At 40.8% G+C, this 231075-nt stretch overlaps 6 protein-coding genes and 2 long non-coding RNA genes across 14 annotated transcripts; 6 read left to right on the top strand and 2 right to left on the bottom strand.

The window, feature by feature from the left end:
- The first annotated feature begins 343 nt into the window (after positions 1-343).
- On the top strand, positions 344-21353 carry LOC124280326 (DNA ligase 3-like). Of its 4 annotated transcripts, none has more exons than XM_046716224.1 (13): positions 344-509; positions 3211-3713; positions 5459-5587; positions 6877-6983; positions 8558-8602; positions 13064-13150; positions 14162-14241; positions 14421-14498; positions 15724-15841; positions 17011-17166; positions 18394-18506; positions 20106-20175; positions 21023-21353. In XM_046716224.1, exons 2-13 carry the CDS (start codon positions 3419-3421, stop codon positions 21122-21124), a joined length of 1380 nt encoding a protein of 459 aa, XP_046572180.1. In that variant the 5' UTR covers positions 344-509; positions 3211-3418; the 3' UTR covers positions 21125-21353. The 4 variants fall into 4 exon arrangements, with proteins under 4 accessions (XP_046572180.1, XP_046572179.1, XP_046572178.1 ...); XM_046716223.1 differs by having other exon boundaries at positions 17008-17166; XM_046716222.1 differs by having other exon boundaries at positions 17005-17166.
- A 7364-nt stretch (positions 21354-28717) lies between these two features.
- On the top strand, positions 28718-50334 carry LOC124280327 (DNA ligase 3-like). Of its 3 annotated transcripts, none has more exons than XM_046716227.1 (13): positions 28718-28891; positions 30768-31272; positions 32269-32400; positions 32845-32951; positions 33489-33533; positions 34078-34164; positions 36640-36710; positions 36914-36991; positions 45857-45980; positions 47580-47705; positions 48775-48884; positions 49449-49518; positions 49817-50334. In XM_046716227.1, exons 2-13 carry the CDS (start codon positions 30978-30980, stop codon positions 49916-49918), a joined length of 1347 nt encoding a protein of 448 aa, XP_046572183.1. In that variant the 5' UTR covers positions 28718-28891; positions 30768-30977; the 3' UTR covers positions 49919-50334. The 3 variants fall into 3 exon arrangements, with proteins under 3 accessions (XP_046572183.1, XP_046572184.1, XP_046572185.1); XM_046716228.1 differs by having other exon boundaries at positions 28718-29015; XM_046716229.1 differs by lacking the exon at positions 34078-34164.
- Positions 34963-36308, top strand: LOC124280331. Its single transcript, XR_006899654.1, has 4 exons — positions 34963-35061; positions 35127-35385; positions 35484-35631; positions 35717-36308. It is a non-coding gene; the product is annotated as an uncharacterized LOC124280331 (long non-coding RNA).
- An 8711-nt stretch (positions 50335-59045) lies between the features above and the next one.
- LOC124280330 (DNA ligase 3-like) lies at positions 59046-77583 on the top strand. Of its 2 annotated transcripts, none has more exons than XM_046716231.1 (12): positions 59046-59217; positions 62633-63150; positions 64845-64976; positions 66569-66675; positions 68450-68494; positions 68702-68713; positions 68787-68861; positions 69537-69607; positions 70076-70153; positions 72212-72329; positions 73956-74063; positions 76001-77583. In XM_046716231.1, exons 2-12 carry the CDS (start codon positions 62856-62858, stop codon positions 76016-76018), a joined length of 1059 nt encoding a protein of 352 aa, XP_046572187.1. In that variant the 5' UTR covers positions 59046-59217; positions 62633-62855; the 3' UTR covers positions 76019-77583. The 2 variants fall into 2 exon arrangements, with proteins under 2 accessions (XP_046572187.1, XP_046572188.1); XM_046716232.1 differs by lacking the exon at positions 59046-59217 and adding an exon at positions 59513-59608.
- Positions 77584-85314: 7731 nt separating this feature from the next.
- LOC124280312 (DNA ligase 3-like) lies at positions 85315-105080 on the bottom strand. Its single transcript, XM_046716212.1, has 20 exons — positions 104926-105080; positions 103168-103688; positions 101406-101528; positions 100583-100762; positions 99879-99985; positions 99260-99304; positions 98661-98747; positions 98078-98157; positions 96984-97061; positions 96426-96588; positions 95611-95766; positions 94386-94517; positions 93564-93643; positions 93184-93271; positions 92289-92366; positions 91533-91656; positions 89879-90132; positions 88256-88485; positions 86753-86822; positions 85315-85671 (listed from the first exon to the last, which is right to left on the bottom strand). The coding sequence occupies exons 2-20, from the start codon at positions 103667-103669 to the stop codon at positions 85570-85572; spliced, it is 2679 nt and encodes an 892-aa protein (XP_046572168.1). The 5' UTR covers positions 103670-103688; positions 104926-105080; the 3' UTR covers positions 85315-85569.
- A 36-nt stretch (positions 105081-105116) lies between these two features.
- LOC124280325 (solute carrier family 22 member 18-like) lies at positions 105117-109540 on the top strand. Its single transcript, XM_046716221.1, has 2 exons — positions 105117-106903; positions 106948-109540. The coding sequence occupies exons 1-2, from the start codon at positions 105461-105463 to the stop codon at positions 106987-106989; spliced, it is 1485 nt and encodes a 494-aa protein (XP_046572177.1). The 5' UTR covers positions 105117-105460; the 3' UTR covers positions 106990-109540.
- A 17818-nt stretch (positions 109541-127358) lies between these two features.
- LOC124280322 lies at positions 127359-227694 on the top strand. The gene is given in 11 exon segments (XM_046716218.1): positions 127359-127428; positions 169653-169991; positions 193818-195414; positions 195417-196048; positions 210019-210227; positions 222486-222639; positions 222926-223052; positions 223608-223717; positions 224212-224352; positions 225617-226447; positions 227195-227694. Coding segments are annotated over 10 exon segments (4026 nt in total). The 5' UTR covers positions 127359-127428; positions 169653-169826; the 3' UTR covers positions 227255-227694.
- LOC124280323 lies at positions 136733-148957 on the bottom strand. Its single transcript, XR_006899651.1, has 3 exons — positions 148947-148957; positions 142555-142562; positions 136733-136798 (listed from the first exon to the last, which is right to left on the bottom strand). It is a non-coding gene; the product is annotated as an uncharacterized LOC124280323 (long non-coding RNA).
- Positions 227695-231075: the final 3381 nt, after the last annotated feature.

Here is a 231075-nt window from a genome sequence, read left to right as displayed (position 1 = left end):
GTTCAACGCTGCACTGAGCAATATTCCAGCTAATTGACGGCCGTCTCTAAATAGTCGAGTTTGGACCAGACAATACAATGGTTGAAATCATTATGAGCCTGACCACCCGATACCGTTATTCGCGGGAGGTAATTAGAACAGCGTCACCATGTCAGCAGATTTATACGACGTTACTAAAAAGGACGCACCACAGTCGTCGACTTTGATCTTGCAGCGAAGTATCTTAATTATAATCCAAATTAAAATATGGGGTTTCAAATTCAAAACAGATTAAGGAAGGTGTGGTCGTGTTCAAACGCGGAAGTAAATCAAGTGTTTTGATTGGTCCATATGATCAGTAGCAGCCGAACGATTGACAGGATCTATGCTCAGTAGAAGACTGACTTAATGCACCATTCTCAGCGATAGCCTGCATACGTGGAATTGTGATGCCTGCATTGTGATACAGTACGTGACAGTCATTGCGTCATGGAACCTGTCACCTGTAACAGCCTCTCGTGCACTGCCAGGTATGCAATGACCAACTACATCTACCTGTGAGAAATATTCGGAGCGTCCCAAGCAGCCACGTTTATCAAGTGCTTCTGTGTGTTTATTGATGCTGCAGTCCAATTAAGGACTCCGGCATGTAAATCACCTGATAAATCCCAAACTTGCACCACGGAGGGCACACATGTATCAAACGCTCATGTGCCCAAAGGGCTTTACCTGAACAGGTTATTGGCGCATGCGCAGAGTATGTAAACAAGTTCAGGCCGCGAATAACAACATTGTGGAAATGTTGAGTACAATGTAATTTGCAACATAACACTTAGAACAAGCACATGACAGGTGCATAAATGGACACGTAAATCATTTCTGGATTGACAGGTATCGAAAAATCATGTATTATACCTGTTAGGTTCTTTTAAACTATCCCAGATACAAAGTAACCTAAATTCCTGCAAACATCCTCGTGGTGTACATGTCACAGGCCCTCGTGTCTTTGCGAGGATTAAAGATTTTGAAAACATATAAACAATTTGAGATGACCCCCGACTCGAAATACCCTACAGTACAATATGGTGTCATTAATGTATTGTGCTGTAAGGCATTTCGAGTCGGGGGTCATCTCAAATTGTTTATATGTTTTCAAAATCTTTAATCCTCGCAAAGACACGAGGGCCTGTGGTCCATGTATCATATTTTAGGCCAAAGAACGCTCGAGAATGTCCGGGAACATCCGGGGTTTCATCAAGCGTTCAGTAGTGCAGTCACTAAATAGCATGACTTACTTAACTGGTACGATAATGAGAATATGCACTGATAATAGCATACAAATAAATAAGGCATCGAAATAATATATAAAACTTGTAAAGTTCCGGTAGTAAGACAGGTACTATTTTAAGGCGTCAGGGATATTATTTCCAACAATGTGGACCTAATGGTAATTACAGCCATGCATGTTAAAGTCCTGTATATTTCTTATATTAATTCTGTATTAGGAATATTCCAGCTATATGACGATGGTCTGTAAATAAATGAAGTTGGGCCAGGTAATCCAGTGATCAACAGTGGTTTACCAACTCTCTCAGCTGATAAAACATTAGTATTCTGCCACAGTTGTCTACCCAACAACCGGGCCGTGAGAACGTTTTGGAGTCCCAAGAGACGTCAGGTACTCTACACTCAAATAGACAATATCAATCCATATGACTCACGCAGTCGCAATAAAATATGATAATATCATTATTAAAGTTCATTCCATTTTACTGTGTCTCAGAATCATTTTCTTCAGTTACAAGCATTTCCCGTATTTAAGCCCAAGGCTTAATTATATGGTTTATATTTGTTAACGTGAGGGGTAATTTAATATTACGCCCAGGCCTTAATACGGGAAATCCCGGTAAGAGGCGACAAACGAGATCGGGCGCTCAGGCTCGCTGACTTGGTTGACATGTCATCTGTTCCCAGTTGCGCAGATCGATGATCCTGCTGTTGATCACTGGATTGTCTGGTCCAGCCATATAGCTGGAATATTGTTGGGTGCGATGTAAAACTAAACTCGCTCACTCATTGTTAAAATTTAGGGGGGGATGCGGGTGGAGGTCTTAAGGCGGGAAACAACCTGAAAATTGTCTGAACAAGTCGATAGTTCAAGGGGAAGTATTCATGTATGACAAAACGTCTAAGTCCGTCAAGAATATTTCACCACACAGCTCACAACCAACAGGTAACAAGCGCACATGGGCAGATTTGTTTGGACCCGGAAACAAGGAAACTCCCACTCCAAGGGAGGCTACTCCCATGCCAACGTCTCAAAACAAAATCACTTGAAGAGATGACCACAGCCTCACATTTGACATTCTTTCATGGAACATAGAAGGATTACATATACATGATACCCCAAATCCTCAGGTTAATTCGTTTTTTTGTGCTGATTATGACTTGAATGCCTTTTATGAAACTTTTGCTCGTAGTATAGATGTTCGGTTTTCGATCATGTAACAATGTAAGGATAAAAACTAAGAAATTTGGTCGGTACAGGGTCAGTGTAGGCGTAACAATTTTCAGTAGAGAATCATGTCTGAATGGAGGATGTTTAACTAGAATGTATGAACATTTTGAAAATAATGTGGTTTTCCTGTTCCAAACCTCAAGATTAGGTAGTGCAAACGATACAGTACTGATTCTGACATATCTCTCACCTGAAAACTCCCCCCATGTATCAGGATACAGATAAAGATAGCATGTCTTCTTTGGAGGATTATTTGACCCAGATAGTTTATGACCGCCCAGATAAAGAACTTGTCCTAACAGGTGATTTGAATGCCAGGACTAAAACTTTCCATGACTACATACCTGAAGATAACATTGACTTCATACAGCAAAGTCCAGCATGTAACTAGACGACTTTGCACTATACCAAGGTGTGTATTTTGGTGTGTATAAGCCTTATACTGAATAAAATTTGTCTGTCTGTCTGCCTAATGAAAGCCCAGAGTAGTGAAGTTCTTACATATTCAACACTTGAACGTAGGTCTGGTGCTGACAGACCTGGAAATGATTGGAGTGAACAGGGATTTGAACCCATGATCATAGGTTTCTGGCCTCATCAGGATAGCTGCAACATAGACTTCAGTGCCAAATATCCTCCCAAACGTTTACATAAGGCTTAGTTCCATAAAAATTTTCAGTAAATATCAGTTTCTCTTTTTTCCTATTTTTCAGATGAAGACTGAGTGAATGATAAGAAGCTCATCAATGATACGTTTCATCATCTGAGTCACAGCAACCTTCGCAGCGGTATCCTGCCATGTTGCTTGGACCGTGCATCAGTTATCAAATTCAAGTTCCACAGCAATAAACTCTCACTAAACCTGTTCATATCATTTCTCCTAGAATAGCTGCAGGTTTAATATTTTGTATTGACTTCACAATGGCTGAACTTGGTTTCACTGTCGACAATGCAAAATCTGCCCGATCACTTTGTAGACATTGTGACGAGTATATTGACAAGAAAGCACTAAGAATTGGTAAATTTGTTAAGAACTTTTATGATGAAGATGATGAAGGGTGGGGGGATCTGACCTATTGGCACCATGCTGTGTGCATGTTTAAGGCGTTCGACCAGGACAAACCAAAGGACAAGAAGATCAAGTCTCCCGATGATATGTATTGTTTTAATCAGCTAAACCAGGAAGATAAGAAGACCATACTGAAACTAATCAATGGTGAGTCCTGTTGTATACTACACTGTACATGGTTCAAGACATAACTGTGAGATAACCCATCTGGGTTTATTTTTTAAAGATTTTCGATTGATACTCCAAAATATCTGTGATGTTAAGAAATCTTATTGGTTATCAATGTAAAACTTGTGTGATTGACAATATGTTACATACCATATTGGGATAAAATATAGTTTTAATTTACAAATGTATGCAAAGTTACACTAATATTCATGGGCCACCTCTATACCATGTTCAGTATGCTATCTCACCACTTACTATATGTTGGTATCATTCAGACTCTTTTACAATTTTGGTCCAAGTTACCTCTCCTAAATTTATTGATAATAGATCAATACTTATTTAATGGTTATCGATCGCTGTGATCTATGTGGATTGCCAACCCTAGTTTCCTATGTAGAATTTCTGCAAACACCATTTGCCCTGTGCTATTTAATGTGAAAATGTTGTGGACTATTTCTCAGGATGGTTGGGGCCAAAAAGTATAGAATTTGTGGATGGAGAAGTGCTAATAAAAATATGAAAAGCATTTATAAGGATCCACTTCACAATCTGCAAAGACAACTGTTTAACTTTTGATTTGTATACGCTTACACCCACTCACTCACTATAGTTCCTCACTATAGTTCTTACACAAACTCTTATCCACTCACTCACCCACCCACTCACTCACTCACCTTACTCACTCACTACAGTTCCTTATACAAGCTCTGATCCACTCACTCACCCCATTCCATTCATTCACTCACTCACTACAGTTCCTAATACAAGCTCTGATCCACTCACTGACCCATCCACTCACTCACTACAGTTCCTTATACAAGCTCTGATCCACTCACTCACCCACCCACTCATTCACTCACTCACTACAGTTCCTTATACAAGCTCTGATCCACTCACTCACCCACCCACTCATTCACTCACTCACTACAGTTCCTTATACAAGCTCTGATCCACTCACTGACCCATCCACTCATTCACTCACTCACTACAGTTCCTTATACAAGCTCTGATCCACTCACTCAACCACCCACTCATTCACTACAGTTCCTTATACAAGCTCTGATCCACTCACTCAACCACCCACTCATTCACTCACTCACTACAGTTCCTTATACAAGCTCTGATCCACTCACTCAACCACCCACTCATTCACTCACTCACTACAGTTCCTTATACAAACTCTGATCCACTCACTGACCCATCCACTCATTCACTCACTCACTACACTTCCTTATACAAGCTCTGATCCACTCACTCACCCACCCACTCACTCACTACAGTTCCTTATACAAGCTCTGATCCATTCACTCACTCACCCACTCACTCATTCACTCACTACAGTTCCTTACACAACCTCTGATCCACTCACTCACCCATCCACTCATTCACTCACTCAACACAGATGGATCCAGAGGGGAGGTGCTGAGGTGGACACCTCCCCTTTTATCCTGAAAGTTTATTAAATGGCCATTGAAACTCTCATGAAAACGGGTGAAAATGAACTGTATATGCCTCACTCAGTCATTACAGTTCCTTACACAAGATGTTATCTACTCACTCATTCACTCACTCACCTTGCACAAGATCTGACAAAACCCTACTACCCACTGACTGACTCACTTGCTACAGTTCCTTATACAAGCTCGATATCCATCCACTCACTCACTTGCTACAGTTCCTCATATGAACTTTGATACTAATTGACATGCCTCACCAAATTTCAGATGCTAATGTGAAGTGGGACAACTTATTCCGACAGTTCCGTTGTCTCTGTGCAAAGTTATCTGACGAAGACACTGGTGCTGGCAAGACGGCCATCGTGTCGGACTTCCTCAAGAAGGGAAATGCCGGCAGTAAGTTGATACAGATTATCCAAACTTTCACATATGGTTTAGACACTCATGTTTTGTCCCTTGTAATTATGTCATTAACCGATGGGTAATCATGTATAGTTTTTGACCTTTTATCAGGTAAGTGGTTCATGTTTTGTGGATCAGTTTTGATTATTTTCTAATTCATCATTCAGGTAAATATATTTGTAATTTTTAATTTGCCAAAAGTGCATTTCTTTAAGCTCCATTGCATGACAAAACATGACAAACTAATTGAAATTTTCTGAAATATGTTAAGAAAAAACAATTTTCCAAACTGTCAAAAGCTGTAGACATGCTCGTCACCCACAAGACCCATGTTTGATTCCCCATATGGGTACAATATGTGATGCCCATTTCTGGTGTCCCCTGCCGTGATATTGCTGGAATATTGCTTAAAGCAGCGTAAAGCTATACTCACTCACTAACTGTCGTTGTTGGAGATTTCAGGTCAGATTGAATTATTAGATACTTCTTAATTTAATTTAGAACAGTCTAAGTAAACTTAGGCTCAGTATTATTCGTTACACTGCTATACTGAGTCTAACAAAACCCTGTGGAAGGTCGCGTCAGCTGATCTTTTCAATGGACCAATCAGAACACAGCTTACCAAATCGCGAAAGTTGACATTCGCACATACTTTTTGAACTTTCACCTCGAAAAGGTTTTGCACCCGAATGATTCCGAATGCTGTTTTCGTATGATCGCTTCTGAGTGATGCACATGGAGCAGGCCACAAGAGTGAGTAAACAGTAGCTGAGAATAACGTTTTGTCAGTATTCAAGGATGTCAGCTTGCGGAAATATTAGCATATGATAGCCATGTCAACAGAAACCCCTAAGCGTATATTATGCAGGTCATATATCTGTGTTTTATGTGGGTTTTCATTTGTTATGAGATCAGTGTTGGCGACCGGGGAAGAGAAAATCCATTTTGTAAGTCCCGCCAAACCCTAAATAGTAGCCGTTGTCTGATTGGTTAAATCTGTTCGGCCGTCCCGCGTTTGATTGGACGGTCATAGGTCGCTCAAGGGTTACCTGACACGACCTTCCACAAGGTTTTGTTAGACTCAGTATAGCAGTGTAACGAATAATACTGAGCCTAAGTTTACTTAGACTGAATTTGGAACCAAGTATTTTTGCCCTGGTTTCAAGTATGTAAATGAGAGATATCTCATGGTGACAAATTACTCACAATACACATTGCCATTGCTATACATGGCTTTGTTGTCAGTTTCAACTCACTCACTCTACAACTCCTGACACTTCCAGCTGGCTTCAAGGGCGATGTCTATCTGTTGATGAAGTTCTTGTTGCCTGGTGTTGTGAAGACCGTGTATAACCTCAACGACAAAGACCTTATCAAGTTATTCAGTCAGGTTGGTAAATGTTTTTAAGATTTGACAAGCTTATGTACACTGGACCCTTTAATATGAAGAGAGAGTGGTTCTTCTTTAGGATCAGTCATCTTTATATATGTGTTGTAAATGTTGTGGTTAGATTAAACATGTATGATTTGTAAAACTATTGTGATACTGACTCCAAGTGAATTAGAAAATTTAATGATGGATCAATGTAAATAATGGCCGATAGTGTCGTGTTTACAAAATTATTTTGTCTGCAGATATTCGGTACAAATCTTAAAGCAATGGAAGAGGATCTAGAGCAGGTATGTGTTTTAGTGTTTGATTTAGTTCAGCGTGGTCCGTTGAAGACAGCCAGGAGGGGCTAGGAGCAGGGTTCTTTTATCTACTGTTATTTAAAACTGTAGGTAGTCTAAACTGTAAACTGTGACTGGTGTAGTTAACGGTGACACTGTTAATTACAAGTTGGACCCATGAAGATCCATAATTGGTCTTCAGCAACCCATGCTTGTCGAAAGAGGTGACTAATGGGATCGGGTGGTCAGGCTCACTGACTTGATTGGCACGTGTCATCAAATCCCAATTACGTAGATTGATGATCATGCTGTTGATCACTGGATTGTCTGGTCCAGACTGGATTAAGTACAGACCTCCGCCATGTAGCTGGAATACTGCTATCGCTTCTGAGTGATGCACATGGAGCAGGCCACAAGAGTGAGTAAACAGGTAGCTGAGAATAACGCTTTGTCAGTATTCAAGGATGTCAGCTTGCGGAAATATTAGCATATGATAGCCATGTCAACAGAAACCCCTAAGCTTATATTCTGCAGGTCATATATCTGTGTTTTATGTGGGTTTTCATTTGTTATGAGATCAGTACAGTTAAGGACGGGGAAGAGAAAATCCATTTTGTAAGTCCCGCCTAAACCCTAAATAGTAGCCGCGTCTGATTGGTTAAATCTGTTCGGCCGTCCCGCTGCTTTGATTGACGCCAGGTCATAGGTCGCTCAAGGGTTACCTGACACGACCTTCCACAAGGTTTTGTTAGACTCAGTATAGCAGTGTAACGAATAATACTGGAGCCTAAGTTTACTTTAGACTGAATTTGGAACCAAGTATTTTTGCCCTGGTTTCAAGTATGTAAATGAGAGATATGTCATGGTGACAAATTACTCACAATACACATTGCCATTGCTATACATGGCTTTGTTGTCAGTTTCAACTCACTCACTCTACAACTCCTGACACTTCCAGCTGGCTTCAAGGGCGATGTCTATCTGTTGATGAAGTTCTTGTTGCCTGGTGTTGTGAAGACCGTGTATAACCTCAACGACAAAGACCTTATCAAGCTATTCAGTCAGGTTGGTAAATGTTTTTAAGATTTGACAAGCTTATGTACACTGGACCCTTTAATATGAAGAGAGATCAGTCATCTTTTAAATGTGTTGTAAATGTTGTGGTTAGATTAAACATGTATGATTTGTAAAAATATTGTGATACTGACTCCAAGTGAATTAGAAAATTAAATGATGGATCAATGTAAAAAAGTGGCTCATAGTGTCATGTTTACAAAATTATTTTGTCTGCAGATATTTGGTACAAATCTTAAAGCAATGGAAGAGGATCTAGAGCAGGTATGTGTTTTAGTGTTTGATTTAGTTTCAGTGTGTTCAGTGATGGACAGCCAGGAGGAGCTAGGAGCAGGGTTCTTTTATCTACTGTTATTTAAAACTGTAGGTAGTCTAAACTGTAAACTGTGACTGGTGTAGTTAACGGTGACACTGTTAATTACAAGTTGGACCCATGAAGATCCATAATTGGTCTTCAGCAACCCATGCTTGTCGTAAGAGGTGACTAATGGGATCGGGTGGTCAGGCTCACTGACTTGATTGACACATGTCATCAAATCCCAATTACGTAGATTGATGATCATGCTGTTGATCACTGGATTGTCTGGTCCAGACTGGATTAAGTACAGACCTCCGCCATATAGCTGGAATATTGCTGAGTACGGTGTTAAACATCAAACAACAAACAAAACTAATTACAAATTGCATGAAATACTGATATGTAGTTGCGTTTAGCATAAACTTGATGATAGTTGGTGGGACTGAACCTACTACCATACCCATGGAGATCCGGGTTAGAATTGGTCTTCAGCAATCCATGCTTGTCGTTAATAGGCGACTGTTTGAATTTGGTGGTCAGGCTTGTTGACTTGGTTCACACATGTCATAGTACCCCTGTTGTGTCAATCATTGATGCATGATGTCAGTCAATGGATTGTCTGGTCCACACTCGACTATTTACATACCACAGTAATATGGCTGGAATTACCTTGTGTGTGATGTAGTTTTTAGTAATGTTCACTTCTCAGAATCTTCTCCTAACTCTGAAGCTATTTCAGGAACATAGTAGATTTGAATGTATAGATGCAGGTGCACATATCCACTGTCAGTATCAGTGTGTATTAGGGCTGGGACAAGTCAAAATTTTTCTACCAGGGTAGTTTGAAAAGTGGTCAAAGTGTCAGGCTAACCTTGAATATAAGGTCAAGGTCACACAAATCAAGTGGTGTCTTTGTAATCCCCCCAATGTAGGTTGTCATCAGATTTGACAATTTTTTATACAACTCTGCATGAGATATCATGTTAGAAAGAGTTTGAAAAGTTGTCAACCTGTCATGGTAACCTTGAAAATAAGGTCGAGGTCAGCCAAATCGACTGGTGTCTGTATAATCCCCCAATGTAGGCTTTCACCAAATTTGAAACAATGGCTGAATACTGATGTTTGATCAGCTGAGAAAGTAAACCACTGTTGATCACTGGATTGTCTGGTTAAACTTCAGTTATTTACAGACCATCATCATATAGCTGTAATATTGCTGAGTGAGGCATTAAACAACTGTTAGTTAACCATGGTTTTAGTGTAACTGAGGTTAATGAATGTTTTTCTTAACATTTATTCTGAAATATATTTTATGATGTTTGCTAAGCTGTTTTAATCAAGTGCTGGTGCAGTGTACGATTCACAAAACATCCACAAAACATGAACCACTTACCTGATAAAAGGTCAAAAACTATACATGATTCCCCACATGGGTACAATGCGTGGAGCCCATTTCTGGTGTCCCCAATGTGATATTTTGGGAATATTGCTAAAAGCAGCATAAAACAATACTCAGTCTTGATTGATCTAGGGACGGTGGGGTAGCCAAGTGGATAAAGTATTTACTTGTCATGCCTAAGGTCCGGGGTTCGATTCCCCACATGATAACAATGGGTGAAGCCCATTTCTAGTGTCCCTCGAGGTGATATTACTAAAAGCAGCATAAAACCAAACACACTTGATTCATTAATGTTTTCATTTCCATGTTTTTGTTTGAAAATACATTTAATTTGGAGTTCTTGAATGAAGTTACATACCTGAGTTTACACTTATTTTGGCCAGTTAGTGTGATCAGAATCAAGCTTTGTTCAATGTCAAGATGTAATATGTGTGCATTGACATGTGTGGACACCTTGCTATTTTTCTACATTTTTTACTCCATGCACGTTTTGTATTTACAGTACAACCAGAAATTACTGAGAATTTAAAGATTGTAATTTCAAAAAAAAAAATTCACTCATTACTCACGTATTAAATGTGAATATTAGCAGCACATAACTCCAGATTCAAAGACAGGTGAACAGTTAGTATTTGGTCAAGTCACCATGGGCAGCAATGCAGGCTTCAATGCGGCGGGGGCATACTACTGATCAAAGAAGTTAGAAAGTCGTGGTCCATGCTGTCCCAATATCGGACTGTAAACATGATTTAGTTCCGAGTAGTAAATGTTCCGGTTCGGAATAAATGCCGTGAAATTGAGAATGGATGACACGAATAAAAATTCCGCACATACGGCAGATATTCCATCGAACAGGAACAAATACCGTAGGCCTAACCTATTCCAGTCATTATTGAATGCAAAATGGACTCATCCAACTTGTCAACATCCGGGATATCTACTAACTTCAACTTGGTTACATGTTGACTGTAACCTGGCTACTGACTAACTGTAACTTGGTTACATGTTGACTGTAACCTGCCTACTGACTGTAACTTGGTTTCATGTCGATGGTAACCTGGCTACTGACTGTAACTTGGTTACATGTTCACTAATCTGGCTACTGACTGATTGTTAATTGGTTACATGTTGACTGTAACCTGGCTACTGACTGACTGTTAATTGGTTACATGTTGACTGTAACCTGGCTACTGACAGACTGTAACTTGGTTACATGTTGACTGTAACCTGGCTACTGACTGTAACTTGGTTACATGTTGACTGTAACCTGGCTACTGACTGACTGTAACTTGGTTACATGTTGACTGTAACCTGGCTACTGACTAACTTGGTTACATGTTGACTGTAACCTGGCTACTGACTAACTTGGTAACATGTCGACTGTAACCTGGCTACTGACTAACTCTTACTTGGTTACACATTGAATGTAACCTGGCTACTGACTAACTGTAACTTGGTCACATAATGACTGTAACCTGGCTACTGACTGACTGTAACTTGGTTACATGTTGACTGTAACCTGGCTACTGACTGTAACTTGGTTACATTTTGACTGTAACCTGGCTACTGACTGTAACCTGATTAATGAAGGTAACTTGGTAACATAATAACTGAACTCTTTTTAACACAAGATTCATTTAAAATCATCAGTTCGAATTCTGGGGAATCTACAATGTATTTTCATAAAAAAAATTAAGGAACTTTCTCACATGATAATTGCTTCTTGAGAGCCACATGATTTAATACCGTAGGAAAATCTTTTTTTCCTTTCCGTTCCCCCCATGACCCAATTTTTAAGACCACCCCAACAAACAAAACCTTCTTTAAGACACTTTATGATGTGTGTGGAAGCTCCTCTTTACCCGGAATAAATTCTGTGTTTGTGGAACGAAATACACAGATGTTGGAATGAAACTATGGGGGAACCAATCATTTTTACAGGACCACCTCTTTTTCATTTCAGCAATATTTGTCAGATTTTCTTATTGATACTTTCCTTCATAATCCCCGAACATTTTCTATTGGATTTAGGTCAGGGCTATATCTTGGCCAACCTAATAATGTCATATTTTGGGTCCGAAACCAGGCCTGTGAATGCTTTGAACGATGTTTTGGGTCATTGTCCTGCTGGAAAATCCAAACATTTCCATAGAACATGTGAGCAGATGGAAGTAAATGTCCCTCGAGAATATCTGTGTACTGCTCACTGTTCATATTCCCTTCAAATACACTGAGGGGCGTTGCCCCTAACACAGATATGCCACCCCACACGTTAAATTTCAGACTGTACTTTGGGCGATGATACAAGGTTTTTAAGTTTTTTGGTCCAAAATTGCAGTGTATTAGGAAACAGACACACAGAACTTTCATCTGAGAAAATCACATTGTCCCAGTTAAAATTTTCTATGCTGTAACTAGTGTAAGCTCCAGTTCAACCTTCGCTCCTTTTGTTCAGGTTTCATGATCGGTGATGGAATTCCTCGACTTTTCTGCCAACCCATTGCATGCAGCTCATTCTAATTGTCTCCTTACAGACAGCCACAGTTCCTCTATCAATCATATCCAGCCTTAAGTTTTCTAAACTCCTTCGTTTGTTTTTAGAAACAAGAATACCAAGTCGCCTCCTGTCACCGACAGTCAATTTTCTGGGCCTACCTGCGCCTCCCTGGTGCTCAATGCCATATCCATTTGCAATATTTTTCAAAACACGATAAACAGTGGACAAAGGGATGCCTGTTCTACTTGAAATCACTTTAGCTGATCTGATGTCCTTGTTATAATACTCTATAATCAACTTCCTCTTCTCTAAATCATCCATACTGAGGATCACTGAAAATGTGGTCTGCTAGCAAGTAAACAAAGGGTGATAACTCTTCACATACTAATGAAAAAGGATTAACGGAGTTGTCTCTCTTGAATGAGACCAAGCACTTGATAGCTGGTCAAGGTTGTTTATACTAGATTAAACTTATTCCTAAAATTCTCAATAATTTCTGGTCATACTATATGTCAGTGTGTTTCTGTACAGGGCGACGTGTCTGAAACAGTCAGGGTGTGTTTTGATAAAAGCAAAACAGTGACACCATTGAAGAAGAGTGTCCTTACCTTACAAGAGGTGAGTGAAATATTCTGTATCATTTCTATCAGCCAAGCATGAAAGGAAGTGTGTGCTGGAGCGTTGTTGGTTCCATGCAGAGCATAGGGGTCGCAAATTGGGAGATTTGGACGGGTGACCGCACTGGGCAGTTTGTCTCATAAGACTTTAGTCCTTCCCAACAATGAAGCACATGTACCACATGATGTGTTGCCTTAGACAAGTGACTTGTTCATAATGTATATTTGTTCAAACCGCTGTATATGGGTACCCGGTGGGATGAGATGGTAATCATTTGTTAACCTTGCCTCACAGGCAGCTTGGTTGTGTTTTCTTTCAAGGGAGATGAAATGTCCAGCCTATCCTGTTGATAGGACCAGTGTAACGGCATAACTATTTAGTCTCTAATGTTTAGTAATTCTAGATTACTACTGTTTCTGAATATGAAAAAAGGTTTTGCTATATTTTATCAAGACAATTTAAGAACTGTCCTTTTCATGTTCATTTCAGAGACTTAATGTTAGTCTTCTGATCATGACGATGGAGTATGTTTGTGTTATGTAAAAGCAAAGCCTAGAGAATGCTCAAACTACTAGTTTCTCAGCACATTCATTTGATTTTGATCAGTGAACAATCAAATTTCTTTCTCAGCTCCCTGGGAGGTATGCAACTCAAGCTGCCTTTGAGCTAGAAGGTTAACAGTCACTTGCAGTCTCATCATACTAGGTGATCAAGTACTTATATTTCACCGGACCTTTCCGATTTGCTGACACCCATTATTTTATTTACAATGTACCCTGCTAACGTGTAAGGTGCATTTCTCTTATTCGCTGCTTGGTTTACCAAGCTGATTGCATTACATTTGCAAAACAAAAAACACCATTTAATATCTCTAATTATTGATGTCAGATGCCTACTGGGTGTTCAACCAATAAAAATCTCCATAATGTACAGAAGAAGGCCCCAATTATTATGGAAGTTTTAATGTGTTGTTATACTCAGCTTGGCATGACTGTAGTCATTGTGTTTCAGGCAGACGACCTCCTGACTTCTTTGTCTCAAGTCACAAAGGAGAGTGAACAATACAAGATACTCACAAAAATTGTTGCAAGGTGATTTGAGATATATTGTTTGGGAGATGTACCCATGGGCATCAAACCACTGCTGGCCATCCATGCTTTCTGAAGTCTCTGATCCAACAATTACTCAACAGACACAGATCCATCAATTACCCCAAACACAGTGTCTTCATTCATTCCAGTGAGGTTGAATATGCGCTTGTTTGTTTCAGATGTACCAGCAATGATCTGATGATGGTGGTTCGCCTCATCACACATGACCTTGGCATCAACGCAAAGGCAAAATATATGTAAGTTATATCCTGCTTTTGTTGACCATTATATTACAGTATATCATGATATATACCCTAGACCCATTCACAAGCAAAACTTTATATCAGAAGTAACATCCCTGTTATTATCCATTTTTCACAGACATTCTGTCATTGAATCAACTGATCGAAGAGCCTCTTCTGAATGAGGGTAGTGGTTAAAGCATTGAAACATAGGGAGAAATGGTTAAGGCCTCCGCTTGCCATGCCAAAGACCTGGGTTTAATTCGCCACAAGGGTCCAGTGTGTAAAGCCAGTTTCTTGTGTCTCCTGTCGTGATGTTCCTGACAGTGGCATAAAGCAATACTCTCACACTTCTGGGTGAGTGAGTTACGCCGAGTTTAGCAGTATTTCGGCAATATCACGGCGGGGACACTAGAAAAGGGCTTGACACATTGTACCTACGTAGGGAATCGCATCCGAGTCTTCAAGTGAACACAAAAATAGGCTACCCCACTGTCCCCACACACTTCTGAATGAGATCCTTATTTATAATCATGGCATCAAAATAGCAAGCCCTCTTAAACTGAACTTTAGCAGGAAAGATTATTTCAAGAGCATTGGTGAGTATAGAGACGGGGGTAAGTCGTGGCACATTCCCAGTTGTACAGACACATCCCCCACCAAGGGGAGACAAGTACTGCTGCTTGTTTCAATAATGAACAAGTCAAGTTAAGTGTGTTGTTAGCTTAAATTTTGATGTTTCATAAGGAGTCAGGGTCATTTTTATAGTCGACGCCTCGTCCGTCTGTCCGTCCATAATCATTTTGTTTCCGGAGCACTCAAAAAAGGTTCAATATTTTTCAACAAAACTTGGTAGATATATCAAACAGAACCTAAGGTGGTGCCTTTTGCAGTTTACAGATTTTTGTCATTTTCATTTTTCTTGGTTTCCATGGAAACGTTTTGGACATAGTCTCAAAAGAGAGTGGTGAGCTTCGTTTCTGGAGAAAAACCCGGAAGCCGTTCAATATCTTTCTGCAAGACTTGGTAGATATATCAAAAAGAACCTAAAGTGGTGCCTTTTGCTATTTGCAGATTTTTGGCATTTTTATTTTTCATATTTCCATGGAAACAATTTGGACCTAGTCCAAAAAAATCAAGTTGGCCTTTAAGTAATTGTCAGTTGATTTGTTTTTTCAAATTTATGGGGGCCGGGGCAATTTGTCATTTTCTGATGACTCTTGTTTTCTTTGCATTACAGTTTAAGAGGTCTTCACCCTGATGCTTACAAAGCATTCCAGGTCTCTCAAAACCTGAAGGACGTCGTGGAGAGGGTTCAGTCTAACACATTACACAGCATGGCAGGCATGAAGAAGAAGGTGAGACGGTCACTCATTACAATATTTCAAACATTGTTGTTTTCTCACACTTATTATGTTGTCAGTCTCCCATGTTCCCATGTTGTCAGTCTCCCGTACTTCCCATGTTGTCAGTCTCCCACACTTCCCATGTTGTCAGTCTCCCATACTTCCCATGTTGTCAGTCTCCCATACTTCCTATGTTGTCAGTCTCCCATACTTCCCATGTTGTCAGTCTCCCATACTTCCCATGTTGTCAGTCTCCCATATTTCCCATGTTGTCAGTCTCCCATACTTCCCATGTTGTCAGTCTCCCATACTTCCTATGTTGTCAGTCTCCTGTACTTCCCATGTTGTCAGTCTCCCATACTTCCCATGTTGTCAGTCTCCCATACTTCCCATATGTTGTCAGTCTCCCATACTTCCCATGTTGTCAGTCTCCCATACTTCCCATGTTGTCTGTCTCCCATACTTCCCATGTTGTCAGTCTCCCATACTTCCCATGTTGTCAGTCTCCCATACTTCCCATGTTGTCAAGTCTCCCATACTTCCTATGTTGTCAGTCTCCCACACTTCCCATGTTGTCAGTCTCCCACACTTCCCATGTTGTCAGTCTCCCACACTTCCCATGTTGTCAGTCTCCCACACTTCCCATGTTGTCAGTCTCCCATACTTCCCACGTTGTCAGTCTCCCATACTTCCAATGTTGTCAGTCTCCTGTACTTCCCATGTTCTCAGTCTCCCGTACTTCCCATGTTGTGAGTCTCCCATACTTCCCATGTTGTCAGTCTCCTGTACTTCCCATGTTGTCAGTCTCCTGTACTTCCCATGTTGTCAGTCTCCTGTACTTCCCATGTTGTCAGTCTCCCATACTTCCCATGTTGTCAGTCTCCCATACTTCCCATGTTGTCAGTCTCCTGTACTTCCCATGTTGTCAGTCTCCCATACTGTACTTCCCATGTTGTCAGACTCATATACTTCCCATGTTGTCAGTCTAACACATTACACAGCATGCCAGGTATGGAGAAGAAGATGAGATGGTCAGACTGACATATTTCAAATATTGTTGTTTTCTCACACTTACGAGCTCATATTGTATTGTTAGTCTCCCATACATATCATGTTGTCAGTCTCCCATCTCTTGTATGTGGCTCATACCTACTTTACTACTCATTCACCCAAAGGAGAAGACTGACAAAAAGACTGGACACGATCACAGTAAAAGTGAAGGCGCAAAGCAAGGCATCAGTGGCAGTAGTGACAGCGTGGATGTTGGTGTCTCCAAGAAGAAAACACCGGTCAAGAGACCGACAGAGGATGAAGGGCAGACAACTCCTTCCAAAAAGGTGACCAAACTACTGACCATTTAATCCAGTAATAGTTCTGACCCAGAAACTGGGTATCAGTGGTGGCAGGTAGTGGCACGTGGTGGCACGTGGTCCTGTGCATAGCGCTCAGGTCACAAATCAGTTGAACTTAAGCAACGTTGGGCTCGGACAGCCCTTGGATGGGTGACCAAGTTGAGTTTCTAGGACTTCAGTCTTGCCCCACAACGAAGCACATGTGATACATGTGGTCTCACCTTAGGCAAATGAGTTTGTTCACAATTGCCTCTGTTCACCCAGCAGGAAATGGGTACCCGGTGAAATAAGTCGTGAGACTATTAACCTTCTAGCGCCTAACAGGCAGCTTAGGTTATCCGGGGTAATAATGATCAGATTGTGCGCTTTGAGCAGGATATCTAGCCTGGAAAAGGCACGTTATAAATATTCTCATTATTATTATTATTATCAGACAGATATGATAGAGATGGCTAAATGGTCTCTTACATATGTCTGTACCTGTGGACATGTAATCACATACTAAAGTTTCATTTATTAGATAATGACTCATTTGGGATGAATGGTCTGTATGTTTGCACTGCCACCCTTGGCATACTGCCACCATCCCCTCAACCAGGTCGAATAGACCATACTTTCTCATGGCAGAGCTGATTAGTCTCTGTTGTCTGATCTGCTCTTGTCTCAACCAGAGATCCTGAATCAGTGAAGACTCATGGCTGAATATAAAAGGGGCACTGGGATAGCCAATAGTTAGAGCATTGACTCATCATGTAAAACGATTTCCATTAAATTTGCAGTAAAGATTAAAAACCTTTACAATAAATAATGTTTGTGCTCATACGTCAACAGAAAGAAAATGTATTGGTGAGGGTGTGTATGTGTGTGTCTGTGTACATACCTGTATGTGGATGTCTGTAAACTACAGATGCAAAGTCAATAATATTGAAAACATTGATTCTTTTCCTGCATGATTGTAGGCAATGTAACAGCAGTTACAATTCTGCACAAAAAGCATTCGATTTGCAAAACCATGTATAGCAATGAGTGTATTCAGATAAACTGAGCAAGAACTGCTGTCCATTCTGGTGTCCCCCAGCATAATATTACTGGAATATTGCTAAAAGTGTCGTAAAACTAAACTCACTCACTGTTCAGCGGAGAGATGTTTTGCCTCTAGACTGATCCCTTATGTCTGATGAGAAGTCAATCCTCATGTCCACTGTATTTCAGTGCAAGACAGCACCATCAGCCAGCCCCTCCATGTCCAACATCTTCACAGACTGCAAGATATTCCTGCCTGAAACCACAGACAAGTTCAAGGAGCTCAAGCAGTATATAATAGAGTATCCTTTACTTCAGAGTTCAAGCAGTATATAAAAGAGTATCCTTTACTTAAGAGCTCAAGCAGTATATAATAGAGTATCCTTTACTTCAGAGCTCAAGCAGTATATAATAGAGTATCCTTTACTTCAGAGTTCAAGCAGTATATAAAAGAGTATCCTTTACTTCAGAGCTCAAGCAGTATATAATAGAGTATCCTTTACTTCAGAGTTCAAGCAATATATAATAGAGTATCCTTTACTTCAGGGCGCAAGCAATATATAATAGAGTATGCTTTACTTCAGAGTTCAAGCAGTATATAATAGAGTATCCTTTACTTCAGAGTTCAAGCAATATATAATAGAGTATCCTTTACTTCAGAGTTCAAGCAGTATATAATAGAGTATCCTTTACTTCAGAGTTCAAGCAATATATAATAGAGTATCCTTTACTTCAGAGTTCAAGCAGTATATAAAAGAGTATCCTTTACTTCAGAGCTCAAGCAGTATATAATAGAGTATCCTTTACTTCAGAGTTCAAGCAATATATAATAGAGTATCCTTTACTTCAGGGCGCAAGCAATATATAATAGAGTATGCTTTACTTCAGAGCTCAAGCAATATATAATAGAGTATCCTTTACTTCAGGGCGCAAGCAATATATAATAGAGTATCCTTTACTTCAGAGTTCAAGCAGTATATAAAAGAGTATCCTTTACTTCAGAGCTCAAGCAGTATATAATAGAGTATCCTTTACTTCAGAGTTCAAGCAATATATAATAGAGTATCCTTTACTTCAGGGCTCAAGCAATATATAATAGAGTATCCTTTACTTCAGAGCTCAAGCAGTATATAATAGAGTATCCTTTACTTCAGAGCTCAAGCAGTATATAATAGAGTATCCTTTACTTCAGAGTTCAAGCAGTATATAATAGAGTATCCTTTACTTCAGAGCTCAAGCAGTATATAATAGAGTATCCTTTACTTCAGAGCTCAAGCAGTATATAATAGAGTATCCTTTACTTAAGAGTCAGGTCTTTACTGTAATATTCATATTTCAAAATTTCAAAATTAAAAAAATTGTGTTAAGAAATATAAAGTTCTTGTAATTAAAGAAATCATTAAACTGACTGCTACATCATTTCATCACTTACCGGACCCTTGCATTTCACGTAAGGACCAGGGGTGGAAATAACCCATTGCCCGAGGTCTGAGTCCAGTGTTTTTTTCTGTCGGGCAAGCAAATTTGTACATCATGCTGTACTGGTGTCCAGTTGATTTCCAATGTTAATTATGTTGCTTATTTAAAAAATCAACAAGAAAACGGCTGATATAGTGGAAAAATGATCAGGGCAAGTGATTTTACATGTGCCACTGTACTGGAGTACACTAGCAATTTTAAAGTTATTTCCACCCCTGAAGGACCCTAGAAATGAGTAAGTTGGGCTCCTATCGACCAAGGTAATACCCTGCCTTTGTATAACCTTATTATTGCAGGAGTTAGATAGACACGAGGCTAAGCACATGTAATATTTCATATTCAACATGCATGTCCTGATTCAGATTATATTTTCCAGGAATATGTTGTTCTGTTGATTTTGAGGATACCTTAACTATCATTAGTTTTGACGGGGAAGTTTTGGACGAGACCAGCAAGGGATCAGCTACACATATTGTCTCTTCTAAAGGAAAGGCAAGTCAATGTGACGATATGATTATAACTGAAAAAATATAGTCACAAGACTCTGTAAAACCGCCTGAAGAATCCGAGGCAATCTCAAGCCATTAGTTGAGCCTATAGTTGGCTGTGAGGTAGCTTATTGGTTAAAGCGTTCACTCATCACATGGGCACAATGTGTGAAGCCCTTTTCTGGTGTCCCACACCGTGATATTGTTGAAGTATTGCTAACACAAGTTATAGAGCCTGTGTCATCATTCCTACAAACTTAGGGACTGTTCATAATTTGTGGCTAGGGGGGTGATGATGATTTTTATGGAGAAGCATGTACAATGTGAATGCCCCCACCCCCTAAACTTTATGTACAAAGTATTGACCCCCCACTTCCCATATCACAATATTTTAAAATCAATGACCCCTCCCCTCACCTCCCATAATTTTTAAACTTAATATTTTACAAAATAATTGATGTACAAAAAAAATGGGTGACCCCCCTAGTAGATGTGTACAAAATTGCTGACCCCCTCACCTCCCCAGAACATAATGGGTGACCCCCCCTTAAAATCATCATCATCCCCTTGCCATAAATTATGAACAGTCCCTTAGAGGTATATAATGAAATATAATGACAAAAACTACTGCACATGTAGGATGGCATTAGCTTGCGAACTATATCATTGTACGGCTGAAATATTTGCATCTGCTATTTCTGTTAACCACTGAGTTTTTTTCTATCTGGGCCTCAACACTGTTTACACACACATTCTCTAGTATGATAGTTACACATCTTTTTGGTCTATTGAGATCCACAACAGATTTCCGAGATTGTTCCCCACCTCTCACTTGTAGATTTCCATTCCAGATTAGCACCAGTGGTAGCAAGGCCAAGGTCGTGACCCCTGACTGGCTGTGGCAGTCAATCAAGAAGAAACAGCTTGCATCTACTGAGGAGTTCAAGCCCTGAACAGGGACATTCAGACTTTTATTATGGTTTACATACAAAAAACCTTGGCAATACGTGTGTTTGTTGGTGTTTACTCACATGCAAAGGATTCACATGAAGGTCTGATGTAAATGTAATAAAATTTGGTACAGTGCAGTTGGTAGCAAGAACAACATACATGTTCATTTTTGTGCAAGTTTTACTTTGTTTATTCCCACCAATGATTACACTAGACTTGTTCTAAAGATCAAAGGAAGAATAGAGTTGCCTCCCTTGGGCACACCAGCAACCTATGCTAGGGCCCCAGCCGTAAGCTAGGGTGTCAAATTCCTGTTGACCATGATTACATTGGTGATACATGACCTGTTTCTCTTCGGGTTTTCTTTCTGATGAAGCTGACATGCTGTGATATAACTAAAATAATGGAATATTAAACCAATCTCACTCACCCACTCTGGATGCCTGAATCTGAAAGAGCTATTTATATAGCCTTTTTAGTCAGGTTTGTTCTAGAAAATGTTTCATGAAATTTGGTATTTGTCGAGTTGTGGAGTTTAATATATTCTGTTATTTAATATTTCGTTCTTGATTGCACTTTTATTCTGTAATTGAAAGACTGAGGCAGATGAATTTGGCGTGTATGCTTCTTTTCAAGATGACATCACATTTGGTACATATCAGTAGCTTCTGGTGTTTGTTGTTATGTAGAACATATTTAATATCCATGCACAAAAGAACTTTTGTTCAGTGGCTTCCATTGTTTTTTAAACTATTCATATCAGGTTGAGCTACAGTCCCAGTAACTATTTCCCCCAAAGTTGTACCGAAAACTTCAGGAGTGCACATTATATTCAAGTGTACATATACTCAAGAAAATATGGTGCGAGTGATTGCTTTGTCAATTGTCTTTAAGTGAATGGCATAGGGCCAAATGAAAGAATGTTGTGGTTCCGATTACACCTCTTTAAAATTTAGGGTAGGTAGGTGGGAATATATTTTTTTTACATTTTTCTTTAGAAGTAAAGTGCAAACTAATAACGATTTTATCAATGTGTAATTGTTAATTCAATCAGCTTGCGGCCATCATGTCAACATTCTCTATCAGAATGGCCATTGTCCATCGGTGCTGGGAAAAAAAGTGGTATCTGAAAGCTTATTTGATTCATACCTCTTAAAAAAGAAAGGGTCGGCACCAGAATTCAAGGGTCGGTCGGGTAATCGGAACCACAACAAAAACATTTTTAGGCCTAGAAATACTTTTTTCAGTGTGTGTGTAAGACCAACAATGTGTTGTTTATACAGAGTCTATTTCTGAAAGACATGAAGGATACATGTTTTCACGTGGCACTGAACAACTGACGAACAACATCATCACCTATATATAGTTCAACTGTGTTCTCTCATAGTTCAGTCAGTATTGCTGCAGTTTGGAACACAAAGATTGTTCTCACAACAATATTGGCGCATCATGTTGTCTCACATGTGAGTTTTCACCTTTGATAACATTTAGATGTTCCCAACTTTAGTCATGTGTCTCTTATGATTTAATCGATAGAGTATCTGCCTTGAGATTGGAAGGTTAATGGTTTTGATTAGCACAAGTCTAATGCTACTCCAACTGACTTTAAACAGGGTTTTACAAAGACTTTTAAAAATGGGAGACATGTGACTCACAATATTTATTTTTAGGAGTCATTTTCAATATTTGGGAGTCATGAAAATTGAATATTTCTTTGTGTTTATCATTCTCAGTATGTAACTGTGTATGTCACACCACCCAATGAAACTACTGCATTGTTCAATTCAAACAGCCAGGATTTCTGTCTTCTCTGAGTTCAAGGATCAATCTGACAGCTCTGTAAAAGTCAAGCTATCCTCGAACAATATCATTTTTTGCTCATCAAATCGATTTTATTGAACTGAATTGTGAGGGCCACCTATAAAACTTGCGTCAAGCTTGACTCATATGATATTATGTTGAGAGTCGTTAACAAAATTGTTGTGCCAAATACGCAGAAATCACGCCTCATGTAAAACCCTGCTTTAAATATGTAATTCTTGTTCCCCTGCCTAGTGCATGGCATTAATTGAAAGGAACAAGGACTGGTTGGTTCGGAGTCAGTATGTGTTTGAGTGGGGTGTCCATGTTTAATTGTGGCATGGTATCTCAGTCAGCTAGCACTATAAAAACCAACAGAAGTATAAACTTGTACAAACCCATGAAGATTCAGATCAAATTTGATCTTTGAAAACCCATTATTGTTGTAGGAGGCAACTGATGGGATCAGGAGGTCAGGCTTGCTGACTTGGTTGACACATGTCATTGTATCCCAACTGCTCATGATATCAATCACTGGATTGTCTGGTCCAGACTTGATTATTTACAGACCACAGTCATATGGCTGGAATATTGCTGAGTGTGGCGGTAAACAAAAATACAAACAAACAAACCCAGACTAGTACAAACAGTAACAACCGCCTCCATGGTGTAGTGGTTAGAGCGTCCGCCTGGAGAGCGGAAGGTCGCGGGTTCGATCCCGACCGCTTCATACCAAAAGACGTTAAAATATGGTACTTGTTGGTCCCTGCCTGGCGCTCGGCATTAATGGGTACAACAAGGACTGATCGGCTTGGAGTCAGTATAATGTGTCTGAGTGGGGTATTCATGCTTCACTGCGGCATGGTATCTCAGTGAGCTAGCACTATAAAACCAGCTTCAGTCTGGGCTAGTACAGTACACATAGCACACGCACATACACAAACATTCTCACGCATGCATTAATTTCATATGGCCCAAATATTCACAGTAACTCACATCACAAACAGTAACCCACATGATACGTTAAAACCCCTATTCTACCTGACCTGCATACATATTGTCCAGAAGGAACAGTAGCTGAAACAGTGTGGTCATGCTCCTTGGATTTTCACCACTGTGTTAGTATTATGTGTGTCATACTCAAATGAAACAAGGCAATACTCTGAAAGAAAGGATTCTGATGCATAATAGCCGTCAACTATGGCAACTACTCAGCTTTTTTATTCCCATTGTGATGAATTTTGGTATGTTGAGACGGAACTCAACTCATATGTTCCTTTTATGTTGTGATGTGATCTGTGAATGTTGGATCCTGCTAAATGTGAGAATATAATACATATTCCATTATATAATATTAATGGAGAATATTACTAATGGTTTCTTAAGCGAATCTCTTTACTTAATGCTTTTGTACTTGTTTTGATTATTTTATTATTTAGATGAATTTTAATTCTTGCATATGGCACCTAACATTTATCTTCATCTATTTCCTTGCTTCTGTCTTAACTGATTAAGAATCTGGAGTTTCTGTAGTATAGGTGGCCAGGTTTTAGATGCACCTTGTGATCATTTGACTTCTTCATGAAATTCCATTTAACCGGTTATTGGATTGTTTTAACTAGTACGATTGGATCTGTTGTTATGTTTATATTTCATGCTTATGTTTTGAATTTACACTTGCTTATATTTTGTCAATAAATATGTTACACTTCTGTGTTTGTTTTAAAAAAATCATATAATTTTAATTTTAGTGACTATCTAGTGACAATCAAGTGTCTAACAGTGAGCCTAGATCAACTCATTTGGGATAGGAGGTCATGTGTCAGCCAAGTCAGCCAGTTTCTGGTGCCCCCTGTGGTCAGATCTGGAATTTTGGTAAAAGCAACATAAAACCTTCCTTTCTCTCTCTCCTTCTGTACATCATGACAAACAAACATGGTGACAGAATGTGGTGCTGTGGTAGCAGCTTCCATGGTGGTGTCATTTTGACCTGGGTGCAGTGCTGGTTTAGCTAAAACCCAATCTCAGGCTGATGTGAACACCTTATTAAGAGAACATTTCCTATCTGACACAGTGTACACGGATATATATAAATACACACACACACACACACACACACATATATATATATATATACATAGTGTGCATTTCATTATGTACACCCACTTCACTACTCAAAAGACCCGTGAAGATCCGTAGAATAGGTCTTCAGCAACCCATGTGCTTGCCATAAAGGCGACTAACTCGTCGGGTGGCAGACCTGACTTGGTTGAATCATGTCATGGGTTCAATTGCGCAGATCGATGCCTTGCTTTGATCACTGGATTGTCTGGTCCAGACTCGATGATGTTGCTATAGGGAATATTGCTGAGTGCGGCATAAAACTAAACTCAGTCAGTCTCAAAAGAAGTTGAAGAACACCCAGTTCTTTCACATTTCTTGACATTTTTTGAGTAGTGTATATCTCAGATGTTCCTCAGTCACATAAGCTAGACTTTAAAAAGTGTCATTTTCATCAGATTAGTTCATTGCTATTTGTCCCACGACCGTTGTTTCACTGAAAGGTATCTGTTTTTATTGTTGTATTTCTCTGGGAGAGAAACGCCATTGTCCACACAGGTCAGCTAGCACAGATCGGGCATCTTCAGAATTAACCAAGATTTCGACTTTATGGACAACGTCTTGTTTGTGGCACAGAGGTACTTTTTGGTGTAGATACTTATACCGTTATCAACAGATGTTTCCGTGTATATTCGGACAAAAACCTTTTAGCTTGATAATGGTGTCTACACCGAAACGTCGCTCTATGCAATGTATCAGACGTTTTTACCCCTAAAGTCGAAATTTGTCTTATTGACTCGCTGATTTCTAGAACGAAGCAATCTTCAAAACTATTTCCAACTTGCATTTCAATATTGTACGTTGTAATGCAAAGGGGATGAAATGGCAAACTAAGATCTGAAAAGCAGTCTAGATCTTCTACCTAACGGACGAACGAACGAACGAGAGAGAGAGAGATTTACTGTTATAGTAATTATGTAAATACAAGGAGAGGGCAATCTTAATTGGAAGAACATGTCCTACTAGCCTTGTTCACTTCTTGTGAATAAATATGTTTAAAGGACGAAGGTCAAATGATACTAATTATTTGGAAGATTGTTTGTGTCTAGATCTCTCCTTATCGTACATAAGGGCGGTGGGGTAGCCTAGTGGTTAAAGCGTTGGCTCGTCACGCCGAAGACCTGGGTTCGAATCCCCACATGGGTACAATGTGTGAAGCCCATTTCTGGTGTTCCCCCGCCGTTATGTTGCTGGAATATTGCTAAAATCGGCGTAAAAACCAAACTCAGTCAGTCAGTCCTTATCGCACAAGGAAAGAACACAGCTGCACTGTGTCGTTATACAAAATCTACTGCAACTTCTGCTGATGGATGGGTCTGCAAACAAGCGCCCTCAGCATCCTCCTGAGTATACTTATTCATATTGCTTTGAAACATTTGGTCAAACCAGAAACATACTCCAGTACATCAGACAGATAGCAGGTTCTTGAATAGAAATGTTTTAAGGGAAATAATACCTAACTGAAGTTAATATTCTCTGACAAAAATCAGTTCCCCTAAATGATCAGCAATATTTCCGATTTCAAGAATCACCAGCATTCGAAATTAACGTCGGACCTTAGGCCCGAAGCCCACTGAAAACCACTCGGACCCACAGCCTTTGTTTTCTTCAGGTCTTAAGGCCGACAGCTTTTCATCCCCAATAACTATAAGTATTGTTTCTATATTAAAATATAGGACCTACACATTCTGATCAGGACCTATAACCTTCGATGGTTCTGGGTCCTTAGGGCCTGCAGCTTTTCTGGGTTAAGGGCAAACACTGAGAATCACCAACATTTTCATTTACCACCAACAACACCCTTTAATCCAAGTCGTTCAATATAAGAAACGTGGTGCAGTTACATATCCTTCTTTTGCAGTGTTATAGTTACACGTCCATCTTTAGAGGTTCAGGACAATTTGTCAGAATGAAAGCAACTGGAACGTAAAGTTTAATGAAAAAAGAAAGTAACATGCTGGATTTCCTCACAGATACAATCTTTGTAAAATTACGGGGTCGGCCATTTAGGCATCTCCATAAGTATCAATGATGATCTCTTCTCACTGCTTACAGAATTTCTGCTCAGATTAGTAAAATGAAAACGAGGTACTTTGGCCAAGTAGGTTACATTAAGTTTCAGATCAATAATCTGAAATGGTACAGCAAACGTAATTAATTTTCTTAGATACCAATTAAATACTAACCTTGTGTTTTATTAGAGATGGGTTTTAAATGAAACCAGTTACCTGTAACACGATATGCTTTGAATTAAAAATCCTCGAACCCCTGCCTTGAGATCAAAGTTTTGCATTAAACATAATCCAACGCTAAATGAGTGAGTGAGTTTTAGTTTTATGCGCTTTTAGCAATATTCCAGCAATATCACGGCTGGGGACACCAGAAATGGGCTTCACATATTGTACTCACGTGGGGAATCGAACCCGGGTCTTCGGCGTGACGAGCCAACGTTTTAAGGCTCTTTCACATGTGCTTATTTCGAATTGACAGGAATCAAGGAGATCAGTCAGAATTTTCTTTTCCCAAAATTCGAACGGCATTCGGGAGAGAATGTCAAAATAAACAATTTGTTCAAGCTTTGTAAGAATTCAACTCCCAAATTCTATCTGACATTTCAGTGACAAGTGGCCACGTTTTATGCGATTCGGCGGTGTTCTGATGACGTCAGGGCTCATTTGAAGAGCTTTCGGGACGTTCTGACTGTATTCGAGGTGCACTCGAGCTGTATTCCAACTGCAGTTGAAATATTCCGATACATGTGAAGAATATTCCAACTGAATTCCAGCAGCAATCGAGATACATTCGAGGCGCATCCGGGACATTATGACTGGATTTGAAGTGGCTTGCCTTTTCCATTCTCCCTCGAATGCATTCAGAATACATAGAATGCAGTAAGAATACTTAGAATGCAGTTAGAATACACTTCAAATGCCGTTCGATATTTTTCCACTTCGAATGTGCCTCGAAAGTTTTGAACATGTTCAGTACATTAGGGCATGTCACAAGAATTGACCCGAATAGTTGGAATGCATTTGGAATTCACTAAGAAGTTTTAGAATGCAGTTCGAATTTCCAGGAATCTCCAGGAATTTTCATTCCGACAGCATTCCGCCTCAAGTGTGAAGGGGGTATTACCACTAAGCTACACCGCTGCCCTCATGGCTGAGAAAGACCGCGTACGTTTTGACTGCAGTGTGTTGCTAAAAATGTTTGTTTATTGGTTCAACACCGCACTGAGCAACATTCCAGCTAATTGACGACCGTCTCTAAATAGTTGAGTTTGGACCAGACAATTCAGTGATTGATATCATGAGCATCAATCGATACAACTTGTCCGTGAGCCTGACCACCCGATAGCGTTATTCGCAGGTGGTACTTGGAACAGCGTAAACATACCCGCAGTTTATGACGTAACTAAAAAAAGGCAGCACAGTAGGCGACTTTGATCTTTCAACGAAGTATGCTAATTATAATACAAATTAAAATATGGGGTTTCTAATAAAATTTAAAAAACATGTTAAATATCTCTAGATATTAAATGTCTATCGATTTCATTGTTCTTGTGCAGGGTCGTATTAAATAGCCAATGAAGGGTGCGGTTGTAGGTATATGAAGGAAGGTGTGGTCATGTTGAAACGCGGAAGTAAATAGAGCGTTTTGGTTGGTCCATGTGATCATATCCGTAGCAGGCGAACGATTGACTGGATCTTGATCAGTAGAAGATTGGCTTAATGCAATATTCTCAGCGATAGCCTGCATACGTGGAATGGCGATGCCTGCATTGTGATACAGTGACAGTCTTTGCATCATTGAACCTGTCACCTGTAATAGATCTCGTGCACTGTCAGGTATGCAATGACGACCTACATCTACCTGTGAAATACAGTCGGAGCGTCCAGAGCAGCCACGTTTATCAAGTGCTTCTCTGTGTATAATTTATTGATGCTGCAGTCCAAATAAGGACACTGACAAGTTAATCACCGGATAAATCCCAAACTTGCACCACGGAGGACACACTTGAATCAAAAGCTCATGTACCCAAAGGCTTTAGGAGCCTTTACCTGAACAGGTTCATGGCGCATGCGCAGAGTATGTAAACAAGTTCAGGCCGCGAATAACAACATTATGGAAATGTTGAGTACAATGTAATTTGCAACATAACACTTAGAACAAGCACATGACAGGTGCATAAATGGACACGTAAATCATTTCTGGATTGATAGGTATCGAAATATATAATATTTCTGTTGCGTTTTCTTAAAGTATCCTCGAATCGCTCGATACAAAGCAACCTAAATTCCTGCAAAAATCCTCATGGGGTCCATGTATCAAAAGTTTGAATGAATTGATGCAACATTGCCTTAAATTGACTCTCGCTCCCGAACATTATTTCAAGCAAACCCCATAAAGTATGTCCCTTGGAGTCTTAACTTGTGACTGAAACCAGTTCGGCAAACACCGACAACACTGCGTTCGACAGTTTTCGATATATGGAGCAATTGTTTACATTCCATATATGGCAAGTGTTCTCTGTTTGGAAGCTGTACGCCTTGAAGTTTAAACTATCAATACCAGGCAAGTCGTAAGGGATATTAAGTCTTCTGTTACATCAAAAGTATATTAAAGTGAGTGCTCTTCCCCAATATATATAATATAAGCCGAAATATTGTCAAAAATGGGTGACATTGTGCCTTTAGTTTAAGGCTATCAACATGATCAAGGATATCAGCATGGGCGGATCCAGGGTGGGTGGGTGTGTTGCGCACATGCATGCACGCACACACACACCCACCCACCCACACCCCCTTCTCAAGAGTGCACCCCCTTTCTCAAAAAGCTGAATCCACCCCTGATCAGTATTCAGCCATAGTTCAGCCTAAAGATTAAAGCCTTCTCTTGTCACGCTAAAGACTAGGGTAAAATGTGTGAAGCCCATTTCCGATGTCCCCGCAGTGATATCGATGGAATATTGCTAAAAGCGGCGTAGCACCATACTCACTCACTCTTCTGTAATGTATTTACACTCATTTAGAAACTGCTGCTTACTTAGGTCATGTATGTGAGTGAGTTTAGGTTTACGCCTCACTCAGTAGTATTCCAGCTTATATGGTGGTGGTCTGTAAATAATCAAGTCTGGACCACATAACCCAGTGATCAACATCATGAGCATCAGTCGAGCCATGTATGTGATTCATTTGCATGAAGTCAACTGTGTGCTGGGTTTAGCAATAAAGGTAACTGTAGCCTTTCTGTGAACTGTTTCCCGGGTTGTAGTGAGTGAGTTTAGTTTTACGCCGCTTTTAGCAATATTCCAGCAATATCAGAAATGGGCTTCACACATTATACCCATGTGGGGAATCGAACCCAGGTCTTCAGCGTGATGTTTTAACCTCCAGGCTACCCCACCGCCCCTCCCAGGTTGTAAACTGTTACAAAGACAACAACATCTTGTGGAGTCAATCTCAAAGGACACATGCAGCTCAAATTGAAATTAGTTTCTCGTAAATAATGAAAGCCCAGAGTAGTGAACATGGTATGGTGCTGACAGACCTGGAAACGAGTGGAATGAACAGGGATTTGAACCCATGATCATAGGTTTCTGGCCTCAACAGTTGACACTGTGTATAGCTGCACCTTATACCACTGTGCCACCCATCCTCCCAAATGTTTACATAGGACAAAATATCCAGCAAATATCAGTTTCTCTTTTTTCATATTTTTCAGATGAAGACTGAGTGAATGATCAGAAGACAATCCATGATCAGTTTCCTCAACCTTCACAGTAGAATCCTCCCATGTTACTTGGTCTCTGTACAGGCATCTTTTGGCAATTTTACATTCCGCAGCAATAAAACCATTGCTTAGCAGCACCCACACACACTCCTATCTCATTGTACCTCAGTACAGTTTCAGTATTTATGTACTGACTTCATAATGACTGAAATCATCTTCTATCTTAGCCGTGCAACATCGGGTAGGTCAATCTGTAGAAACTGCAACAAGTTTATTCAAAAGGACATGTTGAGAATTGGTAAAAGGGTCCCCAACCCACGTGATGTGGACGATGAGGGGTGGGGTGATATAACTCTATATCACCATGTTGCCTGCATGTTTAAGATGTTTGAGAAGGAAACAGGCAATGCAAAAAAGATCAAGTCTCCTGATGACATGTTTGGGTTTGATGAGCTAAAAAAGGACGAGAAGAAGAACCTTCTGAAACTCATCAGTGGTGAGTACTGTAGTATATCACACAGTTCATGGCATGTCTTACAATAATGTCTTGAACCATCTGCATTTTCAATTTAGAGGTTTGATATGTAGCATTGATACATCTTAATTTCATTTGAAAGTGAAAGTTATAGTGAGAGTGAGTTGCAAATTGGAAACAGTCAGTTAACCTGACTGGGAAACATCTAAATGGAAATACAGCTGGTTTATGTCTCCTTTAGGGACACCTCATAATTTATGGCTAGGGGGTGATGATGATTTTAAAAAGGGGTGGTGGGGGTGGTGTGTCACCCATTGTGTTCTGGGGAGGTAGGGGGATCAGCAATCTTGTACACAAAATTGTAAAAAAGTTATGGTTATGAATTTAAATTGGGGGGTGGGGGGTGTATGGTGCTGATAAAACCTTGAAACATAATCAGCGAGAAGCGGGATTCAAACCCACAATCATGGGTTCCTTGCAAGTGTATTATATGTAACTTTAACCAGCAAACTGTGACAATCATGGGTTCTACAGAGGCTATTTTTGCTTCTGTACAATCTGGGTAAGTTTGGTAATTCAGATATCCAGAACTATGTTTATCAAGACAAAATGTGGGAGAACACAAGTGTTTGGATACGCAAGCTTCAACTGTTTGTACAAAGCATTTGAAGAGGAGATGATTGAAAGCCAGGGTGTGCAAGTGTAGGGGGCCCAAAAGTACAGAATTACTGTATATGAGTGAAATGCTTCTTATTTGTTGTCTAACACCTCACTCATCTGCAAGTAGAAAAGATAGGGAAAATACAAATGAAAAGGGAACCATTCTGATGATGTCACGCTAATCTGTTGTGCTAGATGCTGATGCATGAATTCGCTGGTCATTCTGAAAATATATGGTACTAATTAAATCTGATGCAACTGTAGGTTATTATAACAAATTACAGAGAAATAATGAATCCATAGCATGGTTAAAGTCTGAAACACCCAGATGTTAACATGCTCCACTTAAATTTGCAGATGCTAATATAAAGAGGGAGGACAACTCTCTCCATCAGTTCCGCTGTCTTTGTACCAAGATATCTGAGGAAGACAGCGACACTGGCAAGACTGCTCTTGTGTCCGATTACCTCAAGAAGGGGACCAGTGGCTGTAAGTTGCTTAAAGCGGTGTATAACTCACTCATTTACTCACTCACTCACCCACTGGCAAGACTGCTCATGTGTCCAACTACCTCAAGAAGGGGACCAGTGGTAGAAAGTTGCCTAAAGCAGTGTATAACTCACTCACTCACCCACTGGCAAGACTGCTCTTATGTCCGCCTACCTCAAGAAGGGGACCAGTGGTAGTAAGTTGCCTAAAGCAGTGTATAATTCACTCACTCCTCCAATCCCACCCACTCACTCACATCACCTGTAGGCATATGTCATGCTTTAAACTATGCCTTACAATATTGGTGTCATCACTCTTAAGGTATGTGATGTAACATGCAACATTGGCTGATTTCATTTTCAACTTGAAGAGAAAATCTAAACACAAATGTGTCTGTGTCCTGATACATATTTCATACTCCTCACTCACTCCTGTCACTTGCAGCTGGCTTCAAGGGTGATGTCTACATGTTGATGAAGTTCTTGCTGACTGGCATTGGGAATACATGGAATAGCCTAAATGACAAAGTCCTTGTCAACCTATTCAGCCAGGTTAGTAGATCGTTTAAGAGGAAGAACATTACATGCAAAATGGTTCATGGGTAGCACAGTCGTAAGTGTCACAGTTTGCTGGTTAGAGTTACATACCTTGCACTTGCCAGGAACCCATGATTGTGGGTTTGAATCCGCTTCTCCCTGAGTTTGCTTCAAGGTTTATCAGTGCCATACCCATGCTTTTGGATAATACCTAAGTGTGACCAAACCATGTGGGCTTTCCTCGATCATTAATATGTAGAAATGCTGTGATATCTCTTACACTGTTAAAAGCATCATTACACCCAACTCAGTCACTCACTCACTCATTGCAGTAGAGTTTATCTGACTCATTTCAGGTTAAACCCAGATTTTCACAGGTTGGCTACCCCATCACACGTTTTTAACCACAGATGTGATAATTTTTATATTTACATATTTAAAGAATAATACATTTATGATGTTGAGATGAGTTAAATGAAGAATAAAAGAAAATAAATTGTAATGTTAGTGAAGCTGAAAAAGTGTCATGTTTACAAATATATTTGTCTTCAGATATTTGGTACAAGTCAAAAAGCAATGGAGGAGGATTTAGCGCAGGTATGTGTATAAATGTTCTGTACAGGTGGACAGAAAGGGCTAGCTAGGGTAAGATAACAATTATATCAAATGAATATCCTGCTGGATAAATACAGATGTTTACAAGAGTTGAAAATAATTCACTATTCTTTGTAATACCTCATGTTTGAATGACACCATGTGTAATATACAGGTAACTCACTATGGTGTGTTGTGTGTGTGTGTTGTGTGTGTGTGTGTTCATATGTTTGAATGACACAATGTGTAATATACAGGTAACTCACTATGGTGTGTGTGTGTGTTCATATGTTTGAATGACACCATGTGTAATATACAGGTAATTCACTATGGTGTGTGTGTGTGTTCATATGTTTGAATGACACCATGTGTAATATACAGGTAACTCACTATAGTGTGTGTGTGTGATCATATGTTTGAACGACACCATGTGTAATATACAGGTAACTCACTATGGTGTGTTGTGTGTGTGTGTGTGTTCATATGTTTGAATGACACCATCTGTAATATACAGGTAACTCACTATGGTCATTGTGTGTTTGTACAGACTGAGGTGTGGGAAATAATCAGGGTGTGTTTTGAGAAAAGCAAAACTGTGATGCCCCCGGAGGAGAGTACTCTGTCCTTACGAGAGGTGAGTGAAAATATCTATGCATTTCATACATCTGCTGGTTATGACTCATCAATATGGATATTCATCCTATGTTGGGCGGTGGGGTAGCCTAGTGGTTAAAGCGTTGGCTCGTCACGCCGAAGACCCGGGTTCGAATCCCCACATGGGAACATTGTGTGAAGCCCATTTCTGGTGTCCCCCGCCGTGATGTTGCTGGAATATTGCTAAAAGCGGTATAAAACCAAACTCAGTCAATCAGTCAGTCAACCTATGTTAGCAGGTTGAATGTGGATACTCAGTCCATGTTGTAATAGCAGGTTGAATGTGGATACTCAGTCCATGTTGTAATAGCAGGTTGAATGTGGATACTCAGTCCATGTTGTAATAGCAGGTTGAATGTGGATACTCAGTCCATGTTGTAATAGCAGGTTGAATGTGGATACTCAGTCCATGTTGTAATAGCAGGTTGAATGTGGATACTCAGTCCATGTTGTAATAGCAGGTTGAATGTGGATACTTAGTCCATGTTGTAATAGCAGGTTGAATATGGATACTCAGTCCATGTTGTAATAGCAGGTTGAATATGGATACTCAGTCCATGTTGTAATAGCAGGTTGAGCAATAGAGGTTGAATGTGGATACTTGAATGTGGATACTCAGTCCATGTTGTAATAGCAGGTTGAATGTGGATACTCAGTTCATGTTGTAATAGCAGGTTGAATGTGGATACTCAGTCCATGTTGTAATAGCTCAGTCCATGTTGTAATAGCAGGTTGAATGTGATACTCAGTCCATGTTGTAATAGCAGGTGAATATGGATACTCAGTCCATGTTGTAATAGCAGGTTGAATGTGGATACTCAGTCCATGTTGTAATAGCAGGTTGAATGTGGATACTCAGTCCATGTTGTAATAGCAGGTTGAATGTGGATACTCAGGTTGTAATATTGAATGTGGATACTCATTCCCATGTTGTAATAGCAGGTTGAATGTGGATACTCAGTCCATGTTGTAATAGCAGGTTGAATGTGGATACTCAGTCCATGTTGTAATAGCAGGTTGAATGTGGATACTCAGTCCATGTTGTAATAGCAGGTTGAATGTGGATACTCAGTCCATGTTGTAATAGCAGGTTGAATGTGGATACTCAGTCCATGTTGTAATAGCAGGTTGAATGTGGATACTCAGTCCATGTTGTAATAGCAGGTTGAATGTGGATACTCAGTCCATGTTGTAATAGCAGGTTGAATGTGGATACTTGGATAGGTTGAATGTGGATACTCAGTCCATGTTGTAATAGCAGGTTGAATGTGGATACTGTAGTCCATGTTGTAATAGCAGGTTGAATGTGGATACTCAGTCCATGTTGTAATAGCAGGTTGAATGTGGATACTCAGTCCATGTTGTAATAGCAGGTTGAATGTGGATACTCAGTCCATGTTGTAATAGCAGGTTGAATGTGGATACTCAGTCCATGTTGTAATAGCAGGTTGAATGTGGATACTCAGTCCATGTTGTAAGATGAATATGGATACTCGTTGAATGTGGATACTCAGCCCATGTTGTAATAGCAGGTTGAATGTGGATACTCAGTCCATGTTGTAAGATGAATATGGATATTCAACCTCAAATGTTATTTTCTTACCACATCAGATTTGTCAGCGGGCACTCAGATATGTTTCACAACTCCCTATGGATCATACAACCCAATCATATTACCATTTTATCCCCTCTAACGTTCCTTCAGCCACTCACCATCCTTGGTTACCCAGTATACCACATCTCCATGTCTTGACGAAGGTTAAAAAAATAATAATTCAGGCAATGAGAGTTGTCAGTAGCTAGAAGACTGGCTACAATGTCTACAACGGCTACAACACGGACACCCAAAACATTTGGTATGCTTAATATTCAGCTTGATATGATTCTTTATTACCCATGTGGTCAATGTATGGGTAGTTGCATACTAATCTCATATGTCACACGAGTGTCGTATCATGTTGACCTGTGTCGTAACGACATGATAACCGAAACATGTGATAACCGATGACCTCTCAATAAGGTCACATTCTGACGTAACTTTTCTTTCATTGATAACAAACACGTGAACTCATTCATTCTACAACTTAAATGCATTGCGGGAATGTAAATATTGCGAATGTTGCCGTGTCGAGTCGAACTGAGACATTAAATCCGTCGAAAAACATAAACGCAATGTTTCCACCAGTGATGTTAGCCCGAATGAAGCAACTGCAAACCAAGAAACAGGGTGCTACCGAATAGTTTACTGTAGGAGGCTGTACGAGCCGATGACAACTGACATGCATCGTGACGTCGGTTACCAAGGCGAATACGAATTATACGAAACTCATGACCTTCCTATGGTATCTGACCTGGCTTTCGCTCGGTCAGATACCATAGGAAGGACACAAGTTTCGTATAATTCGTATGTAATGAGACCTCGTGAAGTATTCTTTATATACGTCTTTTGTTTCAGATGCGCGGCTTCCTGAATGTCTTGACTCCTGCTTCTGAACTACTCACAATACTGAAGAAACTTGTTAACAGGTGTTTTTAGCTGTAGCATAAATCCATATACATCCAAGGCAGAATAGGTTAACTCTGCTTGTCATCCAGATTTGTGTTTAAAAACAGTCTATGATACCGTGTTTATGACGTAACTCTAAGATTCTGATGCAATATTTACATCAGACACGCAACAACATTCGTTAACTCTATAGTTAGTCATATGGTGGGCTTGTTTGTTTCAGATGCACCAGCAATGATCTGATGATGGTGGTCCGCCTCATCAAAAACAACATAGGCATAAACGCAGAGGCAAAAACTATGTAGGTAAAATCTTCCTTTATTGGCCATATATAACTGGGATATTTAGAATTGAAAACTTAAAATACATTTTATAAATATTTAAGGAAAATGTGAAGTCAAGTTAAGAAAGGTCAACGCACTGCGAAAGTGCATTGACTAGAGTAACCAAATTCTTATTGATTAACTTTTCGTGGAGAATAACAAATTCTCTGAATTGACATAAGTGAGGAGGAAAGGTTATATCTTATGATTTTACAGAATTAATTGGATGGACATTCTGAATAAAGATGGTCAGTTTGTCAATAAAGGGCCACACAGAAGATCTAAAATGTCTTGATTAAGTATCTTCTGGTGCCTACCAGTCTGAAGTATTAAAGTACTGTCGGAAATAGAAAAAGACCATTTATATCTACTATTTATGAAGTTAATATGTGAACGTGTGAAATATCTGTTAAACTAAGTTCGGCCTAACTACAGTCTCTGTGGTAGGGACATAGGAAACGTAAACAAAGGACTTTACTGAGGAGAGATTAGTGCAGAAATGAGCTGTGCGTCCAAAGCGACTTATTTAGAACAGACCATGGCTTTATGCAAATTAGTGTGTGATGATATTGTATTTCAAAGGACTCTTTATAAATGCCCATTTTGAAACTAAGCTTCATTATAAACGATAGCTGACGTAAAAAATACTAACTTTAATGCTGAAAATAGTAAGGATGTAGCTACGTATACCATGGAGCCTCACTATCACTATAAAAAGAAACAGGTAGGAGGGGTTGTCTCGAAAGCAAAACCAGGATGAGTGTCGCAGAGGGTGGTTGGGGTCGTACCGGGGGATAGACGTCATAGGTGGATCCAAGGTGGGTGTGTGTGGTGTGTGTTTGCAGGCTTTCCCATAAATGACCATTGAAACGCTCGTGAAAATGGAGTGTGCACCACCACCGCACACCCACACCCCTTTCTCAATACTGTGCACATCCCTTTCTCAAAAAGCTGTATCCGCCCCTGGAGATATCAGCTAAGATAAGACGATCCTTGAGAGGAGTTAACCTGGGGGCAGTAAACGGCATGTGTTAACAATTAACAAATAATATCCAGTCCTGTCGATCTTGGGGTGGTCCAGTGGCCTCCAATATATTTTGAGACATTTAATACGATAGTCGATTTAAGCTTTCAATGGGTATCATATTGTTTTACACATCTCAACATGAACTTTATGAAAGACACGAATGATGATAATCAATAGATGAGACATATTCAATAGACATGAAAAAAAGCATAAAATATCTTTGAGATGACCCCTTGTGCCTGTAGGAAGCACATGCATTTCATGCCAGGTGAGTCGACGGTCCGTCTTCATACCTGGCTGAGCGATCTAATTGCCATCTATTGTTTTCAGCAGCTATTCATATTTTTTCTAAGTTTTGTCCGATTTTACGAGTAAACATGCATTTCTGGATATCCTATTACACATCCCACTGAACGTCCGTTAGGCCAATGTGGCCAATGTGGGTTATTTCAACATATGCTACTTGCAGTTGTGTACATTTTAGGGATACAGAGTAACAGCCAAAAATAGTTTTTTCCTATTTCCGACAGTACTTTAGTCAGATATTTGTTAGATATCTCAATGTTTGGTTGATGGATGGCTTAAAGCTACTTCAATGAAGTCATTTGTATTGGAAGAATTTGATGGTACCAAGTAAAGTCTTGGAAAGGGACTAATGAAAGTAACTAATTATTCAGATGGGACATGAGTCATTTTTGTATGACGTAGGACATTATTCCGGGGGGGAGGAGCCAAAATTGCCATGAGAAGTATTTTGTCACTTGGAAAGTGAGAAGTGCACGATTCTGGGCCCCACCATTGACTTGAGAGGTTTTCTCTGTATATTGAGAGAATGGCTCAGATGAACTTATAGTATTAGGAGTTGTACAAGGAATCAACAAGTTCTTCCATGAAATTTGTGAATCTGTGTTGTGTGTAGACCAGGAAAACTAGGCAATATCTGAGGACCTGTGTGAGAATTCTTGCCAACAATAGCAAGAAGACAAAGTCATCAATATACCTTCAACGGCAAAATACTCATTTTTCCTTATCCTGACTCATGCTCTTTTGCTTGTCTTCTTCTTCTTGCGAACATAGTGGAACACTTGTATCTCCTTAATTGAAGCTCCCTTCAATGTAAAATCACTAATTGGTACTCACCACGAGTTGCCTCCCTTGCCCTTTTGGCGGGAACAGGTGTCGCCACCCTCTGGCCTCATGCTTCACTCTCTCCTTCTTCGCCCAGTGAGCAGGATGTGAGAGCGCCTGTGTCTCCTTACACACTATATCCTTTGGTTTTTTCTTAGTTTATTACCTCTTATAGGTTACTATAGAGGTATAGCTAGTATCCTTCATTAATTTGCATTGATATTTAATCGTATTTTCTACTGTTTATTCACGTGAGTTCGAGGATTGTTCAGCTAGTATTTACGTTGATGAAAATCTGTACTATTTGCAATTTACGTTTTCAATTGCTGACCCGCATGTATTATGCCCTAGTTGTGCTACGCCTTGTGCGTTTGATACACGTTGCAGTTACTGCATTAATCTATCCAATTCTGCTTTTCATAAATATCTTTGCGTCGTGAGGCGCACCGCAGAATAGGTCACGCCAAACAAGGGTTAGACATGGCCGATACATCGGATTCCCCTTCCAGTCAGCTGCTGTCGATAGAGACCCTCCCGCCTGGTGTTTTCGCCAAGAGACTCCGCGGAAGATGGGCGTGGGATGCAGTCCGCCAACACTAAGAAGCTGCCCTGCTCTCCCAGACGTCCCTGGCCATCGCAGATAAAGTCCAAGAGGGCCACGACGCCTTCCTAACGCAGACTTCGACTTTCAGGGCAGCGCCGACATCTAAGGGGAAGTCCACGGGTCGCTCAAGAACTTTCTCAGCCGAGATTGTTCCAGCGCCGAACTGGGCCTCTACGATGATCAGCCGATCATCATCCCTGACGTCACGCCACAAGAAGCGACCGTAACAGCTACAGTGACATCAGCAGAGATCGCCATGCAGCCTGATGCCTCTACACTGATGTCAGACGACTTCCTGAGGGGTCAGCAGCTGTCATCGCGAGAGAGGGCACCGACTACTTCGTCGCAGACCATCCCAGACGAAGCTGCTGCGGCAGATCATGACCATGATGGAGGCCACTACAGTCGGGGAAGCAGCCAGCCCAGGGCCCGAAAGCAACGAGACGAGCATACCCCAGAGGCACCCCCAGTCAGCGTGAAGCAGCCACGACGGCAGCCTTCGAAAGGAAGTCACAGACCACCTCAACGAAGGACGAGATGTACAGTCGCCGCTAAGGCCTTCGAAGACGGAGAGATCGCCATCATCCTCGGCCTCTCGTCCCTCAGATGCAGACTCAGACCACCAGATGTCACGGAAACCGCCACGGAAGTCAAGGCGCCGCTCTCAGGTCGGACGCAGAGGAAGCTGCACGAAGGCGTCCACACAGATCGCCATCGCCCAGAAGGACGCCGAGGGACTATTCAAGAGCTTCACGGCCGCCAACATTCTCCTCGCAGATCTAGGTCTTCCCATAGACGAGATCACCTAGACGATCTCCACGCCGCTTCACCACGCCCGATCTCCACGCATCACCTCGCAGGTCATCACACAAGTCGGCACACAGGTCTACACTCAGGTCTCCCGAGTGTCACCCGACATAGAGATAGCAGCCCAGAGGTCACCATCAGAAGAGCATCAACCTCTCATCTCCGATGCTGGTACAGAAGATGATGGAGGCATCATCTTCTCAGACGCTGAGATAAGATATTGGATGGTAAACAACCCAGATTTATCTTCACCGTTCAAGAGTGGCAACTCAGCGCGGAGCATTCCTGATGAAGGAAGACGATGCAGACGCCATCACCTTACCTCCGGACGACCGATTGCTGCGGTGCCACATAATCTAGATACAGCCTTCATTAAAGCTACGAAAGTGCAGACTCCACATCTGCCGAACTTTCACGCTAAGAAGTTCTCCACGCTACAACATGGACCCTTCCTGAAGGCACAAGACATCGATGAAAACTACAAGCTGATCAGCGATGTTAAGAACAAGAACTACAAGATTGACGATGCATGAAGCTGGTGCAGATAGAAAACATGACGCAGACGCGCATGTTCTTTGGCCTAAATAGATCTAGAATCCATCAATGAGACACTTATCACCAGATTTAAGTATCGACCTCTGAAGATGATAGGATGATCTACTCGGCCCCACTGATGCAAAAGAAGGACCAGCAGTTCCTTACAGATCATCTCACATCTGTCTCAGCAGCACTGACCTTAGCTCGTCGTTGATTCAAGGCCTCCTCGCTTCCTGCAGCTGGGGTGAGAACTTTACAGCTCCACTCTATACAGCCCCATGGTCATCCCCAAACATCTTTGGACGGAGGAATAGACAAAGTCTCCAAGGAAGTCACTAAGGACTCCAGAGAAGTCCTTATGATCAAGTCGATGGACACGCTTAGCGTCATCAGGCAGACTTCACAAAGATACTCAGGAGATCTAAGTTCTCGGACTACAGAAAGCACGGGATAGGAAGATAGCCAGCCAGGGGAAAGATTCTTTCGGCCGCCCATATGGCAACTATAGAGGAGGGTCAGGAAGAGGCAGGACACCCAGAGGTTCCCGCAACTATAAACGCTGAAAGACAGGTTCGGAACGACTGGAGTCTTCCACCCCAGCCGTTCCAGTACAACTGCCAAGTGCAAAGTGGGTGGAGCTTTCCAACTACACTGGGAGAACTGGGGAATGTTAAAAGACCCTTATGTCTCCAACATTCTTCAACACGGATTTCAGTATCCCACTACAGGCCACGCCTCGCTGACAGTCAACCCTTACAAGTTCGACTTACAGGCACAACAACTACCAAAGTTAAGAGAGGCGGTTACATCACTCATAACCAAGCAGGCCATAGAAGTACTAGATCAAGTAGACATCGAACCAGGCTTCTACTCCCCAGTTTTCCTAGTACCCAAGAAAAACTCCAGGAGAAATACAGACTCATTTACAACATGAGCTTTTTCAACAGGAATTATCTACAAAACCACCAAAGTTTCGCATGATACACCTTCCTCAGTTACAGCAGTTGATTCAGCCCCATGGATTACATGGCCAGTATAGATCTGCAAGACGCTTATCTACATATCCCGATACATCCCTAATCCAGGAAATATCTAAGATTTACACTAGACGGGCTACATTACCAATGGAAAGTACTCCCATTCGCATATCATCAGCCCCTGGCTATTCAATGAGGATAACGAAACCTATTGTCACCTATCTACATGCGCCTAGGGCTACGCAGTGCGTTCTACCTCGACGACGGGATACAAGTAGATCAAGATCCACAGCATCTCAAACTACAGTTAAACTACATCATAAAGCTACTAACACAGCTAGGATGGTTAGTAAACTTACTCCAAGTCGGACCTAGTACCATCGCAAGATCTGCAGTTCCTAGGCATTCGGATTTATCACTTAATCACAACCGTGATCGTCAGATTAGAAGACCGTTGGCTCAAGATCCAACAGACCATTCCAATAGTTTCTACTCTCCGCTACCACTCACGACAATGGCAGAGCGTGTTGGGTCTCTCACATCAGCCCAAGACATGACAGTCTCAGGCAGATTACAGTTACGCCCATTACAGGTCTTCATCAATGCACATCTTCGACGACCTACAACCATTCAGTCTACCAAACGTCTCAGACCTCATCTACTATGGTGGACCAGGAGGTCGAATGTTTGCGAAAGGTATTTGTTTAGAAGAGCAGGAATTCAAAACCCATCTATATGTAGACGCTACGCTCCAAGGTTGGGGAGCTCATCTCGCCAACCGACGGCATCAGGGTTATGGAATCAGCAAGAAAGCAAGCTCCATATAAAACATGTTAGAGATGAAAGCTGTAATCAACGCCATACTTCATTGGAGCAACATTCTACAGAATGCGACTTAATGATTCATACCGACAACTCGACAGTGGCGTTCTATGTGAACAAACAAGGTTCAACAAGATCACTGAACCTATTGACTTTAAGCTTTCAACTGTTCGATCTAATACACGATCTAAACCTACATGTCAGAGCATGTCACATTCCCCGAGCCAAGAATGTACTAGCAGACGACTCTCTCTCGCCACATCAACCGTCACCCGACAGAATGGATGCTCAATACAGAAATATTTGCACAGATAATCAAGCAAATAGGAGCGCCGCTAGTAGATCTATTCGCAACACGCTTCAACAATCAGCTACGGACATTCGTGTCACCAGTCCCAGACCCACAAGCATGGGCAACGGACGCTCTAAGCATATCCTGGGAAGGCCTCAATGCGTACGCGTTTCCGCCGCCAGCAATAATACCTCAAGTGTTACAGAAAATCAGACAAACACAGAGCCTCCAACTCACTTTGGTCGCGCCCTACTGGCCGGCCAGAACGTGGTTTCCCATTCTAATTCAAGAAATCGGTCAACCAACACTAGAGCTACCTAAAGCTCAAATCTATTAATACATCCACACACCAAACAGGTGCACGGAAGCCCAGAAGTATTCCAACTTCACGTATGGACTGTATTAAAATGTGTTTAAACAAGAGAGGGTATTCTACCAGGGCGGCAAAAGCGGTCACGCTTGCCTTACGCTATTCTACACGTAACTTGTACGCGACGACAAGTGGCACAGTTTTGAGAATGCGCAGTAAATAAGGGATTTACAGCAAGAGATGCTACTCATCCACAAGTGGCAGATTATTTGTGTTACTTACGCAAAAACAAACATTTAAAAAGGCTCGACATTGTCAACATATCTTGCCGCTTAGTTCTGTCATTACCATGAGAACGGGTGTTAGATTAACAAGAACTCCAGAGTTACTGGTCTTACTACGGGCTTTCGATTGAGGACCAAAGCGGAAGCTCCACTTCCAGCTTGGGATCTGAATATAGTGTTGCAACACCTCACAAGTGAGGCTTATGAACCGCTGGAATCGACAAACTTTGAGCTTCTCTCACAGAAAAACGCTTTTCCTGTTATCTCTAGCCACAGCAGCCAGGATGTCGGAAATTCAGCACTAGATTATGAGAGGATACAGTTTGATGACAATCAAAAACACAGCACACCTGGGATTAAGATGGGATTTCATCGCCAAAAAATCAACTACTAGGTCAACCAGACAGGTTATTTCATATCCCTGCATTATCCTCCATTCTCGGATCTCAAGATACACTGGACTTATCTCTATGCCCAGTCAGAGCTCTCAAAATCTATTTACGACGTTCCAAAACAAGGCTAAGATTTCTCAAACGATTATTCATTCCTTGTCGGCAACAACTCAGACAGAAGTCTCGTACCACCATATCTATATGGATAAGAACTGTCATACTTCGGCCTACAAGGCAGCAGGACTGGACCCTCCAACAGCATCAAATCCCCATGAAATCAGGGCTTAGCTTCCACTCTCACCCACGGTAACTGTTCTTTGAATACAATTATGGAAGGATGCTTTTGGAAATCTAACATGGTGTTTGCTAATCACTACCTGAGAGATATCACCACCGAGGACGTCTCAGGCATTCACCATTTCGGTCCCTTGGTCCTCGCACAGCAGTTGACAGTCCCTCGTAGCGTTAACACGTAGTCTTCACGAGATTAATATGCATAATTGTTACATGCATTATCTAGCTTATAACTCTCTGAGTTCTAGCAGTATGTATATATGTTCAGTGGTATAGCTTCTCTATCAGAGTCGCTTTGATATTGTTGTTTATAATATCTCAGTATATCATAATGTAAATACCCCAGTATGGCATTATAACCTATGGCTTATAATAGAGGAATTATCCTAAGTCTATGCCTTTATGAAGTTCCGTGAGGGAGTTATTACAGTTAAATCTATATAAATCACTAATTCTATAAATCCAAAGTATTCTGTTTTGCCCACCTCCGCTTCCGTAGGGATTCTACAAGCAAGAGAGCATGAGTCAGGATAAGGAAAAATATGTAATTTTTGAGTAAAATTGATATTTTATACTTATCCTGACTCATGAGGTTAGCCCTCCCATCCTCCCACATAACACTTTGGATTTCCCTGTAAATTCAAGTGTTGGGCTCAAAATCAGGAGAGAGTGAAGCATGAGGCCAGAGGGTGGCGACACCTGTTCCCGCCAAAAGGGCAAGGGAGGCAACTCGTGGTGAGTACCAATTAGTGATTTTACATTGAAGGGAGCTTCAATTAAGGAGATACAAGTGTTCCACTATGTTCGCAAGAAGAAGAAGACAAGCAAAAGAGCATGAGTCAGGATAAGTATAAAATATCAATTTTACTCAAAAAATTACATTTTATGAATATGTCTACTAGTTATGATTATGTCAAGCCTAACTTGTTGCCATGGAAATGCAACAAGATGACATCCTCATAGTCACAGCCTAAGTCATGTTTCCATGGAAACCACAAAAAATAAAATTCATATCTGGGTCTAACCCCAAAAGGCACATCTAGGTATCATGGTTGACATGTGTACCAAGTTTGGCTAAGCTATCACGAATAGTTTAGAAGATATGCTTCGGACAAAGTGTGACAGACACATGGATGGACGGACGGAACTCGTTTTTATATCCCCCTCAACCATTCAAACACAAAGATATGGTTGCATATGGATCAGGGGTGTTGGTCATAATGGGGATGAGTGATAATTCAAACTTTTATACTGTATATTTACCACATTAAAACACGATTAGGATCAGGATTTAGGTTTTGAGGTCAAAGTTGTAAGAGTGTTTGGTCATGTTTGATCAGTTTCTTGTCATCTTTCTCTTCGATCTCAGATTAGACGCCCTTGACCGTAATGCTTATGAAGCATTCCAGATCTCTGAAGACCTGGAAGATGTGGTGGACAGGGTTCAGTCTAAGACATTACACAGTCTGCCAGGCATGAAGAAGAAGATGAAGGTAAGAATTTTCTCATGTTGTTAGTGTCCCTAGTTTCACATATCATCATGTTGTGAATCTCCCGTATTTCCCATGTTGTCAGTCTCCTGTACTTCCCATGTTGTCAGTCTGCATATTTCCCATGTTGTGAATCTCCCATATTTCCCATGTTATCAGCCTCCCATACTTTCTATGTTGTCAGTCTCCCGTATTTCCCATGTTGTCAGTCCCCCATATTTCCCATATTGTCAGTCTCCCATACTTCCCATGTTGTCAGTCTCCCATTTCCTATGTTCCCATGTTGTCAGTCTCCCGTATTTCCCATGTTGTCAGTCTCCCGTATTTCCCATGTTGTCAGTCTCCCATATTTCCCATGTTGTCAGTCTCCGTATTTCCCATGTTGTCAGTCTCCCGTATTTCCCATGTTGTCAGTCTCCCGTATTTCCCATGTTGTCAGTCTCCCATATTTCCCATGTTGTCAGTCTCCCCTACATCCCATGTTGTCAGTCTCCCATACTTCCCATGTTGTCAGTCTCCATATTTCCCATGTTGTCAGTCTCCCCTACATCCCATGTTGTCAGTCTCCCATACTTCCCATGTTGTCAGTCTCCCATATTTCCCATGTTGTCAGTCTCCCCTACATCCCATGTTGTCAGTCTCTCATACTTCCCATGTTGTCAGTCTCCCATATTTCCCATGTTGTCAGTCTCCCATATTTCCCATGTTGTCAGTCTCCATATTTCCATATTTTCCATGTTGTCAGTCTCCCGTATTTCCCATGTTGTCAGTCTCCCATACTTCCCATGTTGTCAGTCTCCCATACATCCCATGTTGTCAGTCTCCCATACTTCCCATGTTGTCAGTCTCCCATATTTCCCATGTTGTCAGTCTCCCATACTTCCCATGTTGTCAGTCTCCCATACTTCCCATGTTGTCAGTCTCCCATACTTCCCATGTTGTCAGTCTCCCATATTTCCCATGTTGTCAGTCTCCCATATTTACCATGTTGTCAGTCTCCCATACTTCCCATGTTGTCAGTCTCCCATACTTCCCATGTTGTCAGTCTCCCATACTTCCCATGTTGTCAGTCTCTCATTTCCCATGTTGTCACGCTCTCATACTTCCCATGTTGTCAGTCTCTCATATGTCCATGTTGTCAGTCTCCCCTACTTCCCATGTTGTCAGACTCCCATACTTCCCATGTTGTCAACCTCCCATACTTCCCATGTTGTCGGTCTCCCATTCTTCCCATGTTGTAAATCTCCTGTATTTCCTATGTTGTCAGTCTCCCATACTTCCCATGTTGTCAGTCTTCTGTACTTCCCATGTTGTCAGTCTCCCATACATCCCATGTTGTCAGTCTCCCATACTTCCCATGTTGTCAGTCTCCCATACTTCCCATGTTGTCAGTCTCCCATACTTCCCATGTTGTCAGTCTTCTGTACTTCCCATGTTGTCAGTCTCCCCTACTTCCCATGTTGTCAGACTCCCATACTTCCCATGTTGTCAGTCTCCCATAGTGTCAATCTTATAGATTTCCCATATTGTGACTGTCCTGTATATCCCACGTCCTATGGCTCATATTTCTGATTACTTACTTTTCTACTCATTCATCCCAAGGAGAAGACAAAGAAAAATACTGAACATGGCGCAAAGCAAAGCAGCAGTGACGCTGGCGCCTCCAAGAAGAAAACACCGGTCAAGAGACAGGCAAGGGATGAAGGGCAGACAACTCCATCCAAGAAGGTGACTAGACCACCGACCAGTAATAGTTCTGACCCAGAAACTGGGTATCAGACTGATATGATAAAGATGGCTATATGGTCTCATAAAACGGTATATGTAACTATGGACGTGTAATCACATACTTCAAATTTCATTCAGTAGATAATGGCTCATACATGATGTCTTTGCTCTCTGGAAATACAAGGTCTTTTTGTCCCTCGTGATGAATGTTGGGGCAGTGGGTAGCCTAGTGGTTAAAGCGTCCACTTGTTACACCAAAGACCCGGATTTCATTCCCCACATGGGTACAATGTGTGAAGCCCATATCTCAAATTCTGGCGTCCCCCCATGATATTGCTGGAACATTGCTAAAAGTAATGTAAAGCCAAACTCGTGATGAATGTCGTAATTTCCTTAGATTTGGGCTGCCATGCCTACTCATCTGGGATGAATGGTCTGTATGTTCTCATGGCATAACAGTTCCTATCCGACTGCCACCATCCATTCAACCAGGTCGAATAGACCATACTTTCTCATGGCGTAACACTTCCTCATCCGACTGCCACCATCCATTCAACCAGGTAGAATAGACCATACTTTCTCATGGCGGGCTGATTAGTCTCTGATGTCTGATCTGCTCCTGTCTCAACCAGAGATCCTGACCAGTGAACTCATGGCTGAATATAAAAGGGGCACTGGGGTAGCCAAGCAGTTAGAGCGTTCCATCATCATGCCAAAGACCCAGGTTTGATTTCCCACATAGGCATACACTGAATGTAAAACTATTTCTGTTAAATTTGCAGTAAAAATTAAAAAAGCCACAAATGGTGAAACGATGTTTGTGCCCATATGCCAACAGAAAGAAAATGTATTGGTGTGGGTGTGCATGTGTGTGTGTCTCTGTGTATACCTATATTCAGATGTCTGCAAATTACAGATGCAAAATCAATAATATTGAAAACATTGATTCTTTTCCCTGCATGACTGTAGGAACTGTCATAGTGGTTACAATTCTGTTTCAGCAAAGAAAGCTTTTGCCTCTTGACTGGTACGTGATGAGAAGTCATTCCTCATGTCCATTGTATTTCAGTGCAAGACAGCAAGGTCCAGCCCCTCCATGTGCAAAATCTTCACAGACTGCAAGATATTCCTGTCTGTAACCACAGACAAGTTCAAGGAGCTCAAGCAATATATAATAGAGTATCCTTTACTACACTGTTCCTGGTGCTGGTTGAGAAGCGACTTATTTTCGAAAGCTAGTGAAAAAGAATGGTTATAATGATGGCAGGTTCAGTGTACTCTCTTCTGTGCATGACCTTGGTAGGGTTTTACGTGACGCAAAAATGTGCGTCCAATATGCACAAATGTATAGAATGAATGCAGAAAATGCATATACTGTGTCCCTTGGGACACACGATAATATTCATTATTGAAAATTTGTGACTTGAAATATAAAGTTCTTGTAATTAAAGTCATCATTAAACCTTACAGTATAGTCTACTACATCATTTCATCACTTTACAGGACCCCGTGTATTTCTTGGAAGGACCCTTGAAATTAGTAGGTGGGGGTCCTGTGGACCCCTAATTTTGTTGGTCAAGGTAAAACCCTGCCTTTGTATTAATCTTATCATTACAGTAGTTAGTAGAAAAGATTGGAGAAACAGATGTAATATTTTGATGCACTTTAAACATGCTTGTCCTCATTCAGATTATATTTCCAGCATTTTTCTGTTGTTTTTGAGGATACCTTAACTGTTCTTAGTTTTGACGGGGAAGTTTTGGACGAGTCTAGAAAGAGATCAGCTACACATATTGTCTCTTCTAAAGGAAGGGTAAGTCAATGTTTCAAGAGAGCCTATGTCATCATTCATACAAACTTAGAGATATATGATGAAATATAGTGACAGAACTACAGCACATGTAGAATGACTTTAGCCTGCAAACTATATCATTGTAAACCTGAAATATTGACATCTTCCCTTTCTGTCAACCACTGTTTTTTCTAGCCTGGCATCCACCCTGTCCACTCACACATTCCCTGGTCTAATGTGGTCTACATGTGGTCTACTGAAATAAACAACAGATTACTCATAATGTTCCCCACCTCTCATTTGTGGGTTTCCATTCCAGATTAGAACCGGTAGTAGCAAGGCCAAGGTCGTGACCCCTGACTGGCTGTGGCAGTCTATCAAGAAGAAACAGCTTGCATCTACTGAGGAGTTCAAGCCCTGAACAGGGACATTCAAACTTTTATCATGGTTTATATATAAAAAACTTGACAATACATGTGTTGGTTAGTGCTTACTCATTTTACATGTGCAAAGTATATTCTTTATGGAACAAGTAATTGCTTTGTTACACTGTATGGCATAGAAATGCATTGACATGTTATTCAGAGTGTGGATTTATGTATAGTTCGAACATAAAATGTGTTGTTTATACAGAGTCTACTAATGAAGATATCAAGGGTAAATGTTTTACATGGCACTGAACAATGAATGAATCTCGCATACATCACCATACATATATATATTTCAACTGTGCTCTCTCATAGTTCAATCAGTATTTCTGTCTCCTATGATTTAACTGAGACTGCCTTGATATAGGTTAGTGGTTCAATATCGTGGTTGCGTCATGCCAAATGACCTTAAAAAATGTAATTGTTGTTCCCCTGCCTGGTGCATGGCATTGATTGGATGGAACAAGGACTGGCTGGCTCAGAGTCAGTATAATGTGTCTGAGTGGGATATCCATGTTAAATGGTGGCATGGTATCTGGGTGAGTTAGCAGTATATTAGACTAACAACTAGTCTCTGAAATGAACATATTTTACTGAAAAAAAATGGTAAAACAAACCATCAAAAATTAAGAATATTCTTTACTCTTTTGGATTTGGCTTTATGTGGGAACAGCAGCAAAATTTATGTAATGTCGATAAATTCATATCAGAATTTGTTTTTAGATTAAGAGCAAGTTATGAACAAGAATGGCACACATCGCTTGTAAATAGTCCTAAATTTTCACTTTATTCTTGTTTTAAAATCTCATTTAATGTTGAATTTTTACATAAAAGTCTTATCAATTTCAAAATTCCGATCGGCCCTTGCTAAATTCAGATGTTCTTCACACCGCCTCCAAATTGAAACCGGTCGCTATATTAATCAACCCAGATCAAATAGATTATGTTTTGTATGTAAAGATAACTTTATTGAAAATGAATTACATTTTATTTTGGTATGTAAATGTTATCAAAATCTGAGATGTTTGTATTTACCACATAACTTTTATTCGAATCCCACTATTCATAAGTTCAATATGCTCATGTCAACTGGCAATCCATATACTGTAAGAAACCTAGCTATTTATATACACAATGCAATGAAACTTAGAGATTCACTTCTTTGCCAATAATATCATACTTCCTTTTGTATACTTTGTAAATTACTAGTAACTTATTGTCTTCTAAACTATATATGCACATATGTACCGCTCTGAAATCCTGAAGTGTAGCCTGGGCCTATGGCCTCCACTACAAAGAAAATAAAGATTCAAAGAAAAAAGTTCATAGTAAAAAAAAATATAATATAATGAAAAGGAGCCCTGCCTGAAGCTCAGGAAATCTGGACTTGCCACATTTTGTAGACTTGCGTGGGCTTTCTTGGATATATTTGCTTCAGGGTCTGTACGACAGACTAGCAGTATATAAGTTCAGACTAGTACAAACCCATGAAGATCTGGGTGTGAACTGATCTTTAGCAACCCATTATTGTTGTAACAGGCGACTGATGGGATCAGGAGGTCAGGCTCGCTGACTTGGTTGACACATGTCATTGTATCCCAACTGCTAATGATATCAATTACTGGATTGTCTGGTCCAGACTTGATTATTTACAGACCAGTCATATGGCTGGAATATTGCTGAGTGTGGCGGTAAACATACAAACAAACAAACCCAGCCTAGTACAAACAGTAACCCACATGCATACGCTTGCTCTATAACCCCTATTCTACCTGACCTGCAGTGTGGTCATGCTCCATGGATTTTCACCACTGTGTTAGTATTATGTGTGTCATTCTCAAATGAAACAAGGCAATACTCTGAAAGAAAGGATTCTGATGCATAATAGCCGTCAACTATGGCAACTACTCAGCCTTTTTATTCCAATTTTGATGAAATTTGGTATGTTGAGTCAAACCCAACTCATATGTTCCTATTTTATTTTGTGATGTGATTTGCGAATGGTGGATGCTGCTAAATATATACATGTATATGTATAATGGAAAATATTACTTATGGTTTCTTAAGTTTTTCCCTTCTACTGAATCTTTTTATTTGTTTTTTATTATTTTATGAGTCAGATAATTTTGATTCTTGTATGACACCAAGCATTTATCTTCATCTATTGCTTCTGTCTTACTGATTACGAAATTAGAGTTTCACCTTGTTGTGATCATTTGGCTTCTTCATACAAATTCATTCAACCCATTATCAATTGAATTGATTTAAACAAGAACAATGATTGAATCTGTTGTTCTGTTTATATTTCATACTTATGTTTTGAATTTACACTTGCTTGTATTTTGGCAATAAATTATATGTTACGCTTCTGTGATATTCTGGTATCAATTTCAAGAAAATAATCATTCACGTCGGTATTTCTGAAAGAACCATCGGTGAGCACAGCTCGGAAATAAAATTGAACATAATAAAAAACACATAATTGAAACACTTACCGCTACATATTCGAGGAAACCTGTGATCATGTCGTGTCGTCTGCTCGAAAAACAAGAGCGCCCTCTAGGAAAAGGTATCAGTTTGGAGTAGCGTCCCTTGAATATAATTTCCGCGATGCCACAACGTCGGGCCAAGGTGAGGTGAGGTGAGGAGAAATTGGGTTTACGTCGTGCTTGAGAATATTTCGCTCATATGACGACGTGCATGCGTGTGTATGTGCAGCTGCTTGGACTAGCCCAGACTTAAGCTGGTTTTATAGTGCTAGTCCAGCTAACAAAATTACGTTGTGAGGACGTTGTCACAACGTTACGTTTACGTCCCCAGAACGCCAGCATATAACGTCTCCATAACGTCCCTTGTGTGGAGTCGAAAGCACGTCCTCACAACGCACAGGGGTTCGAATCACTGTTTGGACAATAAGTTTTATAAATTAATAATCTAGATTTTTGCAACCGCAAATTGTTTTTATATGTTATGAGTAACTTATATTTCAAATTTGAACGAAATCGGTGAAGAAATGGATTTTTTTAGAAAATTCTCCCGCTACACTCATTACATAAAATACACAAGGGGTGACACTCGCGATGATAAAAGCCTGATCGAAAACCGGCACGCCCGACCATTTTAACGTGCGTTCAATCAAACCTAACGATTTTCACAAAACAATGTGTTGAGCTTGTAAACTATTCTTTTGGCCTTCTGCTCATCGTATTCAGTTTGTCTAACTGCATTTCATATTTGACCACTGACCCTCGCATTGGCACTACCCTCCGTTTTGAACAAACGTCTTGCCGCCCTTCGGTCAACATCGACACTGTCCGAAAATCTCGGAATGACTTGGAACACAAGACGGTTCCAACAAGCTATCCCGCGGTGACGTAAAGACGCGATCTGATTGGTTGACGGGCGATCGGCCGGAACTATGCATAGTACCTCAATTTGGAACTAAGTGATTAAATGATTGAGCGAAACATGTTTCATGTGTTCATTGAAATGAGTGAAGTAAAAAAACACAACAATAATTTTATATACTAATAAATTGAATAAAACAAAAATAACGTCAATACAATGAATAAACTTTACCATATACTGACGTGATAGATGATAATAAATGTTTTAAAAAACCCCAATGCTTCGAACCACATAATTATACTATCAAGTTAGCTCCGGGCTAAATGAATGAAAGGTAACGGGTTTCCAACGGGTCAGCGCTGGCAAGCCGTACGTAGAACGTCCTCACAACGTTATACGAACGTTGCATCTAGGTCTGAAATACACGTTGCCCGGACGTCCTGGTTACGTAATGTGTAACGTTGTAACAACGTATGCAAATGACAATCTCATAACCTTCAAACGTTAAGCTCTATGTACTTATTTCAATTGAACGAAATAACAAAACAAACATACAGATTTATTCAAAAGTCGTTCTAGATTCAATATATTTTACTAATTGACTAATTAGATGGTCAACTGCAAATACAAACATCTTCAAATATGTCAAGGAAACAAAATATATAAAACGAACGTCCTCACAACGTTATGAGAACGTTGCATAAAGGTATGAAAAATACGTTGCAAGGGCGTCGTGATAACGTAATGTCTAACGTTGTGACAAGGTTATGTTATGACGTTCTAATAACGTCCTAGTTACGTCATTTCCTGACGTGACCAAACCACGACGTAAAATTAACGTTGTGGGAACGTTGCGTGTTAGCTGGGAGCACACTGAGATACCATGCCGCAAAGAAGCATGAATACCCCACACATTATACTGACTCCGAACCGACCAGTCCTTGTACCCATTAATGCCGAGCGCCAGGCAGGGACCAACAAGTACCATATTTTAACGTCTTTTGGTATGACGCGGTCGGGGATCGAATCCGCGACCTTCCGCTCTCCGGGCGGACGCTCTAACCACTACACCACGGAGGTGGTCCTCGGGCCAACATATATAATCATACTACGACGTTGTCAACCATTGCCATAGTTGGGCCAACGTCGGAATGCCATCTGGGTGGTGACAGAATGTGGTGCTGTGGTAGTAGCTTCCATGTTGGTGTCGTTTTGACCAGGTAGATATTTGCTAGGTGGATGCGGTGCATTTTTAGCCACAACCCTATCTCAGGCCGATGTGAATACCTCGTAGAGAAAACATTTCCTATCTGACACAATGTATCCTGATGCAAATATTGGTACACCTACAGAATACCGGATACCTACCAGCCATACTGTAAGTGTCACTGCCTATCCTAGGGAAGCCCTTACCATAACCTAACCCTAATTCTAACCCTGACAATTTTTGCGCAGTCCTAAAGTAAACTTGCGTGCTTTCAAAGATGGCGAAAGGTATCCTGTATTCTGTAGCCTTTCCCAAATAGTATAGGCTTACAGTGTACATTTCATTATGTACATCCACATATATACTTCTCAAAAGAAGAGGGACGTAAAACACCAGTTCTTTCACATTGCTTGATTTGTTTTGAGTAGTATATGTTGTAAGATGTGGCTCAGTCACACAAGCTAGACTTTTTAAAAAGTGTCATTTTCACCAGGTACGTTTATTGCTGTTTGGATGCGTAGTGCTGCTTTTAACATTCCAGACCCGTGAACATCCGGGTTAGAATTGGTCTTGGAACAGCAAACCATGAAATTGGGGTAAGAGGCGACTAACGAGATCGGATGGTCAGGCTCGCTGACTTGGTTGACACATGTCGCCGTATCCCATTTGCGTAGATCGTTGCTCATGTTGATCACTGGATTGTCTGGTCCAGACTCAGTGCTGAATGCGGTGTTAAAGAACAAACAAACCAAACAAACTTTAACCTTCGATCTCCGGTCAATGTACACACCTTGGAAAGAGAACAAATAATCTTTTACAGGACGCATGTAGATGAAACACTTTATAATTACCGATAATATTATAGGTTTCTTGTGTTCTCTTGCTTGTGAGAGACTACTTTCTAGTGTGACTGTTGAGAGGTTTTATTTATTCATTATTGTATAAACCGAGTATTATACATTATTGTATAAATAACCTCTCCATATGCTTTTTTATGTGGATCGTTAACTTGTTTTACAAGAAAATTCCACAACGTGAACCTGTACCTTCACATTTCGCGTTCAGGATTGTAACCCAGCGTTTTCCCACTGAGATTCCGGGGCAGGTGAGGAAAGTGTGCATTCCATCTAACCATGTTTTGCCTCCCGACTGTTGTGTCACAGAAAGGTATCTCTTTTCATTCTTGTATATCTGTGGGGAAGACCCACCATTGTCCACACGAGTTAGCCAGCATAGGTCGGTCAACATAAAGGATAACAACTTCTTGTTTATTGTACAGAACAACCTTTCAGTGTAAATATCATTATCAACCGACGTTTCATTGTAGATTCTTACACCATTATTATGCTAAAAGCTCCAGGCAATGAACAAGACGGGTTTTTTTCCATAAGGTCAATATCTTTGTTATTGACTCACTAACTTCTAGAATGCCGATCAAACACTCTCCCGACATGTTTCCACCTGTGACGACCGGCATTTCAACTCTGAAATTAACTCCATTCTTGCACAACGGATAGTTCTATAGATATACATGTTTATTATGCAAGCATATTTTCCCGGCTAACCTGATTGGTCTAGAGGCAGTCACGTGACCGTCGACAGAAAAGTCATATTGACCTGAGTTACAACTGATGACAACTGACATGCATCGTGACGTCGCTTACATTGTGACGTGATGCAAAATTGTTCGAATACGAGGGGGCAGACTATAATGGCGCAGTGACGCCAATACATTGTGACATAATGCAAAAAGTGCACATTATCGTCTGATAAAGTACTGTCGGCGTCTTTGATCTTTCACAGAAGCATCTTAGAAAATTGTATAACATTATTAATTTCAGTATATAGTTGCGAACACCGTTATCAAGCAAGTGATGAAATGATATTCGAGGAAATATACCATCCATCTATAAGCCCTAAATACAGCTGACCATTTTATAGGAAGTTTAACCCGTGAAGATCCGGGTTAGAATTGATCTTCAGTAACCCATGCTTGTCGTAAGAGGCGACTAACGGGATCGGGTGGTCAGGCTCGCTGACTTGGTTGACACATGTCATCGTATCCCATTTGCGTAGATCGATGCACATGATGTTGATCACTGGATTGTCTGGCCCAGACTCGATTATTTACATACCGCCGCCATATATAGTTGGAAGATTGCTGAGTGCGGTGTAAAACTAAACTCACTCACTCCCTGAACGTCTCTTCTACAGTGTAATATATATATTCTGTATTCCTCCAAAGGAGAGTTACAAGAGTAATATATTACAACACTTTACATTAAAACAACATGCAAAATTATGATTACATATAGATTTAGAAACTGATATTATAATATTCTTTTTCGAGGACAGTCAGTATTTTAACTTGATATAGGCCTTTTACTGCCACTCCAGAAAATGTGTGTTCAATTACTGTTATTGTACATTATGTAAAAGCCAAAGAAAGGTCAATCTAAGTTGGATGAACAGGTCCCCCAATCACGTTCAATTCTTGTGATTGTGATACTTTTCATTTGGAAGACTGTCTGCCTCTCTTTATCGCACAAAAAAGATCAAGGCTATTCTCTGTGTCGTTTAAAGAAATCTACCGCAACTTCTACTGATGGTTGGGTCTACACACGGCAAGCGCCCTCGGCATCCAGTAGAGAGGATTACATTTGAGATTGCTTGGAAACGTTTGGCCAAACAAGAAACAGACTCTGCTCAATCAGACACAGACCGCAGGCTCTTGAACAGAAATGTTTCAACCAAGGGAATCGATGCCTTACTTGAGGTAATTTGCTTCAGTTTAATCACATATGACTCGAATCAGTCAACAAGTGCATTGTGTGGCTGAGCCAACGAAGTAAAGCAAAGGTTGCTGGTTATAGTTGTATAAGTTGAGGTCTTTTCTGTCCTTAAATTTGCAACTTTGTTTCCGCGTTTAGCAATATTCCAGCAATATTACGGCGGGGCTCACCAGAAATGGGCTTACCCATGTGGGGAATCTAATCCGGGTCTTCTGCGTGACGAGCGAATGGTTTAACCACTAGGCTACCCCACCGCCCCTATAACGTAGGGAAATGGGTGGTATATTGTTAGCTAAGTCATGTTTTATAATCCGTTCATGTGAATAAATATAACACCCCTTGATGCAGTAAGAATGATTTAAATTTATCTGGTAATAATTTGCTTTAGTTTAATCGCGTATGACAAAAACCAGCCCACGAGTACATTGGGCTGAGTTGGTTAATTGTGTAAGTTGCAACTAAATTTCCCACCACAAATATACGAAAACTGCAGCATCTCTCAACCTTGAAACAGTTTGCTTACTGAGTTCATTACAGTACATGGTACAGCAGTCTGTCCCACAGACCCTGAAACAAATATACCCAAATCAACTCTATAAGTTGTGGGAAGTCTACATATCTGCACTTGTCTTCATTCTGAAGAGGAAACAGATCTTTGAGTTCCTTATTAGTATATTTCATGAAAAATATATTACGAAAAAAAATGTTCATTTCAGAGACTAGATGTTAGTTTAATGACACGGTGACTGACGGCCTGATGCGGCGAAGCCGAGGGACGAAGAAGACCAATACAATACAATACAATGCAATACAACAGCGTCGTTTTTGTTTCACTGCAGCCTGTTGCTTTGTTGTTTAACGTCGCACTCAGCAGTATTCCAGTTAATTGACATCGGTCTGCAATCAATCGGGGGCAGTGGGGTAGCCTAGTGGTTAAAGCGCTCGGTCGCTCGTCACGTCGAAGTGTGAGTTTAGTTTTACGCCGCACTCAGCAATATTCCAGCTATATGGCGGCGGTCTGTAAATAATCGAGTCTGGACCAGAATATCCAGTGATCAACATCATGAACATCGATCTGCGCAATTGGGAATTGATAACGTGTCAACCAAGTCAGCGAGCCTGACCACCCGATCCCGTTAGTCGCCTCTTACGACAAGCATAGTCGCCTTCTGTGACAAGCATGGGTTGCTGAAGACCTATTCTACCCCGGATCTTCCCAGGTCTTGTCACGGGTTGGATTCCCCACATGGGTACAATGTGTGAAACCCATTTCTGGTCTCCCCCGCCGTGATATTGTTGGATTATTGCTAAAAGCGGCGTAAAACCCAATAACTAACTCACTGTAAATAATCGAGTCTGGACCAGACAATTCAGTGATTGACATCATGAGCATCAATCGTCGCAATGTGAATACAACAACTTGCCTCACCACCCGATACCGTTACTCGTAGGAACAGCGCCACCATGTCCACAGATTATGACGTAACTGAAAATGGACGCAGCACAGCCGGCGACATTGACCTTGCAGCGAAACACCTTAATTCTAATTCAAATTAATAAATGAGGTTTCTTGTAAAGTTTCAAAACACGGACGGTTTCAGTGATCTCTAAATATTCATTTTCTATCGATTTCACGGTCCTTATACATGGCCGTTTAAAACAGCCAACGAAGGGTGCTGTCGGTTTAGCATAGGTATATACATGTATATATATGAAGGAAGGTGTGGTCGTGTTCAAACGCGGAAGTAAATACTTGCGTTTTGATTGGTCCATGTGATCATATCATTTGGCAGCCGAACGATTGACTGGATCTATGGGCAGTAGAAGGCCGATATGCAATATATTCTCAGCGATAGCCTGCAATGGTGATGCCTGTATTGTGATACAGTGACTGTCACTGCATCATTGAACCTGTCACCTGTAACAACATCTCGTGCACTGTCAGGTATGCAATGTAGTACATAGAGCGGTGGGTGGGGTGGAGTGTACATCTACCTGTGTAATTATATGACCATTGTCGGAGCGTCCACCCTCCCTTTTCTCAGATCAGCCACGTTTATCAAGTGCTTCTCTGTGTATAATTTATTGATGCTACCCTCCAAATAAGGACTCCAGCTAGTATATCACCTGATAAATCCCAAACTTGCACCATGGACGGCACACATGTATCAAACGCTCATGTATCCAAGGGATTTACCTGAACAGGTTATTGGCGCATGCGCAGTGTATGTAAACAAATTAAGGCTGAGGCTTACAACATTGTGAAAATGTTGAGTTCAATGTGATTTGCGACATAATACGTAGAACAAACACGTGACAGGTGCATAAATGGACAGGTAAATCATTTCTGATTGATAGGTATCAAAATATCATGTAATATATTAGTCCAGCATATAACTAGACGACTTTGCCAATGTGTGCTCGACTGGAATACGAGTTTATTCATTTGAACTAGTAATATATCTGTTGGGTTTTGTTAAACTATCCTCGATACAAAGCAACCATAATTCCTCCAAAAATCCTCATGGGGTCCATATATCATATTTTAACATCTGAGAACGCCCGAGAGCGCTGGGGAATGCCCGTGAACGTCCGTGGTTTCATCAAGTGTTCAATAGTGAAATAGTGGAGTCGCTAAATATGACACGACTTTCTCAATTGGTACGATAATCAGAATATGCAGTGTTAATAGCATACAAATAAATAAGGCATAGAAAATATATATGTAACTTGTAAAGTTCAGGTAGTAAGACAGGGACTATTTTAAGGCGTCAGGGATATTATTTCCAACAATGTGGACCTAATGGTAATTACAGCCATGCATGTTAAAGTCCTGTATATTTCTTATATTAATTCTGTAATAGGAATATTCCAGCTATATGACCATGGTCTGTGAATAATTGAGTTTGGACAGACAATCCAGTGACTGACATCATGAGCATCGATCTATGTGATAAGGTGATAGGCATCAGCTGATTCCCTGAATCAGACCATCTGATCCCAGTTTTCACAAGCACTTTACAACATACCTTGATTGCTGATGACAAATTTCTACCTGGCCAGACTGTCATGGGTTGTGTATCAAAGTAATCATTACTCATTACAAATTGTCCAGCAGAGCTCCCCACACGAGTACAATGTGTGAAGCCCATTTCTGGTGTCCCCCGCCGTGAAGTTGCTGGAATATTGCTAAAAGCGGCGTAAAACCATACTCACTCCTTAGAACTCTCATACAGGATGTCAGCTGGTATTTGTATTACCACCCAAGCAATCATTGAAAAAACCCAATATCACCTATGAGTTGGAGTAGTACAGAATATGACGGCATAAATGTACATCATTATTTTTATACAGAAGATAATTACCATTGCTTTACTCAAAGATTAAATTACAATCTTCTTCAGTTTGAAAAAACCTAGACTGTGAACATGAACTTTTGCCTTAATGACATTAAGATGAATTTTAAATGTCAAGATTATATTCTACAATTAAGTGAGTATCACCAAAGTTAACTTCACTCATGTGTCAATGAAACAGCCACTACCATCCATTATTGTTTTGGGCGGTGGGGTAGCCTAATGGTGAAAGCATCGCTCGTCACACCAAAGACCTGGGTTCGATTCCCCACATGGGCACAATGTGTGAAGCTCATTTCTGGTGTCCCCTGCCGTGATAGTGCTGGTATGTTGCTAAAAGCAGCATAAAACTAAACTCACTCATTATTGTTTTATTAATCAGCATGTTTCATTAGTTTGCCTTCCGACTCGTGAAGATCCGGGGTAGAATAGGTCTTCAGCAACCCATGAAGATCCGGGGTAGAATAGGTCTTCAGCAACCCATGCTTGCCACAAAAGGCGACTATGCTTGTCGTGAAGAGGTGACTAACGGGATTGGATGGTCAGGCTAGCTGACTTGGTTGACACATGTCATCGGTTCCCAATTGCGCAGATCAATGCCCATGCTGTTGATCACTGGATTGTCTGGTCCAGACTCGATTATTTACAGACCGCCGCCATATTGCTGGAATATTGCTGAGTGCGGCGTAAAACTAAACTCACTCACTAGTTTGCCTTCCTCAGTGAGCACTCAGGCAAGTTGATCAGCTATCAGTGAAATAACTGCAGTTCAACTTCAGTCAGGTGTTAATGCACTGACAAGCAGTGAATGTAAAAATGCTCATTAAAAATATCATCTGTGTTTCAAGTTTAGTGTTTTAATGACACTGTTTACGACACTAGACTTTATGTTTTGCTGTATCAGTCTTCCTGATGTTTACAGACATTGTTTAGAAGGAATACTTCTGGAAATTATGAACTTCTGTTCTAGATAAGACTGACTCTTGTTTGTGCAGTCTAAATCATTTTTTTTATAACATATTTACACTCATTCAGAAACCACTGCTTTCTTAGGTCATGTATTTATGGGGGCTCAAATTAAAATTAATTTCTAGTAAATATCTGAAGAAAACCCAGACTAGTTAAAGATCTTAGAGTGAGTGAGTATTGATTTACGCCTCTTTTAGCAATATTCCAGCAATATCACAGCAAGGGACACCAGAAATGGGTTTCACAGATTGTGCCCATGTGGGGAATCGAGCCCAGATCTTTGGCATGACGAACAAACGCTTTAACCACTTGGCTACCCCTCTGCCCCTAAAGGTCTTAGACATTGACACTTGAACATAGGAAACATAACTGAAGTGTTCAGGGATTTGAACCCATAAGCAACGAAAACGAGAGAGAGCTATACAAAACTTCTTTATGTCGATTTTTGCTAAATAGTCTTCAAAACGTATATCCAATTTCCACTAATTATAATATAAACATTTTGTGGATAGAAGTAATGATTCTGACCAAGATTGGAAATACATATCTTTCATTCTTTGTGTAAATTATATGAAAAAATTTGCATGGGACTGAACATTTTGATCACACCACACATAACCATAACCAGTTTCGTACAACTCTCTAGTCACCCAATTTCTTTTCCCATTTTCATCATATCATAACACATGGTAAAATGTGTGAAGACCATTTCTGGTGTTCCCCGCCGTGATATTGCTGGAATATTGCTAAAGGCGATGTAAAGCTAAATTCACTAACTCACTCGCTCATCATATCATAACATTTTTTCGGAAACCTGTAGCATGGCATATGCAGTAATCTTACTCAATACTTTATGGCTTTAATGGAAGAATATAGAAACAAGGAAATCTAACTGAAGTGTTCAGGGATTTCAACCCATAATCATCAATCAACACAGTGAATAGCTGCCACTCATACTCCCAAAGGATTACATAGGGCTCAGTTCCATGAATGTTTCCAGCAATTACCAATTTCTCTTTTTTTCCTATTTTCCAGATGAAGAATGAGTGAATGACGGGAAGCTCATCCATGATCTATTTCCTCGTCTGAGTCTTTCACAGCAACCTATAGAACAAACCCACCTGGTCTCTGTACAAACATCTTTGGGCAATTTTACATTCCTTAGCAATAAAACCATTGCTTAGCAACACTCCTCAAAAGTCTTCATCTCATTTCACCTCACTATAGTTTCAGTATTTATGTCCTGACTTCATTCATAATGACTGAACTTATCTTCTTTATTCACCCTGCAGCATCCGGTAGGTCAATCTGTAGAAACTGCAACCAGTTTATTGCAAAAAAAACATTAAGAATTGGTAAAAATGTTCCCAACCCATGTGATGTGGAAGATGAAGGGTGGGGTGATATGACTCTATATTACCACGTTCCCTGCATGTTTAAGGAGTTTGACAGGGAAAAAGCCAAGGAAAGGAAGATCAAGTCTCCTGATGACATGGGTGGGTTTGATCAGTTAAAACAAGACGAGAAGGAGACTGTTCTCAGACTCATCAGCGGTGAGTCCTCTTGTATATCACACTGAACGTGAGATATGCCACCTGTTTTTTTTAAGTTAGAGTTTTGATACGAAGAATTTATATCTGTACATTTCATTTGAAAGTGAACATTGATTATGGTTATACGCCGCTTTTAATAATAGTCCAGCAATATCATGGCAGGGGACTCCAGAAATGGGCTCCTCACATTGTGCTCAGTTTGGGAATCGAACCTATGTCTTTGGCAGTATGTGGTTGAAATTTTAAAACATTATTGTTAACCTGAGATTGTGAAATCTGTAGATATACTGAAGGAAACAAATAAGGGATCACTTGAAAGGACAAATGTTCCTTTATTTTTTTCCAGGTGTCTTCACAAGCTTTGTATCACATAGCTTGTGAAGAAACCTGGAAAAAAATAAGGGAACACTTGTGCTTTCATGTGGTCCCTTATTTTTTTCTCTCAGTATATTTCTGTTAATAGCTTCTTTTGAATCCATTATCATAAATTCCTATGTTGGAAGGATAAATTCAGTGATAGGTGAATATTAGTTGTAATTCACATATATTTCGATGAAAATACCATACTATGTGATCCATAGTAGTATCATGATATTGTGATCCATTAGCTATCACAATATTGTGATCCATAGTATATCACAATGTTGTGATCCATAGTATATCACAATGTTGTGATCCATAATAGCATCAAAATGTTGCGATCCATAGAATCAGAATGTAGAGTTCCATAGTATATCAAAATGTTGCGTTCCATAGTATATCAAAATGTTGCGTTCCATAGTATATCAAAATGTTGTGATCCATAGTATATCACAATATTGTGATCTATAATAGTATCATGATATCACAACCCACAAGAACCATGCCCACCTATCATTCTCAAAGGAATCCAAGGACCATTGGAATATATTTTGCAGACGTTAATTAACAATTGGTATGTGTTTTATCACCTTCATACAATTTTTGGACATGCCAAAAAAGCATGTTAGACCAAAGAAGGAATGATAGCAGTAAGGTCCATATAAACATGACAGATACCCAGGCCTCATGACAATGTACCATGATGAATAAAACAGGGCTGGGACGGGTCCAAATTTTCTACCCAGGTACCTCACCCCCTAATACGCTACCCTACCTGGATACCCATTATGTTAATTCCTGACATCAAATTTGTAATAAATTGCAATATATTCTTCAGCTCGGGGGCTAAAATTCTGAGTTTTTCAATATTTTAACCATGTGTTATATTCAGAACAGGTGACTGTAAATTATGTCTAAATCTTCAAGGACAATACAACCTTTTAATCATGAAAGGATAACATATTACATTGTTTAATCTATTAGTCACATAATCATAATAGGTCCTGGTATTGAGACGGGTACCCGGGTCAAACTCATTACCCACCCGTCCCGGGTATCCGGGGTACCCGTCCCTGCCTTAGAATAAAAGTCTCTTGAATACAAACAATATTTGGTCTTCCTTGGATTCTTTTGAGTGGTATACAACAACTTAGTGGAATTATTTGTGTATAATGTGCCATCAACAGAGGCTATTTTTGCTTCTGTACAATTTGGATAAATTTGGTAATTTAGATATCCAGAAATATCTTTATCCAGACAAAATGTTGGAGAACACAAGTGTCTGTATAGCCAAGGTTCACCCTGATGTTAACATGCTCCACTCAAATTTGCAGATGCTAATATAAAGAGGGAGGACAACTCTCTCCATCAGTTCCGCTGTCTTTGTACCAAGATATCTGAGGAAGACAGCAATACTGGCAAGACTGCTCTTGTGTCCGATTACCTCAAGAAGGGGACCAGTGGCAGTAAGTTGCTTAAAGCGGTTTATAACTCACTCACTCACTCACCCACTGGCAAGACTGCTCTTGTGTCTGACTACCTCAAGAAGGGGACCAGTGGTAGTAAGTTGCCTAAAGCAGTGTATAACTCACTCACTCACCCACTGGCAAGATTGCTCTTGTGTCTGACTACCTCAAGAAGGGGACCAGTGGTAGTAAGTTGCCTAAAGCGGTGTATAACTCACTCACTCACCCACTGGCAAGACTGCTCGTGTGTCACTACCTCAAGAAGGGGACCAGTGGTAGTAAGTTGCCTAAAGTGTATAACTTGCTAACTCACCCACTGGCAAGACTGCTCTTGTGTCTGACTACCTCAAGAAGGGGACCAGTGGTAGTAAGTTGCCTAAAGCGGTGTATAACTCACTCACTCACCCACTGGCAAGATTGCTCTTGTGTCTGACTACCTCAAGAAGGGGACCAGTGGTAGTATACTGGGACTCTCTATTATTACGGGCTCTCTATTATAGCGGCATGCGAAAACATTGGGAAAGCAGAAACACCACGCCCGCATCGGCTGTTTACATATGCAAATTACGTAAAATATATTCATCACTCTTGAAAAAGTCATTTATTTCATTGGAATGTCATGTCTAATCGTAGAAATATTAAAGCATTCATGTTTTCAGTAAGTTCTAGAACATTTTGAAACTAGTAGGACCCCTACTGTCATTACATGTAGCATGAATCAAAACTTACTTAGTCAAGAGTAATCCTGCGACAACTATAAGGTCATTTGCGTATTTTCTGTGCTAAAAATATAACAGGAAGTGACGTATTATGCAACTTCACTCTACACACGGCAGCAACTTGTATGGTATGTTTTAAGGTGGAAAAACAATATTGTGTAACGATATTGTTACCTTGTATCAAAATGAATAGAAGTTTCAGATGTTTGGGTTAAAAACATGATGATATTACTAATGTGAATGAAATTCCTAAATATTTTTTAATGATCAAACTATTTAGATTCGTTTTGTCTTAGTAAAGTTTCACAGTGTCATCTGCCTGTACCGCGTGCCATAGTAAGAACCGCGATAATAGAGAGTAGCTTCAATTTCCGGGTCAAACGAGACAATCGGAATTGCAGCAATGGTATTATATGAGTTGTGACCATGTGTCACATTATTTGTGACAGAAATGAAGATTAAACATCAGTCAACTGAAAATATATATAAAATGCTAAATGTCAGTAGCCGTTTATAATCCCGATGGCGACAACATTAACTACCGCGATAATAGAGGGTCCCATGATAAGTTGCTTAAAGCAGTGTATAACTCACTCACTCACTCACCACACCACACCACACCTACACCTATATGCATCTATCATGCATTAAACTCAGCTTATACGATATTGTTGTCATCACTCTAAAGGGATTTTACCTGTGAAGATCCGGGTTAGAATTGGTCTTCAATAACCCATGCTTGTCGTAAGAGGCCACTAACAGGATTGGATGCCGCAATGTAGCTGGAATATTATCAAATAATCAAACCTGTCACAAATGTGTCGGTGTCCTGATATAAATTTCGTACTCCTCACTCACTCCTGTCACTTGCAGCTGGCTTCAAGGGTGATGTCTACATGTTGATGAAGTTCTTGCTGACTGGTGTTGTGAAGACCAAGTACAATCTCAATAATGCAGACCTTGTCAAGTTCTTCAGCGAGGTAGGTACATCCTTCTAGATGAGCAACATGCCAACGGGGCATGGGTAGTCCAGTCTAAGGTGTCACAGTTCAGGCTGCAATTTTGATATTTACAATCCGCACTGGTGCATGTTAACAATGGTGGGTGCAGGTTACCTTCAGTAACAGGTTGCACTGGGACAATAAATCCTGCAACATCTTATAGCTGTCATTGTGTGTTTTATAGGGGTGAAATGTTACACTCTTACCACGGTACGGTACATATTCCGGTACAAGGTCTTTGGTTCGGTTCGGTCCGGTTCGGTATATGAGATATTATCATAATGCAGAAAATTGACAAGAGCCAAACGTAGATTTTGACAAAATGATTTGACTTCTAGACATTTCAGATAAGTTTTAAAAAGGTTAATAAAATGATGATACAAAAACCGAAAATACCGATTTTTTGATTGCATTATGGTATACCAAACTGATTTAAAAACACCACAGTTCTACTAATACAGCGGTATACCATTTCACCCCTAGTGTTTTAATTGGGTAGTAAGTGACTGGAGGTAATATGTTTCTCTCCATGTGACATGTTACAACATAAACATTTGTGTACTACTTAATCGGCTATATAGCAGTAATCATATAATTGAGATTTATAAATAAAGGTAATGCAAAATTGAAAAAGAATCATATATCATCCAGGGTTCTGGTTCTGTTGAGTGTATGTGATACTGAGTACATGTACTTGTTATGAAAATTGCTAAACAAATATTGATGTTATATTTTAGAACCAGTGACATTTTTTTATAGTGCAACCAAAATTTGATGGTGCAGTCAAACCTATAAGCCAGGTTGCACTCGGTTCAGGTAAGGCCAGACCAATTGTATTTCTTGTTTTACGGATCTGCCAGTCGTATTTTTCAAGAGTAAAAACAAAAATAAAAATTCATTTTCCCCTCTCAAAAAATAAAATCCTAATGTTTTTATTGGCCAACATTGTAAACTTTACAAGAAAATGTTTATTGATTGTGTTTTGCCCCATATACACTTTATAAATTTCCAAAAGTAAAATACTTTTAATATTTAGAAGGAATATTACTGTGACTACTGTATTTTTTTTCCCTCCTGCCTTTAAGTTTTCTGAGGACAAAAATCTGTAAAACAAGAAATAATATTGGTCTGGCCTAATGAAAGAAAACCCCTCAATCGCACCTTGCAATTTTGCAGTGTTGAGTTAAGTTGCATACCTTGGACTTACCACGGACCCTTGATTGAAACCCACTTCCCCCTATTATGTTTTTAAATTCATCTTCACCATACCCATGCTTGTGGATAACACCTAAGTGTGACCAAACCATGTGGGATTTCCTCCGTCATTATGCTGAAATTATGTGATATAACTGTTAAAAGCAGCTGTAAACCCAACTTACTCACTCACTCATTGTAGTTGAGTTTACCTGACTCATTTCAGGTTGAACCTCCTTTGATGAGAGGTTTTTATGTTCTAAATTTATTGATTGCAATATTGATATAATTAACTTGTTCTCGTGACGATATGGCTGAAATATTGCTGATGTGATGCTAAAAATTAACTCACTCACTCACTCAGGTTGAACCTGGATCTTCAGAGGTCCTGCAACCATCACATCTTTCTTCTAAAAGATGTTTGAATTTTTTCATATATGAATTTAAAAAATATGTTATTTCATGATGTTGAGCTCAGGCAAATAAAGAATTAAAGAAAACCATTGTATTGTTAGCGAAGCTGAAAAAATGTCATGTTTAGAAATATGTTTGTCTTCAGATATTTGGTACAAGTCAAAAAGCAATGGAGGAGGATTTAGAGCAGGTATGTGTATAAATGTTCTGTTCAGGTGGACAGAAAGGGCTAGCTAGGGTAAGATAACAATTATATCAAATGAATATCCTGCTGGATAAATACAGATGTTTACAAGAGTTGAAAATAATTCACTATTCTTTGTAATACCTCATATGTTTGAATGAAACCATGTGTACTATACAGGTAACTCACTATGATCATTGGGTGTTTGTACAGACTGAGGTGTGGGTAATAATCACTGTGTAACTTCTGACTATGATCAATTGCTGGCGTGTTTATACAGTACACTATGACTGAGGGAGAAATAATCAGGGTGTGTTTTGAGAAAAGCAAAACTGTGACGCCCTTGGGGGAGAGTATCGTGTCCTTACGAGAGGTGAGTGGAAATATCTGTATCTATCATGTAATGACTGATCAATATAGACCTGTGAAGATCCAGGTTAGAATTGATCTTCAGGAACCCATGCTTGTCGTAAGAGGCGACTAAAGGGATCGGATGGTCAGGCTCGCTGACTTGGTTGACACATGTCATCGTATCCCAATTGTGTAGATCGATGCTCATGCTGTTGATTACTGGGTTGTCTGGTCCAGACTTGCTTATTGACAGACCGCCGCCATATAGCTGGAAAATTGCTGAGTGCGGCGTAAAACTAAACTCACTCACTCACTCACTCAAATCCACAATCTCAAATACTATTTTCTTACCAGATCTGATTTATCAGTGTGCACACACATTTATTTCTCAGCTCCCAAGGGAACATACAACCCAGTTTGTGAGGCTGTAGGAAGATATCAGTCATATTATCATGTTATCCATTCAGATGATCCTTCAGCCAATCACCATCCTTCGATATCCAGTATACCATATCTCCATGCTATTATGTATAGATGAAGGTTAAAAAAATATATATTCAGTCAATGAGAGTTGTCAGTGGCTAGTCAAGAGTGGCTGCACATTATGGCTACAACGGCTACAACACAGACACCAAGAGAATTTGAAATGTATTCTTAATATTCAGCTTAATATAATTCTATACGTCTTTTGTTTCAGATGGACGGCCTCTTGACTGCCTTGTCTACTGCCACTCAACCAATCAGAATACTGAAGAAAATTATTAAAAGGTGATATTAGCTATAGTGTAAGTCCATACACATCCAATGCAGAATAGGTTAACTCAGCTTGTCATCCACATGTGTTTTTAAAAACAGACCATGAACGGTTGTTTATCTCACAAATTCTGATACAACATTTACATCAGGCATGCAACATTTACATCAGACAAGCAACATTTACATCAGACATGCAACATTTACATCAGACATGCAACATTTACATCAGACATGCAACATTTACTTCAGACATGCAACATTTACTTCAGACATGCAACATTTACATCAGACAACATTTACATCAGACATGCAACATTTACATCAGACAACATTTACATCAGACATGCAACATTTACTTCAGACATGCAACATTTACTTCAGACATGCAACATTTACATCAGACATGCAACATTTACATCAGACATGCAACAACATTCGTTAACTATGTAGTTGGTCATATGATGGGCTTGTTTGTTTCAGATGCACCAGCTATGATTTGAAGATGATGATTCGCCTGATCAAACACGACATTGGCATCAACTCAAAGGCAAAATATATGTAGGTAAAAGCTTTCTTATTGGTGAGTTAAATAAATCTATAACAGGGGTGGAAATAACTTTATAATTGCTGGTGTACTCCCGAAAGTCAACTGGACACCAGTACAGTGTGATATACAAATTTGCTAGCCCGACAGAAAAAAACACTGGACTCGGACGTGGGGCAATGGGTTATTTCCACCCTGTATAATAGTTCATGATGTATACTCTGGACCCATTCTCCAGTAAAGTTTCAGATTCAGTTTCAACAACACAATCACCATCTCTCCTTTCACAAATTTGCACAGATTTTCTTTTAGTAGTTTGCTGAATTACTAGTCAAAGTTTACCCGTTATCCAGGTTAGAATTGGTCTTCAGCAACCCATGTTTGTCATAAGAGGCGACTAACGGGATTGAGTGATCATTCTTGCTGACTTGGTTGACGCATGTCATCGTATCCCAATTGTGTAGATTGATGATCATGATGTCAATCACTTGATTGTCTGGTCCAGTCTCAATTATTTACAGACCACTGTCATTTAGCTAGAATATTGCCGAGTCAAACAATAAAAAAAAACAAACAACTGGTCAGTGGTTCAAGCATCATTGAGAGAGGAAGGTCAGCCCAGCGGTTCAAGTATTTGCCAGTCTCTCTGAGGCCTGAGTTTGATTCCCTTCAGGGTTAAAGTGTGTGAAGTCTATTTATGGTGTCTATGATATTGTGTGAATTTTGTGAAGAGCGGCATAAACCTCACTCACATATTCTCTTAGGCATTACATGGTCTGTTTGTGTTTCTAGGTAATAAGGCCAGACAAATTTATATTTCTTGTTTTAAGGATTTCTGTCCTCGGAAAAGGAGGGAAGAAAAAAAATAAACAAAAAAAAGTAATATTGGCAATTTATGAAGTGTATATTGGGCAAAAAGCATTCTAATAAAAAATAATTCTTGAAAGTTTACATTTACATTCACGATATAGCACGCTTAAAAGTTGAAGGACCTTCAGCAGTTGTACGCCAATCTCTGTCCGATCTACGTCTAGATGCAACCCGTCGATATTCTGAAAAATCACCATCATTCAAGTGTGAACAATCAGAACTCCGATGTGACCAACTACAACAGCCTATACAATCAACACACAAAGCGTGTGGAAGCAGCGGAAAAGTTGCTTTGATTCCATTTATTTCCCATATTGACAAACAAATAATGTCTAACTGAGAGAACAACACACATCCACTCGGTGTAGCGACAAGAAAGAGAATGACAGGCACAGACCGTCATGTGATCATCTGAGCGATCTGCACGCTTATTGAGATGATTGACAGGTACTGCTATCGGAGTGGGGGCAGAGGTCGGGGGGTCAGAGGCCAGATAACGTTTGATTCAACTTAGCCTACAGCACGTTTCCACACATGGTCGTAGAAGAAGAAGAGAGGTGCATACCGTGGGATAGGATAAGTATATAAATATACAATTGATGGTAAAATTTTCATTTATTTTATTTCTTAGTCTTGAAAAAACAACTTGACCTGCGGACCCGTAAAACAAGAAATAAAATTGGTCTGGCCTAAACATGCTCATGCACACCAAGAGTGGTGTAAAACAATACTCACACAGTCACACATGGTGTAGATCCACAGTAATGACTATGTCCCCACCTGTACAAGCCCCTGATTGTAGATCTGGAATCAGTAAATGGTTTAAACTGAATATCAATATTAAGACAAGGGAGGGAAGTCATGAAATGGTCACAGTGGTATCTGAAAAGTCAAACAACAATGGAAGTCAAGTACAGTTGATATTGTCACTTGTTTGATTCATAAAAAATAAATAGTGTAATTTTAGTGGAGGGCTAATTATGGCATCGTACCATTCAATGGATCAAGGGTGTTAGTCATATTGGGGATGTGTGATAATTCAACCTTTTATACTGTATATTTACCACAATTTAAACAAGATTAGGATCAGGATTAAGGTTATGACGTCACTATGCCTCCTCAATCATTTACATAGTTGTAAGAGTGTTAGGTCATGTTGGATATGGTTCTTAAGCAGTTAATGGTTATATCTTTGATCACAGATTGGATGGCCTTGACCCCAATGCTTATGAAGCATTCCAGATCTCTGAAGACTTGAAGGATGTGGTGGACAGGGTTCAGTCTAAGACATTACAGGACCTGCCAGGCATGAAGATGAAGGTGAGCATCACTGTCTCCTGTATTTCCCGGGTTATCAGCCTCTAGTACTTCCCATGTTATCAGCCTCCAGTATTTCCCATGTTATCAGCCTCCAGTATTTACCGTGTTATCAGCCTCTAGTATTTACCATAGTATCAGCCTTCGATATTTCCCATGTAATATCAGCCTCTAGTACTTCCCATGTTATCAGCCTCCAGTATTTACCATGTTATCAGCCTCTTGTATTTCCCATATTATCAGCATCTTGTACTTAGCATGTTATCAGCCTCCAGTATTTACCATGTTATCAGCCTCCAGTATTTCCAAGTTATCAGCCTCCAGTACTTCCCATGTTATCAGCCTCCTGTATTTCTTTCCATGTTATCAGCCTCCTGTATTTCCCATGTTATCAGCCTCCTGTATTAACCATGTTATCAACCTCCCATATTTCCCATGTTATCAGCCTCCTGTATTTACCATGTTATCAGCCTCTAGTACTTACCATGTTATCAGCCTCCTGTATTAACCATGTTATCAGCCTCCAGCATTTGCCATGTTATCAGCCTCCAGTATTTCCCATTTTATCAGACCCTATATTAACCATGTTATCAGCCTCCCGTATTTACCATGTTATCAGCCTCTAGTACTTACCATGTTATCAGCCTCCTGTATTAACCATGTTATCAGCCTCAAGCATTTGCCATGTTATCAGCCTCCAGTATTTCCCATTTTATCAGACCCTATATTAACCATGTTATCAGCCTCCTGTATTTACTATGTCATGAGCCTCCAGTATTTCCCATGTTATCAGCCTCCTGTATTTCCCATGTTATCAGCCTCCTGTATTTCCCATGTTATCAGCCTCCAGTATTTCCCATGTTATCAGCCTCCCAGTTTCCCATGTTATCAGCCTCCTGTATTTACCATGTTATCAGCCTCCCATATTTCCCATGTATTTACCATGTTATCCCTCTTGTACTTACCATGTTATCAGCCTCCCATATTTCCCATGTTATCATGCCCAGTATTTCCCATGTTATCATCCCCATGTTATCATCAGCCTCCAGTATTTCCTATGTTATCAGCCTCCATATTTCCCATGTTATCAGCCTCCTAGTATTAACCTTTTCCATGTTATCAGCCTCCCATATTTCCCATGTTATCAGCCTCCAGTTATTTCCCATGTTATCAGCCTCCAGTATTTCCATGTTATCAGCCTCCAGTATTTAACCCTATGTTATCAGCCTCCTGTATTTCCCATGTTATCAGCCTCTTGTACTTACCATGTTATCAGCCTCCAGTATTTCCCATGTTATCAGCCTCCAGTATTTCCCATGTTATCAGCCTCCAGTATTTCCTATGTTATCAGCCTCCAGTATTTCCTATGTTATCAGCCTCCCATATTTCCCATGTTATCAGCCTCCAGTATTTCCCATGTTACCTGCCTCCAGTATTTCCCATGTTATCAGCCTCCAGTATTTCCCATGTTATCAGCCTCCCATATTTCCCATGTTATCAGCTTCCTGTAATTCCCATACTGACAATCTCCATTATTCTCAACTTGTTATAGTCACCAATACTTTCCATGTTGTCATTCTCCCATTTCTTGCGGTTTGCGATTTACTCACTCATTCATAACTCACTCAGACAGGAAATGACACTGAAAGTGATGGTGCCAGTAGCAGCACTGATCTGAAGAAAACACCGGTCAAGAGACAGGCAGAGGATGAAGGGCAGACAACTCCTTCCAAGAAGGTGACTAGACCACAGACAATTTAATCTATTTTTCTTTCGGTGTGGTTACAAATTGAGGAGTTTCTTATGGATTAGGATTTGCACTGACAGCCATTTTGTTTTAATGGTGTGAGAAAATGATGGATAGATGCAAAAATATATCAGTAAGTGAGTAACATGATTGAGCCATCTAGTGAAGAACCTAGTTTTACAGACATAGATATGTGGAAATTTCACAAGCACTCATTTTTCTGCTTTAACACACAATCTGGGCCCTGTATGGTTCTGGATGGTCCGTGATGGTCCTGTAGGGGCCCTTTGACTGGAGAACTGTTAATCATATATTGTATCAAAGCAAATAAAAAGGTAAAAAACTTATGTCTAACTGTTAGAGGCCATGATGAAGAATGGTTTATGGGTAATTTGCCTCATGAAATCTTGCATAGCAAGACTTTGCTAGGTTTAAATATGGCCTACTTCAAGATATCATGTTGAAGATACCAAAATAACATCTACTATGTTTATGGTGGTGGTGGAATTGGGTTTAACGTCATGCTGGAGAATATTTCGCTCATATGACAACGTGCATGAATGTGTGTATGTGTATGTGCGGCTGCTTGTACTAGTCCAGACTGAAGCTGGTTTTATAGTGCTAGCCCACTGAGATACCATGCTGCAGTGAAGCATGAATACCCCACTCAGACACATTATACTGACTCCGAGCCGACCAGTCCTTGTTGTACCCATTAATGCCGAACGCCAGGCAGGGACCAACAAGTACCATATTTTAACGTCTTTTGGTATGACGCTGTCGGGATCGAACCTGTGACGCTCTAACCACTACACCACTGAGAGGCGTCACTATGTTTATGACATGAAATTGGACCAGATGTCCCATGCTTGAAAAACATCAAGTAACAGTAAAATCAATGTAGACTTATTGAGCAGTGTTCTAAAACAAAATTGCAAATTGCATTAGACTCTCTTGCAGATTCCCTCCATCATATTGTCAGTTGGGATTGAGAAGCTGCATTAATTAAGGAGGCTTTCATTCAATGTTCACATCACATCAAGAGTGAGTGAGTGAGTTTAGTTTTATGCCGCTTTTAGCAATATTCCAGCAATATCACGGTGGGGGACACCAGAAATGGGCTTCACATATTGCACCCATGTTGGGAATCGAACCTGGCTCTTCAGCATGACAAATGAATGCTTTATCTACTAAGCTACCCCACTGGCCCATCACATTAAGAGCATTCATATCTTCAAGTGGTGTCATGTCAGTCAAATGACTGAGTTAATATAATTCCGATTTCATTTGATTTGATATGATGTGGAAGTGGAATATGAGAACTGTTTTGATTGATGACTTGTATCTATTTTATACTTTATTATGTTTATGCATATTTTGTATGTAAACTGATGCAATTAGTTGCGGAGTCTTGATAGCTAATAATGCTGCACCTGTATTTCATTGTCTCATTGATTGATGGTCACATCAACAAAGTCTGTTACAACCTGGGTGACTGTAGAAGCCATGACCAAGGTTTTGCTGTAGGGGTGAAATGGTTTCACTGTTACCACGGTACAATACATATTGCAGTACAAGGCCTTCAGTTTGGTCTGTTTCGGTTCTATATGATATGATCATAATGCAGAAAATTGACAACGAGCCAAACCTTACATTGTTTGATAACATGGAACAAATAACCCTAATCTTTGTTATTTTAAATGAACAAAACTGTCATTTTATGACTGGAGAGAAATGACAGGAAAACACTGAAAATGCAGAATTTGTGCATTGCATTATGGTACACCGAATTGAAAGCAAAATACAGCCTTTCTACTAATACTGTAACACCCCTATTTTGCTGTGTGTGTTTTCCAGACTTATCCTACAGGGAAGTAATTACTCCTGTTTGATGAGCAGTAATTCCTCATGTTTCATTGTATTTCAGTCTAAACCAGACGGCTGAAGATTGCAAGCCCTGACCTGGAAGATTCAGACTTTCATCATGCTTTATAGACAGAATAATTACCAAACTATGTATTGGATAGAGGCTACTCAGATAACAGTTGCAGCGGGTTCACATCGAAAATAGACATCAAGGAATTGCACAATAATTGCACAATACCATATATTTTCAGTGTGACCTCCTCTGCAGCCATATTGAAATGACTCTTTTTGGTCGTTACTGAGCCATTTTAGCTAAAAACATAGGGTATATGACTGTAGATTCGCCAGATTTGAGATCCAGAAAAATAGGCTCTGTGGAAAGGAGTCATCATATGTGAAGTTTATACTTTCATCAAACTATTTTACTGTTGGTAAAAGAATACATTGTATTTCTTCAGGTGAACAAACAAGAGATAGCTAACTTCCTCAATGAAAATGTGAAATGTACAACTAAATATCACTGGACATGATGTTTGCATTATTCAGTACAAATGTGTGGATGTTAAATTCTGATGAAAGATCATGATCAGAAGATGTAGGTTGGTGGTCTGGCTCATATAACAAGCATAATTTTGACACAAATTTTAAGGATTAGTAAACCATGAGATCTGTTTGTCTACTGCCAGATAGGGTAATAGAAGTTCACTTGTAACATTCCAACAAATAGTGTGGCTCAAAATATATGTTTGTTTTTTGTGCATTATTTACATTTTGACCTATATTTAACATTTATAGCCACTGCATCTTTGTTTAAATTGTAATGAAATTTGGTACATGTTTTGTTTATTGTTAATAGTGTGTCCAAACAGATGTGTTCCATTTTTTGCAATATTTTATGTTTTGATGTTCATTTAACCTTTACAGCCTTTACCTTCCTTCCGGAGATATTTTTATTCAAATTGGAAAGGAGTTTTGTGTCTTATAGCGTTTTTAGCAAAATTTTACACTTTGACCTTTGCTTCACCTTTGCATTTTGGCCCAAATGAAAGCTGAAACTTTTTATGGACATTAGTCAGCCATTTAGTTTGATATTTGTTATGACATTCGGTCTTTAGGCCAGACCAATTTTATTTCTTGTTTTATGGATTTTTAGTCCCCAGAAAACCTAAAGGCAGGAGGGAAAAAATAAAAAAAAAAAATCACCAGTCAAAGTAATATTCCTTTTGAATACTAAAAGTGGCAATTTATGGGCAAAAACAATAAAAAATATTTTTTTTGTAAGTTTACATTTTTGGTCAATAAAAACGTTAGGATTTTATTTTTTGAGCAGGGAAAATTATTTTTATTTTTTTTCTTATTCTTGAAAAAATACAACCGGAGGATCCATACAACAAGAATAAAATTGGTCTGGCCTTATTTGAGGTTCAACACATTCCATTTTTTTGTGATGTTTTATATTTTGACCTCTGGGCTTTGAACATGTTCCTGATTTCTCCACAAGCAGTGAAGCTGAAACATGACATGCTTGACATTCTAATTTGTCCTAGAGACTTGTAGGTAGTGTTGGGAATCGGAAACCAAATCCACTATCGATTATCAGAGGACTTGTGGTGAACGATTATCGATTATAATCGAAATATATACATTTTTAATGTAATCACCAATTTTAATATTTTTTTCCCCAGTTTTTTCTAATTAATGTATTTTTATAACTAATACTGTCATGCAATGAAATGCACGCATGCAAGTAAGACACTGGAATTGTAATTAAACAATAAAAGTGGTTAATATTTTACAATGCGCATAGCTTTACATTGTTGAGCACATGTTTGTTCATGAATATTCATCAAATTAAATGGTAAGTATACTTAATTCAAGGGTGTTATACAAAAACAACAAAATTCCGATTAATCAAAAATATTGTTTTTACAATCAATAATCATTTTTAATCCTTCTTTCGATCGATTTTCGATTCTTTTCGATCATCGGAACACCACTATTTGTAGGGCATGTGGGGCCCGGAATATTCATATTTATCTGTGTAAATTTCTATACTTCAATTACCCGATCAAGGCAGCTGAATTTCTGCATGTGTGCTTTTTCTTATGACATTATATTTAATTCCTTTCATTAGCCTCTGGTGTCCTCAGTATGTTTGTCAATGCTGAGAGCAATTTTGTTGAGTGTCTGTCTATATTTTAAACTTAAGACAACATATCGAGGTTAGCTGAAGTTTCACTGTTTTTCACAAAACATGTACCCAAGAATTAAGGACTGCTTATAACACTCAGTTGTGGATTGTATTCCTGAAAACATGGTACAGGTAATAGCTTTGTGTTCTTGAGGGTAATGGAATGGGAGGTAGGAAAAGTATAGCTTGTTAAGCTTGACCTGAGCTACTCTACATATGCATGACCCGGGAGGTCAAATGGCACAAATGGCAGGTCGAGTTAACTTCATTAAGTAGGGGAGCAGAAAATGTTATTAATGTCGCTACTGCTGTTCGCTGCCTAAAAGCCCGATTCAGAAACATGAAACCATCTGCAGCATCTTTTTTAAAGAAAGTTAGGACATCGCTGATGATTTCTCGACACTGAGATGTCAAACGGCGACCTTGTCTCGGCTGTTCGGACATGGTGACAATCAACTTACAAAGGTGCACCCCTTCACAATAATAGACTCAACCAGTTGTGACACGGTCACGCAATACATTAGTATTCACTTGATCAGGTCAAACTGAACAAGCTTTAGTACCGGGTATATTGTCAGTATATTTGGAGTGTGTTTTTGTGTTAAGGTCCAACACAAAATGTGTTCATTAAAAGTGTCTATTTATGAGAGATATCAAAGTAAATGATTTGATGCCTTCATTAGACCAGACCAAGTTTATTTCTACTTTTACAGATTTTTGTCCTCAGAAAACCTAAAGGCAGGAGGGAAAAAAAATAAAAATAAAATCACCAGTCAAAGTAATATTCCTTCTAAATACTAAAAGTATTTTACTCTCGTCAATTTATGAAGTGTATATGGGGCAAAATACAATCTAAAAAGCATTTTCTTGTAAGTTTACATTTTGGTCAATAAAAACATTAGGATTTTATTTTTTGAGCGGGGAAAATTAATTTTTATTTTTTTCTTATTCTTGAAAACATATGACCGGCGGATCCATAAAAACAAGAAATAAACTTCATCTGGCCTTACCAATACAGTGGAAACCGCCTAAGTAAAGACCGCTTAACTAAACAGACCTGATAAGTAAACACTTTTCTTTGGTCCCGGCAAATTTCTTCATTAATCATCACTATTAGAGTCTGGTTAACTAAACTCGGATAAGTAAACAATACCGCTTAACTAAACGTCTTCTCACGGTCCCTGGAAGTAAATTACTTAACAAAAGAGACTGGATAACTAAATTAGCGATCACCACATAATCCGACATGAGGGGCAGTCGTGTCAGTCTCTAGTCAAACAAACATCCTACTTACAGCTCGCTGGCATCAAGCAGTTGACAATACACTGACAACTGGAGGCCAGCCCTGATAAGTTGTTCATTGTTACATATGCGTACATATACATGCATATGGTTGTCATTTGCAGATTTTTATAAGTTTGGATAGGTAAAATACCTGATAAGTAAACAATTTTGGCGAGTCCCTTGAAATTTTACTTATCAGGTTTCCACTGTATTTATGTCAGATATTTTGATGAGATGGTGACAATCTATAGCTGCACTAGGTTAATAGTAGCAGCACTAACATCGGTGTACACTGTAGGGTGTGGCATACCTACCATACATTACTCAGCTTGCATTTAGTCACGTGTCAGTGAACATGTTAACCTTGGAATCTCACACATTATATAGCCGCACTTAACAGTTTTTCTCCCTACTTTCAAACAGTATTAATCCATTTGATTAATGATTCTGAAGAACTGTATAAAGAGGACATCAATCATTTCACAACTTGGTGTGCAGAAAACTACAATTGACTTTCGGATTAAGTCCACAGAAATGCTTCCAGTGATAATCAAAGGTGAATATGTTGAGATAGTGTCGGAGTATAAGTATCTGGGAACCTTCATTGACACTAAGCTGAACTGGAACTCTAACACTGAAGCTCTATACAACAAGTGTCAACAACGTCTTCATCTCATGCGTAAACTGAGATCTTTTAATGTTAACCCATCTGTGATGTCATCTTTTTATGCAGCATTTATTCAGAGTATTTTAACATTTTCCTCCATTGTTGGTACGGGTCTCTCTCAGTTCATCTCAAATCTAACATAGACAAAATTGTTAACACTGCAAGTATAATCGCTGGAGTCAGATTTGAATGTTTATCATCAATATATGAGCGGCAAATCGGGAATCAAGATGTCAAAGTTATATCTGACCCAACTCACTACTTAAATTCGGAGTCCACCCTCCTCCCTTCAGGCCGCCGCTACAAAGTTCCAATTGTGAAAACTAAGAGAGCCCGGACATCCTTTATTTCAAATACCATATCTCTCTTAAACAAATGTGAAGATACTTAAATCAATGAATTTATGTAAATATGTTTTGTATCTCTCTAATGTGTCAGTAGCTCTGCTGATGTAACACAAGTTCCTGACAAGGCATGAAAGTATTATTCTATTCTTTTTTAAACACAAACATTGATTTTTCCTGTATGTACTTCTTTTAGGGTTTTCTCGCTTTTCCGTTTAATAATATGTACATGTTCCCTTCATTGATAATCATCTGTGTGGTGTAGTGGATAGAGCGTGTGCCCAGAGAGAGAAAGGTCAGTGGTTCAATTCCCTGGCTGTGTCATACCAAATGACATTAAAAAATGGTACTTCTTGTTCCCCTGCCTGGGTTTCAGCAGGGGGTTAAAACAAGGACTGGCAGCTCAGAGTCAGTATAATATGTCTGAGTTGGATTACTGGGATTCCACTAGTCTGTCTCCATCATGTGTACCGTTCTCAAATGGAGCAAATAATACTCAAGCAAGGAATCTCTAATATTATCGATAACACAATTTTCATATCAATAATCATTAATACTTTTTCCTATCGATGATATTTCCGATGATCGATCATTTATCGATCACACGCTCTGATGCATAATAGCCACTATATGGCAACTTCTCAGCTGTTATTGCACCAGTTGCAGTGAAATTTCAATATTTAGTGTGACTCAACACCTATGTTCCATTTTGTTGTGATGTGATTTGTGAATGATGGACGATTTCAAGTGAAGTTTGATTTTCTGGAGTTTCAATAAATTTTCATCAAACACAAAATCACAGTGGCACACTAAGTATCAGATGGAGAAAAATATTCTAAGATGATAAAAAAAATTGTGATGTTATTCTCAGTAATAAAAGAGTTGTTCTCATAGAACCCTCATCAACTTGTGCTGCCAGATTTGATATCGAAAGTCAAAGCTTCTCTATGTGACATTCTGAGGTTTTTCAAATATAAATGTACCATACCATTTCATAATGTTCTGCATGAGATGGATTCTAATGGGATCAGGTTGTCAGGCTTGTTAGCTTGGTTGATGTAGGCCATAATATTCCAAACGATGCAACATTTTAATAACGGGATCTGGCGACCAGCATGTCCGTCCATCTGTCCCCCGTCCTGTGGTATTGTACATTTAGATGCACAAATAATCCAGTGGTAGCTATTTCAATCCGTGATTTTTCCATGAAAATCCATCACATCAATTCCTGACACAATCTACTTAATTCTTTTCAAATTGGATTAGGTCAGTTGTGCTCACATTCCATACTAATATTTTTATGTTAAACATGCTTGTATTTTGTCTGTTATTAATAAATAGGTTGAATAATTCTGTGTTTCTTGTTTCATATGATAACTACAAAGTTTAAATTGAATATTCTCTTGAACTGAGAACTTCAATTGAGATACCTGGAAAACTGGCAAACTCATAGCCTCCCCCTCAAAGAATGAGTGAGTGAGTTTAGTTTTACAACACTTTTAGCAATATTTCAGCAATATGGGCTTCACATATTGTACCTATGTGGGGAATCGAACCTGGGTCTTTGGCGAGATGAGCGAACTCTTTAACCACAAGGCTACCCTATATCACACATATTGATAGAATTCTACCTGTGATTGAAAAAAAATGAAGACTACATTCTTTCCATAATATATCAGGGCTAGCACAGAATATCTTCAGGTCTGAAACCAGTCTGCATGAAGATCTGACAAACTGTAAGATTTGATTGTACAAGATCCCAAGGTGCAACATTCTAGAAGCAGTAGAATTGCTTTCCTATCCTGTTCATACCTGATGCAAACTGATACTAATAAACCAAACAAAGAATGCTTTCTACAAAATCAATTTATTCAATGATATATGAAATTTCATACTATTTGAACTATAGAAATTCACAATATATGTTTTCAAGAATGAAATGACAGTGAATCTTGGTGAGATTTGGTTTCGTTAGTTGGTCACATTTTGCAGTTTTTCAGCTTCATGACGTCAACCTGCATTTCTATTCAGGAGCAGACAGACCAGTGATTTATGAACAATGTCCCACCCAGTCATGGTACAATGACATATGAAGGATGAGGACTATTTTTATAGATATACAACTTCCTTATTCTGTATAGGCGACGTTTCGACATAGATTCTAATGTCGTTGTCAAGCAAGTGATGAAACGTTGCCTATACAGAATAAAGAAGTTGTATATCCATAAAAATAGTCCTCATCCTTCATCTTCCCAACTTCTAGAATGCCAATCAAAGAAGACAATGACATATAATGAAACACATTACCAAGTCTCTCCACCCGAGTGACTTTGTTGCCTTTTATTACAAGCATACATTGCTGTAGTCCAGTTCTACCCAGCATCTCCACCAGATTCTAACAAGCAGATTCTAACACTCGGGCCAGGCGAGCAGGATCACAACTGAATGGTCTGATGAAAGGCTTATCTTGATGAATGAGAAATAATCAACACACAGATCAACCATGGTGGTGATAGTCTACAGTGAGTGAGTATGGTTTTACGCCGCTTTTAGCAATATTACAGCAATATCACGGCAGGGGACACCAGAAATGGGCTTCACACATTTTACCCATGTGGGGAATAGAACCCGGGTCTTCGCCGTGATGAGCAAACGCTTTAACCACTAGGCTACCCCACCGCCCCTGATAGTCTACAGAAACAGTTGAATTGTACATAACTTATTAAAGCAATATACACGCGGTTTGTGACATGATTGAAGAACCACCATTCAGAGGGGCTTGGGATATTTTCAGATAATAGCATTGCAAAAAAAGACAAATAATTTGTGCAAGTTTTTACTGAAAATAAAACCGAATTTGTTGTATGCTGGAAAACTATCCAAACACATACCTAGATTTTTGTTCAATCTACAGGAGCCAAAAACAACTATCATAAAATAAAACAAAAGATATCAAATGTAATATTATTTACCTGCTTGTTGCTATTAGTGAAGGATGAGATGCCATAAAAACTGAACTTTTAAATATATTTTAAGTAACTTTTCACTATGAGAAGAAATAACATTGTGACAGACTACTTAAAACTGTTTGACATTGATCTTCTCTGCCTTCTTCACTTCAGTATGATCTGATATGATGTCTTAAAGATAATAAGTGACTGATTGCTTACACAGTTAGCCTGAACTAAAGTTGCCAAGGCTTTACTATACACAAGTATCTACATCACAACAGCTACTCCACAGAGGGTTTATTTATTTGTTGTTTAACACTTCACTCACACATATTTCAGCTACATGGTGATGGTTTGTAACTAACAGAGTCTGGACCAAACAACCCAGTACTTGATGTCATGAGCAAAGGTTTGATGGGACTGGAACGTCACAGTGGGGAAAACACTATTCCCCCTGTTGCACTCATATGTGAACAGGGGACACTTACTGAAAAGAATAGAACCCAGAACTCCTGTGTAACAACACACTATCCACTGGACTAACCTACCAGCCTCTTATGACATGAATATGTACAATTTATACATACTCAAGGAAATAATTATAACAAATCGAAGGGCTACACAACTGCATTCTATAATACATCAGTAAAAATTGTAACAACATTCTAAAATATACAATGAATCTAATGGAATTGGTTTAATTGAGTCACATGAAGTAATAACAATATTATTTGCTTTGAAACATACTTATAGTCATCATGTAGTTTGTCCACAGTAGAAATAACTTTCATTTCAAATTTTGGACTCCCTGATCCCTTATGAAGAAACTAAAGAAACGTTTCCTACAGAATCGTCCAGGACAGATATGGTGTACATGAAACTTGTATGCAAAGAACACAGAGTTTGTTGTAATGGTGGAACTCAGTAGGATGGTGGGGACAATATGGTGAAAAACAGTGGGTATCGTTATTTCTTACAGAATGTAAACAAACTGATCACTTCATATCACATTTCAAGGGATTCTGATTGTTCTTCTATGAGTGTCATGCGGGTATGATGGCAGTCACATGACAGATAACACATAATATGTCACTAAAATCATTCTTTGTATTCGTAATGATAAACCTGTTACATGAAAAGCAGGGTATATGGAAGTTAGATACAGACCATTTGGCACACCCCTTGACCTTGACCTGGAAACCTTGACCTTGGTGTACAAGCCCAATCTACCCATAAATTCATAACTAAATCAAAGTAATTCTTTGTATTCCTGATGATTACTCTGTTTTGATGATCATCAGGATATATGGGATTTATTATCTGACATAATGGGCACCCATCTCTTGACCTTGACCTTCCATGGTGCATGAGCCCACTGAGCCAATCAAATCATAATTAGATTGAAGTTGGAAGCTGATATCATGTGGGCTAAAGCTCTGTAAAATGACCCCAAGAATCAGTTTGTAAATATTTCATTGTACATAATGATAGTCATCCCTAACCGATCAGTCGTTTGTTCGGTGACACAGCCTGAATCATTTTGTTTGATATATCTAAACAAATCTCACATTCACTCAGAAACTGTGTACATTCCTTCATCATTTGAAAATCAGAATATCACATGAAATAGTTGTTCAAATGTGCCACACCAGTATGGCTTAGAAATTAAAATCAAATCTGATGAATAATTTTAATAGAAATATCCATATAAACAAATTTGACACATAATATTTGTGTTATGAGTAAAAAATACTTTTATCAAGAGTACTGTTTCGGTCATTCTGAGAATGACAAATACTGATTTATCACAGTGAAATAGGCCGCATTGTTCACACAGATATTAAACAATAAAATTCAAGGCTTCTTCAATGTTTTCAACTGTCGTGTAAAATGCAGTGAGAACATAATTTCTTTCACAACCAACAAATTAAAATGATCCAAATCTGTAATGAATTTTAATTCTTTTTGAAAGAATGTTTTGTCATGTTGTACAAACTTAAACCTTTCAATCTATTTTGGTGATTCTTAAGGGTTTTCCATTTTGTCATTGAAAAATGAAGGTACTTCAAGCCAGTATCTGATATTCTCAAATATCATAGATTTTGAGATTTATGTAGTTGCCCCAAGACAATACACATAGTTTTAGGTTCTTGGTGTATAAAATAGGATAAACAAATGTCTGAATGTCCCTGTTCAGGGCCTGTATACATCAGCTGATGCGAGCCGTTTCTTCTTGATTGACTGCCACAGCCACTCAGGGGTCACGACCTTGGCCTTGCTATTCACTGTGCCAATCTGGAAAAAACCCAACCAAACAATAGTTAGTAACATAGTTAAATTGTTTGAATGGAATTGGTGAGTGGGTGAATTTATTTGTGACGATACACATGTAGTTTTTCCTATGACAGAAAGTTTTAAGACTTTGCACGTAGTCAAAGAAGTTACACTTTTCAAAAGTTAAAGCCCCAAATTGAACAGATAATATAGTTCAGGTCTACGATTATATCCTCAATCTATGGTGTATAGAATTCTACTCATCTGACCATGTAGTGATTGACAGCACTCACTGGTACAACTCAACAAAGATTTTGTGTGAAGAGTGAGTGAGTGAGTTTAGTTTTAAGCCGCTTTTAGCAATATTCCAGCAATCTCACGGCTGAGGACACCAGAAATGGGCTTCACACATTGTACCCATGTGGGGAATTGGGCCTTCGGCGTGACGAGTGAACGCTTTAACCACTAGGCTACCCCACCGCCCCTTTTGTGAAGAAGCCAAACATTATGCAATGAATATGTTACATAATTGGAGCCGTGTTAACCTGGTGCTTAAAGTGTTCCCTAATCACATCCTAGGCCACAGTTCCCCACATGGGTACAATGTGTGACACCAACGTTTGGAGTTCCCAGCTGTGCTATTGCTGGAATAACGACTTGACCCAGTTTAGTTCCCAATTGTTAAGCAATATTCCAGCAATATTGCTGGAATATTGCAAAGAAATGCTATTGCCCATCAGTCAGGAATAGCATTAAGCGTGGGTAGCGCTTTAACCACTGGCCAAACCCACACCCTATTGCTGGAATAGCGCTAACAATCAAGGCCGATTAACCCCGGTAATAGAAGCTGCCGTCAAATCAAGACCCAGGTTCGATTCCCCACATGGGCACAATGTGTTAAGCCCATTTCTGGTGTCCCCTGCCGTGATATTGCTGGAATATTGCTAAAAGCGGCGTAAAACTAAACTCAGTCAGTCAGTCAGTATTGCTGGAATATTGCTAAAAGCAGCATTAAACAATACTCACTCACCAACTAACTATCACACTTCACAATTATTAATTGAATGAAGCATCAACATCAAGTCATGAAGCACTGACTTACCTTTCCTTTAGAAGACACAATATGTGTCGCTGATCCCTTACTGAACTCTGGCAACACGTCTCCATCAAAACTAGCAACAATTAAGGAAACAACAGAAAGACTGGTTCTGGCTAACATGATCTGAGTACTCACGGTTAATGCCACAACGGCATAAAATATCGAAGAATTGCTCTTGTGAATATTGATCCACGGTATGTATCTATCCTAAGAATTGAATTTGTAGATACTAGCTAGAATGAAAGTTGGTGCCAAGTTCAACAAAATGACCTTAAGGCTTAAGTGATAGTAGCTCCCATACTTTAATATAGGCTTACAAAAATTGTAGAGCTATGATAGCTTTATGGAATAGGATTACTTTTCAGTATGTTTGAGTAGTTCCTGTTTCACTCTTCAGACAACCATGTTGCTTTGCTGTAACAAAATCCTTCTAAGTCAGTCCTTTCATACATATGCTGGCCAGGGCCCACCTTACACAAAGCGATCTTAGTGCTACGACTATCTTAAGCCTATGTTGGAGAATGGGAGTTACAATAATCGATTTGTGGAAGTGGGTCCAGATTTACACCTCATTTGTTACTGTCGGGCACATAGATCATAGTTAATCTTATGATGATAGTGCTTTGCTTGCACGTTGCTATGTTTCTGCTATATGATGGCAGGCTGTAAATAATCCAATGATAACCAGACAATCCAGTGACATATGTTTTGAAGACACTTGTGATCCTAGCCCTTAGGTGATCCAAACTCCCATAGTTTAACATCAACTTATGACACTTGAAGCACTATGAGTGAGTGAGTGAGTTGATATTTAACGTCACATCGGCAATATCTCAGCCATATCGTGACGAAAACAACCTATACAATAAAGAGTGAAAACATTTGGAGGATTAAAAGCTGTCGACGATGGACAGTAAAAATACTAGAGAATCACAGATGTGAATATAAAACTAGCGAGCAAAGTTACAACATTCCAATTAAAGAAGACAATACAGTATAAAACATGGGCTATAGATCGCCAACAACTGAAGGTAGATCACTGAAGCACTATGATTGCATCATGGAACGGGGTCGAGTCACATGTTATAACTGTTCTAACCCAGAATCCCCACTGTGACTACCCATATGTGAGGTGACGTGAAATTGGGTTTAATGTCGTGCTTGAGAATATTCTGCTCATATGACGACGTGCATGCGTGTGTATGTGTAAGTGCGGCTGCTTGTACTAGTCCAGACTTAAGCTGGTTTTATAGTGCTAGCCCACTGAGATACCATGCTGCAGTGAAGCATGAATACCCCACTCAGACACATTATACTGGCTCCGAGCCGACCAGTCCTTGTTGTACCCATTAATGCCGAGTGCCAGGCAGGGACCAACGAGTACCATATTTTAATGTCTTTTGGTATGACGCGGTCAGGGATCGAACCCGTGACCTTCCCCTCTCCGGGCGGACGCTCTAACCACTACACCCCGGAGGCGGTCGACTACCTATATGTAAAGGATACGCTACGATATAGCGCTTGAGCTGCTTGAACTGCTCTGTGGCTTCAGGCAGGTAAATCTTGCAGCCTGTGAAGATGTCGGGTAGTTTGTTGGAGGAACTCGCTACCCCAGGAGTGAGGGGCTTGGACGGTGACTTCTGGGGGGTGCTGCCACCAGCAGTGTGATGGAAAGCTGCCTTGTGGGCGGGGCTGGTCTGGTAGCAAGTGGAACCATACTTGCATCCTGGTTTAGACTGAAATAAATAGGACATGATTAATTACTGTTGGATAAAGCTCAGAAACAACACAATAATACCTTAGCATGCTGTTTTAGACATTCTGCCTAGGACAAATACCTACAACTGGATGCTTATGATACAACAGAATTCCCATCTACTGAAGCCAGTTGCATGTAGATAATGTAATGAACATGGATACTAACAGAAATTTGACTGACTGACTGAGTTTGGTTTTACGCCGCTTTTAGGCAATATTCCAGCAACATCATGGCGGGGGACACCAGAAATGGGCTTCACTCATTGTACCCATGTGGGGATTCGAACCCGGGTCTTCGGCGTGACGAGCCAATGCTTTAACCACTAGACTACCCCACCGCCCCCAGAAATTTGAGCATAATCATACAACAGCATAAGAATTACATGATATAGAGGTGGACTTTTTTTATTTGAGGCAATATTTTCAGCCTGGTTTAAGGAGCAGCCCAAAAGTCTTTGAGGGACCCAAAAAACATTGTTATTCTGAACATCCCGTGTTATCATCTCCATCACCATAATACATTTAAGAAAACAATCCCATAATACATTTATAAACCATCACCATCATACATATATATGCCATACATATCCAGAACCCAGTGTCTGCACAAATACAGTATACAGTATCTGTTCCTTGACCAGTAGATCCGTGTAACTGAGATGTGTTAACATCAAGTCAGTGTTGATGGGTGCTGACAGTTGAGTAATGTTTTGGGACCAATTTCAGCTTATCTACACATACTACTCAAAACATTCCACTCTTTCACATTACTACAGTGATCTCATATGGCAGTAAACTGTGTCGCCCGCCCGACTGCCTGAGACGGTCTAGATTTCTGACGGATGGTCTAAATTTACAGCTAGCCAGCCCGATGATCTGGTACATTTTTTAGATGTTCTATACATCTGAGTAAATTCACCATACTTGTTCTGGTTAAATCCATTTTTGGCTGGTAACATTTTGAAGTTACCAGCCCTGATGTCTGGCTGGGAAATTGACTTATTTCATACACTGCAGTAAATATCAAAGAACAGGGTGTTGAGTAACTTCTCTTTTGTTTTGTAGCTGTTTTTAGCAGTATTCCAGTGTAATTAAGGACAAAATCCTGAAGTAGTTCACCACTTTGGTGAAACCTATGGGAATGTTTGTAGTGCTGATAAACCTAGAAATATAATTGAGGCGAATCAAGATTTGAGCTCACAATCACACGTTTCTGGTTTGTTCAAGGGACACAACTCTGTACAGCAAAATAGCAGCACCACAGATAACTGGGACACCCTTCCTCCCTCACTAAAATGGAGTGAGGAGCAATCATATCAGCCTAAAATCCTCTGTGTGTTAATATTATTACTGAATTAATGGTCTAGTCACCTTCTTGGTGGGTGTGGTCAGCCCCTCATCCTCTGCCTGTCTCTTGACCGGTGTCTTCTTCACGGGGATGTCAACATCCATGCTGTCACTGTCGCCTCCGCTGCTGTGCTTGGCAGCATTACCATTACTTTCATCATTTCCTGTCTTCTTGGGGACGACAATGTCAGTCTTCTCCTTGGATTCTTTGTATAAGACCTGGGTAAGAAACATACAGTATTGTAATAAGAGAAAGCTTAGGGCTAGCTTCACCCTGTCTGTCCATCAAGTCATGAGTGAGTGTGTTTATGAATGAATGGTCAGATAATGTGTGTTTTCTGTAACCTTTTTGTGTTTTGTGAAACATCAATGACAGCCTTCTTGAAATATCTGAACAGCAAGTGAGATGATGAGTGAGTGAGGTCAGGGCTCCAGATAAGGGCCGTATCGGTGTATGTACGGATATAAAATATGCACGATACGGAAGGAAATAATTTAGATGGTGTACGGTCTTAGAATCATTTACAGACGTATTTATCTGAAAAAGTTTTGTTTAATTGTTTATTGACCTGTTTACACAAGCGTAGCAATGTTGTGGTGCATATATGAAAGGAAACACAAGACTACTGATAATCCATTAAATTCCATTCAGTACTCTAAATGTTCTCAATTTTCCCAGTACTCCTATATTGAAAAAACAAGGGGTACGTACTCCTGATGTTGAAAACTTATCTGGAGCCCTGGAGGTAGTTCATCAATGACTGTGTGACTGAAGTCTTACATTACTTTCAGAAACATTCCTGTATCATAGCATCATGAGCGATCAGATTCTTGCTGCTCATTGCAGTATTTATGCATTATCATGACAAAATATCGATATCATAGCAAAAGGTTTCAGACATTGTACTGAACCATTTGCTACCTTACACCACATGAGAGGGAGGGAGGGGGAGGGAGGGAGGGAGGGAGGGAGGGAGGGAGGGAGGGGGAGGGAGGGGAGGGAGGGAGGGAGGGAGGGAGGGAGGGAGGGAGGGAGGGGGAGGAGGGAGGGAGGGAGGAGGGAGGGAGGGGGAGGGAGGGAGGGAGGGAGGGGGAGGGGGGGAGGGGGAGGGGGGGAGGGAGGAGGGAGGAGGGAGGGAGGGAGGGAGGAGGGAGGGCACCCTGTGACATAGTCATATCATTTGCCAGTCTGCTCTTAAGATGACCTTTGTTTGGTATCTTACCCCTCATTCTGCAATAATCAAGTTATATCATCATGATCATGGCATACTAAAAATATTTCCGTGTCAGACAAGCCAGTGACATGAGCAATGATTTCATGACATACTGCTTTCGGGCCCTGTTACACAAGGCCATTGTAACATAATAACAGTTGCAGTCTAGGTTAAAACATGCCAGTTATGATCACCTTGGTGCAACAATAGCTTTGTAGAGTGAGTGAGTAAGCATGGTTTTACACCGCTTTTAGCAATATTCCAGCAATATCACGGTATGTGTGTGTGTGTGCGTGCGTGTGTAAAGACACCAGAAATGGGCTTCACACAATGTAGCCATATGGGGAATTGAACTCAGGTCTTTGGCATGACGACTTAACGCTTTAACCACAAGGCTACCACACCACCCCCAACCTTGTACAACAACCCATGCAGCACTGCCACAAGGTAACACCTCTACGTACCCTTGTTTCCTGTGCCAAAGTACGCTCCAAGGACTACGAGGTCGGCGGAGTCGGCCATACTGCCCTGATGAAGGTAGTCCTTCTTCACCTTCAACCAGTGCCGCTTCCCCGGCTCATAGTGACTCTGGAAACACATGCATACAGTTCCATATTTTATGTTTCTCCTTGTATGAAGACAGGTGTCAACTTGGAAAGCATCCAAAAATAATATTCAGTCCCTCTTCAGTCCAAACTTTTCATATTATTTTTGTAAGTTAAGACTGATTACAAGCATTCTAAAGACAACAACTCAAGACAAAACTTGCAACACAAGATATGAGTTGTGAGTTTACGTATTCCTGATGCTACATATGATAACCTCTCTGTTCCCCTGAAAGTGGGCAAGTGAGTGAGTTGGGTTTTATGTCGCTTTTTTAGCATTATTCCTGCAATATCATAGCGGGGGACACCGGAAATGTGTTTCACACATTGAAGCCATGTGGGGAGTTGAACCTTGATCTTCGCTTTTAACCACTAGGCTACCCACCGCCCCTTCCCCCAAGAGTGAGTGAGTGAGTTGGGTTTTATGCTGCCACTAGAAACAAATGTGTGTGTGTTTGAATCCCACAAAACAAAAATATTGTTCAAAGTCAGAAATCTAATACAACATGGAGGACTGTATGCTGCCCAATAGGGGAGACAACTCTATTTTTCTAAAATGCCACTTGTGTAATCAACATTCATTCACAGCATGTAAACATGGTAAAAATGTCTCACATTGACATCCTTCAGCACAAGTCCTTCCAGGCCTTCTCGGAACACCTTGTCCATCATGGACTGGAGGTCACTTGGTTTCTGCAAACATGTGTAGGGTACAGTTCATATCTCTTTCATTCCGGTGTCAAATCATATACTGACTGACTGAGTTTGGTTTTACGCCGCTTTTAGCAATATTCCAGCAACATCACGGCGGGGGACACCAGAAATGGGCTTCACACATTGTACCCATGTGGGGATTCAAACCCAGGTCTTCAGCATGACGAGCCAACGCTTTAACCACTAGGCTATCCCACCACCCCTTAAAATCATATAATATTACAAGTAGGGACATAGTAAATAGATCAAATGATGATGATGATGATTGGGTAACACACAGCTAATGCTGTTACACCTAATGCTACACTACTTCTGCTGCTACTACTAAAGCTACTGATTATACAAATACCGCATCTCACAGTGAGTGAGTGAGTGAGTTTAGTTTTACACCGCACTCAGCAATATTCCAGCTATATGGCGGCGGTCTGTAAATAATCGAGTCTGGACCAGACAATCCAGTGATCAACAGCATGAGCATCGATCTGCGCATTTGGGAACCGATGACATGTGTCAACCAAGTCACCGAGCCTGACCACCCGATCCCGTTAGTCGCCTCTTATGACAAGCATAGTCACCTTTTGCGGCAAGCATGGGTTGCTGAAGACCTATTCTACCCCGGATCTTCACGGGTCACCGCATCTCATGTTACTACTCTGCCACTACTACTACTACTACTGACTGACTGACTGACTGAGTTTAGTTTTACGCCGCTTTTAGCAATATTCCAGCAATATCACGGCGGGGGACACCAGAAATGGGCTTACTACTACTACTACTACTACCTACTACTACTTACCATAATGTGTTCATACTCTGAGAACATGATTCTGTTGGGTATTTCCTGCATATTATCTTGCAGTATTGACCTCCTTTTCTTGATGGGTCTGGAATCATATTTACAGTAACTGTGAGTCAGTACAAAGTTTGATGAGTGAGTGACTGAGTGAGCGAGTTTAGTTTTACGCTTCACACATTGTACCCATGTGGGGAATCGAACCCGGGTTTTGGGCGTGACGAGAGAACCCTTTAACCACAAGTGAACGCTACCCCACCGCCCCCAAAGCTTGATGAATATTAAAATCATATCACAGTGTATCACTTTGGTGAAGGCCATAAATATTGTGATAGTTCTCACAAACCAAGAATCAGCACAGGGAAACTATTCCTAGGGCTTACCTGTCCATTAAGTTTTCTCCATTGATGTGGAGACAGTCGAACACAAACAGACACACTTTGGCTTCCGAGAAGGCAGCTTTCTGAAACAAAGACATACACATATATTCCATTGATGAGGTGACTGTATCACGTCTGTTGAAAATGACCGACAATGCAGTGGTTTTGTGAGTCCTTTGTGAAATATTCCGGAACATTTTCTGATGTTCTTCCATCTTTGTTATGGCATTATATGTCCAATGCAAATCACAGATAGCCAAAAGATGTTGGGTGAACACCAAGAAATAAGTAACTATTCAAACATGGTGGACATGTAAGATGTAACACGAGAAAGGGGGAGCATTTCCCAAAAGTGTATTAACTTGATAACTTGAACACACAGCCAGGATAGTTGATTTAGGATAACGATCATGTCTATCAACCAATCTGAAACCCTATTGAAATGTTGAAACACACCCATTTCCCCATCTTTGTCTTCTCCCCTCTCCTGTCTTTCTCTACCTATTTCCACACTTTCACTTCCAGTACTTATATCCTATATTTGCTCTAATATATCCCATTATAATAATATGTAAAGAAAATGTTGTACATTTTCGAGGATGTTACTTTCACATCTGTGGATAATATTTTCATCTGTATGTGAAATGGATATATTTGGATTCACATAGTAGTGTAATGTAACACCCGCTTTATATATGTACATATGCATCACAAGTGTAACATCTGTCTCTAATAAAAAACAAAAAATAAATAGAGATAAATGTTGAAACTACAGAATCTCAATAGTCATTCACTACACTCTTAGATTACTTGTATGAAGGTCACCTTATGCACGCCAAGTGTTCCGAATGGCAGGGGTTTGCCTGTCTTGGTGTCGACAAGGAGCACTTCAGCATCTAGGATAAGGTCGTCGCCTGACGGGAACGCCTTGGGGATAAACTCCTTGAAGTGAGCTACCTGAAGATTAGAAGAGGGATAAGTGAATTCTCAAGTCTTTGATGCTGGACATTGGTATTTCAACAACAGCTGTATCAAAACATCTGCGAACAGAGCTCATGTTAGACTGCAGCATTCAACAATTTAGAGTTCGGAAATGATTGTAAAACTAAAACTTGAACATCAGAACTTATCAATCACTGAAATTGATCAGTCATTATGCTAATTTGTTAAATAATAATAAAGATTCTTAAGCACGCTTCAACCTTTTCACTATTTTCTCAAGGTTCAAGACAATAGGTAGTCAATAAAACTTCTGAGAGTCAGAGAAACAAACCTATCTAGTTATACCATGGTATATCCACAATGTGGGAGAAAAGCACAAAGTTATTAAGCATTTTCTGCCATGGGGCGAACTCCAAGGTTTCAAACCTGTGATCCCGGGTTTCATTCGTAACTACTCGCCTCTTTCCGTAACCTACAAGAAGACTCGTACCCCTATCATACACCATTACTGCCAAGAATCGTGGCAAACCAATCAAATCGTGCGTAGTAAAACGCATTTCGAAGCATGAAAATGGCGGCACCGTTGAAGTTTGAAACTTCGCTAAACTATGCAAAGCACAATTTAAACAGAAACTTTGAGCTAAAGGATCAGAAACTTTAAGCACTGAAACATATTTACAAAGGAAATGACTATTGCTCTTTTGCCCACGGGATATAGGATATTCTAGGAGCCATGTTTGGAAATTCAGAGTTATCTTTCCTTGGTAATAGTACTAGACTATTTTCATCTCTATGCCCGTTTGTGCTTAGACAGGGCCCAGTCGTAAACATGGCCACGAGAGGGGTACGAGACGTCATCCGGCTTGCCGGAATGACACGAGTAGTTACGAATGCCCAGGTTTCTGACATGTCCAAGGGATGCAACTCTGCACAGCAACTTGTGGTGCCACAGACCACTGGACAACCCATGGCCCCAACGACCAATGAAATAAGGTTTACTCTAATTCTCTGCGCTTCTCTTGAAACATGAATTCTCAAGCTGTCAAACTTCACCTACTCTCTCTTTTCTGACAAACCTTACAAAGACCCCAGTTGTTCACATTATCACCTTGTGAGGCAGGACGGGTTTCAGACTGCGGCTAAAGTAGCGGAACTCATCGGCCTTCTTGTGGACCTGCACCCTCTCTCCGTCATACTTGATCTCGGCGTAGAATCCATTGGGACACTTCTTCATGGCCTGCTCCACCGACCTGCAAGCCTCAGCCTGGACAGACAGTGCTTGGTGAATAAATAAACTGCAAGTGATTCTGTGGCATTTCAGTGGAAAAATGACAAAAAGAAGCCCTGAAGCTTTGACCACTAAAAGCTGTTATTTTATGACTGGTTGATAATAGAATGGTAGTGAATCAAGTATTCATTCTTGTATTTAATGAGTGAATATTATGTTATCCCTTTTCAGCTATATTCCAGCAATATCACGCCAGCGGACACCAGAAATGGGCTTCTTATGTTGCAGAAATAAGGGGAATCGAACCCAGGCCTTCAGCGTAACGAGTGAATGCTTTAACCACTAGGCTACCCTACTGCCCCATGTTCTTGTAATGAACCAGCCATTGATGGACAAAATACCGATCAATATGAGATGTATGGGAGACTGACCTGGGATAAAAACAATATTCCCCAACACATTAAGTACAGAGATAAATGAGTAAGTGAGTGAGTGAGTGAGTATGGCTTTACATCGCTTTTAGCATCATTCCAGCAATATCACGGCAGGGGACACCAGAAATGGGCTTCACACATTGTACCCACATGGGGAATTGAACCCGGGCCTTTGGCGTGATGAGCGAATGCTTTAACCACTAGGCTACCCCACCGCCCAGGTACAGAGACTAACCAACTCGGGATGAACAAGGTACTGACCAGCATGGGAAGTACAGGAGTCATGAGTGAGGCTCGGACACTCAACTTCTTCTTCATGCCTGGCTTGCTTTCCTCTGCATTAGCTTGGACCCTGTCCACCACATCCTTCAGGTTTCTCGAAGCCTGGAATGCTTCATATGCATTTGGGTCAAGGCCATCTAATCTGAGATCAAAGATGAAGATGTTGTTGTTTATACAGAATAGCAAAGAATGACGTACCAACTACAGATATGTACATGAGGTTTCTGTATTGACGTTTGATTTTAAACCGAAAACTTTTTACAATTCTGTGAATTTATACAATTATGGATTGGGTTATTTTTACAAAGTTCTCCCCCCCCGTTCTTCATGTTCCATTATGCTTGACAACGGTACAAGAATCTGTATCGAAACGTTGCACTCACGAATAAAAAGAAGTTGTTATCCATAAAGTTTGTTCTATATTCTCAATGACAGTTTAAGCAGAGAACCTAATACTGATGACTACCACGGCTAAACATATTATACATAATGAAGACCATACATGATAAAAGATTACATACTGAAGTTCAAACCTACATATGTTTTGCCCCTGAGTTTATGCGAAGGTCGTGTTTGATGAGACGAATCACCATTTTCAAATCATTTCCAGTACATCTGAAACAAACAAGCCCATAACATGATCCAAATTGAATGGAAGAAGTGAATGTATGATTACCTACAGTTGCCCCAACAATGGTTCAGCTGCATCAGGGCGGTCTGTACATGCTTCGGATATTTGTGTGTGTACCTCATAGACAATTACGAGATATATTTAAGACAATGATCTACTGTAATCGTAGTAATTTTCACGTTGGATTAATTTTCGCGTTTTTAGCGCAAAATGATTGAGCGTCAATAATCACATCAAGCGAAATATTCATGGTCAAGTCATGACAAATACTCAAGTAGAGACAAGATTACTTTATGATTTCTATGTTTAATTATCGTAAGTACTATAGTATACACTCTTCCTTAATTCGTTGTCAGTTGATCTCGCATATGGGACAGGTGTTGTCATGTTGACACAAGTATAATCCCACCTCTCTCTCTGATTGTTTTAGTAAACACGATTCAATTATGGCGGCTAGCTTTGATCATTGCATGTCTATCGGTTGTGATACCATCACTCAGGTGTTTGAAATGTGCGGAAAAAAACAATTGCGCTAACAGGTCTTTTGTGCACTTTCCGCGAAAATTGCACCCTGTGAATATATATACGATTACAGTACATGTATTTAAAATATCTTGATATTTAAGAACCTCAAGCTCATTAAGACCAGATCTACTTTGGGAACTTTCAGATACAGATACTGGATTCGTAACACTTCATTCACTCATACCAATAATTTATTAGCCTTGGCACTGACTGGCTGATTGAAAGATTTCCCTGAACAAACCTTCTCGGTAATGTTCCCGGATCCTCATGAAGAGAGGTATGATATCGGAATATAAGATCTGAATATAGTGAGATTGTAAGAACATCCACATTGATCAACACAAGAAGTGTCACAAGACAATCTGCCTAGTCACATACTTAAACACCAGATCCTGATTTCTGCACACATTTATTACAAGACTCGGATTGGGACGTCTGCCCTGACATGGCTCGGATGCAGTACATCTCTAATCACCTTTTAGTAATTTTTGTCAACAGTCTGAGCTGTTCGTCCTCCTTGGTGAGTTTAGCCAGAGATATGAGGAGGCCATCCACCTGAAACACAACACGTCTGATGCATGTCACGAACAAACAACTCCCGCCATCCTCAACTGTCAAAGATATCACATCTCCGTTCTACTATGATCCCACTGCCACCATAACTATGTCAGGAGTCATCTCCTCGACTCTACACAGAATTACTCTTGCTCATTAGTCAGGGTTTGATTTCCCATTGACAATAGTCCCCTGGTTCACGTAGCAATCACCTTGTGCAGCCAAAGTTTACACTTTAAAATATTTCAACAACAGGCTAATAACTATCAGCTAATTTTGCAATTTGTTCAGTTGAAGAAGCTAATAATATTTTGTTTTGCTGAAGAAAACTACTCACAAGAAACAAACATAATCAAGAACCAAGATTGTGACCATGATCATACTGTTCTGGCATGCTACAGGGATGCAACTCTGTATCCAATGTTGGCGCCTAGTGACCCTGAGAAACCAGTACCTATCATTATCTATATCAGAAACAGATGACCTTAGTCTCTTTCACTCACCTCTTGTAAGGACAGGACACTCTTCTTCAAGGGTTCCACGTTTTTGTTAGTCTCAAAAAACACCCTGACAGTCTCTGCTACATCCCCCTGTGGAGACACACATATTATTATACACATATTCTGTCTCTCACACACACACACACACACACACACACACACACACACACACACACACACACACACACACACACACACACACACAGAGGTCACAATAACACAATGTACACCTTTATGGATAACGTAGTCTGTATCTCTTCATTTGGCAATGTTTCAGCACAGCAGAAACTAGCACATTTATTCTACCCTTTTGGTCCATCACTGAACAAACTGAAACAAGAACCTTCTTGCATCTCCCCCCTTTAAGTGAACATGCTGACACTAAAACACATACCTGGTCCAGATCTCCCCCCTTTAAGTGAACCTGCTGACACTAAAACACATACCTGGTCCAGATCTCCCCCCTTTAAGTGAACATGCTGACACTAAAACACATACCTGGTCCAGATCTTCCCCCTTTAAGTGAACCTGCTGACACTAAAACACAGACCTGGTCCAGATCTCCCCCCTTTAAGTGAACATGCTGACACTAAAACACATACCTGGTCCAGATCTTCTACCATTGCTTTTAAACTTGTACCAAATATCTGCAGACAAAATTCATTTTTCATCAACCTCACATTCAACATTATCTTCGCCAGCAAGGTATAAGTTGGTGTAACTGTACGTACATGCCTTCAGCATATTTAGCATCAAACAACCGGGGAAACAAACACTGAGTTGAATTTCAGCTCATATGATAAACGTTTTCACACTGTATCATTTCCATGACTAATCATGAACTGACTGACTGAGTTTAGTTTTACGCCGCTTTTAGCAATATTCCAGCAATATCACGGCGGGGGACACCAGAAATGGGCTTCACACATTGTGCCCATGTGGGGATTCGAACCTGGGTCTTCGGCGTGACGAGCCAACGCTTTAACCATTAGGCTACCCCACCGCCCGACTAATCATGAAACTAAACCTGATCTTTAAACTACAGGAGATGGATTACGGCTGAATATACTGGGCTGAAGAGTGGGGAAACAAAATTACCAAGGGACATAACTCTTGCTGAGTTGCTGGAATTCAAACAAATGAACTGAAATCTAAACAGTCATCCAGTATATCAACTCTGCTGCATTGAAACTTTCCCTCCTCCCAAAACTAGATACCAACCTGACTGAATAGCTTGACAAGTTGTTTGTTGTTGAGGTTATACACGGTCTTCACAACACCAGGCAACAACAACTTCATCAACAGATAGACATCACCCTTGTAGCCAGCTGCAAGTGTCAGACATTGTGGTGGAATGACGTCACATAGGAAACATTAGTTATATGCAGCCATAGTAACATGCATTATTATGACTGGTACTGTGAGGTAGTGTGTTGAAAATGGTGGGAGACAGGAAATAGGACGATCGAATTACAGTGAGTGAGTTTAGTTTTATGCCGCACTCAGCAATATTCCAGCTATATGGCGGCGGTCTGTAAATAATCGAGTCTGGACCAGACAATCCAGTGATCAACAGCATGAGCACCGATCTGCGCAATTTGGAACCGATGACATGTGTCAACCAAGTCAGCGAGCCTGACCACCCGATCCCGTTAGTTGCCTCTTACGACAAGCATGGGTTACTGAAGATCAATATTCTAACCCGGACCTTCACATTACAATGATCATAACATTTATTACGAGTGTGAAACTGACTGGACACTGGCAGTACCACTATCATATCATTTTCATCACAGTGTTGAACATGGGTAGTTTTAGAAATTTTGACTAAGTTTACTTGAGACTTGCAATATACAACCATATTAAAGCAGAGACAACATTATTAGGCATTGCACGTGCTGAGGATTTGTTCCTCATCAACTTACTGCCACTGTTCCCCTTCCTGAGATAGTTGGACACGAGAGCAGTCTTGCCGGTGTAGCTGTTTTCTTCGGCTATATCGGCACAGAGCCGACGGAACTGCCTGAAGGAATTGTCCCTCTCTGTATCGGCATCCGCAAACTTGGGTGGTGCATGACCATTAGCATCAGAGTTTGTTGAAGTACCTGTAACCATGGCAACAGTGTACAGGTGGAAGCAGGTGCTGGTTTGTTTAGACAAATCTTCACCCATCAAAACATATAATATTTAGACAGAGTTATCTCCTTTAATGACAAGGCCTATCTTATCGCCAAGGAAGTCAGTAAACCTGAGGTGAGATTAATTTTAATCCCATAAAGGGATTAATCTAGGATTCAAATCCAGTTCTCTCTATATGCAGTTTGGGAATATCTGTTACTTAATTAAAACCGGTTATTTCTAAAAGCATTTGATTTTCATAATTACCAAGGGATTTCAAAGTACTATTATATCATTTCATCTTCACTGGCCCTGTTTTCACAGAAAAACAAGTTGTCTTGACATAGCCATGATATTAGTTATAAACACTAACATCAGTTGGGGAATCAATCCACTTTGGAATTTGTACCAGCGTTTACAAATTACAACAGACCTATCGGCTTTTGAGCAGGTCAAGAGAAAACCATGCCACGCCATATATGTAATTGTTTGATCAGAATAACCATGTTGAAGAGTAAATATAAAAGAAGGTATTATTCATAAAGCTGAATGCTTGGACACAGATGAATGTCTACCTGCATCAAATCAGGTCCAGATAAAACCAAGACATGACATTGATGAATGACTCACCTGCACCGAAGCTGTCATCCTCCTCCTTCTTTACCTTCGGTGGGGAGAATGGCAGTTTGCTCTGTGCAACAGCCTTCTTTGGGGTCTTGCCTTTACCCTTTGCATTTGACTTGGCCAGGAAATCTGAAACAGGAAGTTCCCATTTGCCATCAGTCACGTGATGACAGGGTCTTACGCAATGGCATTATAATGCTGAAACATGTTTAGCACGTGCAAATGTACCAAATCTTTTACAAGAAATAGAAAGGTCTGTAATTGATGTAATTATTAAATGTTACAGTACAATTTTCTATAACAGATCCCTCATATTTCAAGTAAGGACCCTTGAAATGAGTAACTGGGGAAGTTTGCAGGTTAAGATAGAACCATGTGGATTGTATTATGGTAGTTATTCCATATGTTTACATAGCTTGTTATGAAGACAAGACACTTTCAAAGTTCTTTGTTTTGCTTTTTGTATACCGCTCCATTCAGCAATATTCCAGCTACCAGTATATCATGTACATGGCAGTGGCCTGTAAATAAGTGAGTCTGAACCGGATAGTCCTGAGAATGATAATATTTGCAATGATCTACCCTTGTAATAGAAAGACATTCTAGGGTACTATCGAAAAGGTCACAAATTCTGACCACCTGATCAATTTTGGTTGCAGATTGTTGTTCGGGACCAATGCTACCTTGAATCCCCAGAGATGAGTCATTCACAGCAGCCAGGAGTACCAGTCAGTGACAGAACCCTTTACATGTTCTTAGGTTAACGGGAGAAGGAATCATACACTCATGTTTTTACTTGTATTGGTGTGATGATAATGACAGGGATTACTTATAATGAAATGATTATAGGTACCATAAGCACATTAGGTTAATAATAATAATAATAATGAAAATATTTATAACGTGCCTTTTCCAGGCTAGAAATCCTGCTCAAAGCGCACAATCTGATCATTATTACCCCGGATAACCCAAGCTGCCTGTTAGGCTTAGAAGGATAATAGTCTCACGGCTTATTTCACTGGGTACCCATTTCCTGCTGGGTGAACAGAGGCAATTGTGAACAAACTCACTTGCCTAAGGTGAGACCACATGTATCACATGTGCTTTGTTGTGGGGCAGGACTGAAGTCCTAGAAACTCAACTTGGTCACCCATCCAAGGGCTGTCCGAGCCCAACTTTGCTTAACTTCAACTGATTTGTGACCTGAGCTCTGTGCACAGGACCACGTGCCACCAGGTTAACACTTGGCATCCCACTATGGTCAAACCTATGAACATGAATATGCTGCTCATAAACCACTACAGATTCAAACAGGCAACCACACAACTTTGCATGGGCATTTGCAGTGCTTTAGATGAGAGCAGTGTTCACGAATGGTGTTTCAAAGTAACAGGACATTGGGTCCTGTAAGTTTCAGATGTCTGTCTGACCCACTGAAAATTCACAGGACCCATAGAATAAAATTAAACACACATTTCAGATTTAACATTTCTTATAATTGGCATTGAAATTATTAACACACATAAGATTTATAAACAGCAAACAAGTGTCACATGTCACATATAGCAACTTCTGTCAAAGTCATTGTGAAATATACAGTCAAGACACTGGGGCTGGCGGGTTGTAGACTTCTATCGGACCGTTGGCGAATCTGCCGGATTTGTCAGAGGGTCAGACGCTATTCGTAAACACTGTGAGAGGGAAAACCATGACACATAATGAGTATTACATCTCAAAGATTGTACAGTGGATCTGCAGCAGCCCTCACCATCGATGAGTTTCTGCATGACATCCTTGTCCTCCTGTTGTAGGTCATCAAACCCCTCCACATCATCAGGGTCCTCGATCTTCTTCGTCGTTGCTCTGGCTCGGACAAATGTTTCAAATATGCAGGCAGGATGGTGCCACTGTTTCATGTCACCCCCTTCATCACTAAATGGGTTGGAAACCACTTTTCCAACTCTTAATGCTCCCTTTTCAATTTTCTGTTTGCATTTTTTACAGCTGGATGTACCCATTTTTGCATAGCCAACAATGTATCTGTTTTCAGACATTATGAAGTCAGAACAGAAATATCTATATTGATTTGAAATGAAACTGTAACAGTTTAGGTGAGGGTTACTAAATGATGTACTTTTGCTAAGGAATGTATAATTGAAAACAGGTGTCCGAACACAGAATGAGGCCAAGTGACATGGATGTGTTCTACAATGAAGGTTGCTGCAAATGGCTCTGATTATGAAACTGATCTGACGAGGACTTCTGATCATTCACTCTTTCTTTCTCTCTCTGAAATATATGAATATAAAGAACATAAAATATGAACAAGAAAACAGTATCTATTTAGTCATGGTAAAATCAAACTAAAAGGACATAGTTGTTATAGATTTGATTGTTGATTAATGTTGAATATGTTCAGCTATATAACGGCCTGAACATAAGTCTAGTGACTGACACCATGAGCATCAATCATGAGTGAGTGTGTTTAGTTTTACGCCGCACTCAGCAATATTCCAGCTATATGGCGGCGGTCTGTAAATAATCGAGTCTGGACCAGACAATCCAGTGATCAACAGCATGAGCATCAATCTGCGCAATTGGGAACCAATGACTAGTGTCTACCAAGTCAGCGAGCCTGACCACCCGATCCCGTTAGTCGCCTCATATGACAAGCATGGGTTACTGAAGGCCAATATTCTAACCCGGACCTTCACGGGTTGCATCAATCATGAAATTGGAATATGATATCAAACTGATCCCATTGTTCATCTCTTACAACAAACATGCATTGCTGAAGAACAAGTTGTGAAAGGTACCACAGGTAATAATATTAACATACTCACTTTCATGGTACTTTTCTGTACTAAAAAATGTACCCCAGCACAATGCATGAAAATTTAGTTCTTATCAGACATACATTGTCTAAACTTTGGTTAACCAACTCAATGCAATTTGGATATATATGTCCCTACCCAAAAAACATTTGCTGTGCCAGAGGGTGAAGTCCCGTTAGATATTTTTGTTAAATTTAGACAACTTTTTTTGTAAACCAACTTGACAAAAATATCAAACTTGTGAACGTACGATCCCATGATGGATGCACTTACGTTAATATTGGTTTGTACCACATCAGATTATTAGAATTTTAAAAAAAAGACTAACAATTGCATAGATCAGAGACCATATAATATTATTATCGGATATATGGTGTCTGCATAGACTTTATAGTATCATCATTTACCTTCTTATACTTCTTTCTAATTATATCAATGTGATGTCATACTAAGAAATTTAAACATAGTTAACCTCTTATCTAAGACATGACCTACAAAACCAAAATTAAAGCATTTTTTTCTGAACGGCTAGTACACTTATTGCACCAAAAGTGGGAGAAGTTGCACAATCGACACCGGCGCCGGCCATGAAGCCACTATGATCACACTTATCGAATAACAAACTCAGCTCGTTCGTGTTTATGCATGTCATGTGTATCTTGCACGAAACAAGAAATTAACAAATAACATACATGGATCTAAGAGATATTCTGACAGTGTGGTCAGCCGGCATCGTACACGGTGTCACAAAGACATAGAATGAAGATGTTTTGTTTCTTCCTCACCGGAAGACGCTTATAAATACTGGCACCGCTTATACTTTGCGCGACATCGTGGAGACAGGAACCCAGTCTATAATGGCAGCTAAGGGAGTTAACTCTAGTTTGGTGCTCGGTATGTTCGGTGCTCGGGCATCATCAACGCATAACACGAATGCAAGAACTAAGAATGTAATGATAACAAACATTGTCTTATCTCTACGCATGTCCTTTTGACATAACCTCGTGAAAACACCGGCAAATGGACTCTGGATCATAATCACGTGATACTTTGTTTTGGATCAGTGTTAGTGGGACACGTCACAATCACATATCTCGGCTATCGTTTATAACATGTGTACTACAAAGTCCTTAGTCATTGCTAGCCAGTGCTGCATGCTCGTCGCTTGCGGTTGCCTTCATCTAAATTTGCTTCCCTTGACGAATAGTTCACAAACCAACAGCTACAATGCAGAGAAACGTCGCTTCATCGAAGCCTACTAAGGACTCCCCGGCTAAAGATTTTACTGACTTAAATTTTCGTGGAAACACACCCAGAGAGACAATGACAGGAACTGAAGAGCTAAAAACTGAAATGGATGACAGCCAGTTTATTCGGATAAGAGGCTGGAGGATACATCGAGTAATTGCTATTACTCATTTAAATATATTTCTGTATGCCACATGTTTTTGGATCCAAAATGGAACCCTGCCCTATCTGTCCAAGAAACTTGGAGTAGATCCTGTGATGTTTGGATACCTTCAGACAACTTTTGCAGTGGTCCAGTTAGCAGGAGGACCACTGTTTGGAAGGTTTGGTGATTTGTTTGGTGGCCGAGCTGCAATGACACTGGCTTTCCTTTCGGCAACACTTTCATATTTCCTTCTCGGTATGTCAACAAATGTTCCGATTTTGTTCATATCAAGACTTCCATCGCTATTCATGCATGCAATGCAAGGTGGTCAGATGATTGTGACAGATATCGGCGATACAAGTAAGAGGGCTGACGCACTCGGGAAGTTGGGCATGTCGTACGGCGTTGGAATGGTCATTGGCCCATTGATTGGAGGAATCTTGACAAAAGTATTGGGAGAGCAAAAAGCAGCATTTATTGCTAGTGCTGGATCTTTGCTAAGCGTTGCGCTTGTTCTGATGTTTGTACCAAAACACACCAAGAAATCAGACGTACAAACAGATACTTCTGAAAAGAGCATCTTTAATCTAAAGAAAATCATACAGTTAATCATGGGTCCTGGAGCATTGTTTTTACTTCTAGTTCGGCTAGCTTCAGGTGTGCCCATTGGAGTGTTTCAGAGCATGTTTCAAGTTGTTGCTCTGAATACATTCAAACTGGCACCTGACCAAAATGGCTATCTCATGTCCTACATTGGTATCACAAGCATGGTTGTGCAAGGGATCGGACTCGGAGTAATAACAAAGAATTTCAGCGAAAGTAAAATCCTGAAGTGGTCAACCTTTATCCTAGTATGGTCATACCTACTGCTCTCCTTTGTGACAAATGTACGCGAGTTATGTCTGGTTTGTCTCCCCTTAGTTGTAGGACTAACAACGCAGAACATTATCATCAGCAGCGCTCTAACAAAAACTGTCCCAGATGCAGACACTGGTGCTATGTTAGGAGTCAACATGGCAGTTAACTCGCTCGTGCGAAGTGTGTCGCCAACGCTTGGAGGTTACATGTTGGAAAATATTGGCTTTCCTTCTTTCGGTTATCTGGGATTTGTGACCAATGCTATTGTCACAGTTGTCCTCTTTTTGGAAGTTCAGATCTCAAAGTTCGATTGGACAAGGGAATGTATAGTCAGGGTAGTTGATTATTTATGTCAAAATATGTCCAAATTTCAAATATGTCCAAATGTCAGATGCCAAAGGAGCAAAGTTGACAATTTAATTATTTTATTATTTTGAGAGATGAGTGCATAATTATATACATAGCCATTTTAGTCATAGACTGTGTTAAATATATGCAAAAATAAAAATATATATTTTCATGATAGCAGTATAAGATATGACATGTATGAAGTGGTAACAAGTGGTTACAAAGTGCTACACAATCTCTTCCAAATCTCGTAGATAATTATTTCCAAATGTTTTTGTTCTAATCATAAGCATGCTTACTGCAACTTAAGAGTTTGTTTGGATTATTAAAGACTTGGTGGGATCATATTATAAACTTCAAATATCCAGGTTGTCATGATCTAGAATTGTGAACAGTGATTATTGAAATCATCAGTTAAAGAACAAAGTATTTTAAAAAGTATGCATTGGTGATTGTTAAAAGTGTTTTTTTTATTGTTAATGTTTGTTTTTGTAATACTTTCTATATTTTGTGATATTACCTGAGGATCAATGTGCTTGCATAATTGCTTTTGTACAGACAGTGTTTGTCTTTGAGAATGTCATTTGCATAAAAGCTTTTTAGAATCTGGAACTATTAGAATATCAGTAAGCTTTGAATTTATGTTTTCCAATCGTTATAGAATTTAGACTAGACTTATTTCTTGCATTATTTTTTAAATAAGATCTTTTCCATCTATGTATGATTTATTACGCATAATGTTATCCTTGAGATCTGGGCTCTGTTTGTGCATGTATGCATTGGTTACAATATTTGTTATGTGTCTTTGGGAGTAATGTTATTTTATACCTATTGCTGTCTTGGTAGGGTCAAAGAAGAAGAATATGTGTGTTACCATGCAGTTTCTCTACTTACCCATGGGGCAGTGGGGTAGTGGTTAAAGTGTTCACTCGTCATGCTGGAGACCCAGGTTTGATTCCCAACATGGGTACAATATGTGAAGCCCATTTCTGGTGGCTCCTGCAGTGATATTGCTGGAATATTGTTAAAGGTGGTGTAAAACCATGCTCACTCACTCACTCACTCTTCTCATCCTGCTCAGGAGCCTGTGAACCTGTACCTGTCTTGTTGATCGATGGCTACACTAAAGCTTCATCTTGTCCTTGTATTGTCTGTATTTTACACAACTGTATTTTGTGCATCTATATAGTCGGATCTTCATTTATAAAAGGGGTGGTGGGAAATGTGGAGCTAAAAGTGTCATCACATCAAAGACCTTGGTTCAGTATTCACAATGGGTACAGTGTGTGAAGCCCAGGTCTGGTGCCCTTGCCAACATATTGCTTGAATATAGTTATTCTTTAATACATGTATCTGAATAGGTTTTGTCAGGTATGGTCAAACAGTTCCCAATTGGATGTTTTGTACCCGACTCTTAAAACCTGCTGTTGGTACCACGGTAGAGTGCTGTGTATTGCCGGGATGGATCAAAATTTTCTATCTGGGTACCCCACCCCCTATTACCCTATCCTACCCGGATTCCTGACATCAAATTTGTAAGAAATGGCAATATTCAGATCGGAGATTAACATTTTTTTCAATATCCTAACCATGTATTATATTCAAAAGAAGTGACTGTAATTATGTCCAAATCTTCAAAGACTATACAACCTTTTAATCATGAAAGAATAGAATGTTATGTTGTTTAATCTATTGGTCACATGATCATAACGGCCCGGTATTGAGACGGCTACGCGGGTCCAACTCATTACCCACCCCAGTCTAAGTAAACTTAGGCTCAGTATTATTCGTTACACTGCTATACTTAGTCTAACAAAGCCTTGTAGAAGGTCGCGTCAGCTAACCTTCTGGACTGACCAATCAGAACACAGCTTACTAAATCGCGAAAGTTAACATTCGCAGATACTGTTTGAACCTTTACCTCAAAAACTCGAACAATTCCGAGTGCTATTTTTCGTACGATCGCTTGCGAGTGATACACGCAATGAGTAAACAGTTGCTGAAAATAGCGTTTTTGTCAATATTCAAGGATGTCATCTTGCGAAAATATAAGCAAATAGTCACCATGTCATTAGAAACCCATAAGTGTATAATACTGCAGGTCAAATATATGTGTTTTATGCAGATTTTCGTTTGTTGATAGATAAGTGTCAACGACCAGGGAAGAGAAAATTAAAAAAACGTTTTTTAAGTCCCGCTGAACTCTAACAACTAATCGTTGTCTGATTGGTTAAATCCGTTCGGCCGTCTCGCGTTTGATTGGACGGTCATACGTCGCTCAAAGGTTAGCTGACGCGACCTTCTACAAGGTTTTGTTAGACTCAGTATAGCAGTGTAACGAATAATACTGAGCCTAAGTTTACTAAGACTGTTACCCACCCATCCCGGGTATCCGGGTTACCCAGCCCTAGTTCTGTGATAGGGGTCGGATACCAGATAATAGTACCTTGACAAATTTTGGGATTTGGCAGCTATAGGAAATACACATGTTGTTTTTTGACCTTATTGAACTTGGCCTGAAATATTTACTCGGCATCAGCACCTCACTTCAGTTTTATTTACATCACTTTGAGTTATGAGCCTCAATTTTGTTTCTCAATTTTCCTGCATTGTATGAAAGATATCCATCCTCGACAACTTACATTGAATTAAAGGGCCAATTTCCAATTGTGTGAGTTTGTGGAAAAGGAATAAAAACATTCCTCATGCTCTTGTGTATTCAATAGCCAACTTACCCCCTTTGGGGGAAAATGTGCCGGAGAACCATTCCATCCATACCGGCATTAACATCAAGAGTGTTCAAATAAATTTTTGGCCATTTGTTGGTCAGATGAAGAAATTATTAATATGTTCTAGTAGGCGTTTATCATGTCTATGTTACACTTCATTATAGATTGGTAAACAAAGGGTCAGTGTCCTTCAGATGAGATCCTTTACTGCATTACGATACATCTCTGTGTTAGGTATGGTACTTCTTGTTACCCTGCCTTGTGATATTACACCGCGTTTCACCTTGCCTCTTGATGTCAAAATGGGGCCAGTGTGGTAGCCTAGTGCTTAAAGTGTCCGCTTGTCTCACCGAAGACCTGGTTTTGGTTCCCCACACGGGTGCAATGTGTGAAGCCCATTTGTGGTGTCCCCTGTCGTGATATTGCTGGAATATTGCAAAAAGCGGCGTACAACTAAACTCACTCACTCACTGATATCAAGACCTGAGTCATGTTAGATTATACACAATGAAGCATGTGGTGTTTTTACAGATTTCTTAGATGATTTATCTTCATTTCTCTTCTGCCCGAATTCTAATTTTTATTTTGTTCAAAATTAAACCCGCTTGCAAAACAGATATTCTTTGTCTTACGCCCATGTAGATACCATATTGTTTAGAAATGACACACAGCAAGACAACTGAACTTTATGGCAGTTTAAATTTGTCTTTTTGTATTTACAATCAGCTAAGCTTGTCTCAATAACTTGCCAACTCATACCAGGAATTGTGAATCAGTGATCCTTGTGTGCTGATACATATAGTACTTCTGAAAAGTATAGTATGCAGTAAAGATCTGATTTGAATGAGGTTTATAAATGGTGATCAACTGTTGATTTATCAAGTGGTTGCTATGATACAACACCTGTGGCATTTACCAGTTCCAATGGGTAACCAGCCACCAAGGTAACTTACTGGATATGGTGGTCACACTCCATGCACGCATCCAGGAATTTTGAAAGAGAGGTGTGTGTGTGTGTGCGTGCGTGGTGTATGCGTCGTAGCGTCGCGTCGCGTCGCGTCGCGTCGCGTCGCGTCGCGTCGTGTTGGTGGTGTTTTTAGGGGGTTGAAACACACACACACACACACACACACACACACACACACACACACACACACACACACACACACCTTGACTCTGCCAACACAAAAAAATCTTCAATGTGGACTTAAGTCCTGTCCAAATGGGGGACACCCCCCTCTGGATCCACCAATGGACTCGGTGACAAGGTTGACTGTTGATCATCTGATCCCAGAAATAGCATGATGCTAATGATATAAATGGCTTGTTTTTTTATTATTATTTTTTATCTTTTTTTTTTAATTTCAATAAGGACATCAATACAACCACATACATGATCCCCATGACAACAAGAAAGCCATGATTAGTACCACCGTTTTAGAACAACTGCACAGATGTTACTTCAACACACAACCGGTAAAGAGATCTTGTTTGAAATGAGGCTAGTGCACTAATACTAAGTACAGCCAGATTTATCTCATGGTTGCTTGTCGTAAGAGGCGACTAACGGGATCGGGTGGTCAGGCTCGCTGACTTGGTTGACACATGTCATCAGTTCCCAATTGCGCAGATAGATGCTCATGCTGTTGATCACTGGATTGTCTGGTCCAGACTCGATTATTTACAGACCGCCGCCATATAGCTGTAATATTGCTGAGTGCGGCGTAAAACTCACTCACTCACTCACTCACTCATGGTTGTTAGTATATTAGTGTAGGACCGCCTGTAGGACCGTGGTGCAGTGGTTAGAGCGTCCGCCTGGAGAGCCTCGGTTCGATCCTGACCGCGTCATACCAAAAGACGTTAAAATATGGTACTTGTTGGTCCCTGCCTGGCGCTTGGCATTAATGGGTACAACAAGGACAGGTCGGCTCGGAGTCAGTATAATGTGTCTGAGTGGGGTATTCATGCTTCACTGCGGCGTGGTATCTCGGTGGGCTAGCACTATAAAACCAGCTTAAGTCTGGGCTAGTACAAGCAGCCATACACACGTCGTCATATGAGCGAAATATTCTCAAACACCACGTAAAACCCGATTTCACCCCACCTCACCACACCTATTAGTGTAGTCTTGAAATGTAAGACTTCTAGTCAGCTGCGGTTGTTTGTAAGTCGCTGTAATGTGACAACAACCTAACTAATTACCAGATGGAAAGTCTAATACAAGTCAGAATTAGTGGAATATTTTATTAGTCTCTGAAAATATTGTATGTTTAATTTTGAAATATAATTTTGATAGAACCTAGTAACTCCATTTGAATTGGAAAGGATCCCCAGTGAGACTCTGAACGTATCTTGCTTCATTTAGAGATTGCATGGTCGAGTGGGCTGAGCGGAGGCGGTAATATAGTTCAGGGGCTATGAGACATACCACTTAACACTGGAACTTGCAGTAACTCGGCATAATTTAACTACAAAAACGCTTTGAAATGTGTAGGCCGAGGCCTTTACTGATTGTCAATGAAACTCAAAGTTTACTTCATTACCTATCGGACCGCCTCCGTGGTGTAGTGATTAGAGCGTCCGCCCGGAGAGCGGAAGGTCGCGGGTTAGATCCCCGACCGCGTCATACCAAAACACGTTAAAATATGGTACTTGTTGGTCCCTGCCTGGCGCTCGGCATTAATGGGTACAACAAGGACTGGTCGGCTCTGAGTCAGTGTAATGTGTCTGAGTGGGGTATTCATGCTTCACTGCAGCATGGTATCTCAGTGGGCTAGCACTATAAAACCAGCTTCAGTCTGGGCTAGTACAAGCAGACGCACATACACATACACACGCATGCACGTCGTCATATGAGCGAAATATTCTCCAGCACGACGTTAAACCCAATTTCACCTCACCTTACCTCATTACCTATCTGCATCAGGATATGAGGACGCTCCACAGAAGGTAACGTCTTGTGAACCCTAAGTGCTCTTTGAATGCCCAATTGAAATGAAGAATGTTTGATTTTTGAGCCAATCAGACATCAGCTTTTGACAGGCAGTATAAAATATAACAATGTAATACTGCGGTAATCTTTTTCATGTTCAGATTTCCATGATTATATCATATATATGATGAAATCAGATCCTTGTCTGAAAGCTTTCTTCCTCATACCAAGAATTTTTAACGCTGTTTAAAAAGATCTCATAGAGAAGTATCTCATCTGAATAAAAGAAATAATGAAATTTGATCATTCTGATCATGAGAAGTTGATTGTATGGTAAAGGAAATCCATGGATCCCGGATACACACATATAATTTAGCAAGATAGACAGATGTTCATGAAATAGTCTGTAATTGGACTAACAGCAGGTAGTGAGCTTTATCACCATATGTGACAGTCTCTCATCGTCCCTGATTGATGGCTGTTGACAGCTGTGTGTGGACCATATTAATAACCATTTGCAGTTCTAAACCATATTTATTGGTGTCTTCTATCTGAATGGAAAGGTTGGAATCATTCCAATTAGCAGAATAACATTTTGGAAGAAAATACTTTCCATTTCAGTCAACATGAACAATGTATGTGTTTTCTTATTGTTAAAATCAATAAAAAATATTATATGTACATTGAGACCCCTGATACCCGGACACATTCGTTTTGGCGTAAATCGTCCGGAAAACTGAATATCTGGATTCCTGTCATCCAGGCTTTGGTGTTTAAACGGTAGTGAGCATACACTTCTGGTTTAAAATCAATTCCAAACAGCGTGGTCGTTTTGATTTGCCAGTTACAATTCACTCGGTGTCAGATAGGCGAGGGTTCCGGATATCTGAGGTTCCGGTATCCGGGGTCCCACTGTAGTTTATGTTTAGTTCGTTTTTAGCTGTTGTCTCTTTTTCCACAAATTTAAGCGCCCCGATCAACTTCTAGTGAAATCTGTAGCTAATCATTATAAGCGCCCTCAACCAATAGTGAAAATTTGCATATATTTTATCTGATTGCGTATGGGTATAACAGATTGTGTTTGTACTTGATGCAAGAACTAAGTAGTACACGATTACTTAACTAAAAAAAACCTGTGGTTCAGTCCTGTGACATTTGAACTTTGAAGTTTCTTTACTACCCCCATTCTCTTCCCACAGAGGTTACTTGTCATTTCTTTCGTAGGAAGAAATGACAAGTAACCTCTGTGGGAAGAGAATGTACTACCCCTAAATGAAAACATAATCAGGGTTTTACATTGACCTACAAATCTTGGGATGCTGAGGAGATAAATTACTGTTCAAAGAGGCAATAAACAGAAGTCACTCACTCACTCACTCACTCACTCTCAGACTCCCTTACATGTTATGGTAAAACTGAAATACTGTGACATTCATTCTTGTCTCTGTCGGAGACCCTGGTTCTATTCCCCATATTTATCCAATGTGTGAAGCCCATTTCTGGTCCATTTTCTGAGGCCTTTGGAAGTCGAAAAAGGGGCGTTTATTATATCTGTTTTCAGAAATGAAGGAAAAGTAACCTTGCCCATGTGCTAAAAACTGTCCTGTAAAAAGATTAGACACAGTTTTGGATTCACAAGGCTTTATTCTACAAGATGACATAAGATTTAATCTCCATTTGTTCATAGTAGTTGAATGAGAGCACTCTGAAGACAGGTGCCGTCGGGCTGAAGAACGGGAAAAGAACATGAAAATTGAAAAAATGACTTTTTGAACACTATAAAAGAGGAATAAAATATATCACATATAATAAATTATATGATGAAATATAGGAAGACTTCACAAGATTATAATTGATATTTAAATAATGATTTTATGTTTAATTAATTTAACGAGTGAATACTTAAAATTAATAAATACTTCAAGTTCTTTGCTTTTAATAATCAATAAATATACAGATTTGTTTAGTGAAGGTTACTAACAGGATGGGTTTAAGTCATTACTTTACAATTGGGACTTAGGAATTTTTTCTTTAAATTGCTGATGAAATCAATTATTTTTTTAACAATGAAATCTCATTTACAGTCAATGGCCCTTTGTAATGTTGATGATAGTCTCTTTTCCAGGCCTCTTCTCATCAAAGGCAGATAACATATTTACAGGTTTGTTTTTTAGAAGTTCTAATATTCTTGAAGGAGCAGATAGTTGAGTTGACAAATTAACTTGCTCAGCAATATTCCAGCTGTATGGTGGCAGTCTGTAAATAATCGAGTGTGGACCAGACAATCCAGTGATCAACAGCATGAGCATCGATCTACGTAACTGAGATACAATGCCATGTGTCAACCAAGTCAGCGAGCCTGACCACTCGATCCTGGGCCTTTTACAACAAGCATGGGTTACTGAAGGTCAATTCTAACCCGTATCTTCACAAGTTTATTAACTTGCAATAGTAATGGAATATATTTAATGAATGTAAATGATACAGGGTAGGATAAAAGTGAAAGTGTAAATCTTCTTCCTGGCAGCTTGTATACTCCTAAGGGAGCTGAGAATGAGTTTTAAGAGCATTAAGAGTGTTGTAAAAAACAGTGCCACAAAGCATTCACTATGTGAATAGAATCTGACGCATAATGTACTTGCGATGATAATTACTATGATGATGATTATTATTATTATATGGACATAATAGCACTCATACTGTAATTTTTTGTTGAGTATGTCTATTTATTATTCCTTATTCTTGAAAGGATATTTAATCAAGACAAGTTGTTAGTTATATAGAACCAGGGAGGGTAAGTGACCATCAAGACTCACTGGAAATGTGAACTGTTTAGATTATTATAGTTATCATCCATGTACATGTACAAGTGTCTCACAACTATTCTTATGTTTGTAACTTTTGATTTTCTAATCTTTGTCTAATATGGGTGAACAAGAAAGTTGATGACCTGATTTGAATTTGTTTCTGTCTTTCTGTGTTAGAAATATTAGTTTGGGTGATAGATTTGCTCATGTTCAAATATTACGAAAATATTATCCTAAATCTGGGCTTGATTTACGGAAATGAAACGTGCTTGCACCCGGTGCAACCTTAGGTAATAACCATGTTGCACCAGAAAAAAAACAGGTTGCACGATACTAAATAGTATATCATGCTTGTGTTTGGGTATTATGGTTTAGGACATGATTATAACAGAAATATTATGGGCCTGATGAGATCATTTTCTGTTAATTCATACACTTAACGACATGAACAGTAACGGGCATTCAATCGCTGTCACTGTAAACATCAGTGTCATCAGTTTCTCATCATGTTTTTTTTCCCAGCTGGGTCTGTGTTCATTGAACAGTTGAATATTAACAAGCACTGGGTGCAAGTTGGTGCAGTAAACTTTGTTATAATGAACTGAAAGGGACCACTTATTTTAATTTGTTATAACCGTAGTTCATTATACACATTAAATATAGAGCAAGTGCCTTGGGCTAAAATCAGTTCATTTTATCTGTTTGTTATAAGCATGATTGTCATAAGCGTAGTTCAATATACACATTAAATATAGAGCAAGAGCCTGGGACTAAAATCAGTTCATTTTATCTTTTTGTTATGAGCATGTTTGTCATAACTGAAATTTATTGCAGTGTATAAAAAAATAATGCCCGTCTGACCGCCGAAACGGTCTAGATTTCTGACAGACGGTGTAAATTTACCGCTAGCCAGCCCGATGGTCTTGTAAATATTTTAGATGTTCCATACATCTGAGTAAATTCACCATGTTTGGTATGGTTAAATCCATTTTGGGCTGGTAACATTTTGAAGTTACCAGCCCTGATGTCTGGCTGGATTTTTGGCTTATTTCATACACTGTTTACTGTATAAATGGGGGTTGTGCGGTAGCCTAGTGACTAAAGCGGTCGCTCGTCACGCCGAAGACCCGGGTTCGATTCCCCACATAGGTACAATGTGTGAAGCCCATTTCTGGTGTCCCCTGCTGTGATATTGCTGGAATATTGCTAAAATTTGTATGAAACTAATCTCACTCACTCACAATCGTATAAATATGAGGTTACAGTTTCTGGTTTGCACCAGTGCAAGATCTAAATGTTTAAATTGAACCTTGTCAGCCTGCAAGGCACAGTTAGTCTTCCTAACTCATTGAGTGTCATACGTCCCAACCTGACATATTTTGAAATGAATGTCTTGTACTTCTCAGTGACATTTGAGGTGGTGGGGTAGCCTAGTGGTTAAAGCGTTCGCTCGTCACGCCGAAGACTGGGTTCGATTCCCCACATGGGTACAATGTGTGAAGCCCATTTCTGGTGTTCCCTACCGTTATATTGCTGGAATGTTGCTACAAGCGGCGTAAAACTATACTCACTCACTTTTAGTGACATTTCAGATATCTTTTGAAAATAGTTTTGAAAGTTTGGCTCACATGAAGCAGATCTTGTTGTACGCTACTTGTCTTTTCTCAGTTTGTTCTTAAAGGAACTATGTCAAGCATTTTCGACATTATTTTGGCCTATATTTTATGTATTGGGGGCATATGCACTCACTTTAGCTTCCTATTGATGCAATAAAAGACTTATTATCCCTTACGACTTGCCTGAAATCGATAACTGAAAGCTCGAGGCGAACAGCTTCCAAACAGATAACACTTGCCATATATGGAATGTAAACCATTGCTCCGTACATCGAAAACTGTCGCAAGCGGTGTTGTCGGTGTTTGCCGAACTGGTTTCAATCACAAGTTGTACATAGGGGTTTGCTTGAAATAGATTGACCAGTAAAGGGCGCGAGGTCGATTTAATGCAGCGTTGCATTAATTTGTTCAAACATTTTAATTTAATATTGTAATCTAAATACGTAATTTTTTTGGGAATAGATTATATGGTAGCATCCCTGAGGGCTGATAGTTAGTATTTAAATATTTTTAGAGAAGTGTGGTGTGACATTGTGCCTTTCAGGACTTTTTTTGAAGGACTGGTTTTGGTCCTCTTGTGATTGTATAGTGTTAGTCTGGGAACTGGGTGGCAGGACAATTACTGATAATACCTGTATACATATAGCATTAGCTCCACAATAAATGCGGTAGTGGGACCTAGTAGTGATGCCTCCATGGTGTAGTGGTTAGAGAGACCCCCCGGAGAGCGAAAGGTCGCGGGTTCGATCCCCAACCGTGTCATACCAAAAGACGTTAAAATATGGTACTTGTTGGTCCCTGCCTGGCGCTCGGCATTAATGGGTACAACAAGGACTGGTCGGCTCGAAGTCAGTATAATGTGTTTGAGTGGGGTATTCATGCTTCACTGCGGCATGGTATCTCAGTGGGCTAGCACTATAAAACCAGCTTAAGTCTGGGCTAGTACAAGCAGCCGCACACACACATGCACACGCATGCACATCGTCATATGAGCGAAATATTCTCAAGCACGACGTTAAACCCAATTTCACCTCACCTCACCTTTCTATTTTAACTTGTTATGGTGTAGGTGTATTCTCCCAAGTCAGTTCAGTGAAACGTTTTCAGAATCATCATGGCCACTCACCACTATGTGTTTGGTATTAACAAGGACTTGTGAAGATCCGGGTAAGAATTGGTCTTCAGCGTCCTAGACTTGTTAGAGCTGAATAAGGGGATCGGGTGGTCAGACTTGCTGATTGGTTGATGCATGTCATCATGTCCCAATTGTGAAGGTTGATGCTCATGACGTCAATCACTGGATTGTCTTGTGAAGACCAATTATTTACATACTGCTGTAGAACTGCTGAATAGGGTCTTAATCAACAGACAAACCAACCATGGTAGAGGATACAGCCAGGATTCTCACAGGTAGGTTGTAGCGTGTTTAACTCCGCATTCAACAATATTCAGCTGTATCTAGTTTGGCTTGAACGGAATTGTGTCTTGACCACACAAACAAGTGTTTGAAGTTATGAGCAAAAATCATAAGTGAGTGAGTGAGTTTAGTCTCAGTGTTTCACCACTTTTAGCATTATTCCACCAATATCAGAGTGGGGGACACCAGAAATGGGCTTCACACATTGTACGCATGTGGGGAATCGAACCTGGTCATCAGCGTGACGAGCAAACACTTTAACCACTGGGCCTACTCCCCTACCCTATCTCACCAACTCACTTACCCTATCAGCTGGACATTTTATCACCTGCTATGACCAGCCAAAGCAGCTGGCACATTTATTCTTAGTTGTACTTACCACTATGTCAGAAGTAGTCCTGGGGATATGGTTGGGCAACAGCTGGTGCGGCAGGACAGTTGTGTCAGTGATATTACACGAAACAATCATTTGTGGAATTGTGTAGTTACAAAATAACACTAAAAAGTGTTTAATCAATGTTGAATCCCTCAAAATGTAAGAACTGGATAGATTTACCTCCATTCTTTTAAAGCAGACCATTCGGCAGGTATATTCAGTGCAGTGAGCAGTGACCAACTAATTACTTCAAATGTTGTTATCCCGATCGTGCTTCACTGTGGTGGTAAATAGTTCATTGTTATTGGCTTCCCTGAACCTATATTTTATAGTACACCTCCAGAATAATTTTGAATTAATAATGAGAAAGCCACCAAACTGGATAAACTTTTCATACTGTTTGAATATAATTAATGAAATTGTAAGTTCTGGCATAGTCATTGAATGACACACTGACAATGTGTCGTCAATATACTGGCACCAGAAATAAGTGGATTAATATAGTTTTATGCCATGTATAAAATCCCTTTTGTCTTATCACTTCAAGCATTATTCCTAAAAAACCACAATGAGAAAATTTGATGTTAAATGGTTGCAGTTAATTTTAGTAAATAGAATAACATCATTTTCCTGGGGTGAGAGTCGACCTGATGGATTAGGTGATCAGGCTGGGTAACTTTCTTGTCTTGGTGCTGGATCGTTGCTCATAATACCATTCACTGGTTTGTCTGGCTCAGATCCCTCATGTAGAACACAGCTGACTGCAGGGTTCACCAAGTATAGAACACTGATTACAGATGGCAACAGCTGCTTGGTGACAGGAATAAATATTGGGCCTGGAGCAACACAAAACAGCATAGGTTTAATTGTGGACATAAGCAGACTGGTAAACTAACAACAAGTATCTGAAATGAACATACTTTAAATTCGAACCCGGGTCTTCGGCGTGACGAGCCAACGCTTTAACCACTAGGCTACCTCACCGCCCCTATTACCAACCAATGCTGATGAATTGCCACAGTGTATGTTGATTCTGATAACACATTTAATCTACAGCTGCTTATAACATCTGTTGGGGCGGTGGAGTTAGCCTAGTTGTTAAAGCGTTCTTTCGTCGCGCTGAAGATCTGGGTTCGATTCCTCACATGGGTACAATTTGTAAAGTTCATTTCTGGTGCCCCCCGCCGTGATATTGCTGGGATATTGCTTAACGCGGCATAAGATTTAATTAACTGACTACTCACTCTAACATCTGTGTTTTAGCAAACACATTCTGTGCTGTGTTCATCAGTTCCGCACAAATTGTCGCAATGTACTTATTTACAACCCTAAAGAGGTTAAGACCATTGGGATGTTTTATATGACTAAAGCAATTTGTCTTCACACCATACAGCTCCTCGCGCCAGCTCCTCGTTGTTCTTATAGTTGAGCTTCACCTAGTGTTAGACATTATGACGTGTTACGTGGTATTACGTATTCGTCCCATGTGACCCTCAACCAGAAACCCGACCTACAGGTTATAGATAACTGACAGCCTCAAAGTCTGACACGTGTGTTTTGCCAGTGTGAACTTATGACGGGGCGCTACCTGTAAATCCTTCAAATCTACCGAGGGATTACGTGTACAAAATTCGTGAGTGGGCGGAGCTTATATGACCACGTGTAGGGCACAACAGGCACCTGCCTACAGCAACTTCTCTGTGACATTGTCATGTGCCATGTCTGTATGTTTGTCTGTCTATCCAGTTAACCAAAACATAAAAGTACAGGGCATGTTCACATCAGTCTTATCCGAGACAATATATCTGGTCTCTGGTCTTATTTACGTTAAATAAGTTTGTGTTATACTTGAACCCTGTCCAAGTTGACTTAGCGATCCACGTTTGTTATCAGCTTAGCCAATGGGACAACAAGCTAGAATAACGGCCAGTGTGAGGTTAATAAGTGGGAGATGTTCTATATCCTATATCGATCGGGTGGCCTAAGGTCGGTATGTGGGTCGGGGGATGATATGGGGTACGGTATGAGAAAAAGACATGCAATATAAGTTTTCGATACTCTGATTCACCTCTGATGCACCCACCTTGAGAAAAGAATTGGCCGGTGAAATCTCGCACATGTTCAACGAAGATATTGAAAAAGTATCAAACTTTGTTCTAACTGTGGAAAGACATCAGTATAGATGTTAGTGAGTGAGTTGGATTTTACGCCGCTTTTAGCGATATTCCAGTTATATGGTTTAACATATTTTATTCCATTCAAGAAGAAGAAAAAGGATTGGCAAACAAGCCTAATTGTCTTCTATTAATACCGCTCCATAATACATGTATTATGCGATATCACGGCGGGGGACACCAGAAATGGGCTTCACACATTGTAACCATGTGGGGAATCGAACCAGGGCCTTTAGCGTGACAAGCGAACGCTTTAACCACTAGGCTACCCCACCGCCCCTTTATTATAGACAGATTACGATTCATTTTCAAGGGGTGTATACTCAGGAAATGCCCCATGTCCAGGGATGGAATTGGTCATCAGTAGCCATACCTGTCATAAAAGCCGACTAACGAGATCGGGTGGTCGGGTGACAGTTGTCATTGTATCCCATTTGCGTTTGATCGATGATCATGATGTCAATCACTGGATTATCTGTTCCAGACATGATTAGTTACAGACCGCCGTCATGTAGCTGTGATATTGCTGAGCTAGGCATTTGAACAAAAAAACACTTAGTTCAAGTACTTATTATTGTTGAACTAAACCGACTTACATGTCATATTTAGGACAAGTTCCGATACGGTTTGTCTTTCTATACAATGGGTGGGGAGGTTGTCTAGTTGATGAAGCGTAAAGCCACCCTGACACTTGCACGAATTGCACGCAATTTTGCGTGCCAATGAGTAAATTCGGCGTAAAATGGTGTGAAGTGTGCATAGACTTTGCGGGGCTGCGTACTAGTGCGCAAAGAAAATTTTGAAAATATTAAAAATTCCGGTACGCATAATCTTCCTGCCACTTGCGTGAACTAGTCGTGAACATTGCGCAACCTACTCGCAAAAACTGCGGGCGATGCTTATCAAAACGTGTCAATTTCCGGCCCTGCGCATTGACACGCAGTGTCACGCATTGGCCCGCTTTGATCACGAACTGTGTGCGACATGGTTGCGACAGATTGCTCAAAATTCACAACGTTCTAACTTGTTGTGAAGTGGGCGGGCGGGACTTGTGTATTGTCACGACTTGTTCACGTGGTCATGGCACGACGAGTTCCCGCATAGTTTGCGCAAGGCACGAATAGTTTGCGCATGTCACAAAATTGATACGCATTGTTGGCGCACGAATCAGCGACGACCGCGCACTCGGCAGTGCGTATATAAAAAGCGTGCCCATCGCATGTCCCTACATTCCCGAACTCGTCAACAATTAAGAAGCCTGCCAAGAAGAAGACAACGCGAGGAAGAGCAGGACCAGCAGTCGATAGAAGACTGGAAGAAGAGACCGGACAAGAAACAGACAGAGAGATAGAGACAGAGGTAGCAGAGAGTGAGAGGGATATTTGTACCCCCCTCCCACTCAAGTGGTGATGTTTCTGCACCTCAAGGAGAGCCCCAAGAAGAGACCCAAACACAGCAGAAACAGGGATCAGAGTTAGCAAGAAAGAAATACCGGACTACAAATGGACAGATGAGGGAACTTTGAAGCTGGCCGAATTTGTTAAGCAGCACCCCCCAGCTGTTCGACAAGAAGCAGAAGGATTGGCTGAACGTCACTGCAAAGACCCAATTATGGACATCGAAATGATGTAGCACAGGCTTGTCATCGTTAGGGAGTGGGTCGGATCCAGGCAGTCCGGCTCGGTTGTCCTCGACAGCTTTGTGCAAAGTACAGTTCTTCCATGTTCCTCCATCTGAAGCACCACCCTCTGCCCCAACTTCAACAAACAAGAACTTGTATCTAGCATCTACATGGGCCATCAGCACAATGTTCTGGAAGCCCTTATAATTGTAGTAGAATGATCCTGCTTTGGGTGGCTTCTTTCTATGTAAGGAATTAACTCCGAAGACTCGCCAATATTCGCGCGGCTGGTTGCGTCCGAGGCCGTTAGGCCGAGGACCCACCCACCGCGCGAATATTGGCGAGTCTGAGAAGTTTATTGCCCTTAAACCTAAAATCATACATATTGGCGCCCTAGTTTCATAACTCTTGCACCCGAACACAGCAATATTAATATTGGCGTCCTACATCTGGGTAGCACGGTATGCACAATACACACGCTATGAACACGCTCTACTGTGCACGTGGCAGCGTATTGGAGGGATACAAAACAAACGAAATATTTTACTGCATCCACTTCACCAGATGTTTTCAACCATGTCAGGCGAATGGGGTTCTTTATGCTATGTCTTTGTCACTGAAAATTAATACATTTTCCGAAGCTTTTGAAAGGAAGTATTTCGAGTGTCAATTTTGATATCACTCTACAAGGGGACAAAAATCATGTAGATACAGTTGGGAATAGTTCTTCGGATGAGGAATTGCTGCGTGAGTCGCAAAACTTAGAACGGGAATTTGACCAAATGAATAGTTCACCAGATGATGAACTGATGCTTGCTTCTCAGCAGATAGAAAAAGAAAGTGAACAAACAACTACCAAACGTTTTGGCAACCCTCTCTCAGTTTCTGAATATCAAAGCTTGGAAAATCTCGCAAAAATATAAAAATACAGAAAAGATTCCTGACAACGTGAAAGAGATGGGTTTGAATCCCAGTTAGGGAGCAAATTATTAAGTATTTCTGATGAAGATCTGAATAGGACGCTGAGTCTGTTTGTCACAGCAGTAAGGAACCAAAGGAGTGAGTGAGTTTAGTTTTACGCCGCACTCAGCAATATTCCAGCTATATGGCGGCGGTCTGTAAATAATCGAGTCTGGACCTGACAATCCAGTGATCTACGGCATGAGCATCGATCTGCGCAATTGGAAACCGATGACGTGTCAACCAAGTCAGCGAGCCTGACCACCCCGATCCCATTAGTCGTCTCTTACGACAAGCATGGGTTACTGAAGGCCAATATTCTAACCCGGACCTTCACGGGGAAGGAACCAAAGGGGAGGTCAATACAAGGGCAAAATAATTCATGAGATTCTTTTTTCGATGCAGAGATTCTTGCGCCAAAGTGGTCTAGATGTTAACCTAACCACCGATTTTCTTTTAGGGGTTTAAGAACCAGTTTAGACGCTAAAATGTAATCACTCGCACGGGCTGGTTTTGGCATGCATAGAAGACTAGGCAAGCTAGCGTCATCACACCACAGGAGGAGGATGCATTGTGGGAGTCGGGTTTGCTTGGGGATGACAACCCGGAAAAATTGCTTGAAACCGCTTTATATTTGAATGGGCCGTTGTCCATATAGACTTGACCAAAAGTACATGTCATTGAGGTGAGTGAATAATATGGTGATTACATAAAAAATTTAAATTTAAAAAAAAAATGAAATTCATATCGTTTTAAAAAGATAGTTTGTTTAGAGTTGAGTTGAGTTGGGCTTTACGTCACATCGGCATTATTCCAGCCATATAGTGACGAGAACAAGTCTGCATTAATAAACATTGTAAGTACAGAATCAAAATGGGTTTTATTTCAAAAACATATATTCATTAAAAAAACATGACGACGGCTACAGTGCAGCTTGTATGCAATGTATGTACAACTTGACTGCAGGCTAGTGGGTTGTGCCTAAGGCACTTTAAACCAGTACCTCACCGCCCATGGACGTTATTAATAAGTGAGGTAGCCTACTGGTTATAGTGCCTGCGGCACAATGTGTCAAGCCCATGCGTTGTGTCCTCCCATGTAATAAATGGATGAAAACATTGAGTTTGTTTCTGTATATCAGTAATGGGGATTTTACTGTTTGGATTCAGCGTTAGGACAGGGTCAGCAATAGGGCGTCAGTATTTGAAAGTAGGGCGCCAATACACGCGATAAAGTCGCAAATATACGAAGCTAGGTCGCCAATAAACGAAAGAAACGGGCTTCCCATTCCATCCTTATTGGAGGGATATGTCGTGTAATAGAGGCAATTTTAGGTTTAAAGCAAGGCGCTTGCCGTCCACAGCCCCCAGACAGTTATGGTAAATCCATCTGGAACTAAAACCTTCAGCAACCTCCTTCCTCTCCTCTTCAGTTAGGGGGCACCTGGTACTTCGTCCTTGTAGACCTCAATGATGGCTTTGCAGACCTCTGGTAGGAACTTTCCGATTGTAGTAGCTTCAAGTCTGAAGCTGTACTGTAGACTTGCATAGGAATTACCAGTGGCTGGGAAGCGAGGAGTGGTTGCCAGCTTGAGTCTCAGCGGTTCTCTCATGAATGTGGTCTTCTTCTCAAGATTAGGGGTTAACTTCTCCACCATGTCTTGGAAAATGGGGGAATTCTCAGGTAATTTCTGTAGCCCCTTGGATGGAGTTCGGTCAATAACTGATCATAATGTCCGAAGTGATGTCTTCTAGTCAACCATTTCCTCACCCACACTGTCCTTGCTTTCCTTTTTCTAGTTGGGATCTTCTTCTTCTTTGGCCTGCTCTTGCTGCATTTGGTGGTCTTCAAGAAGTAATAGAGCTTCACCTGCGAGATATAGACACCTTTTCTATTCTGCAATTAGAGCTTGTTCTCTGGTGTTCAACATCTTGTAGGTCCACAACAAAGCATGAATCTGGGGTGATGCCTGCTATTTATATAGCGTGCGATAGCGTGCCAAAGCGTGATAATGCGCTCCATTTTTGATCACGCATTGCGTGCCAAGTGCGTAACTTATGCGTAAACAGGACGTGAACAGTTTCTAAATTACACGCATTGCCACGACGAATTGCGCGGCGGTGCAGGGTCAAAATTCGTGCAAGTGTCGATGGCTTAAGCATGTTTGTGGTGTCCCCCCACTGTGATATTGTTTACATATTGCTAAAAGCGGAGAAATACAACTCACTCACTTTCTCCTACAATACCAGGGGCGGATACAGCTTTTTGAGAAAGAGGGTCAGCACGCATCATTTTTGCGAGAGTTTCAGTAGTCATTTAATAAACCTTTAGGACAAAAGGGCGGGTGCGCACCCCTGCACACACCCTTCTCGAATCCGCCTATGAATATGTGTTATTTGGCTGGTTTTTGATATACATTATACAGGACATTTATCAGTTATAGATATTGATATTGTCCATTGTGGGTTGCAACGACCACTTGAAGCATCAGTAACCAGACTTATATTTTACGCGCGCAATGTCGTCAAGCGTTGGCACGTTATTGATTGAAGTGGGTGTAAAATCTCTCATGTTATTTGTCGGACGCAGGGGCGTGGGAACGGTTTTCAGAGAGTGTGTGAGGAAAGAGGGTTTTTTGTGTGCTAATTTATAAAAAAGTATTGAAAATCAAATGAAATTGTAGTTATGGTAAGGTAGATATGGTTTCGTCTTGACGAGGAATATCTATTTTATCTAAGGCGCCAGGCTAGTGATCCAGCGAGGTTGAGGTGTCGGGATCGAGCCCACCTGTGACCAGGTGTAAAAACCTTGGAGTCAACTTTGTGTGCAGACTCTTTCAGTGTTGTCACAACCCCTAGTGTACAGTACACAACCCTGTGCACTTAAAAGAACCCACGAATCCGTTGGTATTTGACCAGATGGTGGCCACATGAATACGTGCAAACACCTAGTTGCGGGTACAGCAACGTGCAGTGAACATGGACAAAGTACTGTGACTATGTGTCCCAGTCCACCCAGCTGTGAATGAGTACCTCGTTAGGATGAGAAAGCCACAATAACTCGGTGCGCCTAGTGGCTGCAAGAGTTGTATACTCCCCAGGGAGTTGAGATTGATAATGCGATGTGCCGTTGAGATTGACATCCAATGATCGAGGGAAAAATACCAGCGCCTTGAGCATGCACTAGTGCGTGGATATGTGCGCTATATAAATATCCTATAATAATAATAATAATAATAATAATAATAATAATACTACTTTTGACAGGAATGTGATTGACAAGATTAAGGAAAAGCATGATAAATATGCGGACCTCGCCTTTGAAATGTCTCGCTTGCATCCTAAGTACACTGTCGTCAGGCTCCCCATTGTTCTCGGTGCCCTTGGTTTGGTACTTCCTGATCTCTTGGCGCAGATCAGGAGAGTGCCCGGGTTCTCCACCGGGAGCAGCTCTTCTGACACTCTGGGTAATGCAGAAGGCTGCAGTGTTGGGGAGCCTTCATATTCTCGGAAAGTTCTTGGTGGGTTCGACTAGGCAGCGTTTCCTGGGGAGAAGTCCCATTCGCTATCTGGGCTGCGTGTAGAGGGGGGCCCTGAGCTGATGATGAGCCTTACCAGCCTGACTGTGCCAGGATCACCCGAACCCTCTCTGCTGCATACAATCTTTAATCTGTAAAACATAATAATAATAATAATGATAAAATTTTAGTCAAGATCACGTCACATATTTCCGTATTGAACAAAAGAGTTAGGGATCTTGAATATTTTGGGGTATCTTTTTGAATTGGAGAAATGTGCTTGTGGCGACACTATTTTGTTTTGAATGGGTGGTATGACCGCTCGAATCTCACGTTTTGCACGTGCAGATTGTATGAGCGCATGAGCTTTGGAGCGAATACGCAGACGACAACTTGCAGCACACTTGTGGATGGACGGTGGGATTCCAAGAGGTCAAGTTACAGGTTTGTTTGATTTAGTTTGGAAATCAGTAGGTTAATTGGTGGGTTATTGGTTCGAGACTAAAATAGTTGAGCAGGTTCTCAGTTCCCGATGAGGTAACGTAAAGATCGGGGAGACCGTGTCACTGCTGTGACATTCGTTACCACTCGAGTCATTCCGGCACACGCCGTCTTTCACGATCTGAAAATAGATCTCTGAGGTCACGTGAAACTATTGTAAACTAGGCCGACCTCACGAGCACATGGTCGTCACGTGATTCGCGCTTGCAATCGACAGTCGTTTTTCCCCCTTTAACCTATATGGGATAAAAACATCAACAAATAATGTTAAATTATTGAACTTTTCATTTTGATATTTCTGAACAAGGCATGTGGACCAGAAAGGATACTGACCAAGTTTACCAGAATGTAGGCTACCCATATTTTGTATAAGTTAGAGGACTCGTACCCATGTACTACACTGCATGCATGTCTCTAAATTTAGTGTATCTAAACATTACTAATCTTTGCACCATTATAGTTAGTAAAATCCAAAGTAATAACTACATCTTATAATTCACATTGACCTTGAAACAAATATACCCAATACAGCCCATTCAAGTCAAGAATGTGTGGCAAGTCTAGATTTCCCAACTGTCAATAGCATGTCAGTGATGGGTGATAAGAATCATTGTTTTGTTGAAATTCCAAGCAATTATATATAAATATATATATATATCTCACGACTTATACGAAACGAGTGTGGAATTGTGTATTGCCGGAGCGAGAGCGAGGTCAATCCACAATTTTGCACGAGTTTCGTATAAGTCGTATGACACTGCGAGTGTAATAATTTCTTTATTATCCATCTTATTCATGAACATTTGTGCAGTAAAATACGGTAAGCAAGTGTGCCTGCCCTGTTCATTGACGTCACGTTGAATTGTTTAAGTGACGTCACAGACGACGAAATAGAGAAACAATGGTTGCTAGGCAAAAGTGGTATGACACTGGTTATGTTTCACCATATGGATAATAATGAGTAATAATGCACTAAAGTAAGAGGTTGCCGTAATGATTTCCATAGAGACTAAATTTGAAATGAAAACAAATGAAATGGTTTCAGCAGCCGTTGGAATGACTCTCGGTATGGTTGTGTCAACTGAACCTCCTAGATCTGTTCATACAGAAGAATTTCGTGAAATACGCCCAAGAAAGACTCGACGGTCACCTGCTGCAGGTCGGGGTATTGTACACTTTGATTTCGTGCAAGTAGCTTCTTCGCTGGTCAAACCCTAAACAACCCGAAGCGAGTGCACTGGACCTACAACAGTTCGACATCCCATTCGTGACCAACTCGTGTTATTCCGGGACAAGCCGTCTTCTTGGAGGTTACGGAAAGGGGCGAGTGTTGACGAATGTTCGACATCCGTGAAGATCCGGGTTCTTCAGCAACCCTTGCTTAACGTTAGAGGCGACTAACGGAACAGGTGGTCCGGCTCGCCTACTTGGTTGGCACATGTCATCGTATCCCAATTGCATATATCGATGCTCATGCTGCAGATCACTGGATTGACTGGTCCAGACTCGATTTTCTAAAGACCGACGCCATTTAGTAGGAATGCTAATGCTTGGGGCATTTACAACACTCAAAACAAATTGTACACAGAAATATAACCGAAGCGTCATAAAATCAGTATCTCTCCGGTTACGAAGTTTACCCGGAAATGTAATGAACACGGGGAAGGTATTTTGCATCCATCCTGGTTCCTGGGCCTCTCATTAGTTTATATAGAGGCCCTCTATATAAACTAATGAGAGGCCCGGGAACCAGGATGTTTTGCATCCACAATTAAGGAGGAAATACATTGATCAGCCTCAAGTGAACGTAGTCAGAGTCCCTAACTTGTAATCGGTCTTATGTATTGCGATATAATATTTGTAAATCGATGTTTCGTGTCGCGAGCCTCGAATCGTGATACAGTGCTGTTACACGACAAGCGTCTTTCCTTGTGTAGGATCGTCCCTGGACTATTGCTTAGTCTCTGAATCTACATAATTTTGATATAAACAAAAAATTCCATATAAATCGGAAAGGACACCAATGAAATGGGAGATTCAGAACCTGGGGAAATCAAGACTAATGAGATGACTGAACAAAACTCGTTTGTTTTGTAAAAAAATGAAACCTTCATAAACAACTACACGGTTAGAACAATGTGATTAGTAATTCACCCTTGGTTATAACACATAGGTTATCATGCGATATAACACTATACGAGGCTGACATTGTAATTAGTAATTCATTCTTGGTTATAACACATTGGTTATCATTCGATATAACACTATACGAGGCTGACATTGTGATTAGTAATTCATCCTTGGTTATAACACATAGGTTATCACGCGATATAACACTATACGAGGCTGACATTGTGATTAGTAATTCATCCTTGGTTATAACACATTGGTTATCATGTGATGTAACACTGTACGAGGCTGACGTGATTAGTAATTCATTCTTGGTTATAACACATAGGTTATCACGCGATATAACACTAAACGAGGCTGACATTGTGATTAGTAATTCATTCTTGGTTATAACACATTGGTTATCATGCGATATAACACTAAACGAGGCTGACATTGTGATTAGTAATTCATCCTTGGTTATAACACATTGGTTATCATGCGATATAACACTATACGAGGCTGACATTGTGATTAGTAATTCATCCTTGGTTATAACACATTGGTTATCATGCGATATAACACTATACGAGGCTGACATTGTGATTAGTAATTCATCCTTGGTTATAACACATTGGTTATCATGATATAACACTATTACGAGGCTGACATTGTGATTAGTAATTCATCCTTGGTTATAACACATAGGTTATCACGCGATATAACACTAAACGAGGCTGACATTGTGATTAGTAATTCATCCTTGGTTATAACACATTGGTTATCATGCGATATAACACTATACGAGGCTGACATTGTGATTAGTAATTCATCCTTGGTTATAACACATAGGTTATCACGCGATATAACACTAAACGAGGCTGACATTGTGATTAGTAATTCATTCTTGGTTATAACACATTGGTTATCATGCGATATAACACTATACGAGGCTGACATTGTGATTAGTAATTCATCCTTGGTTATAACACATAGGTTATCACGCGATATAACACTATACGAGGCTGACATTGTGATTAGTAATTCATCCTTGGTTATAACACATTGGTTATCATTCGATATAACACTATACGAGGCTGACATTGTGATTAGTAATTCATCCTTGGTTATAACACATAGGTTATCATGTGATGTAACACTGTACGAGGCTGACATTGTGATTAGTAATTCATTCTTGGTTATAACACATTGGTTATCATGCGATATAACACTATACGAGGCTGACATTGTGATTAGTAATTCATCCGTGGTTATAACACATTGGTTATCACGCGATATAACACTAAACGAGGCTGACATTGTGATTAGTAATTCATTCTTGGTTATAACACATTGGTTATCATGCGATATAACACTATACGAGGCTGACATTGTGATTAGTAATTCATCCTTGGTTATAACACATAGGTTATCACGCGATATAACACTATACGAGGCTGACATTGTGATTAGTAATTCATCCTTGGTTATAACACATTGGTTATCATGCGATATAACACTATACGAGGCTGACATTGTGATTAGTAATTCATCCTTGGTTATAACACATTGGTTATCATGCGATATAACACTAAACGAGGCTGACATTGTGATTAGTAATTCATCCTTGGTTATAACACACTGGTTATCATGCGATATAACACTATACGAGGCTGACATTGTGATTAGTAATTCATCCTTGGTTATAACACGCTGGCCATCATGCGATATAACACTATACCAGGCTGACTGAGTTTGGTTTTACGCCGCTTTTAGCAATATTCCAGCAATATCACGGCGGGGGACACCAGAAATGGGCTTCACTCATGTGGGGATTCGAACCCGGGTCTTCGGCGTGACGAGCCAACGCTTTAACCACTAGGCAACCCCACCGCCCCTAACACTATACGAGGTTGACATTGTGATTAGTTATTTTCTGGCAGGCGTTTGACTGGTATATTGCTAAGGGTGGAAAACAGCAGGCAAACGTAGTCTGTCTCAGTCCCTGAACCCCATTATTTCCCCTACTGCCTAGCCCTCCCTGCAATGTAGTCTGTCTCACAGTTCCTGAACCCCATTATTTCCCCTACTGCCTAGCCCTCCCTGCAATGTAGTCTGTCTCTCACAGTCCCTGAACCACATTATTTCCCCTACTGCCTAGCCCTCCCTGCAATGTAGTCTGTCTCACAGTCCCAGAACCACATTATTTCCCCTACTGCCTAGCCCTCCGTGCAATGTAGTCTGTCTCCATCCCTGAACCACATTATTTCCCCTACTGCCTAGCCCTCCCTGCAATGTAGTCTGTCTCAGTCCCTGAACCACATTATTTCCCCTACTGCCTAGCCCTCCCTGCAATGTAGTCTGTCTCAGTCCCTGGACCACATTATTTCCCCCCTACTGCCTAGCCCTCCCTGCAATGTAGTCTGTCTCAGTCCCTGAACCACATTATTTCCCCTACTGCCTAGCCCTCCCTGCAATGTAGTCTGTCTCAGTCCCTGAACCACATTATTTCCCCTACTGCCTAGCCCTCCCTGCAATGTAGTCTGTCTCAGTCCCTGAACCACATTATTTCCCCTACTGCCTAGCCCTCCCTGCAATGTAGTCTGTCTCACAGTCCCTGAACCCCATTATTTCCCCTACTGCCTAGCCCTCCCTGCAATGTAGTCTGTCTCACAGTCCCTGAACCACATTATTTCCCCTACTGCCTAGCCCTCCCAGCAATGTAGTGTGTCTCACAGTCCCAGAACCACATTATTTCCCCTACTGCCTAGCCCTCCGTGCAATGTAGTCTGTCTCCATCCCTGAACCACATTATTTCCCCTACTGCCTAGCCCTCCCTGCAATGTAGTCTGTCTCAGTCCCTGAACCACATTATTTCCCCTACTGCCTAGCCCTCCCTGCAATGTAGTCTGTCTCAGTCCCTGGACCACATTATTTCCCCCTACTGCCTAGCCCTCCCTGCAATGTAGTCTGTCTCAGTCCCTGAACCACATTATTTCCCCCCCACTACTGCCTAGCCCTCCCTGCAATGTAGTCTGTCTCAGTCCCTGAACCACATTATTTCCCCTACTGCCTAGCCCTCCCTGCAATGTAGTCTGTCTCAGTCCCTGGACCACATTATTTCCCCTACTGCCTAGCCCTCCCTGCAATGTAGTCTGTCTCAGTCCCTGAACCACATTATTTCCCCTACTGCCTAGCCCTCCCTGCAATGTAGTCTGTCTCAGTCCCTGAACCACATTATTTCCCCTACTGCCTAGCCCTCCCTGCAATGTAGTCTGTCTCAGTCCCTGGACCACATTATTTCCCCTACTGCCTAGCCCTCCCTGCAATGTAGTCTGTCTCAGTCCCTGAACCACATTATTTCCCCTACTGCCTAGCCCTCCCTGCAATGTGTAGTCTGTCTCAGTCCCTGAACCACATTATTTCCCCTACTGCCTAGCCCTCTCCTGCAATGTAGTCTGTCTCAGTCCCTGAACCACATTATTTCCCCTACTGCCTAGCCCTCCCTGCAATGTAGTCTGTCTCAGTCCCTGGACCACATTATTTCCCCTACTGCCTAGCCCTCCCTGCAATGTAGTCTGTCTCAGTCCCTGAACCACATTATTTCCCCTACTGCCTAGCCCTCCCTGCAATGTAGTCTGTCTCAGTCCCTGAACCACATTATTTCCCCTACTGCCTAGCCCTCCCTGCAATGTAGTCTGTCTCAGTCCCTGAACCACATTATTTCCCCTACTGCCTAGCCCTCCCTGCAATGTAGTCTGTCTCAGTCCCTGGACCACATTATTTCCCCTACTGCCTAGCCCTCCCTGCAATGCTAAAGCCGTAAAGGAAGCAAGTCTAGATTTCCTCAGGTTCTGAATCTCCCAACTCACTATGGCCCCTTTTCAATTTAAATGGGTTTATTTGTTACTATCAAAGTTATATATATTCATGGACTAAACGTTAGTCTACAGGCAAACGCTAATGTTATCGTCTAGGCATAGAATGAAAACAGGCATGAAATCTTTTACAATGGTTTCCCTTTAAGAAAGACAATAAATACATGTTTCAGTAATCATCGTCGTCGTATATTTAAACTAACCAGGGCTACTTAATCTATAAAGATTGTTATATTTCAAGGGCGGTGGGGTAGCCTAGTGGTTAAAGCGTTGGCTCGTCACGCCGAAGACCCGTGTTCGATTCCCCACATGGGCACAATGTGTTAAGCCCATTTCTGGTGTCCCCCGCCGTGATATTGCTGGAATATTGCTAAAAGCGGCGTAAAACTAAACTCAGTCAGTCAGTCAGTGTTATATTTCAAAGCATATTGTGACAAAATCCAGCAAAGTCAAGCCGTGCATACGAGAACAGCTGTCCTCGTGGGCTGGCTTTTGACAACTGGGCGTCTACATACTTTCAAATAACACCCAAACCTTTTCCTTTTCGTGCAAATCTTTCAAAAAACATTCTCTTGTTCCTGCTAAAAGAAGGACATGTAACAATGTCATGATAAGCTTTGCTCGCTGGTCATTGTCCGAGTGGCTTCGGGAACGGTAAAACACAATTCAAGCGATAATTATCAGCGTTCTTTTCATTCGTATTATACTAATAATACACTTTATTAACTATTTCCGTTAATTTCTATTCATTAAGGTGGGAACTACAAATAGTATCAGTGGTTTTGTTATCATTGTATATCAGCTGGTTTCATAAATAAATATGTGGTTTGGAGACCGCCCCCAAATGACCAGAGTGGACAGCTGTTTGAGGGGCAATGTCGTATTTACGAGATAGGACAACGTTTCCGGATGATGGAGGCGTTGGAGACGCATCATGTGACTGTTGTCGATAGAAGGAAAGTCGGACGTGACCTCCGAACGCAAACGTGGTCTTACTACAAGGAAAACTTCTAACTCCTATTCTTTTCTTTGAGGGTGTTGAAAAAAATCGAGCACCTGTTAAATCGTTTAGAGTTTAACCTGAGAGCGGATTCCTTGTCATCTGCTTGTTTGCTAAACCTTTGTTTGTTTTCGGTTTTGAACAAGTTAAAAACAACTAGAGGGTTTTATTCAAAATTACCTTTAATCTTCTTAGAACGCCTGTTTAAGACTTCGTAAAATTAATTATAGGTGGGCGTGAGTCAGTTTATTCTTTTTAGAATACTAAAAGCCGATCTTCCGCCATGTTCCATTTGGCTTTTAAATTCCAAAAGCTTAGTTTTCGTATTTATGTAAATTTTCTTCCTGTAATTCCATGTTTTTGGGAAATCACAAAAACATTTCGGGTTCTATACTCTTACATAGTTTCATGTTTTCATTGTACGTAATTTCTATTTGGTGATGCTTTTCCCTCAGGCTTGGTCTAAATTATTTTTGAAAACTTGCGTAAAATGTGACTTTATCTGTTACTCATTTTTGGGACATTAAAACCACTAAGGTGTTATATGGAATATTTGTTTCTAAACATACCAGGTCCATATGCTTGTATGAAAATGAAGCACCCGAACTATACCCCAATAAAGCGGAGGGTGGGATCATGGCTCACTTGCAGGGTGCGACACCTCCGCACATCACTATCACTTACCCTGGCTAAAACACAAACATCGCCCTCTCCGCCCATCCTCCCTGCTCTCTCCACACACGCACGCACGCGCGTATATACGTACACGACTACATCAACATTTGTACCCAATCCCACAACATGCACGCATGCTAATGTACATGAGAGAACTGCACTAATAAGTACATACATGTATACCCACAAAACAACAGCATCCTCCTCCCCTCCCTACACACACAAAAAACACACATACACGTGTGCAGGCTCATACAACTGCAGTACCCACAAATTACCTCCGTGGTCTCGCAGATAGAGCGTCACCTCTTAAAATCCGTGTACTTATTGTTCCCCAGCCAGGTGCTCTGCGTTAATTGGGGGCGGTTGGGTGTGTGTGTGTGTGTTAGCAGGTCTACTCCCATTTGAGAGAACTCCCAGTTGTGAGACTCCCAGTTGTGAGACAGTGGAGTAGGTAAGTAGCAAAGAAAACACACCTTACTCCCCTATCTGATGGAATGGATTACCCCAGCTAATTAGGGATTAGCCATTTAACTGAATCTTGTGGAGGTAGCTTAAAAGATAAAGTAATTAACCTACTCAGGTAAATGGCTTTAAAAAATAAACACTTTGTGGAGGTAACTTCGTGATCAATATGAAAAGTGTCAAAATCTCCAAATATGGACCCGTGTAAAAAAGTGTTTTATAATGACACACAAATATCATAATAACGCAAATCATCAAAATGTCTTAATTAACTCATTAATGAACTATGCCTCCTGTGGGTACTCTTCAGCAACCGGGCTGTTCCCACTTTCATCGTAGGGATGGGGAAGCACCACCTGTGTGCACTGAACCATTAATTAATGTGTCTCACAACTGGGAGTTCTCACAAATGGGAGGACACCTGTTAGCCTAGTGGTTAAAGCGTTGGCTCGTCACGCCGAAGACCCGGGTTCGATTCCCCACATGGGTACAATGTGTGAAGCCCATTTCTGGTTTCCCCCCGCCGGGATATTGCTGGAATATTGCTAAAAGCGGCCTAAAACTAAACTCATTCACTGTATTAATTGGGATTACACAAGGACTAGTCGGCTCGGAGTCAGAATACTGTGTCTAACTGCGTAGCCACGTTCAACTGCGGTATTCTATAACCCAGGGTGGCACAATAAAACAACTTATTACTCACCCGTGGAAGATATCACTGTTTAATAAATCTACAATGTTATTACACATTGTGTAATAACATCGCGTGCTGCCGGAACTGTTTGCACTCGGTCACATGACCCAGTTGTGCGGGCGTAATGCATTCGTTGAATTCTTAGAAAAGAAGTTTCAAGTGCTCTTTGCTCGGTTATGTGTAATAGAATTTATATAAAAAAATAATGTGTTGGTTGAAGTCATTTGGTCCCCTTTTCATACCCCTTGTTTAGTTTTTAAAATAAAATTAAATAGACTAATGCTGACAATCATAAATGAAATGTATTCATACGCGTGACCCATGTAATGCACTCGTTCTGTATGTTGAATTTGATATTATTTTGCCAATGTTGGGTTGAATAATAAATATAATACTAAACGATACCCCGTGTAATACCCGTATTTAGTTACATACCAAACCATTCGCTCGTTTCATAAATATGGTATTACACGGGACATCGTTTAGTATTCTCTATATAGAAGGTATGCATATCGCTATAAAAGTGCAGCAATATTGAATGTGACGTTAAACCTATTTGACCTTACTTGCTATCACACACACCTGCTTTTATATACTTCAAAGAAGAAAACATCTTTTATATGGCTAATTTCATATTGTTACTTTTATCATATATGTCACTTCTATGTAATAGTCTCTCATAACCCTTAAAGGGTGGCTCATGTTATGTATATTTGTGTATATATCTATACTTTTGTCTGTCTGTCCGTCACAAACACTGTCCGTATTTATTATGTAGCGTATTCAGGTTCATTGACTGCGAAATCTGCTACCTTAAAGTCAGCTGCACATGTACCGGTTTTTCTGGGCAGTTACATACACTTATAAGTAACTTTTATATATACTTATACATAGTGTATCATACAGGACAAAATTTACGCATTGCCTTATTTATGTCGTGGCCTTTTTATCTTTTTAAAATCATAAGTCAAGACGTGGAAGAAAAAATAATTTTGCGATATTTAGAAACATAAAGGCGACTAGCGTATGATGAAAGCTATGTAGGGACTGCCAAGGTCATCGGTATGTATACAGATATATAGCAGCTATACATTGTTATACAACTAGCATTTGGCGGTGATCTAATGCGCCATGTCAAACCAGAAGCGTTAGCTACGACCCGCAACGTTACGGCACGACGTCGTGGGCAGGAGCGATGGGGTCAACTGGCCGAAATCGGAGCGACCCTTAAGTGACCGTACATCAAATCCTTCTCGTAGATCTTTGTGACGTCTGGTGTCGTTCTCCGTATCCACAATAATGTTACAAGGTGTCAGACGTAGGCGTCACGGAGACGAAGGTGCTGGTTCAACGTATATGTGCAGTAACTCGACAACTGTTGCAAACTGCCCGCGCACATTAGAGCCGAAACTAGGAAGAAAAATTGAATTATTAATTTTAGCTGTACAAATAGCCAAAAATACTTCATTCCTTTCAAAATAATAACAAGACACATTTAGCTTACGAATGTTTATAATACGTTCAGACGAATGAAATATTTTTGGGCTTTTTTATGCTGTTTAAATGATGAACACTGTTTCATTCCAAATTTAGCGGAAAGATGAATTTTAACATTTTTCAAGCAGAAACATATGCGAAGTGTCAAAATATGACACGGCAGAGCATAACGCACGTGTATCAATGTCATGTGTCGACATTTCTTTTTTGAGAGGCATTTTAGAAGTTGTAAAGGAAATCCAAGTTTTATGGATAGTCAACTTCTATATTGCAATGAATTTCCTTCATGTGTCGATATCTTTAAAAACATTTCCATTATTTTTTAAAAACGACCGTTCAAGCTGATAATGACTGACTTAAATATAGTTTTTCACATATTTACTTTTTCCTTACACGGGATGCATCTCTACGCTATTTGTACAAACGGAGATGTTCGTGCGAGAATGTTGTTTGAAAACGTTTTTGGAGCGGATTATGCCCGTCCACGCGGTGCGAATGGTTTCTGAAAAAAGATGTGTTTTAGTGATGTCGTCCCATAAGCTGTGTGGTGTTTGTGTCCTGTGCGCATTTTGCACGAAACTTGTTGACAGCAGGGTCTTACACTTCGTCGATCATCCGGGGTTTCGTTAGTGACGTCACCATCTCACCAATCACTAACATAGCTCAGTGTTCCCTTCGCTCATGGGTGTTATCTGATTGGGCGCTTCTTTAGCCGTCTTCACGATACGGTTGGTTCAGGGTTTGGGACGACGACAACAAATCGCTCCAGAATACTTGTAATACTGACTAACAGACTGAGTTTGGTTTTATGCCGCTTTTAGCAATATTGCAGCAACATCACGGCGGGGGACACCAGAAATGGGCTTCACACATTGTACCCATGTGGGGATTCGAACCCGGGTCTTCGGCGTGACGAGCCAACGCTTTAACCATTAACGTACGAGTAACCATGAGTGAGTGAGTGAGTTTAGTTTTACGCCGCACTCAGCAATATTCCAGCTATATGGCGGTGGTCTGTAAATAATCGAGTCTGGACCAGACAATCCAGTGATCAGCAGCATGAGCATCGATCTGCGCAATTGGGAACCAATGGCATGTGTCAACCAAGCCAGCGAGTCTGACCACCCGATCCCGTTAGTCGCCTCTTACGACAAGCATGGGTGACTGAAGGTTCATTCTAACCTGGACCTTCACGGGTACTTGTAAGTATGAGGGTTAAAGAGTGAGTGAGGTTGTGTATGTGAGGGTGGGTAGTTGTTTTATGAGGGAGTATCCAATATAGTTTTTGCAAGCTCACGGCCACCGCATGTGCGTGTCTGTTCAACTCTAATCCTCACACAATTCAAAGACATTGACACTGGGTGTTTTCATATCGCAGTTTCGTTGGTTGTTTTTCTCTCGAAAGGGAAGTCCTACAATAGGAATCTGTTTTGAAGATTAAATTCAAGCACGGATGAGTACGATGATTGTTGATAGCTTTACAACGCGTGAGACAGTGCGCCTCGACAGCCAGACTCTGACTCAGCCATAATGTGACCGGAGAAGACACTGTAATGTGCGTAATGGCTGTAATATTTCTTAGGGGTCAGGGCAGAAGGTCATCCTGAAGAGGATGGGGCATTACGGCGGAGGATTAATCATAAAGCTCGAGTGAATGATGTTCAACAGATAATTTTCAGTTTCGTGAAATTCGGTCATGAATTATGGTACCCAATGTGAATCTCATTATCAGGTTTGGGTTCAATAAAATGTCGATCTCACTCTCAGGTTTACGTTTCACAAAATGTGAATATCACAATTATGTTTGGGTTTCACAAAATGTGAATCTATCAGTCAGATTTAAGTATCACAAACTTGGCTATCACAATCAGGTTCATGGATAATAAAATGTACATCTATTAGTCAGGTTAAGGTTAATAAACTGTGAATCTCACAGTCGTGTTAAGGTATCATAAAATGTACATCTATCAGTTGTGTTAAGGTATCATAAAATGTACATCTATCAGTTGTGTTAAGGTATCATAAACGTGAATCTATTAGTCAGGTTAAGGTATCATAACATGTGAATCTCGCAGTCGTGTTAAGGTATCATAAAATGTGAATCTCACAGTCGTGTTAAGGTATCATAAAATGTACATCTATCAGTCAGGTTAAGGTATCATAAAATGTGAATCTCACAGTCGTGTTAAGGTATCATAAACGTGAATCTATTAGTCAGGTTAAGGTATCATAACATGTGAATCTCACAGTCGTGTTAAGGTATCATAGAATGTGAATCTCACAGTCGTGTTAAGGTATCATAAAATGTACATCTATCAGTTGTGTTAAGGTATCATAAAATGTGAATCTATCAGTCGTGTTAAGGTATCATAAAATGTGAATCTATCAGTCAGGTTAAGGTATAACAAAATGTGAATCTCACAGTCGTGTTAAGGTATCATAAAATGTACATCTATCAGTCGTGTTAAGGTATCATAAAATGTACATCTATCAGTCAGGTTAAGGTATCAACAGGAACGATATTTTTTATGGATGGTACACCTATACTGCAATGGATGCGACGTTTCGGTGTAGATGCTAACACCGTTATCAAGCAATTGATGGTGGTCTTAGCGTGGATACCGAAACGCGACGTTTCTTAAAGGAGAAGTTGACTATCCATAAAAAAAAATCGTTCCTGTTCATCATAGTATCATACCAGCTTCTAAATGCCACTCAAGGAAGGTTAAGGTATCATAAAATGTGAATGTCACCAATTATGAATTTGTCAATCAGGTTAACGTACACCCGTATAAATTAATGCATTGCGCGGTAAACGAACCCTGTGCTATTGAATGGCAATGTAAACAGGTAGACGGAAAATAAGGAAAGCTTGTTCCCGCCTCCACCCGATCAAGTATGTATTAATCTCGGACAATGAACTGTGTACACATCATGTATCAGTTACCGCGGTCCTAGTTCACCGACAAAGGAAGAAACCAGCCCCACCTGCTTAAACAATTGTATCAATTAAAGCCAAATACATTGAACCTAATTACTTATGCAAACTAAAGGTCATTAGGTAAATGAGCATCTTTAACGTGTCACGTGACGGGCTCGGACTCGCTACAAACGTTACATCGCGACCCCAAGGTTGACCCTATCGACCCTCCTCGCGTGTTGTGCTACCACAATAGGCAGCAGTCGGTCGAGGTTAAGATGAGCAGATGGTAACTCAGCCGGCGTCGAGTGAAGACGACATTGAAGTTGTTTGTTTATCAGGGTTTGTTTACTCGGAGTTTGTAGGATTGTGTTTCTGCTGTTGCTCTAACAGATTACTTATATTTGTCCAAGTGTGTTCGTCAACGAGGCATTTTACCTATATTCTGTGTGTCACCCACGGAGACGCGTCTGTTAATTACAGAAGGAACGCCGGTACGATGGTGTCATGCCAATCAGGTACGTAACGGTTCTGGGGAATCACAAATCTGCAAAGCCTTTAACTTCATTAGTTACTAAACTGTATAATATTCTGTGCACTTTTTGATTAGTTGCCCTATGTTATTTTTATCATTACTTAATAACATCATCAGTATGTCTTCTTTGAGAGGCAGGTTAGTTCTATAGATATACACATTCTTTATTACGGTGTATGCTGCGTTTGGTTGTAGATGCTAACATCGTTATCAACGTTGCTTCATAACGGTGTTATATATAACAGCTACCCTTGTTCATCACACCGGATTTTAAACGCCTCTCACTGAAGTATGGTCATGGTTGTGTCTCGTAGTGCATTTAGGCGAATGCTATTTTCATCTAGCATTTTATTTTATCAACACTTGTCGATTTATGTAACATGTGCCACATTTCTAAAGTATTTCTCCCTTTTTACGGTAGTATATGACAGTGCATGGATCAGGCAATGATCAGAAGATGCAGATTGTTCGCAATGTCTTGGCTAGTTAAGTGTAGGCCCGTTTCGGGAACCAGTGCCTTACGTCTATACATACACAAGTACGTATCTGTTGAAGAATGCAAAGTATTGCGTTATCTCTATATTCATAGGGCGGTGGGGTAGCCTAGTGGTCAAAGCGTTGGCTCGTCACGCCGAAGACCCGGGTTCGAATCCCCACATGGGTACAATGTGTGAAGCCCATTTCTGGTGTCCCCCCGCCGTGATGTTGCTGGAATATTGCTAAAAGCGGCGTAAAACCAAACTCAGTCAGTCAGTCAGTCTATATTCATAAATCCGGGCATAATGCCACATAAACTATGCTTATTTGCGATAAAGATATTCACCCTTTATCAAGTGTGACGAAAACTACATCAAGATTGTTTTGGTCTTTTATACAAGAAACTTCTTCCGTGAGAGTCTTTATAGACATTACCAAGTTGGATGTAACGACGACGAGTATTGTCAAGGGTAACAACCTCTTTATTATACACACATAACGTTTGGTCACTTCTTGCCTGTAATCAGGCCAAAATAATTCTCCATGTGACTCATCATGTGTATTTGTAAGATAACAGAGGACTATTTAAATGAGAATATGAATAAAGTCCAAATAACGTTAAGAGAAGGGGTGGCTGAAACGTGTGCCGTGCGTTAGTTGTACTCTAATCAGTATCGGGCATAGACAGACGTGTATATAAGCTTGCAGTACGGTCAAGCAGTGTGTTGCCATCCATCTGTGATACTATTCTAAATAAGATGTATTCTAGCTTGGGCGGGTTTCTTAGATAAGGAAAGTCCATTTATACTATGTATCTACGTATTTATCTATTTATCTAGTCCGTATCTATCACCCCCATAGTGATCCCGGGTACAATTGATTCCCAGCAACCGTGCAAGTCGTAAGATCCGATCAAATGGATCATTAGATGACTGGGTTGATTGGTTGATCACCCGATGGCTTTAATTGTTGCTCTCAATATCGATCACTGGATTGTCAGGTCCAGACTTGAGTAGATACATTTGCCGTTATACAGCTGAAATAGTGGTCAGAGTGGCGTTGAAGATAAAAATCTACAGATCTGAGTGCTCGTAGTAGACTAGACTAATGCTTAGTCTCTGAATATATATAATTTTGATAGTAACAAACAAGCCCATTTAAATTGAAAAGGAGCCCCAGGGAGACCAGAGATTCAGAACCTGACTTGCTTTATTTAGGGCTTTAGCACTGCAGATAGGGCTTGGCAGTAGGGAAAATAATGTGGTTCAGGGACTGTGATACAGACTAGTAGTAGACTATCAGCAGAAAGAAATGAAAGTGACAGATGGAATACAACCTCAAACAACCTCCCACACTAAAAATATACAAAATGAAATAAAATAATAATGAAAACAACAACATAAAAAACATGAATTTGACGCAGTATTGAAGTCTGAACTACTGGCTTGCCTTTACATGTTGAGTGCGGTCATGGACAATGCACACATCCATACACAAAACACCGTTTGAAACGGGTACTTGGCCATTCTGGCTAATCTGAATCATTCATAAAGCCAGGGTTATTGAAAGCCTGAATTGACTCGCCTTCATAACAAGGCGTTTTCCCTACGTTTTCCCTTTCCGGGTTCGAATCCCCACATGGGCACACTGTGTAAAGCCCATTTATGGTGTCCCCCCGCCGTGATATTGCTTGAATATTGCTAAAAGCGGCGTAAAACCCAACTCACTCACTCACTCACCCACTACATACACATAACCACATATGCGAAATCTATCTGTCTGTCTCATATCGTAACTGTAAGTACACGCACATTTGAACCTATATTGACAAATGTGATGTCGATATCGGAATATTTTCAATTTAAGAAGCCCAGAAGTAGGTTGTTAACAAAGCCTGATACGCGCCATGGTACATGAAAGTAGTAAATATATGACCCCGAAGTTTTATTGCTGATTCAATAACTACCTTCAGCGATATAATTTCCTGATAGTGAATACAAGTTGAGAGCACTATACACTTACGATCTCTAGTTAATAATTCACATTTGTCGACATACTGTATGCCATGCGCCCTAAGGCATAACATATACGTCTAAGTAAAGAGCTCGGGCAAGTAATGGTATAGAAGCATAAAGAAATATTTGTCGTTGTGAACCCGTGTACCATGACTGGTGACCTTTGAAGGAATCTTTGTTTCCATTAAAGGTAGGAGTTATCGTCACGGGACATGGGTCTGTAATCGGTTGTTTATGTTGGAGAAGAAATATGGGTTAATTCGAGAAATGCATGAATATTACTCACTCTCCAAACTGAGTGAGTGAGTGAGTTATTATTTAACGTCACATCGGCAATATTTCAGCCATATCGTTCTCCAAACTGACGAAAGTGGGTTGTAGAGGTACGTAATTAGCGAAACACCTGTCGGAATGGTTGGTGTGGTTGTAGAGGTGTTGTAACTCGGCAGTCTCCACGTGAGGGCTATTGGTATATTTAATCGTGGTTCTAAAGTGTGATATAATGTGAAAGTGTTTGAAATTATTTTCTGAAGGTGTAAATTTGTTTTTTGTTACTCATTAATACCCGTTAATTTGAGAGTCAAATTGCTCTAATTTACAGGTGTTTTGACAAATTAGGGTTTATTGCTCATTGTTCTGAGCTCACTGGGGTCGGTGGGGTCTATTTCTGGTGTCCCTCGCCGTGATATTGCTGGAATATTACTAAAAAGGCGTAAACTTACTCATGTTAAGCTCACTGATACCTTTTGATGACCATGTGTATGCTGCGAGGGATAAAGTAAGGGAGAGAATCTGTGGGCGTCAACTGCTATATTACGAGAAACACATGGTGATGACTAAATAGTCTAAACTTACTTGATAAAAACTTCAAAGTTTACACATACATTTAAAAGACACCGAACGTTTAGATTTCCCTAAGATCTTATGAGCGCATTTCCAGAGAAAGCGAGCTCATTACTTCGAACGAAGGAGTCTTTATTTTATAATGCGATTTTATAGATTAACATCACCTTGTGTAAGATGTTTCACGTTGTTCTTGTCAGGCAGGGACCTTGCGCGACGATGATGTTGATATGTAATCTTACAACCTGGCCAATATGTAAACAGCTGACTTTGGAAAAATGTAATCTGCCGACCTCGCTAATATGGAATCTGCCAACCTTTCTATACTCACATATGCCTTTACTCATGATCATTACAACTGAATCAAACATAACAAAGATAAAGCATATCCACACACTTTTCCAACAAAGAAATCAAAATTCATTGAACAATAACTGACTTGCAAATCATCAAAAACAGTGTCACTGAAAAGCCGTGCAAAATGTGTTGCATCAGGGTATGAAAATGTCTGAAAACACTTTTACTGTCAGTTTTGAGCACTGATCCAAAGTTTAATAACGTGTATGGCCACCATTGACCTGAATACACGCTTCAAGACGTCTAGGCATTGACCAGATGAGTCTGTCTAGAGTCTGTTGTGGAATGTTCTGCCATTCTTCCGCAATGCCTGTTCAAGCTGATCCAGAGTCTGAGGACGAACGTGGAGGCCGTACACACGCCTTCCGAGGATGTCCCCAAGCATGTTCAATAGATTCAGGTCAGGAGACCTTGCAGGCCAGTCCATATGGGTGATGTTGTTGGTCTGAAGAACATCAGTGACAACTCTTGCTCGATGTGGACGGGCATTGTCATCCATGAAGATGAAGTTAGGACCTGCTTGCTGGAGCCCACGGAATGATCACAGGTGTGACAATTTCGTCTCGGTACCTCACACCTGTCATGGTACCTCGTCTGATGACCACAAGATCAGTTCGTCGTCCAACTTGGATTCCTGCCCAGATCATCAAACTCCCACCTCCATACTGATCATGTTCAGCAATCGTACAGTTGGCGTATCGTTCGTTACGGTTTCTCCACACACGAGCCCTACCATCATTGAAGTCCAGACAGAATCTTGACTCATCTGTGAAGAGAACATTACGCCAGCGATTGACTCTCCAGTTACGTCGTTGGTTAGCCCAATTCAGTCTCTGTTGACGATGGTGTGCAGGCAGTGGGATACGTTGCACTGGTCTTCGGACCTGAGACCTTCAGCATGGAGTCTGTTCTCACTGTCTGTGTGGAGATTCTGTTCCCAGCAACTCTCTGGAGGTCATTCTGGAGAGATCTGGCTGTGGTGAACCTGTTCCGCCGGGCTAGGGTGGCCAAGTATCGGTCCTCTCTGAGAGTTGTCACCCTTGGACGACCTGAGCGTGGTCTCTCAGTCATCAATCCGGTCTGTTGGTGACGAGTGATCGCTCTGGAGATGACGCTTCGATGAACATTGAAATGGTTGGCAACAGCACTCTGGGTCTGACCCCTGCACCATTCCAACAATTTGAGCAACTTCAATTGGTGTCAAGTGACGCCTAGCCATTTCTCAAATGTTACTGTCAACAATTTGTCGTTGCTGGCAGTTTTAACGCAATCAGAACGCATGTGCGACGTGTATAGCACATGTTTTCCATGCATTTTGCATGTGAGTTTTGAGGGTGGTTGCGTTCAGGCGGTGCTAACAATGTTATCAGAAAAACAATATGGGAAATGCTTTAAGTTCATCAATCGTAAAGGGTTCTCCTGCATGGCTTATATGCCAAGTAATAACTTCATATACCCATGAAGAAAATATGTGGAAAAAAATACTTGTTGCTTAACTTTTTGTGAGGAGTATATTATAGAATATGCTGACTTTGCTAATATGGAATCTGCCAACCTTTCTATTATAGAATATGCTGACTTTGCTAATATGGAATCTGTCAATCTATTTATATGTAATTTGTCCATCTCGCTAATACGGAATCTGCTGACCTCGCTAATACGGAATCTGCTGACCTCGCTAATACGGACCTCGCTAATACGGAATCTGCTGACCTCGCAAATACAGATTCTTTTAACTTATGTTATGGCGTCTGCTCCTTCGCTTATACTACCTTGTTATTATAGAATCTGCTGACTCTGCGATTATAGAATCTGCTGACCTTGCTATTCTAGCATCTGCCCACCCTGCTAATATGGATTCTGATGATCGTGCTTATATGTATTCCACCTACCTTCTTAATGTTGAATCTGCCAGCGTGGCTACAATAGTATCTACCAGCCTTTCTGATATGGAATCTGAAGACCTTGCTAATATGGAAAATATCCTCGAGCAGTAATACCCCCTTCGTTCCCCGATCCTCCTCCTTCTCCCCCGCCTTTGTAAGAGTAGACCGGAATGAGGACTGAATGATTCCAATGTGTGTTCTCCTTGTGCAGACTAGCATATTTCCAGAAAACCGTGACAAACTAACATTTTGTTTCCTATGGCGTTAAACAACGTTATGTAACATACTTTAAAAAGTGAGGCGGTGGGTAGCCTAGTGGTTAAAGTGTCCGCTCGTCACGCCGAAGACCCGGGTTCGATTCCCCACATGGGTACAATGTGTGAAGCCCATTTCTGGTGTTCCCCCGCCGTGATATTGCTGGAATGGTGCTAAAAGCGGCCTAAAAATAAACTCACTTAAAAGTGCATCGTTTAATTACGACTGACATCCGTTAATCAAAACGACTGCGAACATTAACCGGTTGGGATTAATGACGTTGATGTGTCGACCAAGAGCCTCCTTTTTACATTTGCGCTGAGTTCCAGAATGTGTCATAAGTGTAGAAAGTGAAAAAATCCGCCCTGTTTAATCGTTGTCTATTTCAAAATCTCCCAAAATGTTGAAATCGTTGATGTCACAAATCCGAGCATATTTATAGGGGAAAGATAGCGAGATGTTGTATTTTTGTCAAAGAGTTACAGCTCCGCTACCTGACGTGCTTCTCCCGTTACTCAAGTGGCGAATTCGATAATCCGAGGTTTGTTCAAATAGTGTTGATCGCATGTAGAATTTCGATGTCTAATGTAATATGGTCCCAAGAGTCTGAGCAGACTCATCTATTGATTCAACCCGCTGTTAAAACAATGACAAAAATAGTACAGATCAAAAAACTGAAATTGAACAGTTTTAAATTGCATAACTGAGACGTTTGGAACAGTGTTACATTTTGAAGTATTTGGGTTTCGTAATGATATTGTGATTTAAGTCAGGCATGGAAGCGGAAAAATCTATTAACAAATATAACTAAAGTGAACTTTTTTATTAGGGATTGTGGGTGATACACAGCTCTGAATGAAACACAGGGGCGTTGGGGTAGCCCAGTGGTTAAAGCGTCCGCTCGTCACGACGAAGGCTCGGGTTCGATTCCCCACATGGGTACAATATGTGAAGCCCATTTCTGGTGTCCTCCGCCGTGATATTGCTGGAATATTGCTAAAAAGCGGCGTAAAACCATACTCACTCACTCACTCTAAATGAAACAGGTAGCGTCTAATGATGACGCGGATGATACCTATGGATTGCTGAAGAGGGTATTTATAGTTTGACACGGTCAGAGTTTAACCTTGTCACAGATCGTATAAAGCTTTTAACACAGGTGTTAAGGATTTATGACATATGTCAATTAGGTTGCAAGTCTTGACAACCCGTGAAGGTCCGGGTTAGAATGAACCAGTAACCCACGCTTGTCGTTAGAGACGACTAACGGGATCGGGTGGTCAGGCTCTCAGACTTGGTTGACACATGTCATCGGTTCGCAATTGCGTAGATCGATGCTCATGCTGTTGATCACTGGATTGTCTGGTCCAAACTCGATTATTTACAGACCGCCTCTATATAGCTGGAATATTGCTGAGTGCGGCGTAAAACTAAACTCACTCACTCACTTTAAGTCTTGACCTATAATATTGACCTTCTGATACCGATAATATTTCCTTTTGATACAAATTTTATACTGATTCGCGACACATTGTACTTATTTTTATAGTTATTACATATACTTTTGTTCCTGTTAGTTATTTAACATTTGACATATATGCTCTATGACGTAGACATTTAAGATTTTGGGGTGAAATGGCAGAACCGCTGATCATATGTTAAAAAACAACATGATAAGTATGTTGTTATTTTTCAATAGTGTCTGGCGGATATGGTATATTAACAGCGTTAATCTCTTGAAAGCAGAAGTGTTGATATTTACTGAAAATGTTTGTATATCCCGCTTCTTATATACAACGATTTGCCAGTGGGATGTTGTCACAAGTTAAGGCAGACAACCTTTTAACGTCAGTACTTCATACAGATATATATATTTGTAACTTTTGGAAGAAAAAACATTTTTTGAAATTACTCTCATCATCAAACGCAGTTCAAATGGATTCTCATAAAGGGGGGGGGGGCACATGGGTACAATGTGTTAAGCCCATTTCTGGTTTCCCCCGCCGTGATGTTGCTGGAATATTGCTAAAAGCGGCGTAAAACCAAACTCAGTCAGTCAGTCAGTCAGTCAGTCATAAAGGGATATTTGTTTTATGGTCGCATAGCGACACCTAAGGCACGCTTTTTCTCGGTTCGTCATAAACTACTTTATTCGGGAGAGTATTAGAGCCATAATTGTTCTTTTGCCAATACTTTAGTGTATTTTTGCAGTGTTTGTAAAATACTTTGGTTCTGTATGTTTCGTCAGAATTTAATATAGGTCATCTGTTGAAAAGCTCGTGACGCCACCTGTTCACTTTGCCACCAATATTGTCAATAGCCGGTTAACCATACACGTGTAGATAAATATTTGTTCATCTACTTGCGCTTTGAAATGACAAAGAATAGCACCAACGATCTTACAGACTAAATAGGATAGGATTATTTATCGACCAGGCGAATGATTTACGGATCCGATAATGAACCAAATACCTTATGTCAATTTTAACTCCGCTTCAGTGAACTTGAGGGGTCTTAATACTTAAAACAATTACTGGCAACATGTTTAGCCTTGGGTGTGTAGGAATAGAAACCGCTTGCTTTGATAAGGGCTTTATTCTTATTTTGATGGGAAGAAGTGAATTCACTTGTGGCAACAGACTGTAAAATCTGCTTTGTCTGATAGGATATTTACGAGCCAAATGCATGTCGATTTCTCACGCTTGTCTGTGCCATCTGCGAGGGTGGCAGATTTAATCGATAGATGATTAGGTTGTCTTTTAAAAACATGCTCTTTTCTTAAAAGTCTACTTATGTCAGACCCTAGCCTTGCTCCAAGGCTTATACTGGAGGCAATTCGTCACCTCTCGGCCCTTTCCGTAACCTACAAGAAGATCGCTATTCGGCTTGTCCCGGAATTACACGAGTGGGTCACGAATGAGTAAAGGCAAGTCCAGATAAGCGGACAGTACAAGGGCCCCAGTCTGTTATTTATTATTTTTTACAAATTATCATTAAAACTCTTAATTTTTACTTTAGAGACTTGTGCAAGTCTAGACAGACCCTGACGGTTGTCTTTAACAGAAGGTACCATTATTCCTTATATAGCATGAGAAAATTTAGAAAGGATAAGATACACAGATGAACAACACTTCTGTGCCGTTGCTCCTACTGTTATTCAGGGCCTAGATTTTCGAAGCTCTCTTAACGCTAAAGTAGTCGTAAGTTAATGTTAATGTATGGCACTTACGACTATCTTAGCGCTAAGAGAGCTTCGAAAATCTAGGCCCTAAATAACAGTAGTAGCAACGGTTCGGTGTAGGTTCCAACACTTGCTTGATAATGGCGTTAGAATGGTGGTCTATAAATAATCGAGTCTGGACCAGACAATGCAGTGATCAACAGCATGAGGATCGATCTACGCAATAGGGATACGATGACATGTCTACCAAGTCAGAGAGCCTGACGACCCGATCCCGTTAATCGCCTCTTACCCAGCCGAAAGAGATTCCATTGGGCGTGAAAAGCGAAACAGCAGTATAATTATATGGGTGGATCACAGGAAATCACTGCTGAGTGTTGGTCAAGAGGGTGATCATGTCGTGCCCGGTAACACTCGACATTCATACAACGTTTAACTTCGGAGTAACAGTATGTTTCTGTGAGAAATAGCCTTTTCTTTACAGATCGAAACAATGGCTTCGTCATAGACCCATGAATTGTGTTATATTATGTAACTATGGGACTTGAAATCCAAAGGGAGGAAATTATTTGTAATCCCGTTATTTGACCCACCCACCGGGTATAACACATGGCACAGCCCCATGGTCCTCTAGGACGTGGACTTGCTGAATACGCCCCCCAGCGCCCTTTGTACTCACCCCCGTGTGGTATCACACTCATGTTTCCAGGGGTCGTGATAAAATCACGATAAAAGGTTAATTGTCATTTAGAGAATGAGTTAAACAGATGTCGATTATCCCTTTACTTGTTTGGGGCGGTGGGGTAGCCTAGTGGTTAAAGCGTTGGCTCGTCACGCCGAAGACCCGGGTTCGATTCCCCACATGGGTACAATGTGTGAAGCCCATTTCTGGTGTCCCCCGCCGTGATGTTGCTGGAATATTGCTAAAAGCAGCGTAAAACCAAACTCAGTCAGGCTTTACTTGTTACTTTGGTCCGGTGGTGTATCCTAATGGTTAAAGCTTTCGTTCGTCACACCGAAGGACCGGGTTCGATTCCACACTTGATACAAGGTATGAAATCCATTTCTGGTGACAGTCGTAGTGCTATTGATGGAATAGGCGGCGTAAAACCATACTTACTCACTTGTTCACGGGGATGCGAGATCAGCCTGCTCTTATCTTCAAAGTGAGACACTCGCTGGCTTGGTTGACACATGTCATCGGTTCCCAATTGCGCAGATCGATGCTCATGCTGTTGATCACTGGATTGTCTGGTCAAGACTCGATTATTTACAGACCGCCGCCATATAGCTGGAATATTGCTGGGTGAGGCGTAAAACTAAACTCACTCACTCACTCAAAGTAAGACGAAGGTCTCCAAGTGGTCTAGGCACAGCGATCTGTTGTAAAAAAATGGCTATATTGGGGACTTCTAATCATTTCTAATTAACTCACTATGAAAGCATTTTGAAAAATGTGGTACATTACGTTTCGTATGCCTTCATTTTTTGCTTAGAGTGTTTGTTTGTTGTGTACCATCCCACTCAGCAATATTCCAGCTATATGGCCGCGGTCTGTCTGGGCCAGACAATCCAGTGATCAATATCATGAGCATCGATCTACGCAATTGGATTACGATGACATGTGTCAACCAGTCAGCGACCCTGACCACCCGATCCCGCTAGTCGCCTCTTACGGCAAGCATGGGTTGCTGAAGATCAATTCCAACCACAATCTTCACGGGAGGGCCAGGGAGTAATAACGTTCGGTTCTGTTCTGAAACAAACAGCACAGCATGGACAAGATTCAGTTGATCTGTACATTATGTATGCAACATAAACTAAACTTTTTCAATTTGTAACTTTCAGTCGATGAGTATTTGGTTTATGATTATCTACATTCTGCTTCAAGGTTTTTATACAAATGCGAAGTTGGAAGAATGGCAAAATATAATTCTTACGGGGTTCCCACAAGACCTGGAAAACCTGGAAATTTCACACCCCATTTCCTGTCTTGGAAAAATCATGGAACAATCGTGGAATATTCTTAGTTTTTTATGTAACAAAAGTGTACTTCTTAACATCATCACTATCGCAGCCATAAACATATTGGATATGTGTCAATAAAGATAGTTAAAGAGTAAAAGAAAAATGTCTTCACTGGATGTTTCATTTTATGCCATCTTATCATAAAGAGGTGTGAATAAAGAGGATTCCGTATTTAAGATATTGTTTTATTTCAGACACAGTATTCGTCACGATATGGGTGAGATATTGCCGATGTGACGTTACATATTAACTCACTCACTCACTCAGACACAGTAATATATGTTTAAAAGTATCAAAATACCCTACGACATATAATGTGTGTCTGGAAAAAAGCAATATTTGTCTTGAAAAACCATGAAAATATTTTTCACAAAAATGTGGGAACCCTGTCCTTTTCTTGAAAACCTTTTTTAGCTTTTATTGTCATAGTGGTTCAAAAATAGTCTCATAATTCGATATCTGCCAGTCTGCCGTACAAAGGAAGACGTGTGCTCGACCCCTGTCCTATTACACGCTTCAAGTGTCACGAAGATTAGGTTTATTAATCGACAGGGGCGAAATACAGACCCTTGGAATGCAAGTCCTAACCTCTGACCATTGACACGCACGTGCGTTTTTGCCCACGAGGGACCCGATCCTCCAATCATCGTATCAGTTAGCACGGATCGTGTTGTCCATTGCAATCAGTGTTCATCATTGCTCATTACACCTGTCAATCAACCTGTCACGGCCGGGATAAACCAATGGTTGTATATATACCTGCCAGACCCTATCAGATTACCTGGTTTATCAGAATAAGTAGCAATATATCTCACGGAGGATTCTGGATGACCTGTCCCTGGAATGTTATAGCGGTACATTTGGTAGACCCTGTGGACGGGAACGTTTAGGTATTGTTTGTGACTTAGTGAGGCGCTAGTTTAAGGGCATTTGAGTGTCATATCATGTTTGTATCCGGTCATTTAAAGCTTTCTTGTCAGACAGAACCATGTAGATCAACCGTCGATGGCTCTCTAATTATCTTGCAGAGTTGTGCCCCTTTGGCGTGTCAGGAACCAATTATGGGTTCGAAATCGAGTCCACCCGATTATGCTTCTAGGATTGTCAGCACCATACCCATTTTACCAAATTGGTAAACATCTTAAACCAGCTCACTTTGGACTTCCTCCCGCAGTGAACTGAGGTGAGGTGAGATTGGGTTTAACGTCGTGCTTAAGAATATTTCGCTCATATGACGACGTGCATGCGTGTGTATGTGTATGTGCGGCTGCTTGTACTAACCCAGACTGAAGCTGGTTTTATAGTGCTAGCCCACTGAGATACTATGCCGCAGTGAAGCATGAATACCCACTCAAACACATTATACTGACTCCGAGCCGACCAGTCCTTGTTTTAACCCATTAATGCAGCGTGGACCAACAAGTACCATATTTTAACGTCTTTGGTATGACGCGGTCGGGGATCGAACCCCGACCTTCCGCTCTCCGGGCGGACGCTCTAACTACTACACCACGGAGGCAGTCGCAGTGAACTGACACACCGTGACGTAACTGTTTCAATATGAGCATACCACCCATGAAGATCCGGGTTAGAGCTGGTCTTCAGCAACTTATTCTTGTCGTAAGAGGCGACTAACGGGATCGGATGGTCAGGCTCACTCACTGGGATGGCACATGTTATCCAGTCCTAATTGCGTAGGTCGATGCTCATTATATTGATCACTGGATTGTCTGGTCCAGACTCGATTATTTACAGACCGCTGTCATACAGATGGAATATTGCTGAGTGCGGCGTAAAACTAAACTCACTCGCCCGCCCACCTGTGCAACTCTGGCACAGCTGAAAGTACTGACACACCCACAGTTGCACTCAGTCACACCCCTGCTCGCCCTCAGCACACCCAGGTGCAAATTGAAAGCAATGACAATTCCCAACGCGGCGTTAAACAACAAACAAGCAAACAATATCGGAAAACACCTTTTAGAGAGAAATAAATGTATATCGTTAAACATAAGACAAGGGTATGAATTTAAAAACACTCATGGAATTATTACTAAAAGGCCACCTCTTCATGACCAAAACAGTCATGCGTCTCAACACTTTATTATAATGTACCTGAAAGAAACGCACAGGTATTTGCCAAGTGCAAGCGTTGCTGATTTAACTTGCCTGTCACCTTAATTGATATCAGATTCCACACAGCGGAATGCCGTTGTTCTGACGGTAAACACAACAGAATATTTCATCCCTGTCACCTCCACGCTAGAATGTCCCACTCCGATATTTGTGGGAGCTAAAACGCAGTTTGTTTCTCAAACGTTTCAATGAAAGGTGACTAATTTGATTTCCGAGCACCCTAATGCCTTCGTGTCACGGGTACGTTTTGTATGGAATCGGGTTAAGTGTGGTAAACAAACTTTTGAACTTTTGTCAAATTTTGTGGAATGTACAAATATTGGCAAGTTATATACAGTGACAAGAATAACAATAGCAGACACGAGCATCGCCATTTCTAATCGGATACAAACATGATTAGGTCTTAGCACGCCTGTTCATGTCGGTTTGAAAGTTCTAAGCTGCTGACAGAGTATTTTGAGACGTGGTAAGAAGCCGGAATTTGTGAACTCGGGTTATGTCCGTCCGTGCATTAATTAAGCACCACCCTATTTTGAAAATAAGATGTGATGCTACAGAAAAGTTAGGGTATAGCCATCAATTTAATCAACCTGTAGTTAAAGAAGCTTTATCCACTGACAGTTTTACAAATACCATAACCTTTTCTATTTTTTATGAAAGAATATGTTGATGAAAATATGATGTGACTGAATTCTTACCCAAAATAACTATTCCTCTCCTGCTCAAACTACACAATTAAATTAAGTTTTGACTAAAAATAACAATTCTGTTATATACCAAGATGACATTTACACATCAAGTAAGCTTTAATTATGCATAATCAGGAAGAACCCGAATGTCAAAGATTCAGACCTTTTTCCAACAATTCAGATTGCTAATTGACAAAAACTGAAAAAAGGCCACATTAATAAGATTTTGGAATAAATGTTTTATGAGTTTGAGTTGATTGTAATGAATAAACACTTCTCCTTGCCGGATACTGATAATTACAGCTAAAATCTGTTTGTTTTGTTTGTAAAGCAACTTTTACTGCATTTTAAAATTTTCCTTTTTTTTAGTTTGACTGTAACTTTTCCTCAATCTTAGTTTACAAACTTTCATCCATTCACAATAAATAACGAATTTATAGGCCACACAACAATCAATTATTACTTTCACTTTTCAAAATAAGGTAACTTGTTTTAGGACAGAAAAACACCTGTTTTAAATATAGGCAATTATCCTAATTAAAATACATGGTAATTTCAATGATGTTTTCGTTTTTGAAATGTTAAATGCTTGCTCTATCAAATTATAAAGGTTATTTTTTGGAAAGAGTTTAGAATTTCATTTCAGACAAAATTAATTGGTAAAAATACAGGGTGGTGCTTATTTTATGCACAGATGTATATATCAGATTGCCTTGTCGTAAGACGCGACTAACGGGATCGGGTGGTCATGCTCGCTGACTTGACACACGTCATCGTGTCCCAATTGCGTAGATTGATGCTCATGCTGTTGATCACTGGATTGTGTGGCGTTAAACAACAAACAAACCAAACAAATCATACAGATTGAACTGGCAGGTAAACAAAATGGGATTTAAGAAACTTGAATCTAATATACTGGGATCGCTAAATAAGGCGAGGTGAGATGAAAGGGTTAAAGAATGTTTCACTTATTTCATCTCATATATATATATATAGACGTGCGTGTGAGTTGCTGCTTGTACTCGCCTTGCTCTTATTCTCTCTCATCGGACGCAAAAGTTTCGAATTCAATTTTATAAACTTATCGTAATAGTTTAGATTTTTATGTGGGACATGATTTTACCAAATGACATGAAATTATATTTCAAAGGTATTTTTCACAATTGTAATGAATACAATAAGACGGAAAGGCCCATAGCAATGATGAATCAATCCAGCAGGTGCTTGAGTGGGACTGAATAACCCCACGAAGACGCTATGAACTAGGTCGGTTACGGGCCATATATTCTGAACATTACAGATGTATAATACGGGACATTATCTCCAGTAATAATGGACTAACGTCTCTCACTATCCTTATCAATAGAGATGTAGATCCAGTGATGTGTTTTCTGGTGTCCTCCGCCGTAATAGTGCTGGAATACTGCTAAAAGCGGCGTAAAACCCAACTCACTCACTCACTTTTAGCTGAAACATCTATTTAAAAATGCCGAAAGTGGAAACAGTAGGACATCGTATTTATCTAAATCTTATAGACTCACTATTGAAAACTATTTTTTATTTAATGCTATATTTATCTGGAATGTTCTGTGTTGTGTAGCTCTGCGGTTAATGCCTCCCTATATCGTGTTCGATCCCTTCAGTGGAACAGCCGTTCAAGCGAAATCCAACTCACTCGTCTCATCTAAGTTGTCTTGGGTTAGTGGTGGCGGTGTCCGCTCGTTTACTGTAGGTTCGATTCCCACAGCAACTCCCGTCACATATCAGTGATACATACTGGAGAGATGACACACGTCTTCATCCCGTAACATCCGCGTTGATCCAGGACATCACACCTCCATTCTGTTGGATAAACACTCTGGACTCTGGACTCTGGACCCATTCGCTGTTGTACCTTCATTTTGAGCCTGATTCAAATATCCCTGGGCTCAAAGCAGCCATTTCTGGACACGTTCAGAGAATGTATCATAATTTTGGAAATATTATCCACTGGAAAAGCGAAGATGATCACGCACTTGGCTTGGACCGGTGTTGAGAATCGCGTCCCTTCGCTGCACCTGCCGTGTGTTCGAATCTCGCAGTTACTGTAATTGTGATCATTGGTTTGGCTCCGCGTGATATCATTACTGTACTGTTCAAAGCGGCGTAAAACACAACGCACTCACTCACACAGGATATAGTTAAAAGCGTACCCGATAATATAACGAGATGAATTCTGATGATGTGATCTTAAAAATATAGTATCTGAAACTATTATTTTATAAAGAGAAATATATTCTAGTATTGTTTCATTTTAATTGTGGGCTTTGCTGATCCAGATCAGATTATATACAGACTGCTGTCATATACCTGGGACCCGTGAAGATCCGGGGTAGAACAGGTCTTCAGCAACCCATGTGCTTGCCATAAAAGGCGACTATGCTTGTCGTAAGAGGCGACTAACGGGATCGGGTTGTCAGGCTCGCTGACTTGGTTGGCACCTGTCATCGGTTCCCAATTGCGCAGATCGATGCTCATGCTGTTGATCACAGGATTGTCTGGTCCAGACTCGATTATTTACAGACCGCCGCCATATAGCTGGAATATTGCTGAGTGCGGCGTAAAACTAAACTCACTCACTCCTATACCTGGAATATTTCTGAGTGTGGCGATAAACAACGAACATATTTATAGACAAAACAGGTGTCTAGGAACAGCTCTAATGCGGTAATTACAGAATTATATTATCTTAGAAGACTTGCAGAAAGTCTGGTAGAGCACATCCTTCAAGGATACAGTGCGTTACACTGTGCATCGGTTTCCTCGTGTGACTTGTATGAGCGGCTTTGAAAGGAAAATTGTCTGAAATAAGTCGCAACGCCTGGCATACTCGACACATATTTCACATTGCTGTGAAGTGGCCGATGTATTTGTTGTTACTGACGCCGTGCGTTGCAGGTCAGAATGTTATTTCTTACATTACAAACACTCGAGCGTCTGTTTCCCCAACACAGGAGGAATATTTGCAGCCCCGTGCACTGTTTGTGGGTAAATATTGCATGAAATTCGTATACTCATTGTGTGTAGACACAGAGCCACACAGGCTGGGGAATGTCTTACATTGCGGTTGTGTTGACGGGATGAGTGACAAAGGCTATTGTCAAGGTGTTTGGGAAGCCGGTGTTAATGATGCCGATGACGTTGCTGTTGTCGTTGTTGTTGATGATGACGACGATTATGTCACTGTTGATATAGTTGATGATGATGATGATGGTGATGGTGATGATGACATTGTTGATGAAACTGATGTTGACGATGGTATTGATAATTGACACTTACAACTGAAACAAATTGATCATGATGTTATGGTGATGATGTTGAAGATGATGTCGTTTACGGTATAAGGTAGCTGATCGCTCAGATTTGAAAATGTCTCCCCACGATGTTCTCGATACCCCGAAGCTTTGTAATATTTGACAGTGTATTCTCTTTATGGGGCATCGTTTATCATGATTTTGAGTGTGAACGTTGACGTTGACTGTGCTATAATGTCGTTATTGATTTTGTTGCCTTTCGTGTTTCTGTTCTGGTGTCTTTGTCTGGTGATGAAATATACAAAAACAACAGCACCAACAACAAAAATAATCAGGATAAAATAGTGAGTGACAATGTAAGGATAAACCAAAACCTTTTTGCTGCATTTATGTATTTTAATCTTGATTATGATGATGATGATGACGATAATGATGGTGATGATGATGATGATGATGATGATGATGATGATGATGATGATGATGACGATGACGACAACGATTAAGTACTGCCAGTGGCGAAACTGTTTTTTTATTTTTACAACAAAATTAAAATAATGAAAAACAACGTTGCCGGCTGATATCCTTTATTTGTAAAAGTGATCTACTACAGTTTCACCTGCTTCATCTTCCTATGCCCCCGCTGACAGCGTGGCGATATCCTTGTCTTGGTTGGACGTATACCTACGCGGGAGTCTGCTATCGTGATTTCCTAAAACATTTTCGTGAAGTTTAATGCGCACCTGTATTTATAATAAGTAAGATACTTTATGGTTGACAACTTCTTTATTATATATGATGCGACGTTTCGGTATAGACTCTTATACCGTTGTCACTCTTGCTTGACAACGGTATAAGAATGTATACAGAAACTTCGCATCATATATAATAATAAGTTGTCATCCATAAAGTATCTTACTTACTTATTACTCACCAACTTCTAAAATGCCAATCAAACAGATCAACTGTATTTAGGAGTATTCAGCTTAATACCCGACAGCCTTAAAGTTAACACTCTACCACTTCATGACATTCGACTCGAGAATAGGATGTTTCAGAAAATGGTATAAGGAAACATTAAAACATATCCCAAGATATACGTACTGAAGTATTAAGGATACCATTAAAATACATTACTTTATCGAAAATATTTCGGATAAAAACTAAATCGTTTTCAAGGATCATCTGGGCCTTAACATTTCAAATTCCAGGATTGTGCTGTCCTCATTCAGGGCTTAAGTCAATGGTATGTTGTACTCCCGTGGCACGCTGACACCGCCGTAATATAATATAAAGGGGTGGTAGAATGGCTATAAACTGTACAATGGCACAGGCGAGACTCAACAATGGCACCGATGTATCAGTGTACCACCGACAGAGGAACAAGAGGGTCTTTGAAGGTTTAGCTAGACTAACGCTTAGTCCCTGAATATATAATAATATTGATAGTTACAAATATACCCTATTAAATTGAAAAGGGGCCCCAGGGAGTTGTGAGATTCGGGCCTGAACCTGGGGAATCTACACTTGTTTCATTGAGGACTTTAGCACTGCAGGGAGGGTTAGGCAGTAGGAAAAATAATGTGGTTCAGGGACTGTGAGACAGACTAAAGTTTATCGTGCGATTTGTGATGTAAATAGTTACGTCTTTGTTGTCGGTATGTGGACATCTGAACGTCATTACTGCAATATATTTGAGATCGTAACGTCACTGACGTCGGATGAATGAGATCTGCAGGATATCTCCAATCTGAACGACCTTTGCTGCAGGATACTTAAGATCTGAACGACATTGCAGCAGCATATCTCCGACCTGAACGTCATTGCTGCAGGATATTTCAGATCTGAACGTCATTGCTGCAGGATATTTCAGATCTGAACGTCATTGCTGCAGGATATTTCAGATCTGAACGTCATTGCTGCAGGATATATCTGATCTGAACGTCATTGCTGCAGGATATTTCAGATCTGAACGTCATTGTTGCAGGATATGTCAGATCTGAATGTCATTGCTGCAAGATATCTCCGATCTGAACGTCATTGCTGCAGGATATTTCAGATCTGAACGTCATTGCTGCAGGATATTTTAGATCTGAACGTCATTGCTGCAGGATATATCTGATCTGAACGTCATTGCTGCAAGATATCTCCGATCTGAACGTCATTGCTGCAGGATATTTCAGATCTGAACGTCATTGCTGCAGGATATTTCAGATCTGAACGTCATTGCTGCAGGATATTTCAGATCTGAACGTCATTGCTGCAGGATATATCTGATCTGAACGTCATTGTTGCAAGATATCTCCGATCTAAACGTCACTACTGCAGGATATGTCAGATCAGAACGCCATGGATGCAGTATATCTTCGATCTGAACGTCATTGCTGCAGGGTATTTCAGATCTGAATGTCATTGCGGCAGGATATATCTGATCTGAACGTCATTGCTGCAGGATATATCTGATCTGAACGTCATTACTGCAGGATGTTTAAGATCTGAACGTCATTGCTGTAGGATATTTCAGATCTGAACGCCATTGCTGTAGGATATTTCAGATCTGAACGTCATTACTGCAGGATATGTCTGATCTGAACGTCATTACTGTATATTTCAGATCTTAACGTCATTGCTGCAGGATGTTTCTCATCTGATCGTCATTGCTGCAGGATATTTCAGATCTGAACGTCATTACTGCAGTATATCTTCTATCTGAACATCATTACTGAAATAAGCCATTTCTTATGTAGGCTGTCTAATATCTGAACGGCATTATCATGAGGGGTTATCGAACATCTAAACGTCAGAGCTATTGTCTGAACATAAATGCCGTATGGTATGAACTACGTTTCTATTTTACAAATCTTCAGTGCACTGTCCAGCATCTTCGTTTTCATTAAGAAAAATTTATAGGTTATTAAGATCTCCGCCGATAAAATACACAGTTAAAATCATCAGCAACGGAAGGGGAAATTATAAACTTCACATTCTCGATCTGTTTTCTAACGGTAATTTTCAAGTTGTAATTTTTGGTTACATTTTCTGACTTTTAAGTTACAGATACATTTGTCAACAGAAATCATGTTTCAAATTTTGGCATTGCTTCAAACAATGATTACTTGTACACATCAATAACTGTCATGTTGTTAGAGGCAACCTCAGTATACACGGCAGATTAAACACCTTGACACAATTAGTAGGGACAGGTAGTTGACTTTTACTGGCCCCGTGCATGAAGTCTTGAATAACCATTGTCTATTAAAACACCATGCTAATTGGTTAATGACTCAAATACCATAAATGCCACGGTTGTGACATTTCAGTGTCGTAAAACTAACGATGTACAAAAGTTAATAGTCCACTCGAACCGCACATTCAAAATTGATTAATTTATTAAAACGTATTAGGAACAGATGTACCGGAAACTGGTAAAGGAATGAAATTAGTTGGTCGAACGTTTATAACACCCTTCGATTATTCGGCGTTGTTGTGTAATCACTCATTTGTCATACACTCCAGTTAGACAGATTATATCAGGATTAAAAAAGGTTGGGTGGTCACCATAGTTACCTGTTTACCTGTCATAAAAGGGGAACAGATCCGAAATCACTCATTTTGAAAGATTGTTCAGGATGGGTTTATTATGCACTTTTAATCATCAAATCATAAACAGAAATAACATATTGTGAAGTTTTCACCGGAAATAACATATTTTGATTTATTTATACAACATATTTAATCAACATTGGAACATATTTCACTGTTAGCATGAGTACGGTAGAAATGTTATTTTACATAAGATATAATATGATGAGATAGACACAATATACAAAATATACACTGAACATGCGTGTTAGAATACACTTTGAACTATTTACGATAAATTGCATATTTTGAATTATTTTCTGGATATATTTCATTACATTATTGCAAATGACACGATATACACAACACACATTGATTACTGATCAGTACAATGTTTTGTATAGCATACAAAAGGTGTCTTCTTCCAAACATTGTATTTGGTGGAAATAATGCAAAACAAACTTATAATATCCACTGAGCTTCATATATTATACATTGAAAAACCTCCTCTATTCAGCCTTCACCGACCTTCATTCTGTAATGAAACTCAATCAAGCCTCACCTGGAAAGCGACACTAATTACCCCCGGGGGGAGCTCAGGTGACCCCTATCACCTCGTTGTAACGCGACACGACACGCTGCAACGTCCACACAATCGTTGGGGGTGGGGATGGGGTTTGGGTGGGTGCTAAATATGTGTTCCACTACTTTTGGCATGCGAGTTTTGTACGTGTGATAGCTACATGAACCATTCAGGAATAAAGTATTTTAATTGTAGTCCGTGACTTTATATATTGTACCATATTTATTTGTTATTTGAGCGTGCTTCATAGTCGATTGAAATGAATGAGAGAACGCTGTGGGAAAATCAAACGCTCTCTCGTCTAAATCCCTTCTGTTAGTACGGTGTCAGTAAAGCGTGAGTCACTTTCATTGTTCTAATTACCATTTACACCCATTAAGTATTTGTTACACCTATCGCGTTATAACGAGGTATTGGCTGTGTGGGTATACCCCCTGTCTTGGATATTGTCTAAGGTTCGTCAGACCAGTGTTAGAACTACTGCCGGTAGCCCGTGTATCTTATTTGGGGAAATATGTGTATTGTTTGGATGTGTAGGAAGTCCACCCGTGTTCTATCATCGTGATCATGGCAGAGTCAATGTACTACAGAGGATATGATATCAATGGAAGGTAAAACATGTTTTCTTCATTGTAACAGTACTGTTTATGGGTGCCTGGTACTGAGAGGAAATGGCAAAGGACCATTGTATGATTTTATCAACTTTTGACTGGACATTGCTCTGTTTAATTACCAACTCAGTGTAAAGTCTACAGGACACGTTGAATATGTCAAGCAGCCAGTCTTCAAGTAAGGAACTGATATCAAACCTTGTTATTACCCAGAAAGTTGTTGATTAAATATTCAAATTCAAATGTATTCTTGCATCACTGGTTCTGTATTGATTAATGGTGTCACAGGGGCTTGTAACGCTAAACACTGCCATCACGTTATATACTGTCACTGATGGGGTCTTAGTGCTATAGGACCCGTGAAGATCCGGGTTAGAATTGATCTGCAGTAACCCATGCTTGTCGTAAGAGGCGACTAACGGGATTGGGTGGTCAGGCTCGCTGATTTGGGTAACACATGTCATTGTATCCCAGTTGCGTACATCGATGCTCATGCTGTTGATCACTGGATGTGAGACGTACAGACTGCCGCTATATAGCTAAGATATTGCTGAGTGCGGCGTAAAGCTAAACACACTCACTCACCCTTATATAAATAATCTTAGTACTATATATATACTTTTATATGGTACTAAGACCACATCAATCACAGTATATAACTTGATGACAGTTTTTAGCGTTACAAGCCCCCGTGGATGGTATTAAGCAAGCACTACTACGTTGCCCCAGTCAAAGAAACATTCAATTTTAAAATTCGACTTTAAAACAAATCAAACTTTAAAACAAAGACAGCGAAGTAGACACATGTTTCATGTTGATTAAACTTGCCAGACTTCATTCTTAAGTTCCAGCATGCATGAAATCACAGAACAAGTATACCATGTGTATCTGTAAGTCATGTTGGTGGAATGATGTGACTGACGCCACAACTACTTACCGAAGCGCAATAAAATCACCGGTCTGGTCATCTGGTCTACTAATCTCAGTCCGGCCACTGACCTATAGAAGTTCCACACATATCTGTGTGAGTCCAGCCATTCTCTTACATAGATTTTTGTAATTTCAATAACTTAATTTGTTCCATTTTCATATTGCAGATACTTATCAAGGTCTTAACAATGAAATATCTAACGAACAAACAAATGAACGTTCGGATGTTTTTGTAGTATGATATAAAGTGTAAACATACACTCGTGTATGTATTATTTGTATAAACTTATAACACATGTGATAAATGACCTTGTACAACGAGAGGCATATAGAAGTTGGTATTCACGTATAAGACAAAATGTTATGGATGTCAACTTCCTCTTTGTAGAAGAAGTTGACATCCATAATATTTTGATGGGAATATAAAAGAAGATCTTGACATCCATAATATTTTGTCTGATAGGTCATATCTGTGTTATAGTTGTATGTGCCACGTATGTTCTGTTCTATTGTACATGTACACGCTATAACACAGTATTGTGGTTAACACAGAAATAGACACGTCTGTGATGTGTATTTATTATCATTACGCACATGCGGTGTTACAAAGCCAGCTGATAGGTCAAGGAGTATTGCGTACAATCAAACATCACGTAATACATACAGTCAGAGAGATGGATGGCGGTTTTATCAGTGACCATTAACCAGGTCGGTTTTGTGGTCAAGGCAACTGGTTACACACATACGTGACGCTCGGTATAAAACCGACGCTTGAAGTGTTGATGAAAGGTTCTCTACTACAAGAACTCGCCCAACGTCACGTTCTATAACATTGTATGAAATAATATTGACCGGTTGTATACAAACAAACCATGCCTATGAACACGTCAAGGACGAAACTTCAGTCATTAATTAGAATTAATTAACGGAATGATTTCTTTCATGATAAATATACAATATATATTTGTTCATGACCAAACCACGAGCTATAACACTGTGACCTTATTCCCTGTAGAGTGAGTGAGTTGATTTTTCATGTCTCATCGACAATATTTCAGCTATTGACGATGAGAATACATTAGACTTTAGTAACGAAATTTGATACATGCAATACCGGCCCAGGAGTACATTATAAGAGTCGATATTACACTATAATTGAAAAAGAAGTGCTGAAACGAGACAGGAATATCTTCATTTGATTTGATTAAAATAAATATATTTTATAGAGTAGACAAGAATAGTTTGTTTTATAAAATCACCCATTTAACCAAATAGCAATGAGAAAAAGTTATTATTTAATACAAAATTTCATTTCATATTCAGTACAACATGTCGCTTATGAATCAACTCATCCACCATGTTAGGTTAAACCTCATTTCAAAGTTACTTTCTTGCATAAATTAAAGTATACAAGGCTACTGAATACTATCTAATTGAGATTCAAACTTTGGTTTGCTTGTTGTTTTACGCCGCACTCAGCAATATTCCAGCTATATAGTGGCGGTCTGTAAATAATCAAGTCTGGACCAGACAATCCAGTGATCAACAGCATGAGCATCGATCTACGCAATTCGGATACGGTAACATGTGTCAACCGAGCCTGACCACCCGATTCCTTTAGTCGCCCTTTACGACAAGCATGGGTTGCTGAAGATCACTTCTAACCCGGATCTTCACGGGTGATAAGAACTAATGATTAATCAATCACTACATAATTATCTATATGTATTTCAAAGTCTGTTTAATTGCTTGTCAAATATGACAACTAATTATATATATTTATAACCTCTGATCTAATTATCCAATGATTAAACTTCATATATATGCGTTAAGTATGGATGCTTAGCTCATAACTCACCCCCCGAAGTCATTAAGCCTGCATTCTTAAATGACCATTGGTGAAGGTATGCAAATTAGCGAGGATATAACAGTGAATTATGACCTCATCAATAACACACAGGGAACACGACAGACAGAGCGTCCAGCACACACGTGACCCGTGTAAATGTGTAGGGAATGATCAGCACATGTCATTCGAGTCGTCATCCTTGTTCAGCCACCGTGCCCAATTACGTATTATAGCATGGTGACTGTCTCGCGTATACACGGCCCTTGATGGGCAGGAGATACTGATCATATCATGGGGTTTGTTGTTCCGAGAAAGGTGGACGAGGGTATGTTGGCACAATCGTTCTATTGTTTTGTTCAATTTTTGAGATATTTTAAAAATGTTTTATCATACATATTGTGCGTGTATGATCGGTGTTCTAGATGTTGGTATGTCAATAATAAAACATACCACGTTCTAAAAAGCTTGAACACGGTGTAAGAATCTACACTGAAATGTCACTCTATGCAGTAAACAAGATGTAAGAATGGACACCGAAACGTCGCTCTATGCAGTAAACAAAATGTTGTTCTCTACAAACTCGTATGGTTCATCATATACTACGGATCAAAAGTTTAGACTCACCTAAAGCGTTCACTATATGTTATGTATATATATATGGTTACATCGAAGATGAATTTCTCCACTAACTTCGGGGAATCAACTGCAAACTTTATGCAGAGGATCATGCATCAAATTGCTAAAAAGTCTGTGCAAATATCGTTCATGTGAACTGCTGTGTTTTGTGTAAAGTTTTGTTAAGAATTCGCCAATTTTCACTGATTTTCATCATTTACTGAATTCATGACAATAATCTTTTCAACGTTACGAATTTGCTTTACAATACATTAGTTCATGTGTAAACAGTACCTTTAAACTGAATGGAATATTTTGCAAAATCTAGTTTAGAACAGTTGACTGAAGCAGAGACCATATTATATGGTCTCTGACTGAAGTAAGTGGCTACATTTACACTAGCGAGTCTAAACTTTTGATGGGAAGTATATATTGTGCAGATTTATAACACCCACAAAAGGAAGTACTTGCTTTGAAAGAACACGTTTCTCTGTACGATGATCTCCGTGTTTGGAGTAATACATCGGTTACGTACTGGAGTAGTTAAACCTATTGTTTGACGTCATATAAACATAACCATTTATATATTATTTGAGCCATGCTTTGAACAGTACGTTCCTCAGTATTCCCACTGTCGTCGTATTCACACAGCCAGGCATTCCTTGTCACAATAATGAAGAATACAACTTCATGGATAACATTTCTTGTTTATTACATAGAGCGACGTTTCGGTGTAGACTCTTACACCGTTATCAAATTACAAGTGAGTGAGTTTAGTTTTACGTCGCACTCAGCAATAGGAGGTCTGTAAATAATCGAATCTGGACCAGACAATCCAGTGATCAACAACATGAGCATCGATCTGCGCAATTGGGAACCGATGACATGTGTCAACCAAGCCAGCGAGCCTGACCACCCGATCCCGTTAGTCGCCTCTTACGACAAGCATGGGTTACTGAAGGGTTCTAACCGGGACCTTCACGAGTACAGTTACAAGTGACATGCGGAAGGTCCGTGGTTCCATCCACGGCCTTGAAACTTAAGTCAAAGATGTCCCGGATTTTCAGTTGTCTTGCTTTTTTTTATTGACAGTATTCTTTTTGCGATACCCCGAATATGTTTGTAGGTTTGTCATCACTATCCCGTGCTTGTGGGTTTCATCAAAGTGGTAGAGACCGACATCTCTTCTAGCTTTACTCTAGGGACGGTGGTGTAGCCTAGTGGGTAAAGCGGTCGCTTGTCACGTCGAAGACCCGGGTTCGATCCCCACACGGGGCACAATGTGTGAAGCCCATTCTGGTGTCCCCAGCCATGACATTGCTGGAATATTGCTAGCAAATTTGCGTGCAGCGTAAAGACTAAACTTGAAGCCCATTTCGCTCCCCGCCACATTGCTGGAATATTGCTAAAAGCGGCGTAAAACTAAACTCTCACTCTCCTTTCCTCCAACGTTTAGCTGACACGCCGTTATGCAACTAGAACTCTTTGACAAGCGGTGTTAAACCCTACTCACTCACTCACACTGTTTATTGAAATATTGAAATAGTATGTATTTCATTCTTGTGTTTAAGAGACAGTTTTGAAAGTTTCGGTTTTACCAGTTCCATGTATGCGTTCTGTGTATGCATTCTTTAGTTAGGTATTCTTGTATAGTGTCCATAATTTTGAGGATGCAAACTCACAATGTACTGGGTTTTGTAATATTCCAGCAATATCACGGAGGGGGCACCAGAAATAGGCTTCACTCATTGCAAAGGCGGATTCGAACCCGGGTCTTCGCGTAAGCAACAACCACTGAACGTGTTTTGAGGATGCAGTTGTGACTGGGTGTAGTCGTCACATTATGCAAAGGCGAATGCATAACAACAGGAACGTGTTGACAGTTGTGACGTGGTCGTCACATTATGTTGTTACATACACGTCATCAATCATTTGTGACAGGGTACATTATCTTGCATCGTGGACAGACGCCAAGAAGCGTTGTCCCGTGATGATGTCATTGGTGAATATATCATCACTTTACGTGAACTTAGCAACATAAGTATTTGATTACGATCACTAGTCAGTGTTACGTAGAGGTTGCATGTGGCAAAGTAGTGGTCGATAGCATGGGTTATGACATGCACATTGTGACATTATCAGGGCCGCCTCCATTACTTGGCGACTAACGGGGTCGGATGTTCCTCCTCGCACATGTCATCGTATCCCAATTGTTTAGATCGATACTCTTGCTGTTGATCACTGGATTGTCTGGTCCAGACTCGATTATTTTCAAACCGCCGAAATATAGCTGGAATATTGCTGAGGTAAACAACAAATAGTATAGTGGACTGAACGTCTTTCCGGAGTGCTAAGGGGTCCGGGGTTCGATCCCCGGCTGCATCACACCAAATCCAAAACGTTAGAAGATGGTACTTGTGGTTACCATGTCTGGCTCGCTACACTTGGGGGATAGAACGAGAAGAGGTCGGCTCGGAGTACCATGTGTGATTCCTGCATCATGTTACACTTCGGCCTGGTATCTCGTTAACTAGCACGATAAAACCGACATTAGGCAGGCAGGCGCACACGCACACGCACACGCATACGCACACAACAAATGGCCATGCTGAGAGAGTGAGTGAGTTTAGTTTTATGCTGCTTTTAGCAATATTCCAGCAATATCACGACAGGGGACACCAGAAATGGGCTTCACACATTGTACCCATGTGGGGAATCGAACCAGGGTCTTCGGCGTGAGGGGCGAACTCTTTAACCACTAGGCTACCCAACTGCCCCCTTGCTGACAGAACGATGCTAAGCCGTAAGAAAAGTTCGGAGAGGGTTGTTTATGTCACAGTAGCAGGTCGCGCTCATAATATCAATCATCGGATGCTCTGGTCCGGAGTTCATTATTTACAGCCTGCTGGAATATGTAGCCGGAATATTGCTGAATGCAAAGAGAAACATTTAACATGTTCAGTCTCTCTCTGCAGCAGAACTACGTAGATATGACCCCAACATGTAACTCATTAACTAATTTGGTGTACATGTTAACATGACTAAGTTTTGTTTGAACTTGTTTCAGATTGATGGAATATTCATCCAGAACATGCACGGGTCGACAGAATACTGATGTATTGTGATGCTTTACCTTACTGACAATAATATGGGGGATATCTCTGTGCTGGACATATATCACTGATTATCAAGGACATGTGGAGCATCTGACATGCGATAGCAAGACCCTGAATAATCCAACATGGCGGCCACTACCACCGAGGATGCTGCTGACCCGGTTCTGACGTCACTGCGCAACATTTTGCGCGGCTTGGAAGATGAAGAGAGAGACTCGAGTTACAGACGGAAGCAGCTGAGACTTGTGGCTGTTGCACGCCGGGATAGAATGTACTCAGCACCGGAACTGGTAAGTAGCAATCTGAATCTTTGTTGGAGCAGCAATAGAGAAATTGTTCTTCACATTCGGGTTGCTCTTGTGGCCTAGGGGAGGGTGGGGTAGCCTAGTGGTTAAAGCGGTCGCTCGTCACGCTGAAGACCCAGGTTCGATTCACTGCATGGGTACAATGTGTGAAGCCCGTTTCTGGTATTCCCCGTAGTGATATTGCTGGAATATTGCTAAAAGCGGCGTAAAACTAAACTTACTCACTCACTCTTGTGGCCGAGTCTCCACAAACCCGACTCAGAAATCCGTGTGAATCTGTGATTCTAAGGATGTCAGGTTCCTGGCATGTCTAAGGGAGACAACTCAATCAATTGTATCGAGACGTTTGGGCCACCCGTGGTTATCTGAGAAAGCTGATTGGAATACGAATTCTACTGATTATTACTGGATGTTCCCGTTATTCGAGTTTGTCGTGCCCTGTATGTCTCCATACATCATGATCAATCTGCCACTGCCATTACATAGTTTACTAGAAGGTTGAGCAACCCCTGCCGGTTAAAGCTGTTTGAGTTCTATGTCCGAGATAAGTATACTGGACAAAATAAGTTAGGGATATTGGTATTTTTATGGTTGATATTTTATCAGTGTGTCAATGAATAAATAGATCATTATTCATAATTTCAAAATTTACATATATCCCTAACTGTTTTTGTCCAGTATATAATTTGTTAAACCCATTTCTGTTATTAACCCAGCCCTTATATTGCTTGGATGTTGCGTAGAGCCCATGTCCGCTAACTCGCGGTCCTGTACATAATCTCTTTGATAATTAGCGTTGTGATCCTCCGCCAAATGTACAGGTGTGTCCCTGTATAATGTCATGTCGCTGATAACGGTTTAGGTGTTTCACGTCAAATCCCTTTTTCGATTCTTTTAATAATCACATGTGAGAAACTAAATCATGTGTCCACTGTCTCAATATTGCTACCCATTTCTGGTGTCTCCCGCCGTAGTGATGCTGTAATATTGCTAAAAGCGGCGTAAAACCATACTCACTCACTCACTTTAAATTGCTGGAATATTGCTAAAGAATTGCGTAAGTCGCCTCTCATTTGTACTGCAGGTATGTAATTACTTAACACAAACACTATTGGTGTTTGAGTTTTGATTTTACATTTAAGACTTCCATTTTGTTTCAAATGTATTTTTATAATTAAATCATTAAATTTTATTCTCGCCGCGATATGGCTGAAACAGTAATACGCTCCAAATATGTTAACTCACTGTTGGCATTGTACAGGTGTCGTTGAACATATTATGTTGTTTTGGGCTTGACTAATATAAAACTAATATGTATGTTTAATAACTGACATCAACATTGCTATGAAGTTTAAAGTTCAACATGGGAATGTAATCCTTTGTAACCGTTTGTCTATATGTCACCTTTGAACGCTTGTCGTCTAAAGGCACTTCATATTAACGCCATATAGCAACAACGCGTCAATTGTTGAATTCAGCGTTAACAGCTTTGTCAACAGAACTTGAGATATCGAACCGCTTTTTATGACATATGTTCTTGAAACCGAAGTTTTCATTGCTACATGCACTTACGTCTGTACGTATAAATTGTACCTAAGCACTTCAGGCAGTCATGCTTGCTAACAATAAAGCTTGGGACTTACTTACACTATAACGCCTACGTTCTATACATTTGATTAGTTCATGAAAAAGGGCACCTACACCAGATTACCTGCAAAGTGTTATACTTATCAAACATTCCTCTGATCCTGAGTGACAGCTATAAACAAGCACGTGCTTATGTCAATATCAGTGTGTAGTTATTTCTTTTAACGGCCACCCAGACATGGGTTATAGGTAATAAAGCCCTCCGCGCCATGCTGACGAGTCTTCAACAATATCACACAACGGTTGACCCGAGGTTTGTGGGCTCGGAATCAATGCAATCAGATATGTTTGTATATTTATATAGGTATAACTGACATTCTGTCCCGTGTGTATTACAGCTTTGTCAAAAACATATTGAAGTGTCTGTTATCTCATTATGGATCTGCTGGTCACGGGTGGCTCGCGCTGGGATCTCGTGTTTTGTAGTGGCGTGGATAGGAAGGTACTTTGTTCGTTGTTAGCTCACTTAAAGTTTCGTGCAGTCGATAGAGATATTTCAATATCTCGGGCAGGCATTCAGTTAAATAGGTACAACACATAACGTTATGACTTTGGGTATATACATCCCAACACTGTTGTTTCGAACTCTGATGTGTCGAAGCTACGCGTGTCGCGAAGTAAATACTTGACCCCTTCGTATTCGTTATCCATTTAGTGTTCGGTTGTGTCGAACTTCAGATAACTCGAAGTACTTACTTTGGTTCCTTTAACTTTTTTTGTCGGTCATCTACAACTCATCGGGAGGGGCGGTGGGGTAGCCTAGTGGTTAAAGCGTTGGCTCGTCACGCCGAAGACCCAGGTTCGGTTTACCCACATGGGTACAATGTGTGAAGCCCATTTCCGGTGTCCCCCGCTGTGATATTGCTGGAATATTGTTAAAAGCGGCGTAAAACCATACTCACTAACTCACTCATCGGAACACGGGTCAAAACAGATTCATTTTACCTCGTTCTTATCGTCGTAACTGAACTGGTTTGGGAAACCAGATACGAAGACCTGATCAAGCGGCCAAGATAATTGCTCATGTATTCATGGTTGCCTGTCCTAACTCTTGATATTGCTGCGGCGTCAAATAACATGTGCTCTTCACTCGAGCGTGAGTAATACTGGTGATTAAAGTTAAAAATACTCTAATGGTACAATCCCGTGCACAGTCAGTCCTTTCTTATGCATTTAAATATGACAAATGCAGAGCTGAGAGCCATGAAGCAAAGCAACAACTGTATGCTATGGAAGTACATTGCCGAGAACAGTCACGGCACGCCCTCCATTCCCATTTCCTCCCTGTATTATTGTTGGCCCAGTGGTTAAAGTCGCCACAGTTCCTTGGTTTGAATCCCAGTTCTCCCTGATAATGATTATTGGTTTGTTTTGTGGTAAATGTCTGAGACCTAAGTTCATTGCCCCTACTTTAAAATAGCACCCCACTATATTCTGAAATGCTGTTCAAAGCGACGTAAAACACACTCACTCACACATTACTTCTTTGATAGGCATTTTAGAAGTTGTTCCATTTTGTTACTTGTTAAATATATACAAGAATCTGTATCGAAACGTACGCACTCACGAATAAAAAGAAGTTGTTATCCATAAAGTTTGTTCTATACTACACATTACTGGTGATCCTCGTGTTACGGTTCAGTGTCCACCCTTGTCCAACACGGACGTTAGGTCCTATATAATATCGACACTCCCATTACCACAGTTGGCACAGCTTCTTTAACAGGTGCTCCAGTACACTGATCATACATAGCACATTACACGTACACAGATCAGCATTGTTGAGGAGAAATGGAATCTATTGCGTGAAGGTATGTATTGAGAATGACGTTTTTTTATTGTGAGAAGTCAATGACTTGTGTGTTCATATTGTATTTCTTTACCACGTTGACGCACCCTTTAACACCAGTTCGGGATTTAACACCAGTTCGGTCAATATGCTGTCACCCCTTCTGGTGCAGTGGGCTTGCCCGTCGTGTCGTTGAACGTCGGTGTTATCAAACACTGCCATGCGCTGTTAAACAATGTTTGTCAGTCACTAGAATGGTCATTTTTACAAACATGGCCGCTAGCAGACAAACGTTAACCCTCCGTCGGATAGGTTGATATCGGATGGAGTTTCCGACGCTGTTGTTGTTACTGTCACCGACAAGACGAAATTGCGGATTTCATTGGATAATTAATATAATTATGGATTTGTTGTCATACCAAGTCGTTATCTGATCAGCTGTTCTGGAAGTAGCTCCTCATTGGATAGTAGTCTTTGCTGGATAATTTGATCAACCAGGTAAGACATGATAATAGAACTGAAATAGATTTTACTGCAATTAAACGAAACACTTGGAAGTTGGTTCAAGCGGATTTCTCCGACTTACAACAAATCTGAGTGTGTTCTTGCACACATCATTTCCAACACCCACGGGGCGGTGGGATAGCCTAGTGGTTAAAGCGTTGGCGCGTCACGCCGAAGACCCGGGTTCGAATCCCCACATGGGTAAAATGTGTGAAGCCCATTTCTGGTGTCCCCCGCTATGATGTTGCTGGAATATTGCTAAAAGCGGCGTAAAACCAAACTCAGTCAGTCAGTTAGTCCAACACCCACACTGCCACATTCAGTAATAACTTCAGTCCTGTTTTGAACCTAAAGATGACAGTTGACTGGAACTGATACAAGGTAGACTGACTTGTAAATGAAACGATACACAGGCTTATGTGTTATAATCAAAGTGATGTAGGGGTTTATATAGTATAACGGGCTGATACGATATAACCATAGTGATGAAGGGACTGATACGATATAGACCCAGTGATGTAGGGACTGATACGATATAAACCTAGTGATGAAGGGCTGACACGATATAACCCGAGTGACGAAGGGGCTTATATAGTATAACGGTAATGATGAATTGACTGATACGATATAACCCGAGTGATGAAGGGTCTTATATAGTATAACGGTAGTGATGAAGGGGCTAATACAATATAACCCCAGTGATGAAGGGGCTGATACGATATAACCCAAGTGATTAAGGGGCTGATACGATATAACCCAAGTGATTAAGGGGCTTTATGATATAAACCAAGTGATTAAAAGGCGTGTATCATATAACCCAAGTGATGAAGGGGTTTATATAGTATAGCGGTAGTGATGAAGGGACTGATAAGATAAAGCCCTAAGTGATGCTGATGCTTATGTGATATACCCTATTCGTAGAGATGGTTAATCAATGTAAGTGTATAAATTCCAATATATTCCAGGTTTGTTAAACTTGTGATGAGGAGACACACACGATGTGAGTTTCCGCTATCCTCCGTTTAAGCCAGTGCACCAATATACCTTTTAAGTAGTACGACATACTTTTGAAAGTTGCGTTTAACAAAACTCACTCAGCATATATACATATTATTGTCTGTTTTCTCAAAGGCTAAACAAATATATGATCTATGTTTACTTGACTCAAAACAAAGGTTAGATCGTGTTACTGATCTCTCAGTAGAGCGGCGAACTTTGAAATTCAGAAACTTATGTGTGGCTTACGGTTGGCCAGGCACGTAGGCGGCATGTCCTTTGATGTCTATGTATTGTACAGGTATATAGAATCACTTTTTACTGAAACTGTGTAGCCCAGAAAAGTCAAGCGGAAAAGTATTGGGTTTCAGTGGCGTGTGGTACGGAGTGTTAAGTCTCCAATATGGACTGTTTACTAAGTCGCATCGAAGAGCAGATGTTTGGGGCTGGTACATGCAAACCGTCGTTTGTGTATGTGAGGAAACTGTCCGCCATAACGGTGTCTGTAAGTAACGTGTTCTTTAGTGACTGAGTGAGTTTAGTTTTACGCCGCTTTTAGGAACATTCCAGCAATGTCACGGCGGGGGACATCAGAAATGGGCATCGCAAACTGGGCCCATGTGGGGAATCGAACTTGGGTCTTCGGCGTGAGGAGCGAAGGCTTTATCCACTAGGCTACAATATTGCCCCGAACGTTAAACGAACACCTGAAACGTGACGACATACTCTTATTCACGTGCGTTAACCACCAGGCCACCCACTGCCCACCGTATTAATGCTTTGAAGGCTAGGGTAGTCTAGTGGTTTACCTGCTCCTCGTCACCCGACGATTAATGTTCGATTCCCATATGGGTGGTACGTATGTGTGAAGTAAATCTGCGGTGTCCCTTGTGATATTGCTGGAAAATTACAAGCTGGTGGGTGTCTTTCATATTTAACTGCTCACTTTACCCATTTCACATGATTTCTTTCTGTAAATTACAGCTGTTATTCTTGCAAGCAGGGAATGATTTGACTTGGTTTTCCGACAAACTATATGATTTTGTTATCAGCTCTGTCTGTAACGGGCGGTGGGGTAGATTAACGCTTAGTCTGTGAATATATATAAGTTTGATAGTAACAAACAAGCCCATTTAAATTGAAGAGGAGCCCCAGGGAGACGAGAAATTCAGAACCTGAGGAAATCTAGACTTGCTTTATTTAGGGCCTTAGCATTGCAGATAGGGCTTGGCAGTAGGGAAAATAATGTGGTTCAGGGACTGTGAGACAGACTACTGGTTGGGTAGCTTTGTGGTTAAACCGTTCGCTCGGTTCTCTACCCCACATGGGTACAATGTGAAGCCCATTTCTAGTGTCATTGCTGGAATATTGCCGAGAGAGGCGTAAAACTAAGCTCACTCACTCACTCCGTCATATATACTGACAATCAATGAAAACGCAACATCATGTTTTCAAGGATAATACGTGATATGCTTTTGTGTCGAAGTCCATCTCCAAACACACAGTGAGATTCGAACCCCAACAAGGCGATGTTATGTGTGACTACTTTTGACCGAAACAGACACAAATTGATTCGTGGCCATTTTATCAAACTTTACAAACAAATTGCGTACCCGTTTCAAATTTGTTTCAGGACACAACTGACCCATCCATAATCACCCCGATGATTATTCATGTCTTACAGGGGCGGCGGGGTAGCCTAATGGTTAAAGCGTTGGCTCGTCACGCCGAAGACCCGGTTTCGAATCCCCACATGGGTACAATGTCTGAAGCCCATTTCTGGTGTCCCCCGCCGTGATGTTGCTGGAATATTGCTAAAAGCGGCGTAAAACCAAACTCAGTCAGTCAGTCATGTCTTACATGGGCAAGTCTGTATGTATACAATAACTGTTCACACTAGTGGGATCAACACCCTTATCAAACACGCCAGCTCCCACTATTGCGTTTATCTTATACCAGAGCACTAATGCCAGTCCCGATACCGTTAAGTCGTTCAAGCACCTGACAAAGACGTATCAGGACCTTTCGTCCGAGAATCGTTGATCCCCCACACACCCCAAAAGCCCCTACCACCCGGGGTGCAGTGTGTTTACCTGTCTATTATATACAATATGATAAAAGTAAAATGGCCCGCACTGTCAACAGTGTAGTGTTGACCAATAGGCGGATCTCTGATAGGAGTTATAATGGCCACTTTATACCGGGAATATGAAGTAGAAGGTTTACCGTTATGAGCTTCTCCTTGCTACGTTATTGGCTTTAGTCGAGGTGCCTGGCAATAGCCGAGTGTTGGCTCACTTTGATTAAATCCTCCGGTGATATTTTGCTGCGATTTAAGCACGTAAAATGTTGTTATTATTAAAACGAATTTCAGTAATACAAACATGATATGACCAGTGAAGATCCGGGTCAGATTGGTCTTCATGGACCCAGGCTTGTCGTAAAAGGCGACTAACGGGATCGGGTGGTCAAGCTCACTGACGTGGTTGACACACGTTATCGTATCCCAATTGCGCTGATCGATGCTCATGCTGTTGATCACTGGATCGTCTGGTTCTTACTTGATTATTTACAGACCGCCGCCAAATAGCTCGAATATTGCTGAGTGCGGCGTAAAACAACAAAAGATCGTGTCATAATCAGAAAGTATTCAGTTACCTTGTATTCCAACCAACTATCAAACATTACTGGAATGTTGCTTGAAGCGGTTCAAACCATTCTCACTCACTCACTCACCCACTCACAACTAACTGGAGTATGTATTATTCTGTATTTACCCTTCCATACTTCTCTCTATATGTTTGAATATATTCTGCGTGTTGTTACAGCTTCTTCTGACACAAGTATTTGACTCAATAGATCATTTTCCAACCATATAAAACTCTTAAAGAATAGCATCTCATTCTTACTTTTTTTCACACGAAAAGAAAATTAACAGAATTTGTCCCACCGTGTCGAGTGTGAAAAATCAATCTATCACTCTGCACTGTGTAGGGTAGTCTAGTAATTGAAGCGGTCGCTCGTCACGCCGAAGACCCGGGTTCGAAGACCCATGGGTACAATGTGTGAAACCCATTTCTGGTGTCCTCGTCGCTATACTCCTGGAATATTGCTAAAAGCGGCGTAAAACCATACTCACTCACTCACTCAGGAGGGGGAGGGTACTCATGACAGCAACGTTGGAGTTCATTTTGTATATGGAATGTGGGGTGGTGGGGTAGCCTAATGGTTAAAGTGTACGCTCGTCACGCTGAAGACCCAGGTTCGATTCCCCACATGGGTACAATGTGTGAAGCCCATTTCTGGTGTCCCCGCCGTGATATTGCTGGAATATTGCTAAAAGCGGCGTAAAACCATACTCACTCACTCACTCACTATATGGGAATGTACCTTGATAACTAATGACTCATAATATTGCAAACTTTTCACGTTAAGCATAAAACCCTTTCCTTTTTTCACACAACTAAGATACTTTTTCCTCATCGTGAGGGGTAATCTCCAGAATAACATTGATGTGGATCGTCATCTTAGGCCTGGCTATTTTGAGACAAATTCCTACATCTGGCAACAAAACACGAACTCCTAACACCGTTAGTCCACTGCTTAACACCTGGAGATTCGTCAAGAGCTTCCACACATAATATTTTGTAATTCGTACTTTAGAGATGAATCAACACCATCCACCCCTCGGACAAGAGATGTATTTTCTCAGAGGATGTATTTCGTTTCTTACGTCCCTACATTGAAAGAAACATTACTGAAAATCTTCGAGATGCAAATTCTCACTATCAATGAGTTAAGCTATTTGAATGATTGATAAATGCTACATACAGCAGTGTTCCGGCTATAACAGTACCTTGTTCAAAGTCAGTTTTGTTCCTTATGAACGAGTGGTTGAAAGAGTGAGCACCAACCTGCACCTTCCGGTTATGGTGTTACAAATCAGCTGTTCACACACTGTTTTCAACTGGTCCTTATCAGCAGGCTGGTACAACAACAAGGTATATGGGTATTTGTCTTATATTTCAACGAAATACTGAAGTTTTTCGAGGCGGTGGAGTAGCCTAGTGGTTAAAGCTGAAAGGCCTGGGTTCGATTCCCCACATGGATATAATGTGTGAAGCCCATTTCTGGTGTCCCCCGCCGTGATATTGCTGGAATATTGCTAAAAGCGGCTTAAAACCATACTCACTCATTCACTGAAGTTTTTCATGAATGTCATGATGTTAACCGATTTTTTTTAAATCGACGTATGTGATTTTTGTTTCATACGAATATTACGACTGCACAACAACTAATTAACCATTATTCCTCTGCACACACAGGCTGTTTAGATTTAGCTCTGAAATTAAGAAGCGTCATTTTCGATTTTATTTATTATTTTTTGTACATATGTTCTGTATATAAATATGATTACTTATTTACTGGCCCAAGAGTGAACAGATATAGGGATACATTTAGAAAACAGAAGTTCTTTAATGTGTTTCGGAAGTTAAGAATAAATAATTTGAACATTTATTCAACTTTGATATGTAATCGATCATATCTTGCATGTTCGATCTGTTTGTCGCAACAAAATACCATCAATTATTGTTCCGACTAAATCCACGCCCGTGCACCAGATTGAAAATACACCGAAGGATGGAATACAATCTGAACGTATTTGACAACAGACACAGCCATCAATAGCATGATTCGGATGGCAATCATTTTCAACACCTCCCTAACACAGGGCTGGTTGGAAGCCAAACATGACGCCACAACCCCAGGCCTCTGTGGCACGTTCAGAACGTTGCCCGACAAATGCTGCATCTCGGAGGGACCGCTTTGTAAGTTTGTTTTCTCACAAACGTCGCGATAAAAAATTGCTTCCAGTTTAGAAGTCGCGGACGTGAAAACACACGTGTTTAAACAGCGGTCTGAAGCGGCTCGCATCAATGTGTTGTGGTAGTGTTCAACTCCTTGACGAATCGACCTTGGTCATATTTTTATAGATTTATTGAGCCTAGTCTTTTTCCAATATAGCTCTTCTGTTGGTTCAGATTGATGGTTTATGGGGTATCTTTCCTGATATTGCCCTATTGGCAGGTCTGGCTGGTAAAGTTCAGATTCGAACCCGGACATTTCAGTGAGACGAGCAAACGCACGAGGTACTCGTCTGCCACTTTTATAAATTCACGTGAATAAGATTATGTCGTCACGTTTTAGGTTTTCATTTAACGTTCGGGGCAATGGGCCGTGAAGATCCGGGGTAGAATAGGTCTTCAGCAACCCATGCTTGCCACAAAAGGTGACTATGCTTGTCGTAAGAGGCGACTAACGGGATCGGGTGGTCAGGCTCGCTGACTTGGTTGACACATGTCATCGGTTCCCAAATGCGCAGATCGATGCTCATGTTGTTGATCACTGGATTGTATGGTCCAGACTCGATTATTTACAGACCTCCTCCATATACATGTAGCTGGAATATTGCTGAGAGGCAGCATCTGGTGGTCACAACACACCAATATCCCAATTGCGCAGAGATCGATGCTCATGTTGTTGATCACTGGATTGCGCCTCGAATTTACAGACCATACTGGAATATTGCACTCAACAACCAATATTGTAAAAGTTGCGCCAAACCATACTCACTCACTGTAGTGTTGAGACAAACTTTATATGCCCGATACGTTCGACTACCCATCTGAAAATCTCTACATGAAAAATCATATCTCTATTTCAACACCTGGCCCAGTTATGTTCACTAATCTTTATGTACCTGCCAACCTCACGCTGACGATGAAGAACCCCTCAATATCCCGACTCCATGCTACTGTGAAACATTGCCCGCCTCTATAGCTTCTTTGACGTAAGCCAAGCAAATTTAAATCTTGTAAACTTCTTTTTAAGATAAAATAGTGTAAAACTTAAAAGTCAAACCCTTTCCTGTGAAATGTTAGCTTTCTTCGTTTTATCTCAAATGTTCATCCATGGCTTAAGATCGCACTGGGCAAGACATACATGTCATCAATGGAGTTATTGTACAGAGAGATGAGGACCTTGACTGGATATTATTTACCTGGCATTACCTGTATGTATTCGTGCGTCTTCTTGGTGAAGCGTTCTCTCAACAAAGGGTCTTAGTTAAGCGTGTTAATGCTGGATCAACGTTCGTGTTTATGAAAAAAGGATTTAACTTCCAGGAGATGAAGCCCGTTTGCCCTATGCATGACAGGATTAGGCGACAAGATAAATCTGCTTATGACATATGCTTGGTCAGCGGACGTGTACGTGCAGCAGGTGCCCTCCAGTACCCGTCTATAGCGGACGTGTATACCCCTCCATTCCTCCGACTCAAATCCGACCAGTTTCCAGTCCAGCTCAACCACCTTGACTCTGGTAACAACCCCTCCTCACTGCTGACTAACGGGATCGGGTGGCCAGGCTCGCTGACTTGGTGAACACATGTCATCGTATCCTAATTACTCCGATCGATGCTCATGATGTCAAATAACTGACATCCGCGGCCATCTCCGCCATTCCTACATGTACGTTGACAATGACCAGCTGACCCGTACAGATCCGGGTTAGATTCGACCTTCAGTAACCAATGCTTGTCGTCAGAAGGTACTAACTGGATCGGGTGGTCAGGCGTACTGAGTTGGTATGTACATGTCATGCGTAGATCGATGCTCATGCAGTTGATCACTGGATTGTCTGGTCTAGATGTACCGTAAAACTAAACTCACTCGCCCGCCCACCTGTGCAACCCTGGCACAGCTGAAAGTACTGACACACCCACAGTCGCACTCAGTCACACCCCTGCTCGCCCTCAGCACACCCAGGTGCAAATTGAAAGCAATGACAATTTCCAACGCGTTCTTCACGAACAGAAGACTGCAGCGTGGTATTCGTCACCAGTCACAGAATAGAGCAACACGATCCACAGTTCAATACACTATCATATACAATAATATAGAGAACTGCACAGTCACAGGTACACACTCGCCGGTGTTAATGACGTTATCAGCCGTGAAGCGTCCCTGACACGAGTTATACAGCTTAAAGGACATGTATTCATTATTTGTAGGTGGAGGTAGATAATAAGAGATCATTTAACCTACACAGTACTATACTTCGTGGTGTTACTATCCGAGCACACTTGATACCGGGTAGATTACTTGGTGTGCTGGTTTCTGGAACTGGGTCAGGAGAGGAGAGGTTAGGTTAGTTCTGTTGATTTTGAAGTACGTAACATGTCTTTCCTGTCGATTTGGGTAAGAGGCGTTTAGGGGCATTAATTACTGTATTGATGTCACAAGCTATTCATATCCACCTTGTCTGTGGCACTAAAACCAAATATCAAACATAGTCTCCACAAAGTTCTATCCTTTTAACACTTACCAAAGACTTGATTTCAATAACATCTGTGGAGGGTATTTCTTTTACTTATTTAGGTTTATCATTTGTTACAATACACTGCTAGTGCCACTGGTAGGTTAAACATCGATTAACATGTACTGCTAGTGCCGCTTGGAGGTTTAACATTGATTAACATGTACTGCTAGTGCCGCTTGGAGGTTTAACATTGATTAACATGTACTGCTAGTGCCGCTTGGAGGTTTAACATTGATTAACATGTACTGCTAGTGCCGCTTGGAGGTTTAACATTGATTAACATGTACTGCTAGTGCCGCTGGTAGGTTTAACATTGATTAACATGTACTGCTAGTGCCGCTTGGAGGTTTAACATTGATTAACATGTACTGCTAGTGCCGCTTGGAGGTTTAACATTGATTAACATGTACTGCTAGTGCCACTGGTAGGTTTAACATTGATTAACATGTACTGCTAGTGCCTCTTGGAGGTTTAACATTGATTAACATGTACTGCTAGTGCCTCTTGGAGGTTTAACATTGATTAACATGTACTGCTAGTGCCTAGTGCCTCTTGGAGGTTTAACATTGATTAACATGTACTGCTAGTGCCTCTAAACATTGATTAACATGTACTGCTAGTGCCTCTTGGAGGTTTAACATGGTGCCAGGTTTAAACATTGATTAACATGTACTGCTAGTGCCTCTTGGAGGTTTAACATTGATTAACATGTACTGCTAGTGCCACTGGTAGGTTTAACATTGATTAACATGTACTGCTAGTGCCTCTTGGAGGTTTAACATTGATTAACATGTACTGCTAGTGCCACTGGTAGGTTTAACATCGATTAACATGTACTGCTAGTGCCTCTTGGAGGTTTAACATTGATTAACATGTACTGCCACTGGTAGGTGCCATGTACTGCTAGTGCCAGGTTTTAACATTGATTAACATGTACTGCTAGTGCCTCTGGTAGGTTTAACATTGATTACTGCATGCCTCTTGGAGGTTTAACATTGATTAACATGTACTGTAGCCTCTTGGAGGTTTAACATTGATTAACATGTACTGCTAGTGCCCCTGGTAGGTTTAACATTGATTAACATGTACTGCTAGTGCCTCTTGGAGGTTTAACATTGATTAACATGTACTGCTAGTGCCCCTGGTAGGTTTAACATCGATTAACATGTACTGCTAGTGCCTCTTGGAGGTTTAACATTGATTAACATGTACTGCGAGTGCCACTGGTAGGTTTAACATTGATTAACATGTACTGCTAGTGCCTCTTGGAGGTTTAACATTGATTAACATGTACTGCTAGTGCCGCTTGGAGGTTTAACATTGATTAGCATGTACTGCTAGTGCCACTGGTAGGTTTAACATTGATTAACATGTACTGCTAGTGCCTCTTGGAGGTTTAACATTGATTAACATGTACTGCTAGTGTCTCTTGAAGGTTGAACATTGAATGAGAATATCACTTAAACAACTTGTTGTTAATCATTGGGGAAAATGTAGTATTTGTGCCAGCTTGCAGTTTTTCTCAGTGATCGAGAACGTTACAGTAAAAGTCTTGGGGAAACACAGACTGGAAACAAAATTTAATTGTTGAATAGAGTTATGGATAAGTGGGTGTATGTCTCAACGTAGACTAACAACTAGTGTCTGAAATGAGCATATTTTACTGAAACAAAGTTCATAGTAAAAAAAATATATATATAATGAAAAGGAGCCCTGAGACTTTCGTCATTTTCAGAAGCTGAGGAAATCTAGACTTGCCACATTTTCTAGACTTGCGTGGGCGTGCTTGGATATATTTACTTCAGGGTCTGTACGACAGACGAGTCTCAACGGTAATTGTAGCGTTGACCTGTTCGATTAATTTGTAAAAAGACCCGTTATTCCTCGAGTAATTCGTCTTTCCGCTTAAGCAGTTGAATGCACCTTGACGTGGAACGTATGGTTAAGTGAGGATATGTAAGTGTATTTATTCATTGATGGATTAGAATTTTGTTGGCTCCTTCTGCCTCAAGGAGAAGAGATCAGGTTTGGGGGTTCTACTTATTGTCATCACTTTGTTTTTTTAGTAATTCACACTGTACAATTTAATGATTACCGTTATTACACAAGCACAGTGGTCATAGTCACAAACTGTACTAATTACATCATTAAGACTGAACAATATACCATGTGGGAGAACATTGTCCTTAATTACAGAGTGTCAATTAAAATTTAAATACATATCAACGCCTTTTCCCGCTCTCTGATTAAGTCGACACGCCGTGCTATAACTGGGATACACATCAAAGCAGCACTCATTCATTAAATCATCTAATATTGTTATAGTTGCGACATGCTATATACTCGTGAGTGAGTGAGTGAGTGAGTGAATGGGGTTTAATAGCCGCTTTGAAAAGTATTGATGTCATGATGCTGAATCGGGCATTGGAACCTACTCTTCTCAAATCACTCATTAGTAATCCAAGGTTCACCAACCTTGTCAATTGTATATACTCCCTATGCATTCATGTATACTCCTTGTCTCAACTCTTTGTATCACTGGGGCGGTGGGGTTAGAGTGGTTAAAGTGTCCGCTCGTCACGCCGAAGACCCGGGTTCGATTCCCCGCATGGGTGCAATGCGTGAAGCTCATTTCTGGTGTCCCCCGCCGTGATATTGCTGGAATATTGCTAAAAGCGGCGTAAAACCATACTCACTCACTCATCGAAACACGGGTCAAAACAGATTCATGTGTATCACATGCTTGATAACGGTGTTAGTACCTGCACCGAAACGTCGCACTCTTTGCAATCAAAAAGCTGACTATCCATAGAACTTGGTTATCCTCCGACTTAATTTTAGTCTAATGTCTAATGTCAAAAGTCTTCGGCTTTCCTTCCACGTGAAGCTAAATCGCCGTTACATAACACACTCACTCACATATAATATTGGGTTTACCTCATTCAAGGGCAGGCTGGATGTTCCGTTATTACTTTAATCAGTACCTATGAGAGTACCCGCATAAGGTTAAAGGTCCGGTTTGATAATCACTCCCTCGCAACCTGACCTTGTTTGTCCTACAGGTATGTTTGAACCAAATTAAGTCAATTGAGCCACATCAACACTTCACCGACACCAGCGGCCTTTGTGGAGCAAAACCTACTTTTAACAATAGTTAAACCATATCACTGTGTCCACCTCCGGTAATCCCATCCACGACTTGTTATAGCCATTGATACACTGTTGTAAAGACCTTGATTACTAGCGGGGGTTACCTCATAGACAATTGTCTACATTTGTGACGCTTCAAGGCACCGCGAATTAGCCTTTAGTTCCCCCTTGAGCTAACCCGTTGGATTAATGTCCCCTTTACCGTATGTAACTAAAAATGTGTCTTTGTTTATTGTGGCCGGGGTTGTTGAAATTGTTTTACGCCGCTTAGCAAAATAGTGCAGGTGGTTTGAACACATTTCATTTTGTGGGAATCTTCGGCGTGACGATCAAATATTTTAGCATTAAGATTCCCTAATGCGCAGTTTTAGTCGAACTGATAGAAGAATGTTGTAACTCTACCCTGATACATGTATACACGAAATTATAGCATGAAATATTTCTAATCTTACCTTATAGTCGCTATAAAAATGCCGAAGTAATATTTCACTCACCTCATGAATTCACCTGCATGTTTATGTCAAGGCCAATTCTAGATCGGCCTATTTACCTTTAATACTTAACATCGATTGTGTTCGACATTACCCGTGTGTAATCTGTTTCAGCGTTTATTGTAAATAGATTCCTGGAATTAAATTACTATCCTAAAAATGTCAATAATTTAGTCATAATTTACTTCACCAAGTATTTTAACCTATAATTGCACGTTATGGTAAGTCTATGAATTTCGTATTAATTAGTCCTTTACAACGTCGATTTTTTAACCAAGGACTTACGGTAATCTCGTGGTCAGAACACGAGAAGTCAGACTCAACTTGAATAAGACATTACCTGACGTATGTGATCTGAACGTTTAAGCAGCTTAACTTTCGCAAGGGAGGTAACTCCTTGACTGCCTGGATATCCCTCTTCATGGCAATTCAGAATGTGACCGAGTTCGAATTAATCAGATGTGGGAAATAGTTGGATATCGCAGCCAAATATGGATCTTTACCTGGAAATGTGGTCAATGTTTTGAAATTGACAATATGGATTCTTACACCCCTCAAACAGGTATGGCAAAATATGACATTAATATTCCCCGCTTCGTATAATATTTATAAAGGAAAGTTATTCCGTTGACGTCGAATTTCTGTGGCAAAACAGGCAACAGTCTCATGTCCATCGTACACATAAGTAACTGATTGTACGGTAATTCATTTTCATATTCTTACTGTTCAAACAGGTGTGAAACGTTTTATGTTTAAGCCCGTTTTCCCCAAACTCATAAGTTATATCGACGATAAGAGAAGCAATGTTACTTTATTACCTGTTTAAAACATAATATTTTTGACAATGATATCAACATTGGATATTTGTTAGGCTGGCTATTCCGACTTACTCGTCTGTTTAATGCTATGTTTAACAGAGGTGGGACAGTGATATGGGATGTTATCAAACCGTTTTAACAGTGGAGGCTGTATACAAATTTACGTATGTCCTTATATGTCTGAGAAGTATTTTTTACCTCGAGTTTATGTCGAGTTGTTATGATATCCATGAAGTCATGTTTACAGACACACTTCAAGTGGAATCAGTATGAGTCTCGATCAGGGCCAGTAGTTTATGGGCTACGGCCCCACACACGAATATCAAACACTTTCGTTCGGTACATATTTGGCATTCTTATTTATATGACAGATGTATATATCACTGAAACCGGTGTCAAGTTTTGTAAACACTGGTGTGGTAGAGACAATACATGTTTGACAGATGCCATTGCAGAAATTAACAATGGTGGTTTTAGTGACATTCGTAAGTACGTGGGATTGCCATATAACAATGGTTGCAAAGATGTCCATGTATTGTAAAGGGGTCGGTGTGTCGTAGAATAAATCAGCACATACTGACGCCATTAATGTGTGGAATGAAAATCCTCAAACCGTACTACCCACTCCTCAAGATGTTTGTGACGTTAGACAGTGTATTTGTGAATCATTGATTAGATTGAGTAGAATTTTACGCCGCTGTTAGCACCATTTCAGCCATATCACCAAAATGCCAGAAGTGTCTTTATATATTGTACCCATGTAAGGATTTGAACCCGGATTTTCAGCGGAACAGTGAACGCTTTGACCAACAGGCTACCCTTTAATATACTCATTATGTAAAAAAATGACAATTATTTATCCAAAATGTATGTTGTGGTATATCATTACGGCAGTATGTACTTAACCACTAGACTGCTCTAGGGACGAGGGGCGGTGGGGTAGCCTAGTGGTTGAAGCGTCCGCTCGTCACGCTGAAGACCCGGGTTCGATTCCCCGCATGGGTACAATGTGTGAAGCTCATTTCTGGTGTCCCCCACCGTGATATTGCTGGAATATTGCTAAAAGCGGCGTAAAACTAAAACTCACTCACATAGTGGTGAAATAAAAAACCCATTAACATTGTATAGCATTATACGATTGCAAATTGTACTTTTCAGATAAGTCTTTTTGTGTGATACTGACAATGAATCAAACAGAACCTGCATGCCTTGGGTGACACTCAGGTGTAACCTTTGACCTGCACGTGTATCCTTGACCCCATCATCATCAACGTCGTTGGTAAAGTGGCCGGTATTAGGATCACCTGCCATGCTAGGTATATAGGCTGACGTCTAACGTTAATCTGGCTTTGATCTAAGACAAGCCAGAATACTAGGCAGAGTTTAAACATTAGATAATCTACAGACTGGTGAATAGTTAACATGCCTTCCTGTATCAACACTGACCTCTGACCACGACCAGTTCGGCATACAGTGGTCACATACCCGCTAACGTGAGTCGAGGTGATATTGGCGATCGTATTACTGCTTGCTATTACTGTGGGTACATCGTATATTGTATTTTGAATGACAGTCAGTAAATGTGTTTCAGCTTGAAACGTCAACAAGTCTATCACTGTATTCGAATCCAGGCGCTCAAATGGAGAAATAAACCATAAAAACTTTAAAAATCCGCAACGCTATACTGTGTATATACTCACGGCGGCGGTGATGTAGCCCACTGGACGAAGTGTTCGCCCGTCGTGCCGAAGGCATCGTTAGTTTCTTCACTTTAGTGAAGCCGGTTTATAGAGGGGCGCTAATGGTTAAAGCTTTCGCTCCATGTATGAAGCCTATACTTGGTGTTCCCCGCCGTGGTGTTGCTATAGGCGGTGTAAAACCGTATTTGTTCAATTCTGGTATCCCCTGCCCTGATATTGCCAAACAAGGCGTAAACCCCACACTCTCATTGTAGTGGTTCGATTCCCCACATGGGTACATGGGTTAAACCCATTTCTGGTGTCCCCCGTCGTGATATTGCTGGGATACTGCTAAAAGCGGCGTACAACCATACTCACTCACTCACTCATTGTGGAGATAGTGATGTCTGAAACTCCTGATTATTCAGAAATGTCTTTATAAATAACACATATTATCTTGAACACGCAGAAGTGACACCCATTTTTTTTTCTAAGGAGGGGCGGTGGGGTAGCCTAGTGGTTAAAGCGTTGGCTCGTCACGCCGAAGACCCGGGTTCGATTCCCCACATGGGCACAATGTGTGAAGGCCCATTTCTGGTGTCCCCTGCCGTGATGTTGCTGGAATATTGCTACAAGCGGCGTAAAACCAAACTCAGTCAGTCAGTCAGTCAGTCAGTCAGTCAGTCAGTATTTCTAAGGGTTTTCCTATGTCTTAAGGATGCGAGGCTGGCACACCTTAGTCTAAACCACAGACCGACCTCAGGTCATCTATGTGTTTTCAATCCCAAGGGTCCTGGGGGACTCCTTAATGATGCGCTGAAAGCAAATATTGGTGTACTGCAGTCCAAATAAACAACTGTCATCTCATGTGTTTGTTCAGGCAATTAGCATTGTTGAAAGACAGGTTTAGACTCCAAACATTGTTCAGAACAAATAAGACAAAGTCTCGCTAACGCAAATACAACACAGAGCCGAATTATTGTCATCGATGGATTTTGAGCAACCTCAGATTGCTTTCTCTGAGGTACGCGCCCTGTAAAGAGGTCAAATTGTTCTCTGTGACGTCCGCGCGATATGATCACGACTGACACACCTACCATTTTACGTTATTACCCTTCACGATGTAATCAGAATCGTACAATGGATCCTTTCTTTGGGAGAGATTTTTTCCATTTTATGGAAAAGTTTTTGTCCCATTTTATCTATTTATTTTGACAAAGGGAGTGATTACTAAAAGGCTTATGCAGCAGCACCTACGATTGACTATGACAAGCACAGTGGTAGTATACATATACTTGTCACTGGAAAATCATTAATACTAGATAGGAACCAACGTAGAAACATTTTCTATTCTAGTCACCATGGACACAAGCTGTAGGTCACTCATGTTTCCCAGTCTATAAGTATGTTTGTATTTTGTTTAAGAGACGCAAATCAGGAGTATCCTTTTATGAAATTATGATACAAAGGAATTAGAGGTTGAAGTACTGATGTAATGACAACGAGCACATACGTGGCTTTGCTGGATTGACTTACTGATTGAGAACGGTGACTCGATAACTGGAACGGGATAATTGCTGTAGCTGCTGGCGTAAGATGTAATGAAATAGTTCCACGGTTTCTTTAGGAAAGACTTGCCTTGCCTTTGCATGTGTTTGTGACGGTATCGCCGATGGGGCAAGATACTCTCATCATTTCGCGAACACATCTTATCAGTATCTGAAAATATTTACAGAGAAAATGTTTATTAAATTTCTGAATATAATATAGCTAAAAAGGATTCCAAAGATTCTTCATTTTTGCAGTAATCTAGACTTTTCTCATGATTTAAAAAAAATCCAAGGATAGATTCTGCATCGGCAGACTTGAAGAAATGGTTAAGGGAAATTGGGATGGTATAAGGAAGTTATGAGATTGTTCAAAAGAGGATTAAAATACCACACTGGCTGTTTAAGGTTAGCACGTGCTGGTGTTTTCATACAGGCACAGTCGCAATTTATGAACTGTAAATATGCCCGTGTGGAATTTCAAACATGTTTCAGTTATCCGTATTTGATTATTCTTCCAACAAGGTGAGCATGTCTTTACTGTAACTCAAACACAAATGTCAAAACTTAGTTATAAGAAGCAGCCGCGAATGTTGTGTTCATTTACCAACCTCGCATGCCCTCATGAAGAAATTCTTTTAATCAGAGGAGCGATATTGACTCGCAACAAATCAACATTTGATGTCCCCGCCATCATCCCAGATATGGACCACAGGCACAAAACACCCCCATGATGTGGTTCAGTCCGCTCAACTTCTTCAGTAAATGTGGACGGTGGGGAATTCTTGTAGTTAACGCGTTTGCTGAATGGGTGGATTTGTTCCACACTTTGGTACACGTGGTCCATTTCTGGTGTCGTTGTGATCTTGGTGAAAGCAGCGTGAAACCATATACTAGTATACCAAACGTCAGGGAGATGAACAGAACAGCTATTGTGGTTTGGGGAGGGTAAGTGAACAGCTTATAGTAATGTTGATTGCTGATTCTAATAATGTAAACAGGTGCCTTATGAGAGGGAAGCATTACGTGAGTGAGGCTTGTCACGTTATATTTGCTCCAAACGTCCTTATTTTTCACACTTAAACAATGGGATAGTGTGAGGATGGCTAAATAAATCACATATATTTTCCATCGTTGTTGAAGTCGACTTCACCTTGTCCCTCCCATGACACACCTTTGAGCGTGACCCACCTTGGGACAAGACACACCTTGGAGCAAGACACGTGTGAGATTAGCGCCGTGGTTGCACCAGAGCCACCTATGTGTGACGTAATCTTCACGGGATTCACCAAGAACTAGGCCATTGTCTTGTCAAGCCAACTCGAGTGACAATATTTGTTGGGTTTACTGGAATGAAAGTCATAACATAATCCGTTAACACTAGGAAATGCTCGCCACATACCGCGAACAACAGCTACTGTGTGTCCCTTTGGCTGCTATACTGGCTATAATATGCGCTAATCGTATGTATACATGTGTCTTATATAAAACTAACATCTTGTCTGTGTCATCACAATATTTCAGAGGAAATGGTTAGATTATCTGAATAGAACATGATAAAAAGGAATTAAGACGCACCTTAGTATAGTGTGTCATTAGTCAATAATGGTCTCTTGGGATAACAAACTGTGGACTCTGGGGATAACAGATGTTTGACTCTTGGGATAACAGATGCTTGACTCTGGGGATAACAGATGCTTGACTCTAGGGATAACAGATGCTTGACTCTGGGATAACAGATGCTTGACTCTAGGGATAACAGATGCTTGACTCTAGGGATAACAGATGCTTGACTCTAGGGATAACAGATGCTTGACTCTAGGGATAACAGATGCTTGACTCTGGGATAACTTGACTCTGGGGATAACTGCTTGACTCTAGGGATAACAGATGCTTGACTCTAGGGATAACAGATGCTTGACTCTGGGGATAACAGATGCTTGACTCTAGGGATAACAGATGCTTGACTCTAGGGATAACAGATGCTTGACTCTAGGGATAACAGATGCTTGACTCTAGGGATAACAGATGCTTGACTCTAGGGATAACATATGCTTGACTCTAGGGATAACAGATGCTTGACGCTAGGGATAACAGATGCTTGACTTTGGGGATAACAAATGTTCAAATCCCTTTGTGGACTGGCCACTGGTCAGTGTGTATAAATTTACATTGGTTTAAGCAATATGATGGTGGGAGACACCAGAAAGGGGATTTGACATATTCCAATTAAAGAAAACACTGAATCTACAAAGAGAACTGGTGACCACAGGCCCTCGTGCCTTTGCGAGGATTAAAGATTACAAAAAAAATTGAGATGACCCCCGACTCGAACTTCAATACATGGTGTATTGTACTGTGAAGCATTTCGAATCGGGGGTCATCTCAAAAACATTTTTTTAAAATCTGTAATCCTCGCAAAGACACGTCCTCGTAAAATCCTCGCAAATCCTCGCAGTGACATGCTATGTGGTGGGTGGGTGAGTGAGTGAGTGAGTGCAAATAATGTCACCCATTAATCCTACGCGTGAAGCCGTCCCACGAGGTCCTAAAACATCATCATCAGAATTATTAGTTTCCTTATCATTGCTGCTGTTACTGTTATAATTGGTAATTGCAGTGGTATTTATAATGCACATATAGGAAACAATGTATTTCCAGCTTCAAGACAATGTGCAGTTGTCGCGAACTTAAAGCACTCTAAAATATACGGAAGCTGGAAAGGGTTTAGGTGTAATCCTGGGGTAATCCTTTCTGTGTAATCCAGTTTACAGACTGAACGTCATGCATGAACCAATCCTAATCCGGATTATGTAAACGGATTATGGTGTGTTACAACATAGCTCAGCAACTCGTTATGTAAAGCTGGCTCGTGAACGTTTTTCAACACCGGAAGTACGATTATAGGAGTTTGAGTGAGTGAGTGAAGATTTGGGAGATAGACGTTTGGTAGGCAAGGGAACTATATATAGCTTGTTACATTCGATTTGTATTAAAATATTCAGTTTATGTGACACAAACATTGAAAATAGTCTTTGTTTTGACAGTCAAGTCATAGTAAAAACTGATTATTTTCGCTCAAAAAACCTTTCGATCTTTTAGCAGTTTTTTAGTAGTCACTACCACCACCACCACCACCACCACCACCTACTACTACTACTACTACTACTACTACTACTACTACTACTACTACTACTACTACGAGGACGACGACGTCGTAACCACCACCAACAAAAATAACAACACCAACAACACAACAACAGCAAAACCACTACCACCACCACCACAACAACAACACACAACACATAACTTGTCTCTCCACCAGATCCACCAGATAGAAAGCGGAAGGTCGACTCCCATCGTTACCAAAGACGTTAGGTACTTGTTGGTCCTGTCTGTTCCCAGTAAATGGATTGGATCAGGGACGGTGGGGCTTCAGCCTGGTAGTAGGTTAAAAGCATCCGCTCGTCGCGCTGAAAACCTGGGTTCAATTTCCCACGTGGGTTAATTGTTTGAAGCGGCATAAAACCATACTCACTCACTCATTGGATCAAGTGAGACTCGGTTCCCAGTAATGCATTGCTTCTTTTGGGAGACTACATTGGATCTAGTGAGACTCGGTGACTTGGTTGATCAGATGCCACCGTACACTCGGTGCTCATAATATCAATCACCGGTTTTCCCGTCTTGAGTCAGTCGTTTTGTAGCTTGCCATTTGCTAAGTGTGGTTCTAAACAACACACGTTCCTTAGTCCACTTATTGCATTCAATTTTAACATCACTAAACTACAACTCTGTTATATTTTTCAGAATGACTCTGATGATGACGACGACGATGATGTAGATGCCTATTCTCCATTGCCCACTCGATCCTGGAGGCTGTGTAACACCACGCCCCCCTGTCCGTCACCCCCTCCTGGTCTCAGAATGAACGGGCACCTGTGCCCTTCCCCTTCACAACAAGGTCCAACTCTCAGATCCGGCAGCTCATTGAAGAGGAACAGTATGGTGCATGATAGACCAAGACGAATCAATGGCCTGTCAATGTCCGCCGACAGAATCACACTACGAGAAGAGCCAAGTATGACCTCAGAAAAATCCCCAAAGATCAACGGCCAGAGTCGCTCTTGTGATCAGTCACCTTCCCATAATAGCAACGTGCAGAAACCCAAATCAGCTAGTCCCAAGACAAGACAGGCTCCTCCCCCTCCCCCACTCCCCAAAACCAGTCCCCCCTCCCCCAGGCAAGTGTCCTCGTGTGAGGTAACGAACCCTGACCGGTCAGGGTGGCTGTTGGATCAGCTTAGAGGGGAGAAGGTTTGGTGTGTTGTAGCTGACATGCTGTTTTGTGTGTTTCAATCCGACACTGCTGAGACTTCCAAGGACGTGATCTTCCTACCCGGCTGCCGGGTCAGGTCTCTCGTTTTTAACAGTGCTAAAAGAGACAGTGTAGGAAGCAAAGACTGTGACGAGAACACCAAGACAATCACAGGTGTGGACAGGTATCAGTTCTATATTGAAAACGTGAGCATAAGGCGGAAGTACTTGTTCGGGGTGAAGTGTAAGACTAACCTGGACGAGTGGGTAGATGTCCTGACCAGGGCGTGTGATATAGCTGTGTTTGACAACTGTGCTAACCAAAGTCGAGACTCTGATGGTTGGGACAGTGCTGATGACTCTGTGTTCCCGCCAGCTAACGGGAGCTACTACCCATCCCCCACACGCTCAAGAAGGATGAGCATGATTTCCATGTCTCTGAGGGACAGTGATCTGAGTGATTCTGACTTTAGAAAACGTTTACGCAAAGAAACCGATGATCCAAAAGTCGCCCCAGTGAAAGGTCTTCACATTATGGAAGCTCAAAAGCAGCCTAAAAAGTCAAGGTCGTTTCTGAAACTGAAGTCCTTTGGGAGTTTGGACAGCCTTTTGAAAAGAAAAAGATCCCGAAGTGCTGAGAGGGCAGCCACTGGTGATAGTCGTTCTCTGGATGAAACCAAATCTCTGAATATCCCCGATTCCCCCAACTCTGACGTACTGGATACTTCTCTGTTATCACGACCAGTCTCTTCTCAATCATTTTTATCGAGGTCCTGGGATTCAGGAAAATCTTCCAATGGTTTAGGATCTAGCATCAGACGAAGGGCCTCGGACCTGAAAGACAAGGTGTTTGGTGGGGAGAAGCCAACACACTCTTCAAGAACTCCTGGCCTGAGACTCAGGGACCTGAACGATATTAGGATAAGTGGGCATTTGCAATACAAGTTTATGATGAGGTGGATTAAAGTGTGGTGTGCCGTGAGCAGGGGATGTTTCTATGGGTTCAAGTCTCAGAATGGTGGCGAGAGTCCCATGATAGCTGTCATCTTGACTCAGAGCACCGTTTCCTACGTAACGGAGCCAGAAAAAGGAACAAAAAGTTGTATGTGTTTAAACTCTCACAGAATCATTGTAAGAGCATTTACCTTTGTGCACAGGAGGAGTCGGATCTTTCACGGTGGTTACAGACACTTCAGATGGAGGCGTGTAGAATTCAGGCAGACGATAATCTGGCATTAGAAAGTACGTCCGATTGTAACTACAGCGTTGACAGCGCGCTCAGTGCTATGTCAATGGCTTCTAGTCATACTGACATTACTGACAATTACCATACATTCAGCACTAACCTTGCTCTCAACTCAACGACACATTCAACGGATGCTCAGGACTATATTCCTGGGATGTATGACTTTGCCGGAAGTGACGTCACGGGTCGTCTGGACAGTACAGAATCAGCAGACGACTGGGACAACTCAAGTCAAAGCTCTACCAATGAAGCTCCCTATAACCGTTATAACGACGTCACACCCAAACATGACCCCAGCGTCTCGTACCTGTGGGGCAAGGACAAGGGGTACCTGTTCCAGGTGATACGAGCTAAGCTGCGGAAGGGGAGGAGGGGTAGGGGCGAGGGGGCGCTGTATGACCGGGAAGTGTGCCGGGCGGAAGGAGAAGGGTCGCTGCTTGTCATCCACGATGATGACAATACATTTTGCCGAAAACAGGTAAGAAACGCTTTTTCTTGTGATTCTGTTTTTTGGGTAAACAGTTTAATGAAATTACTGGTAAAAATAATTTGTCTTGGGTTTTGTGGGACTTGAAACCTTAGTTCGGCTCTAACAAAATGTATGTCTTTGAAAAATGATAAGGGACCGTTCATAATTTATGGCTCGGGGGATTGATGATGATTTTTATGGAGAAGCATGTACAATGTGAATGACCCCCCAAAAAAAAAAAATAAATGCACAAATAAGTGACCCACCTTCATGCACAAATATCAGTGAAACACCCTTCATGTCACCCACCCCATCAATGACACCCCCTCCCCTCAACAATTTCTAAGCATAATTTTAAACATATTTTTATGTACAAAATTGCTGAAAACCCCCAGCTCCTCAAAACAAAATGGGTGACCCACCCTTAAATCATCATCACTCCCCCTAGCCATAAATTATGAACAGTCTCCAAAAATAGAAATATCTCAGACACCACCCTGCCTTGATGTGTGAAACAATGACCGAATGTGATCGAGTGATCTTTTAAGAAAATACGCCTTTGTTTTAACCCAAGCTGTTGACAGAATTCATGATCGATAACTTGTATTATACATATTCTCACTTATGAATAAACGTTTCTCTGTGGTCGTCGACAACCTCACCTCGCGTCAATGGTCATGTGTGATCTGATCTTGATTTGTTAAATTCATCGTTCACAAGTTAGGTATTTTACAACACTTCATTCGAATCTGTATCACCGCACCGAGAGTTCAAGGGGACATAACTCCTTTCTGAATGGTCAACTGCCGTGCGTATCTCATCTTAATGAACAAACACTATTTTGAAGGAGCCGAACCAGAAATGTATGTACCTAGTTTTGATGTCTCGAGCATTCCTTAGACGTAGGGTATTAACCAGTTCGAAATAAACATATAAAATTAACCACGCTGAACTTAATTAAATCCAAATATTATGAAAGGGAAACATTCCCACGCGGGTGCCCCTGGTGTTATTACCGTATGTACGCCATAGACCACAGCACACAATGGATGCACACATGTGACGCCGTAAAGACCCACAAACACCCGTTATAGTGGTTTCAAGGGCCTGTAAATGTTGAGGAAATAATTCCAGGAAATTGCTTCACATTCTCGGGTACACAATAGCAAGTCGTTACAATGGTGTTTCCATGTCGTGACTCTTTCTTACACCGGCTTTGATGTGCCGCGCATTGTGTTAGAGGTACACTAAGTATTTGTATATGTTCATAATACCAGGAAGGCGAGACATGGGTTCAGAGACTGGACTTTACTCCGGCCTTGAAATGGCTCGTCATGAAATAACTGACGTTCTTTTCAAAATGGGTTTAAACCAAACTTGAATTTCGATAACAAATGAGCCTGTCACTTATGGACTCGTAAAATGTTTGGGTGAGTGAATACTGAGTGAGTGCGTGAGTTAAGTTTTACGCCGCACCCAGCAATATTCCTGCTATTTGGCGGCGGTCTTTAAATAATTGAGTCCGGACCAGAAAATCCAGTGATCAACATCATGAGCAGAGCCGAAAATCATCAAGCCTAATCCTTACAAGTTAGTAGCTGATAGCACGCGCTGAGGTCCACGTCACGGTCGTACTTCCGATGTTTAAACATGTACTAAAGATCGTCCTAAAGCTTAGGCTAGAGCGGGAGGACCCTTGTCACAATATACCGAGGGATAGTGGTTAAAGCATTCGCTTGTCACGCTGACGACCCGGGTTCCATAACCCACACATATATTCTTTTATTTCCTCCATAGGAGAGTACAAGGTCCTGGCGAAAGATTATTTACATAGATTTACAAATAAATTAGGATGCTTTAAGTAGTTTGCTATGTGCTACTGAAAAAGGTGAATGAGTGAGTTTAGTTTTACGCCGCACTCAGCAATATTCCAGCTATATGGCGGCGGTCTGTAAATAATCGAGTCTGGACCAGACAATCCAGTGATCAACAGCATGAGCATCGATCTGCGCAATTGGGAACCGATGACATGTGTCAACCAAGTCAACGAGCCTGACCACCCGATCCCGTTAGTCGCCTCTTACGACAAGCATGGGTTACTGAAATCAGAGCTTAGATTTTCGAAGCTCTCTTAGCGCTAAGATAGTCGTAATTATAAGTTATTGTTAATGAATGGCACTTACGACTATCTTAGCGCTAAGAGAGCTTCGAAAGTCTAGGCCCAGTATTCTAAGCCGGACCTGCACGGGTATCTGAAAATGGAGTTGAAGATAGAACAGTATTTTATGAAACTCTTGGCGTACAGTTGGCTGGCTTCGGCATCGGTCTGCATTGGTGGGTTGCACGACAACGGGCATGCAACAATGTTTGCAGTCTATTTATGTTGTTCCCCGTCATATTATTGTTGGGATATCGCGTTTAAATATACTTACGCACACTATAACGACAATATCCTAACGTTCAGGAAAGACTGTTAACGCCAGCTGTAGCAATAACGCTATAATTTCACAACTTGGGACACAAGTAATCGATTTGATAAATTGTACCATATGTCGTGAACGCTATCCCCGAAAAAAGATTTGTAGTACAGATGTATGGGTGTCACAGCGGGGGCTGATGGGTGTCACAGCGGTTAAAGCGTTTGATCGACATCCCGAAGGCACATTGGTACAATTAGACAAACCAGAAATATAGTTTCCCGATTTAAAATATAATTGAGAGAGTGGCTGATTTTAGTTTTATGCCGCTTTTAGCAATATTTCCAGCAATATCACCGGACACAAGAAATGGGCTTCATACATTGTACCCAGGTGGGAAATTGAACCCTGGTCTTAAGCGTGACGAGCGAACGCTTTAACCACTAGGCTACCCAACCGACCCTTTAAATACAAAATGTCTTCAAAATGTAAGAAAATCCAAATAAACCAATGACAATACCAATTCTAAATTTGCCAAATCATTGCAGGTTGGGTTGGATTCATTTTAAAATATATTCTCGAGGACAGACTAGGATACTTTGTGTTAAGGAGTGCTGGTATTCAACGTCCTGATATTGTTGGATTATTGCTATATGCGGTGTAAAACAATTCTCCCTTATATCGGCTCATTTAAACAGAACAACATGGCACAACATCTTGCTTGCGAGGAACAGTGAATTAAAGACATACACACGAGATTTCGTGGACCACTCCCTGGTGTAAATGTGTGTAGGTATGTGTATGTCTATGTGACGCACGTGCATGCTCACTGACACTAATGTCGTGTAACGCGACAGGCTATTAGTACCCCTTGCATCACTAATGGCCAATAACGTTCATCATTGACGGGTCCAGTTATGTATAACGCGCATTCGTGGGTCAGCGAACTTTCACCCACGCAATGAGACCACTAGCTTTAATTGATTGACAGGTGACATAATTTGATCATACCGATCCAGATTTGGGGCTGTGTTGTTTTAAATGATTTCATATCAAGCAAAAATAACGCAGATGTTTTGAAACATTTAATATAGATTCATAACCACGTTCAGGGACGTACGATATAGGTAACCAGTCGGAACGAACGTGCACAATTAAATCTTACTGAGCGTTTGCTTTCTGAGAAAGTCATGGACCGTGTTGATTTTATGGCCCGCCCGGATCGAGTGTATCTATAATCTTGTACGGTCCGTGAGAGTGTGGTTGGGCCTGGAACCAGGCGGGATTGATGACTGACTTGCCAGTTGACATGGGTTGTCAGTGTAGCCGAATATAGACTGAAATATACATCAATGTATCACCATGGACTATAGACTGATATCACACGTGGGGAATATACAGAGATATATCATCGGGATGAGCTTGGATATTACGTGTAATACACAGTGACTCGAGGTTCACAGTGGAGACAGGTACGGCTTGAAAATATATTGTTAGGGAGTCAGATTCTGATATCCCGGCTGCATCTATATACAAAAGAAGTTAAGATCATCCAATTATTTCATATCACTGTTATTTATCTGACACCTGTGTTATTTCACATCACTGTTATTTATCTGACACCTGTGTTATTTCACATCACTGTTATTTATCTGTCGCCTGTGTTATTTAAATGGGAGTTTAAAACATGGGAAAGAACGTGTTCTATAACTTCTTTATTTCCTGGTTGCAATTTGTAGGTATGTGCTACTCAAAAGTTAAGACCACAAGATTCTGTCAAATTACTCTCTATTCTGTCACCTCTGCTCTTTCACTGAATGGCAGATAAGCAGTTAAAATATAAACGAATATGGGTGTTCCCTCATTTCTGTTGAGTAGTATATATGTGGACACTAATGATATATTTAGTTTAAAGAATTTCCTTTAATTGTATCATGTACAATCACATATGTGATGTAGTCTATCTGGATCATATGGTTTTATTATAAAACAATTAAACAAATGAAGTTTTTTCATCTTCTGGGGTCCAGTAGCCCATTCTCACTTCCATCATGGTTCATTAATAGTCCTATATGCATTTTTATATTATGACGTTTATCGGAGACTCTATGTGACTCTAATCTGTGATGGAAAACGTTTGACTTTTTAAAAACAATTTAAACATTAAATGTAATTTTAAGCGAAAATAATATAATAGAAAAGACTATAAAGACTATGATAGAAAATGTGTTTATATGACTCACTTACTTTTGAAGTTCACAGTCATGTTACATTATATTTCCATTTCTTGAATCGGGAACGCAAAGCTGAAGATTATAAATATTTGTAATTCTATTTCCAAATATTGTAAAAACATTCGCATAGATATATCTTACCCTGCTCAGAAGCCTGATTATTGGCATTTGAAAATTTGTTTATAAATTAACAAATTCATGGCAAAATTACCCTCTCCAATTTTATGAAGATAAACGAGACCTGTTAACTAATTTCAGGGGTTTGGAGACATAAGTACAATTTTAAACTTCGTGTGAATTTAGAGTTTTTGAAAAATCCCAATTAAGAAGAAAATAACTTATTTCCAAGTTGACCTAGTTTTCCTAAGTTAGTGACCATTTTGTCTCTATAGACCATATAGCCCCTGACTCAACAAATCTTTCTGTTTAACATATGTATGGAATATACGATCCTCTATGCGATATACACCGTCTTGATATATTTATGCATAGCTATGTTTATCACGTCTATATTCAATAACAGTGACTTTGTATCTTTTCAAATACAAATAGTCTATTGTATCTTTAACTACCAATATTTTATATACATTATTCACGCGTCCCAAACATTCCCCCGTTTTGGAAACACAGCAGTCAAGTGGAAAATATTTGTTTCATTCTGTGGTAAAGTCATTCAATGCGTAGATGTAACCTCACCTTTGACCCTTTGTTGCTCCCGTGGTTTAGTTGCTTGTAGACACGTTTAGTTGTGTGGATATGATATGGGAGGTCAACTGTGATTGTGGTTCCGGGTCATTGATTCATCGGGCTTAGTTCGAACAAAACTGAAGATGCAACCTTGAAACAATGAATTGATCGTTTTGGTTAATTGAAAAAATGAGTCATCGCAGACTTTCGTTTTTTGTTTATTCTGTACAATCTGAAAATGGTAACTTTTTATATCGGACATGTTTGTTTGAAATGAGGATTCTGCCTTCCAAACTACTCAACTCGAGTTAGGTTCGAGTCACGTCATTGTTATTTATTACCCATAGAACAGCCAGTTAAATGCAGAGATTACCATTCATTCCTACTGCTGTGCGAGGATTTGCACGGGCCTTCCGCGATGTCGCCTACATTTAATGAATGTATTTGAAGGTGGTTTTATTGAAATTGTGATCCTGTCCGCATTAGCTTGGCGACATGCTGTCGACTTGATGCGAGGTGCTGTCCCATACTGTGACAATTCCAGAGTGTGTCCAGATCTGTCCACTGCCATATTCTTAGATGGATCGGGGAGTCAGTCTTGGCTGCTTGGTTCAAAGCGTGACGGGGCGGTGGGGTAGCCCAGTAGTTGAAGTGTTCACTCGTCACGCCGAAGAACTGGTTTGATTCCCAACATGGGTACAATGTGTGAAGCCCGCCCTGATATTGCTGGAACATTGTTAAAGCAGTGTAAAACTAAACTCATTCAAAGTGTGGATTCGTGCCCCCCAACTATGTAGCTCATTGGCCATAATACCGATCACTGGATTGTCTGGTCCAGACTCAATTGTTTACAGGTCGTTTCAAACATGTTTGGCAGGGGTGTGTTGCTGAGTGAGACGTTAGGCGACAAACACTTTCCGATTCTAATACATACTGTGTCAGGTGCAGATGCAACCTGTAGATAGGACACATGGTGTCTCTGAATTTCATCGTAAAATCCCCTTCCAGACTGGGGCGGTGGGGTAGCCTAGTGGTTAAGGCGTTCGAATCCCGGATGGGACTCAACCCCAAAAAGTACTAGAATTTGTACTTTACTGAGAAAGTGTAATCCCAAATATAACATAACTTGAAACTGAAGGAAGTTTGAAGAATTTGGGCTTTTGTTGATGATGTAGCCAACAACATATTCTAAAGCTTATTGTCTCAAGCATAGTCACTGGGTATATAATGTTTTTGCAACATAAATATGTACAGGGATTAATTTCAAGTAATAATTGGATGATTACAAGTATCTCTTAGTCAAACTCACACCAAGACTGCCATATTCTTACGCAAGTTATCCAACCAAGCGATAGGGAGGTCATCGCAATCCGATCACGTGACTAATAATGACGTCACAAACCAGGCGTGTTCGCAGGGCAATTAGCAACTGCGTGTTGTTAAAGTATGTTAATTAATTAATGCGTGGTTTCCGCTGGTTGATAAGGCAAGTGTTGTGTAACTAAATGTTTTGATAGCCGATTGGGCTGCCATGTTGTAATCCAGGATATTACTTACTACAGTGAGGATAATACCTCTAGGAACAAATATCTTAGCATTAAATAAAAGCAAATATACACCGACTAGACGATGTTATCGTAATGATAATAAGATGTCAGAAACATGATTAAAATGGAATGTGTATCAAGGAAAGACGAAACTCTGTCTTGAGTGAGTTTGAAGTGGAAACAAAGGCGATTCAGTATGCAAATGCACTGCGGCACCTCAGACCTCTGCTGCACTTAAACCTCTTTCGCACCGACAGGGTTGTAGCGTGCCTCTGATCAACCTCTCACAAGTTCACCGAAACATACACTGAGATTAGGACGTCACAAATCTGTTATTGTCTGTAGCTATTACGGACGTGTAAATGTTAACAGTGTTTGCACTTCCGTTCATATGCAGTACATAGATAATATGAGTGTCAGGAAACGTTTACGTTCCTCGGGAATACCAGTGGTTTTGTCCTCTGAAACGTCGTAATAGGCTGTGCTTAGTTGCATCTCTTGGGCTTACCAGGAAGTTATGATCCAGGGCCTAGATTTTCGAAGCTCTCTTAGGGTTACGATAGTCGTAAATTCATGTTAATGTATGGCACTTACGACTATCTTAGCGCTAATGTCCTAGAGAGAAATAGTGCAGAAATAGATGAATAAAATCGGAATAGAAAATGAATTCAAGAAATAATAGAGAAACACTATTCGAAGAAAAATACCAGTGGTGTAGAAATAATAGAATTTGTAGTCGAAAAGAAATAGTAGTCGAGAAATAAAAAAAATGATAGTTTAGTGGTTTTAAAATTTAAATTAAATTTTTGCTATTTTTAATTCACTAGGTTGTTTCATATTACTATAGTTAATAAGTCATCGCCAAAATGAAATTAATAAAAACGCCTGATTCGCTTACATGACTGTCGTCAGTCTGCAACGACAGGAAAAGGCTTGAGTTCTTCGGCTTCTTTTGACTAGTATGTGAAAAAAGCTCCGAGCGATACCCCTAGGTACTGACTTGTCCGGATTAAGGGGGTTTCCTTGTATATTTCACACCGAGGTCATTGGCTGATTGATTGGTGACCTACGCTATTTAATATCCCATGAGTCTCGACAACCGACGGTGCCCCGTGGGCAGTTGATCAAGGTCAACACATTGAGGAAATGACGCGGCTTCCTGTATTGGTAGTATTGCCTGGGGGATTATTGTAGTAATTTTCCGCGGAGGATTTCAAGTTCTCCTAAATTTTATGTAATTCAGTGCAAATGTTAATTGGTAAATAGGTTTTTTGTTTCTCTTTACGTTCTGAAAACGGTAAAGGCGTTTTGTGGTCATCATATGATCATCACACGCTTCATGTTTTCACTGACCCGTGAAGATCCGGGTTAGAATATTGATCTTCAGTAACCCACGCTTGTGGTAAGAGGCGACTAACGGGATCGGGTGGTCAGGCTCGCTGACTTGGTTGACACATGTCATAGGTTCCCAATTGCGCAGATCGATGCTCATGCTGTTGATCACTGGATTGTCTGGTCCAGACTCGATTAGTTACAGACCGCCGCCATATAGCTGGAATATTGCTGAGTGCGGCGTAAAACTAAACTCATTCACTCACTCACTCATGTTTTCACTACTATTATGTATTACGTTTATCGGGCGCCCGTGGAGATTGGTGGTTAAAGATTCGTTTGTTTTGTTTGTGTTCGCTCAGCAGTATTCCAGCTATATGGCGGTTGTCTGTGAATACTCCAGTCTGTGTCAGCCAATCCAGTGACTGACATCATGAGCATCGATCTAAGCAATTGGGATACGATAACATGTATCAACCAATTCAGCAAGCCTGGGTACCCCATCCCATTAGTCGACTCTTACAACACGCATCGGTTGCTGAATGCCAGTTCTATCCCGGATCTACACGAATGTTAAAGATCCGAGTTCTATTCCGTTTGTAAAATATGTGAAGGGCATATCTGCTGTTTTGTTTCAAGGTATTGTCCGAACTGGATTGAAGTGAATCATATTAACTATTACTACCTGTATAATGGCTATCGGCGTGGGAATCATTGTAATTACGGTTCTAATTTGGGAGATGGAGTAGCCTTAAATCCTTCCGATCAAATCGTTCTCTCTTCACGCCCAAGTTCCGGGTTCGCTGCCCAATAGGGGTTAAACATTAAGTCGATTTCTACCAGTGTCGTGATATTTCTGGAAAGCTTCACCAACTTGTTAACGCATTAAAATTGCTGTTGCTGTTCTTCTTCTTCTTCTTCAACACGACACGTGTCTGGTGAAAGCCTCATGCCTTTATGCCCTGAGGATGCACAGAGGCAGTGTTACACGATTTAATGGTCTGTACTATGTTTCGTTGCGATAAGGTAATTCTTCTCAGAAACCAGATGTTATTTCAATTTTTCAAATTTCCACTAAGTAGCCACATGCTGGAATAAATATAGACCCATGATAATAGGTTCTACTTGGAGATAAGACTGGATTGTTTATACCTGTAGATATGTAAGCCCCACCCCCAACCCCCACGTGTTCACAGGCCGGGGTTGTGTCACTATCAGTGCAGGTAGAGCAACGTCCAAACTAGAGGAATGTGTCCAAAGAATTGTACCCAATACCATGTTGTTGTTTGCCGCACTCAGCAATATTACAGCTATATGGCGGCGGTCTGTAAATAATCGAGTCTGGACCAGACAAGCCAGTGATCAACATCATGAGCATCAATCTACACAATTGGGAACCGATGACATGTGTCAACCAAGTCAACGAGCCTGACCACCCGATCCCGTTAGTCGCCTCTTACGACAAGCATGGGTTACTGAAGACCAATTCTAACCTGGATCTTCACGGGTCCCCAATACCATGGTTGCGTCCCTTATGTACGAAAGGATCCTACGACAGCATGGGGTGAAATGATACATCAAGGTCACGATACGATACATAGGTCACGGTACAGTACGTATCGCGACTCGCGTATTCACCCCAAATAAAATGAAAACATCTTGACCATAAATATTTCTCACGTGAAAACTCATGATTTTTAATATTCCTAACATTGGTTCGCTTATTGTTATGGAAAGGGCGTAGTGGTGAAAGATGCTTCTCATTCTTCACCCTGTGAGAATTACACCGGGTAGGAGATCATTCTGCTGCTGGCACATTCTCATATCTCGATCCAATTCGTTTTGCAGGGTTGTGAGATCTGGGTTTGTTGAAGTAGTACATGCATTGTGGGTCTTATCATCTTGTGGCAGGCGAACTTCTGACCCTCCCCATACCGGAGACAAGCCCCCAGGGGCAGGAGAGGGAGCGTGTAGGCGTAGGGGATTAGTGGGTATAGACTGAGGGGTTTGCTTGTGTAGTTGGTCAGGGTTTGGGAAATAAAGTGACAGGTACTGGAAGGCAGGGGGGTGTTTGTGTTGTCAAGACTGATGGGTGAGCTTCGAAGTAACATGGAGGTCGGTGTTATGTTGAGAGGTGGTTGTTACGAGCAGGGAATGGTTTCTTGAGGGAGGGATTAGTGTTAGGGTGTCGGGGTTAGTTTTATGGGGCGGGGGCTAGTGTTCTGGGGTCAGGGTTAGTCTCATGTTGAGGATGATTGTTACAGGGCGAGATTAGTCACGGGGATTAGCGTTATGTGGAGAGGTCAGTGCTGTGTGCATGGGGAAGGAGGGGTGGGGGAAGGAGGAGTGGAAGGGTAGTGTTATGGTGTCTGGGTTAGTGTTCTAGGTATGGGGTCTGGGTCAGTGTTTCGGTGTTAGGGTTTTGGGGTCGGGCTTATTTTTATGGAGTTATTCGGGTTAGTGTTATGGAGATGGATGTAGGAAGTTCGGCGTAGGGGTTAGTGTAGTCTGTCTCACAGTCCCTGAACCACATTAATTTCTAAAGCCCTAAATAAAGCAAGTCTAGATTTCCTCAGGTTCTGAATCTCTGGTCTCCCGAGGGCTCCTTTTCAATATAAATGGGCTTGTTTGTTAGTATCAAAATTATATATATTCAGAGACTAAGCCTTAGTCTAGGGTTAGTGCTAAGAGAGGGGGTGAGAGTTATCGAGTCGGGGTCAGTATTATGAGGAGAGGGTTAGGGGTTGGTGATAGAGGTTAGTGTTACGGAGTGGGGTTGAATATTATGGAGTTAGGGATAGCGTTGATTGTTGCTGTTGTGGACTAAAGTTTCATATAGCGGGTGTGGAAGGATTAATTTCAAGGGGAGGGGTTAGTGATCTAGGGAGGGTTAGCGTTCTGGGGAAGGATGAAATTTAAGAATGAGGGGGCTATTGTTACGATGTGGAGTTACGGAGTTCAGTGCTGAATATGATCGCCAAAACGCCAAACGTATGCTGTACCTTTCATTTCTTAGTGTTATGATTGGACGAAACAAGAAATTCAATGTATTGTCACCCTCACTCGCATAATCATGTCAGGCTACAGAGCCCACCTCCTCTGTCTTCCAACAACTGCTTTTTTGTACCCATTATAATGAAAGGAAGTGGTTTGATTAATGTGGCGGCTCTTCATGACAGAATTGTATAGTGCAGTTTAGTACATGTTTATTTGTCTGGTTATCCTCTTACAAAGCCAATTGCGTAGATCGATGCTGATAATGTCGTTCACTGGATTGTCTGGTCCTGACTCGATTATTTACAGACCGCTGTCATATAGCTTGAATATTGCGGAGTGCGGCGTAAAACTAAACTCACTCACTCACCCTCTTGTAAAGCATGCCAAGGCTCAGGTTGAGTGGTAAATGCATTCGTGACAATTTTCATAAGCGAGCCAAGGATGTAGGGCATAATCTCTACTGTGATCTTACTCCAATCAAATTATTGATATCAGGCAATTCTTTGACCCTTATGACACTAACTAATATTAAGGAAATATGATGAATATTCGGACCTGACTTACGTTAGTATCCAAAGTGTCGGTGGGGTAGCCTAGTGGTTAAAGCGTTCGTTCGTCACGCCGAAGACCCGGGTTCGATTCTCCACATGGGTACAATGAGCGAAGCCCATTTCTGGTGTCTCCTGCCGTGATATTGATGGAAAATTGCTAAAAGCGGCGTAAAACAACACTCACTCACTAATTTAAAGTACCGAGTTGTAACAACAACAACTACTACTACTACTACTACTACTACCACTACCACCGCTACTCACTACTACTCACTACTACTAAAACTAAAACTACTACTACTACTACTACTACTACTACTACTACTACTAAAGAAATTAACGTTATAGCAGTACATATATGGTGTAATATGGTCCTACTACTACTACTACTACTACTACTACACTAAGAAATTAACGTTATAGCAGTACATATATGGTGTAATATGGTCCAAGCGCAATTACTGGTACGCCTCTAGTGTTGTTTGTAGACAGAACCTAGTCGGAGACACAACTTCGCGATATTAACAGTTATTTCATGCCTAAGCAATCTGGCTGGTGTCGCGACAGTATGTGACTAGCGCAGTATGACCGCCACAGCGCATGTTGTCAGTTATCTGGTTCATTCATTGCTTGGGGGCTGGAAATAGGGAAAGGAAAATGAGGAATTTCCGAATGCTTCTGAGTAATTCGATCTCGGGGAAATATTTTGATTTAAGAGCCGCCGCACCTGGTCAACAAATGTGTTGGAACTTAGAGCCACTTGCCTCACGTTCCTGCCCGGGTCCCCAGTCACACGGCTAAATTCTTCATGTCCTCGTTCAGGGCTTTGCGATCACACCATCCGGCCCTTTTCGAGCGTTAACTGCACTGTATCATGTTGACGTTGAGTCTGAGAGATTTAAGTGCAGTGATACTCACGATTATGTCGGCTACAGAGAAATACGTATCTTTTTATTTTTCGATATATGTGCATGTACATGTATAGTATTTTGGAACTTATCAATGTTTTTTTGTTTGGTGTCCTATTTTCGAACTGTGTTTGATATTGCAAGAAGGTACATGAGCGAATGTTTTGAGGTGATATGAAATGGGGTTTATGGTACGTTCAAGGTTGTTGCACTTAATATCTACTTAAATGACGATATGGTCTCTGGTTGGGTGTCATTATGTTATCTGGTGCCAGTCCTGTCATCTGGTGCCAGTCCTGTCATCTAGCTGAATTATGCTAAAAGTGGCTCAAAACTCAACTCATTCACTCATTATAACAAAAAAGCCACACCCCAAAATTGTAATTAAGATTTTATAAAAATTGAACCCTGCCGTTAGCATGCCTTGTAAAGACTTGAACTACTCTAAGAACGTAAAACAAAGGGATATTATATAGTGGCCAGGGTTTAAGGAGCAGTTTGGATCTGGACAGTTGTGAACCACAGACTCTATGCCGACGGTGTATGTAATTGTCTTTGTGTTAACAGAACAAAGGGTCAAAGGTTTCCACATGGATTATGTGACATGTAGGTAGCTGTATATATAAGTAGGTTTATCTGTAAGATTTCAGATTTGGTATATCGTTAAGTATTTTCAGGAGTGTATCGATTACGTATAATTCATTGTTATGGATCGATGGCATTGATCACCAGGCCCATATAGCTGTTTGTGAGGGTAGCCAATGTTTTGGAGAACCTATACGATAACATATAATTATTTACCGGAATTGTGAATGTGTGGTAACATGTTTTTGATTTGTTCGACATTCTGTGAATGATCTAAAGCAAATTTAGAAAAAAACTTAAGAAATAAATTTGAAATTGCTTGGAAAAATGTTCGTGTACAGATTCGATAAGCGTGAAAAGATTTAAGCTCCGAATAAAAATGGTCTCCAACTTTAAACATTTTTCACCCTTACGAGGCCCCGCGGAAACAGCGCATATGGTGCCTTGAAAGGACACTGTGGTAGAGTCTGACATTCAACTGTGTCTCTCAGATAACACTGTACACATGAGCAGGAGACCTGCTGTAATATTATCTTCGACATTCCGGATCAATTACATAGTTATGGAACGGATTCCAGAAGCTTAATCCGGAACGGGTTCTGATACAGTATACATTATCACCAAATGGTTCGCGAAGTACCGGAACGATGGTAACGGATTCTAGAATCATCAACCGTTACGAGATTCCGCACCGTTCCCATGATTGCTGTGTTGTTTTCAGGGTCCATTGGAAGTAAAGGCGGGACGCTCCAAGTCGATTGGCGATCCCCACACCCCCTGGATAGATAGCGTCACCCCCGAGGACAAAACCCGAGGGGGTAGAGCCAGACCCAGACCCCTCGCTGTAAGAAGACTTCCAGCCGAGGAACTAGAATCTCCCTCCATTGCAGGATATTTGGAGCGCAAAGGATTTAATGGCCAGTGGATCAGGTAGGGTGGAATTCTTGTAGTGTTCGATGCATGTTCACGGTGGAGGGATAGAGGTGCCAGGAGGTCGCGTTATCGCTTGTTATTCTATAAGCTATTATTGGAGAGATTAACTCTGTTTGGGGTATTAAGATAGCGAGTTGAGTAAGAAGTGGTAAGTCTGATAGCAGGGTTGCAGAAGGCAAGGAGCGCTTACTTTGGGAACACGTGGGGTGTGTTTACAGTGGAAGGTAAGGTGCGTGTGTTGCAAGGCTTTGAAATATACCAGTAGATATATACTATAGTGCATGGATAAAGGGTATATTTATTTGATCCATCAGTTTTGGGATGTGCTTCTCAAAGAGGTTTATTTGACAGCCATATTGTCCCTCAGGAATGGAACCAAACGTTTATACAGGCACACACGTGCATGTATGCACGGTGTGAACTACACGTTTATGCCCCAACAGCCACGCCTGCGGCAACCAGATATAACGATTATTCATTCATTGCTTTCATTTTCCTTTCTACCATATACATGTGTACATTTTGGTGATATGCTGCAAGCTTTTGCACCGGATTTAGATTTCAAAGTTACTTTGTTAAAGAATACATATTACTAATAGATGCTATCTTAGTGTGGATTGTCATCACGTTGTGTCACGGAGGATGCTGTCAGGAAATAGGAGGGCCTCTACATCAATATTTTGTTTGAACGGGTTGTTTTATTTGTGTAGTGTTAAAACGAAAATATAAAAATGCAGATATTGTTGGAGTTTAAAAGACAACACGCTACCGCCCAGTTCTGCCTACTTCCTCGTCCTTTCTGACTCACACATGAAGACTCACAGCCAAAACAACGACTTCAGATTTGTTTTGCGGCCCTTATATTCTGAGAATTAAACGGTGTGGGTATATCGTGTTTTGACTTGGTATCACCCTCATTCACAAACTCGCCATCCACATCTTGTACTTTATTTATTCAGGGAAGGTGTATCCGCCAGAATATCATTTCCAGCGTAAATTACCAGCAGTATCTGTGATAACCTGTTTCCTGCAAATATTTCCCTTTCCCCAAATCTGCCGGTAATTCGAACACTGGTCTACTGTTTAGCTATGCCACACACCGTATCGAGATAGGAGCTTGCTTACCCATGGTAGGGGCCCTGCAGTTGGTTAGCTCGGCCCCTATCGCGCATTGGGTCATGTTATTTGGTAAGGGTTACTTGTCATTGATACGTCCACTTGTGCACTGTACAGAAACAGAGGCTAAGACCGTATTGTGTGTGTGTATCTCGTGAACAGGTAGGGATATACAGATATATACACCACTAGCTTGGAACATGTGCTTTATAAACAGCACAGAAAAACAGTTAGGGATAGAATCTGAAAATAAGAACCAGATATTCTTATCAGTCCCACATGTGCAGTATGTCTGGCGGAATTGTGATAAAGAAATATTATGTCAGTGGATACGTTTCTGTTGAACCTCGAGAAGACTCGCTGCTCACGAAGGATGTTGTCATGTTATAGCGTGGAAGTGAAGTTGGTGTTAGGTCGACCAGCGACATTAAGGTATGTCAGCTTCATTGGCTGATGCAGGTTTTAGATTGTAGAACATTGTGCGATATGGTCTGTCTACTTTAGGACATTGCCAGTTGCTTGTTGATTGTAAATTGATTGCAGAATTGTCAGTTGATAGTAGAACATTTTCAGTTGATTGTGAATCTTAAAACGTAGTCAATGGATTGTGGAACATTGGCAGTTGACTGTAGGCAGGGCTCCAGATAAGTTTTCATCATCAGGAGTACGTACTCCATATTTTTTCAATACAGGAGTACTGGAAAACCTTAAGAGTACATTTAGAGTACTGAATGGAATTTAATGGAGTATCTGTAACCTAGTGTTTCGTTTCATATATGCACCACAACATTGCTACGCTTAAGTAAAAAGGTCAAAAAACAATAAAACAATAATGTTTCAGAAAAATACGTCTGTAAATGATTCTAAGACCGTACATCATTGCCGTTGTGCGTATCTTCTACGTTTTCTAAATTATTTCCTACCGTATCGTGCATATTTTTTATCCGTACATACGCCGATACGGCCCTTATCTGGAGCCCTGTGTAGGACAATGTCAGGCGATTGTAATCTGTTAGACATTGTCAGTAGATTGTGGAACATTGGCTGTTGATTGTATGACGTTGTCAGTTGATTGTAATATGTGAGTGAGTTATATTTTACGCCGCTTTGAGCAACATTCCAGCAATATCATGGCGGGGGACACGAGAAATGGGCTTCGCACGTTGTACCCATGTGGGGAATCTAACCAGGGTCATTGTCAGTTGACTGTGGAACATCTTCAGTTAATTGTCGGACATTGTCAGTTGATTTTAATGTGTAAGACACTGTCAGTTGATTGTGGAGAATCTTATTTGATGTATGACATTGTCAGTTGATTGTGGAGAATCTTATTTGATGTATGACATTGTCAGTTGATTGTAATCTGTAAGATATTGCCAGTTGATTGTGGAGAATCTTATGTTGCTTGTATGACATTGTCAGTTGATTGTAATCTGTAAGACATTGTCAGTTGATTGTGGAACATCTTCAGTTGATTGTAAATTACAGATTGTAAATGGTTGTACAGTGTCAGACTGAGAGCAAGATAACGGATTGTAGAGTTAACGTAAGGTTACAGGAAGACCACGCAAGAAGATGAAGTAGCTTCCTTATCTGCAGTGTCACGGCCTCTGATCGTCTACATAATCCTCAAAGATCAAAGAGGTAATGGGACTTGTTTTGGGATTATTTTTCGAGAACATACACCACCAGTTTGATGTTCCTGAGCGCGCGAGGCGTGAGAGTGGGTGTTGTGATGTTATCTGCCCAGACATAACAGGTCCGACACACATTACTTTCTCGAAAATAGCGCAGAAAATAAGATCAAGACAGCTTTATGAGAACACGCGTCTCTCGCCTGCAACTGTCACATAGCTTTGGAACAGTTGACTTTTTTTACAGTCTATGTAGCCTTGCTCCAAGGCTGTACTGGTGAGTGAGTGAGTTTAGTTTTACGCTGCACTCAGCAATATTCCAGCTATATGGCGGCGGTCTGTAAATAATCGAGTCTGGACCAGACAATCCAGTGATCAACAGCATGAGCATCGATCTGCACAAGTGGGATACGATGACATGTGTCAACCAAGCCAGCGAGCCTGACCACCCGATCCCGTTAGTGGCCTCTTACGACAAGCATGGGTTACTGAAGGTTCATTCTAACCCGGACCTTCACGGGGCTCCAAGGCTGTACTGAATGTTGAGCCCATGGATGTAGAGTAATTCTATCCTTTGAAGAAGCAAGTCTAGATAAGCGGACAGTACAAGGAGCTCAGTTTCTTATTAATTAGTGTTCAGAAATTATCATTTAAACTATTAAATTTGACCTTTCAGACTTGTGCAAGTCTAGGTCTATGGATATGGTTTATTTTCTTCACAAGCAAATGACTTACCGCAACCTGGCTGTATGTCTGCATTTACTTCAATAAAACAGTCAAGATAATACTAGACAAGGGCATGCATTTTAATCTAAACCAGTCTTGATGATGAAAATAGGCAAGTGAATCATTTTAATGTAAACCAGTCTTGATAAAAATAGGCATGTGAATTAATTTTAATCAAAACCATTCTTGATGATAAAACTCAGCAAGTATTATAATAACTCAATATTTTCCAGATCTTCGGCAGAATTTAAATACGAAATAAAGCAGGCTTAATCTAAATTACTGGATAAAAGGAAAGTCTTGAAGACTAAAGATAATTCGTGTCAGATATTCTCGTAGTCTATCGTACAGACCCTGAAGCAAATATATCCAAGAAAGCCCACACAAGTCTAGAAAATGTGGCAAGTCTAGATTTCCTCAGCCTCAGGGCTCCTTTTCATTATATATATATTTTTTTTTACTATGAACTTTTTTCAGTAAAATATGTTCATTTCAGAGACTAGGTGTTAGTCTAGTATTCTCGCTGATGGACAACTTCCACCGCGTTGACGAAGGCAACAACACGTGCGGCAGATAGTGCAGGTTGTGTCGGGGTACAGTTCCCCTGGACATGGAATGTAAATATCACGGACACTGACCTCAGCGGGCGAGAAACGCGCACGTGGGAAATGGTCAGCTATCTATCCCCATGTCTGAACGGTTACGTGAGAAGATGTCCCACCCTGTAAAAGGTCCACCGGACAATTGGCCACTGCAACAATGGCGTGTTTGTGGATGTTTGATGGACACGCGGTGATGTTAAAGCGTTGTTAAGGTGATATGTTAAGGCGTTTTGGGTGATGTGGAGGAACGTTGTTAGGCTGATACGTTGATGTTGATATGTTAATGCGTTGTTAGGTTGATACGTTGGTGTTGATATGTTAACGCGTTGTTTGGTTGATACGTTGGTGTTGATATGTTAACGCGTTGTTAGGCTGATACGTTGATGTTGATATGTTAATGCGTTGTTAGGCTGATACGTTGGTGTTGATATGTTAATGCGTTGTTAGGTTGATACGTTGGTGTTGATATGTTAACGCGTTGTTTGGTTGATACGTTGGTGTGTTGATATGTTAATGCGTTGTTAGGTTGATACGTTGGTGTGATATGTTAATGCGTTGTTTGGTTGATACGTTGATGTGTTGATATGTTAATGCGTTGTTAGGTTGATACGTTGGTGTGTTGATATGTTAATGCGTTGTTATGATACGTGGTTGATACGTTGGTGTGTTGATAAGTTGATAAGTAATGCGTTGTTAGGTTACGTTGATGTGTTGATATGTTATGCGTTGTGGGTATATGCGTTGTTAGGTTGATACGTTGGTGTTGATATGTTAACGCCTTGTTAGGTTGATACGTTGGTGTGTTGATAAGTTAATGCGTTGTTAGGTTGATACGTTAATGCGTTGTTCGAATGATACGTTGGTGTGTTGACAAGTTAATGCGTTGTTAGGTTGATACGTTGGTGTGTTGATAAGTTAATGTGTTGTTCGGATGATACGTTGGTGTGTTGATAAGTTAATGCGTTGTTCGGATGATACGTTTGTGCGATGTAATAAGGTCAACGCCAGAAAATAACAAGTCTCTATTATCGTAAAAGTCACAATCGAGATCAAAATTATAAAATAATAAGAACAGTTATTGTAAAAATCAGTGAAAAGGGAAATCATGGTCTTTTGGCATAAATCGATGACTAATTTCAAGTCTATTGACCCAAATTCATTTACTATTTCATACAACTAAAAGAAAAGGAATAGATTCCACGGTATACACGTCTAAATTATGAGTGTGAAACTTCTAAAATTAAATTTCAAAGTGCCAAATCTCTCACATATGTTTAATTTCTTAAAATAATGTTCAGGTTTGATTCGCCTTAATGGGACATTGATATCTTCTTCAAGGAAAATATCAACACATAAAACGCCATAGAATTGAAGTCTGGTTAATTAAGTTACCTGTTGATGAGAAAGCACCAGGTAGCATCCCATGCGTTCCCCCGCAGGAGAGTGAGATCAAGGGGTATTGGATAGTGGCATTTAGTCAGCCCGTTGTGGTTAGCTGGGAACATTTGGTTCTTCTCACCACGGTTCAGCGGGTACGGCATTTATCAATAAGCATGCCCCATCAATAGAGCCGCAGCACAGAGGGAGGAGAGCCATGATCGGTGGGTAACGTATGTGTTTCTTGTACCGACATCTCCATAGTAGTGTCCTGTACTCTTCTATACACTTGGACAAAGGATAACGGGGAACTATTTGTACATTGTTCTATTGTACATGTAATTCTAAGTCACTTAGTTTGTAACCCCTTCTTTCTGTATAGTAAGCGTGGTTAATCCACTATTTTACGATTTAAGAAACATTTTAAAATATATTTTTGTGTAAATTTAGTGTTTGAAAATCGTGTTTGTTTACATTGTGGAATAATCGTTTTGAACTGTGACGAAAATCGATTACACAGAAACATTACTGGTAACGGTTCCTTGGCAATTGCCTCCTCCTCATTTGATGCGAACAGGTGCTTGGAATAACCTACAGTGTTCAGGTCTGTCGGTGCTGTCTTATACATTCATCAGATAACGCTGATTTGTCTTACTTTTATCCGCTATCGATGATTTCTTATTCATCGTTAGGTATCGATGATGTCTAAAAGTAGTCAATGTCCTGTGTAAAGGTTTCCAAACATTAGTTTGGATATTGCTATAATATTGCTAAAAGCGGCGTAAAACGAAATTCACTCACTCCAAACAATACATTTTTCAGTGCATATAGAAAGGGTGGTGTATGTCTTTTGACTAATTGTATGATTCTTTGAGGTTTGGAATAACATTAATTACGGAACTTTTGAAACAGTTGCTTTACATGATTGTAATTCCCGTTATAAAACAGGTTATAACGGTAACACATCAGTGTTCTACTATCCGAGAGTACTTGGTTGAGTCACGTCGCTCCGTTATAAGAGGTCAGGGAGGACATTCTGTGTTTTCACTTTCTTAGGAAAGTTCATTGTTTTGATCTTGAAGGCGGCAATGAGTTAAGGTAAAAAAATAAATATATATTATGGATTTTGTTTAAAAGTAGAATGAACCTGTTCACGTTTTGGTTGTTTTGGTGTTTGAGGAACAGCTCTAAACAAGTGCCCGTGTATAGGTTCGACCACATCCAGTACCTTGCAGTATAATTAGAACTGAAGTCTTACATTCATAGCGCTGGGAGCTTCCTATTCTACATTTCGTAAGGTATAAGAAGTAGTTAAAATGGAGAATAACTTTTACAGGAATAAGAGTCGTCCTCTAAACATATTATTCACAGTGGTTGATAAAATTAGCGGGTGTATGTATCAAGCTTGTACCACAGTGAAGGGTTGCGACCCGTAGGCGGGCACAAACCTTTGCCAATGGGTTCGAGTCCTGGTCTATCTTGGTTATGTTCCTGGCACCACTGCGTACTCGTGGGTTTACCAAAGTGGTGAAAGTCTCGAGACCTGCATCATTATTACTTAATGTGGCGTTCAACCATATTCACTCATACTCCATAACTTGCCTCTTATTTTAAAATCAGTTCCCACTGTATTATAAGCATATGTTTATGAATAATTATTAAACAGTGATGACACCAGGTGTTCGCGAAAAGGTCACCGCATCCTGTGCGACCGGTGCGAACGTCATAAACTCACACAAAGACAAGGCAGTTGTTCACCTGTAAACACAGTAACACATTAAACAAGTCTAAACAGGGTACTCTTGAAGATCCGGGTTAGAATTGGTCATCAGCAACCTATGCTTGTCGTAAGAGGCGACTAACGGGATCGGGTGGTCAGGCTCGCTGGCTTGGTTGACACATGTCATCGTATCCCAACTGCGTAGATCGATGCTCATGTTGTTAATCACTGGATTGTCTGGCCCAGAATCTATTATTTAAAGACGGCCTCCATGTACCTGAAATATTACTGAGTGCGGCGTCAAACAACAAACAAACAAAAATTTAACAGGGAAGGGTACCAGCCTCACACCTGTCGTCCATGCGTTAAACTTGCACGTGTCCACCGTAAAACATTTTGAAAGGTTTATTGAGGACTTGAATGCTGTAAACCCGTGCAGGAGCATATAGCTGCTCACATCAAAGGATGCTCTGATCACAACATCCAGTCGCCGCTGCAACTCAAGTCCCACACTTGGACTTCCGTGACGTCAACATTCCACATTCTCCTTCTGTTATTGTAGCAGATTCCTTACTGACGTAAGGCAAATACCAATTTTATGGATACAGACTTACTCAACTTCCACCTCGCGAAAGAGGTACCTTGATGTTGCTGATTACCTACGATAGGACGAACCCCTAACAGCTTTGTGGTCAGCCTTTATTGAAAGTCCGCGGTCGTTGATGTACGTACATCAGGTGTCGTAGGGGAAATGTATTTTTATCTCTGGATGATATGCGCATGTTTACGATTGAATTTATGTGCCTGATTGTCTGAGGACAGTTAAGTGAGTTTACAATGCGTGTAGCAATATTCCAGCAACATCACTGCGGGGGCACCGGAAATTGGCTTAACACATTGTACCCATGTGGGGAATCGAACCCGAATGTCTGGCGTGACGGTCGAACGTTTTAATCATTTGGCAGCCTCATCGTCCCCTGAAGCAGACAAACCTGTTTTTGTTTGTGTGTCTTGATTAAATTATTATCCCATGTACACTACGTGATAAGGAAGCCGTGCTAGACAACCTACCTGGTTTTACTGTTAGACTTCGGCTAGACACACTGTATACACGGAATCGAACCCGGGTCTTCGGCATGACGAGCGAACGCTTTAACCCGACCGCCCCCTCCCACATTAAACTCACACTGCAATGCATCTTAAATGCTCATCAACGAGGCGTTAAGTCCAACTTGTCCATACTTCACTTTATTTTGGCTGACCCGTGAAGATCCGGAATTGATCTTCAGTAATCCATGCTTGTCGTAAGAGGCGACTAACGGGATCGGATGGTCAGGCTCGCTGACTTGGTTGACACATGTCATCGGTTCCCAATTGCGCAGATCGATGCTCACTTTGTTGATCACTGGATTGTCTGGTTCAGACTCGAATATTTACAAACAGCCGCCATATAGCTGGAATATATGTTGAGGTCGGCTTTAAAAAACAAACCACAAAACCAACTAAAATGTGTGTGTAAGGGCAGCTGTAGAGCTAACATCACTTTGTGGAAGGGCCGATGTACAATAACAAGCCTAACAAGCCTTACAAGCTATAATGATGTAGAGCGGTAGAATCACTGACACTCACATAGATAACCGCACTGGTGAACGAGATAAAGGGACAGCAAATACCCATTGTATGACGTGGGCCTGTTAAACATGACTTACTTATGCCGTGGATGTGATTTATTCACATTCATTAAAACGCGAACTTTGTTATTAGGCTTTTTAGTGGCTTCTTTTACTAAAATAGCCGGTCCCTATCTCCCGTGTCATCTGTGTAGAGGCACCGGTTAATGCAGAGTACTGATAAGTGGGTCTACTTTCTCCTAAACTCACTTTCTAACGGTTAATGCTTCTGAGACTCAAGTGGGGCGGTGGGGTAGCCTAGTGGTTAAAGCGTTTGCTCGTCACGCCGAAGGCCCGGGTTCGATTCCCTACATGGGTACAATGTGTGAAGCCCATTTCTGGTGTCCCCCGCCGTGATATTGCTGGAACATTGCTAAAAGAGGCGTAAAACCCAACTCACTCACTCACTCACTCTGAGACTCAAGTAGTTTGTCTCCCCGACCCTAGAGACTAAATTAAAAAATACTAATTCAACTAAAGTCTAGACTACCTCACATTATAAACTTGAGCCATTCGTATATCTTATCTTACAAAAAAAACAAGTATACTTTGCTAATGGGACTAAATACTGGTAAAACATTCGAGTTGTGAGGGTGGTCTATTTGTTTAAGACGCCGCAAGTCACTGTTGCATCCCATTAGAGCTGTCCGAATCTCATGGTAGCCCAGTGGTTAGAGCGTTCGCTCGTCTCGCCGAAGAACGGTGTTCGATTCCCCACCCGCGTAAAGCCCATTTATGGTGCCCCCCCCCCCCTTGATATTACTGGACTATGGCTAAAAGCAGCGTAAAACACAATTCACTTACTCCAAATCACATGACCGTGGGTTCGAATCCCAAATTCCCCTCGTTAAATTTCTAGCTTTGGTAGCAGTAAACCCATACTTTTGGTTTTCATTAAATGATAAACGTCTGAGATCTGTATCACTGCGGACTACTTTCCCACATGAAGCAGACATACACGTGATGTGACTGAAATACTGGTCAAAAGCGCCGTAAAGCCCACTCACTCACTCACTGAAGTCACACACCTGTTGATAACTAGTGGTGAAACAAGACGTTGAAACCCTATAGCCAAGCAAATAAAAATAACAATTTCACGTGAAATGTAACTCGGTTCTCTGCATGCAACACTGACACTCATTTGCCTACACGCCTGTTTGTGTAGGTGATAACGTATACTATAGTACCATTAGTTCAGTCGGTTAGTGTAACAGCCTGTAGTTTACGACATCCCGGGCCTGTGTAAGTCCGACCTGACCTACGTATAAACAAGACATGTCTATGGTGTGTGAGGCCATTCCATGGTTTAGTACAACGTACAGACAGTTGTGGGTAAGAGACTGGGACAGGTGCGTGATAGGAAGCCGTGCCAGACAACCTGTTTTTACTGTTAGAGGCTAGACGAAACACCGTTATCGGTCACCATTGGAATCAGGTCGATAGTCACTTGTGAGTAGAATTAATATTCATAGTTTTTATGTATTTGTACAAGATGTCAGTGATGTGTTCATGGAGGGTATTTTTGTATATATGCCGTTTGCTATGTTTTCGCGGAGGTATTGCTTATATTTTCCCGTTATACCTCCATGTGGGTGTTATGTTTTATCCTTTTGATTGGCATTCTAGAAGGTGAGTTGAAGAATGAGGACAATTTTATGGATATTCAACTTCTTAATTCTGTATATGCGACGTTACGACATAGATCCTAATGTCGGTGTCAAGCAAGTGGTGATGACTTGCTCAAGTTGACAACGACATTAGGATTTATGTCATAGCGTCGCCTATACAGAATAAAGAAGTTGTATATCCATAAAATTGTCCTCATTCTTTATTATGTTTTTGTTGATATTTGGGTTGATTGTTTTGTTCAGTTCCTCATTGGGAAAATCGCTGTTGTCCTATTGTGATATTTATGCGACATTATCGTGATGATGAACATGATTCCTTGATTCCTTGAACGTACGACTGAGTATGTATGTTGTATAAATATCGGACAAGGTAGTTTCAACGTGGATATTAAGTGTTGAATGTCTCCGAATTGATTCACTTCGTTTGTGCGTGTGCGTGTGCGTGTGCGTATGGGCGTTGTTTAACACCGCAACTGTATGACGGTTGCCTGTATATAATGATATTTGGACCAGACAATCCAGTGATTGATATTGTTCTTAAGACCAGATCTATTCTATTCTGTTCAAAGTAGGTCAAGCCTCTCACTCACTAACTCATGATAGGGAAACAAAAGTTGGTTGCCAAGAAACTGAAAGAAACTAAAATATTCGTTATATATTGTCCCACTATTAACAATATGTCTTGATAGAAGAGTCCAGAAGAATTTTGTTCATGAAGATATATAGCGGCCTAGATTCAGCAGTTTGTGTGGGATAGTCAAATGAGTTCTACGGGAAACAGAGGGCTTAACATGTGAGTCGTCACGAATGCGGTCCCATTAGGAACGGAACTCACTTAGAAGCGGAACATACCGTATTACTGGGTCAGCTGGCGAATTCGCATTTTACTGGCAGTTTGTTTTGTACGATAGACACTGGATATGCTGCGACATTAGCGTCTTAGTGTTTCCGGGGTTTTGTGAGGTGTATAGATCACATGATAACATGATTATGTTTCTCGTCAATTCTCGTGATCGATTTTGCAACTAATGCGGGTACTGGTGATGCTGTCTTCTTTCTGAGAGAAGTGGGCGCGGGTTATCCAGTAGTTTTGAATTCAGACCTATTCGTTGCAAAGAGTTTAGTCCCTTTGGTACACCAGAAACCTTTGATCATTGGTTCAGGTTCATCCAGGTTCGCCCTTAGTACGGTGGGGTAGCCTAGTGGTTAAAGCATTGGCTCGTCACGCCGAAGACCCGGGTTCGATTCCCCACATGGGCACAATGTGTGAAGCCCATTTCTGGTGTCCCCCGCCGTGATATTGCTGGAATATTGCTAAAGCGGCGTAAAACTAAACTCAGTCAGTCAGTCAGTCGCCCTTAGTATGTTTGTTAGTTTGTCAGCGGCCGCCATGTCCACGCTCATGGAATTCAACAAAGAGGCGGGCTGTGGGGTAGCCTAGTGGTTAAAGCGTTCGCTCGTCACGCCGAAGACACGGGTTCGATTCCGCACATGGGTACAATGTATGAAGCCATTTCTGGTGTCCCTCGTCGTGACATTGCTGGAACATTGCGGCGTAAAACTAAACACATTCAGTTAGTCCCTCACTCACCGAAGAGGTAAAAACTAACACCAGCTTCACCTTGGACTTTCCAACCATATCAAGATGAAATATTGGCCAACGTGGCGTTAAAGCCAATTAACTCACTCACCCGCTTAATCTGTACTGTTCTGGCGCAGACTCTCAGAGTTTTTTCCACCTGTTGATTACAGCTCACCTGCATCCTCTTTGATCTATTCCAGGTACTGGTACATTGTCAAAGGCGCTTACCTGTACTGCTATCTAACCCCCGAGGACCAAGTAACGGTCGACATCAGCTATCTCCATGGTTACCAAGTAACGTCACTCATTGACCAGTTCCGAGGGAAGAGATTCGTCATTCATTTATCACACGAGGTAAAGGACAGTGGGGAATATTTAAAATCATTTTCAGTTTTTAATTGTTTGGGAGGAGTGCTGTGTATTACATATATTTACATTCCGAAATGAATTTGTTTAGGTTATTGAAACACTTTTTCAACTATCTTTGTAACCGAATTATATAAGCGGTTTTAAAATATAGTGGGACAGTTAATATGGTACTGACAATTCAAAATTAGTCACAGTCTGATTTCAACAGATTCCAGTGTATATGATATGTGTTATGTCGATGGTGCATATAACCTTTATATTTATCTTTCAGAATTACATTCCTCTTTACCTGTCTTTTGACTCACGTGAAGAGATGGAGGAATGGTCCGATGGGCTGCAGGAAGCTGCGCAACTTCCGGAAGATGAAAGTAGCGAAGACAATGAACATGAAAACCAAGGTTTGTTTATAGATGATCGTCGACTATTATTTCAAGACGATTCAGACTTCTTCAGTTACAGGGGTGGTGGGGTAGCCTAGTCGTTAAAGCGTTGGCTCGTCACGCCATAGACCCGGGTTCGAATCCCCACATGGGTACAATGTGTGAAGCCCATATCTGGTGTCCCCCGCCGTGATGTTGCTGGAATATTGCTAAAAGTGGCGTAAAACCAAACTCAGGCAGTCAGTCTTCAGTTACATTTCGAGATTCTTAGATGCTGTTGTGTGGTCCAGTGGTTAAAGTATCTCTCGTCACGACGAAGTCCCGGGGTTTGATCCCCGCATTGGTTCAGTTTCTTAAACCCATTTCTGGTGTAAATGTCGAATGAGTGAGATAATGATTTTACGGCGATTTTAACAATATTCAAACAATATCACGGTGTTGGACACCAGAAATGGGCAAATATTACTTAAAGATTGTGAGAAAAGCTCTTACTCATTCTTTCGAGTTATATTTCGTGTTGTTGAAAATACGAAGCTTATGACGTGGAAGGTTGTAACTGTGTTAATGTTTCAGTGAGCCAGGAAGACACCAGTTGTACACGTAGCAGCGTCAAACAGAAGCTGCTGGCTGAAGTGCTGCGCCAGAAGGAAGAGCTGGAGAAGAAACAAGCGGCGAGACGCATGGTACATAATTCATACTCTACTCAACAATTCAGATGGCTTTCAGTGTTTATACTTCTGGGTCCGTCCGCAAAGCGTTCGTAGCGCTAAGACATTCGTTCCACGAACGCTTTGTGGATCGAGATCCTGGTCTCATCACAATGTGTTAAGCCCATTTCTGGTGTCCCCCGCCTAGATATTGCTGGAATATTGCTAAATGCGGCGTAAAGCTAAACTCAGTCAGTCAGTCAGTCCTGGTCTCATATTTCTTTCACTGATGATCCGCTTCACATGTTTTTGGTACTCTTACGAGCAATGGTATATTATCGATGCTCATGCTGTTGATCACTGGATTGTGTGATCCAGACTCGATTCTTTACAGACCGCAGCGATATAGCTGGAATGTTGCTGAGTGCAGCGCTAAACAAGAAAACACGAACCATTGTAGTGAGTCCACAGTGGAATTATAGACACGGTTTTGTCTAACGAGTTTATATATCGCTCGTGTTTATCCCCAGGCCACCCAGAGCGACCACCCTTGTCGTCGGAGTGGTGTATTCAACCAAACGTCGTCGCAGACGCCGGGGAAGTTAACAGGAGAGGATCACATCAGCACCGTCACCAGACTGAAACAACGCCGACTGTCCACACAGATCAAGGTGAGAGGAGGCTCAATGATACAGCTCTGGCTGGGGAGGGGGATGTCGGTGTTTGTGGGTGCTTGAATCTTCAATGCAGAGTTAGTTATCTTATGTAGAGATAGGCCTCTTATGTGTGTCAGTAACCGGTGGTGTGGGTTCGAATCCCTCATTAGCGCAGATAATTATAATTGTTTTTGTCACCTCAATACCTTGTTCGAGGGTAGCACCAAAGTGGGAAACGTCTAAGATCTCGGGTTCGAATCCCAGTTCGCTCCGGTTTGTCAGCACCATGCCTCTACTAGTGGGTGTCATCATAGAAGTAAACGTTGAGGACCTGTATCGGTTTGGGCTAACCTCCCACAACCCGTGAAGATCCAGGTTAGAATATTGATCTTCAGTAACCCATGCTTGTCGTAAGAGGCAACTAACGGGGTGGGGTGGTAAGGCTCGCTGACTTGGTTGACACATGTCATCGGTTCCCAGTTGCGCAGATCGATGCTGATGCTGTTGATCACTGGACTGTCTGGTGCAGACTCGATTATTTACAGACCGCCGCCATATAGCTGGAATATTGCTGAGTGCGGCGTAAAACTAAACTCACTCACTCACAGCACTCACACACTGTATTGAGGGACGGTGTGGTAGCTTAGTGGGGGGTAGCCTAGTGGTTGAAGCGTTCGCTCCTAACGTCGAAGACCCGCGTTCCATTCCCCATATGGGTACAATGTGTGAAGCCCTGGTGTCCTCCGCCGTGATATTGCTGGAATATTGCTAAAAGCAGCGTAAAACTAAACTCACTCACTCACACACTTTATTATTTAGAAAATATTGTGAAACGCCACACGGTGTCTGAGCAATACCGTAGTACTAAGGAATATGTCTTCTTGAATTATATAAATGTTCTAACGTTATCATGACAGTATGCCTGGCTAGAGATCCTGGTGTCTATCAATATGCCAGTTATGACTGTCATGAAACACAAGCTTATGTTATGACATTCAGTCGACCTAAACGTCAGTATTCCTGACAACGGTTAAAAGAAAACAATGATATTTTTGAAACCACACTGAGATATGTTGGTGTAATCCTGTCTTAAGGGCGGTTTGGTAGTCTTGTGGTTATGTCGTTGTCATGCTCGGGTTTGATTCCACGTGTTTTTTGGTGTCCCCGTTATGATATTACTGTAATATTGCTAGGAGCGACATAGAACCAAAACATCGATCATGTGATTGTTTAAATGTTGTTATTGGACATCACTCACTCACTCACTGTCTGTCTTCAGATGGAGGCTATTCAGAGGCAGCTTGGGGACGGAGGCAAAAATGGGCAGAAGAAATCATTGTTTAAGATTGGCAAGAAGAAATCTCAGGACGACAAGAATCCTCAGTTGGTTGAGCAGCTGAAGGAGCTGTCGACAACGTTGAAGGAGATTGACATCAACCTGAACCAAGAGGGCGTTCATACCAACAATAACGTCAAGTCGTCCAAACTCGGCTTCCACAAGGTCCCGACCGAGAGCGATCTTCTGAAGAAGGGAGATTCCTTTGAATCCGACGACCAGGCCGTCCAAAGAAGCAACAGTCTTAAAGCCAGCGTACAGAGACTTGCACACAGGACCTTCGCTAAAGCCGGGTGGAAGAAGAACGCCCGTAAAAGCCAGAGTCTACATATTGACGACTACAATCCAGATGACCCGGAACTCAGTCCTGGGAACCAGAGCCAAGAAATGATAGACTTGACAACTCATACAGCAGACATTATTTCGTCCATTAGTTTTTCGTCTTCTGCTGAGTTGACTTCAATGGCGTCATCAAGCGACGTGTCACACCTCGGCTCCCAGGATCCGGAGAGTCCGCTCTCCGGGCGCTCCACCCCCGCGTCCTCCTACTCGCCCCGCTCCCCCCGCTCTCCATCCTCCCCGAGGGTGACAAGCTTCCCAGCTTCACCCCCTGTGGCCCGCCTCTCCCCTCGGGACAGAGGGTTGTCTGCTGCACGAGCTGAGATGATGACCCGGTCCTACAGTGCGGGGCCGACTTTGTCATCATCGTCGTTTGAGGGCGAACCCAGCTCCCCACGACGAGAGGTCAACCCTAGCATCATGGCGGAGATTGATGTAAGTGGACACGATCTGTATAAATGATTCTATCTTTGTTCTGTTCATTGTGAGGAATACGTAAGAAATACGTAACTGCGACCTGATGTCCACAGCGGCTGTTGAGTCTGGGCAGTACCGGGGAGTCTGAAACTGAGCGTGTTTTTAATTCACCTTTGAATGTATAACTTAGCAGGATCAGAATGGGATAATGAGGCACAGAGTGTGAGGGGCAACGGAATTCTTTTAAAAAAAATACATTCAATGGGTAATATGTCCTCAATAACTATATCAGGTCAAAAGAGACGTGTAATGCAGTCCTGAAATACTTCTTGAAATTGGTAACTTTTACGATATTAGCGCTAAGCTGGTCGTAACACCCATTCCTCAACATAGACCTACGAAAGTCGTAGTGCTAAGGTGGTCGTAATTCCTGTACCTAAGCATGGACTCAAGGCAGTCGTATCGCTAAGGTGGTCGTAAGTCGCATTCCTTAACATAGACTGACGGTCATAGCACGGAGGTGATCGTAGCTCCCATTCCTTAACAAAGTCTTACCACAGTCGTATCACTAGGTTGTCGTAACTCCCATACCTTAACGTCGACTTTAAACAGTCGTAGCGCTTTGAACCAAACTGACTTTCTGGCTACAAATGCATTTGCAGAAACAGATCAGGAAGATATAAAATGTACCAGATACTATTTATCCTTGTTGATCACGCACGGGTCGTACGCTTTATTAAATCGACGTCTTTCCTATAATTTCAGGCATTCGAAGAACTGACCAGACAAGTGTTGGGGCAAAAGTCAGCATTGACGTCACACTGACGTACTTTTTGACGTCATTGAATTGTCAGTGTGCGGGCAGTGGGTATAATGTGCAACGTCATGGCAGCTGCGTGGAACTGAATTTGGAATTGTGACGTCATTGTGACGCAAGTGGATTATGACATCAGAGATACTCACGTTCCGATTGGTCAAAGAAGAGAGACGGTCAAGGAACAGAGACGAGCAAAGACCCCTAAGTAGTATGAGTGTATTCAGAGAATGACTGTAGGGTGAACGGATCCATGGGACAGGAAGTGACCCGCTAGTAAATGGACTTTGTCACAGGCCATGGCTGACTTGTGTGCGAGAAATTAAAGTGTCAAAAATGGATGTGCACGAAGAAGCACTTTGCATGGATTGAGGGAGAAGTATGGATCTTGATCACGTGACGTATCGCGTGATTGCATTCGTCGGTGCAATAAATTATGTTTATTTTCGTATGAAATCGTTCTTTTAGTAATTTGTGAGTGGAACCATATAATCAGACAGCTGTGTTTCTTAAATCTGAATCAGTTCTGGTTTTACATCTGGTTCGGGGAATGGCCTTGTGGTGGTTTTTAATAGAACAGGGGCCATGTTTCTGTGTAGACATGATCTGTGGCAGCCTTGTGGCTAAAGCATTCGTTCGTTACACCGAAGATCCGGGTTTGATTCCCCACATAGATGTAATGAGTGAAGCCCATTTCTGGTGTCCCCTGCCGGGATACTGCTGGAATATTGCTAAAAGCGGCGTAAAACCATATTCACTCACTTCTACATACAGTGTAGGGGCCCATATCGCCCAGTGTTGAGTATTGTTACGCCGAAAACTCGCAGTTCGATTCCCCACATGGGTACAGTGTGTGAAGCCCACTTCTGGTGTCCCCTGCCGGGAAACTGCTGGAATATTGCTAAAAGCGGCGTAAAACCATACTCACTCACTCAGTGTTGAGTATGATATGTTGAGCTGATGTTTACCAGCACCAAACATTTGATGAGTTGCTTTAAGCGTCCCTTGCACATTACGTTGGCATGTTGTGAAACTAACAGTGTTAGAAGTGACGTAAACCCATACATACTCAGGCACTGATACATTCTTTGAGTCACTAGGGACACTGTTAAACAGTGTTACTTCCCGTAGCCCTTGCTGGATCCGCTGGTCGGGGAGGAAATCTCAGCGTTCGTGCCTATAGTAATCTCTCGGCCCCTTGTCTGTAGTGGATAGGTGCACCGCGTGAAAAACGTCAACAGTACACATCTCTCAAAACATGCAGGCGTTGAGGTAGCCCAGGGGTTAACGCGTTCGATCGCCACACCAAAGTTCAAGGTTGGAATCACCAAACACGAAATCACTTTGAATAATGATCCTGAACCTAGCGGTCTTTAATGTATAATGCTGAAGTTCTTTTCACCACATGGCACAACGCCCGGAGAGCGGAAGGTCGCGGGTTCGATCCCCGACCGCGTCATACCAAAAGACGTTAAAATATGGTACTTGTTGGTCCCTGCCTGGCGCTCGGCATTAATGGGTACAACAAGGACTGGTCGGCTCGGAGTCAGTATAATGTGTCTGAGTGGGGTATTCATGCTTCACTGCGGCATGGTATCTCAGTGGGCTAGCACTATAAAACCAGCTTAAGTCTGGACTAGTACAAGCAGCCGCACATACACATACACACGCATGCACGTCGTCATATGAGCGAAATATTCTCAAGCACGACGATAAACCCAATTTCACCTCACCTCACCTCATGGCACAACGTGGTAGCGTTGTGGTAAAAGCGTTTGCACCTCATTCCCCTCTTGGGTACAAAGTCCATTTCATTCAAGTATCAAGTACCGCATAACTTAAATTGGAGATTAACGGTATTAAATGTATAATATAAGTCTTTTCTTGATGCATGATGTGTCGTTTCCGCCAGGCATATACAATATAAGGGGGGCAACTCCTCCAATCCCTACACAACCCAAATTACCACCGAATGTAACAGGCTAAACAGAAATGACTGTGGCTTTGTAGATGAATATAGCTGAGTATACAGTGAGAACATGAAGCGTGTGTAAACGTTGATATATTTTGGCACATTTCAGTACGACAGTATTGCAAAACCATACAATTTCAGTATCATTGTTATCCATACTTGACTATCGATGGTGGACAAAGAAGCAGCGTATTCTTTCAGAGATGGGGACAAGAAACGAACGTGTCTCTTCAACGACATTTTCATGGGAATTGTCTCCCTTAGCCATGCCCGAATCCAATGACTGTGGCTTTCAATGAGAAGTAAGATTATTGGCCGTCACCACCGTGTTCGAACAACGCCTTAGTGTGATTTAAATACCTTGCCTACTCGATCACTACTTACACTGCCGACCGGTAATTCCGCGCACCTAAGCACATCGATCGCAACACGGCAACTAACGTCTCTTATTTTTTGTGGTTTACGTAACTAAACATGCTGGTATGCATATTTACCTAGAAATATAAGTTTTATTGACTATAAGATTCTAACGTTGCATTATGCCATACGGTTGACCTAACCGGCGCTCTGACGACATCGCTTGCTGTCCGGTAATTCTGCGCAGCAACTGATGGGCATAACATCCAGTTGGAGATCCGAAGTATGGAAGCGTATTAGGGCCAGATCATTTTAAAAATTCACTTCATCAATGTATGGAAGAGTGTTTCATATTAAATCCAATTATATATAATAAAGAAAGAGGTTTAAAAGTCCGATGAAAACGAATTTTCATAAAACTGTCAATTTATCTGTCAGTTACTGTTATTTACTTACCTTGAGTGATTAAAAGCCAGTCCCTTGTAGAAATGTCCCGATGTCAAGCGTAAATGTGGTAGTAGACGATGTTTACCTCGATACGGAAGTACGCTATTGCAGCTGCGCAGAAGCTCAGCAAGAAGCTCTGCTACTACTGCTGCTGCTGCTGCTGCTACTACTACTACTACTACTACTACTACTACTACTACTAACCTGGGACGATCCGGGTTAGAACTTGTTTTCAGTAACCAATGCTTGTCGTAAACGGCGACTAACAGAATCGGGTGGTCAGGCTCGCTGACTTGGTTGACACAGGTCATCGTATCCCAACTGCGTAGATCGATGCTCATGATCACTGGATTTTCTGGTCCAGACGTGATTATTTACAGATCGCCGCCATATAGCTGGAATATTGCTGAGTGCGGCGTAAAACGACAAACAAACAAAGACACTACCACTACGTCCACAATAGCCACCTCTACCTTTACGACTTCTTCCAACAATGCTGCTACCACTCATACAGTGTCTACCTGTAGAGCAGTTCTATTCCCTGGACCTCTATACCAATATGACACTTGTTATTCCTCTGCCTGGTGGACGACAATAAAGGCATACAACTAGGACAGGTCGGCTCGGACTGAGTAGGTTATTTGTGTGGGTTATTCGTGTAAAACCCCTACATGAGATTACAGTTTACGGTTTTTTAGGTCACCTGTAAGACCTCATCTAGGGTTGGAGCGACCAGGCAGCTTTATAGTTAAATCGATAACTCGCGCCCAAGGGTAGAATATCTTACGTCCAAATGACACGCAATGCTTTTTGAAATGCCCAAACCACAATGAGTTCTGGGAATTTTACGAGCGCTTCTATTATGTTAAACACTTCACAAATTAGTTTCCTAAATATTCTCCGTTTCATAGATAAAATTGTATGAAGTGCTGATTGTAAACATTTTCTGTCGCGAACAAAAACTTTGCGTTAACAGTTATTTGCATGGAATTCTTGATCCAGGTAATTATACTCGACTTACTGGATAGGGTGATCGGACACGCCGACTTGGTTGAT

This window comes from Haliotis rubra, unplaced genomic scaffold, assembly GCF_003918875.1.
Source record: "Haliotis rubra isolate DU_JTF1 unplaced genomic scaffold, ASM391887v1 Scf265, whole genome shotgun sequence".
Taxonomy (NCBI): Eukaryota; Metazoa; Mollusca; class Gastropoda; order Lepetellida; family Haliotidae; genus Haliotis; species Haliotis rubra.
Note: the sequence above shows the minus strand (reverse complement) of the source record. Positions and strands in the feature narration are given on the sequence as shown.

Coding starts and splice junctions, on each gene's coding strand:
- LOC124280326 (XM_046716222.1), top strand. CDS start 3,419: ATGGCTGAACTTGGTTTCACTGTCGACAATGCAAAATCTGCCCGATCA. Junction 5,588..6,876: donor CAAGAAGGGAAATGCCGGCA/GTAAGTTGATAC, acceptor TGACACTTCCAG/CTGGCTTCAAGGGCGATGTC. Junction 17,167..18,393: donor AGACAACTCCTTCCAAAAAG/GTGACCAAACTA, acceptor ACTGTATTTCAG/TGCAAGACAGCACCATCAGC.
- LOC124280330 (XM_046716231.1), top strand. CDS start 62,856: ATGACTGAACTTATCTTCTTTATTCACCCTGCAGCATCCGGTAGGTCA. Junction 66,676..68,449: donor TTGTCAAGTTCTTCAGCGAG/GTAGGTACATCC, acceptor GTTTGTCTTCAG/ATATTTGGTACAAGTCAAAA. Junction 69,608..70,075: donor CTGAAGAAAATTATTAAAAG/GTGATATTAGCT, acceptor TGTTTGTTTCAG/ATGCACCAGCTATGATTTGA.
- LOC124280325 (XM_046716221.1), top strand. CDS start 105,461: ATGCAGAGAAACGTCGCTTCATCGAAGCCTACTAAGGACTCCCCGGCT. Junction 106,904..106,947: donor GGAGCAAAGTTGACAATTTA/ATTATTTTATTA, acceptor ATTATATACATA/GCCATTTTAGTCATAGACTG.
- LOC124280327 (XM_046716227.1), top strand. CDS start 30,978: ATGACTGAAATCATCTTCTATCTTAGCCGTGCAACATCGGGTAGGTCA. Junction 36,992..45,856: donor AACGCAGAGGCAAAAACTAT/GTAGGTAAAATC, acceptor CTTCGATCTCAG/ATTAGACGCCCTTGACCGTA. Junction 49,519..49,816: donor TTGTCTCTTCTAAAGGAAGG/GTAAGTCAATGT, acceptor TTTCCATTCCAG/ATTAGAACCGGTAGTAGCAA.
- LOC124280312 (XM_046716212.1), bottom strand. CDS start 103,669: ATGATCAGAAGTCCTCGTCAGATCAGTTTCATAATCAGAGCCATTTGC. Junction 100,763..101,405: donor GGATGACAGCTTCGGTGCAG/GTGAGTCATTCA, acceptor CCATGGTTACAG/GTACTTCAACAAACTCTGAT. Junction 90,133..91,532: donor CTTTGGCACAGGAAACAAGG/GTACGTAGAGGT, acceptor CTTGATGGACAG/ACAGGGTGAAGCTAGCCCTA.